A 288,358-nucleotide genomic window follows, 5' to 3' on the forward strand; every position below is an offset into this window, starting at 1 on the left:
AAAAGAAGGATGTGAATGGGCTACTCCTCCAACTTCTGCTATTAGTATTTACACAAAACAAGTAGAGTAAGGATTTTGCCTTGTCCTCGTGATCTTCCTGCAATAAAAGCACTCTTGGAGTTAAGTGCTAAAAATGATCACAGAATTATCTGTGATATACCTAAGTTCTAGACAATCTGCTTCTTAGCTGGAATGGAAGGCATTTTGCCTCTACAATTTATATTAATTTGCCCTGGTATATTCACAGAGGCATTCTGATTTTGCTATATCATAGTTGCTGTACCTTGTGCTCCAAAACAGAGCATGTAAATAAAACCAGTTTTCTCTGGGGCATTAATATCTGTACTTGCTTCAGGGTTTAAACAAAGCATGATATGCTTTTAGCTCAAACGATTTAACTAAAGATATCATCCAGTTTTTCTGTTATGCAACTTTACTTTAGATTGTGGGATTTTTATTGTTTCATCTATTTTAACTTTCTTAATTAAATCAAAATTGAAGTAATAATTTTTGTAAGATGTACTACCTTTCTTCTTCACCCAGCACTGGAAGTCATGAGATTCTAAGGACACCAATCACTACTGCTGATAGTTACTGTCTCTGATAATCTGGTTATTATTCTCCAGTAAAAGATGAATCACAGAATCACAGAATGTTAGGGACTGGAAGGGACCTCAAAGGATCATCTAGTCCAATCCCCCTGCCAGAGCAGGACCACCTAGATCAGATCACACAAGAACGTGTCCAGGCGGGTTTTGAACATCTCCAGATAAGAAGACTCCACAACCTCTCTGGCCAGCCTGTTCCAGTGTTTTGTTACCCTTACTGTGAAGAAGTTCTTCCTCATGTTTAAGTGGAACCTCCTATGTTCCAGCTTATATCCATTTCCCCTTGTCCTATCACTGGATGCCACTGAGAAGAGCCTGGCTCCATCCATGAGCTGATGTATACCATGAAACAAACTTCCTCACAGTGGGTTACATTTACATCTTGCAGTCAGTACACAGAAGTCTTATGTATCTCTGCAAATCTCTGTTTTGAAGATTTAAGTGTGACATACATGCTACAAACTATTTGGAATCACAGATGCATAAAATACTCTAGATTGACTTTGGGAGGTCATCAGGTTGAATTCTCTGCTCAAAGTAGGGCTGACTTTAATGCTAGATGCTCAGTGCCTTCCCCAGTCAAGTTTTGCGTATCTGCAACCTGCCTAGACAACCCATTATAGTGTCAGGCTGGAGAGGGCTTTGAGCAACCTGATCTAGTGGAAGGTGTCCCTGCCCATGGCAGAGGGGTTGGACCAGATGATCTTTAAAGGTCCCTTCCAACCCAAACCATTCTATGATTCTATGAATTTGTTTTTCATAATGGTGAATTTTTTTATGCATGTCCATTGCCCTTTGTCCTTTTGTGGTGAACCTCCAAGCAGATCTCTCTGTAACCAGCCACCAGAAAGTTGTACACAACAGTTTAGATCACCTTAAGCTTTTTCTCAGACTGAACCCATTTCTCTCAGTCTCTACTCATGTGTCACAGGCTGCAGTCTCCTAGTCAGCTTTGTGCTTCTCCACTGGACTTGCTCCAGTATGCTAATGTTTCTGGTATTTGGGAGTCCAAAACGGAACACAATATTCCAGATGCAGCTTCTTGAGTTCACAGAGAATAGCCATTTTCCCCAGCCTGCTGGCTACACTCTTACTAGTATAGCCCAATATGCAGTTAGCCTTTGTGGCTGCAAGGGCACATTGCTGGCTCATGTTTGGGTTGCTCACCATGACCCCCAAGTCCTTTCCTGAAAGACTGCCTTCTAGTCAGCCAGGCCCCAAATTGTGTGGTGGCGTAGTATTTTTCATGCCCAGGTAGAGCTTTAGATGAGCTTTACTTGCCTTTTTTTACTTGCCTGTTTTTTTTTCACTTGCCATTTTGAACTTCAAGAAGCTTCTGTCAGGCTGTTTCTCTAATGTGTTGAGACCCCTCTGAATAGCTGTCCAGCCCTCCAGCACACCATCTTCTCCCCACAATTTAATGTCACCTGCTAATGTAGTGAGGATGCATTCCATCTCATCATTCAGGTCATTAGTAAAGAAGTTAAATAGTACCAGGTTCAGTATCTAACTCAGAGGAATACCACTCCTAACTGGCTGCCAGTTAGACTTTCAGCTACTAACGAGAAATCTTCGAGCCTGATGGTCCAGTCATTTTTTCATCAACCTTGTAGTCCACCCATCCTGTCCATCTCTCTCAAGTGTGGTTACAAGGATACAATCAAAGATGGTCTTGATAGCCTTGCTAAAGTCAAAATAACCAACCAAATTGCTCACCTCTCATCCTCAAAGCAGTCATCTCATCATTGAAGGCAGTCAGGTATCTGTGGTAAGGCCATGCTGGCTACTCTGAAATTGTATTAGGTTTTGTGAAAAAAAGAACAGATATATCACCCTACACACCTATAGCAATTCCAGGGGCTATAGGTGGCTTTATGATGCAACAGTCAGATTTGGGCTAGCTTTTATATAACGACACACGCAGAGGGAAGCACAGGGACTCTTGAGCTATGTCTATATTGTCACGTTAGCTTGGACCCGAACTTGCATGCCTGGCCGATATTCCTCATGTGCTGGTTCACATAAGCCTGAGTCTAGCATAAGCAAGAAAGCTGGCCTGACACGGAATTAAGGTACATCTAGAGGAGTTTTGAGTACAAGTGATTTGAATTGGCCTACTCCCAATCCTAAATTATCTCATCATACAGAGCAGCCTTACCTATCTCTCTCTATGCCCTCATATCTTGTCACTGCTCTGCTTCAACTCTGACACCTCTCTGTTAGCCGTAGTTGATGAGCTGCAAAATTTTTAAGAATTTGACAGTGAAGAATGTCTGTTATCAACAAGGGATCTGTTTGGCTCCCAAGGATATAACATTTAGTAGTATTTGTAAATATCTGGAAATTGTTTGGGGACAGCCACTCCAACAAGATCTCATGGCAGCTGGTCATGATCACATTAGCGGAACAGCTGAACAGAAGGCATAAAAGAAGAGTATGTCTTAGCTAAGAGAAAGAGTCCTCTGCAGCCACATAAAACACATATTCATTACTGTGATTATGGATCTAGCTGTGTGGCATGTGAGATCCCAGAGACAGATCTATATTTCTGAAGCATTATCGTCCTCAAAGAATGCCCAGCTAAGGCTCCACAGCTAGTCCCATTCACAGCCCCTCCAGAGGTGACAGTACCCTGCCATGAGCCCATCTCCCCAGGTTTCATATACATGTTCTCCATGTATGTTCATTAGAACATGCAAATGCTCATACTGGTTCAGACCACAAGTCCATCTAGCTCAGTATCCTGTTGCCATGAGTGGCCATAAGCAAATGCCTAAGGAAGAACAAGAACAGGGCAAGTGTACATGAAGCTCTCTCAAAATGTGTCTATTCTCAGCTCAGGGTTTTTTCTGAGTGGTTTCTTTATTAAATAATCTTGAATGAATCTCTCTTTTAACTGCTTCTACAGTCTCACCTTGAAGCCTTTTGTATCCAAGGAGTCACACAAGTTCATCTCCTTTTCATTGCAGTGAAATCAGCTTCTATTAGCTCCATTTCATGGCCCGTCATTCTTGTATTTGAAGAAATACCGAAGTCAATTCCTTTCCACACTTTCTATGCCACCTAGAAATATAGAATACATAGAATTCCATATTCTAATTCCATCATCTATATAGAGAATGTATATGAATATATATTCATAATATATAAATAGATGCATTTATGTTCATATTGTATATGAATAAATAATACCATCTATATTGCATACAGAATTCCATATACATATACATGCTGTAGGCAAACCATGGATTTCTTTTTCTTTCCTAATAAATTCTAATTTTTGGCTTCCTTTTCTGATGTTTTCACAAGTTACGCATATTGTAAAGACTTTGCTTCCAAATGGTAACAGTCAGCTCAGAGTCCATTGCTTACATGTGAAAGCTAGCTTATATGTGAAGCTAGGATTTTCTTTCCCACACCTATTTCTTAGTCACTCCGTCTTTACAAAGGCCTCTTGTGCTCCCTCACACTTTGTCTTTGTCCTTAATATCCTGAATGCCTTCATATCACAAACTTTCATACCACACCAGCAAACTTTCTTACCTCACTGCTCACTTCTTTGCCAGGTCACTTTTGAGTGTAATGAACAACACGGATGGAATCATAGAATCATAGAATGGTTTGGGTTGGAAGGCACTTCAAGATCATCCAGTTCCAACCCCCCTGTCACAGGCAGGGACACCTTCCACTTGACCAGGTTGCTCAAAGCCTCATCCAACCTGACCTTGAACACTGCCAGGGATGGGGCATCCACAACTCCTCTGGGCAATCTGTTCCAGTGTCTCACCACCCTCATTGTAAAAAGTCTCTTCCTTATATCTAATCGAAATCTCCCCTCTTTCAGTTTAAAGCCATTGCCCCTTGTCCTATCACTACATGCTCTTGTAAAAAGTCCCTCTCCAGCTTTCTTGTAGGGCCCCTTTAGGTACTGGAAGGCTGCTAGAAGGTCTCCCCAGAGCTTTCTCTTCTCCAGGCTGAACAGCCCCAACTCTCTCAGCCTGTCTTCATAGGAGAGGTGCTCCAGCCCTTGGATCATTTTTGTGGCCCTCCTCTGGACCTGCTCCAACAGCTCCATGTCCTTCTTGTGTTGGGGATCCCAGAGCTGAACGCAGTATTCCAGGTGGGGTCTCACAACAGCAGAGTAGAGGGGCAGAATCACCTCCCTTGACCTGCTGGCCACACTTCTTTGGATGTGGCCCAGGATACAGTTGGCTTTCTGGGCTGCCAGATCCCAGCACAGAGCTCTGGGAAACTCCAGTAGTGACTTTCCTTCACTGTAATAAGTAAGCAGTCCTCTTACCCTCAGTTTCCTAACTTATAGCCTGTTATTTACCCATAAAAGACCTTTTATTTAATCTCATGACGACTAAGTTTCCTTGGACTCGATGACAGTACTGTCAAAAGTCTTCAAAAGTCCAAGCAGATTGGTTCAACTTGGCTGACTTTGTCCAAATATTTGCCATTACCTTTCGAAAAGAGGATTGTAGAGTAGGACTTCTATTTTTGGAAGCCACGCTGATTCCGAGGTAACCTGTATGAACCCAGATAACCACTCATTCTGCCCTTGATTACAGTTTCCCCAAATTTGCCTAGAGGTCTGATGCATAATCCCATAGTTCCCTCGATTCTCTCTGAAAAATATTTTACAGCTGTTATCTATTTGCCACACTCCAGTCCTGAGGTATCAAGGACTGCAGTGAGCAGTTACAGACTACAGTGAGTCATCTTAGAACACTGGATGAAATAACTTCTAGGATTGGTGATTTGTTAATATTCATGTTGCCAATTTGTCACATAATCTCTGTTACAGTCATCTCAGTTTCAGTTAGATCCTCTTCTGGAAAAGTATTCTGGCAGGTGGCTTTTCCTAGTTTCTTCCACAGAGAACATCAATTTCTTCTCTGAAAAGCTATTTTGCTCTCTGTAGTCTTTCTTTTATACTCTCATCATTGATCAGCCAACTCTGATGAGCTTCTCAATGTGTCTGAAGAAGGGTTTAGTGCTGGTTTAGAGTCCTTTAGCAAGTTGCTCCTCTCAGCTCTTTTTTTTTTTTCATGTTTAATTTTATTTTTATATGTTACCAGCCAGGGTTTATGAATTTTTCTATTTTCTTCATTTGGATATGACTTCAGCAGTTTGAAGGTTGCCTTCTTGCTTCTACCAACATCTCTTCCTTACTGTTGAGTCATGCATGGTTATTTTTACCTTTACTCAAGCCTGTCTTAATAGGTTGTATGCACTGGCATATAACCTTAATATGTTAAATGCATAATTCTGCTGTGTGCCAGGTATTGGCCTCTGGTGATTATGTTTATGCACATATTAGATAAGGAGGAAGAGAAGGTTATACAGTTTCTGCCAAGAGAGCAGATGTTATACGCAGTACTAGCCAACCTATGGCTCTGACAGTCAAGACATCAGACCTACAATAAAGCAGAAATCCTGCATTGTTTCAACAAGACATGTTCCCCTCCCACTCCAGGCAGTGCTCTTATAGTCCAGAGCTGTACTGGTAACCATCTTCTTCAAAGGCCTCTCAAGGCCATAGTCCTCTGCAGCAACCCCCCAAAATCCCAACCTGTCTTGCCCTGTGAGGAACCCTGCTCACAATCTTCTCTTCTCTGCAGTCTGGACAAAGTGCAGTCTCAATGAGTGTTCAAAATGAAATTAGGGATTAACTGAATCCTAAAAGTAAGGGAGGAAGAAGGACAGACTGCCAGTCATAAGCAAAAAGCAAAATGAAAGGGTGTCATGGGGTCATTGTCCACCAAATACACAGAGAGTAGTGTCACAAAGTGCAAGGGTCAGACCGCAGCCACTATTTCAGAGCTCTCTCTCATGACCACTTCTCCTTGCTGCCACACAGTGCTAATATCCTTTGAGGACAGCACTCTTACCTTCTTCTGGTAGGCAAAAAACGCATCATATTTTGCCGTGATGCCCTTTTCCCATCCTAAGGGACCACGTTGTCTATTTCAGCAGAAAAAAAACTGTACTGGAAAAAACAGAGGAGTTCATATAGACAACGTACAGGGCAGGAAGGCGCTAGGCTAAGAGGCAGCAGCACGCAGTACTTGTAAGGTGAGGAAATCTGCAGTGTTGGTAGGGCAGAGTCTAAAAGGGGGGGAAGGGAGCGGCCCGCGCTGACGGGACTGGGAGGAAACAAAAAGCAGGTGATTGAGAGACTCGGCGAGTCTCTCTCCTGGCTCCCTCCGTGCCTCCCAAGAGGCCGCGTAGCCATAAAATAACACGAGCAGCGTTTGGATGCTGACGTCCAGGCAATCTTCAAAGCGTACCACTTCACAGTCAAAATGCCCAAATGAAAGTCCAAAGCTCTTTTGAAGTGGGAGCTGAGGGCCCAGTGACAGATCCTGGAGGACACTCACTGCTCAGCGGAAATGTTTACCTGTGGAGTGGGAACCACACACTGCAAGCCACCACGTCCCCTGAAACTCAGCTGGACCTCTAGCTTTAACTTAATACACATAAATCTCTAACTGAGATATAAATGATGGGCTTATCAAACAGAGGCAGAGGCACTGCTTTTGCTATTACGAGTAGTACAATCCAGCTCTTTTTGACCTAAGTTAGTGCTAGAAATATTTCTTGCAAGCACAATAAGCAGATTTAATACATTTTAAATGAGAGACGCTTCATATTTCTTCTTTGCCTTGCCATGAAGCCTTTTTCACTTAACGCAGGGAGTTAATTAAACTAGCCTTCACTAATCGCCGTGACAGTTTACACAGTAATTAGTTCAACAGGAACAGACAAGACATTACAGTTCTTCCAAGCCTCAAGGCTGACAGAAGCCTCCAGGCCAATTGCTACAAGATTCAACCAACGCTCCTGCACATTCCCCTCAATTCCTTAGCTACAGACCAGCTTTTAGAAACAGCCCCGTTGGCTTTCTGGAGTCCTACACTTTGAAATCCTCCACTGAGATTAAGTGGAGTTAACACCACCCATTAGTACAACAGTATTTGTGAAATGCAGTTTTTGAAGAATTTACCCTATAATTAAGGTATGTGTGTCAGCATCCTCTTTAGTGGCATTGGCAATTAACATTACTAATAGACGTCTCATGTCTGCAGCCTCTCGTATGCTATTTTGGCCTTCTGTTTCAGGTTGCTAAACAGAAGAAATGCTACTTACTTACAAGAAAATACCTCTATAGCTTCCTGGAACAACTGTCAGCTAAAAATCATGGAAAAAATTTGGAGCATGTATCCCGTCTTAGGTTTATGCAACAGAAGTTAAAGTAAATAGGGTACTAGAGACATTAAATACTGGAACACAGGCAGCGCTTCCTTGCCATCATGATCCATATATGAAAAAGATAAAATCTTTAAAGTGAGGTGTAGTAATGAAGAGACATATTGGAAAGTGGTTATTTTTCGCCACCAAACTTCTGGTAGAAGACTCCGCAGATAGCAGGTGTTTCTAGTCATGATCCAATGCACACTTTGTAATACTGACATGACACTACAAAGATGCCATGTATAATCGAGGTCGGCTTACCATACAAGATGGCTATGCCCCAATCTCTAAACATTCCGGATAAAAGCCATGGAAATAATAACAACTGTGATGTCTGGCAGCATCTCTCTAAAGCCACTCGTGTACGTACTTGTCACTCTTCTAAATAATCTCATCACTTTGTACAGAATGAAAAACTCATTTGTTATTACCTGAAAGTCTATACATTGCTCATATATGAAACTTAACATCTTGTCCATGCTCCGCTCTGCACTGAAAATATGGTAACATACATTTTGGTGATGAAAAAAAAAGCCAATTAATCAGATTGCTAGAAACGAACAAAAAGGATGACAGAAACTTAGAAATACGGATTCCACTCTTGTCTTACATGCAGGAAAAATACAATTGTAGATGAAGTCACCAAATTTATGGTGAAATGTCTCACTTTCTTTATAAGACCTGTAGTACATAACTCCCCTTGCAAACCCGTAAGAACGCCCAAATCCCTCCTATGTATTCTGTATGTATGTGTTCATTTCCAGACGTTTGCACAAAAAATTAAAAACCCACAACTTCACCAATAATATAAACATTAGTTGTCAGGCAAGAGTGGGCATCAATGAGGCACAGTGGGGAGTCTTTAAGGCAAGAGTGGGCACTGATGAGGTTCATTGCAATGGATGTAGAGAAAATACGTCCTCTTGTTCCCTGTCAGCTCTGGGAACAGATCCAGCGTGATGAGGAAGCTCTGCGAGCAATTGCTTCCCATATCCTGCAGGTGCCAGGCAGAAAGGGAGAGTGATGTCTAATCCACTGCCTGGGAGAGTCCCAGGGAGAACTCCATATGCTCAGCTTCTGCTGGTGGAACAGTCACTCCGCTCTGCTTGATGCAACAGAATGGGGAGGACGGGACGTTTACTCCTAGAAGTTCTGTGAGCTCCTAATGCCCCAGTGCTGGCTGTGGCTCTTGCACCTTTAGAAACAACACGCTCGGACTTTACCCAGAAGCATCTCCTATACCCTATAAAAAATTCACTGTGTCTTTTCTCTGTGGGAGACACCTCCTATAGACATCTTCCAAACATCATAATTCTTCATAGCTTTCAATACATTATCATCTGTTGTCTCATAGTCTTGTTTTAGATGTTTGATAAGCAGGAATCAGGTAAGTTCATTCCTCTTTGGGCCGGACTAGTGATGCCAGAAGCTACACCGAAAGAAGGAGCCTCCTGCATCCTGTTATTTCCACTGTGCTCTAGGGTCCTTATTTCCACTTGCACCACACAACTTCCTAGTGGGGAAGCATTCTCCGCGGCCCCACGCCAGCCCGCTGCAGGGTAGGAAGGCAGCTGCGCTGCCCGGCACAGCTCCCACTGCACACTGCCATGCCACCATTTCCATCGAATTGCTATTCCAGAGCAAAAATTGTGTTTAATTTTTTTTTCTCCGTACAGCTGCATGTACATGCGGAACAAAGCCCTTCTTTGATGGAAAACTTTCCAAGGCCATTTTGCCTGGGATCCAACCAGTACAGTGTGCTAGATGGACACGTACTGGGCAGAGACACGCCTGTTTGCCCTGCTCACACCAGCACCAGCACCGAGCTGACAGAACGAGATCAGGACGAAATCGCTTCCGAGGTGCGGTTACAACACCCAGGTCAAGAACTTCTGCTCTCTACTGTATCTTTGGGAAAACCTTAGAGGAAAGTAAATATGAAACACCGCCCCGTTCTTCCCCCGTGGAAAAGTTACCGCCTCGCATCCACTCCGCCAGGCTATACACCCGTCCTTCCGAGGCGGCAGGCCGCTCCGGCCACCGCGGCAGGCAGCTCCCGGCGCCCCGGGCAGCCCCTCGACACCGACCGCGCCTCACGGCCGCCAACGGACGGTGCCAGCCGCGCAGAGGCGAGGCCGGGCGGCCCGGCGGGAGCGCCGCCGTGAGCGCCGCCGGCCGCCGAGCGGTCCGCGCCGTCCCGCAGCGGTATCTCGGGGCGGGCGTGTGCTCCGCCTTGGCGGTGCCAAAGCAAACACGGCGCCGAACGCGCAAACACCTGACTCGAGCGCTGCCGGAGCGCAGACAGAGGGCGAGAGGCTGCTCCGGCCCCGGCCCCGGCTCTGGCGGCGGGGCGGGGCGGCCCCTCCGCTCTGCCCCGCCCCGCCCCGCCCCGCCGGGCCGCGCTCGCTCCGGAGGGTGTTGCCCAACGCGCGCCGGGGCGGTGCGGGACGGGGCGGCCGCGGCTTGGGCTGCCGCCGTGCAGAGGGAAGCGCGTCCCGCGGGTGCCGGCGTGCACGGTCCTCCCGGGGCTCGGCCATGCTGGTGTCGCTCCAGGCTCCGAGGGGGTCAGCGCTGCCCGCCTGCCTCCGCCCGCCCGCCCGAAAATAAGCCAAGCCATGACCGCAGCGCCTCAGGGGCCAGATCTCAGTTTTTTAAACGAGGAGGAAGCCAGGGCGATTTTTCAGGTGCTGCAGAGGGACTCGGAGCTCCGGCGGGCTGAGAAGGACAGAGTCAGGTACCAGGCTTAGCCCTCCCCATCCCTGCCCGCCGCACCCGCGCGGCGGTGGAAGGCGCGGAGCCGGGCAGCGGGGCTTCCGGCCGGGGAGCGGGGGGCACACGGCCCCAGCCCGGGCAGTGTCGAGCGGGAAAAGGGGCGGCGGGTGGGCGGGCGGCTGTGGGCCGCCCCGCTGAGACGGGTCTGCGCCGGCCGAGGCACCGCGGGGGCAGCGGGGCTGCGCGGGCAGGCAGAGCCGGGCTGGCAGCGCGGGGGGCTGCGGCCCTGCCGGGGCAGCGGCGGCGAGCGAGCGCCTCCCGCCAGCGGCGGCTGCTGCGGGGCCGCCCGTACCGGGCATCTGCGGCATCGGGACGTTGGGGAAACGCGTGTTGTGACAGAGCCGCTGTGAGTCACGGCTGCTGCTCCCCGGGGCTCCTCTCCTTCCCCGAGGAGGAGGAGGCGGCCGCTTCCCTCTTCCACCGTGTCGCTGGCAGGGGGTGCAGGCTAAGCGCGGGTACCCGACGGGACAGCCGTGGCGGGGAAGTTTTGCGGGACCTTGCAGGGGAACGTGGCGGCTCTGCGGCTCTCGGGCAGATCCCGGAGCCGATCCTGGCAGCTTTTGGAAACCAAGCTAGGCACTCGCCTGACAGCGAGGTTGTTCACTAGACCCTTTCAAGTGACTTAACTGAATTCCCTCCGCATTCAGGTACGCAAGTCACAACGTCTTAAATGAGCCATATGAAGAAAGAGAACAGCCTCGACCTTGCTTCTAGCTTGTATCTTCCCTGTGTGCAATCACCAAAGCTATTTGTATTGATAGTGAAAGCAAAGGTCAAGGAATTAATAAAAAATATGCTGGGAAAATGAGCCGTTTATTATTAAAGGTTATTTCGTCCTCCAGATGAGACTTGAGGGACCTCGTGGGCAGTTTGCAAGTGAGAGGCTGTGTCCTCTCAGATTCACGAGTGAGCACTTTTCACAAGTAATGCTTTCGTGTAAGACGTAGAAGGAATGTTAATGACTGACATTTCTGTCAAGTGGATTTTTGTACTGTGTGGTTTTTATTTCAGTCAAGTGGATTTTATGATGGGCATGGTTAAACATTATGTGTCAACACTGACTTGCATCCAAGACTTGTCTTAGTTTTCTGCAGCATGTGAACCCAGACTGAAGTTGGGCGATTTCTTTCTTTCATAATTTGGCATTACCTTCTTTTCTTTGATTAATTTCTGTTCAATATGTCCCATTATGACCCAAAAAAAAGGAGGAATACTTTGCTGGATGTGGGGAACTACATGGCTGAATAGTTGTAAGTTTAAAACTCCGTTGAGATTAAAGCCGGAGTAAATGCAGTGAGGCATCCAGTGCTGTAGAGAGGCTTGTGAAGTAGTAGCCTGCTCTTGAACTCAAGGCTTTCACCTGCCTCCAAATTTATATTTGTTTCTCCATCTGTGTACTTAGGACTTTGACGATAGAAAGCGTTCTCTCTTTATGCAAAAGCTGTCAAAATAAATGCGGTGTAAGAGGATGTATCTGGTGATGCTTTACTGAGATGGAGTCTACTTTAAATCTCAGTTGAAGAGGCATTCAGGAGTTGAGCAGAAGATAGATGAAGTGTTTATGATCAAGGCGCCATACTGAAATCTAGGTTAAACCCTGGGTCTGTCAAAGGCTTTGTATGTGTCCTTGGGCAAGTTTCTTAATCTCTCTTGGGCCTAATAAAAGTACTTTCTTTCTCACTCCACTTGTCTACCTGGTCTTATTTAGACTGTGAGCTCTTCAGGCCAGGGGACTCCCATCAGGAGCAGACAGATTCCAGTCTGTGTAGTGTTGCCCTGTGCTACTATAATCTAAGTAATAACAGTGATCACCCTGGAGGGCCAAATCCTGCAGTTTCTATATTTCAGAGGCTCTAAACAAAATTGCATTTGCTCCTCTTGGTCCCATATGATTGCCCCCTTGACTCTATGTCATTCTTATTACTATTACTTTGATCATTAACTTTGAACACTTTTTTTTCAGTTCAAAAGTTTTAAAATAATCTTGGTGGTTTAGCCCAGCCAGCAACTAGATGCCACACAGCCTCTCTCTCACCCGCCCTCACCCCCAGGGGATGGGGAAGAGAATTAAAGGGGAAAAGGCAAAGAGACCCCTGGGTGGAGATATGAACAATTTAATAATAACAATAATATAGACTCATAGAATGGTTAGAGTTGGAAGGGACCTCAAAGATCATCTAGTTCCAACCCCCTGCCATGGACAGGGAAACCCTCCACTACACCAGGTTGCCCAAAGCCTCATCCAACCTGGCCTTGAACACTTCAGTGATGGGGCATCTACAACTTCTCTGGGCAACCTGTTCCAGTGCCTCACCACCCTCTGACTGAAAAATTTCTTCCTTATATCTAATCGAAATCTCCCCTCTTTTAGTTTAAAGCCATTGACCCTTGTCCTGTCACTACACGCCCTTGTGAAAAGCCCCTCTCCAGCTTTCCTGTAGGCCCCCTTTAAGTACTGGAAAGCTGCTATAAGATCACCCCGGAGCCTTCTCTTCTCCAGGCTGAACAGTCCCAACTCTCTCAGCTTGTCTTCATGGCAGAGGTGTTCCAGCCCTTGGATCATCTTCGTGGCCCTCCTCTGGACCTGCTCCAGCAGCTCCATGTCCTTCTTGTGTTGGGGACTCCAGAGCTGAACACAGTATTCGAGGTGGGGTCTCAGGAGAGCAGAGTACAGGGTTAGAATCACCTCCCTCGACCTGCTGGCCACGCTCCTTTTGATGCAGCCCAGGATACGATTTGCTTTCTGGGCTGCCAGTGCACATTGCTGGCTCATGTTGAGCTTCTCATCCACCAGCACTCCCAAGTCCTTTTCCTCAGGACTGCTCTCAATCCATTCTCCGCCCAGCCTGTACTTGTGCTTGGGATTGCCCCGACCCACATGCAGCCCTTGCACTTGGCCTGGTTGAACTTCATGAGGTTCTTACAGGCCCACCTCTCCAGCCTGTCAAGGTCCCTCTGGATGGCATCCCTTCCCTCCAGCGTGTCCACAACACCTCACAACTTGGTGTCATCTGCAAACTTGCTGAGGGTGCACTTGATCCCACTGTCCATGTCACCAACAAAGATGTTAAATAGCACTGGGCCCAGTACTGACCCCTGAGGAACACCACTCGTCACTGGCCTCCACGTGGACATTGAACCGTTGACCACAACTCTTTGAGTGCGACCATCCAGCCAATTCCTTATCCACCGAGTGATCCATCCATCAAAACCATGTCTTTCCAGTTTAGAGACAAGGATGTCGTGTGGGACAGTATCAAATGCTTTGGATAAGTCCAGGTAGATGATGTTAGTTGCTCTTCCCCTATCCATCAATGCTGTGACCTCATCATAGAAGGCCACCAAATTAGTCAGGCACGATTTGCCCTTAGTGAAGCCATGTTGGCTGTCACCAATCACCTCCTTAGTTTCTATGTGCCTTAGCATAGTTGCCAGGAGGATCTGCTCCATAATCTTGCCGGGCACAGAGGTGAGACTGACTGGCCTGTAGTTCCCTGGGTCTTCTTTTTTTCCCTTTTTAAAAATGGGGGCTGTGATTCCCCTTTTCCAGTGATTGGGAACTTCACCAGATTGCCACGACTTCTGAAATATGATGGATAGTGGCTTAGCAACTTCATCTGCCAGTTCCCTCAGGACCTGTGGATGCACCTCATCAGGTCCCATGGACTTGTGCACCTTCAGGTTCTTTAGATGGTCTCGAACCTGATCTTCTCCTACAGTGGGCGGTTCTACATTCTCCCAGTCCCTGCCTTTGCCTTCTGTGGCTTGGGCTGTGCAGCTGGAGCTCTTGCCAGTGAAGACTGAGGCAAAGAAGTCATTGAGAACCGCAGCCTTCTCCATATCCCGGGTAGCCAGGTCCCCCGTTTCCTTCCGGAGAGGGCCTACATTTTCCCTAGATCTCTTTTTATTGCTGACGTATCTATAGAAGCCTTTCTTGTTGCCCTTGATGTCCTTGGCCAGATTTAACTCTATCAGGGCTTTAGCTTTCCTAATCTGATCCCTGGCTGCTCGGACAATTGCTCTGTGTTCTTCCCAGGTTACCTGTCCTTGCTTCCACCCTCTATAGGCCTTCTTTTTGTGCCCGAGTTGGTCCAGGAGCTCCTTGTTCATCCATATATATATTATACATATATATTATACATTCCATTTATGTATATTATACATATATATGAATATATATGTATAATGATAATAATATATACAAACAAGTGATGCACAGTGTAATTGCTGACCACCCAGTGACCAATGCCTGTACCGTCCCAGTAAATAATTCCAAAACCCCAACACCGCAATCCTGGGTGAGCGAGAGGCTCGAAAGGAGAGCAAGAGTGAGATAGCACTCTGAGAGTCCAAAAGAGAGAGCCTCTGGTAGAGCAAAAGCCCTTCTTTCTGGTCAATCCTCATCTATATACTTGGCATGATGTTGCATGATATGGAATACTCCATAGGCCATAAGTCTAAGTTCAAATCCTAAGGGAAGTTGTGGACCCTTCATTGTGGCCATGCTCCCTTCCAGCCTGTTGTGCTCCTGCACGCTGGCAAAACACAGGAAGCTGAAAAGTCCTTGAGGCCTCAGTGCCAACTATAAACACCAGTGTGCTATCAACATTCTTCTCATGAGTCCCAGACTAAATCCAAAACACCTAGAGCTCTTCTAGCTGCTAAAAAGAAAAACCTAACTCTGTCCCAGACAAAACCAGGGCAATAATGCATGAGCACTGTGGCAGCCCACTCCTGGGATGCTTTCAAAGTGTTGTTTCGAAGCTATTTGATTTATGTTGTCCATCAAATGAGGCATATAGGAGATGCTGTGGAATGGAAGAAGCAGTTTCATCAATATTAGTTTTTTGCATGAAGTCACTGAAATGAGTTATCCCCTGAACTGATCTTGAGCATTGTTTTGGGAAGAGCTAGTTGGAGCTGGTCAGGGCCAGGGAGCAAGTCAATAATAACCAGTGGACTCACTGGTCAAGTTTGTTCAGTGACCATCTTCATTTACAATATAGCATGTCCCTGTATAGACCAATCTAGACTGGATTGACAGGGGGAATGAAGCATTTGCTGGCAGACTGCAAGTCAGGTTCTAATGACTGCACCGATCTTTTACACGCTGATGTCATACGAGCAAGCACATAGCTGTCTGCAAAGCTCTTAAAAGATCAATGAAAAATTCAAATCTATTCCCAAATACAACTCTGGAATCAAAAAAGCAGGAACAGTCTTTCCTCTTTTTACAAGCTACGTTTGTTATATAAAAAAAATTTAACACCAGTTGATTTTGAAAGACAAAATCAGAAATGAGATCAAAATATGAATCCTGACATCCTGCATGGCCCATTGTGTCCAACAAATGACAACCATGGTTCAGGAGAGTTGATTTTTATGTAAACACAAATGTATTCCAGTGCAGTGTGAAATAAGGACCTCCTCAAATTCCTTTTCAAGTGCATTGAGCTCTCAGCTATGGAACCGTAATTGTTTCCAGACAATTTTTTTTTTTTTCTTACTGCTTACCTACACTGGAAACTTGATAGAACCACTGGATCTCTCTTCACCCAGACGGCCAACGCTTTCGTGAAATTAAACGCATATCGGGGGCATCCTCTGGGAAAAGGCTACTTGCTTTATGCAGCCCCTCTCTGTCTCCCTTTCTTTCTGTAGCCTTTGTGTGGAGTGGGAATGCGTGACTTAATGTAGTCAATTGTGCACATTTATGTAGCTGTGGGTCCCACTTTATGTTGTCCTTCCCTGTTCCTCCTGATGCCCCAGCGCATCCTCTGGGTACCGTGGGCCTTTTCTCAGCTCCCTTAGCAGGCTTCAGAAATGAACTGTGTGACCTGATGGACCTTTGTTTGTTCTTGCCACTGACAGGGAGCTGAGCTCTTGATGTGCCCTGAGCCGCTGGTTCCCAGGACTGCATTTTTTTGCCTGTTATCTCCTTTCCAGTGCCCTCTGGTGGCTCCTCTCAGCAGTACCTGTGAACAGCAACAGCAAACCAGCCGTACCTGACTCCTTCTCCCACAAAACACGTTCAGAGAAGCAGCAACAGTCAGCTTTGGTATAACTCTCACGACTGTTCACTGCCATATACACTAAACATAATTATGTATTTAATAATTTAAAAGAAAAAATACACGTTAGTTTTGGACTTGGGTGACACCCAGCTTCAGTATTCTTTGTTGTTCATCAAATCTGGTCTCATTCATAATACCAGCTTGGAGGAAACCTCATTTATCATAAGCATTAGCTTGGGAGAAAAAATTGAATATATGGTCTGTATATCAATGCATGCATTGTTCGGTAATAATAATTGCAATACTAAGACAGAAGTCCGACTCAAGTCACAAAATGCTATTTTAGTAAGCCTGGTTAATGAAACTGATGATTTTGCAGCTGCTTGTGAAAGAAGGGTTCTTCTCCCAAGTATTTCAATCACAGCTAGATGCCCAGGAAGAGATAGGAAGGAATCAAGCATGTTGAGAGGGCAGTATCCTGTTCAGATGGCTCCCTAACAACTCAGTTTCCATAAGGACACAATGAATGCTTGCTTTAGGCACGGCTATTAATACCACAGGTCAACTTTCCATACGTAATGAAATAGGCTTGAAAATTATGACATAAAAACATTCCAGGTCTTATTCGACTTCTTGTTTCAAGGCTTCAGAGTGCACCTGGCTCATTGTCTCAAGCTTTGTTCTGCAGCTGCTGGGGACAGAAATTAAAAAAGAATTGACAGCTGATGTTTATGGCTATTGCAACTGTGGCTATTGCCCAGATTGCCCAGCTGGGTTGAATTAATTGAATTTCCTAATTAAGGTTTAGACCCTGCCTACAAAAGGCAGGCCATTTCCTCCTGGCTGTGGGAGATGCAGTGATATTCTTGGAGCTACAGCTTGGGCTGCTGAGCAACAACTGGTGGCCCTGATGTGATACGTCTGAGGACCATGACTCCCTTGCCAGAGCCAGAGTAGCCTGGGCTGGAGTGAGAGTCCTTTGGTAAAGAACGTAAAGCCGCAAGCCCAAAGGAGGGAAGTGTGCTGGAGTTGGAATGAATGGACTGGGTCTCTGCTCACTGTAAAGCCTTCACCTTCCTTTAAAAACAAAAACTGGTAAAACAAAAAGAGGGAATTGTGGTTATTGCAACTGTGGCTATTGCCCAGATTGCCCAGCTGGGTTGAATTGATTGAATTTCCTAGTTAAGGTTTAGACCCTGCCTACAAAGGGTGGGCCATTTCCTCCTGGTTGTGGGAGATGCAATGACATCCTTGGAGCTGCAGCCTGGGCTGGTGAGCAACAGATGTTTGCATGCAGAGCCCCAGGTTCCAAAGGCTTAACAAACCTGTAGGTGCTTCTCTTTTCTATCCTTTCTCCAAGAAGCTGATGGGCAGGGTGGCAAGGGAGGCTGCCTGCTTCCCGTCTCTTCAGGACAACACTTCAGAGCCTGGCAGCTAGCAGAGGGACTGGCAGTCCCTGTAGGAAGGCTCAGGAGCAGTAGGGCATGAAGCTATGGGATACAGAGGCGGAGCTGCTGCCTTTTATCTCTGAGAGCTCCTCCCTCTGCAGAGTGTGGAGAGGCGGACAGTGCCCAAGCAGGTGTCTTGTCCAGTCAGCTTTGGGGCTCCCATGCCTCAGACTGTCTGAGCACTGGGTGCAGAGATGCACCTCCACTGCTGAAACAGCACCAGGCCCCAAGAAGGCAGCTGAGACGAGCCAGGATACACGGAGCCAGCTACTTAAAAGAGGCAGCAGGTAGGGGCTTGTGGCATGGGAACAGGTAGCTGGTACATCTGCAGGTTGTCCAAAAAATGAACAGTTGGGAGATATGACAGGAAAGCTACAGATAAATAGAGAACGTATTTAAAAGGGCAGAAGAGCTCTGAATTCTTTAATTATTAACTTTTATTTAGGAGATTGGTCTGTTTTATAGAATGCTCCTATAATGACTACATACAATAGCCTTGTGCTGTTTTAGTTTATTAATCCTTAAGAAAAAGAGAAATACTGGTATCTTTGCTCTCAGGTGAGACACTGAAAATAGCTGAGAGACTGAGCCACTGAACAGGGACATGAACCTACCTCGCTGAACAGCAGTTTACCTGCTAGATCATGTTTCGAGAAGTAACTATGCCTGTATTGTGTAAGGAATTTTTTCTTTTCAGTAGGAAGAACGGAAAAAAAATAATTGCCATCTCTAGAACATATCTTGAGCATCAGTCACTGTCTATGAATAGGAACTGAAAAAAAGAGGAAAGGGAAATGGAGCTTTCAGGAGAGAGGAACGCTCATTCCCTTTGCTTTAATTTGTTTTGCTTATTTCCAGGTTGGTTTATGCTTTTGCTTTTTTTATTTAGTAGATTTATTCTTACAGATCTATGACAATGAGAATAGATGGCAGCAAAGCAAAGGTTTGTTTTAATTCATCATCAAATTTAAAGATGAAAAGCAAAAGAAATTAATTGAGAGGTACAATCAGCACCGCTCACCGCTCCTCTGTTGGTGACCCATTAACAACATATGATTCTTGTGGGAAAGATTAACCCCATCCTTACTTTGTTCTAGACAGTCTCCACAACAAATCATTTGGACATAGTTATTTGTTACAGGAACACAGCTGTTCTTACTGCCTTACGGCAGATCATTTACCGAGTTCATCATTTGTTGCAAGTAATTCCTCATTGTATTCCCTTGACTGACGTTTGCTCTCATGGGTCTGGCAATAGAAGGTGGGGATAAAATGCTGTGTGGGGAAAGTTTTTTTTCCTCTTTTTCCATACTCATAACCTTGGAAGGCATTTGTTGCAGAGGTGCAGAAATACTCAGCACCCTCTTGGTGCTTCAGTTATTTTGTCTTGCTTACAGTTTGAGAGATCTGACATTGCAGCCTTTATTTTGGCTTCTTTGCAGAAGTAGTCCTGTTGACCCTCTTGTAGGCTCTCGAAGACCAAGAATAACTTCTTGAGCATTAGAGATGTAGATTAGGGGCCCAACTCCTTATAATTACAAAGAATTTTTAGAATCAACTCCAAAATACCTATAATTTGCATGGGTGAGGAAAACAGGCAAGATACCAGGGCAGCACCACTTGGGTATATTGTTGTTCCAGTGGAGCTCCCTCCCTGAAGAAAGCATTAATAAAATCTTTCATAAGAGATACTCCACCCGGGATGTTTCGGGGCACAAGTGCTCTATTGTGTCTTGTTTGCGGAGGAGATAACTACTATTATTTACTACTGATACTGTGCCACCGGTGTGTTTAGTGGTTTGTAAACACTTACGAAAACAGGTCCTTGAAGCCCTGAAGCACTAATGTGCTAAAGAAGTGTAAATAGAAGCAGAAATGGCAGGGAAGACAGTGATTTAAAAACCTTTACTCAGTTTGGTAAACAATTACTGTCATAAATAATCCTCCTTTGGGACTTCTGTTGTTCAAGTGGGGGTACTGTAACCAGTTAAGTGGCATATTGAGTTTTTTCCTCATCTCTGCTTTTTAATAATCCCGTCTTGTGGTGGGGCCTGGAGCCAAGGACTGGGGCTTCACGTGAGCTGAGGAAGAGCCGGTGGTAACAGCCAGGGCAGATGGGCACAGCATGTGCCATTTTCCATTTCAGTTTTCAGCCCTGTGCATCTGAGCTGACTAAACCGAAGTCTGTGGTGTAACACAAGTTTTAAGTCTATGGAGCAGGCTCTGGACCAGCACTGGTGCTGGCTCGTTGGTTTTGTCTTTTCATAGTCAACTAATTTTGGTGTTAATGAAAGGTCAGTCCTTGCCTCCAAAGCTTTGCACTTCTTCGTGTTTGAGAGCAGGGTTTTTTCTACAGCGTGCATGGTGGCAGAATGAGACCCAGCAGCACCTTTTGAGATGTGTGATGTTTGGAAGAGCCTGGCCGGTAGTGCACTGAATGTATTTCACCTTTATTCACATTATTGGGGTCACAGGGGCTCCTCACAGACTGGCAGCTCCCCAGGGAAGACAAGATGGCCCTTGCTGAGGCCTCTGGCTGTCTTCACAAGAGCTTTCTCCAAGGCCACCAGCTCTGCTCTTTCCGAGCTGGCCTTGGGTGGCCAAACCCATCAGAGTGGGAAGGACACAATCAGGGCATTTTCACCTGTGCTTGGTCAAACACAGGCCTTGTGCCAGGGTTCAAACCAATGTTTGCGTTTTCAAGTGACAAAATACTGAAAAATGAAAATCATAATGATTATTACTGTTATTATTATCTAGCCCACTTTCTGATGTCACTAGAGCTGCCAAAAAAGAAGAGACTTGTTGAAACTGGTGAGATTTAAGGCAAGGCTTACTGTTAATACCATGGGTAGACATTAAGTCCAAGCTTAATGGCAAAAGTAGAATTAATGGGGCTTTGTCTAGATGGATAAATTGACCAGGCTTCAAGAACAAATAGGTCAGGCACAGCAGTACAAGCTAGCATTAACTACTGAGTAGACAGTCAATATCAGGAGTTACTCTGGAACAGCTAATGCAGAACAGTCTGATTTTGCTAGTTTTTCTGTGGAGTTGTGACCCAGTTAAGGACTGATGCACCTCGTAGGAAGTCTGCGCACGTCCCAGGTTTGACCTTTCCCATAGTAATGTCTCTATGTTCTCAACACCCTCTGTCTCCTCTACAATTCAAGTGCAGAGCTAAAATAATAGACATTAGTGGGAATTGGAAATGTCCATCGAATGGAAGGAGAGGGCTTCCCATACTAAGCACGCTGTTGTGGTTTAACCCCAGCTGGCAACTGAGCACCACGCAGCCTCTTGCTCACTCCTCTGCAGTAGGGTGGGGAGAGACTGGGGACGGTAAAAGTGAGAGAGCTCATGGGTTGAGATAAAGACAGTTTAACAGATAAAGCAAAAGCCACACATGCAAGCAAAACAAGGAATTAATTCACTACTTCCCATTGGCAGGCAGGTGTTCAGCCATCTCCAGGAAAGCAGGGCTCCATCACACATAATGATTACTTGGGAAGACAAACACCATCACTCCGAATGTCACTCCCTTCCTTCTTCCCTCAGCTTTACATGCTGAGCATGACCTCATATGGTATGGAATATCCCTTTGGTCGGTTGGGGTCAGCTGTCCCGACTGTGTCCCCTCCCAACTTCTTGTGCCCCACCAGCTGACTCGCTGGTGAGATGCCATGAGAAGCAGAGAAGGCCTTGACTCTGTGCAAGCACTGCTCAGCAATAGCAAAAACATTCCTGTGTTATCAACACTGTTTTCATCACAAATCCAAAACATGGCCCCATATTAGCTACTATGAAGAACTCTATCCCAGTCAAAACAAGCACACAAGCAAAGAGTCGTGGAGGTGCTTGGAGAAGAGAACTGTCTGAAACACTGGTAACATCAGCAAAGTATAGTCACTCTCACTTTAGCTCAGCTTTCTTATGTATGTCTATTAAAAGTTGTTTTTAATTCCAGTGGCATGTGCGGTTGAGTCACTGGGCCTCTGGAAGGTAATGCCAGTGAGGTGTAACATGCACTGCCTGTCATTGCTGTAAGGAAAGGAATGAGGATCAGTCTGCAGTGAGCTCCTTGGAAGGACCCAGAAATGTTTTCAGGTGCTGACAGATTCTACACACTGTGTCCCAACACCTTCATGTCCTTGTACATATTTCAGAAATATTAATTTGGTTATGCCAGGAAGTCAAAAAAGTGTTGCACAGAAACATGTCTGATTCGTGTTCAGAGCAGCTGGATATCTCCCCCAGTAATGGCACAGCTGTGCTCCAGTTGGGTGTTCAGGTTACTTGTGTCTTGGCATCCTGTCATCGACTGCAGCACATGCCTTCTGTGGTGAAGCCCAAGGCGCTGGAGTTTTGCTGGGTTTGGTCCCTGAGGTACTTCAGATTCTTGAGTCCATCTAGACATGCAGCACTTGCACCTTCTGTAGATGTGGCTCTTGGAGAGACCGGCTAATGCCTAAGAGCAAAGCCTGTTGGGCTCCATGGGGAGACTCCAGCTGATGTTCCTTAGTTTGTATCAGATACTGTTTCGACAGCATTTGAAAAGTGTTGCATGTGTCCATCTTCTTTTCTTATTTAAAACTTAGTTTTTATCAGTGGTTTATGTGTACTGAATTTAATCATCCTTTAAAATAATTTTTGCTCTCTGAATCTAGTCTTCAAATCAAGGCGAGTTTTGCCCAATGGACTTCTGGGCTTTGGGCACAGAGACTCCATTTTCTTCTGTGTTCCATGACATTAACACAGGACGATATAGACTAAGGACTGACCTCAATTCGGCCTTTCCTCTACTTGTTTTAAATTAAGAAATTACTTAATTCCCTCAAGCTGACAGCCTGAAAACTTACATAATTCATGTGAGAAATGCATTGAAGCAAGTAGTGAAAAAATGGGACTTTTTCCTGAGGATTTGTGCATGTAAATGTTCTGATGAAAAGTATTTCAAATCCTTCTTTGCGAATAGATTTATTATGTTAACTATTACTGTTCAATGTAATAAGCTGTATTTCAGTGCCTGCATTTGAAACTCCTACCAGAAACTATATTCTTTTTATCAGTCTTACCTCAGAAATAAATAGGTATATGTCCTGGTACCACGCTAACTGTGACCCAACACATCAAAACCATGAAACAAAAGCTAAGAGTAAATGATAGAAAATGCAGTCTATTTACACTTTATTGCACATGAATTACACACAGTTTAATTTGTGGTTGGAATAATCAAGGAACTGCAATACTTCTGCTTGACGTATCTTTGGATTTCTAGATTTCAAGCAAATTTTGGATTTCAAGCAAAGCTGCAGCAATGTGGCCGGGGTGCTCTGCTGCGTTCTAGACTTGTGTGTTCTTAAATATATATTTAAAGGTGTATATATAAAAAAAAATACATATAAATATTGTATTTGAAAGTATTATTATACTATAATATTTGTATTTCCAGTGGAAGAGTTGTGACAAATTACAAGATTCTAAGCTATTATAGCAGAGGATCTGTGTATTACATACATGTATATAAGCATTAGCATTTCCAGGTGGAAAACATCCACTCTGACAACGTTTAGAGCTGACTCATGACTGCTTTCCTTAATTTAAAGCAATGTAAATGAGGCTTTTGTAGTGTTACAGCAGCACCTAAACTGTGTGCAGGTACACTCTGACCTTCTGTCCTACTTCTGTTGACCAGAATCTTGGTTCAGCTCTGTGTAAGAGTCTGCACAATTATCTGAGATTGCAGAGGTGTATTTTGAGAGCCCTAGGCTTCAAGCTTAGTTCTGTACAAATGTCTAAGCCTGTCTGGAGCCTCTCTATTTTAACGCTTCGTCCAGACCAATGGGTTATTATACACAAACCTGCTTGCAGAGATGAGACCTTGGTCTTCATTTGAAACCAATTCCTCTCATTCAGAGTTCTCACTTGGCCTATGTCTGTTTTCTGTTTTTCCCCTTGAGTTGTTACCTAGGAAAGATTTTGCATAAAGAACGTCATACAGTAACATGAGGCATAGCATCTGCATTGTATCTCTTTGTAAGGCAGTTAAATGTGTTATATATGGCTGAGCTGTAAATTACTTGCATAGATGGCTGTCTCTTTGCATGATATCAACATTTATAAAAGGTCTCACAATCAGCTAGAAGCTCTACCCTGGAAGAGTAAATACGTCTGCTGTTAATCATTAGCTTCAGATTTACTGAGAGACCTAAGAAGACCTGATCCCCAGCCTTCCAGCCCATCATGTGACACAGATACATCTGTATTTCCGTGTAAGATTTCCAGGACAGAAATTCAGGAGCCCAAAACTTACTCCTGTCATGCAATGTTTTTGAATTGAGACTACATCTATCCCTGCAAACAAATCAGAGTCTTTGCATGGAGAATTACATCCATTGCACCTATTAGCATGTATTAATGCTAATGGAAATTCCTGTTAAGTCATCTCATTAGAGAGATTAATTAGTACCATTCAGAAGCTATGTGACACACTTTAAGAATGATAGGTAGCCTTCCTTTCCATTGCATCATGGATTTGTTTTGTTATTATGATATAATGTTGGTAGGTAGCTTGTCAGTATTGACAGCATAATAAAGTAACACCCTGTCGTTTGCAGCCTGTGTAGAGAGACTGTAAATCATCTGTAAAACAGTCTCAGAATGGAGCTTTCCCCCTTTGCACTCACTGTAGAGGAAATGGCAGAGTCAGCCTGAGCTGGAGAGGCACTGACAGTTGTGACATTACTAGTGGTATTTCACCTCATTCACTCTTGTTGACCAGCTGCCTAAAGGACTAAAAGCTTTCATATTCTAAGTATCTGTAAACTCAGTTAGAAGGTACATACTTACAGCCTGTTCTGTTTGTTCCAGCAGGGCTGAAATAAAATTTTCACTGTAAAGCCAGGGTAGCTGCTAAAGAAATAGTTTCGTGTTAAAAGTGGTGTTTTGAGGCATTGTTACAGCTTGAAATAGGTGATGAATCACCCTCAGCTCACGTGATCTCAGTTTTCAATGCTCCATGCTTTAAAAACTTAACTTCATGAAGACAGTCATTGAGCTCCTGATTTCTAAGCTTTAGCTGAGAATTTCTGATTCCTGAGCTGCCAGAGCAGAGAGGAGTTATGTGGTCAGCTGAGAATGAACCTTGTCCTTGTCCTTACATTTCTTAGCTCTCCGTTACAAAGGAAAGTGTCAGTCTGTGCTCTTGCCCAGGGGAACAGACAAAAGCTTCCAGGAGAAATGGAATGTTGGACTCCATGAAGGAAAACAGCAGCTACAGTAAGTCATCTGCAGTACATTCATATCATGGAATCATAGAATGGTTAGAGTTGGAAGGGACCTTAAAGATCATCTAGTTCCAACCTCCCTGCCATGGTTTCCCTGCAGGGAAACCCTCCACTACACCAGGTTGCCCAAAGCCTCATCCAACCTGGCCTTGAACACTTCAGTGATGGGGCATCTACAACTTCTCTGGGAAACCTGTTCCAGTGCCTCACCACCCTCTGACTGAAAAATTTCTTCCTTAGACCTAAATAAAATCTATCCTCTTTCAGTTTAAATCTATTACCCCTTGTCCTGTCACTACACGCCCTTGTGAAAAGCCCCTCTCCAGCTTTCCTGTAGGCCCCGTTTAAGTACTGGAAGGCTGCTATAAGATCACCCCGGAGCCTTCTCTTCTCCAGGCTGAACAGCCCCAACTCTCTCAGCTTGTCTTCATGGCAGAGGTGTTCCAGCCCTTGGATCATCTTCGTGGCCCTCCTCTGGACCTGCTCCAGCAGCTCCATGTCCTTCTTGTGCTGGGGACTCCAGAGCTGAACACAGTATTCGAGGTGGGGTCTCAGGAGAGCAGAGTACAGGGTTAGAATCACCTCCCTCGACCTGCTGGCCACGCTCCTTTTGATGCAGCCCAGGATACGGTTGGCTTTCTGGGCTGCAGGCGCACATTGCCGGCTCATGTTGAGCTTCTCATCCACCAGCACTCCCAAGTCATTTTCCTCAGGGCTGCTCTCAATCCATTCTCTGCCCAGCCTGTACTTGTGCTTGCGATTGCCCCGACCCACGTGCAGGACCTTGCACTTGGCCTTGTTGAACTTCATGAGGTTCTCACAGGCCCACCTCTCCAGCCTGTCAAGGTCCCTCTGGATGGCATCCCTTCCCTCCAGCGTGTCCACAACACCTCACAACTTGGTGTCATCTGCAAACTTGCTGAGGGTGCACTTAATCCCACTGTCCATGTCTCCAACAAAGATGTTAAATAGCACTGGCCCCAGTACTGACCCCTGAGGAACACCACTCATCACTGGCCTCCACGTGGACATTGAACCGTTGACCACAACTCTTTGAGTGCGACCATCCAGCCAATTCCTTATCCACCGAGTGATCCATCCATCAAAACCATGTCTTTCCAGTTTAGAGACAAGGATGTCGTGTGGGACAGTATCAAATGCTTTGGATAAGTCCAGGTAGACGATGTTCTGGGAAAAAACACAGGTAACTTTTAGCCACGGTACAGAGGGTGCTTAAGTTAAAAATTGTAGACACAAAAGGCATTGTGAGTTACAGAGCGGAAAGAAGTATCCAGCGCACAGCAGGAGCCTGATGAGAATGTTTTGTGTGTGCTGATAGTCTCGCTGTCTTTGTGCATTGTGTGTAATTAGTGTACACATTGCCACTGTATTAGGCTATCTCAAAGGAGGTGATCAGCTTTAATTGAAAAGAATAAATCTGCCAAATAGAGGTAGTAATAACATTAGATCTCATGATTTTTCTACTTTTTAATTAAAAAGAAGAGAGGTGGAAATTGAAGGATTTTCCCCATGAGCATCAAGGTGGAACTTCAGTAAGGACAGAAGATGTTTTGCCTTTAACTTGCATATTCCCTGCCTGTATCCCTGACACACACAACAGGACTTAATGAATGTGTGAATGTGATGTCTGTTGTCAGAAAAGTAATCGGGGACAAAACGACAATTACTGTTTGCTTAAGTAGCCCTACTTGCTGCTTGAAAGGATACTAAAGGGTGGGTATCAGAATCATGTGCTGCAGAAGTGGTATCTTTGTGTTTAAAGTTCTTCTGCCTATTAAATGTACAGCCTGGGAGGAAAAACTAGAGAAGATAAATTCTCTTTTTCACTTTCTCCCCACTTCCATCTCCTGGTTTTGCACATTTCTGGAATATAAATATTAAGGGCTAATTGTGAGCTGGCAACTTGATGGGTCCATCAAAGTGGGATTGAAAACATATCCCATACGGTTCAGTGCTGGGATGTGAAGTGTTCTCCCTGTGCTTCAGGTGAACCTTTCTTGGCATTTCCAGTTATTACTTTCCAGCCAGGGGTGTCACCACTGGGTGACTCTCCAGCAGCCTGACCTGATGCCTGTTCAGGACGGTGAAAGTCCTTCCATTACATTTATTGGTATTTGGGTCATGGTCAGAAGAAACACTGAACCAACACACTCTGATCTTCCTTGTTGTGGCACATCCTCTTTGCCCATACACATCTTTACTTTTATTGGTCACATACTCAGACAAGTACGTCTTCTGAAGGCAACATAGTGCGTTAATGTGCATTATAAAATCAATATGACAATTATATGACATTATAATGTCAAATGACAGCAGCAGTCATAATAATGAAAAGGATGAAGACTTGGATAGAAAACTAGTACTATGGGGGAAAAGAAAATTAAGTATGAGTGGTTGATTAGCAACGACATAGAAGGTTAGACTCAAGCATTATTGCCAATACAACGTTTTGTTCATCAAAATAGAGGAGGCCTTGACTTTTCAGAGAATTTACTGCAGAAATGGTTATTTTTACAATTACAAAAGCCAAAGAAAAAATAAGTGCGTTTTCAGTTAGATATTTTTACATTGTCTTGTAGTGTGTGCAACCAAAACATGGGAGTCAGTTTTCCTCTCTGATTCACCTCTTTCTGCATAATGTTATACATGTAATAACAAAGCTGTCTGGGTTTATTGACATTAGCCAAACAGAAAACAGTAAGATAGAAAAATAAAAGATTGCTTTAATGTAAGTAAAAATATTCCAGCTACTAAGAATGAAGACTGCCTTAGAAAATAGACCTATTGTGTGTCTAACATGCTAGGAAAGAGTATCTTGGCTCTGCGTATAGTTATTTTTCTTCCTGGTAGGATTAGCCCATAACAGGAGCTTCCCTTGCACCTTGGAAACCAGAATGTTGTTGTTATTGCTATTGTATGTTTATATGAAATGGTGGATAATTTTTTCAAATTACTTCAGCGGTGGTAGTCTTTGCTGTTGTTGGTAATACTTCTCTGTTTTTTTCAAAAAAGATGACAACTTGAAATTATGTCTTAAAATATTTTTATAAAATGAAGAAGAACTATAAGTAAGAAAATACTCTTGCGTATGCATTTTAGAGCTACCCGTGGCTGTGATAACAGCCAAAGTTTTCTAGAAAATTAACTGGCCATAGAAGTGACCGAGATGCACAGTTCACCAGTGCAGCATAATGTATAAAGCAGTGGGAAGGTGATAAGTTGAAGCAAAAAAATTAGGAAAGAACTAATTCTTCAGGCACTATTTTTAAACATGTCTAGTCTTTTCTCACTGACAAAGTACGGAATATAAACAGAGTAGAGACATAAGCTTGTTTTAGGTGACTGTTTTTGCAAATTATCTGCCCTGCTGTAGTTTTTATCTAATGCTTTCAGCACTGTTTTTATCTGCAATCGTTTCAGCCTTGTCTTCTCAGACACTGAGAGCTTTGATCCAATGAGCAAATACTGGTCTGCTTATCCTTCAGCCGCTGCAGTTCCTCATGCTCAGGGGTTGCTGTGTGGCTATTCTCTTGTGAAATGTGTGGTAAGAGTCCTGTAGGGCCAAATCCTGCTTCTGCTGAAATGAACAGGAATCCTAGTTTTTCCTTTGGCAAAAGTGAGATTGAGTTCTCTGTCTCCGGCAAACAGCAGAGATGTCCCCAGATGTCCTGTTTGGCAACCCAGTTTCTACTACGTTACACATCTGTCTTCTGCTTTGTATTCAGGATGAAGATGGTAGAGAAAATACCTTTGCTCTTACAGTAGCAATTAAAGCTCATTATCCTAACAGGAAGTGGCAGGGGTAGGCTACAGCTCTTTTCACATTATTTAGGATAACCCACATGAAAGTCCAGCTCATACAAGCATTTAGGTTAACTTTTCCCTGGAGATGTCTGTGTAAGAAATACTGGGGCATCCTTGTGCCAATAAGGAAGAGATGTTTTTAAAAACAGTGCAAAGAAATTGCTCCCGAGTGATTCATCAGTTTAGATGCTGAGTAGAATAATAGATGGGAAAAGGTAACAAGGTGTAGCCTGTGAGGTCATTTAGGATTGCTGCCTGCTCCGGTTTGTGGAGCAGTCTTCTGTAAGTTATCTTGGGAATGGAGTTGCCTTTAATCCTGCAACAGCTTACAGGTAGGTACTTTTCCCAGTCACAATGATGATGTCTGCTCTCAAAAGGAAGTGGCTCCAAGTGTCCAAAGCGGCTGTGGAGAAACGAGGAGGAAGGGCGGGATGGAGCAGAGAGGGAAGCAGGATTGGTACATTTGGTTTAGAAGGCATTAGTGTTTTGACACTCCTACGGAGCTGTGTCTCAATACATAATTTGCAATCCAAGTAACAATAGCGCTGCCTCAAAGGCAAGTTCATTGCAATACTGACTGCAGATACCATCTCCTGCTGTAATTGTTTCTCCAGACGGGCTTTCCTTCTGGTTCACAACTGTCGTTCATTAGTATCATGAGGGGGCACGTAGACTTGACGGAGCAGGTACATAGGGAAGTGATGTGGTTTGGCTGGGAGTCATCGCGAATGAGCAATATTTAATAGTCGTGCAGTACTGCAATTACATGTTGTGTATCGTATCATTTGGTGCTCACATAACTACGTATGTATCGGGTTGGATATACGGGCCTGCATGTGTGTGTAAACACAAACGTGCACGAGCAATTTAAAGGGTTTATTTCATCAGTGGGGGATGACAGCGCAATTCGGAAGCAGCACATTCGCGGATGATCACTGCAGATAATGCCAAGCATGGACCGGTAAAGACTTTACCGTGTTTAAATATTAATGTCAGTGTTTGTGCAAGATTTTTTGCACATTTTTTGGTGAAGGACATGTTCGTGCGCTGCCCGATATGGTCGATGTCACCGAAGTGTGGGGTTTTTTTTTATGTTTTCTATTCTCTCTGGAATGCGCAAATGTAGTGCCAACAGATGTTTGTGTGTAACTGGTGCCAGCTTCCCCCCGCGGTGGGTGAGGAGGATGAAGCCCTTCCCTGGGACAAGCGGCGCGCGGCCGCGGTGCTGGCTGCCGCCGCGAGGTGGCGCCGCGGCCTCGGCCCGCCGCTGCCCCGGGGGGCGGTCGCCTCACGGCCTGAGGAGACGCGCCGGGGCGTTCCGGCTGGGCTTTGAGAGGCCGCGGGGGCGGCTGGTAGGAGAGGGTCTGCACTTTCGGGACTTCAGCAGAACTGCTGTGGGCTTGTTTTCCGGGCAGTGGCTGTGATGGCAGCCACGCCCAGCATACCTCATGCCTGGCTCCGTGTGCTTGGAGCCCCTGTGCTGCGGCCGCAGCAGTGAGGTCATGAAGTTGGCGCCTGAGAGCGCTTTGTTCATCGGCTCCTCCCGTTTCACATCACTGCAAGGCTGTTTTCCAACTGCAGATGGCGTGTGCGGTGTTTAGTCACTCCCGTGGTGCGCTAATATCTGTGATGATTAACATTTGTGCCTTTGTAGTAAGTTTATTTCAGATGGCTAGTACTTGTGCTATCTTCTTCAAGGGAACTATTCGCTCGTTTACCAAAAATGTCTCCCTCCTGCCCTTCTGTTCTTCAGGTGTCACCAGATGAACAGTAGGTGCTAGTATGGCCAATATCCTGTATCAATTCCAGATGGAAATATATCCACTTCCAGACTAGATATTTAATTTCGTTTTGTGAAGTAATATTGCCTCAGAGAAGACGAGTTTTTATTTAAACTGGTAACTGAAATAATTTATGTTCTCACAGAATATCTGTATTCCTAGACATGAGTTTTACCAACAATTAGAGTGGAAGATTTACATGAAAGCCTTGCTCAAACATTGATATTACATCTCCATGCTACGTGCGAATTATTGCCATCCGAATGGGCTGGGGCATGGATTTGCTGCGTTTGCATCTGCACTTCAGGCACTTGTGCAATGTAATTTGGAAGCAAGTAACTTTGCATGTCCGTTGCACTATTCCAACTCCTTTGTAACTGTGCCTGTTCTTTTATGTCCAGATAAACAATTCATTCCTGTGACCTCCTGGTCTATAATACCTGGACTTGCCACTAAAAACAGCTTCTTCAGTTGCAGCCGCATGTGTGTAGCTTGGTCAGGCCTCGCCTCTGCGTGGCGAATTAATATATTTTTGTTCATTATTAGTTCCTTCCATACATATTAAGCACAGGCAGAATCACTATGCAGCAAGGAAAGAGGAAAATGTGATAAACTAGTTTAACGTGTTGCATGAATACGTATTAGCTGAATTCTCTTATTATTCTCCTTTACATAGAAAATGCGTGGTGGGCACCTCACCCTCAGGGCCTCAGTGAGCTTCCTCTTGAAAATCAGAATAATATTGTTATTGCTTCTGCTTAAATGAGTGAATAAATATTTCAGGAATTGCTTTGTTAGAGTATTATTTATTCTAATTTGATTATTGGCTGAACTTCATCTTACTTGCAATTAGTTTTAGAATGCTTATGAATTATTACCTCATTTTTGCAAGGATCCACTTCTTCGAGGCAGAGAATAATGCAAGCATATGAGTCATCTACTTAAGCTGGTCACATAATCTCATTGTTAAGCTGGAGAATTCAGCTGTCCCTAAAACTTTTTTTGTGATTCCTGTGAATTTCTCATATCCCACTGTATCTTTTAAAAAGTCATTATATGTAGAAATATACTGTAAATACTTAAATGAACAGCAGAGTTCCTAATGATATGCCTGTAATATCTAAAATGGCTTGAAATGAAGTTGGTTTGTGGGTTTTTTTTTTCTTTCTAGCAAACTTCTGAAGAGAAAGAAGTCTGAAACAGGGCTGCAGGGTGTGACTGGAGAATGGTTTGAAGAAATACAAAGAAAAAAATTTCAGAATTGCACTGATGTCAATAGAATGCTAAAACCATCATTAGAGCATCAGCTAAGGAAGAGCAAAAACACGAGTGAGTTGCATTTTTCCATTTCCTTAACTGTATGATAATGGTCACCAAACCAATGTCTTAGAGCATTTCAGAATGTAAAGCTGAGGAGTTTCTGAAATTGTATTGAGTTTCTTCTCATGTCAAAGTTTTACCAAAGATGTATTTTCAAAATGACTATGTTTCTTTAAGCAGATTCTGTGAAAAACACACTGGGAGTCACAACAGAAAATCTCTGATATTCTTATGCCATAGTTAGAATCATAGAACAACCCAGGTTCGAAGGACATTGGAACATCATCTGGTCCAACCTTTCATGGGAAAGGAAGCCAGGATGAGGTTATCCGGCACCCTGTCCAACTGCATCTTGAAAACCTCCAGTGATGGGGACGCCACCACGTCCCTGGGGGCAGTTGTTCCAGTTATTGATTATCCTCACTGTAAAAAATTTCTTTCTTAATCAGATGAAGTCACTGTAATTATAGTAAATATAGTGGTGGTTTCCCAATCAAAGCAATAATGTTTACTTTGTACAAAAACTGTTTCAATTTTACCTAGTTTTCTTAAAGAAACTAGAAGCACCTAAATGACATTTGGAATAAGTAGGTAATCTGGGTTTGGGTGAGAGAGGTTTGACTGTACCAGTGGAAAACTTCTCCTGGTAACACTGGGCTAAAGGCATACCAGTGCTGATTATCAGGGCGGGTGACAGGGCCTGGAAAGTTGGGCTGACCAGGAAGCAACTTCTGGAGATCTCATTTCACAGGTTCTGTTGCCCATCCAAAATGAACATGCACAAGAAACATGGTGTCTCTATACCGAGCGTGGCATTACGTACTGTCTTTTTCATCTTCCCTCCACATAGTTTTCGTGCATAATACATGCTTTTATTCCGTTCACATTTCTGCATGTTTCTCATTGAGCTCTTCCTAGTTGTGCTTCATAGCAACTGGAAGCAGAGTCCTGTATTTCAAAGGAAAAGTGAAACTTTAAAAATTCTCCTGAAACTACAGGCCTACACAGAACAGATTCCCATCTTTCCTGACTGTTTTTCCCCAACATCCCCTCTCATCCACAGATATCTACTATTTTTCTCTTTCAGAAATGGTCTAATTGATGCATTAGCTAACTAAACTCTGTGTAATTGTTCTCTGGTGTTTAACTTTGAAAGCTGCTGTTTCTATTTCAGATCTGAAGAAGGCGTTGTGTGCCTCAGAGACTTGTCTGATATTTCCAACTATATAAGTTGGTTTAATAAAAGGTACTACTTCTTACCTGCAAGCCGTACTCTGTCTACGTCCCTAGACCATCCTGGTTACGGCAGAGTGGTGTTAGGACTCTCCTGATGTCACCTTCATTGTCAAGTCAAACAATGCCACCAAGAGGTTAGGCTCTGAAAGGGGTAAAGAAAGGATGCAGCATTTTGTAATACACAGCGATTGCCTCTGAAGTCAAAGCCATGTATTACACACAGGATTTAAATCACGTGACATGAATTATTGACTTCATTTTGGACTAGGTCCAAAATGCTACCCCTCGCTGTTGTTACCAGTGACACTTACCTCTTGTTTCTGGTTTTGCTTTCTCCTACAGACATTGGGTAAGCCATTTTCAGGCTGTTGTATTGTTTCAGGCATATGACATTCTAAATGGAGAAAAAAAACAATGCAGTGCCTTATTCCTGAGTGAAGTCTTGTTTCCTTATGTCTTTCTGTTTCCTGTGGTGTGTTTTAACAGCAGACCCGGCAGTTCCTTTCCCTAATTTGTGAGCAATACCCATCCTCTCCTTCACACCAATTGCCAGCTGCTTTTACAGGCAGACTGGGTTTATGTTCCATTTGAAGAAATCAAATCATAGCCTTCCCAAAGAAATAATTAGTGATATCTTGCATTTAAAAGACGGTTCTGATATGCAGTTTGTAGCAGAAAAAAAGTACTCTAGTGGCTGTAGGAATCCCATCATAAAGAACTGTATGATACAGAAGACACCTTAGTCTGAACTACTGTTATGTAGTTACATTGCAGTCTGTTAAACCATTGTATATTCAGGATTGTCATATTTATGTTTCTTACAAAGGTGAAAAGAAAGTGACTAATGACTGTGGGTGCCTCGATTTTCAAGTGTCTATTTTGCCTGTATTTAAAAACGGTTCTAGTTTTCAAATGATTGAGTGCTGATTACTTGCTGAAAGTCAACCTTTTTTATCTCATGTGCGTCACCCAAAACCAATAAGACTTTTTGAAACTTTAGACCTTAGTCTTCTAGTTATTCATTATAAACCAGCATGTCACAGTTCGTCCAAAAATGTCACTAAAACTGGATTTTCCTGGCATAAAAGGTAAGCAAAAGAAAATTGTTTATGAAGATACAACTTTTTAATGTGTATTTTAATACTGTATTTAGTAATAACTTGAAATAAATGAAATTTTTATAATATTTTTAGATCATAAAGAATTAAAAATGTCATCCTGCACAAATCTTCAAGCACAAAAGAACACTTCAGCTTCCTTTCTGGGGTTCAGATCACCTTTTGCTTGGCTTTTCTCCTTTAGAAAATCAAGGAAGAACCCAACTCAGAAGCAACCACGGTGAGCTATGATGAGAATATAAATTATTTCCAGCTTTAAAAAAAATCTAAGTTGTTCTGTGTTTTGCTTAGAATACTGTTAAAATTATTTTTCCAGTCTCTCGCGTTTCACTTCACTGGGAAGACTGGGATTTTACTTGGTCATGTAATGAGAGATTATCTGTTCTGTGTCAGAAGAACGAGGACTAAGTGGCAAGCAATAGCTAAATCTATTTTGCTCAGGTTTTTGCATAAAGTCTTTAAGTGTATGAAAGCCCCTAGACTTAGCAGTGGCTGCATCCTATTTAATTCCCTGTCACGAGGACAAGGTGTAAGGTGCATGTGGATCTAGTGCCCTGTGGCTGCAATATAACAGCAAAGCGTGGCTTTCCCAGGCCATGGCAGAGTACTGGCCTCAGGCAGCTCTGCTGCATCCGTTCTCACCATTTCTAGCCCAGAGGCAGCTTAGAGGCAGGCCTGCAGCTTTAGCTCTAGCCAAGCAAACAGTGCTTTTGTCTTCTGTGCTTCGTCAGGTCTTTGGTTGCAACTGGATCTGAACCAAGGATGGTCTCATGTGCAGCGCTGGAGCTGCTGTTCTGTAGAGCATCGTTCTCCCTTGCCAGATGCAAGGTTAAAACTGCTGTTCAGAGGGAACAGGCAGGGAGCTATGCTCAGGCTAGTTTGGCTGACTGTTTTCTCCTCACTTTTGTCCTGTGTAATCCTGTATCTTAGCAACACCTCAGTGAAATACTATTTTGGGGAGCATCTTAGGGTAGTGCTTGGGACTGGCAATCATAGGTAAAGGTGCATTGTGCAGCGCTGTGCAATCCAAGTATGAAGCTGCAAGATCTTTGGCGCAAAGAGGTGATTTTCATTCCATGAGTCTCGGGCTGGGACTCTGGTCCATGCCTGGGGCTCCGAGGTGGCATGAGCTAAGACAAGGAACAGGTATAATAAACAATGATGGGGAATGCAAGCCTCTAAAGAAATGATGATTAGGCTGATACAGAGGTTTTGTAGCACAGCAGCTTGCCATTGTGGAGTGTTTGCATCAAAGCAGAAGGAGATTTAAGGAGAGGCTTGCAACAGGCCTGAGGTTAGCTTTGTGGATGTTTACTGGTAACAATTCTCCTACCTCGCAATGAAGCATAGAAAAAAAAAAAAAGCAAAGTTTTAACACTGCTCTGTATGTGTCATCTGCTTCCTCCTCTTTCCTGTGACATGGTAACGCTCCCTGCGCTGGGACACGCTGACACTGGAGCGAAGCCCTCCCTGCAGAATAAAGGGGCACTTGTGTAACTGAGCGTCAGATTTCAAGGGCACAGTCAGGTAGCCAATGCGTAAGTGAAGCTTAGGCTTTGCTGTAGAATCTAAGCATTGATACGATTTCTTAATTTAAGAAAGCAAAAAAATAAACCGTGCCTACTCATTGCATCAGCTTTTCTAATATGTGTTTATCTGGCTTTTCCACACAAAATCTATCGTATCTCAGGCTCAGGTGCCTTTGATTTCTTACCGAGCACAGCTTGAAAAATAAACAAGTCAATCCTGACGTGTAACTGAGCTGATTGCTACATTTTCTAGTCACGCCTCTCTGTCGAAAACTTCCCCCACCCTCTTCTAGGTGTTGCCTTGGCATGTGGTTTGCTTTATGCATAGACAAAGCACTGAAATAATCTGCCTCTCACCAGGTAGAGTTATTTTGGAGAGCTAGTGAAGTACAATAGGAGGCAGCACTGTAAATCCCGTAAGTAAGCCTAACTGGCAGAAGCTTTTAAATAGCTAAATGTTAATGGCTGGTTAGAGGGTCCTTTCTGTACTGGAGAGACAGTTTCATCAGCTGCGGTGGTGTTTTGCTGTGAGAATAAATTATGGATGCTGCAAAAAAGAGTATGCCTATGTGGAGATACAGAAGATGCTAATAAGAGGTTTGTAACTGGAGTCTGAAGGTAGAGAAATCTTTGATTGGTTTTGGTTCAAAGGTGCTCAGTGTTCCTTATTCTTTTCTACTATGTAAGTGTCATTCAGACTGGAAAAAAAATGCTATCTAATTGTGTTTTCAGCTTATTTGAGTTACGTGTTTGCTGCTTCGCTGGCTTGTATGTAGTACTGATTAGTATAGAAGACGACAGATTACGCTCTCACAGTAGACAACTCGGAGGTGGCCTGGGGAAGACAGGTGCCTCAGTGAAAATACTAATTCGCAGCAGATTTTAATTCATGGATTTTTATTATTGTTACCATAAGTGACAGTTGTAAGTAGAGTCGTCTTTTACTTTCAGTCTTGCATTCGATTGTCATAAAAAAAAGATACATGTATATAAGTAAAAAAGTATAAAATATAACTTCTTGTTTTCCATAGTATGTAGTGTTTTTCTGATGGCAAATCTTTCTGAACTTAAGCAATAATTTAACTTCTTTTCTGTTTATGAATAATAGATAATGTTTACAAGTATGCGTGTGTCTGTGCGAGCATGTGTGTGAAAAATAACAAAAACATTGCTCAATATCATTAACCAAAAAAGAAACTCAGTTACTTTCTCCTAAAATTAAGCAATATTTCTCTGGAAGTAAGCAAAACTTTAGTTTTGAAATGCTGAGAAACTTAAAAGAGTTCAGAAAAAATCATGAGACGGTTTGAGAAGAGGGATTGGCATAGGGAAAAGATTAAAATAACTTTGTCTGTATAAGTTGGCAGGGAGAAAGATAAAGCAGGATGCAATGACCAGTTATTTTTGAAAGAACAGTGACAACAAAGACTGAAGGAATTTAGAATAGTGCCAGAGGTGCAAATGAAAATTTGATTTTTGCCTAGACTATCAGCAGACATTTCTAAGTAACGTCTTCTTCATGTAGCTTCATTGCAAGGAGCAATTAACACAACACCGAGCACAGCACCAAGTGGGGAGAACTGTAGAGCGACTTTGCACAGTAAAGCTGAAGAAGAGAGCTTCTAGCAAAACTTTTACATTTTTGTTATGCATATAATTAAAATCGAGGTAACTCGCTTAGCCACAGGATTTCATTGAACTTGGTTTGCAGGAGCTCATTGTAAAAACTCTGAAACCTGAGTTAACTTGTGGTAGAAGCATTAAAACATATTCAACGTTATTTTAGTTTAAAGGAAGAGCTACATACGTCTCTGAGTCCTGGTTCTGTAAACTTCATTCACAGGGAGCGGTAACCCACTGAATTAATAGCTGTTCATATTCAGTGTTACAAAGAGAAATTAGGAATTTCAGATTCAGGTTGTCTGGCTGGATCCTGAGTCCACTGAGGTCAGCGGGCTTGTTTCCTTTGGTTTCAGTTGGACCCTGTGTCAGAGAGGAATCCTGGTTTTACAGTTCGCAATTACAGAAGCAAAAACAAATTGCACCTTTCAACTGTTCTTCCCTGCCTGCAAGCACATTGCAAACAAATGACAAAGCACTTCAGGAGGAAAGGCTGGGCCACAAAGAACCTGCCAGCAAGCCGGTTTATACTTGCTGTTGAAGCACAATAAAGTAGTCTACTGGAGCATAAGAAGGTTTTAAAAGCCTAAGAACGAGGTCATTCAAAAAGACTTTGAGACAAACAGGACTGAGCAGAACCGTCTTTCCCTACTTCAGTTTCTCTGAAGAATTAACTTCCTGGGAAAAAAAACGTTTCTGAGACAAAGAAGAACTGGCAATAAGCAACAAGCTGAGCAACGTTTCCTTCAGGGCTTTTGAGGGGATTGGGTTTGCTTAGTTGCAAAATAAGAATCTGCAGACTTGACTAGACTCAGTAAAGTCAAGTGCCATTCCTGTTTCTTTAGTTTATTTTGTATTTGTATGTCTGCAAGTCACCCCGTAGAACAGACTACCATTTATATTCAGGGCTTCTCAGCTTGTTCTTACCACTGCATTACTCACAGATGCTCTTAGCCAGTTCTCTGCCAAACCCTTGCAGTCCTATATAGCTTAGGGAAGCAGGCAAGCCTTCTACCATGTGTTAAAAATTTGTAAATAAAGGCTGTTTGGGGTGAGTAACAGCAAGTTCCAAAGTTCACACCAAAAACCATCTGCTGTGCGTCTCTCCTCCTTCACAGGGACAGAGCACAGCTCTGCTCTGAGCAGCGTGAAATGGAAGAGAAAAACAGGAGAATTGCAGGTGCAAACCACTTGCAGGTTTACAAGTAGTTAACTGCAGCAGTTCTTTGTTTGGAAAAAGGAGTAATACCATCGTAAGACTGGATTGAAAAAATTGTTTTGTGGCTGTTGGAGGCATTCAGATATGGGTAGGCTGAGTTCATTCTTGGCTGTGCATTCCCCAGCATTTTTTTGTTAGCAGGATTTTTTTTGGGGGGGAAGGATAGATTCTTCATAGAGCAGGTTTTTTTTCCGATGCTTCTCAGTTAAAGAGAAACTGCTGGATATTTACTACCTGGTAAAATGACATCACATTCCTTTACAAAGCCTTTAATTTAAATTTAATTTAATAAGTAAATCCTTCTGCCTACAGATATGACAGTTCTACGAGCCCATCTTCGAAAGTGGAAGAAATGGCAACAGTAAGTAGCTTATCAGCTTTATTTCTGATGTGATTTAAGGGCGCACTGTTGAAATAAACAGATTTCCTCCAAGGATGGTATTTGCTATTTTAATTACTTTATTGTCCTGTATTATTAACACGTCTTTCCTCCTCTTCAGTTGTTTGGTATAACCACAGAGGGGACTAAGAAGGTATAGAGTATATAGTCAAAGGTATAGAGGAGGTAAACTGGCCACCTCCCTTCTCTCATACTTCAAAAATAAAGGGATAATCTATATCAATATATGAATGAATAAATATCAGAGAATCCTGCCTATGATATGAATAGACTATTATAGCTAGACAAGTAAAATATTATGAATGTTTAGAACTAAAAGGTAGTAAGGGTTTTTATTAAAAAAAAGGAGGAAGAGTCTCAGCTAAAATAAATCAGCAGTTCAGCAGTTGTCTGCACTTCTACCATCTGAGACTGTGAGCTGAGAGAAGTGTGGATGGGATAGGAACTTCTCTAGCTTAACATGTAAACTAAGCTCAGATGGGGAATAGGATGACATTTTCCCCACTGCTAAGGTAATTCATCACAGCTCCCTAAAGTGCTGTCTTGCAATATGAAAATTTACTGTGATGTTAAATTATTAAATCTCTTTTTGGAGGTCAGTGTCTGAATTTTAAAATGTGCTGGTCAAGGAAGAAGTGATTAGGAAAAACTAAGTTAAGAGATACAATGCAATATGGATGCATACAGAGAAAATAAGTAAATTGTGCCCCTTATTGTAAGATCATTATAACTCATATATCCAAAACATGCTACAATATGAGGACAAGATGAGCAAATCTTATTACATATGTAAAAGTCTCTAAATGCATGCAACTTTACAATCCTCAGTTGTACGTTTTAATAATACAATATTTAATAGACCCACTGACCTGTGACTTGTGGCAGGATTTGTGATGTGAAACACAATTTGAACCTGCATGTAGAACTAAAATCATGTTGCCTTACCATTTTTAACAGGCTGAAATGTGTAATTCCCCAGTCTCAACTGAAACAAGCGGACGTTCTTTTGATGCAAACCAAAATGAAACGATGGAGGAAAGTACACAGGAATGGAATGACCAGCTAGAGAAGGAGTTTTTCAGTGGTAAGAGTGTGTCCTTACTTTGTTCTGATATTATTGTTACCAGAAGTGACTGTGGTGACTGGTTTCAGAGAATTTTCTGCAAAAGCATAGGCTGTAAAGGTACAGCTCGTTACTTTCTAGCATAGTGGCTACTTTTTGCTGGCTTCATCTGACAGAAGAATCTTTACTCTGACATTTACGTCAAGATGCGTCACTGGTCCCTCTTAGAGTGCATTTCATGTCATACTGATCCAATTGAGAAGAATCACACCTCAAAAGCATACGTTTCTCTCTGCTGATTCTGACAGGAGCCCATATTGCCTCCTGTAGTTGCAGACATACAGTTATATGAGAATAATTTCATCCCAGTTTCCTGCATGCATTACTTTGATAATGATGAATTACTGGGCCTGGTGTTATGAATTGTAAAGCCTTGAACCACAGAAGCAAGAGGCATTATGGCATTCAGTTACCTTTCTGGGAGCCCTTGTAACACCAGTTGGAAGTTGCTGGTTCTTTTTTTTTTTTTTCTCAGTGCTAGGAATCAAGGTAAGATCAGAGCCAGCGTATTGGAGTATAGAGGTGTTCTTCCATAAACTTTCTCAGATCTATACAAAAAAAGGTCCATGAATATTACTTTCTACCACCCAAAATTACAGGAGGTAACAGATTGAAAACATGATCAGGAAGCAGTGGGTGAGTCAGCAGTGCTGGAAGAGGAGAGCACTGCATGGCAGGCAGTGGTTCTTCTGAAACTCACATGCCTGTCGCCGCTTTTGGATGTCCATCATAACTGTGCACACTTGCCCACTGGCAGAGAGAAACTGTACATACCTTGGCTAATGTCCTCCTAATGGAAGACTCAGAAACAGCTCGTCTTTTTTCTTGTTCTAAACTCTCTCAGGAGTCGTCTCTTCTGTGCTGAATCATAGAATGGCATAGGCTGGAAGGAACCTTAGAGATCATCTGAAAGGGAAACTTTTAAATCATCTGAAAGGAAACTTAGAAAAATGGAAAATTTTAGTACCTTCATATCACCTTTTTTCCCAACTATACCTACTTAGCAATGCTTTCTTAATGATTCTATACTATTAGCACAGATCTGTAAGGACTGATCAGTCTTTTTTATTAAAATTGATTAGGAAATGCTATAACAAAACAGCCATACCTGTTTGTGTTTATATCTTACGTGTGCTATTTTCAAAATACGAAAAGAATACAATTAGGGAAGGCGTAATTGGTTTTGCCAATAAAAATACTTGAAATACATTGCTGTCACTTAGTCTTATGACTGAGTATCTTGGTTAACTGAGCTGTATAGTGTTTAATTCCAGTTCATGAGACTGTTTATATATATATACAGCTGTGTTGCTAGAATGAATCACAGGTTCCTAAATCCTTTTTTATCCAGAACATGCCATTTTCGGTGCTCCTTTGAAAGTCATAAGCTACAATTTAGTGGAGAACTTCTTTTCTGAATGAAACAAACAGTGGGCATGCCTGACTACTGAATATGCTTGTTTGATGGTTTGCAGGATTTTGTTTTCTTACAGGTACATCACAACTGTGCTCTGTGAATACAGAGAAAGGTCCGTGTTTGTCTAGTGAATTCTTTTCAGGGATTTCTTGCTTACAAACTAGATATGGAAAGTTTACACACACACACACAGAGCGTGTGAATAAGAATTCAGACTTCGAATTGGTTTGTTTTTCTTTTAAATAGCATAAAGACTAACATTTACATAAAGAGCAGTTTTAAGATCAGTCATGGAGCAGTGCATTTTTTTCCTTGTAGTCATAATGAGTGACCACTGAAAGGTCCTGTGGAGGAAGAATGTGTGGTTTGGGAAGGGTTTTCTATGCTGAGAAGCTGACTGCTTTCAAAACCAGATCTGGTTATTAATGTAGTACATGAAACTTTTTAACAGAAATAGTCAGAAAGTTATTAAAGAAAACAAAACCAAGTATCTTTTTTTTCCTGTGCAGTTCTAAATGATCTGGATGACCAGCTGGCCCAGGAACAAGCCCAAGACCCATTGGATAGGACGGTCTCTACTAACAGTGCATCAAATGTCCAATACAGTAGCGCATTCTCTACTTCAAAGAGGCAGACTGGTAGTAGGGGGCAACACAGAAATGACTGGAGCGACATGCCTAGCACATTTTTCCCAGATGGACTGAGAACAATACGAGCCAAAGATGAACACAAGATTTTCATCAGACCAAGGAAGTTACACAGTGCATATATAAAGTGGCACCAGACAGCCTTTCAAGAAGATTACAAATGTGGTGATCCAGTTGATGGAAATCCTCATCTGCTAAGCAGTAGGCTCTCTTCCGTTTCTTTCGGACGGTCTTCAGAAGGTAGCTTGTATCCTCCTTCCGTAACACAAAACAGTGGATTTAGGCACAAGAGTTGTATAAACAGGGATACAGCTGGTAGAAGTTACTCTGTATGTTCCCTTCGGAGATGTCACTCATCAGTATCTTCTGACCAGCTATCAGCCTCTAGTTTACAACATCCATTGGCAAGGGAGAGCAACAATGGTTTTGTACCAAGGTTTGGTCGACAGAATCCAAAGAGAATTCCTCTGTCTTCTATTGTATGGAACAACACACCAGACTCTCCTGGACAAACATCAACTCAAGAAAAAATGTTCAGAACCCAGTCACTGATGGAGTTTCATGCTACAGACCGTGGTAGATATCCTAGCTCTTTGCAAGAAACCAAGAAATACGCATATTGCAACTCAAAACACCACTACAGAAGATCTATTTCAAGCAGTAATTGCTTTAGTAGAGTTAGTTGCCCTGACAAAGCTACTTCTCCATTGCCCTTTGATAACTGGGAAAATTATCCGTTATACAAATCAGAAAATAATCTCTCTAGATCCTACTATAGAGATACTTCTTCTCATGGCAAGTTGTATGCAAACAAAAAGAGTTCTCCATACGGAAAAAAGGACAGCTATCCATCTTGGGCTGATATTCCTCAGTACTACAGTGATGAAGTGTTTATTTCACCTGATGCCAGCTTTGAAGCCATTATGGCTAATTTAAATGACCAGCAGTGGGCACACACAAAGAATGCCAACTTTGGTTCACAGCGCCTGCAGAACGATTTTCACATGCATTCTCCAGAAAATACGAGTATCGGAAGGCTAACAAGAAGTGCAAATAGAACTTTTTCAGAATTCACCGAGGCCTGTCAGCCTTGGCTAAGTTGCAACTCTTCAGTTTCTTCACCTGGTATCAGAACTGATGAGTCAGTCCTTCCTAATTTGAAGGACCAAACAAAACCTATAGGACTGAACAGGAGTTCAGTCGTCGTTACCCAAAGAAGCACTGAGGTAGACTTTACACAACTAGAAAGGGTTGAAGGTATGGAACTGCCAGACAAAGCCATGCCGTTGCAGTCAGTTTCTCAACAAGCAGATACAAACTACATCAACACCCCGAGTTTTCACCCTAACAGCCCTGCTCCTGCCACATTGCAAAGCAATGCATCTCCCTTTAACACAGCGAGATTGGAGGGACAAACCCAAGTCACTGCCAGAAGAGATCTTGCAAAAATGTATACATCAAACTGTGATACAAGAAATGTACAAATGAAGGAAAACGATTGCCCACCCAACAGCGTGTTCAGTCAGCCTCCCTGTATCTTGCCAGCTCATGAGAGCAGGAAGGAACCTTTTCTTTCAAGTCAGAAAGAATGGGAATGTAATCTGCGTTACGCAGAGAAAATAAAGAGCATCAAACAGGATAATCGGAGCGCAGAAGCCATTAACCAAGCTACTCTAAAGAGACAGTCCTCGCCGCTGAATGTTGCTTCTGCTCCATCCACTGAAAAATTAGCAAACTGCCAAGGCGTGTTGTCCTGTCCTCCTGAAACTAGCTCCTCACAAAGCCCTCCACAAGCACTTTCTCATAAAGACAATTCTAAACGTTTAGGAACACCACCTAGCTCTTCAGTAAATTGCGCAACTACTGAATCTCAAGCAGAAGGTGGAGAAACAGCTCAAGTGAGCAGAATAGGTGTTACCAAAAAGATTTCACAGAAAACGCTGCAAAATACAAGCACTTTAGTTACTAAGGACTGTAATGGACACTTCACTACTAGTTCTCCACAAAATGGAAATTCTGGAAATACTTACATGCATAGCTTTGATGGAGACCCCAAGACCTCTGAACATAATTTAAGTTATTTTTGCCTTGAAAATGAAAGTGGAAGACTAAGGAGTAATTCTCCTTGCATTGAAAGACTTCACAAGCAAGACAGCTTGCTGAGACATACCAGTAGCTGCAGCATTACTGGCACCCCTAGCAGAAACAGCTTCAAATCTCCTGACTCGCTTGTTATTTATTACACTTTGCCTAGAAAATCAGCTAGCATTGCTGGTAGTATTATGTCAGATACACCCATCTCTTTACCTAGAGAAAGCAGAACAACGTACGATTGTTTAAGGTCTGAAACTCCGTATAGAGCTGATGCCTTTTGTTCTAATCAAAGAGATGTGTCTTGTTTAGACTGGAACCGTTCCTTTTTAGCATCAGCATCATTAAATGCTGCTAAAGGTAAGAAAGAAAAAGATTACCCCAGTCCTTCAACCAAAAGGCCTAATGATTCAGTAAGTAATAGCACATCAGTTGAACTGGCAAACAGATGTAAACATCTAAGCAGAAGAGAATCCTCTGTGTTTTCAGATTGTAAGGAAAGGGGAAATCTTTTGCAGAAATATAAAACTACAAGCACGTTTACAGTTTGTGTCGATGAAGATCATGTCAAGTATCATGAACTAGTTTCAATTTATTACACATTACCCAGGAGGCATTCAAGAACATTTTGTAACCTCTTTAGAGATAATCCAGAGGAAGCAGATTTACCTTGTCCCAAAGAAAACGCTCAGTCACCAAGAATACAAAACAAGAAAAATGAAGGTCATGTGAGTTTAGCAAATGTTTTTTTCCCCAGTACTCTGGAAAAAGAGGTGCCTTCGTATTCTTCTGACCAAGTATCTTCAGCTCTGGTCACACCTCAGAACTCAGGAACTGCTGTTGATAGCGAAGAAGATAATTCCCAGTTATCTCCTAGCTCTGAGAAGATATGTACTTCGAAGTCAATGAGTGTGGTACATAACAGGAAAGAGAGTTCAGCAGATCTTTCATTAGCAGAAAATGTGCTTTCTGATGTGGTGACAAAAGAAATTTCTTTTGATGGTCCACAATCCACTGCAATAGTGGCTAGGTCAGGTAAGGCCATTTCTGATGCTTCAAGCAGCCAAAACACAGAAATACATCTAAAAGAAAAGAAGGAAATTTTGCAAACAGCCACACGGCTAATGTCCACTTCATCAACCCCTCCCAAGCCAGGCAGACCTTTAGAGACTGCTTTGTATTCTACTTCAACAAATAAAAATATTATACGGAAGGGAAACTCTGAAAGCTCCTGCCAGCCCCCTAAAGTGAACACCAATAAAAATCTGAACAGTTTACTCCACCCAGGACAGAAGAGTTCCCTTGGAAGGAATGGTAACGCAGAATGTGCCGACGTGCCGCTTCCTCCTGCGGAAGACAGGGATAGTACCAAAGTCAAACAGAGAGTAAATTTCCTACACCAAACTAGTCCTCTGTATAATAATAAATGGAGTGGACTGCAATTAAGGGCTGACAGTTCAAGAAAAAAGGCAAATGATTTAAACTCTTGTAGCAAAGTGCTGTCAGAGTCTCTGAACAAAGCATCTGAGGTAAGCACAGCTTCCAGTGCTGATCGGTTACTTCAGCTAGACAAAGTGGTTAGCACAGATACTGACGAATTAAAGAATTCAAAAATTAAAAAAGAGAAAAACTCACAGAGTACTCAGATGGGTAAAGATTACAGTGGTTTGCAGGAATCAGAGAGGTGCAGTGAAGGCAGCCTGAACATTAACTGTAAAGATAAAGTCCTCAGGGTTACACAAGATGAGAAGATAACACAGAGTGCAGAAGACGAGAACAAACTCCCCTGTGACGGCACAAGAGACAAAGTCAAAGATATAGAAAAAAGGAAAAACAGACCCTCAGTTAAAAATAAACTGGCAGCTGTTTACAAAACAAGTCGAAAATTTTCTAGTAAAAACTTACCCCCCAAACCGCACATAAGTAACATTTTTTCACAGAACGATGGAAGTGCCACTTCTTCAGAGGTCAACATGTGCCTTGACTCATTGACTTCAGTGGATTCCCATGAGTCATTCCTGCAGTCGGACAATGAAAATCAGAATCCCAGTCTGGACCCAGATAAGAATATGCCAAGACCAAGAACAGCTGAGAATAAGGAGACTGAAAATAAGAACGATCCTCCTCTGCTTGTTAATAACACCGATTGGAGGTCTTTTACAAGCTCATACACCCAGAGGGAAGCCATCAGTCCCCAAAAAACTACAGTGAAAATGGAAAATAGGCCAAGGCTTACAACCCTATTTCCAGATAAGGCGGTAACTACAAGAAATAAGAATTCCCGAACACTTGATCTCAGGTCAGAAAGCAAAAGCCGGCCCATCTTTCCCAGTGCTACTACATCAGACCCACTGGATGATGAGAAAAGAAGAGCCGGCAGTCATGCCGGCAGTCCCCCCTTGCTGCTTTTAACTGACAAAAACTCAAACATGGATGTAAACAGCTGCTTGCGGGCAGACGTGTGTCCAGAGCAAAACCTGACTTCCCAGACAGTGCTAAATCCGTGTCAAAATACCCCTCAGTTTGCTGGCTTAAAAAATGCCAACTTGCGTAGCTATCAGTTGCACAAGAGTCATGCCAAAAATCAGCGTGAGCGTCTCCTTTCTGAGAGTCTTTGTGCCCGAGATTCCCATGAGACCTTTGCCTCGGGAAGCAATATTCTGCCGAAAGATGGTATGCATGGGAAGAGATTTAAATCTTACTCGGAGCTGTTGTCTTGTGATGAAAATGAAAATTGGGCGTCGGACGATGAAAAATGTTACAGCACTAGAAATCTGATGTATCCTTCTGTTGAATTTGGTATATTTGGCAAAGAACAGCAGTTGGCTTTCCTGGAAAATATCAAGAGGTCACTCACAGAAGGGCGATTATGGAGACCTTGTCTTCTTAACAACCCTGGTGCTCTCAGAGATGGAGAGACCCCTTCTATAAACAGGGCTGAGCTTTTGAGCTCAAGTTCTGCTGGTAGCAAAATGTCATCGGCCGCTTCATCGCCCCGAGAGCCGCTTGATATCTATCGGGAAGACTCAGCAGCTTATTCGGACTCAGACAGTGATACCACCACCGACGATGAATACTACCTAGACGAGATAGATAAAGAATCGGAGCTATGAAGGGCCGGTGGTGCTCACATGGCACAACAGCTCGGTAGTTTCTGGGCAGGCAAAGCCACGTACAATACTTTGAGCCAGTTCTTGTGCTGCTATCGATTGGTACAACTTCATTAGTTCTTTTTAAAGAAGTCAGTATGTTACGTTAGCTGAGCGTTTGGCTGCCATATTAAACATGTGGCTTCACCATTGTTGTTCCTCCTAGCAGGGAAACAGAATGTTAAAAAATCCCTTCCTAAAATAATAGAAGGTAAACAACTGTGGAGCTTTGGGCAGTGTAACTCCAGGGATGGCTTTCCTCTGAGTCAGCAAGCAGTGGCTCAGGCTGCTGCCAGCTCCGCAGTGCTGGAATGGATAAATTCTAGCTTGAGCTACTTTTTCTTACAAGACTTAACAGAAAGCCAAGAGGTTACTTTGCTGATAAATTGCTGTTTCTCCCGTTTTCCTCACTTACCAGATCAAGCATGATAATGCAAATCCATCCACCCAACAAACACCCCCACAAGATGACGCCTGTTCAGTTTTTACAGCATATTCTGTACAGATGTTCTTTTTCTGCATTCCTGGGAAGTGTAGCAGCAATGTCCCTGGTGGCCTTTGTTCTGCCATGCAGTTGAGGCAGATTCCACACGAGGATTTTTCTCCTCAGCTTTGCAAGAGCAGTGAGCGATGTGAGTTACAGAAGTGCTGCTGGTGCACGGGAAACAGCTCAGCAAGGGGCACAGCACCGGAAAAGCCACCAGAATTCCTGAAGATGTTAAGAAACACAGCTGGGCATGGAAATCTGCTTTTCAGACATGAGAGATTCATAACCAGCACAGCTTTGGTTACAGTTGAGATGAACAGCCAGGTTTCTGCCTTTGACTTAGGAACAGGTTAATTTGGATTAAGAATCCAACACTTCAAACCATGCAAAATGTAAAAATATTTACCCTATTTATTCCCTATATAAACCTCATAGGTTGAATCCAAAGTTGTCCTAATGGTGGGAAGACAGCCCTGACCCACAGAACTTGTTACGTCCCTGAGTTCTCCTGCTGCCTCTGCGCTGGGCCGGTCTCGGGGCGAGGCACCCGCAGCCGCTGGGCTCCTGCAGGGCAGGAGCGGGACAGGGCCCTTGGCCGGGCCGCAGCCGCGCCGTGCACACCGGCAGCATTTTACGTAGGAAGTAAATGAAACCAGGAAGCAATGCTCTTTGCCTTTTGCTGAATTGCCGTCCCTTTTTGGTATTTCTCAACCATTCCCACTGTCGCGATGGAACTTTTTATCCTTCAAACCGAACGGCTCTAAAGGTTTTCCTACGGCTCTTCTTCGGCCACGCTAAGAACGTAGTATTATTACTCAGTAGCCAAAACTCAGCCCTGGCCATTAAATTTCTAACTGAGCTTTGGTCTCTTTTTATGCAAAATCAGAAGTGGCTCATTGAGCCAGAAGATAGTGTTTTTAAATAATTATACATTTGCTTCTGCTTTATTTCTGATTTCACATATGGTCTAAAATGCTGATCCGTATTTTTGATATACTTTTTAATTCAATAAAATTTCCGTAGGACATAATTATATTTTTGTAACTGGAAGGACAGTATACTGGTATTTTAAAATAATATATTTTACACTAAACAAGCAACGCTTGTATCATTGACTACTCCACAGGAAACTAAAAGGTGAAAACGTTACAGCAGGTAACAGGTATCCTTGGTTTTTATACTGTAAACTTCGTTGAAGAAGTGGGTGTGTCGTTCAAACCTATAGCGATATTATTATTATAATATAGCGTATTATTACTTTATCCCAGGATAATACCAGCTGAGTATCAGTGAGGAATTTCTGCTGCTGTACATTTCTGCAAAATACATTAACCAAAAATTGGGAATACCAGCCTACAGAAGGTAAAGAATAATAAAATAAATGTTTACAAGGGAAGTAAATGGTCATACAGTTTTTCTTGACTAGAAGTGGATGGTTTAGAACGTTTTTATTTGTAAATATTTTCTACCCGTTCAACAGAAGTTGGATTACGTTCTCACCTCGTTGGCATAAAAAAGCTTTTCCTTTGCTGTGCTGTGTGTGTACAGGACATTAAGGCTTGATTTAGTGTAAGCAAACAACAGCTGCTTTTGGTCATAAATCAGTTGTGGATCTGTAAACTAATATTCACCCTGAATGATGGTGTTCCGTAAAACAGTCGATTGCGTGAAAACATGGGAAGAAAGTCCTTTTGAATAGTGATCAGCCCCATTCAGTTTAGCAGAGACAGATTTTGACACCTTCGCACTCCCAAGCTTTTGCTTTGGCAAAAGTATATTCTATAAATGCTCATCATTTATAGGATTTTCATATTTAAAATTATTTGTTTGACATAAATTCTGCATTCAAATGAAAAAAATGTATTTTTCACTTGCTGTGAAACTGTGATAGACAGTTTATTTAAAAAAAAAAAAAAAAAATCCAGCCTCTGAGGACTGTTGCCAGGGTGCTGATGGCACACGATGCTGTAGGTTTAAAATGAGGTGCCTGGCCTCGTTCCATGGTGCAGCTGTAGGCAGCGGTCACGCCAGCCGGGTGGCTGAGCCTGCCCAGCGTGGACGGAGGACGTGCCGGCTGAGTGATGCGCGTCCTTTGCCTGCCACGGCGCTGGCCGGCAGCACGTGGGCAGCTACTGATCCATCGTCGGCTGCCGGTGCCGCTGCCTTCTCCTTTCCTGCCAGCTCGTGAGTCTCTTGTATAGTTTTCCATCAGCAGTAGTATCTTTACCGTAGATACATTAACCCCTGCGCAAGCTGTATCCCTACGACTTGCCTTGAGGAGACGATACTCCCCGTAGGGGCCAAGGGTAGTAGCTGATGAGTAGTTTTACAAGGCGATGAGCTCCATGTGAAAATCCCTTCAGCTGGAATGAGGCCTGAGTGGAGCCTGGCTGCCACGTGCAGTGTGATCGTGTGTGAGACTCACCGCTGTCTTTCAACATTAATTACTACAGCCGGTGTATGTGGTGCCCGAGTTCAGTGACACAGTCCTTCAGCCTGGTTTCAGAAGGAAAAATGGTTTATGAGCCAAGGTGGTGTTTCTGTCCTGGTGTCTGTCCAGCCATTAGGTCATTTGTGTCCCCAGATGGACCTTTGAACTTTGTAACAAATCTCAAGGACATTTGAAAGAAGGAACAGAAATCTCTTGGTTTCATCACAGGATAGCTTAGGCTGGGAGGGACGTCAAGAGGTCTCTGCTCAAACCTCTTGCTCACAGCAGGTCAGCTCTGAGGTCAGTCCAGGCTGCTCAGGGCTTCATCCAGTTGGAACCTGAAAACCTCCAAAGATGGAGACTGCGTTACCTCCTTGGGGAACCTGTGCCTCCACCTGACTGTCCTCATGGTGGAATCGTGTTCCAGGCTGAGCCTCTCTTCTTTCAACTTAGGCCCATTGCCTCTTGTCCTCCCACTCTGCACCATCTCCTCGATGACCTCCCCATGGGAACGGCGGGATCCTGTAAGGCGTGTGTCCCCCGTCTCTGCTCCATGCTGAACAAGCCAAGCTCCTCTGTCTCTCCCCACAGGGCCAGTGCTCCAGCCTCACCACCTCAATGGCCTCTCCTGAAATTGATCCAGTTTATTGATGTCTTGTATTGGGGAGCCCGAAGATGGACATGGTATCTAGATGTGCTCTAACAAGTACTGAGTGGAGGGGGATAATGACTGCCCTCCACCCCTGGCTCTGCCCCTGTTCATACAGCCCGGGCTGCCGTTGGCCATCGTTGCTGCCAAGACTCGCTGATGGCCCACGTACCACTCAGTGCCCACCGGGACCTCCCAGGGCCATTCCCGCAGAGTTCATGGCTGCTGGTCCCAGCCCATACCAGCGCTGAGATGGCTCCTGTCCAGGGCACCCTGAGGGCACCAACAGGCCCTGACCTTCCTCCCCAGGGCTCCCCTACCCTTCCCGTGGCCCAGGACCCCACTTCAGCCCAGCATGGGGCAGTGAGTCCTTCCCCCAGCAATGCTGTAGGACATCAGTCTCCATCTCCCCAGCCCTGCCCTGCCCAGCCATGTATCTGACCCCACATCCCCTCATTGGGCCTGATCCACATCTGCAGATTGCTGTCCCTGCCTGACCTCAGCCCCGCCCTGTCCACATGAGCCTGCTGGTGATGTGGCTTCCCAGCTGCCCCAGATGCTGTCTGCCACGTGCAGGGTGGGCCCCAGTGAGGCCCTGCTGCCAGCCATGGTGCTGTGCTCCCTGTCCCCATTCCCCAGGGAGCAGCCCTCCCTCGCTGCTCCCTGGCACCCAGGTACAGGACTGTGTTGAATTTCATGGCCCATTCTTCCAGCCTGCCCAGGTCGCTCAGGATGGCAGCCCTGCCCTGGAGCATATCACCTCATCCCTGTTTGGTGTCACCTGCCAACCCAATGATGGAGCTCTCCATGACCTTGTCCTAGGCCAGGTCCTTGCGGTGCTCTCCTTGTTACCAGCCAGCAGGTAGAGATGACCCATTAACCAACCCCTGCAAAGCCCAACCAAACATCCTGATGGTTTTTTACCCATCTGGGTGTCCGCCCATCCAGATCATAACATCCTAACTTGGATGCAAGCATGCTGAGGGACACAGTGATGTCTTTGCTAAATTCAAGGTAAATGACATTCCCTGCTCTCCCCTCATCTGCAGAGCCCATTTATCACGGAAGGCGATCTGGTTGGCCAGGCATGGTTGGCCCTTGGCCAATCTATGCTGACTGCTCCCAGCCTCCCTCTCCTACAAACGTGCTCCCAGCTGGTGCAGAGGGAGAGGCAAGTCACCCTCGCTGATCCCTGCTCCAACAGCAGCAGCCAGGGATGCACTAGTTGGCCAAGAAGCTCATACTAACTCCAGATTAACACTACACGTTTTCTCTTGCCTGTTGGGAGTATCACACATGGTATGTTGGTGGAGATCTGTGGTTGTCTGAGGTGAAGGAGTTTAGGAGACTAAAGGCAAAAACAAGGAGGAAACCAGACTGGATAATTCCACTTTCAAGGAACCTGTTTTTCATGGTCTGTATGTGCAGAGACTTGAAGTTCATGTTATTCAAAACCATGCAGCATTCATTCGTGCTGTCATCGTTTTGCATGTGAAAATCCAGGCTTGCATGGAAGCTTGAGTTACTTCTCCTACAGTCTTGTAAACGCCCCCTAGGTGGGTGGGGGTGTGTGTGTATATTTCCAACACCCTGGAATATTTCCTAGTAGCAGCAAATGCTTCTAATAAAAATGATACAACAGCCTTAGGAGACAAACCATTGGGGTTTTCCCCCGTTTCTTTTCCATTGTGTTAAATGTCTGAAATTCATTTGTTGTTACATTTTCTAGAGAATACTGCCATGATCCCCCTTTCCCCATCACCGTACATTAACCGCTGAGGAGGGCCACCTGCAGGATCTCACCCCCAGGCCGCGACAGCACCCTCACCTCCTGAACGTGGGTGCCTGCGCCACGCTGGGACGGGGTGCTGGGCTCAGGCCCGAGCTCAGCCCCCTCCCCAGGATGGTAAGTGAGCCCAGCAGCAGGGAACAACACACCAGAACACCCCACAGGGTCCCTGCTCTGTCCTTCCCTTTAAATGCTGTGAGAAACCACAGACACAGCAAGGAAGAATTTTAAATGATGAGTGGGTTTGTTGTTTTTTTTTTTTCTTTTATTGCAATCTCTGTCTGCCCGTAAGCTGATACAGGCAGTAACAATTAATAAGCTTTAGAGGAATACGTTTTTTTTTTCTCTTTAAAATTCCAGACGAGCTGTTCAGCTGCCGGCTGAATTGCATCCTAAAACACCGGGAACGTGTTGTTTGGAGCGGGGGGAGGAACACACAAATCATCTGCTCTTCCCTTTGCCCGGCACAGCGCCCACAGACAGGGAAGGAAAACCTCTGGGGACAGAGCACGGCCGGGCACGGCGCAGCGCGCCCGCACACAGCTGGGGCCGGGGCTCATTCCTCGCTCCCACACCGGCCGCACCGTACTTTGCCCAACTCCCTGGCAGCGCACACACCTCGGCACCCAGGGACCGCCGCCTCCTCCCCTCCCGGCCGGAGGCCGGGATCCGGGACACTCGTTCTTTGGCAGCGCGGCCGAAGCGTCGCTGCGGCCCGGCCCGCAGCACGGTGTCCCCCCACCCCGCGGCGTGTGGGACCCCGCTGGCGCGGACCCCGCCGCGGGGTCTGCCGAGGTCTGCCGCCTCCGGCCCGGGCAGACGCTCCTGGTTTTTGGACGGGAAAGTTCTCGCTCCTCGACCTCCCTGGGCTCCCATCCGGGACGGCCCGTGCCCCGCGCCCTGCGGCTGCTCCCGGGCCAAGGGCGGAGGAGGCGGGTAGGGAGCGCCGGAATCAGCAGCCCGGGGCCAGCCCGGCCCCTCCCGCGCCTCCCTCCGGCACTGCCCAGCCCCGGCCCCGGCCCCGGCCCCGGCCCCGGCGGGCCGCCCGGCGGGGCGGGGAGCGGGCGCGGGGCCGCGCAGGCCCAGAGGAGGCGCCGGCCCCCGGCTGCGAGCGGGCGCGGCGGGGCTCGGCGGCGGGGCGATGGGGAGCCGCGGGCTGCTGCCGCTGCTGCTGGGCGCCGCGTTGTCGTGGCTGCGGCCGGCGGAGGCGACGGAGGCCGTTAGCGCCGAGCGGAGCCTGGCGTGGGGCCCCGGGCTGGACGCGGGGCTCACCCTGCCCGTCCGCTACTTCTACATCCAGGCGGTCAGCCCGGCCGGGCGCAACTTCTCCCGCTCCCCGGCAGGTACCGTGCGTGTGCTCGTGGGCGGGCAGGGGCGGGAGGGACACCCTGCCCGGGGCTGCCATTTCCTCGGAGGAGCTGCTCGGAGCTGCCCACCCTTTCCCCCTTGCCTTTCCTTCGCCCCTCCCGAGCGCCTGCGATGCCGTCGCCGCTCCCTGGCTGCCCCCCCCAGCCCCCCCCCCCCGGCTTCTCTCAGCATCCCGCCCGTCCCGCATCGCCCGGGACACGCAGGTCCGGTTGGGGAGCAGAGCACATGGTCAAACGCCTCCTTTCTTCTGGAGCAGCTGGGTGCCTCCTTCCGTAGAGCTCCGCGTCTCACCCATAGCCTCCTCTAAACAGCGTGTGTTTTACAACAACAAACCGGCGAGCTCAAAATGAAACGGTGCTCCTGGGGCTGGTGGCTGTAAACTCCCAGTACCCGCTCAGAAGTGCTAACGTAATTATCTTGAACGCTTGCACACACACCAGTTGCTTCAAATTTCTGCCTCGGCAAGCACGGTGCTCTGGGCTCCGTTATCCTACTGCTGCTCCGTTAAGGAGCAGTAATTTTCATCTCTTGTTCACGCAGCACAAGCACAAACCGTCCCATGGCACTTCTCCCGAGGGTGGGATCTGGGCTGTGTTCTGGCAGTGCGCTGCCAGTCAGCTCTTCTCTGCTGCAAGTTAATTCCACGCGCTTTACATTCATCGTTTTAATTCAAAATAAAGATAGCGTTTGCATCGCGGATTTCACAACGAAGATAACCCTGAGACAGACACCCTGTGGAAATCCCATGTTGCTAATTTATACAGGGTAGAGGTAGTTATTTTGCTCTGTGTTATCTACTATTCATATAGATGGTTCCGAGAGGATATCTACCAAGTACGCACGGCCTCTTTGTGTCGTGTAGTTAGCAAGCTGCTGGTTGCAAAGTTAACAGAATAGATATATGTTGTACAGGTTATGTCTTCAGTCTGACAGAACCTCAGGTACTTCAGGTTTGGACTGTCTCCAGCTGCTGTTGCAACTTGGTGCTGGATTGCAGGGCAGTTTTGCAATGGCACTGAAGAATCAGCGGAGGCTGATTTCAGCTGCGTAGAGAGAGCCTTGCCTTCAGACAAGAGGTTGCTAAAGGTAAAAAGGTGTGAAGCTCAATTGGATTCTCATGCAAGTTTAAACCCTCCAAGATCAACTGATGGGACATGGGTACTGAGAACCTAATTTTGGCCTCAGCGTGTTTGTGTGTTAGTATGTGTTAGTATTTATATTAATAAATTCAATGTCTTTGGAATGTTTCCAGGTCCTGATGCCGTCTGGCACGGAGTGCTCTCCATTCATACCAAGACATTCTGTAGTCTCCAATCCAAGGCGGTGCCTGCGTGCTGCCGACAGGGAAGAGCTGTTGGCTCTGCCCATGCTAACTCCTGAGCCACGCCAAGAGTGATTTAGGAGAGTGCCAAGGATCGTTTAACAATGTAGCGGTACAGTTGATCATGTTCCAGTGCATGAGCACTGTTTAATGTACTTATAGAGACATGAGCTATGCATTTCAGCTCTCAAATGATTTTAAATGTTCAAATTCTAGTTGTAAAATGCCAGTAAGAATTACAATTAATAATATTATAAAGGCACTGCTTTCCAATATACACTAAATACATCCCAAAATATCCCTGCTGGGATAGCTAAAATAAATCTGCATTGTCACCTCCATCGCACAAACAAGAATACTGTGACCAAAGCAGGAGAGTTGCAGTTAAGGCTTCCCATTTGTAGAATTTGTCCAAATCTATTAAATTGTGTTTTGTGTGGATTAGAATTTCAGTCAAGTAGGTCAGTACTTAACTGCTATCCAATATGAAACTTATATAGGATAATTTGTAGATTTTAAATCCAGATGAGTTTTCTGAGTGTCAAGTCTAATCTCCAGAATTAGTGTGCACCATTGCACATCACACAGTAATATCAACTTACAGGCCGTAACTCTTTGACCCGTCTTTTTAGGAAGATGTCAAATGACGTGGAATTCACTCTTTCCCTAGAAAAATTATTCTAAAGATTAAAAAATTACTGCTGAAAATACAGAACTTACTTTTAATATAAACCACAGGTATTTTTCTTTGGATACTTGGATCACCTTATCCTTCCTTTCTGGTAGGTTTTCCCCTAGGTTTAACAACTGCCCACCATGTCTTTATGTACAATTGACCATGACAAAATCAGTTGTTAACTGTTCTTCAGATGATCTACATATTCTGCTAATGAATATTTCCAAGGCCTCCCAGGTATTGCAGCCTTTACTAAATACTTTCAGAGAGAAGTGGCATGCTTCTTCCCGTGCTCATTTGCATGTAGCTAAACAGTTTGCCGTGGTACCCGCAGCACTGCAGGACCTCCCTTCAGGTCTCTTGTTGACCACGATGCCTTTTGTGCTGGTCACACACAACTTGTTACCACGACTGGTATTTCTTTGTTCCTGGATATACGCCCTCACATCCGACTCAGAGTATACACTATCCAAAGGAGCCCGTTTTGCTAAGTGAACCTGTGTTGTTCAGCTGCCTCTTTATTGACTCTTGATTTCACAATTTCCATCTGTGAAAGTAACCAGCACTGATCTCAGTGAGGATATTGAAAACAGTTGAGGAAAAACTACTTCTTTTCAGAGCTCTTCTGCATCCATGTCAGAAATAGGGTAACTAGGCTTTTTGTTCTTCTCTAACAATTTGCATAAATCAGTACCTTGTTACCTTTTCTCACTTTTCATCCTTTCATTTCTTCACTCGTTCATCCATGCATGGAACATCGCTTTTGCAAGCTACACAAGAGAAAAAAAATATGCATAAAGCAAGTTTCATCATCTGGATTTCTTAAAGTATCCCGTTTTGACTATGTCTGTATTTTAGACTTTCTTCAGGACTGGAAAATTGTTTTGTACTTAAAATGTGTCCCAGACAGGTTTTCAGAGTAACATGAAAGTACCAGTGGTGACGATTCAACAGGGACACATTTTTCTTTTATCATTTCTTTGGATTGAGAGAAACAGAAAAATGTGAGGGAAAGTACCATGGTAACCTTCCTCCAATTGAAAAAAAGAAATCAGCAAAAAGCTGTTTTAATTAAATACTGCGGTAGTGCTTAGAGGCCTTGGCCTCATTATGCAACAAATGTTGTAAATCATAAAAATCCTCTTGCCTCCAGTGAATAATTTGTACTTACATTAAATATTCAGTCTCCCTTTTCTTCCCCCTCCCTGTCCGTGGGGTTAGCTTTTCCCAGGAGAACTTTGTTATCAGGTCACTCTTCTCTTGTCAAATGCTTCCTGCATCTAAACTGCCACCAACTAAGACTACCCTTCGGGTAGATCCAGACCTCCTCGTGTCTCTAGAGTGGTAAGTACGTAACCAGCTGGGAACAAAGACCCTCTTAGTTATTTCCTGTAGGTGAGGACAAGGAGATCAAATTCAGTGGTATTTGACTTCTGATTTTTCAGTATTCACTCATTTTTATGACAAATGAAAACTTTGTTTTCTCTGGTAGGAAATCTCTATACCCAGTTAGAATGTTGTTTTATACCATGAGCAGAAAGAGTCAAAGACATAATACCAACAGAAACTATTTTCTCTGTGGTTCTACCTCATCACATGCTCTGGATTTCAAGGCTTCTTCACCCAAATAATACTAGGTGGCAGTCATAGCACGAGGATACTTGGCCTAAGTCAACTGCTTTTAAGCAAGTTGAAAAAAGTGGTTGTGACCAGCAGTAACATTTAGAGGCAGAGATGTCCATTCCTTCAGGAGAGACATTTATGGAATCCATTGCCAAATTCAAAAGGAGGGAACTCACTCCTGCATTAGTACCTCTGGCAGTATTTAGTTGAATGAGGAACAGAAATTGTTACTCGCCTCTGGAGAAATGCGTCTTTTCTCTTATTTGGCCTAGAGCTCCACACCGTCTTCATGCAGAAGACCATTCATGAGGAAACCAACTCCCTGATGCTTTCTCCTCAAGCCTGTCAAAAGACTTACCACAGTCTTAGTGTGTGTGTTTGCACTAGATTCAGAGTCTTCAGAGTCTCTGAAGTCTCTTCATTGTGGTAAAGTGAAAGGCAGGTACTTTGGTCATAAAAATATGGATCACACAAAAGGAAATGAATAAATTGCTATCACAGCTGTCTTAGACCTGGGTACGTTGTCCTTCTCATTTAAAAATACTGTTCCCAAGTCTTAACCACAGAAGTTCAAGCATTTGCAGTGTCATCTTAGTTGGCACTTATTAATTTTTTCTGTACTCCAAGTCCAAGAGAAGTCTAATTCCATCAGAATCATTGTGAAGAACAAAAATTAGAAGTCCTTTTCTTCTGAAGAGGAATTCTTTCCCTGTTGCCTTCTCAGCTGCCTGATATTCAAGGATTGCCTTTCCTAACTCAAGAATGGTCCATCCCTACCAGCAGGAAATCAAAGATGGCAGGAGGCCTGTAGGGATCAACAAGGAGCTTCTGAGTAAACACAGGCAGAAGGAAGCATAGAAGAGATGGAACCAGGGGCAGGTGGCCCAGGAGGAATACAGGGATGCTGTCTGATTGTGCAGGGATAGGGTGAGGAAAGCCAAAGCTGATCTGGAGTTGAATCTGGTGAGGGATGTGAAGGGCAACAAGAAAGGATTCTACAAGTACATTAACAACAACAGGAGTCTATGGAAAACATGAGCCTGCTGCTGAATGGGGCATGGGACCTGGTGAGAAAAAACACAATATGTTAAGGTACTCAAATGCCTTCTTTGCCTTAGTCTTTACTGGTAAGGTCAGCCTTCAGGAATTCCAGGCCTCTGAGACCAGAGGGAAAGACTGGCACAAGGAAGACTTGCCCTTGATAGAGGAGGATCGGGTTAGGGAACACTTCAATATCTGGACGTACCTAAGTCTGTGGGGCCTGATGGCATGCACCCACAAGTGCTCAGGGAGCTGGCTGATGTCATTTGCCAGGCCACTTTTGATCATCTTTGAAAGATCACAGCAAATGGGAGAGGTCCCTGAAGACTGGAAGAAGTCACATGAAATTCAATCTGAACACAGGAAAACTTTTTTTTTTTTTTTTTACTGTGAAGGTGGTCAAACACCAGAACAGATTACCCAGAGAGACTGTGAAATCACCATTTGTGGAGGTATTCAAAGCTCAACAGGACTCAGTCCTCCTGGACAGCCTGCTATAGCTGACTTGAGCAGAGGGCTGGGCTGGATGATCTCAAGGTCACTTCCAAACTCAACAGTTCTGTGATTCTTGTTATTCTGTGTTTCTCCATTATGTTTATGTTATCAGGTGTTGCGTGGCACAGTGTAATCTTGCACAGAGCAAAGAAGAGCTGAAGGATATATTCAGAAAGAACCTGACTACATTCTGCATAGTTCTGGATACCTGACTCATGGACAGTTTTGAAACTGGCTACAGGATTCAGGCTAATTCAAGGAGGAGAAAACAAAATGAGAACTAAAATTCATTGTTTCCCAGAACTTCCTTTGGTGCCTATAATCTTATATTATCAGACATAAGTTTTAAAACAAACATCATTTCTCTAATATGTAATCACATTTTGGAAAAAGAACTGCCTTAGGATGCTTTTGATGCAACAAGTACCACAATGTTTAAATGAGGATTGAGCAGTCATGGAAAACCTTCACTGAAGGCTATTGAAATTATGTGCATACAAGTTGTGATTTTTCAAGTCCTTTTCTTGCAGATTTCTAGAAGGGGAAGACAGTAAGTTCAGAAGTATTCCTCTGTAATTTCTTTCTTCTTACTATCTTGCACATCTCTGCTGGTGACAGTAAAGGGCAAGATACTAAATGGATCTTTGGTTTAAAGGTGAATTTATGGCCTGTGATCACATTACAGGCCATTCTTACATTATCATTGTATTTCTACTTTATGCCATCTTGAAAGGTAGTAAGTAGCCAGATGTCAAAAATACATGAAGGGATCAAAACTATACTTTTCTACCTCTTCTCTGATGATTACTCTGCTTGCAGATACGCCAAAACAAGTTGAGGAGTTCCCAAATTGGGAACCAATCTGAATCTATTCTACTCACATAGATGCAAGCTGTAGAGATCCCAAGCCGTGACAATCTTAGATCTAAACCAATACAGTATTCGTAGAAATGGTTCTGGAATTTAAGTCTGTTAGCATTGCTTGAGTTATACTTCTGCTTGCCCAAGGAAATGTCACACTGCGTAACTGTACTGCTAAGGTGTCTTCAGCCTACCACCTAAGCAAGCAGGGAGGTGTCCGCTCATCATTCCTGTGAAAAGGAAGTACCATATATCCAGGGCAACCTTAACATTCCTTTACTTCTCAGAAGTGCACTTCTGGAAATCATTCTGGACTGATAGTCAAATGAGGGCTTCTCACGATAGATGCGCTAGCTACCAAAGACAATGTTCTACATTTCTTAGTTGGTGGGAGAGCTGCTTGCCAAAGTGGCATTCCAAGAAGGAATGAATGCTTGCTTCATTTTATTTCCTCAGTGTGTTGTCAAATGAAGGTATTCTGACTTGCTTCTTGGCATCTTTACCTAGCGTGGACTTTGAATAGTAAGAAAACTGAGGAGCGATTACAAATAATCCACGTTTTATATTCTCACATGGGAACACAAAGCAGAAGAGGGAGATTGTGTTAAGCCATGAGAGATTCTTCTGCTCACAGACACTGACCGTATGCTTATTGATTGAGGGGTCGACTCCAACAACAATATCTGGAAGAATCTGAGTTACTCAGGGTAACTGTTCTCTCCGTGAAGAGGCATGACATGTCAGGAAATACACTTCTGAAATCACAAGGATTCTGCCTAATTTAATCTGGAGACTTTTGCACTGTAGTTGACTTGAATCCAATTTCAAGATCCAGTGCTCTAAGGAAGACATGATTGATCGTGAAACAACTGTTGTACTTACCACATCAATGCATTGTCGCTGTTCTATTTGTGGATGTAAAATATGTTAAAATATGGATGGTGTAGAAATAACTGTAACAGCTCAATCATGTAGTGCTGCTGGGACACATTCAGATTTTAACTGCATTTTTTTCAGTTTCTTTCTGTGTACTACTTTGTGGCAACATTCATCACATTGGTTTGGTTTGCAATGCTTAGACTATAATGTTTTGTGAATAATCTGTCCTATTTTTTGAAGAATGAAGTTGACGATGACCATTTGTGATGGAAATAAGGGAATATAACAGATTTATGTTTATGCGTAGTTAACGTCCACAAAATATTCCATGCCCAGTTAAAAAGTCACAGTGCATTAATGATGAAATGCTGGTGATCTTTAAGCACAGGTCAGACAGATGTCCGGGAAACATCTTTGCTATCATTTTCTTATCCCTGCTTTTCAGTAGTTGGGACTTTAAATTTGCACGACAGTCAGCTGCAGCCCAAAGGTGAACAATTTGTATCTGACTCCTGCATGCTGCCTTTCCACAAGCTGGCAAGTATTCTTTTCTCCTGTTATTTTAACTTGGTTTCCTATCTTTCTTACTCTAGAGGAAATGATTGTTCCTCAGAGCACTAACTTGAAAACAATATTAAATCTAATCTTGGCTTCAAAATACTGCTAGCCTTTCCTTCTATCATTATTTAACTTTTTATCTCCATCTACAAGTTTTCCATCTATCAGGTATGTCATGCTCAAGAAAATTTGGTAGGATGATCTTCCATCACTGGAAATTAATTTTATCAACTTGGTATAATAAAAAAATTTCCAGTGTAAAGTTAAATTAAATTCCAGGGACTTAATCCAGTAGAGTTTGCTCTCGTCTTTATTTCATGTATGTGGTTCTAATAGCTTAAAGTGCTTTTATCTGTTTTTATTTCCCTCTTTTCAGGAAGAACACAGTTTAAAGTGGTAATTAAAGCACTTTCTCCAAAAGAGGTCCCCAGAATTTACACCCCGCACCCTTTGGACAGAAATGATGGCACATTTCTTATGCGGTATCGGATGTATGGGAGTGTCAGAAAAGGGTTAAAAATTGAGATACTTTATGGTGATCAGCATGTAGCTCAATCTCCTTATATTTTAAAAGGTATGGGTTTTTTTGATTTAATGTAGTGTATGATGGTAGCTACAGAAATGCTATGGACTAATCTAATGCTAGAGGAAGAGATGGGAAATCAGAGGTTTGTTCGCCCTTGTTCATGTAGCCTCATCACAAATGTTCTCCTATACAGAGAAGGAAGCAGTGGCAATCTCTATACGTTGCCAAGTTACAGGACCTAGATGCATAAGCATGTAGGTTATGGCCTCTGACATTAAGGTTCTGTGTCTGGACACCTCCTCCCTCTTTTGCATAATGAAACGGATCTCTTCAGATTTGGTAGGGAGTAAGAGAGCAATGCTTGTATTTTTACTGTTTTCAAGTGGGTATTCACTTCAACATTACGTTACTGTCTAAAGTACAAAACAATACCTGTGAAAGGAAGGAGTTTGTCTTGTTCCCAATACTTCGTAATTTAAATGTCTGTGTCATTTCTAAAAAGTGTGATCCTTCATAACAAGAAAGATACTATTTCTCTAACCAGACAATATTTAATTTTATTTCCTTTAGCCCAGTTTTATTCAGTGCAGGTCTATACTACTATTTAAAAGCAGGGAAAACAAGGCAAATTATTCTCTCATTCCAGATCTGCTTCTTTAACTTCCTTCTCTTGCTCTCAAATGGATAGCTGTTTAGCAAGGAAAAAAATACAAAGTTACTTTTCTGGAGAATCTTGTTTCAGTTCACCACTACTTCTTCTAACCAGAATTTGTTCCTTTTTTTTTTTAAAAAAAAATAAATTCTTAAGTACAAACTTGGAAATGTCTTCAGACTCAAATAAAACTGTCCTGAGTCCTTAAGGTAGTAGCATGCCTTCTTTTTGCTGGTGCACATTTGCCAGCAGCCATGATACTATGACACAGGACAGAACCTGTGATTTGAAGTCCCTCTAGTAAGGACCTTTTTTTAATGCTGTATGAGGCTTTTGGTCATACCTAGGCCCTCTGCTTCAAAGGACAGAAAGAATAGTTGATTATACATAAAGAAAACACTTTATGCCAGAGGTAAAGACTGCTGTACCAAAGTTCTGAATTAAGCTAAAACTGAAACTGTAATACCTGAAATTTGGTAGTTATGGATAGTTAGAACAATGCTGAATGTTCTACGTGGTTGGCAGGTAGCACAATAATGGAGCTTCGTTTTGCAGATTAATTGTACCCTGACAACAACGAATCTAGTATTTTGATTTCTGAAAAGAGAATAATGTTGCTGTTTTCTCAATTATACTGCTGAAACCCAGAAATGTTATAGGGAGGATGATTTCCCAGGATAACTTTAGAAAACTTGGCATAAAAAATGTCAAGACACTAATTTCTAGATTTGTATGCCCATGTGTTTGGGGGAATTATTATTGGTGTAGAATCACAAATGTAAACGCTCAGTGCTTTGTTTTCTGCAGGACCAGTTTATCATGAATATTGTGACTGTCCTGAAGAAGACCCTGAGATCTGGCAGAACATTATGTCTTGTCCATCCCAAGAACCTCAGATTACAAAGGACTTCATTTCTTTTCCCACCATTGATCTTCAGCGAATGCTTAAGGAAATCCCAAGAAAGTTCAGTCAAACAAGAGGTGCTATTGTTCACTACACTATTCTCAATAATCGCATCCACCGTCGCTCCTTAGGGAAGTATACAGACTTCAAAATGTTCTCTGATGAAATGTTCCTGTCACTAGCGAGAAAGGTATCACTTTCCATCATTTAAGACTATTAAGTCGTTCTGATGTGGCAATACTGTGTTTGTTGTTGCATCTTCAGATTTATAATTCCTGAAGTAAGATTTGACTTTTGTTTTTTCATCAAGATGACAGTATATCTTCAGGGATCAGGTTGTAACTAAAGTGGGGGTTTTGAGCTTGACGGTAATGAAATTGCTAGGAAAGCTGCAGGGGCTAAGGCTCGACTCTGGGAGCCTTTTCCTGTCCTCTGCGAGTGTTCCTTTCAAACTTGCTTGCGGGGCAGAAACTTCAAATTCATATCTTAAGCTCAGCTAAATCTGTATCATCTAGTAGGTTTATTGGTTCTGCATGACATAAGAGAACTGAGGAATCATAAGAGAACTGAGGAATACATGTAAGAATGACAAACAGCTTCTTTTTGTTACTGTCCTTTCTTGGGTATATATTTAGGTTCGTCTTCCTGATGTGGAGTTTTATCTTAATGTTGGAGATTGGCCAGTTGAGTATCGGAAAGCTAATGATACACCTGGTCCCATGCCTGTCATTTCATGGTGTGGCTCTGTGGATTCAAGAGATATAGTCCTTCCGACGTATGATGTAACTCACTCAACTCTTGAAACCCTACGTGGTGTCACAAATGATCTCCTTTCTATTCAAGGAAACACAGGTAAATTAGAGATTGTGAGAATTTGTAAATCCTGACAAAGAAGAAAGTTGCATTCAAATAATGTGTTAAAGTCTTCAGGCCACAAGTGCCTTAGGAGGGCTCTTAGTACACGCAGGTTCGTCTTTATGGATTCTAAACAGTTTCAGCACTGCTACTAAGCAGGTGTTTAATACGGATTTAGAGCCAAAATTTAAGAAGTCCAGTTTACAATAACGGTGAATTTTAACTTAAAGGTATCCAGGAGATAGCTACTGTGACCTGTCAGAAGAAAAGTCAGTATAATTAAAAGGCCTTTCTCCTCCATGAAGGACTTGAATATGTTCCTTCTAATCAAATAGTAATCCTTCCTGGCAGTGATGTCACCCAATGTTTTGTTTACATAAAAATGAATTTGAATCCTTAAAGAAGTAAACTATTTACTACGCTGCAGCCTCTTTCAAATAACAAAATATTGTCTGAATAAAAAAATATACCTCAGAGTGAGATCTTCTGAATTGTTTTTCTAGCTCTGAAGGGAAGAGTCAGTTTTACTGACAGGTGTCTAACCTCCCCAGGAAATTTCAAGAATATTTAGGGATCAGACAAATGATATGTATAATACCTAAGGAGTAAAACTTGAGTGAGGAGGTATTTCTTTTTATTTGACTAGTTGACAGTTTCTTTTACCTTTATTAGTTTTAAAATTAAATATTTTGATTAAATTATCAGTTTGAAGCATTCTGTTTACTGATTTAGTACAGCTGCTTTTCCAGTTAGGACATGGTAAGAGCCTACTCCACTTTTTTAGGCCCTTTAAGGAAATTTCCAGCAGAAGGATGAGAAAGCATATATTTAATGTTTTTAAAAGCAGGCAGTAGGCAGAGATTGTGTCTTTCAGGCTCTTGCTAAGTATCTTAAGGATGCAGTATAGCCTTTTTTTTTTCATTTTAAAGTCATCATTGTCATTCCTCAAAGACCTAACGAAATTACTAGGTAACAGAAGTGGAATTTACTAAAGAAATTTTGGTTATTTTGGCAGGCGTTATGAATGGAGAATTATTTAATTTTACTTACGTTATTTGATTATAATCTCGTACATAGCTGCAAGATATTTTGATATAAAATTGTTGAGTGGAAAAGCAAATCTCTGCTTTTCCTTTTATTAGTTGCTCAATTTCTAATCCCAAAATTCAAGCCAGAACTGGGAGTTTAAACCCTGTGATTAATATGTGAGTATGGATTCACGAGAAATCATGCCTGTTTTACCATGTCTCTGAGTGTAATGCCACAGTCATAGCAAGTTCCATGTTTGCACTGAACATATCATGAACATGTCATTACTGTTTGCTTTTATCTTATCGCTCAATGCTCATAGGGCCATTCTGGGAGAACAAAACTGAGCGAGCCTTATTTAGAGGTCGAGACAGCCGAGAAGAACGTCTCCATCTTGTCAAGTTATCCAAGGAAAATCCAGAACTACTAGATGCAGGAATAACAGGATATTTCTTCTTCAGAGAAAAAGAAAAAGAACTGGGAAAGGTTCAGCTGATGGGCTTCTTTGACTTCTTTAAGGTAGCAAGAAAATTACAGTCTTGGATTAATTTTGCTGTCAAGTTCTTACCAACTGAAAAGATAAGGCTTATTTTTGCTAATTCCCTTTAGTAAAGAAAACAATTATGCTTTACTGGGAGCACTGGTTCATGCAGAGTAGATAGACCACCTGTAATAAAAGTCATAGTGTGACACACTTCTAAAGAAAGCCACTATACTTTTTTTGTGGAGTCCTTTAAAGACAGTTCGTGAAGATTATTATATTTTTTAATAGCTTGAGAAATTTGATTTCTCACCATCATTATTTTTTTTTTAATTGGGGCAAATATGAAAACAATGGACACAACTCATGTCCATTGCAAGTACGTTATGGATGTCAGAAGCAGTCCTTGTAGTAACAAGTTTGAAAAATAGATGGGTGTTTTTGTTGCAATTTAGCACACAAATTCTACTGCAACAGAGGTATAAAAAGTAAATGGGACAGAGTCCTGTAAAAAGCAATCATAATATATGGCAATTGAAGTTGTGTTCCAGAGGTGAAGCACCTCTCCTATGAACACAGGCTGAGAGAGTTGGGCTTGTTCAGCCTGGAGAAGAGAAGGCTCCAGGGACACCTTCTAGCAGCCTTCCAGTACTTAAAGGAGGTCTGCTAGAAAGCTGATGAGGGGCTTCTTACAAGGAAAATAAAAGGGCATGTAGTGATAGGACAAGGGGCAATGGCTTTAAACTGAAAGAGAGTGTATTTAGATCAAACATAAGGAAGAGATTCTTCCCTCTGAGAGTGGTGAGGCACTGGAACAAGTTGCCCAGAGATGTTGTGGACGCCCCATCCCTAGAGGTGTTCAAGGCCAGGTTGGATGAGGCTTTGAGCAACCTGGTGTAGTGGAAGGTGTCCCTGCCTGTGGCAGGGGGGGTTGGAACTAGATGATCTTTAAGGTCTCTTTCAACTCAAACCATTTTATGATTCTATGAATATATCAGAAATGCCGTTACAGCCAAGAGCATCTGACAGAGCAGTGTATTCATGGTTACTTTTAGTATAATATTTCAGATTATTCCATCTAATAATAGATGTTTCAAATTATTCTACATAATGTAAGTGAGAATAAATTTCCTCTTTTTGAATTTAGGTATAGATTAGTTTTATTTCCTTCCTAGCTCTACCCCTTGCTCTATCTCAGGACACTTCAATAGAATAACCATCAGGCAGTTCATGTGACACAAAGGTTCTTGCCTGTCAGTCTTGGGTTGAAAACAAATCCTTTTTCTATGATGTTATCCAGAACACCATGAAACTACATTTTCTAAACACTAGAACAGGTTTGAAGGTGAGAATTAATAAACTCAATTATATCTTACCTGTGAAAATCATCTTTTATACAGTCAGTGTTCTCATTCAAAACGTTTCACCTTTTTCTTCTCTGTCTTCATATTGTAGTACAAATACCAAGTGAACGTAGATGGGACTGTAGCAGCTTACAGGTTTCCATACCTCTTGCTGGGTGACAGCCTAGTATTAAAGCAAGATTCCCAGTACTATGAACACTTTTATACTGGATTAAAACCATGGAAACATTATGTTCCGGTTAAGAGAAACTTGGAGGACTTGCTAGAGAAAATAAAATGGGCTAAGGTAAGTTCCGTTACTAATTCAAGTTCAAAGTGATAAACAAACGTGTAAACAATTCATCTTAATACACTTCTTTTTGTGAAATACATGTTTTGCATGAACTATATTGAGATCCTGGGATCAAGGAAGTATGTTTTGTTCTTAGTATAAGATGGGAAGGCCTAAATTCAGGTAACCATCTCTATTCAGGCAAATACTCAAGAATTCATTTTAGGGATGTGCAGAAGTATTTAATGAGTCAGATCCTTAGTATACTGACTAGTGCACGTAATTTTCAAAGAAATGCCCAGAATCCTAGATACTGCTTAATTAATTCTATCACTTTTTTAGGTTCTGACTAGAACAGAAGTCATTGCCTGTTCTGTTTGAATGTACAAGAAATTGCTGCTCTGTAACATGCTCAGAATAAGAGGCCGGGATTCTGTAACCAAACAAACTTGATACAGTTGTGTGACTGAAAACACCACTTGTGCTTTAAGCTTAGCTATTAGGTTAAAAAACATAGGAAAAGTTTCTCTTCTGAGAGACTGCAGTTCTTCATAGAAAATCAGATGAGAATACTAAAAGCTTTGAAATAAGGACCTAAAAAACTTCAGAGTAAGTACATGAATGCAAACAGAGTTATTTTTAAAAGGAAAGCATTGAATTGCATTGCACAGGAGAGGACAACAGCTGTGGCTTTGTCTTGTGTAAAACTAAGTATGTGTGGGAAATGTCAGGCCTGATTTTGAAGAGGCTTGTGCCTTGGACAAAACAGTGTAGAGCTGTAATCAACTGAGTTTTCAATATGGTACAATTATCCATGAAAGTTGTTATTGATAGCCCTAAGGTACCAGTTGTAACCATAAAAGCAATCCAATACTTTAAAAAAAACTGCAATTTAAAGTGTGCCTTTGCAGTCTACCAGTAATTGCATATAAATTTGCAGATTTGAATTGCCCCTTTAATAGAACTTCTAATGCCAGCCAGCCTTTGAGTAACTCACTGATTGCTATATTCATTCGTTTCGTCTCAATTTTCCAGGAAAATGATGAAGAAGCAGAAAAAATTGCTAAAGAAGGACAATTAATGGCAAGAGAATTACTTCAGCCTCACAGGCTTTACTGCTACTATTATAAAGTGCTCCAGGTTAGTACAAGAGATCACTTTATTACCTTCCCCCAGCTGCTCCTGCTACTGATGCTACAAATTCCATATTCAGTCTGTACTTATATCAGTAGTGGACATGGTTCATGTTGTTCACAGGAGACCAGTGTGAAGAGCTTTGCTAAAACTTGCTTCATAATTAAAGAGGCAACCTGACATAATAGTTGTTTTACAGAATCAGATATATTATTCTTTTTTGCCTCCATACCCACAGTCAGACCTGTTTTCAGTGTCACTTGGTATGTGGTTTCTAATAGACATAGGAGATAAGGAAGTTGTGTACAGATTCCTTTTTCCCTTCATACTTATCCCTCTCGTGAGCTACTCCACTATATTATGAAACAATGAATACATGGAAAAGCAATTCTGGAAGCATGGTTAGTAGATGACAAGGGGTGAAGCAGGCCAGGTAGTCATTGCTTCCCTTGGAAATGCAAATCTCTATGAAAGAAGTTTCTGTTGTCTGAAAGTACTAATTTATTTTTCCTGTTTTGCTGTGCAGAGTTAGATCTCCGCTTCAGCAGCCACAGGTTGACACAAAGTCTGGAACTGTTCAGTGTACAAAAATGACAGCATTATCTACATAAAGTGGTTAGAGGCACAAATAATGACAATATTCAAATTGCCATTAACAATAGGACAGGGAAAAATATTAAAGGAGGTTTTCAGAGGCGATGTAGCCTATTAGTAGATATGTTATAAGGACACCTTGTAAACAGGCTGTAAACAATGACATAAGCTGGATAAAGGCAAGCTGGTGAGTGGAAGGGAGGAGGAAAATTCTGTTTCGTGAATTATACGTTGGTGCTTATAGCGTTCTTAAATGTTGTTTACGTGTTTCAGAAATATGCCAAACGCCAAGCCAGCAAACCTGAAATACGGGATGGAATGGAACTTGTACCTCAGCCTGATGACAGAGACTCAGTATGCAGTTGCCACAGGAAAAAGCCTTTAAGGGAAGATCTATAACTGTACCGGATGGAGAAAATCACCCACTTACAATGCAAGAATTTAAATAGGAATTAAGCTGTGAAATCTAAGACACTTATGCACTCGCAAACATTCTTAGTTATGTATCCTTCCTGTATTTACATATCCTTTTTCACACTGACTCTGATCTACAACGTTGGTTCCCACAATTTTGTCTCCGTGACCACAACCAGACAGATACTGAGCCTGTAATGGGGAGCGTCTAGGGGATTTGTTTGATATACTGCATCATCAGGAAGAAGAGCACAGTGCTGCTCATGTTTCAGCTGGGACCTAGTTACCAAAGTTTTATGAGGAACCAGTCATCCACAAAAGATCTTCCATGAGTCAGTACAAGTTTTTCTAAAGGAGTATTTGCAACATACTAAAACAGTGTTATGATTTCTTCATAAAGTTTACCTCAGTGTTAGATTGTTTCTTGTATACAAAACAATTTTCTAACTAGACAAAGAAAATGAATATTTGAGATTTACAGATATCAAATCTGGTGTTGCTTTGAGATTATTTTGCGGCTTATGACAGATAACAGAATAGAGAACATGATATATTTATTGATTTCTGAGGAAAATGGAGAGGAGGGAGAGAGATCAGAATAGTATTTTTATAAGCACCGTGACTGTGAATCTCCAAAATTAAATGCTGCTTTAAAGCAGACTATGTAGCTATCACAATCACAGTGCTTTGAGTGCCAAGACACCACTCTGAAGACCTGTTCCTTGCCAATGACCATGTCTGTGAATATAGGCACAGATCCACAAAAGGACTTAAGAACTTCAAGTGAGGCCAGGTGAAAGACTGTTGTCTTAGTTCAGCAATACAGTCTACAGTATTCTAGGCTACCTGACTGCTCACACATCTGAAATTTGTTAGGAGAGTTTTATACTGCCTAGGTTTCACTTCTGCGTAGAGCTAAGGATACCACCAGCTTCTTCACTTGGGTTCACGAACTACTTTTTCCTGTGCCTGAGTCCCCAGAGGGCTCTTTGCATTTTCTGAATTTAGATCATACCTAACCTTATGTCAAGATCAGACAGCAGATTCAACTTCATTGTTTTGGTTCAAACATATAACAGAAAAACCTGTGCTGTGTGCTGTGGTTTAGGGCAATCGGCAACTAAACTGCACAGAGCTGCTCGCTCACCCTCCCCCACCCCCCAGGGATGGGGAAGGGAATTAAAGGGGAAAAGGGAAAGAGACCCCTGGGTTGAGATTAGAACAATTTAATACTACTACTACTAATATATGAATATATATATATGTACGATGATAAAATATATACAAATGAGTGATGCACGGTGCAGTTGCTCACCACCCCTTGACCGAGGCCCGTCTCGTCCCAAACTAACGATCCCGAAACAGATAAATCCTGATACCGCAATCCCGGACGAGCAAGAGGCCCAAAAAGAGAGCAAGAGAGAGAGAGAGAGTACTCCAAGAGTCCGAAAGTGAGAGTCCCAGAAGAGCAAAAGGCCCTTATTTCCAGCTGACTCTCACTTTTATACTGGACATGATGCTGTGTGATATGGAATACTAATTGGCCAGTTTGGCCCTCAATCCTAAGTCTAAGTTCAAATCATAAGGGGAGTTGTGGACCCTTTGTCCCAGCCATGCTCTCCCCTATCCTGTTGTGCTCCTGCACGCTGGCAGAACACGGGAAGCTGAAAAGTCCTTGAGACCTCAGTGCCAGCTATAAACATCAGTGCGCTGTCAGCGTTCTTCTCAGAGCGAATCCCAGACTGAAAACAAAACATGGAGCTCTTCTAGCTGCTGAAAAGAACTAACTCTGTCCCAGCTGAAAGCAGGACACTGTGCTTTCTATGTAATAGTTCAGGGGTTAGAGACCATATTAAGCAATTGGGAAGCCAGTCGTCTTCCTTGGTTTGATTCAAAGCCATTTTTCCAGAGAGTGCCTTAGCTCGAGACTGAAGAAGAGGTCTTCAGGTCTTCCACAGAAGTTGTGCAGCCATGAAGCTAACAATACAAAATTCACAGGGCCAGAAGCAGCTGGTCATACCATTGCAATAAAGTGTGCCTTTGGGTAGGGGTGGAGGAAAAATCCTAGTCCTGGATGTGGCTCCCAGTACCTCTGTTGGTTTTTTAACCAAGCTTGCCTACTTCAAAATGCATAAACAGTCCTGGAAGGAGAGACCAATGCCAATACCAAGACAAATACCCACAAGCACCCATTTCTGTCCTCTGCATTTTTCTCTTGGCTAATGTAGCTTGCCCGAGCAGCTTCCTACTCAGCTACACTCAGATATTGTCTTTCACAGATACCAAATTCTCCCTATACAAAAAGAATGGCAGTCTTAAGATTGTCAACTTGTCTAATCGCTCAGGTGCCCAAAATTTAGGGCTCTGCACCTCATGCAGGCTTCATTCTTGGTTCTACACTACAAGTTACTCTCACAGAATACATAAAACAAAAGTTTTGCACTAGAACAAGAAGAAAGACTAGATCTTTCAGTATGCTAAATATGGAAAGAACTTCAGATTTCTAAAGAGATGAATGCAACTGCCCATCAGTCATTTATTACATTATGTCAGTTAAGAAAAAAAATGGAACATGTTGCTGTACCCATCATCCTCTTTGTTTTGGTTCTAACACTAATATATTTAGTGGTTGTATTTTTATTAGCATGACAATCAGTCCTAGAACTTCAGACTGTAAATACATGTTCAGCTCATCTGACAAAATTTTCTACATCAAATTTCAGGAACAGAGTTCCATTGCGGAAGCTGACACTTAAAACTGACTATGTGCTCCTCTTTCCTTCTCTGTGTACAGTCATTTTTACTATATGATCTGATCTTATTTTGTGATATTATCCATTATACCAGGTGCATTTTATATTCAGTATTTATGGAAGTGGTGTGCTCAGCAAAGGCAATTAAGCATACCAGATGGTCGAAGCAACAGTTTTCTACCTCTCAAACACATATTTCAAATCAAAAGTCCAAAAATAATCTGTTTGTATTTTAAAAAATGGAAGGGAACAGGGGGAGTCGTGACACATACCTTAAGGTTCTTTGGAAATACCTGTATAGGAAAGCTTGCCTGGCTTGAAACAGAAGTCTTTCAAGGTGGAAGAACAATCAGATAAAATTTAAATGGTCGTGAATATAAATAAATATGAGTATTTCTTCCCTCATAAAAAGGGAAACAAAAATTCTAAATTCTTCTCTGTCAGAAGAATCTCCTTGCTTTTGTAATAAGCATCCCTTCAAAGCAGAGACTAGTTTGTCACAGAATGCCTTACAGATGCTTTTATAGCTTAGAGGCAAGAAATAGCCTGAAAAATATGAATACATTCATCTTCCTGCCAAAATTAAAAAACAGTAGAGACATGATAGAATTTTCATTAAAAGTGCTTAGTCATTTAAGAAGCTTTGGTTCAATTTATAACTACAGATCTTGCAAAGATAAAAGAAGGTAAGGCAAAGCCTCTCTTTTTTCCATTGGTGGTGTTATATATGGAGTTTAAATTGTAATGAAGAGCAATGGTAACAATTGCCCCTCCAGGCCAGAAAATATGTCAGATCTATTTTAGTTTGAAGAGAGGATGATGCTCATCGGCCTGGTGTGTTACAGAAATTGCTAAATATTCAGTAAAACCTGTTTGTACAAGTAAAAGTGTAACACATACATTACATAGTATTTCTAAGCAACATACACACACTGGAGTTTCTATTATTCTATAGTAGTTCTTTAACAGTAATGGAGTAAATCTCTTGTACGCCTAGCAGTTGGTGGTAATTTAAAAAAAAAATAGTTACCCCACCACAGTACTGAATTTTGCTACTGTAATTTCAGCTTTTGATGTACAACATAGGATTTAATAGAGAGAGTAAAATCTGTCCTGTTTTCATCAACGGTAGTAATTTTTAACACACTGTAGAACTTACCACTGATGATGGAGACAGGTATATTTGTTTGAAATATTATGTCCTGAAGTTCAGGGCCAGTATTTTCATACCAAATGTTAGTCATGCAGAGCCTTTACTTAAGGTTCCTTATTTTCAGATCCCTTTAACCGTAACAGTAGTTTCATACAGTGAACGCTCCAGAAAATTAGTCCTTTTATGTTATCATACATATGTCCTATTATATTTAGGCACCCAAATTTGGAAATACTCACCTAACCTCAATTTCATCTGGAAATAAGAACTAGTAAATAATGATCTGTTGAACAAAAAGGAGATATAAATTCTGTATATTTTTATACTGTATTTTTTGAGATTCACCTCAAGATAACGAATATGCTAGTTTCATGACAGTATCGTGCCAGGTCCGCCTTGTAGATTCATAATTAAAAAAACCCTATAATCAAAGCTTGCCTGATGGAATGTTAGATTCAAGCATCCATCCTGGGAAGCATACACCCCACATTTATTACATTAGAAAGTAAATTATTTAGTTAGGGAGGAGAGCTGACAGGGAAAACATCTATCACCTGTTTGAGCACGTTTGAGAAGCTTGCAAAGAAATGGCAATGAGGAAAAGAAGCATTACATAAACCTAGGATATTATCAGCTCCTTTATGGCTTCAGTTTTTGAAAAGTGTTCTCTGTAAGGGCAGTGATTAAGTGCCAGATTTTATATAAATATATTAATGTTTTAACTTCACAGGATTTAACCACTAGAATCTTCTTGTCTGTGAATACTTTCATGGCATTTTAATGAAGCTATATGAGTACTAATGCTTGGCTTTTGTTTCGAGTTGTTAGTAATATAAGAAAATCTGTATTGTAGAGAGTTATTGCACTAATTTTGCTGTAAGAATAAGGGAAGAAGGATTATTTTGCATGTCTTTTTGAAGACATTTGAGACATCTGTAGCACATACCTTAATGGAGTCCCATCATGAGAGTGGTGATAAGCAAGAAATGTATTAGCAGTGTGTGGCCAGCAGGTCAAGGGAGTGTTTCTTCCCTTCTGTTTGGCAGTTGCAAGACTTCAGCTGGAGTATTGTATTGAATTTTGGACTCCTCTATACAAGAAATACATTGACATAGCAGAGCAGATCCAGCCGAGGACCACCGAGGTGATAAAGGGGTTGGGGCACATGAAGTACAAGGAGAAGCTGAGTGAGCAGGGTTTGGTCAGCCTTAAAAAGAGAAAGCAAGGGAAAGATTACCTTGCTGAACTCTAAAGGGAGGGTGTAGAAAAGATGAAGCCAGACTTCTCAGAGGTACACAGCAGAACGCCTACAAACAACAGTCACAAGCTGCAACATGGGAAATTCCAATTAGATAAGGGAAAAAAAATCTTCACACTGATATCCCCAAGGAGATGAAGCTTGGCCTACATGACCTCCAGATGTTCATTATTCTAAGAACTACATTTCAGTCATAAAACAAGCATTTATTTAGTCACACAGCAGGAGGATAAAAACATCCAGCTCTTGAGTGTCTCCAAGAAGCAATGTAGTCGTTCTGCGCTGACGCTTTTGACACTACTCATGTTTATGTCTCCCTTGATAATATTGACTAAGTTTTGCAGATAGTTTAATGTTGGCTTACAAGGCTAGAAAATTATATATTAATATTATTTATTATTACTATATATTATCACCATATACCATAGTCATGCAGTACACAGAGGCTTTGACAGAAATAGGATACATTGGTGCAGCATTACATGCTCGGACTGATTGAAAGTGCAAGATTTTGAGTACAGTTATGAACCAAAGTAATTAATTTTATGCAGTCAATGGGAATATTAATGTACTTTTTAAGTCGTACATATACATAAATGCCAGCATACTCTGTAGGCCACTGGTGAGTGAGCATGACATATTCCCATCCCACTCCCAGCACTAAAAAAATCAGTCAGGATCCATCTGTACCACAGATCTGCAATGCAGCATAGATATTCAAGACAGCTCAGCAGAATACAAGAAGGGCTTACCTGAAATAGGACAGAGCTTCACATGGTTACCTTCCTGCTGAAAACCCATGGAATACATTATTCTGGATGGAAACTGTCTAAAAGCTGATCAATTCAAGCTGTACTTGTCAGACCGTGATCTTCATTATAGCTTATGCAACTCAGAGAGGTTGTTTAGCATTAGCAGAAGTTGTTGCTTACCTTTGCGTCAACAGTAACTACACTTCCAGCTACTCTTTTTCTCCCCAAATTTCCAGGCAAGCTGTTATACCACTCCAACTGTAGAAATATGCCACATTATGACTGATACAGCGGAGTTTTTTGGTTCAGTTTGGGATAGTATTGTTTCTATTTTTTTTTTAATTCCTGCTGGTAAAAGTTGTTACTCTTCTAAGGAGGGATGGCTGTGACAGATACTTCGATATATTCTTTGTAGTGAAGGCAAAGCATAAAGTGAACTTCATAAGCAACATAAGTTTAAAGGGATACTTCAGGTGTATTACTGCATACCAATAGCAAACTCCAAGATTAGATAATTAACACCAGTGAAATTAAGAGTCAGAGTTATACAATAAGATTTTGTTTGCTAAAATATAAGATACAGAAGAATAAAGAAATAACCAGCCAGGCAAAATCCTATAGAGAGATCCAACACATTCTGGCAGGTGTCCTTAAGGTAGTTCACTTATGCTGTTTGGTAAGGTGAGTTATTTAAAAAATGTCAGGAATGTATGTTGCTGATACAAGTTGCATCTCTGCCAATAAATTCTGCTTTCTTCTGCCCTATGCACAAAGCTGCTTTACTGTGGACTCCCCCCGCTGACCAACTCCAGCATGCCTTTTCACGCTACAACCATTCCATCTTACTTACAGGCTTTGGCATTTCCTCTATTCCCTGAAAGATTCACTTGTGCCTGTAAGGTAATCAACGGTCACACTGATCCAAAGCTTCCTGTAACTGAACCTGAAAAGTAGGTGTAAATTTGAAATACCTGATTTGTACTCTTTAAAAAAACAGGCATTTAAAGATGGTACAGCAGATATGAATTCATAACATATCATAAATATTTGGCAACACTTAAATGCAAGTAGTACATATATAAGATGCAGAATAATTCTAAGCATTTCTTATGAAATAGTTTCTAAATTCTGATTACCTGCAGGAAAAGAAATTTTCCTGTGATAAAATGTTGTATCAAATAAAAAATATTTCCAAGGATCCAGAAAAACTGCAACTTTTTCCTGACTATTAATAATACCGTATGTATAACAAATCTTTCACTGGAATTAAGACCATGGCTATTGCTATTTACACTTTTGCAAGATAATTTTCTGGCAGATGAAGTTGCTAAGCCGCTATCTATCGTTTTTGAGAAGTAGTGGCAGTCCAGTGAAGTTTCAGCAACTGGAAAAGGGGAAACATAGCCCTCATTTTTAATAAGGGAAAATAGGAAGACCTGAGGAACTACAGGCCAGTCAGTCTTACCTCTGTTCCTGGCAAGATCATGGGCCAGATCCTCCTGGTGACTATGCTAAGGCACATGGAAAATAAGGAGGTGATTGGTGACAGCCAACATGGCTTCACTAAGGGCAAAAATCATGCTTGACAAATTTGGTGGCCTTCTATGATGGGTTTACAGCATTTATGGTTAAGGGAAGAGCAACTGACATCGTCTACCTGGACTTCTACAAAGCATTTGACACTGTCCCACACGACATCCTTGTCTCTAGGTTGGAGAGACATGGATTTGACAGACGGACCACTCGGTGGATAAGGAATTGGCTGGATGGTCACACTCAAAGAGTTGCAGTCAACAGCTCGATGTCCAAGTGACGACCAGTGACAAGTGGCGTTCCTCAGGGGTTGGTATTGGGGCCGGTGCTGTTTAACATCTTTGTCAGTGACATGGACAAGGGGATTGAGTGCACCCCCAGCAAGTTTGCAGATGACACCAAGCTGTGTGATGTGGCTGGCACACTGGAGAGAAGGGATGCCATCCAGAGGGACTCTGACAGGCTTGAGAAGTATCCTGGGCTGTATACAAGGAAGCATGGCCAACAGGCTCAGGGAGGTGATTCTGCCCCTCTACTCTGCTCTCATGAGACCCCACCTGGAGGGCTCTGGAGCCCTCAACATAAGAAGGACATGGACCTGTTAGACCAAGCCCAGAGGAGGGCCACAAAAATGATCCAAGGACTGGAGCACCTCTCCTATGAAGACAGGCTGAGAGAGCTGGGGCTGTTCAGCCTGGAGAAGAGAAGGCTCTGGGGTGATCTTATTGCAGCCTTCCAGTACTTAAAGGGGGCCTACAGGAAAGCTGGCGAGGGACTTTTTACAAGGGCATGTAGTGATAGGACAAGGGGCAATGGCTTTAAACTGAAAGAGGAGAGATTTTGTTTAGGTCTAAGGAAGAAATTTTTCACTCTGAGGGTGGTGAAGCACTGGAACAGGCTGCCCAGAGAAGTTGTGGCTGCCTTATCCCTGGAAGTGTTCAAGGCCAGGCTGGATGAGGCACCTGATGTAGTGGAGGGTGTCCCTGCCCATGGCAGGGGAGTTGGAACTAGATGATCTTCAATGTCCCTTCCAACTCAAACCATTCTATGATAATATATTTCACTCATCACAGTTCCATTCCCGTCACAGAAATACATGCTAAAAATTGGATCTTTTCTTCCAAAACAGAACAGAGACACTGGTATTTGGTATTTCCCTGTAAAACTTGAATGATCATCTCAAAACAGGCAATCTGTGCACTGAAAGATGCCAGTTTGAATGTGGTCTCTTCTAGGGACAGTTACTGTCATATGCCTATTCTTGAACCACATGAAATTAAATCTTGGTGAAGTTCTTCACGAACAGACAGCTCCAAGTACCATTAGCAAACAAATTCAAGCATTTACTTGAATCTGATGATCAAACTACCTTCATAAGCAGTAGGTGTTTTCTCCATTCCAGTCACAAGACAGTATTACTCCAACACCAAACAATTCTTCTGCTCGTAAGTTAACACCTTAAACCTTCTCAAGCATCTATGGTCCACTATCAAATGTGTTTGTTATATTAATTTAATATAAGTTACACCCTGCTTTGATGTCATGCGCTAATGTGTAATAGTTGTCAAACTGGATCTGTTAAATAGGTTACTAAGTGCAGTTGTCATCAGTTCCTTGATGGATTATCTTGTTATGGTAGTCATTATAAAATCACTTCTGATGGGGAATAAAAATGATATTCACATAGAAAGGCCAAATTCTGGTCCCATTAGAGTAAGTGGCATTGAATTTTTGCTGAGTGCATTAATATTTTTAATAAAAAATCAGGTCTAGAAGGTTATTTGATTAAATGAAAAAATTAAGTGAGGGAAAAGCACCAACTGTTCATAGGCAAATTAAAAATTAGCTTGAATATCTTTGGGTTTGAGACACAGGACATATTCTAAGACTAGCTAAGTGGTTTCCTATTTCTAGGGACTTAATACCTTGACAGATTGTCTCCTAACTCAATTCCCTTGAATCACTCCATCGTTTGACAAGACTAGCCAAAAACCTAAAGCAAGTAAGAAATTATATATATGCAAAACTGGCAAAGTTACGGAGAGGATTATTGCTTGCCAGTTAGGTTTATTTCTTATTGTTACATCATCGACTACAATTTCAACAATCTATGCCCAGATATGAAGAGCCTAATGAATGTGGCTGATAAACTGTAATTTTCAGGACAACAGGAGCAACATCAACTCTCGCTGAACTCATAAAATTTGCCCTAGAAAATCACGTCATATCAGATTGTAGACTTCTATGTGTTTCTGAGAACAAAATGGTCTCTTCCTAAGGAATTCTCAGTTCTGTAGAAAAAGAGAAAATATGTAAGGACACTGGTCACTTAAGTAAACCAATTTAATAAGAAAGTGAATAAATTCAGACATTTTGGGGGGCTTCTCACTTAAAATGGTTTGGCTTTTACTGCAAAACTGTGTTTATTAACCATTTCATTAATTCGGGACTTTTTGAAGTGGATCACTATGCTACATTGTCTCAAGTCAACAGATGGATAAAATCCCTTTCCTGTAACTCAGGGATTTAATGGGAAATAAATATTTTCTGATTAAAGAAATACATTCTTATAGTGCTCAAAGACTTAAAGTGGGTTCCCTGGAAAATAAGACAGAAAGAATTAAGCTAAGGCTCTCTTTCACACAGAAAACACCGTATATTGGATTGAATCAAAACCTATAAAGTTTTTCCTCTTTCTTTTCTTGAAAAATCATCGATTCATGAAGAATCAATTGTTCGTTGACTGCTGAGACAGACTTTCCTTTGGGAAAGAAAACAAGCAAAGAAAACAAATCCTGAGCGGCAAAAGTAGTGCTTCAACTTCACAGGAACACTTGCTCCTGGCATGGAGCTGGCAGATACTCCCTCGGTTAGCATCTCAAGGTCTGAGAGCCATGACAGCTCTCCTGGCATTTCCCTATTACCAAGTAGAATTCACTCACAGTAGAGAAACTAGCACCTGTATTTTCAGTTAGGTTAGTACTTATTACAGGGTCCTCTCCGTTCTTCCAGCAAACAATATCATGCATTTATCTTTACAGCTACCCATTTGTATAACAATGTACATACATTTGTATTCTTCCTATATTGTCAAACTAATACTTGTCTGGATTTAGCTGTGCATTTTAATTTAATATGAAATTACACGTAATTACTCTCTGTAATAAATTTTAATTTGGACTACTGATGAAGGCCTCTGGCAAGTTCTGGCTCTTTAAACTGGCTCGAGCACCTTTCAAAAGCTATCTTGTGAGTTAGTATAGTTGGGCCTACTTTCAAACAGAATTCATCTTACTTACAAAGCTTTTTGATTGTTGTTTCAAAGTCTTTGTCTGTGAAAAAAAGTTGCAATGTCATTAGTAAGTCTAGGTGGGTTTCTCCTTGTGCTTTATGCCCTCCTCATTCAAGGACTTTGAATCTCATTGATACGTACTAGGCAAAAGTTTTGGTGAAACAGTATCTCCTGGTTTAGTCAGTACAGGCATTCTTTCCTTCTATCTATCTGATTTTATCTATCTAGCTGATCTAACAGCATTAACCACATTAAAAATATTTATTTTAAAATATTTAGGTTATTTTTGCACTTGATAAAATAAATAATACAGGATAATGTTAATGATAAGAAGAATCAATACATCAAAATGAAATAAAGTATTTTCTTTCTCCGATTAATTTAAAAATTCCCATTATTTGGGACTGGATCTACAGTGTGAATATAGAAGTCATCTATCTGGTCTTCACATTATCGACAGTCAAAGTAGCACGCATGCTGCTACAGTATCTCACTGATCACTGGACAATTTAGGCTGTCCAGAAATAAAGGCATTGATTAGGTTATCTAATAACCTCTGATTTAAGAAACAGAGATTCCATTTACTTACCAAAGAGATCAACATTGCATAAAAATATAAATGGACACACATATCCATTTAAAAAGAGACTGATCGAGAGATTCAATTGCACATCTTCAACCGTCATTGAAATCAGTGACAAAACTTCTATTGTTGACAGTGGGTAATATTCCTGCCTTCTTACATTATTTTTTAATAAATGAGACACAAATTCTGACAGGGAGGATACTCACCAATGTTTTCCTTCCTGAATGTTCATGATTCAGTGGTAACTGAAACTCTTAAACTACTCAATAATAAAAGTATCGTACTTAGGCTGCCCAGGGAGGTGGTCGAGTCCCCATCCCTGGATGTGTTTAAGAAAAGGGTGGATGAACTGCTTAGGGATATGGTTTAATGGGAGATTAGGGACGGTTGGACTCGATGATCTCTAAGGTCTTTTCCAACCTAGAAATCTATGAATCTATGAATAAACAAATATCAAATTAAAAAGAAAACGCCATCACTTTTTTGCTGCTTCCGTTGACAGAAGCCAACAGAGTAATCCCAGGCCCTAAACACTGTCGTCTCACTTTGGTAAAGGCTTAAAAACTAGCAAAGGAGGGCGAATTGTCTGTCTTGCCCCAGTAGCACGCAGTAGTGCTCAGCACTACACCAGTTTCTTTGTAGTGTGTCTTTTCAAGGGCTACAAACACACAGCAGTGGCATGTCACAGCGAGAGTTGTCTGCGATGGCTGCCTTCACCCCTTCGTGGCTCTCTTTGGTGAAGAAATGTCTCGAGTCTCTCTGAACTCTCCTCCTCTCGGCCCCCGCTGAGCCTGCGGCACTCCGGGGCTGCTGAGGGGCTGCCAGCTCCCAGCGAGTCGCCCTCTCCTCCTTTCTCGCCCCTCGAGGGCGCAGCCGGATCTCCGCTCTCACTCCCCGCATGTTGCTCCGTGGGATGCCGCTCGTGGCGGAGCTCCCTCAGCACAAGCTCGACCTTCAACTCGGGGCAGACGAACACAGCTCCGACCTCCTCTGCTGGAAACCGCCGTCCCTGCGGGCTGCGCGGGGCGGCGGAGCGGAGCGGCGGCACGAACGCGCCGTGTTTACCGCGGGCTCGAGCAGTTATTCACACCGTCCCTCCCGGAGAGGCTGCCGGCTTTCCGCTCGCCAGCGGAGGGCCGCCGCGGTGCCCGAGACCCGGCTGGCCCGGGGGTGGCGGCGCTGGGGGAGCGCTTCCCCACCGCAGGAGAAGTCCAGCCGGCCCGCCGCGCTTGAGGGCGGCTGCGGGCTGCTCCGGCGGGGACCGCTCGCCCCCTGCCCGCTGCCGCCGTGCCCCGCCGGCCGTGTCCCCCCGTGCGGGGACCGCTAGCCCCCTGCCCGCTGCCGCCGTGCCCCGCCGGTCGCGTCCCCCCGTGCCGGGAGGGCGGCGGGCCCGGGCCGCCCCGCCGGGCGCGCCGCGGAGCCGGAGACTGCCGGCGCCGCCGGCGGGAAGCGCGTTTGTCGTGCAGGGACATGAATTTCGGCTGGTGAAAATACCTGTCCGCCAGAGCGAGGCGGGGCAATAAGCTCCGTGGAAAGATAAATGGCTCCGGAAAGGTAAAACGGAGGTTGTTTCCTCGTTCAGGCACTGGGATAACTTTCCGTGGCCTTCAGGAAAGCCATTAAGATTTCTGAAGGAAGCACAATGCCTGATAAACAAGGGTCAGTGCGTGGACAACCCTGGGATTTTTCAGTAAACGGTGAGCTCTTAATACAGTGCAAACGTTTTTAAAACCACCACCTTTTGCGTGCTCAAAACTACAGACCGAAACCAGAGGTGGGAGCTGTGGATCTTTAAATAATCAGTTTTCCCACCTCGGGCTTTCTTAAACTGGTACTTTTTGGAAAGTAAGTTCTTTCATAGAGGAGCTGGTTTTGGTTTTGTATATGGTAGAGTTCCGATCACGTTTTAACAAAGAAAGAAGAAAAATGAGTATGAAGGTAGAATAAATTTGTTGGCTAGAGACATGTCCCAAAGCTGGATGCTTGGATGGACAGTGACAGACAATGTCTTTAGCCAGAAGGGAATTAGCAACAAGAAATACCAATTCAGCATGCATTAGCATTTTGGATAATTTTTCACATTTGATTTGCTAATGTTGAGGAGTTGTTTACATGTAGCAGAAAAACCTGTGTCTTTCCTCATAGAAACCCTTGTTCTCTTCCTTTTTTTTTTCCTCTCTCGTAATGAGGTTTGTGTAGGTATCATCGCTGACAGGGCTGAAATGTGTAATCTCACCGTGTGGGACTTGGGTTTATGCATCAAAAAGAGAAACGATCGTTAGTAATTAAATCACTGCCTGCGACTAGTCCTGCTGAAGCAGAAACATTGATAGCTTTTTCTTTCAAGCAGAGGGTGTATCTTTTGTATTGCTCCAGAGATAGTAGAAAGTATGTTCTATTTTTATGAGGATCAGAATCATAGTATTTAGACATCCAAAAGTCCCTTTAGCTCTTCCAGTTTGTGCCACTGATAGTGCAGATTTGCTCGTTACTGGATACTTTCACAGTATTTAAGTCTTCCAAGAACTATTCTTTGTTTTTGGTTTAAGTGGTTTTTGTTCTTGCTTCTTAGCTTTGTTGCTGGTTTTAACAATACTTATTTGTCTCAAGTAGTTCTTTTTCTCCTTGTACTGTGAAATGTGTATCCCATTTATCTTTTCAATAAATCAAAATTTTATTTTTCAAATCTTTCTATCAGTTTGAATCTTTTCTGCTGCTTTTTGGAAAAGATAGATACACTCCTGCTCAGATTATTTTGTGTGATACAAGCCTCAGGCACCAAATATGGCCACAGACAGGACCAGCACTATGTCCAGCTTTGTTTATCCCAAGTCAGAGTTGGTGAAAATGTATTATAGGATTTTGTATTCCTTTAGCCATGTTATTTTCCTTGATTTTCACATGCAGGATTCTTCAATGCCAGCTTAATCTCTGAAAAAAGGTTCATAGGTCCAGGTAGTATAGACAGTAGACGTGCTGATACAGTTCAGGGGTGGGATGGGGAAACAGAGGAAGGCATGGTTTTGAGCACAGTCCTGTTTCCCTGTTCTACTGTCCTGAGTGTAGATTTGAAGTGTCTGATTTGAAGAATGATGACCACCTGGAATCAATTGGGTACTGTCAAAGGTAGTGTCCCTTTTGTTTATGGAAAAGCAGGTTTCTAAGTTTGCATGTCCAAATTAAGATAGTCTCTATTAATTTTTCAGGTAAAATATTACAATCAATAAAGTGTTTATAGGGCTTTGCTAGTCTCTATTGGCTGAAAGTATTCTGGTTATTAGATTATTTGTGTTTCTACACTGGCGTGTTTCTCAGTAACAACTCAAAGGAGTGGTTTTCCAAAGACACTTAAAACTGCAAGTCGTGCACAGCCAAGCTAGCTTAATTGATTGTACCTGTAGTCATGGTGGGTGACTGTGGGAATGATCCACTTGCAGTTACAAGTGACCTTTACAAATCACATCTTTTATCTCACCTTGTGTCACCTTCTAACAACTAGAGGTATAGGAAGCATTAGAACATCGATATGTGGTACGTTTATAGACAAGGGGTTCACATGAAAAAAAAAAGGACTATAATATGTAATTACAGACCATGCTTTTATATACAGTATAGGTTGAATTAACATTGGATGAGAAATCATGTGTATCCCAACCTTAAGGATGACCACAGAATTATTGTCAACTCGTGCTGGTATCCTATTCAGCCTCAGGCCCAGCTCTCATCTCCTTTCTGCTGTCTAAAGATACCTAAGCCTGTTCTCTGGATCGGCTCTAGCGAGAGGCTGCTCACAGACCCACTCCCTCCTGCTTTGCCATTCATTATCCCTACCTGTTTCCTTCCGTGCACTTCTGTGTATATCCATTTTTTTCTTCCTGATCATGTACATACAGCGGTCCTTCTAAGTAAGGACCTGCCCTACATGTGTGTCCAACAGCTGACTGTAATGCATCAGTTATACAGGTATCCTCTGTTCTTACCTAGAAAGCTGCATTCTCTGCCTGCAGTGTCCATCACATCTTGTTGTCTTTGGATTATTGGCTGTTATGAGACAGAACATACAGAGCAGCTCTCCTATTAAAAACTGTCTAGAATTATCTACTCTGCCTTTTATTTAGTGTCTTTGAGTTTAACATCAGGTTTTAATCTACTTCCCCTTTGTTAGTTCCATGACAGATCTCAATGTCCTTATGGAATTACAAAATACCGTTGGTTTTTGGCAGGATATCCATTGCTAAGAACTCACTGACAAGCATCGAGGAGGAGAAGAAAAAAATCTGGAAGTGCAAGGTCAGTTACCTTAACTTGCTGCACTGTAGTGTTTCAGAACATCCCTGTTCTTCTACTGGTAGATACAGATCGACCCCCCACCCCATGGATCAGTGGGGTTTATTGTGTTACATACCCTCCTTTTTGGCGTAGTCCATAGATAGCGTATGGTGAAGGACCCATTGCAGGGACTGCAGGTAGAGAGGGACAGCCCTCATCAGGAGAAGGACAGTGCTGTATTGCTGGAGGAAAGTGTTCTTCACGAGTCAGGAGTGGTTACTGATAGCTAGAAAAGAATTTAAGGAAGGATCTGGATATGATGACCTGATTTTATAAAAAAAAATGTAATATGTTGGGTAGGATTAAAACACTTTTTAGGAGTAGCTCTGTAGATCAAAGCTGGAGAAGAAGAGCTGAGTTTTACTCAGTGATTTTTCTTCTGGACACATAAATTGAGGGATTTAGATGCTCTATTTCAACATCCTTTCTAAGTAATGGAAGTTGGACTGTACTTTATACTGGTATCTATTTCTCTCTAAAAGCTCTTTCACTATTAGCTTATTCTAATATAAAAATAAACTATTTCTTCTAAAAACGTGTTCAATTCTTACACAAATACAATTTATGAGACCATTTCAAAGACTGTGATTCTTACATTCTGTAAGGTTGGACATGGGAAAATCTGTTCGCAGCTTTTTTCCGAAATTGTAAAATACAAAGACTATGGCTTTTTTTGGTGTATTTGCACTTCTTTATAGCATGCTGTATTTCAATACAACAAAGATCTTTAAAGTTTTAGGGGAACAGATCCTCATCCTCTGGTGAAGAGCATTGACCCTCAGGAGATAAGGGCTGTACAAATCACGCAGTACAGTGCCAAGTCAGATACTTATGTTCTACTCGAGGCTTGTCTCACCACTGTTTTCTGCTTGTGGTATAGTGGTGTGAAAGAAGGCTCATTACAGTAAAATAAATCAAACGATATTTTTGATTGCCTCCAGTCTTTTCTGGGTCCCACAGTTACAGAGGCACTGTGAGGCTGAAAACAACTGAAACTATGATCCAAGGGAAAACAAAGCTGAACATCTAAGTAAAGACAAACAAAACAAAAGTGAAGAAAGAAAGGGAGAAACTAAGCACACAGAAGGCAGCTGTCTTTTAGAATTAATTATAATAGACTGGAACTCCTTTCTTACAAGCCACTTGAAAGCTGTTTGATAATTATAAAAATATTTATAGGCCAAGTCGACTTCCTTTCCTTATTCTCAGAAGACTGTAGATGGTGTATTTTTTAAGCAGCTTTGTCTGCTTGCTAGAAACCTTATTATGGTTTGCATGTTTTCTAGTTTCTCTAGTGAAGGACCTAAACCTGATCAAGAGCCTGTTTCTGCAAGAACTACCAAGTAATTGAAACACAGTATTCATGGTAATGTAGTGTTTCTGACTTAATTTCTCAGTAGGATGGAAGCATTGGAGATTATTATTTTTCTGCTTGCAGGCAGAGTATTTGCTAGGTATTGCAGCAGGTGCTCCCCTCAGTTTCAGACTAGCTGCTGTATCATTTTACGGTACAGGATAGTCACTGTGGTATTCATTCTGGATGCACAAAATTGCCACTGCGTGAAATTATTAAGTATATTTGCATACATTAAATGTATTCAACTGAGCAAGTTAAGGTGGATAAAACTAGATTCCTAAATCCACAATCTCTACAGTCCTAAGCACTTGACAATCTTACTGATGGGGAGATTTGTGGGTGGTCTGCTCCTACAAAACAGCACAGCTGTTTTTATCTTAATCTTAGTTTTTCTGTTGATTTCAGCAGAACCTGTTTTTTATGGCAGACTTGAATGCCCAGATTTGTTCCACCTGTCTTCGATCACTTAGGGCAGACACATCAGGAAGGAGAATAGTTGTTTAAGGTGCCTGTTTAGTCAACAGGGAGAAATTGTTACTGCTGTACGGCGATTAGTATCTCCGCTGTTGTAAAATTTCGCTGGGGAAGTGCCTTTCTCGCTCCGGTAGCTACGGAGGGAGCCTGTGGTGCACAGGCTTCTCACTTGGGTACTACAGTGAGACTTGAAAAACGGTATGAAATGCTTAAATATTCTTTTACTTGAAACGTCTTGGTACATGCATCTGTTGTGATTTAGGCATAAAATACTTGCCTCTTGATTTTTGGTATTTAAATAACTTGAAATATCATAGTCCCATATAAATGTCTTATGCTTTTAAGGTATTTAATTGAGAATTAAGAATTACAGCTACAACACCTGAAATTGCTGGAAGCAAGCTAATTTATTGCCAAAGTTATTGCCCAGCTGTCTGGCATTTTTACTGAATTTCTGCTTTTTGTCTGTAATTATTTGGTTTCTTTTCCAAACCTCCTCTTCCTCATTTAACATTGCCTATGAGCAAAACATTATTAGTATACCTCACATCAATTATATATGAGGCTAATGAAGTATTAAACACTACTTAGACTTCTGTTCAAGTTGTAATGTAGAGGTCAGGGTGAAAAGTTAATTTATTTTTTACAAGGTGATCCCCTTGAGTAAGTTAGCATGAATTAAGGAAGGAGTATGTAGGTAGGCATTACAGAACCATTTCATAACTTTCTAGAGAAAACAATACACAGACCATCCGAGCAGTGAGTTAAAACTCCAGATGAAAGTGCTTATGAAAGGCAAATATTTTGTGTGGGACTCGTCATTGACAATCATGATTTAGCATTTATTTCTAAAGTTAACTGGTCATTGCTCCAGACCCAGGTGGTAATCGTCTTTGAGAAAACAAGCAAATACTAGTCACTCTTATCATGTAGGTTGACACTATGTAAGAAAACTGACTTTTCCACAGTGAAGTATCATGTGCAATTATTGCCATGATTGCATTCCATAGCAATATGCAGCGCCATCACTCAGCTAAATCCCAGAGCCTTAACAGTCCATTAAAACATGGTTCAAAATATGCAACTGTTGCAGTCATCAGGCTTTCTGTATACTTCATCTATACTTTGGAATTACTCTAAGGATTTACTAGTTTTATTGTCTTTTACTGTGGGCACATAGTTTTGTTAATCGAGGTCGTAATACAGCTGCGTGCCTACTTAATGTATTGTAGAACTAAGTTCATTTTGTTCTTGACTGTACTTTTTGAAGAGTAACAGGCAATCTCATCAGGGCAAATGCTGTTCTCTGCAGTACTTTCCTTCTGTCTATATTTAGCACTTCCAGTATTAGGAAATGTCATAAAGGCCAGACATCAGTATGTAGGAGTGATCTCATGAATCTTTCAGGAAAAGCACCTGTTTCACGTTATTCCACAAGGATAAATCACCCTCAGACCATAAAAAAAATGGAGCACCCTACAAAAAGACACTTTAATTTTCTTCCTAGTGGATTTTAAAGCATTTTTTTAGTAAATTCGAATTAGTTCATAGAGAGACCTGGAAGACCAATATCAAACTAATGAGTTATTCATAATTGGGTATGTTAAATGCAATGTGGCATCCAGCATTTAAAGTAAATGACCTATTTTATATACGGAACATGTTGTAACAGTCTTCTGCAGCTAAGAAATCCATTAAACTCCTCAGTGTATAGTCAATTGGACCACTTGCTTACTGACACATTTATATTTCTAATAAAGAGTAATTGGACAATGCAATAGGATAGAAATTTAAAATATTTTTTCTTTTTATATCATCAGATTAATTTATAAAAATTATTTTTACAGACATATAATTTCTTAGTTAACTTTAGAGGCTTCAAGCATGCCTGTAATTAAGTGATGAGTTGTTCTTTCACAGCAGCAAACTAGAAAAAGACCCCTCAGCTGCATCTGTAATGCAGATGCTGTAATGAAAACAAGAAATAATGAGTGAAACAGGCTGAAAGCCACATCCATTAAGGGCTTTTGGAACAAAAAAAAAAAAAGGATACTTGAAAATCTTTAGAACTAAGACTCAAAAAATACTGTAGGTGTGAGAAGGAAAGCGGTTGAGAAGGACAGTGGGAACAGTGCAAACAGGGAGCCCACAAGCTTACTTCTGTGTTTTACATAAAGTAAAACTGGTAGTTTGGAACTGAATGATGACAGAACACTTTTCCTTTAAGTAATTATCGTATATCCTGAGGAGAACCACAGTCTCAAAGGTCCGTGTTTATCTTTCTGTGTATAATGTCTACCTTGGCACAATACCTCATTTATTGTCATTGCTTTATGAGACCTTGCGTGTAAATTACAGAATTAAGATCAACAGATAAGAGAGAATTATAAGCAGACATGTGTCACATGGTGGTTTGCACCCACAGTGGTTTTCACAGACTTAAATAAATTGATTTAAAACTGGTTTTAATTACACTGGTAGGACTGCTGTGTGCTGATAGGGCATCAGTTAGGCCTCAGTTTCTGTGTTTTGACATAGCCAAGGGGCTTTTAGTGTGTATGATCTACTTATGCAATGTGTAGGTGTGTTCACAGACGTTATCGACTGATTAAGGTAGCAAGGCAAGTCAAAAAAAACAAAACAAAATCATATCAAGAGGCAGATTCTCTTCTCATTTACACTTACATAATTGAAATTTTTGATGTGATTTAGGACTCACACTGCTGTCTGGAAAAAAATTGGCCAACAAAACTGATTTTGTGAGAAATAATATTTTTTAACAACAGCAATATTAAGTAGAAATTAAGTAAAAAACCAGAGCATTGGTACCAGATTATGTCTCATAATTATAGAAACAAGCTTTCTAGATGTGCACCCTTATGGAAAGTTAATTCTCTTCTATATCCATTTCCGTAACACACATAGAACTCTCTCTAGCTTAGCGTTGTTTCTTTTTTAGTTTTAAGTTAGTGTTATAAGAATTCATAGCAGGTATTGGTAAAGATAGTATAATTTTAAAGGTTTAAGTTGTATCTTTACTTACATTTCCACTCTTTTGTTTAGACTTCCATTTTTTTAAGTCTCAACATGCTCCATATTTCATGTAGGGGAAGCAGACTACGTATCAGGACCAGCTGTAACTCCACCAAGTTCACCTTTTCTCTGAGGAAGACATTTTTCAAGTGCATACAAATCCCAAATGGTAATTTTGCTAATATTTGTTTATATTTTGCTCTACTGTGACGTGGAGTTGCAATTTCAGCGATACAAGCTGACTGAACAAGCACTGCCTGACTGAAAAAGCAAATGTCAGCTGCTTTATAGTGGACTCTGCTGTTTACAAACACAAATGGCAATGGAATCGTTCTGCTCTAAATCACATTGCAATAATTTCCTTTTTCAGTAAGCATTTCTTCAGAGCACAGCGTAAAGCTTCCGCACAGTAGATTGCTGAATGAATGTGCAAACTTTATACTGAAAGCTGAAAAAGTTATTACGAAGTGATACTTATTTTTAGCACTTATCACCAGGAATTTTAATCTTCAACCTCTTTTGAAAACATTTACTTAAATACCTTTTGCAGTCCACCTGTAAGCTGTGATTATTCTCCCTCGGTCCAAGCCCATTTGCTTTACTTCTGGCAGTTGACTAAACACAGCAGCAGTGCTTAGGAAAGGATGCTATAGCGGGTATTTTGTTGCAGTCAGTGTGGCTTTTAGGGAAGATGAAGCCTAACCACAGGGCCTGTCCGAAGCATTAGCACTAAGCCCTAAAGAACTACGTAATTCATCTTGGATTTTGCTTACCTAAAGTCTTTGTCTGTACTGCTAGATAAGAAGGGGGCTAGGGAGCATGCTTGAGGGCCATGGTCAAGCAAGCCGGGTCCCTGATTCTCCCCACCGCTTAATAATCATCTCATTTCTGGGCTCTGTTTTGTACAGCACCAGTTGGCTCTTTCCCAGCAATACTCGGCTTTAGTTCGGGAGACAGTTCATTCCAGGAACAGGGCCCAAAAGGGATGGTGCACTGCACGAGGTTTGGCTATTCCCAACTACACGCTGTCCCAACAGCTTTGTATCCTGAACACTCCCAGATAACTTCACGTTACACCCTGTTCATGCAACACGATATTCAATGTCATCCTAAACCAACAACCGCAGGTCAGTCTGCAGCAGAGAGGTACTTCAGAAACTGACCAAAAACCTCCTACAAAGCAACTGTGGCCGAAAGCGACAGATGTACCTGGTACCCAGAAGAGTCCCAGACAGGGCTCCATCCTTGGACTTACATCTAGAGGCGCACTCAGATATTCTAGTAGACAAAAAGGAAACACAAACCGATGTGAAGACAAACTGAATGACAGATATTAATGAAGTTGGTTAGATAGTGCTTCATGTTTTATGTCTGATTCGAGTAACTGACTTGGGTTTTAAATATTGATTCAATAAGCTGACGTTATTTTCACATTAAAAATTTGGATAATGTCAGTTATTTCAGATATCTTGGCAAACTCCACGGAATGAAAATGTTAAAAGAAGAGTACTGGTTTAGTCCTGAAGAGCCAAACACTTCAACATAGGTCAGGAGCACTCCAAGAGTCTCTCCTCCACAGAAGCATTTGATTTGGAAATTGCCCATAGGAAGTACTCATTTGAGAAAAGACTGTTCTGCTGACAAGTGTGATCTACAACTTCCATGGCATGTTAAGGGGCTGGAAGCAGGGCTGGAGGCTTCAAGACAGAAACTGTAACTGTCTATCAAACAATGATTTTGTGGATAAAATTCATGGTATGCTACTCTAGAAGTTAAATTCCCTCGAAGAACAGGACAGTGGAGGTGGAAGATACACTGTGGAACATGCATACTGCAAGCTTCAGCTATTGTACAGCCATACAATTTCAGATTGTCCTTCGGCTGACTGACTGTATGCACATTTAATTATTGATGGGCCAAAATCCAACAGTAGTTTTGAGTTAAATGTAAGCTCAGGGGTACAATGACTGGAAGGTTTCTGGAAATTCTAGGTAAGTCATGAGAGATGAAATGTAACGACTTCTTTGTTTCATAGAATCATAGCATGGTTTGGGTTGAAAGGGACCTCAAAGATCATCTAGTTCCAACCCCGCTGCCATGGGTGGGGACACCTTCCACTAGCTCAGGTTGCTCCAAGCCTCATCCAGCCTGTCCTTGAACACTTTCATGGATGGGACATCCACAACTTCTCTGGGCAACCTGTTCCAGTGCCTCACCACCCTCTGAGTGAAAAATTTCTTCCTTATATCTAATCTAAATCTCCCCTTTTTCAGTTTAAAGCCATTGCCCCTTGCCCTATCACTACATGCCTTGTAAAAAGTCCCTCTCCAGGTTTCTTACTGGCCCCTTTTGGCTACTGGAAGGCTGCTAGGTCTCCCCAGCGCCTCCTCTTCTCCAGGCTGACCAGCCCCAGCTCTCTCAGCCTGTCTTCACAGGAAGGGTTCCAGCCCTTGAATCATCTTCGTGGCCCTCCCCTGGACCTGCTCCAGCAGCTCCGTGTCCTTCTTGTGTTGGGAACCCCAGAGCTGAATGCAGTACTGCAGGTGGGGTCTCATGAGAGCAGAGTAGAGGGGGAGAATCACCTCCCTCAATCTGCTGGCCACGCTTCTTTGGATGCAGCCCAGGATATGGTTGGCTTTCTGGGCTGCCAGCACATTTTGCCGGCTCATGTTGAGCTTCTTATCAGCCAACACCCCAGAGTCCTTTTCCTCAGGGCTGCTCTCAATCCATTCGCTGACCAGCCTGTACTTGTGCTCGGGATTGAAGGTGCACAAGTCCATGGGACCTGATGAGATCCATCCGCGGGTCCTGAAGGAACTGGCGGATGAAGTTGCCAAGCCACTGGCCATTGTATTTGAGAAGTCGTGGCGGTCTGGCGAGGTCCCCGATGACTGGAAGAGAGGGAACATAAGCCCCATTTTTAAAAGGGGGAACAAGGAGGACCCGGGCAACTACAGGCCGGTCAGCCTCACCTCTGTGCCTGGCAAGGTCATGGAGCAGATTCTCCTGGGAACCATGCTAAGGCACATGGAGAGCAAGGAGGTGGTGGGTGACAGCCAACATGGCTTCACCAAAGGCAGATCGTGCCTGACCAACTTGGTGACCTTTTACGATGGGGTGACAGCATCGGTGGACAAGGGTCGACCAACGGATGTCATCTACCTGGACTTGTGCAAAGCTTTTGACACTGTCCCGCATGACATTCTTCTCTCTAAACTAGAGAGGCATGGGTTTGATGGATGGACCACTTGGTGGATAAGGAATTGGCTCAATGGCCGTACTCAGAGAGTAGTGGTCAACAGCTCGATGTCCATGTGGAGACCGGTCACAAGTGGCGTCCCTCAGGGGTCCGTGTTGGGCCCGGCCTTCTTCAACATCTTTGTCGGTGACGTGGACAGTGGCATGGAGTGCACGCTCAGCAAGTTCGCCGATGACACCAAGCTGTGTGGTGCCGTCGACACGCTGGAAGGGAGGGATGCCATCCAGAGGGAGCTCGACAGGCTGGAGAGGTGGGCCCGTACCAACCTCATGAAGTTTAACCAGGCCAAGTGCAAGGTCCTACATCTGGGTCGTGGCAATCCCAGGCACAAATACAGACTGGGCGGAGAATGGATCGTGAGCAGCCCTGAGGAGAAGGACTTGGGAGTACTGGTGGACGAGAAGCTCAATATGAGCCGGCAATGTGCTCTTGCGGCCCAGAAGGCCAACCGCGTCCTGGGCTGCATCAAGAGGAACGTGGCCAGCAGGTCGAGGGAGGTGATTCTCCCCCTCTACTCTGCCCTCGTGAGACCTCACTTGGAGTATTGCGTCCAGTTCTGGAGTCCCCAACATAAGAAGGACATGGACCAGTTGGAGAGGGTCCAGAGGAGGGCCACGAAGATGATAAGAGGGCTGGAGCACCTTTCCTATGAGGACAGGCTGAAAGAGTTGGGGCTGTTCAGCCTGGAGAAGAGGAGGCTCCGGGGTGACCTTATAGCGGTCTTCCAGTACCTCAAGGGGGCCTACAGGAAAGATGGGGAGAGGCTGTTCAGGAGGGCCAGTTGTGATAGGACAAGGGGTAATGGTTTTAAAATAGAGGGAGGTAGATTCAGGTTGGATATTAGGAAAAAATTTTTTACCATGAGAGTTGTAGAACACTGGAACAGGTTGCCCAGAGAGGTGGTGGATGCTCCATCCCTGGAGACGTTCAAGGCCCGGTTGGATGAGGCCCTGAGCAACCTGATCTAGTTGGAGATATCCCTGTTCCTTGCAGGGGGGTTGGACTAGATGACCTTTGAAGGTCCCTTCCAGCCCTAACGATTCTATGATTCTATGATTACCCTGACCCATGTGCAGGACGTTGCACTTGGCCTTGTTGAACTTCATGAGGTTCTCACAGGCCCACCTCTCCAGCCTGTCAAGGTCCCTCTGGATGGCATCCCTTCCCTCCAGCGTGTCCACAACACCACACAGCTTGGTGTCATCTGTGAACTTGCTGAGGGTGCACTTGATCCCACTGTCCATGTTGTTGACAAAGACGTTAAACAGCACCAGCTGTTTAACAGACTATTTTACTGTAGACTGAACTCTGTATGGAGCACATCTGGATAGAGTTTCCAAAGACATCATTCTCTCTGCAGTGGCAATAGAGACCTGAGAAACATCTATAAGGAAATGTCTTGTATTCCAGAAAGAAAAATCTCTCTATGGGAAATCTGAATAACTATCACAGCTGTAGGTAGTCTGGAGAAAGTACATGTGAACACAAAGCTGGTTTTCATATGGAAGTCTTAACATCTTTGGTGACAATCTAACAGATCTTCGTCTAGGTGGAGAAAAATCACATAAAAGCAGGACTCCCACTTTACTGAGGTTATATACTGTAAAAAATGCTATAATCATTAATAGAAAGTGAGAAGCATAATGCTATGGGTTCATATGAGGGACTGGTGAGAACTGAAAAGATTAAAGTCTCTTGGCGAAATTAGATTTTTTTTTCAGAACAATGTATTTTAAGTAGATACTTCAATTATATGTATATTCTTCTATAATGGACAGTAATTGATGTGGAAAAACTACTTAACTGCTCATTGTTAAATGATGCATCAAAATCACAACTATATGTACTTCACTCAGCTTAAGGAACTGCCATTTTGGCGCTTCAGGTGCTGATATCTCACATAGTGTAAAGGAATTTTTCGAAATATTAGAAATTAATCCTGCCCACAAGAAATATCTATTCCATAGTGCTGATCAAGGCATCACAGGCTGAAGAACTTCTTATGCTTGATAGCTGTCCAGCTTCCTATAAAACAAGTTCTAGCTGTGATGCAGAAGCAGAACCACATTTTAGGAACTGGCTTCATTCCTGCTATGCCACTTGTTTCATTTCCAGAACACAAAACTGCCGATCCATAAGCTCAATTTTCTCTGCTTTTGTGAAAGCAGACATGGTGCATGTGGGTGCAACAGGGGCTTTGGGTGAACGGATCAAGATACTAAAAAATTCCTGCAAGTCAAATCCATGTTCTCTACAGCAAGATTTTCCTGCACTTGCAGAACAGCACTCTGGGAACAGAGAGGTGACTTAGCTTTAAGGATGCTAGTTATAATCCAGAGGCACAGCCAAACAGCATATGCCCTGTGACTGGAGAAATGAAAACTTTATTTTGCAGTAGTTAGAAAAGCATGCAGATCTCTCCCTCCTTCTCTCCCCTCACCTCTTCCTTCTCCCATTCTCACATTCTTGTTGCATAAGCATATGAGGAGTATCCCCAGCAGCGTTTCAGTTCCGTTTTAATCACAGAAAAAAACCCTTGTCTGAGAAGAAAAATAGTACTTGGTCAAATGCCACTAGTTAACAGACAATCTTTGAGATTTGAATGGCAGTCAGCCACCACCGACCACCCGCATTGTAACACTGCTGCATCCCAGAAGCTGCAGGGATGCAACTCGGTGCAACATGGCCAAGGAATTTTTTTAAAAAGTCAATCCAAAAAGAGAAGTTCCTTCAAAAGGGGGATCTTCGGTAGGTAGTCGCATGTTCTTACAATCCTTTCTGCTTTGCATCCAGCATAGGTGGTACAAAGCAACCAAGGCAAGCAGATCAGCTCAAATCTGTTGCAAGTTGCGTGTTGATTGGCAAAATGTGTGTGGAGAGAGGAAGGAACAGGCAGGCAAGGGTGTAGTCACTTCGCACCACGTTTTTTGTGGATGCACATACAGCAGCAAGGAAAGAACAAGGGAGTGGGACAAGCAGAAGCTGTGTGCACCCTCAAAGATACTACAGACGTTATTCACTATGCAGCTCTGAAAGCTGAAGTACAGGTGTGCCTACAGTGTTAGCAGGGCAGAGGACACGAGCATGTGTCACGTGAACAACACGTTAGTCTTCTCCTATAACAAGGACACAGGTGAGACTTGGAAATGTGGTGGGAAGAGAACCTAAACCCTCCCTTGCACACTGCCCAGCTTTCTCACTGTGGTTTCACTCTTCAGCCAATCTGCTGAAATGAACAATTTTATTTCATGCTAATATTTAAGTGTCATCATTAAGTGCTAATATTAGGTAATCTCTCCCTGCGAGCTGTTTCAGGCTATCTATGGGTTCCATAAGATAACACTACTGCCTTACTTTAGCTTTAAATTCACAGGGATGAAAGCAGCACTGAAAACATGTAGTGTCATCCCTTACCCATCACACAATCAAATTCCCCAGGCAGATTCTGGAATCCCCTGTTTTCAAAGGTATCTCTACCAACCCTTTGTCCTTGAAGCATTACCACTTGTGCAGGTATGGAATAACAACATTCATGAAGAGTACAGTTAGTAACAATGTACAATAAAGTGCATTATCACATGAAAATATGAAGCCTAACATTCTACTGCATTCAAAAACATTTAGTTGTAGTGAATACTTTTTATAAACTCAATTGTTTCATAGTAACATAGGACAGTGACCTAATTAATTCATAGTTATTGAGAAAATGATTTTCGGGTGGTTTTATCTGTCAGAACAACAGAAGTTTTCAGATGAAGACTGACATCCTTGTTTTATTTAAATTGGATGTACCTCACCAGGTGGCCAGCTTAATCTGATTCCTATTCATGAGACAGAATTGCTTTCTGATGGAAAAGTTCAGTCAAGGTATATAATTCAAATTGGTTTACTTGCTAACTCTCAATGTTTTTACAGTCCATACTCCTGAGGATGTTTCTCCAACAGATGTTTCACCAGAAAAAGCTAATTTCAAATAAATGTGTTGCTGTTTAAAAACTCTTCCCCATCATACTAGACCACAGGCTCATTTTTCTTAGAAATTATCTTTTCTAAATGTAAATGTTTAAAATTACTAAGATGCATTCCAAGAACAAAATTAATGCTAAAGAGGCAACGTGACTTGTCTCACATCTTTCAAGCTTACTAATGTAGTAAATATATTTGAGGCTCTCAAATACTAATCCACCTTACCATCAGTAGTAGCATCTGTGACAAAACCATTGCTCCGAATTAAGCAGCATTTCCATCCAGGTTTTATTTTTCTATTGTTACACAAGGAAAGTGTTTATCTACAGATGATACATTTTTGCAAACCATTTGCATTCTAATTTTGACTGTTAAAAATTAAGGCATTACTGGAGCAAAAAGAAAGCACAGTCTCTGATAGTTATTTGCCTACATGAGGCTTTGCATGGATGGTAAGTATCTCAAGAATGTTAGACTCGAACTTACATCTCATAGCAGCAGGTTTGTGTCAGATTGATTTTGACAGTGTTTTGGTGACTCTAAGGTTTGTTAGTAATTCACACTCTTTTCCCATGTTTGTCAGCTGACTGGTGTTTCACTGCTACAGGAGCTTACAAATAATGTAAGCAGGTTTCAATTACATTTACAATATTTACTTGCATTTTCATTTGCACTTCATTCAGCTTGAACAATGAAAACAGATAGACATTCAGAACCTAGGCACTACACACTAAGTTAACAGCATGGCAGACGAGTAATTAAATTACTTCCTCTGAAGTTAAGACTTTCCTGAGACAATCGCATTAATGTTTCACTGTTTGCTGCAAGTAAAAAAACTAAATTGCAGCCCAGCATGACAAAAATATTCCTTTTCAAGTGGAGCAGCAGTAACTCATGAAGGAAGGACAGTACATACCAAGTGCTTTTACACAACATTCATTTATTTGATAGCTAGAATTCTAGTATTAAATAACCCTAAAAATGCCTAAAGAAATTCCTCTATAAGAAGCATGAGAAAAATTTCCAGAAATATTACCAGATTTTTTTATGTCCGTGCTTAAGAATAAAAATTCAAGTGCTTTTTGTTTAGTCCTTTCCTACCTGCCATTCTGTAAGTGCTTGGTAGGACTTTTCTCCCTTTCCTAAGTATCATTTATTCATTTTCAGAGAACAAATCACTGTATCCCCGGATAAGAGTTCTTCCCACAGAAAAGCTAGGATGCGCTTTTGGTTCCAAAGATCAACAGAAATTTATGTCAGCTTCATGAAAACATAATACAAAAGAGTCATCTTGTCATGATGATGTTAACTTATAAAACAAAGATACAGCATAGAAATTGCAGGAACACTGTACAACTAAAAATCAGTGAAATGCTAATTAGAACAGAAATTCTTCATTTACACTGCTGTAAAAATGCATAAACTGTAAACTAGATAATGTAAGAGTTCACCAAATTTTATTAATATTTTTAAATATAAAGATGATTTGGGAAGACTTATTAAATATTTCAGTGAGACTGTTATTTGAGTGGATTGTCCTATTATCCATATTGATTGACTATCCAATTACAGTAGGTCTTTTTATGTAAAGAGCAGCAATGTATTCTCTAAAACTGCGCATAATCAGAATGAGACTTTTGTGCTCAAAATACAATTTCACTGTTTCTGACACGTGTTTACTCCATATACAGTATGACTGTTTGCTTTAGAGGCGTATCTGGTATGCCAAGCTTCATTGTATAGTCAGTCTATTTTCTCAAGGAAGGCTGAGCTACATGAGCTAAATATTTTGTACTGGTTTATACAATTAAAGTAATGTTATAAAAATAAAGTATCAACACAATTTCATTTACAACAGGAAAAAAAGCAGCTGTATTATACTTGGCTCCAAGTCCGTAACTATATAAAGAAGTGTCCATACAACTAAGCTAAAAAAACCCACAACCAACCCCAAGAACCCTCATTTCATTAAACATGAGGTTCTCTGGTTTTCTTTTATACTCACTGTAGCATTATCTTTAAAGTATAACCCCCATTTTGAAATGCACTTTAGCTAGTTATTACATGACTCCTGGTTTTCAGATCATCCATTCTACACGGTCGTGTTACCATACGGAATTATTATATATGAGACTCCAGCTATTTCACATGCACACAGAAGTGATCAATCTCAGGCTTTAAAAACATAACGCATCCAGTATGCCTGAGCAAAGTCCTTGCAGGTCACAAGGAACATCAAAGCACTGGCTGGTGTTTTATACTGTATGGTGAACGTGAGTGGACAAAAAATGTTTTCTCGGTAACAGGTTATTGGAAAAAAACCACCAAAACCATTCACCAAATACGAACACGTATAAGCCTTCACGGTTGCTCCTGATACAAGTTTTAATTGTGAAATACCAATTTGAAATGTTAAGACACTTGGTGCATAAAAATAGGTTTCTTCTAAAAACATGGTGGATCCTTCCAAGTCAAACCCAGGGTTTCCATCCAGGGAAGAGTCGGCTCAGATTTTTAGGGTCCATGGCCTGCTGTATGAGGAGGTTCACCTGCCCTCCCACACTAAGCACTGTTCCCTCCTCAACACCTTTCAGCTTCTCCTGAAGTCTCATCAGCACACGCTCAGCCACTTTGTTTAAACTCTGGTCATCACTGCTGGCAGAATAAAAACAGAAAAACAGGTGCACTAGGTATGGATCCTGAACAACATGAGCAACATTCCGCAAGCAAACCGTGAAGCAAGGCAACAGTGCAGTAGGCAGACAGTAAGGAAAAAATCTTGCACCTGGCTTTTCTTTTACATTCTTGTGGATCAGTATTGAGCGTGGAGCTCATGCCAGCCTCATCCTCCGGTCTCTGCTGCAAATACAAAGCTTTCAAGGGGTTCATGGTCCAGTCGAAAAGAGGATCATAGAGCAGCACCTGCACAGTAAATAAGCCTCCATTGTAATTTGAACTGTTAATCACAGCTACTTCAGTGCCCTAGCAGGAAGAGAAACACTCAGTTCATAATGCTTTCCCTAACCACAGTATTAGGAGGTTTGTTGTTTTCATTTTTTAAATTCAGTAGAATTGGGCTAAATTGCTTAGTAGGCAATCCAACAATAAAACTGCATCGGATCATTTGCACATGTTTCCGTTGTTCATACTAGACTCAGTTTTGCCACTGAGTCCCATCCCAGCAATGAAGAGGTCATTTTTTAATACACTTCCTGGCACTAAATGTCATCGTTAGTTTTTAATGCACAGTATAAGCTGCTTTTTAAAATTAGTTTCATTCTCTTACGTGTGACTTATGCAAAGAGGATTTAATTCTATCGGCATTGCTCATGCTAGGAATGTTGCACAATGGCCAGAAGCATTCAGATACTGAAGAGGGAAAACTGCATAGGCCTGAAACAAATAGTTCCCATAGAAAATGCAAACTGGTCATAATTTTACTGAAGATTACATGAGTTAGAAAATCTGACCAACATTACTATGTTCAAATTCAATAAAAACACTCTACATGGGTATTTGGTATAGTAATACATACGAAGACAAAGACAAGAAACTGAAGATATTCCGACAGGTTCTTATCAGAAAGAATGAAAAAGTACTTACCTCTACAATAGTCAGCAAAGCTTCTTGAGAATTTCTCATAACAACCATTGTTTTCTCACAGCATCTAGAAAATATTTTACTGTATTTTTAGGTTCTTACTGGTAAAATGGAATGGTATTTTCATCATCTAAATAATAGACATTTGTACCCTTCTTAAAGGTTAATTTCTAACATATGAGTAACCACTCTGATATTTCCATTTTGGAAAAAAAAAAAGGGAGAAATTTAGAAATCTAAGACCAGAAGGAGACTGGGTAGTTCACTGATTATATTCCCTATGAGAAAGAGACCACCTGTCTGAAATGTTTCTATATGCAGAATTAACCACTGAGTTAACACTGGTCGTTGAGGTGTGCCACGATGGCGAAACTGCTTGGCTGGATGAAAACATGTGTGCCAGAGGTGCCCTGCAACATGTTGGAGAACCTTGGTAGGGTTCCTTTACATGAAATGAGCAGATCCAGTAGCCAGACATTAAACTATTTCTTACATCTCTCCAATGAGTTTAGATAGAGAAGGGGTTACCTACATTCACTGCCAAGCAAACTAAGCTTGTGGAAGGAATACAAAACTTTCCCTATGGGACAGGAACTCCAGTGAAAGAGGGATCAGGCCTCCTGTCTGCTTCAGGATGAGAACACACACACCAAAGTTAACTGACTATGCTCACACCCAATCCCGAGATGACTTGTTTGTCAGTCTGGCTGAAGCAGAAACAGTATCTGCACCAGTGCCTTTTATACCATATTTACTGCAGCTGGAGCTGAACAATTCATGTTTTTCTGTATCATGGGATAAAAGTTTCAGAAGTAACACAAAACTGTGAATTTGACAGCATCACGTTTAGAATAGATGTGGCAGTGACTGTTTCTTGACAGGACAAAGGTATATTAGGAAATACTTTATTACTATTTATTGCTACCTTACAGAGATGACACTTAAAATATGTACTTTTAAAAGACATGACATTTAGAGTTTGCAAGTACTACGTTCATGAACATCATTAAAGTCTTGAATGAGAGAAACATCCTGATTTTCATGGCTCTCTTGGGTCATTCACAGGAGACAGGATGGAAGTTGACAGAAACTCAGCCCTTTTTGGGGTTTTTCTGTTTTGCAGCTCAAATCTGTTGTGGGATTTGTATTTTGCACTTGCAAAGTGAATCAAATATATGATCCAATAGAGGATAAAGACTGCAAAAAACCTACATAAAACTGAACAGAAATAAAAGACAGAAAAAAATGATTCAAAGAAACTTAATAGCTCCAAATATATAGTATAGCTCTGAAAGAAATACATAGTTCTGAAGGAAAAAAAATCCTGCAGTCCAAATCAAGGGATGAAATTTAGCTGCGAAGCCTTTGGAAGCACTGAGCCATCCCGGAATTCCACAAAAGGGTGACAATAACCCATTAGTAAGTGAAGAATATGAAAAGCTGGGCAACAATAATGAACTTGTTATTGGTTATATAAATAATAGCATATCATAGAATCATAGAAATGGCATAGGCTGGAAGGGACCTTAGAGATCATCTAATCCAGCCTCCCTGTCATGGGCAGGGACACCTCTCAACTAGACCAGGCTACTCAAGGCTCCATCCAACCTGGCCTTGAACACCTCCAGGGAGGGGGCATCCACAACTTCTTTGGGCAATCTATTCCAAAGTCTTACCACCCTTGTACTGAAGAATTTCTTCCTAAGATCTAATCTAAATCTGTTCTCCTTCAACTTAAACCCATTTCCCCTTGTCCTATCAGTGGACACTCTTGTAAAAAGTCCCTCCCCAGCCTTCCTGTAAGTTCCCTTCAGGTATTGGAAGGCAGCTATTAGGTCCCCTTGAAGTCTTCTGTTTTCAAGGCTGAACAATCCCAGCTCCCACAACCTGTCCTCATAGCAGAGGTGCTCCAGCCCCTGGATCATCTTTGTGGCTTTCCTCTGAACACGCTCCAACAGATCTACGTCTCTCTTATGGTGGGGACACCAGAACTGCACGCAGTATTCAAGGTGGGGTCTCACAAGAGCAGAGTAAAGGGGGAGAATCACCTCTCTTGACCTGCTGACCACGCTTCTCTTGATACACCCCAGGATGCGGTTGGCCTTCTGGGCCGCATGAGTGCACTGCCGGCTCATGTTGAGCTTCTCATCTATAAACACCCCCAAATCCTTCTCTTCAGGGCTATTCTCAACCCACTCTGTGCCCAGTTTGTATTTGTGCCTAGGATTGGCCTGACCCAGGTGAAGGACCTTGCATTTTGACTTGTTGAAGCTCATGCATTTAGCACTGGCCCATTTCTCAAGCCTATCAAGGTCCCTCTGGATGGCATCTCTTCCCTCAAGTGAGTCCACGGCACCACACAGCTTGGTGTCGTCGACAAACTTACTGAGGGTGCACTCAATGCCGTCATCCATGTCGCTGACAAAGATGTTGAACAGCACTGGACCCAGAACAGAACCCTGAGGAACATCGCTTGACACTGGTCTCCATGTAGACATTGAACCATTGACCACAACTTGAGTGCGACCAGCCAGCCAGTTCTTTATCCACTGAGTGGTCCATCTGTCAAATCCGCGTCTCTCCATTATAGAGACAAGGATGCCATGTGGGACAGTGTCAAATGCCTTGCACAAGTCCAGGAAATTGACATCCATTGCTTTACCCATGTCAAGCAGCGCTGTAGCTTTGTCATAGAAGGCCACTAAATTAGTCAGGCACAACTTGCCCCTAGCGAAGCCATGTTGGCTTATATATAAGCTTATATATAAGATGTTGGATATAACATATAAGTTAGAGGACAGCATTTATGTTTGGATGTTATCAGAAATCTTCAGTCTCCTCTCAAGCATCAGAACTATTAAACGTAAAACAAGCACAATGTCTAAAGTACTCTGCTGCCTCCTTAGCCCAATGCAATACAGGAGCACTTACCTTCTGAAGACTCCTTCCACGCCAGTAATACCCATGCCGTCCACAATGTCCCTGGTTAATCTAAATGGAACAGTCTCTGGTGTGGGAAGGACTTTACCTTGCTCAAAAGCAACCCCTAAATGAAAGGATAACAAATGTTTTAAAAAACGTAAAAGTAAAGAAAAATTAAGGTTCTCTTGCCTGTCCCACTTACCCAGATCTATATGCACTAGTTCTGCTGTTTGTTCATCTATCAAGATATTCTGAATGTGTCTGTCTCCAAGTCCAAGAATGTAGCCAACTAAAACAAAAAGGTAAGTGCTGAAGCCATGTTTACATGCCATAAAACCAGGGAAAAATTAACAAAGAGAAGATTTGTTAACAAGCAGTGTTAACACGTGCAAACAAATTAAAAGTGAGAATATTTCTTCCCCCCCATGTATACATATTAGCCAGTTAAAAGAGCAAATGCCATTCCACAAATCCAAAAAGGTTAACTGAATGCAATTGCAAAAAGGTTATTCTCATACAGATGTGTCTTATCTACTCCACAGACTTCTTGCCCATTTCCCTCTGTAGATAGGTTAAGCAAACAATTTCACAGCTTTCAAAAAAAAAAAATGCAAGCGCATAATAAAATTAGGGTTTGTTATTATTACTATTTTTAAGAAAACCTTTTAACTCACAGTGTCATGTAATCCATACAACGGGACTGGACATAATTCAGTCCATAATTCAGTTGGCGCAGCTCAACTATACCTAAATAGGTCCCGAGTGATTCTTCCCCAAGTCAGTTTTAAAGAGCTCCAGTGGTACAAATTGTAAGATCTTTCATATAAGCCTATTTCAGTGCTTTACAGTCCTTAAACATGGAAAACCTCCAAACTAAATCTCCCTTGCTGTAATTCACACCTGTTACTGTTTTTCGCTCAGCTGATGGATATGGATAGCAGTAGCATTTCCTACAAAAATCTTTCATCTGAATTCCACTAAACTGCAGATTTACTTTGCTTTTTCAGCAAAAAAGAGAGCGTATAAACAACATTTGAGGCTACAGATGAAATGAGTAAATGTTAAATCAAAACAACAGAATTACTTAGGTAGAAACTTAAAAAAACCTACCAGAACCTAAAAATACAAACCACTACATAATACAGAGAAACCAAGAATTTCATTCTATCTTTCTACTGCAGAAAGAAGTGGGGGGAATGAATCAGAAATCTTAATTACAAAAATAATGCTGGTATTCTTGCTGGCATTTTTGCCCCCGACTGCCTCTCTTGTGACATGTGACAAAAGTAGAATAGCCATTACCTCTGAAATGGTATAAACTGTTTGTTTATATAATCTAAAAAGTCAATGTTAATAATCCAAGATAATACCTATAGAAGATGTAGCCACACTGCGAGTGTATGCCAACCGTTTTTCAAACCACACGGCTGGATCCAGGAATTTTTCCATGAAGAAATAACGAAACACAGGCTGAAAGTTCTCACAGACTTTCATGAAGATGCTGCATTTCTCTTCAAAATGTTTCTTTTGTGCATCCTTTAAAAAAAAAAAAAAAGAAAGAAACGTTTTCCCCATGACTTACTGCTTTGGAAGGAAATTACCTCTTCCTTTGAAAGAAATACACTCCTCCTTTCTACCCCTCTACCCTCCATCCCATGCTGTTCTCACTCCTTTCTCTCTCTGAGCTATGAATTAATGTCTTTTTTACAGCAATCATTAATGCACTTATCTATCTGTTTTACTAATCAGTTGTATTTTCATACACAACTCATGGGCTATATGGAAAAAACACACTCCTATTTCTTTGGCTCAGCAAGTGTATCTGTTTTGTATGCACGTACGGTAAATGGGTAAATGCATCTTGTTGGGAGACGCTTCCCCTTGCACTCTGTTCTGGTACCTTTGCTCATCTGACAGCTTGTGTCACTGTGAGAAAGTCATTCTCACTCATTCACATGCAAAAGCTGCACAAGGCCAAAACTAAATATACTTTTATCCTGTTAATACTATACAGATTTAAAAGGAAATAATTTTTTGCACAGTCATGTTGATATAAAGTGAAATTTGCAATTTTCTAAACCTATGGTGAGGTGGTTTGTGGAACTAAACTAAACCAGCTGAATCCATCTAGCAGCTACCTACTGTCAGAAGAAAGAACCTTCCCCTACTTGTATCTACTGAACCAGGTATTTTTCTGCCAGTTTACATCAGGTTAAGTCCTCTTTTGGCTTAGCTCCCTGAACTGACTCACTGTGGGGGTGAAGGTACATGTCTGTCATGGCGGAGGAGAAGCCAGACCCCTTCAGACTGTCTAACAGTAATTAAGACATTATATTAACCTCAGCTGCATTCTAAAATCCTATTTTTATTTTCAAGGACTAGTATTCAGAATTTTAGTTTGTTCATGAAAATAGAATGATTTTTCAATGCAATGAGAAACACAGCAAGTATAACCTAAATCTGTGAGATAACTTTATACTGACTCTACTGGGTCTCTGGAATGATCGTTTGGGAATTCCAATAGATTTATACTCTAGAAAAGAGTTCACAGACTTCTTGGAGATTCATCTGTATTCAAATCTTTCCTGCAACAGTCATTCATTTAGCAATTTTTGATTTCGTAAAAACTCTTCCCAAGCTGCATTCGGATTAGTCTGAAGAACTATTAATTCCATGCCACTGGTCATATTCATTATAATACACTAAAAGTACAGTACATAGTTTTCTGTAAATATGTAAAAAACCTAAACCCTCTGTGTAAAAGAATATAAGCCAGATATTTTTCTTTAATTATTTTGACTCACCGCCATTATTTTCTGACACTGATAACTGGAGTAATCTTTTGGCCGGTATCTCTTGTGAGCTCCCTCGTCAACGTTCACCAGAAACTCCCCAATAGGAGTTGTTCCCGAGCACCACTCAAGAACACCACTTCTCTGAGAAAGGGGAACCACCTGTAAAAACAAAACCACTGCTGCATGGAGGAGGGTTGTACACACACAACTGTGACCATGCACGATGCAGAGCGTGGGTGGATCTTTGGGTTTGTTTAAAAAGACAAAAGACCAAACTGTGCAGCTGACCACAACAGATGTTCTAAATACACACGTATACACACATAAACGGCACTCAAGGTTTTTCTATCCAACACTTGCAAACTTCCTCCTAGCCCAGAGAACCTTCCACTACAAATTTTAGTACGACTTAATGATTCTGCTCAATGCGCACGTTTGCGTCGGTGTTCCAGATGACCTGCAACTGCCGACAGCTTGCTGTGCTGGAATGGGATAACACAAGCATTGTGCAAATGGCACGTAGAAAGTAAACTCTGGAACAAACACCTGGGAGCTGCGTGAACGTACTGGGCTCATCTTAGCTCCCCACCCGAGCAAATGGCTTCTCACTTCATAACTGGCCTAACAGTCACCTCAATTGCTGTAGCAGATGAAACTGGCCAGAATGAACGATCTCTTGTCCTCAGAGAAATGGCTACTGCCTGTTTCCTTCAATTTTCTTTTCTTATGAAAGTCTCTTTATCTCATAATGCAACTCCCATTCTCTTTTTCCCTGCTCTCGCTCATTTTTACACACATAAAAACCTGAGTCTTCACTGAAAATTATTCAAAACATGTGACTCTAACTCCACCTGTGAACGCTTAACACTATGCTAGCAATTCAGATAAGCTCCTTCAGCAATTCTGGAGTGCACGTTTCTTGTTTGTCAAAGACAAGAACTTTTACTTAGAGAGTACTTATTCAGAGGCCACCTTCACAGCTATTATTATAATCCCAAGCACATAAAAAGGAAGTAGGAGGGGAAAATTCCTGTTCAAATACATTTTCTGCACTCACAATAGGCATTTATTCCAAAATCAGCAGTTCTGCAATTCAAATTCTGCATGAACAGACCCAGGATGGGACTTCTGTCAATTGTAAGGAATACAGCAAGACTAAAATTAATTATTAATTAAGGAATATTGCAACACTAAAATTAACGAGAATTCATAAACTCGTATGCTCAAGTTTAATGACTGGCAACTTACAATTCAAGGACAATGCATGACTTTATATTAACTTATAATTGAAAAGAAATTAAGTTTTGAAGAGTATTTAAATGTATATTGGGCATCAGAACTTTTTTTAAGGATTTGAAAAAACTAAATTGTAATAATTGTTGTAACAATTAAATTGTATCAATTGCTTATTCCATAGCTTAACAATCTATGACTATTTTAATGACATATTAAATAAATACACTTTTATATAGTCTTTGAGTTAAATAGAGGAAAATGGGGAAATACGCTTTATCCAGCAGTAGCATTTATTCCTGTGCCACAGCAGCTGTTCAGAGTTACCTTGTATCTTCGGATAGTTAACTTTCTCTTTCGTGTTTCAGTGTTTTGCTGGAGCAATGTATTGCACATCTGGAAAACCTGTTGCATAACAGCATCTTGTCTCAGGTCATCATGTGCCTTTAGCATAAACAGAAAAAGCAGTTAAAGAACACTTCTTGGCATCCAACTTCTTGTTCAGCAATGTAAAAAAAATTTTTAAAAATTCCACAAAACACAAGTTACTTTTCCACGATAATCACCTGTAATAACATGTAATTAACAATTGCTTTTTCTCTGTATTTCATTTTCTAATAGTGCTCAGCTGCTTAAGCAGAACCGTCATAACTTAAATCACCACATTTTTCTCCTTTTTTTTGACAAATGTTACTTGATGAATGTTTTAATCAACCTACATGCCTTATGGTACCCTTTTAAAAAACAGATGTTTCATTTGCCAATGATAGGACAAAGGGAAATGGATATAAGCTGGAACACAGGAGGTTCCGCTTAAACACGAGGAAGAACTTCTTCCCAGTAAGGGTAACAGAACACTGGAACAGGCTGCCCAGAGAGGTTGTGGAGTCTCCTTCTCTGGAGATGTTCAAAACCCGCCTGGACGCGTTCTTGTGTGATCTGATCTAGGTGGTCCTGCTCCGGCAGGGGGATTGGACTAGATGATCCTTTGGGGTCCCTTCCAATCCCTAACGTTCTGTGATTCTGTGATTCACCATATTTAGCAATCCAGCACACAGCTGAAGCATCAGTTGGTGCTGCAGTTCTGATTATTGGATGCAGATCTAGTGATTTATGCTTATCTTTAAAATTTTCAAAACTATCTCATACTTAACAGCAAAACAGAATTCTCCCAGCAGCTGTTGAATGTTTACATTCAGACAGACAGAATGACATTAATTGAGTTTAAGGAGAAATGCATTTTTTTAAGAGATTTGTGTTTTTATGTGCATGTTTTATTGTCTCTGAATTGTAATTCTTTTTATATGGGGAAGAAAGAAACAAGTAGGTATTTAACACAAAACGCTGATGCCTTTTATTTGCTGTACACTCCAGGTCACTAGTTGAGACACGACCACGCAAGTCACAGGTCTGGTAGTTGTCAGGTAAGCTACTGTATATTACATGCATGGTTGAAAAATTATTACAAAAATATTTAATATTATTACTTATTATTTATATTATATTATAACCTATATTATATTTTATTTTCTATTATATTATTATAATATTATTTACTATTACTTTGTAATTTCCTTTATTAAAGCATTCCTGAACAGAGAAAAATCCACTCATTGCACAGAAGTGATGCATGAGAAAACTGACAGGAGAACTTGAAAAAAATTCCAACACGCCAAGTCTCTGAGATGCCATTACAAGTGACAGAACCTACCTTGACCAGCTGCCTCCTTTCTTTACCATCTGATCCTACACAGTCTATTATTTTAGGCAGGTTCAGGCCTCCAGCTAAGCGAAATTCTGGCTTAAAAGACCTTATTGTCACCAAATTTTCATATCGTCCTGTGGGATCCACCTGAAATTAGAAATTAGTTTAAAATTAATATAGTATTTCCTCCGTTTCACTCAGAGAAAATGGTAATGAGTTGTTTGCAAACCTCATTAGCACACTATATGCTAAATATTAATATGAGCATTCCATCATCTACAAGGATAATACCCACAAGGGCTAGAAAAAGATGCTGAGCAAAGGAGTAAGTTTGATTCCTCCTTGTTCACACCTCACTGGTGGAGGGGACTGGTGCTGCAGACTTCCATCAAACAAGCTCTGACACAATTTCAGCCTGTCCCAACTAGCATTCTCTCACAAAAATGTTCTTGTACAGTTGAGGAGCATTAGGCTTACATTAGGGTGCAAATGGACCCAACCTACAGTCCTAAAACTGCTGCAATCTACAGGACCTGTATCTTCAGCCATCCTCTGTATCCTCATGTCACAAAGCAACCCTACTCAGCTGTAAGGAAGTAACCCTCCAGCAGTTTACATCACAGACCTCCAGCTATTTCAGATAGCTTGTACTGGAGAAGAAGAAAGGCAAAGAAAAGGACAATCAAGTCATACAAAGGAGCAGCACTAGGGCCGACAGGAGCCCTACAAACAAATGCTGTTTAGCATGAGTGGCAATTTCTAGCCTTCGAAGTCAAACAGCATGAAACAGTCCCTTGGCTTGCTTTATTTAGCTTTTAGCTTTATTTAGCTGAGAGACTTCAACATAGGCAAGTTCACCTTCAAAACATTTAAATTTTAGGTGGCTGGCCCAAAAAGCAACTCCGTATCATGAAACTGGTAAGTTTCCTAGGTAGAGCATGTGGCATCCAAGAATGAGTGCCTGTGCACCCATCCAATCAACCACTTATGCTAATGGCAATGGCTCATTTACTGAATCATAAAAACATATAAACTGGCCAATCAGGAACAGCAGAAGAGGCCTATCGATTAAATCACACAACTTCCTGCACATTAAGTGTCTCCCTGAAACTCTGAGCTAGAACCTACAAGATAAGATCCTCTCTGTGATTTAGGTAGCTCAATGCTCCTTTTGATAATGAAAGACAGTGGTAACAGTGGCAAAGCCATCTTCATACAATAAGCCACTATCCAGCAAATGGAAGACTTGGGGTCAAGGTCTTCTAAAGCCTAAGGAAACCATCTCACACTGCATCTCCCACCTGACAGGAAAGTATCTCTGACAGGCTGACCTGTAAAGAACATGGGAATTTGATGCAGAGATATATGCCCTGATTGCCATTATAAACACCTGAAGTTGATTCTAAGATCTGATGTCACAGTGTATATTTATTTCCGCTTCAGTCACCTTAATTTCCATGGTAGGAACAACAACAATGTCCTCCAAGTTCTTCAGTTTAATAATTGGCTGGTCAGCTGGAATACTTATTCCTTCTGTAATTAAAAGGAATTAATACTTTTAAATTCAGAAATATAAACATACATCGAAATTCCCAAAAAATAGCTTGGGTTGCTTTTGGGACCCAAAACCTCACTGCGTACTTCTGTCGAGCTGATTAAGATGACCATAGGACCAATGGAGTTTTCTGGAGTTTCATACTCAGAAATTCTGAAGCTTACAGTGCAAACGATTACTAAGCCTTAATCCAGATTAAGTTCTACACTCATCAAAAGCACGACACAGTGCTAGCACAGTATCTCCTTTAACTAAATATTAATATTTAGAAATCTAATTTTTAATCCAAGAAAAAAATCTTTACTATCAAAAATGAAAATAATTTTCCAAGACTTACTTCTTTGAGATTTCCATGGAGTAGCATCTACATTTGCTAATGTGATGTAAGCATCACAAAGTACTTCAACACCTCTAACCATATGAGCTCTCCTTTTTCTTACGATATTGATTATATTGCTAGCAGCCTCCATTCTGTCCTAGAAAAACCCAACAGAATACAAATATCAGATCTTGCAAACTACACCTTGTAGGATTAAAGAAACATCATAACATGCAGCTAATCAAGTATAACTGAGATAAATCCTATGAAAACAGAGAAAATTGCAATATCGGACAGCCCTTTGTGATACGAACAGAAATAATCTGAAGAAAAACTCTGTATTGTCTAATTTGAGACAATGAGAAAAGTAAAACGCTATTGAGAGTGGAGAGGGAGCAAATCTGTCCCAGCAAAGTGCAAAAAAACCTGCAAAAATTCTTCAGAAAAAAGTGACAGGCAATTTTCAATGTTATTCTACCATCTTCCTGCTTCCATTCCAACTAAGAAAAAGCCTGTGTGCAAAAGGTAGAAATCTGACCATGTGTCCCTTCTGTGCCTGACTCAGTTGAGTTTAGCATAATCCTGCTCCTAAGGGTGGGATCACAAAAGAACTACACATCTAAGGAAAAGGCAAAAAAAAGCCGCCTAAAAAATGTGAAAAATTAGATCAGGGTTGAGGAGTAAGAGGGTAATGGCAACCATGCCAATGGGGGGAAAGAAAGGGCATTAATCTAGATATGGGATGATTCCAAAGACAGGTTCCAATAAAAATTAAGCAATAACAACATTAACATGAAGCCACAGTTCAGTATTATCCATCGTCACGGCTTTTAACATATTAACGTCGTAAAAAGGACAAAATACACACTGCACAAGACTGAATACTTAAAATAGAACAGATGCTATCACTCGAAGCAGAAAAATCCTCAATTCAGTACGTACTTTTAACAATAAACCCACTCAAGTCTTTGTTACATCTAAAATGCCGTTTACAGAATCACACATCAAGGACATTTATCACAAAACTCTTCACAATCATTGGGGCTATTTGTTGCAGGAAATGTTAACCATGTTTTGTTCAACCCCATAATTATGTCTTTCAATAATAATTACCAATGTATGCACAAAAGGAAGGTTTTTTTAATTATTAAAAGTATTTTCCTCCTACTCTTTCTTAACAACAGTCAGCTGATGAGCTCTACACTAAAATACCCCTTGACATAACTTTTTTTTTTCATTTTTTAACGAAATGAAAGAACTGAATGTGGTCAATAGAATAGAATTTTTTGTAGTCACCACATCAAGCTGGGAGATTTCTTTTGGTGTATTTTTAATTAACTTATTTCTTCTTATTGCATCCGGTTTTGTGAGGAGTTCATCTTTGTTAGCATTTGCCAAAGCTAATATTATAAACAAAGTATGATGTGGATGATCCAGTGAAATTCTAGCCAGCAGCTGTCAAGAAAACAAAAAGATCTCATTATTGAAAACTGTACAGAAGAAAAAAATTGACATTATTAATTCTTTTGAACTCCTATAGCTCCTAATAAGATATAAAAAGTAATACTAAGGTGGTATTTCCACAACTATAACGCATTCAAAGTATATTCCTATACCTCCGTAGGACTATTCTTATGCAACAAGAAGATCAATTAAGTAGCAAGGAAAAATTCTCCAATCCTCTCCCCCTCTCACTCCACTATACTGATTTTGCATCACTCATTTTTAATAAGTTTTTATCACCTACATAACTCATTTAGCTATAACTCCACAAAGGAAGATACATACTGTTTAGAAGTATGCACTACTAAGCCAATCAGGATATCTTTAGATACGAAAAGCACAAATTACGTTATTTAGAACTCCATGAAATCCTAAACCACCCATCATCTTGGTTCCCATCCGAGCAGCCAGCTGGTACATCAGAGGCAAAAACTTGTATGAAGGGATCTTCTCTGCATTTTTCTGTAGTACAGAAAATTCAGTTAGAAAGCTCTATGAAACACACACAAATCAAGTAACCATAAAATACCAGGTAAGGGCTGGCAGTTTTGGTTTTGCATTTTTTTTAAAACTGAGAGTAATCATTGCTGTGTGATCAAATGGCAATCCAGTATCACATCACCTTGGCCCATGTCTCCTGAATGCTACAAGTCCTTCATAAGAAAACTACTCTTTTCTCTTCTGTTACAGCAGAGCTTAGCTATATCGATTCAGAACTGATTTCTAGATTTCTTGTGGCAAGAGCCAATCCTAATTAAAAAGCAACAAACAATCTAGTTTAAGACAAGCAACAATTGTGCGTTAAAGATATGAGTGAAGGAACACTTTCTCTTTTTCCAAGTTCATTATAACACAAAGCGCAGAATTAAATTCTACAGATCAGTTATAAAGAGATCATTTGGGTACGAACTAACAGATTTCCTGCACAGTTCTAGAAAGGATAGAACCAGCCTGAGAATGGGAACTTTACTGGTCCCTGGCGACTGTGGTATAGAGACAACCTAAAAGCACATCCGTCCACCTAAACGTATATATAATACAAACTAGAATAACATTCTGAAAGATGTTGAACATGGGTAGTATCCAAGGTACATAAAGAACAAAGTGACAACAGTGACAGATCACGAAATATACTTAATCATACAGACTTGTCAAATTAAAATGCTAAATTAAATTAAGTTAAATCAAAATGCATTGAGAATTACAGCTCCCACTGATGAAAAACTAACTGATGAGCAATGACTGAGAAAAGCAAGTTTTGAGGGAAAAGTTAAGGAGATACATGGGAAAGCATACTGCACAGCACTATAATTCATATTCTAGAAACACAGGAGAAGGAGAAGAAAGATGGATAATTTAATGTCAAAGCGTAGTAAGGAAAAGCAACAGCAGACATATACCTTCATCATTTCATTGACTCTATCAACTCCAGAATTTTCAAGCCACAGGGAACAGAGTCGGAAGATCCACATATCATGTTCTTCTCCACTTAGTAAACAGCTGATGTAGTTCTCCACTGCTTTACACAAGAAACGTTTACGGTCTTCAGTTAGGGCACGTATGGCACATTCATCCAGTTCAAGTTCTCGCTGAACCTTCACTGTGTATCTATGTGAACAGACATTTTTAAACAACAAATTATCTCTTAATGAACTTACAAGCAAGGCTGTCCCTACCTCTCTCACTTACTAATTTAACATTTTTTTACTTGTTTTGCATGCACAAGCACAGTCAAATAAACAACTGAGAAACCAAACTGGGGGAGCTGTTTCTTTGGTGTATGTCCGCACAGACCCACTACTCAAAGTAAATTTTCAGTCAGTGTCTTTTTTCTTTTTTTTATGATTTAATCTCAATACTAGTGTAAATGTGAAGATCCAGTACAGATCGTTGTGTAAGAAGTTCAATTTCCAACTGCAGAAGTTCAAATTTTTCTGCTAACTGGTAATTGCTCTCACTAAATCTTTAAGAGTTCTGTATTAAGAACATATTCTGTATTAAGGTACGTTGGTGATAAAAAGAGGACTAGAGAAAATGTGGGACCTTTCCAGAAGGAAACAGGATATGCAGAAGGCTGAGGTACTCAATGACTTTTTCGTCTTCACTGGCAAGTGCTCTAGCCACACTGCCCGAGTCGCAGAAGGCAAAGGCAGGGACTGGGAGAATGAAGAACCGCCCACTGTAGGAGAAGATCAGATTTGAAACCTTCTAAGGAACCTGAAAGTGCACAAGTCCATGAGACCTGATGAGATGCATCTGCGGGTCCTGAGGGAACTGGCAGATGAAGTTGCTAAGCCACTTCATCATATTTGAGAAGTTGTGGCAGTCTGGTGAAGTTCCTACCGACTGGAAAAGGGGAAATAGCCCCCATCTTTAAAAAGGGGAAAAAAGGAAGACCCAAGGAGCTACAGGCCAGTCAGTCTCATCTCTGTACCCACTAAGATCACAGAGCAGATCCTCCTGGCAACTATGCTAAGGCACATAGAAAATAATGAGGTGATTGGTGACAGCCAACATGGCTTCACTAAGGGCAAATCCTGCCTGACTAATTTGGTGGCCTTCTATGACGAGGTTACAGCATTGGTGGTAAAGGGAAGAGCAACTGACATCATCTACCTGGACTTGTGCAAAGCATTTGACACTGTCCTGCATGACATCCTCGTTTCTAAATTAGACATTGATTTGATGGATGGATGACTTGGTGTATAAAGAACTGGTTGGATAGTTGCACTCATGGAGTTGCAGTCACTGGCTCGACGTCCAAGTGGAGACCAGTGACGAGTGGTGTTCCTCAGGGGTCAGTATTGGGGCCAGTGCTGTTTACCATCTTGTAGGTGACATGGACAGTGGGATCGAGTGCACCCTCAGCAAGTTTGCTGACAACACCAAGCTGTGTGGTGTGGTCGACACACTGGAGGGAAGGGATGCCATCCAGAGGGACATTGACAGGCTGGAGAGGTGGGCCTGTGAGAACCTCATGAAGTTCAACAAGGCCAAGTGCAAGGGCCTGCATGTGGGTCGGGGCAATCCCAAGCACAAGTACAGGCTGGGCGGAGAATGGATTGAGAGCAGCTCTGAGGAGAAGGACTCAGGGGTGTTCGCTGATAAGAAGCTCAACATGAGCCAGTAATGTGCACTTACAGCCCAGAAAGCCAACCGTATCCTGGGCTGCATCAAAAGAAGCGTGGCCAGCAGGTCGAGGGAGGTGATTCTGCCTCTCTACTCTGCTCTCCTGAGACCCCACCTGCAGTACTACGTTCAGCTCTGGAGTCCCCAACATAAGGACATGGAGCTGCTGAAGTGAGTCCAGAGGAGGGCCACAAAGATGATCAGAGGGCTGGAGCACCTCTTCTCTGAAGACAGGCTGAGAGAGTTGGTGTTGTTCAGCCTGGAGAGAGAAGGCTCCGAAGATACCTTCTGGCAGTCTTCCAGTACCTAAAGGGGGCCTAGAAGAAAGCTGGAAAGGGGCTTTTTGGAAGGGTGTGTAGTGATAGGACAAAGAGGGTAGATTTAGATTAGATCTAAGGAAGAAATTCTTCACCCTGAGGGTGGTGAGACACTGGAACAGGTTGCCCAGTGAAGTTGTGTTCAAGGCCAGGTTGGATGGGGCTTTGGGCAACCTGGTGCAGTGGAAGGTGTCCCTGCCCATGGCGGGGGGGTTGGAACTAGATGATCTTTAAGGTCTCTTCCAACTCAAATCATTCTATGATTCTATGAATTCTACACTTTCACCAAATGTGTGATGAGAGAAATCTCAAATGTTCATTTTTTTCTCTATAACATCTTGTCTATCAAATAAACAAAACGAATCCAGGGAATAAATACGAGTTCTGGCCCATGAACATCCATACTGTTCAACTGTTTTGACACTCCTTGGCTTAGTTTTGAGTCCATGCTATCTAGCACTCTCCTAGACCATGTTCAGGCTCAGTTCAGAAACTATTTGCAAAAAGCACTACTGATTTGGCCACTATTTTGTGAAGAGAAGGAAAAATTCAGCTGTACAGATGTGTCCCACGCTGTACCATTTGCTCAGACAGACAGAGAATTAGTAAAGATGGAGCCTTTGATGGCTCCACAGTAACCACCTCTCCATTTGAATGCTCACCTGTTTGTCTGAACTTTGCGCTCCCTTAGGAGGCCAACCTCCTCCTTGGCCTTCTTCAGTAATGCCTGCTTATTTTCAAACTCTGAGGATTTCATGTAATTCTCAATTCGCTGGTACTGATTATCTGAGAAACGAGCCAAAGACAGGAAAGCCTTCATCTTTCCTTTCTTCAGCTCATCACTGCTGTTTCCACTGTGGCTTGCAGCAATTTCCACAGCCTAAAAGGGAAGTTACAATAATGATAAGACAATCAGATTAATAGTGCTCCATAATACTTGAATAAACTCTATTATCACAGAAGAACAGAATGGTTGAGGTTGGAAGGGACCTCTGGAGGTCATCTTGTCCAACCCCTCTGCTCAAGCAAGGTCATCTGCTCAAACGGGTTATTTAATGTTGCCTATGATGGAATATATATGCATACAAAATAGACCCTATCAGGCTGAATATTTTTCTCCTAAGTGAATTTAATATTTGAGGATTGTTTCAGGGCAAACACTCAAAAAGATTACCCTGTACGAAACAGCTTTAATAACCATACAGGAGTCTCCTACAGCTATTTATCTTTTAAAGTAACTAAGCATGAGTTTTAAAATAGTTTTACAACCTTGTGTCATAAGACGGTGAGAAAAAAATAGAAGACTGTCCAAAAAGTGCCAAAAAGAGAAGGAAATTATATGTGAAAGTTTAATTATTAGAGTGAATAAACCATGTAGAGAGTAACAGAGAAAAGCAACTATGTAGAGTTTCACAAATTAGCATGAAATGAAGAAATGCAGAGAACGTAAATATTAATAAAAATGTTTCTACTACTAAGAGTTTCAAAAAAATTACAGTACTTTGAAACACTAGAAGAAGACTTTCCAGCACCTGGAAAGAGACTGTTGGGAATATAATCCCTATACTGAAAACATGTTAAGTGAATGATCTGTCCTGAGAAGGAGAGAATGTGGATGGGGTGGAATAGGAAAGGGAAACATGACTAGCAGTCATTATCACTGAACTTTTAAGCCAATATTACACAGAATTTTTACTATGAATTCTGTAAAGCCATATTCTGAATATTTTATAAGATTACAATATCATACAATACTATGTGAAACTATAATATTTTTATAAGAATTCATATTTTCAATCCAGAAAAACAAAAGCTGCATTGTAAAATTTACTTGACATTTTAACAACATATTTTAGCACAGTATTATCTCAAAGACCACACATTTCAAAGACTGGATGCACCTTTTCTAAGTATTTCTGCATGATGACTGTAGGGTTTTCCAAGCATGTTTCTGCTAACCAGGTTCCGCATAGCCTCAGACACTCTGTATATATCAATTTCCGATGAGGATCGTTCTCAACCTTTGAGAAAGCAAGTTTTTGGAAAAAAGAAAAAAGAGGGAGGCATCAAATAAAAATACTGTTTACATATGAGGTAGGTAATTTATAAAGCTTTTAAATCCTGAATATAATTCAATCACTTGGGCCTATTACACGTCATATATCACAGAATCATCGAATGGTTAGGGTTGGAAGGGACCTCAAAGATCATCTAGTTCCAACCCATATATCTACAGAGACATTTACCATCCACATCTACAATAGTCACAAAACCTCCTTATGTGGGCAAGGCAAACATAACACTGGAAGGTGAGGGGACGACTAAATTTTTGGAGGTCGTCATCAACTGATTTATGGAGCAAACATGAAAATCAAAAGAGGAGCAACCACTCTTGATTTTGCCCTGATATGCATGGAGAACTTGGCCCAAAATTCTCCAGCTTTTCTAAAGTGTGATACTCCTTAATAAGGTATATGGATTCAAAGCAGATGTTTATTACCCTCCAAAAAATACCCAAAGAATGCCATGGTAGCTAAACAGAAAGGTAAGGATGATGAAGACATTTTTATCACATCAGTACACCAAATGAAGTTTTGTCCAAGTGAAAAAGCAAATATATTTAAAAAATCATAAAATATCACGTCAAATAAAAAAATAAAAAAACATCATCAAGCTGTCCAAAAGACCCAAACAACTTGAAGAAGACACAACAAACAATAAAAAAACATTTTTTAAACATATTAGGAGCAGTTAGCCACTAGACAGTCCACCTGATAAAAAGACAATAAAACAAATAGTGCTCTGAGAAGATAAAGCAGAAAAAAAAAAATTATTTGCATTTGTGTTCACTGTGGAGAAGCTTGAAGAGTCCCACTGCAAAGCCTTCCTTTATGAGGGATTCGAAGGTCTGTCTGCTATTGAAGTGTCAGCAGCAAAGGCTACTGAACAAACGGACAAAATGAAAATTATCTACTCACCAGTATCGGAATGTATTTTCTCTGAAAGATTTACAGCAATTTACAGGTGAAATAACTAAACTACTAAGAGAGGTATAAAAGCTTTTGCTGAAAAATGCCTTAATATGAGTGGCAGGTGGTAGACGTGACACTAATATTTTAATAAGTTCCAGGGAAGCACTGGGTCAGTAAGACTCTTACCCAAAGTGAACAAATTAGCAAAAAAAAAAAAAACCCACAAAGAGAACAGATGGATTAATATGAAGAAAAGGCAGAATAGCTTTTGTAAAAGGACATCACAAAACAACAGAAAAGTTGAGGCTGAAAGGAACCTCTGGAGACCATTTGGCCCAACCTTCTGTTGAATGCAGAAAGGGCTTTAGATTAAGTTTTCCTAGACTCTCCTAAACTGAGTCTTGACTATACATTTCCAGCAAGAGCTGGAAAAGCCCAATGACGACTTTGGGCAAACTTTTCAGTGTTTAGTGATGAAAAACTTCCTTTCTGCAATGAGATGGCATTTCCCTTGAAACAACTTGTGCCACTGCCTCTTGCCTTTCACTGTACATGTCTGTGAGCAGAATTACCTCCATTTTCACGATACCTACCTTTCAGGTATTGAAAGAATGTAACTAGATCCCCCTAAGCCTTCACTTAAGGCTAAAAAACCCAGTCCCTACAACCTTTACTCCTTTGCCAAGTTCTCCAACCCTCTAGTCATCGTGGTGGCCTGAGATAGGAAAGGGATTTTGTTTCAATTCTTGTATTCTGTACTGGAAATGGGAATAGAGTATTCACTTCACATCAAGTGACGTAATTTTTCAGAAAGCTTACAAAAAGAGCCAAGAGAAGTAAGATTCAGAGGCATTTGCTGAAGTCAAATTTGATAAGAAAACATTCCCTTGTTTGAGGCAAGATTCCATTTTCAGAAGTACAACATAAAACTCACAGCTCAGTGTGCTTGTAAATGGACGAGGATTCAAAGACATGAAACACCACCCCAAGTCATATCTATGTTCCTTCATAAATCACAGAATCACAGAAGGTTAGGGATTGGAAGGGACCTCAAAGGATCATCTAGTCCAATCCCCCTGCCAGAGCAGGACCACCTAGATCAGATCACACAAGAATGCGTCCAGGCAGGTTTTGAACATCTCCAGAGAAGGAGACTCCACAACCTCTCTGGGCAGCCTGTTCCAGTGTTCTGTTACCCTTACTGGGAAGAAGTTCTTCCTCATGCTTAAGCGGAACCTCCTCTGTTCCAGCCTATATCCATTTCCCCTTGTCCTATCATTGGATGCCAGTGAGAAGAGCCTGGCTCCATCCTCATGACAGTTACCTTTACATATTTATAAACATTAATGAGGTCCCCCTCAGTCTCCTCTTCTCCAAGCTAAAGAGACCCAACTCCCTCAGCCTTTCCTCATAAGGGAGATGCTCCACTCCCTTAATCATCTTTGTGGCCCTGCGCTGGACTCTCTCAAGCAGTTCCTTGTCCTTCTTGAACTGAGGGGCCCAGAACTGGACACAATATTCCAGATGTGGCCTCACCAGGGCAGAGTAGAGGGGGAGGAGAACCTCTCTCGACCTACTAACCACACCCCTTCTAATACACCCCAGGATGCCATTGGCCTTCTTGGCCACCAGGGCACATTGCTGGCTCATGGTCATCCTGCTGTCCACCAGGACCCCCAGGTCCCTTTCCTCTGTGCTGTTCCCCACAGTTCAGTCCCCAGCTTGTACTGGTACATGGGGTTGTTCTTACCCAGATGCAAGACTCTACACTTGCCCTTGTTGTATTTCATTAAATTTCTCCCCGCCCAACTCCCCAGCCTGTCCAGGTCTCTCTGAATGGCAGCACAGCCTTCAGGTGTGTCAGCCACTCCTCCCAGTTTAGTGTCATCAGCAAACTTGCTGACCATGCACTCTATTCCCTCATCCAAGTCACTGATGAATATGTTGAACAATACTGGTCCCAGTACCGACCCTTGAGGGACTCCACTGGATACAGGCCTCCAACTGGACTCTGTCCCATTGACCACTACTCTCTGGCTTCTAAGGGACAAAGGAGTCTGAGGAACAGTAGTGAATGTTTATCAGTCAAAAACCTGCCCGGAATTTCTGTACACTTTGTGATACAGCTTCAGCCCTACTAAAATAGAAGCTTCAACTCATACTCCCACCTTTGCACCAAGATTCCTACAGACATCAGGGAAATGCCTCCAACAGAGCTATGCTTCTTTAGCATAAAAAATATATTATTACTGTCTCCCTGTGTTAGTCTTTTTTTACACAATAAGGACCAGAGATAAAATCTTTATTACCATTCTTCTTCTAAAAAAGCCATGTACACTATTACAGTTTCCAACATAATATGTATCAGCAATACTGTGGCCAGCAGGACCAGGGAAGTGATCGTCCTCCGTACTTGGCACTGGTGAGGCCACACCTCGAGTACAGTGTTCAGTTTTGGGCCCCTCACTACAGGAAAGACCTTGAGGTGCTGGAGCGTGTCCAAAGAAGGGCAATGAAGCTGATGAAGGGTCTAGAGCTCAAGTCTTAGGAGAAGCAGCTGAGGAAACTCAAGTTGTTCGGCCTAGAGAAAAGAAGGCTCAGGGGAGACCTTATCACTCTCTACAACTACCTGAAAGGAGGTTGTAGCGAGGTGGGTGTCAGTCTCTTCTCCCACGTAATAAGTGATAGGATAAGAGGAAATGGCCTCAAGTTGTGTCAGGGGAGGTTTAGATTGGATATTAGGAAAAATGTCTTCACTGAAAGGGCTGTCAAGCACTGGAACAGGCTGCCCAGGGAAGTGGTTGAGTCACCATTCCTGGGGGTATTTAAAAGACATGGCTGTTAGGGACATAGTTTAGTGGTGGACTTAGCAGTGTTGGGTTAATGGTTGGACTCGATGATGTTAAAGGTCTTTTCCAACCTAAATGAGTTTATAATTCTGTGCCTGAACAATCTTGCTTGACCATTAGTTTCTTTAACTATTGGCACAGAACAAGATAATACACCTCTATGTAACAGTTTTGTTTAAAACAAGTTAGTTTTTTAACATGGGAAATCATCTCTGATTTTAAAGAGTGATATATTTCACAGTGGTGGTGCTGGAGGCAAAATAATGAATAACGAATTCTAACATTTGCCACTTTTACAGACTTGCTTTGAAAACCTCTGATAAGATTTGCTAATAACAGATTTTTTGCTTTCAGACACTTTGAGACTACAAAATGGATATAGTAATATTGCAGACAGCTTTTTAATTTTCTTCCAAGGGAAAACATCAGAAAGTGGAAACAGCATCTTAAATATTTTAATTCCCGTAAGTTCATACATTATGTAACACATACCTGAAACCAATCTGCATCTAATTGTTTTATCATGCTTTTAAGAATATTCAGTGCAAGACTCTCTTCTTTTTTGGCCCAGAAAACCTGAGCTTCTTCTAGTTGCCATTCAGAAACTCCATATCCTGTTGGATTGTATTGTTTGATCTGAAACATAGCTCTTTCTGGAAGCTGAAATTAAAAAAACATTATAAGCAATTCTTTAAGTCAAATACATGTATCTCAGAGCAAATTTTTTTTTTAAACTTCATTTTCCTTTGCTCTACCTGTGCAGCACATTCTGCCTATCCAACACTAAGAATTTATCTGCAGCAAAGAGATGAAGTTATTTTTCTATATACTTGCAGAAAATCCTGATTTGCAACAAAAATAGACTACAGAATTAAATTTCACAAACCCCAAAATAAAGTACGAACATTTAACATTTTAAATTACTTGGAGGTATAAAGTATTTAAATTTTACAATCAGTACCTACGAAATAATGGATTTACAGTTTTAGCTTAGTGATTATTATTACATCCCAAGAGACCAAAGAAAAATAATAAGAAAAATGGCACCACCATATGCTAATTCTTTTGTATGCCTACCTCTTCACTCGTATCACTGGTGAAGTAACATTCTTATTATTGAGTAATCTAGTATCACTATGATAGTACAAAGAGCAAATTATCTTTTTAATAATGTCAAAGATCAAGACTAAAGCCTACTGCTTCATAATGCAAGTGAAATCTGGATATATAAAACTGTACCAAAATTAAGTAACACAGCTGTAAGAGCATTCTTAAAATTTCATATAAAAATTTCATTTTTATATTATCCACCTCACAGAGTAACTTACAGTTTTAAACAAAATTCAGAAAATATGCCCATAAATAAAATTTATGAGTAAGTTCTACATAGTTTAAGCCTCCAACTAATTGATTCGTTGAATAAATTTAGAATATTGTTAATCTTTAGTATTGTTAAAAAGGAAGTTCTTTTATAAATTAAGAAACTAAGCATTCGTCACTGGTATTTCCTGGAATTTGTTACCTGTGTGTTTTTGGCAGTTCTTGCCAATCTAGAGAGCTCCACTAGATGTTTGGTCAGGATGTCTTTAATACAATCTCTTTTGGTATTTTCATTCTCCTTTTCAAGCAAGATCTCCAAAATTACAGTGCGCAGAGCCATGATAGGTTCCTGGAAACGGAAGTCACTGTCCTTGAGAAGCTGGGACTGTTTCTGCCATTTCAAGTAAGTATCATTCAGTTGTTGAGTAGTGAAAGATCTGTAATTGTTACCAAAAGAAAAAAGACCTGTTATTATTTCTCACTAAATATTAGTGAAACACAAGACAAGTAAAAAAAGTAAACTACCAAGGTAGGTCACAATCTACAGTTCAAAACCAAGAAATAGTCCATAAATCCCTACAATGATTAATATGCAGAATAAACTGACAGGCTTCCAGTTTTAACAAACACGAAGATCAAGAGAGCAACATTAGTAAGGTGAACAACTCCACTGTAAACATTCTTGATTAAGCATCAAAAACTGTTGTGTTAAAAGTCCATCAACAAAGGGACTTGAAGGGCATTCACACGTAGGGCTACTTAAAAGATTAGAGACCAAGATTCCTATTTTATTATATAGGTTGGATATGCATTAATATAAGAATACATTCCAAACTGTGACACCGTAGCTGCATAGGTTATCATTATATATATATAATTTTCTTAGCCGACTCATTAACTGCAAATAGCAATGGTTCATAAGGTCCTGGACATGCTAAACGACTGCAGGATGACTACAAGCTACCAAACTGATACAACTACAGCAGGAAAAATTCAAAGTTAATAGCCCTACAGTGATAAATACCTTCCTATGATTAAAAAGCAATGAAAGAATTCAAGTGGAATACTGATGGTAATAATGGTCCATGAAGAAAGCAATTCAAATTGCAACAACTTCCAACAGATCTATGGGTATCATCATGGAAATGGAAAACATTTTTAGAAAGGAAACTAGAAGAGAATGACTCAGTTACTTTAGTAAACCAAAGGCTAGGAGATATGACTGCTACCTTGGAGTATACCAGGGAACTCAAACCAAAGGAAAGAAACCACTTATTTAAAATACAATATTAGCATAATATTAAATAATTAAAACTAGACCACAAATAAATCCAGTCTGGAAATAAAGAGAATCTAGATTTGTCTTCATATAGTAAAGCTAAAATTGGTATAATTTTTAAGATGAAGTTTAAGATGTTAATGAATAAAATTTGTTGAGATCATTTTGAGCTAGACTTGATTACCAAAAATCCTGAACTGAGAAAGCAGTATGAAACAAGCTTAAAAAAATACCTGGAGAACAGCAGACCTATATTTTCCAACTCTCCAATCAACTGTAGTCTGCAAAGAGTTGGATATAATGAATAAACAGACTCGAGACTGCCTTTGCACAGCTCTTCTACTTCATTCACTCTACGGATTTAACAGAGAAATAGTAAATAATTTTTTTTTTTATATCCACAAATACTTCCAAATATCCATAATATAATTTCCATACAGTGAACAGAATTTAAACAGCAAAACTAGTCAGTTCAGAATTATTCTGTATTACCATTAAAGTTGAAAAAATTAAGTTTGTCAATAAATGAAAACACAGTAAGCTTATATAAACTCCAAAGCCGATGCGATAGCTCAGCTCAAGAGGAGCAGTCAGCGTTCAAATCCACTTAAGAGGACCGCAAAGTAAGGGATGCACACTACAGGAAACGTATCTTCAACTAGCACACAAATTGCATATGCACAGAAGACAACTTTAAGTTAAAAACCTTAGAAATAAAGTTGCAGTCCAGGAGTATTAATTTTACTCTATGCATGAGTCTTTATTTAAGCCCATAAAACTGCATTATAGTCTTTCATACGTAACTTGTGTGACTACAAACAGACACTCGCACGCTCTCCGTCTCAGACAGTTACCTGGCATCTTTGAGACTGTCATAGAAAGCAGAGAATTCCTTATCTCGTAAAGACTGAAGAGCATCATACAATGATTCGTGGTACCCTGGTCTTCCTGTCTCATCTCTTTAAAATAAAACAAAAGTAACATAAAATAAAAAGAAATTTCTATTTCTCTACAAGGAAGTAAATTTTATCTTTATGACAAATATTTTTAGTGGTACATTTTCTGCAGTTGGATGGATTGCAGTTTTGCATGATAAAAAACAATAATGTGACTTTAACTTTTAAATTAATTTAGTATTTTCTAAATTCAAGCTGTTCTTTTAAAACAAAGAAAAAACAGTAATTGTCAAAATGTTTGGAATACGGAGAACATGTTCACAACACAAAACCAACTACACAATAAAAAATTAATCATAACACATTTCCCACAGTATTATGCTGAAAGACATATATTATGGTATGTATGCAACTTCAGTTCAGAATCAATAAATTTTTGCATTTAACTCCAGAAATATTTTTAAAAAGGAAAAATTCAGAAAATTGGAAGGCTGAAAAAAACCCATGGTGTTTGATTTAGTTTTCTCTTCTTTGTCCTTTTCACTTTCCTTTCTTCTTCTCCTTGACCCTTTTCTTTCATGTTATCTCATTCTCTCTCTTTTCATCTTACATGTTGTTTTTCTGCTCCTGCATTAAAGCTGAATATTCTATTTGCTTAAGAGGTTTATAACTAAAGAGGCCTATACAGACCCTAACCCAGGGACAGAGAGCCCACCTATATGAAGTTTGTTCTGACTGTGGCACGACATATGCCCTTCAACAGGATATGACTATGAAGTCCTCCAGGAGCTTCTGAACAATGATCTTAAGACAGTGCAGGAGAAGCGACTGAACACACCATGAGTATGTTCCCCAGACTCATCTCTGTAAGAGTCTTAGGAGAAAAATCCTCCATTCTCCTTACTACTAAAAGTTAATGCAGAAGGTGTTACTGAAAACCCCATCATGTAACTTTTGCTTTTGCCAAAACGTAGTGAATCTTTTCCGTATTCCTCCTAAAACATGTGGTGATCTAGCTGTACTAGGAAGGTGCAGAGTTCACGCTACATCCAGGCCAGTCAGCTGAAATAACTAATGCCAGGCATCCAGCATTGCACGAGGGAGAAGATTACTCGTTATGAGGGAGTAGCCATGAATCAATACTCATGTTTGCTTAGCCAGGTCTTGATAACATGGCTTACTGAGCAGTATTTTCCCCATTTGCTTATAAATTAAAAATTAAATTCCCTCAGATGTACTTGAGACCTATCTACTATCTGAGTCAAAAATGGAAAATTTCAGTTTATAGTTACGAGCAATAAAAAGGAGAATCAACGGTGTACAGTTTCCCAGGAAAATGGAAAGTGATGTGCATACAAATCAGACAGGTCTAAGTGAAAAAAGCTGCTTTTCAATTAAATGATTAAGGTAAATTAGGTGACCTGCTTCATAGAAATTATATTCCAATGTTGTCTTTTTGCTTCGAACTGAAACCATTGCCTTTCAGGTAAAGAATTAGCAAAAAAGTTAAGTCGGTTTACTTGACAGAAGAGATGTGGTCCCACTGCATATTCCTCCATGCTGCCTGGTAGCGAATTTCCTGTAGTTCCACACACCACTCAGTGTTTTTCTGTTCCAGTCCTTTTAAATACATGGAAAGAGTGTGGCAAAGCCCAAAATTCTGCAAAGCCTGGAATTAATAAAATTACTGAAAGTTGGTTTTCCTCCTTTAATAAACTGAACCCGTTTTTTAAAAGGCTTTGTTTTACCTTTGGAAACAAGGAAGGCTTTGTGGATAAGGCAGAACCGTAAACACTTCTAAACTTAGTACTGTATAAGATGAAAACTTTTTAATAAGATTCTAATCACAGTATTGATATTTGCAACCCCAGAAAAAAGGTTTCATTACTACTGTAGTTGGCATTCTTTGAAATAAATTTCCATGTTATGTTTCAAATGAAGTATCCGCTCGCATTTCTCCGTTCTATCATTCCTGGGTAGTACACCAAAACTGGTTTTACTTCTTAATGAACTGTTTTTTCTGGTAAGGATTTGAAAAAGTTTCCTGAAGCTCCTAAACTCCTATTTGTTTGAAGACCATAATGACTTTATGTGTGCAGCCATTATGAAGGAGAAATACAAAGGAATTTTAACAATTATACTAAATAATTCGGGGTAGGAAAAGAAAAGTACCGTAGGAAAATGAAATGAGGGGAAACACAAATATACCTGTGATATGTTATTCCGTAACTGATGTGAACATTTTTAGCTTAAAAAAGCAACATATTTTTAAGGGATTAAAATAAGACATCATAATTCTGTGTATTTATTTTATCAAAATACCACAGTTTCAGCAAGATAGTTGCCATAATGAAGAGGTTTAAAGAATGAGATGGCAAAAATAACCAATTACGTTACTTTTTATATCCTGTCATTTTAGGAGTTGGCCAAGTTCTGTATAACATTAAATACATTTAGTTTGAAATATTTCACAAAATTCATTACCCTAGATAGGGATTACAGGTAAGTGACAAGAGGACTAGAAGCCTTAATGTTTTCAGGATAGATATTGAGTCTTATACAGTTTGGATCCCTTTGACAGCAGGCTGGACTTGCTGACCAAAGACATCTCTTTTAGTCCTACAACAATTTTGCATTTACTACAAATGACTCTCAGTACGACGTATAAGCTCCTACATTCATTTCCTGTTACAAAATAAAATTACCTCTATTATTCCTGCCTGGCGAGTAGACGGAGAGAGGCTTGCCTCAAGGTCGTATGTTACAAGGGCTTTCTCCCATACTGCTTCATGCTCATATGTTCTTATCCTGTTGCAAGTTAACAAGTTTTCAATTTATGTTCCTTACTAATAAACGAAAGCAATGACTTTAAAGAACATAAGAACAATAATAAATTATACCGGGCTAACGGCTGTAACATTCTTCCTCCACCACAGCCATAGAGACTGTCAGGTTCTCCAATGCTTCTATAGATGTCCATGAGAAGATCCTAGAACACGAGCCATAAAACGAACAATTACCTCTTTCAGAACCAGTTCAAGTGAGTTTTATACATATCTTGTAAGTTTATAAATACAATTCCTTCTGTGTAATGTCGTTATCATTGTTTAATTTTCCTCTATGCAGTATCTGAGCCTACTACCATCACAGGAAGAAAAGTTTTATAGTTAGCAAAACACTTCAGGACTACGTAACTTCTCTGTTAAGTTATTAAAAAAAACAGCACCAGGCCTTAGGTGGATTGGTTGAGAAGCAAAAGGGAGTAGTACTAAATGAGCATCAGACATATCAGCTAAACAATACATTTTAAAGATATGTGAGCACAGTTTTGGAATAATGAACTAGGAAAGAAGTAACTTTGATAAGGCTACTGAATCAGATTTTATGTATCAAATAAACTTGTAGGACATAATACTACTTTGGTTTTGATTATTACAACTTACTACACCACTTGCTCATTTTTAATGAACATATCTCTCTGACAAAAAAACCCTGAAAAATACTTGGCTGGTTACCACCATAAAGTCAGTTCTTTTAGGGAACAAAGTCTGCTTTGCTGTGATTTAAAATCTGCCAGTTAACTAGTGTTTCAGGTGAATGAATACTCAATTTAACCTGTCTGGCAAGGCTACTGATTTGATTTCAAATTAGTGCATGAGAACTTTAAAATACAGTTTTTGAAGATCAACTAGATCTGCCTTCAGCTCAGATGAAACCTACTGTATAATTACTGTTATATGAGGTTTGCTTTCAGATGATGAAGCATACACATGTACCTGTAAACTTATTCCAGTTTTTTCTTTACTTTTTTCATTCAAAACAGTAATAGTTGTTCTTTGACTTTCTTCTTCAAATGTCAAACTCTTAGCTGCTTTAAAAGATGATCTAGAAGAAAGATTTAAACTGGTAAATTAAATGAAATTTCATACAAAGAACTAAAGAAATTCTGAAACAACACTTAACAAGTAAGGGACACAAACACCAAATGCAAGATCAGACCTGTCATATCCCCAGGTTATTCAAAATACCTCTCCCCCAGAATGACAAAGCGATCAGCTGAACTGGGAATATCAACATCAAGGGATTTCAACATCACGGTGTTTTTTCAGAGAAAAAACCAACCCACCTTGTAATGTCTAATCTTTTATGAAATCAAATTGCTTTTGTGAATGCCTGAAGCAAGAATGCTCTCTTCTGGGAAAAAACAAAAGCAACTACATAACATACATGCTTACAACCATACTTTTGTTATGCATTCACTACCTTAGAGTCATCTGTCGCCAAAAAGAAACTACTGAACTAGTTCTGTATTTTGATCTTCCTAGACCAGAAGACAAAGATAATTGTCCATTATAGAAAAAAACAACTTCTACAAGCATCATTCAGCTCTACCCACATAATTCTGGTCATCATTCTGTAGTTTGTTTCTCTGCTTGATTCGCTTCTGGCTGTCATTTAACCACTAGCACACTATTAATTATGAGAAATAGAATCTGAAAAGTGTTCAGTTTAGAAAGTGAGATTGCATTTTAGTATTTAGAAGCATTAGCTTTAGTGAAATTTCTCCAAAACACATACTACTAAGAAAACTTTCTGGTTAAAAGTCAAAATGACATTATTTTGAGTGCATCACAGTTAGCGAACTAGCAAGACTGGGATCACATTCAATGACTGCTAGAAATACTTTCCAGGTCAATACACATACCTAAGGAATTTTTTTAAGGTTTCCTTGACTTTTCATTTAACAAAACACTACAGGACACACAAAACATGATCCATTTTACCAGAAATGTCAAGAAACTGCATTCCTCAAGCCTTGTACCTTTCTTGCTGTTTGTCTATATTTATCTTGTCTGCATAGATTTCTGCATAGAGCAAGGCTGTGAAGTGAGCAGCACAAGACTGTGCTGCTATAGCAACCTCAAGATAATTCAGATCCAGCCAGAAGCTGTCGTCAAAAACTGTACCTGAAACAGATCTGATTAAATAAAGACTTTAATACTGCTGTAACAGACCTTCTAACATTAAACAAAATAATTTGAATCTAACCATAAAGCCTTTCAAAGGCTAATTTTATCTTAGTCCCCCCAAAACCCACAGCACAAAACATTTATCAGACAAAAAGTTTTTAGAAAACTCCTGCAGCATAGTTAGAACCGTTTAAGGCTAGCCATATCACTTCTGGAACAAATGCAAGGTCACTACTATATCTTCATTCTTTTAACTGACACGCTCTCTACCACATCCTTCTTCCTTAATCTAGAGCGTCACCAGATCTTGGAACAGTCATAATTAAATTAAAGCAACATTGTGGAAAGCAATAATTCACCTCTTTTGTCTTCTTAAGTAATCAACAACAGCAAGCATGGCTCGTCGAGATACTTTATCCAAACTTCTAAAATTATGGGTTTCTTGATCTGGGATGTATATTTCAAAAGAAAGAATATAATGAACTTTTGTCATAGCATATTGATTTACAAAATAAAAAGGTATTTTGTACTTAAGAAAATAAGTAAAAACTTCCTTGGACAGCATTTCCAAAACTAAATCTATAGTTTGTGACAAAATGTATTTCCCCTCCTTATATGCTGTTAGTGACATTACAGTAGTTTATACTCCAATTTTCTTTATCAAATTATCTTTGCATGAATAATTTGTGAATTTTGTTTCTTCTTATAAAATTCAGAGATGATTCAACATCATTGCACAAAGCTTTGTAATAGACCTCTTCCCTCAGGCTTGAGCCATATAAAGTTATTCCAAAGCCACAGAAATACTTTTTAGTAGCTTTACCGTAGATTTTATAGAGTGTGTATGCTTATACAAAATCCACTATCTCCCACACACAGACATGTACTTTTAAATAATTTATATTTCTATGCCTTGCTTCTGGATTAGATAAAAAACAGATGGCTACAGGTTGTGTTCTGGTCATTGGGTTAATAATTTTTTTTTTTTTTTCTGGACATTTTTAATTTCTGGACATTTAATTAATTACAAGAAGCAGGAAATAAGGAAAGCATAAGCAAAGGTTTGACTACTACTACACTACAGTCAGATGCAGAATTAGAAATTTCCCCTAAAGAAAGCAAAAGCCGTGTTAAAAAATAAGTATCTGGGCATTTCATGTGTTTCAACAAACAGAAATGAACAATATTTTCCACTGCTTTCAAAGACCTTACCGAAGAAACCCCAACTCCTTCTTTAGAAGTTATCTCCCACACGGTTAACTTTCAAAAGACATACAGTGGGGACATCTGACTCTCAGCTCCTAACACACCAGGACATTCTCCTCTCCAGATCCAGCCCCATGTGCTGCACTACCCGTAAATATAGACATAGTGTCTCGCAGGCAGGGTCCATTCTGTTAACACTCTACAGTCAATGCCCCGAAGAGACTGCTACTTTCTCTTTCATAATTTGAACAGATGAATAATTGAAAATTTATGAATTAATTATATTTGGGTAACAAAGTATTAATGAGTCAGGGGAAGGAAAAGGCACTGGCCAAGAAAACTGGAAGAAACCTGTCACTCTTCAGGATTTGTTGAACAACAGCCCACATGACTACAGTGGTGACTATAAGCTGTTGGTGTTGATACTCACTTGTTAACAAGAAGCTTACCGACAGAAAACAAAAAAGGTGTCTGTTTTTACATGGTGTCAGACAGAAATTCTAAATTCTAAGGCAAAATAACTGAAAATGCATTTTGAAAGATTCGTTCAACAAAAAAATTACATCTCTTTTGCAAAATAATAGATTCAAGTGACGTATAATTCTGGGCCAGAGTGACATGCACTAAATCCAAAATATTCTTCACTTTTAGTTTGGTGGGTATGACTCTTGTCAAGCAACTGGCAATTTAGGATTAGGTTTGATTTCTCAGTCAGAGCAGTGATTGGCATGATGTTCACACTATTTATGCACTAAATTGCCAAGATTAACAGCCAATTCCTAGAACTTGCATATCAAAATGGACCAACAGGAAGACTCTTGTTCAGAAGCACTCAACTCTCTCAAGTCTAGCTGCTTGGTCTTTGCCACAGTTTGGATCCTGATGGATTTGAATGGAATTTTTATCTAGGTTTTCTAGGAAGATTCTTCTCCTTGTTTTCACAGGGTAAGAGTTTCTCCTTCAAGAAACTGGGAGTCACCAGACATTGAAAATTTTTGTGTTGAATACTGCTGACATCCTATCATTCCAACTTTGGAATTAACATATCTTTGCTCTGTTGGCTCATGCACCTCCAGTTTATCTGTAAACAACTACACAGACAATGAGCTGTGTGCTACTTCACGTATTATTTTTTTTTTGGTACCAGGACAGTTTTTCACCTGACTAACTTCATTTAAAGCTTTTACATGTCCTTTATTTTGTTCTTACTGCCTCAGTAAGACCCCTTGTATAGAATCACAATGTTTGAAGAAACATCTATCATTTGCTTATTGGTGTCACTAAACACACTGCAAATTCATAAAACTTAGAAAAATCTCTCCATATTTTTCATAGTCCATTTTGGGTTACTCTGTACATCTGTGCATAAATTTGTGCAGTAGCTTTCCTAGCTCATTACTAGGAAGGAAATAAGAAATTGTTAATCCTTTTCTATCTTACAAAGGGAAACAATAATAAAAATATCTGCATTGTGGGAACAGCTTGTTACTCGACTTCAAAAACGTGAAAGAATACTGCTCCAGTCTTTCTAGCCAGGCTAGTCGGCGCCTATAAACAGTATCTTAAAATACACCTAGTATCATTAGGCTTATTACCACCAGTCTTAGCACAAACTGCAACACTGAGGGTTCCTTTATCCCTCTGGCAACCTGAAGCTTGCATGACTTGCCTGTAAAGAGACTGCAAGGCATTGTACAGACTCATTCCTTTGGTGATTTGTCATGGAAGAAGGAAGTTGGAAGATATAGCAGAGTAACTACTGCACAAAAAAATATTAATCTGAAGTTACTGTAATTGTGTTAAGTAAGGAACATGCACAAATAAAAGAAATACATTATTTCAGCTCCTGAAAGCAAGTGCACGTACCATTCCCATAGTCTAATAACAAAGATCTTATTTTTTACACAGATTTCTGCTACTTCAATCACAATCTAACTGGAAAGGACACCAGCCAGCTGGATTAGAAGGTGCTTTGTTTTTAATGGGACATACTCAGCTGCAGTTCTTTTGGTTACAATTTCCTTTCCTTCTGCTGGAACGGAACAGGTCTTTCGAATGTACAGGAAGACCATTACCAACATTACACAGAAGCTACAGCAAGGCTTAATCTTTTTTATGAGCAGAAAATCCAGATGAAAACTGTCTTTAATCACTCTTGTTTGAGTAAGAGAGGAATTTAAGTGCCAATTAGTAATTTTAAGAGACAGTCCAAGACTCAGTCTTACAGCACACAACATTAGATCACATCGAAATTCAGCAAGTAATAAATATAATCCAGTTGTGAATAAAGACAGAAGCTATATAGAAAAAACTACTCGGGTGCTGCCAATAAACAGCTTCAAAATTACTGATATCTCCACTGGAAAAGATCAAACAATCGGACAGAAGCTTCTAAAACTGTCTGCCTACAAGTGCACATCATGCGTTTGATGGTTTGATGTCAGAAGATCATTTTTTCACAATCTGTAACTCTCTTTCAGCTAAAACAAAAATATTATGATATTACCTGAATCAGAATTTGGAGGTGTAGTAGATCTACTAGATGAGGCAAATCTGCAACAGGCTGTAAAAAACTTCTGGATATGAACTGACAAAAGATTTCTCCCAGATTCATGCGAGTCATGAAGAAGGATATCATGAATCAAGTATGGAAGCAAAGTTTGACACAAGTCTGTTTTCACCTAGAAAACAATTATCCACAGCAGCTTCTAAGAAAAACAACCAAAAGCCTTTCTTTCTCAGGTCATAACCAAACTGACAACTACTCAAACACACATGCTTTGCAATGCTTTACATGCTTCCATGTAATATGAAAAACGGAACCACTCAACAGGGCTATGCTGGCATTCAGTTAAAGTAGTCATGTAAAGTTCATCTACGTTTACAATTACCTCTCAAATCTTCTATTTCAAGAGTGTATTTTATGGGCATCTGCCATATCTGACTATGAAGTATCTGAGTTACTGGTAAGAAAAAGTAGTAACTTAACAGCAGAAATTACTATTTGCTATCAAGATGAGTAATCATATATTTTTGTGCATCACAGCACAAATACATATATATACACACACATACACACCTATAATTTAGCTCACCTCACACAGTGGCTTCATTAACTGGAGAACTTCATTTTGCACACCTCCACTGTCCAGTATTGAACCAGTCAGGCGCTTGATCCAGGTCTCATGACTTTCTCCCGAAGGAATCCACAGGTTTGTGTCATCCAAAGTTTCTAACGGAGCCTCTGTATCATTAGCAGGTACTACAAAAAACTAGAAGAAAAAAATATATATTGCAAATATAAACAAATTCTACTTTTAAATTAAAAAAACCCATACCATAATCTGCACAGATTAAAACATCTTAAATATTATCTGTGCTTTAATTGATTGACAATATCAATTTTGTCATGTAAATGTAAAATTTTTCAAGGAAATGTGAAAGTATTAAAAATAAAATTTTACTGAAAACATTAACAAGGCCACATTAGACATCAATTTAGATTACAAATCAGAAGTTTGAAAGTCAGGAAACATCTGATTTACAGTTAACTATGCACCTTTTTTTCTGACCTATTTTCCACTAAGTTTTTGCATCAAATGATACTGAGAAAGAACTGAGGTGGTAACCAAAAATTGTCTATCTACTAATGAAAGTACACGTCTTTCTAATGTCAAGTTGGTAATTTCCTATGTGAAGAAGCTGCAAACGCTGAAACAGAAAGGAGAGACAGATGTTCAAAAGCAATCACATTTGCAATCAGACTGATGAAGAGACCATATTTTGCATTCATCAAAGCCTCTCTCAAATATATTATCAAATTTATACTTTTTAAATTTTTTTAAATATTTTTTCTATCCCATATGCCATATAAATAAGGTATATTAGAAGAAGTACCTTTTTCCTAGGCATTCTGAAAGGCTGTAGATAGATTAACATGGGATCAGATTTATTTTTATATACTTCCCAAAATTCAGTGCCAGACTTCGTGGCTAGTATGTTTTTCAAACAGGAAACAGCAGCAGCTCTAACATCAATACTAAAAGAATAACATACATGGTGTCATTATTACTTATTTCATTAAGATATTTTGTTTCCAAAATCATCTTTATAAACATGCAAGACAAATAATTCCACAGTCTAACGATGTGTGCATTAAATCAGAAAAATGTGGACTAGGATATGCCATTGCATATTTCGTTACGAAGCAAAGCCTCAGTATTTACTCCACAGCACTGCTATCCTCTACAGCACAGAAGAGACTCTGGCTCAAGCCCAACTAAAGAAATTTCTAGGAAACATCTAAGCTTGACTGGATAAGTAATCTGAGCATTGAAGAAGCACATGGTTGGACATTAACAGGTGTTAATAACACCTTCAGAGTGTTACTCTGAGGCGATTTGAACAACGTACAACTTAGTGACTCCTATTCATCTTTGAACTAAATAAATCAAATAAATAAGTATACTCACCAATTATCTGTTAAAGCAATATTTATTTGAGTTAACATTATGAAGACCCACTGGAGTTTTCTATCTTCAAATAAGTCCGTTGCTTTAGAATCCAGTCCATTTTCAGCATGCTGAAGAGCTATGGTGGAGAAATCCATGGGACCTATTTCTCCCAAGCAACTTCCAACAGCCTCTAAAAATGCAAGTAATTTTATGGTCTTATGCACACTGAAACAAGGTCTTACTCTGAAAAATTGAAATTAGTATAAACTACTTTTAGAACTGAGATTATTATGAGGTAAAAAGCTGCAAAATTTTATAAATAACCACTCGAGGAGCTTTATGATTAAAATTACATGTATACAAATTTTGTGGCTTAAGACTCACAAATACTACAGTTACGTATTCTAACACAATTTTCTACGAGTGCCTATGGCTCTGGATTTTGCAGTTTAAATCAGATATGGAATTTGGTTTTGCTTGTGTCAGAAATAGGTAAGTGCAAAAGGTCAGAATCACAGCCACTAAGAGAGACTCATTTTCATTCCCCACGAGTATGACAAATACAAACAGTAGCCTGTGAACACAAATGGTAGCCTGTAAACCCAGTAAGAATTAACCTACATTTTACATAAAATGATGTATCAATGTGTTCCTCATTTGCTTTCCAGATAAAACATTTTATAAAAACACATGAGGGCATACAAGAGAAAGCAAAACAAAACTGAACTTGAGAATAGTTTTAAAAAAGGGATGGTTAATCTTCATCAGAAAGAAACCAAAATCTATTTTCCTGTTCCTTCCCTCATACTTGGCATGTGTCTTGAAAACGTTTCCATTTTCTACAACATTGTTTTAACCACCAGAGTAAATAAAGAAGAGACTGAAGATATGCAGGTCATGTTTTGAACTAAATTTAACAAATGATCTAAGGAAACAATTAGAAAACAGTCTAGGCGATTCCTAGAGTGTGTGGAGGACAACTTCCTAGATTCTAGGCAGTCAGGAAACAGTCTAGGTGATTTCTGCAGTGTGTGGAGGACAACTTCCTATCACAACTGGTCAGTGAACCAACCAGAGAAGGTGCTCTGCTAGACCTGCTGTTTGTGAACAGAGAAGGTCTCGTGGGAGATGTGACGGTTGGAGGACACCTGGGGCATAGTGACCATGAGATAACAGAATTCTCAATTCTAGTGGAAGTTAGGAGGGGGAGCACTAAAATGGCCAAGGTGGACTTTGGGAGAGCAGACTTTGGACTGTTTAGAAGTCTGGTTGATGAGTACAGTGGGAGACAGCTCTCAAGGGTAAGGGGGCGCAGGAGGGCTGGTTACTACTCAAAAAGGAAATTCTGGAGGCACAGGAGTGAGCTGTGCCTGTGTGCTGGAAATCTAGTCGCCAGGGTAGAAAACCGGCTTGGATGACCAAGGAGATTTGGGAACATCTCAAAAGAAAAAGGGATGTCTATAAGTCTTGGAAGAATGGGCAGGTGTCCAGGGAGGATTACAGGGAGGAAGTTAGGGCATGTAGGGAGATAATCAGCGGGGCAAAAGCCCAACTGGAACTTAGACTAGCCTGCTCCGTAAAGGACAACAAAAAGTCCTTCTATAAATACATTAACACAAAAGGAGGGCTAAAGATCACCTCCAGCCCCTACTGGACACAGGGGCTACGTTAGTCACTAGTGATGAGGACAAGGCTGAGGTCCTTAATGCCTTCTTTGCCTCAGTCTTTAATAATAAGGTTAGTAGTTCCCAGGTGAGCTGGCCTATGGTGTCTGAGGGCAGTGAGGGAGAGCAGATCGAAGCTCCTGTGATCCAAGAGGAACGGGTCAAGGATCTGCTTTGCCAATTGGATGCCCACAAGTCTATGGGGCCTGATGGTATCCACCCGAGAGTCCTGAGAGAGCTGGAGGATGTCATTGCCAAACCCCTGTCCATTATCTTTGGGCAGTCTTGGCTCACTGGGGAAGTTCCGCTGGACTGGAGGCTGGCGGATGTTACCCCCATTTACAAAAAAGGGCGGAAGGAGGATCCGGGGAACTACAGGCCTGTCAGTCTGACCTCGGTGACGGGCAAAGTCATGGAACAGGTTATCTTGAGTGCTATTAATGAGCACATACAGGTTAACTGGGTGATTAGGCCCAGTCAACATGGGTGTATGAAAGGCAGGTCTTGCCAATCAAACCTGATCACCTTCTATGATGGGGTGACCCGCCTGGTTGACGAGGGAAGGGCTGTGGATGTAGTTTTCCTTGACCTCAGTAAAGCCTTTGATACAGTCTCTCATAGTGTTCTGGTTGAGAAACTGATAACTGCTGGCCTGGATAGGCACACCCTCCTTTGGGTTAAAAACTGGCTGGATGGCCGGGCCCAAAGAGTGGTGGTAAATGGGGCTAAATCCAGCTGGAGGCCGGTCACCAGTGGGGTTCCCCAGGGCTCAGTGCTGGGTCCAGTTCTGTTTAACATCTTTATCAATGACCTGGATGAGGGGATTGAATGTACCCTCAGTAAATTTGCGGACGACACCAAGCTGGGAGGCTGTGTCGATCTGCTGGAGGGTAGGGAGGCCCTTCAGAGGGATTTGAACAGACTGGATCGTTGGGCTGAGGCCAATGGCATGAGCTTTAATAAGGCCAAGTGCAGAGTCCTTCACGTGGGGTGTAAAAACCCCAAGCATCGCTATAGGCTCGGGGAAGAGTGGCTGGAGAGCTGCCTGGCGGAGAAGGACCTGGGGGTGTTGGTTGACTATCAGCTTGATATGAGCCAGCAGTGTGCCCAGGTGGCCAAGAAGGCCAATGGGATACTGGCATGTATCAAGAATAGTGTAACCAGCAGGAACAGGGAAGTGATCCTGCCCCTGTACTCGGCACTGGTGAGGCTGCACCTGGAATATTGTGTCCAGATTTGGGCCCCTCGCTTTAAGAGAGATATTGAGCTCCTGGAGCGGGTCCAAAGAAGGGCGACTAAACTGGTCAAGGGGCTGGAAAATAAAACTTATGGGGAGCGGCTGAGGGAATTGGGGCTGTTTAGCCTGGAGAAGAGGAGGCTGAGGGGAGACCTGATTACAGCCTACAAATACTTGAGAAGGGATGGTGGGGAAGTGGGGGAAGGGCTCTTTACATTAGTGACGGGTGATAGGACAAGAGGAAATGGGTATAAGCTTAGTCAGGGGAGGTTCAGGCTGGATGTTAGAAAGAATTTCTTCTCTGAAAGGGTTGTCAGCCACAGGAATAGGCTGCCCAGGGAGGTGGTTGAGTCCCCATCCCTGGATGTGTTTAAGAAAAGGGTGGATGAACTGCTTAGGAATATGGTTTAATGGGGGATTAGGGACACTTGGACTGGATGATCTCTAAGGTCTTTTCCAACCTAGAAATTCTATGAAATTCTATGAAACACAATGCAGAAAAGGCTGACACTTGCAGCTTGCAGAGGTGCTAAAGAATGTATCACACTGAAGTCAATGTAAGCTTTAATTGCTCAGCATTTTTCATTATCAGTTATTAGTCCTTTAGACAAAAAATATATTAAGGCAAATGTTCTCTGGCAGAATATGCAAATAGCAGTGGGAAGTAACACTGAGAACAACCACAGTTTCAACCTAGGGTTTGCCATGAGAGCCCTAGGATGCCAGTGGGACCAATTAACTTACCCAGCACTGCTTTTTCACCTGTATGGTTAACTGCCATCTTGGACAGCTGCAGTAAGCTCACCACCAACTTCACTACTGCAGAATCTTCTGGCTTTTCTATCATTCAGAAAGAAAAATAAACCCCAAAAATTGTGTGTTTGTAATGTGGACATATTAGAAGAAAACACTGCTTTAGTATCTTTTATCTACAAACGTCAACATCCATTATTAATGTTGAAGTTAGTATTAAACAGTACATAAAAATAATTACTCATTTTTCATTTCATCATGTCTTGAAAAAATTTCTATGCATTTGATTACGCAAAAGAATCCCCAAAAGGAGAATACACAAATGCTATTACTTTCAGTGTTCTGATGTAGAAATGAAAATTATATACATTAAATATTAGCATAAATTAGTGTAATAATGTTATTTGTAACAGTGATGTCATTCTATGTGGCTCCACTGACAGCACTTAAGCTAGAATCACAATTCCAACTCCAAGAATATCTCAAAATAAGGCTTTCTGCCAGGAATTTCACAGAATTCAGCTAACTTTCAGCTCCTTAATTAACTTTGCCAAATTATAAACTCTCAAGATGGATAGTTCCTTACGTATTTGCTGCCTGCCTGAGGTCTTTTTTTTTAAATAAACATTCCCAACAAAATGTTTTTGCTGTTTCCAGGAACAAGGTCTAGGAAAAAGTATTCTGATTTGCCAATGTAAAGAAAATAAAAGCGTTATTTTCTTTAAAAAAAAATTCTGTTGTTCTGTTGACTGGAATGGAACCCTAGAATCGAGCTTTATGCTTGTTGACATTTTAATAAAACTGAATACATGTGGCCAAACTGCAGCAGTTACTTCGTAAATGTTATCTTTCAGCATACAGTTTTACGGTCTTTCTCAATGATTGTTTTCTTACTCCTTTTTAACAGGTAAAGTAATAATAATAAAGTTATTTGTTAAGTGTTTAATAGACTTTTAGTATAAGGTAAAATCAAGGCAACAGGCCCAACAAGACTACTAGCCTGCCTCCAACGGAGCAGGAGTAAGTATTTCTTCTTAGGTTTTGCCAGTCAGCAGATTGGGGATTTCTGAGCAGATCTTCACACCTAATAATCTCTATGAGACACGTCTAACTTCTCTTAAGGTCCATTATGCTTCCTATCTCCATAATAAGAGGCAGTAAGTTCCAGGCTGTATATATTTGTCTGAAAAAAATACACGATTTCTCTTGTATAACTGCTGCCAGACAATTTAATCTGTTCTTGCACTGTGATAAAAGTAGTAAGTGCTCCCTTCTCAGTTTCATCATACCATTCACCAGTTCATACACCTCTCTCTATTCCTATTCAATCTCTTTTCCAAGCTCACAAGGCCTTCCTTTGATGGAAGTTGTTCCATGCAAGCTTGTTTCCCTTTTACTAACTCTCTTTTCAAGCAGAATTTCAAGAGTAAAACTGCAAATAATATTCGAGATGTGGGGACATAATGCACTCACATCATGGCCTTATGGCAAGACTACTATGCTTCCCCAGATTTTACTGTGTGCTTATTTACAATGAATTATATCAGCTCTTTTTATCTTCCCCTCATGCACACAGGCTGGTAAAGACTTGATGTAGCAGAGAAAAGTGAAATGGTCTGGCATAAACATCGGAAAACCAAAACAGGAAGGAACTGGGTCTGGACTGAGGAACGAAACAGAATGCTGGGATGTGGCAAGGTTGAACTAAACTCAATTCTACCATTATAAAATTTCTTTGAGCTTTACTTTTTAATGTACCATGCCTTTAATAAAAACTAGTTTCATTACATTTAAAAGAGAGATTCATATACAAGTAAATTCATTAAGCGGCCATAAAACAATATCCTCATATTATACGTTATCCTAGTCGTTCACAATAAGTGCCTCCCGCCAAAGGCTGGAAGGGCATTTTATCCCCTCTACCACATAAAACCTCATATAATATTTATAATACACTCTGCTAAAGATACTTCAGATTTTGCATGAGTAACAAATGCCATTCTACTCTGCATGTGAAGTTATAACATGGTTACATCGTTAAACATACAAAAACCAAGACACAAAATAAAACAAGCAATGTCAAATTAGAATAGGGTTACATCACTGCACATCTAAAATCGCATACGAAAGAAATAAAATACATAATCAGATGTCAATACCCTGGAAATTTTTCAGGAGATCTTTCATCTGATCTTTACATTGTTCCAATTGTTTCCGTAAATCATACAGTCCTTCAAGCCGTGTTAAGGGCAGTGAATCACAAACACCAACTGACAGAAAGTGATTAATTTCCTGCAAAACAACATTTTGTATTAAGCACATAGAGCATGCAAATAAAGGCTTCAAGTAAAGAAGTGGCTCTCAGCAGTCCACAATGTTGATATTAACAGATGCAAAATAGGAATGGAGACCTACAAACATCTCAGTGTCTGAAAGTGGCAATAAAAGAATCAACTTTTCTAATTTAAATCTTTCTCAACTATGCCTACAGCTAGAAAATCGTTTTTCTTTGAAAGTTTGCATTACGAAAAACAATATGCCATGAGACACATTTAAAAATGTAATTACCTCCAAAAGAGAATATGGTCCTTTACTGTATTTTATTTTCTGTTGAGTTGCTCGCAAATCTTTAAAAGCAGGATACTCAGGAAAAGGATCTAAGCTTTTGATCGCTTGGTACAGATTTTCATTATCCTTATTATCTATCACCAGATACTTCAACAAGCCTACGACCTGAACATAAAAAGTAAATAAAAACCAAAACAAAAGACAGATAAACATTTATGAGCCGTATTTCTTATTCAAGTTATAAAGTTTGTAGTTCTCCAAATTCCATTAAATAGAATTCTATAAAAAATGGTAATATAATTTACTTAACACCGTTAAAAATCATAAAATGCTTATAGGCTTGGGATAATCACAGCTATATTCTAAAATGGTGAGGCATTTTTGCTACTCCCCCTCCCAAACAGACATCAAAGCTTTTAAGATTACAGCCTGCAGTTTTATCCTGTCTTTCCACGAAGCTGATTTCAAATACTAGCCAATACGATCGCTACAATATTGGCAGTGACTTAGCAACACACTGCACCCAAGCAGTCCTTCTGAAGTTATTAGGACTTTATTATTCTTACTAATTAAAGTGCTGGTAATTTGAAATCCAGACAAACGCCTAAATATCACAATTTACTGCCCAAATCACTGAACTCTAGCAGAATTTGTTTTACAATAGATCTACAACTTGAATAAATGCTTGCTACAGGGGTACCATGCTTTCTTTGCAAAAACATTGCTTTTACGCTTTACTTAAAAATCAATGCAATTGCATATTCAATCCAGGCAGATTTGAGGAGTCTACAATCTAAATTAGGAGGTTTGTACTTGGATACTTGTATTTACCTAAAAATTATTAACTAGCCTCCATTAAATGCTAGAAGGAAAATAAAGGGAAGAAACTGAAAAGTGATCACTGGAGGAAGGACTTCCCTGCAGGAGTATGATATGAGAAGGTTTCACAATTGGTATCAGTTCCAATTCAGAGAAATTTCTGCCCTCCTCACTTTGTTTCTGCCCAGGGATGCCCTCGCATACAAATTATCACCAGAAGGAAAACAAGGCTTGTCACACAACAGAAACTACTTAATTTCTCTTTTAAGGCCTATGTGCTACATTTTTTTAATGGTAATTTGTTAAATAAACAGCTGAACTACTGAAATCTGTTCTTTGCATGTATTTCCTCTTTGTCCTCCAGACCTCCAAAGGTCTTCATCATCTTCCTGAGAAATCACCCACAGAGTTATGTAGGTAATTGCTTGGCTATTCGATGTGCTTGTACTGATTAGCTCGCCATCACCAGCAGTTTAGCAATGCCTATGTTCTTTCTCTCTTTTCCTTAGCGGTACCAGTGATTTGGTGTCTCTACTCAACTAAGGTAACAATTTTTCTGAAACTTCCCCTGAAGGTTGTAAACCTCTTTCAGATTTGACTGAAAAAAGCACACAGATTCAAAGCAGACATAAAAGACATTACAACAGCATTAAAGCTCTTAAAGAAATCTGATTTTTTATAGACTAAGTAAATAGAGAATTAGAAAGTAAGTGATACAGTAATCTCAGCAATTATGATACAAATACATTTCAATCACTGTTTAAAGCTGTAGAAATCAAATATGAAATACAGTATTTGTCAAAATAGAAGTACCAAAAGAAAAGACAGTTTTATTTAAAAACATCAAGGTATACTGTTACATCTCATATAGTACTTGTTATATAAATCTACACAGCATAGAAAAAAATGAATTAAAATTGAGCAGCCAACCATATCATGGACTGCATCAAAAGAAGTGTGGCCAGCAGGTCGAGGGATGGGATTCCGCCCCTCTACTCAGCTCTCGTGAGACCCCACCTGCAGTACTGTGATCAGCTCTGCTGGCCCCAACAGAAGAAGGACATGGAGCTGCTGGAGCAGGTCAAGGAGGGCCACAAAGATGATGAGAGGGCTGGAGCACCTCTGCTATGAAGACAGGCTGAGAGAGTTGGGGCTGTTCAGCCTGGAGAAGAGAAGGCTCTGGAGGCACCTTCTAGCAGCCTTCCGGTACCCAAAGGGGGCCTACAAAAAAGCTGGAGAGGGACTTTTTACAAGGGCATGTAGTGACAGGACAAGGGGCAATGGCTTTAAACTGAAAGAGGGGAGATTTCGATTAGATATAAGGATGAAATTCTTCTGACGGTGGTGAGGCACTGGAACAGGTTGTCAAGAGAAGCCATGGATGCCTCATCCGTGGAAATGTTCAAGGCCAGGCTGGATGAGGCTTTGAGCAACCTGGTCTAGTGGAAGGTGTCCCTGCCCATGGCAGGGGGTTGGAACTAGATGATCTTCAAGGTCCCTTCCAATCCAAACCATTCTATGATTCTATGACTACAGATACAGCTTTCATCACACTGAACATGAACTAAAAGCTCATAGATAAGGAATAAGCAGCAACTCAAAACTACCTGTTCCTGAATCTCAGGCTGGTCCATGGCAAGAGGTATTAGGGTTCCTACAATGACATGAAGATGGCTCTCTAGAGCATCATTACAACACGTAACCGCTGTGTGGCAAACATGATGAAGAAGATCACAACAGAGCGAAAAGCTGCGCATGGATATGTCTCTGATAATAACAGGTCTGTCATAGGAAACAAAAAAGTGAAATTAAAGAAATACAAATTGCCATTGTATTGGCAATACAAATTGCCATTGTAACTGTCTCAAGTATTAACCTATTATACAACAGGGAAGAATAGGGGAAAGGGGGAAATATAAATAAACTTTATAAGAGGAACTGATCTAAAATTTAAAATTTATCAACTCAATCAGCTCTAAGGATTTAGCTCAGGAGACACAGGACAATTAAAACACACAGAATTTACTGATCACCTTTAAAAACGGAGTAAAAAACTTAAAGAAAAAAATATTCCAAAAAGGAAAAAAAACCCACAAAACCAACCCAAAAAGGCTTTAAGATTATTATTTGCCAGAACAATGTTGAGAGAAACAGAACGAAGTGGAAAACACTTTCTCTGAACCCTCCTCTGTGTCACATAACCACTAGTTTAAAACAAAAAAAAAGATTTAGGTTACAAAGGACACCTAGGGATACCTAGTCTAGCTTCTTGCCTGAAGCAGTGTCAGCTTCAAAGTCAGATCAGGTTCTCAGGGTTTTGTTGAGCTGAACTCTGATACATTCCTTGGATGGAGAATGAAAAGCCTCTCTGAGCAACCTGCTCGAGTATTACACTATTCTCACTGTGAAAATCTTTTCCCTTATGTCCAAGGAGAATTTCCCATAAATTTCCCACATTGCAGCTTGGGCAGTGTTATCTCTTGTCCTTTCACTGTGCACTCTTAGAAAAAATCTGGCTCTACCTTCTCTGCAAGGTATCTTCCCCTCCAGGAACTGAAGAACAGAAATTAGATCAACTCCACTTATCCCCTTGGGGGTCTTCCACTCAACCCATCCCAGTTTGTCATTCTCTCTCATGTCCTGGCTGGACCAGCCTCACACTGGACCCAGTGGTCCTACTGCAGCTTCATAAGAATCAGAGGGGAATGACTACTTGGTAGCTACACTCTTGCCACCACAGTTCAGTAACACAGTCAGCCTTCAGTGATGACAGGCATGCTGATGACTCACCCACCTTGTCCTCCAAGACTCCTGGGTCCTCAGCTGCAAAGCTGCTTTCCAGCCAGTCAGCTCCCAAGCCTGCACTCATGCATGGGGTTATTCCATCCCAGGTGAAAGACTTAGGGGCTGTCTTTGTACAACTTTACAATGCACCTGTTGTCCTGCTCCTACAGCCAGATGAGGTCCCTCTGAATGGCAGATTGCCCTACAGCGCATCAACTGTCCCCACCCCAGATCAGTGTCGATCGCCATAATAAGTCTCATAATGATGGCATTTACCATAAAATCCACACCCCTCTTCAATAACTCAGGGTACGAAACGCTTCCGACAAGCAAAGCAACCAACTTGCACGTAAACTCAATGACATTTAGGTGAACAACTGTCTTGGAAATCCAAAGCTAAACCTCAAGTAAGAAAATAACTCTAGTCCTTATAAAAGATAAGATCTTCTGCTTAAATCCTAAGCCTGATGAAGAACCAGTTTTCTCCATCTGAAGACAAGCTAAGGTAACATGTACCGATTCTCACTCATTTTGCTTGCTACTTATGGGTGAGAATGTAAATGCCAATACTCTTTATTCACTCAATAAGCACATTTTATTTGCTTACTTTGCACTTAACTCCACCATTTGAATTTTTCTCCCATATCCTTTAAATCCTCAAACACCCTTTCTGTCATCAAAATCTCCCAATACTTCTTATTTCTACAATTTAGTAGCCTATTATAGATAGAAAATTCTGCAGTATAGTGAACATTTAAATACGAGGATAACACAAAACATTCTATATTTTAGTACAAGTTCTAAATTTAAATTCCAAACTTGCCAAAGAAAGGCAATTTAATTTTTTCTTTCAGCAAATTTCAACTGTTTCTACAAATGACATAACATCTACTAGCAATACTGAAATGTAAAGCTACAAGAACTAGGGAGCACAGACAGGAAAAACAAGATTTAATTACCATATTTACCTGCTATTGATGTGGTGAATCAGGGTGTAAATTACATCTCGGAGGACAAAAGCCCATGCTCCTCCTAAACCATCTTTTATCTCTTTAAGTAACAGACTAACAAACAAGTGATAAATTGTAAGAACTCTGTGTTTCTTGTAAACGTTGTTTGTATCTGAGGCATGCTTACAGAGGGCTAGAAGAATCTTCTGGAACGAATCCTAAAAATCAATAAACTGAGTAAAAAAACAATTCATAATAACAATACAGATTTACTTTTTATCAACAAAAAAACTTAAGTGACAGAGATATATATATTTTAAAATACATAGATAAAAAGGGTTTATTATTTTTCTGCTTTAAATAAACAAAAGACCTACATAGAAACAAATTTTCCAAGCAGGACTATAAGCCCCACACTTCCTAATTTTCTTTTTTCTTTTTTTTTTCCCCCTACATGAAAAACATTATGTATATTTTTCAGAAAATCAAACAGTTAAAGTAGTTTTCACCAGCAGAAGAAACATCAAATAAAAACCATTAAAACACCAGGTAGTTTTTCAATCCATATTCTTTCAAACATAATGTTCATATGTACAAAATATATTATTTCATCGAATATATCAATACAGATTGTAACTGTTAAAACTGTAAAATTAAAAAAAAAAGTAACTATCTTAAAGTACTAGGCAGGTCGTGTTATATTTCAAAGAATTTATTCCACTGGCTGGCAATATTAACTTTTACACTCACAAGATTTAGACAAATATGGTCCAGAAAAAGTTTTTTTTCCTTATTTTTAGATTATTCAAGGATAGGCAAAGTAAGTTGTTGACACCACGTACAACAAAATGGCATAAACTTTGAAAAGACACACTTACAAGGAAAGATGTTACAAGACAGTAGTATGTTTATGATTTATTGCAAGGACTGAGTAATTTTATATGCCTTCATGTTTGCCTGAACTGAATTTAACAACTGAAAATCAAATGTCTAAAAATACCACAGACTATAAAATTTGACACTGCCAGTTAGGGAAGTAAGCTTTAATATCTTAATTGTAGGTAGTATTTAGATAAATTTGCCCAAAAGTGATTATTTTAGAGTGTTCTTCAGACATATGCCAAAGAAATAAATTGCATCTAAATTGTGTCTGGTACACACGGATTTCCCCAAATTTTAAAATAATCCTCTCTATTCATCCATTATTTTATACGTATGCATGTAATAGTTCAAGCATGTAATTCTTCTAAGGTTACTGTGTCCCTGAACTTAGGACTTCTTCCATCTCAGAAGGCAAACAGAAGAACACACAGGTTTCTACGGTGGTATTTTTTGCTCATATATAAATAACAAAAATGTCTAATTAAACAAAAATGTACCTATAAAAGAAATTTTATATTCTACAGAAAATCATCATTACATACTTACAGGGCTTTTAGAAAGAACTGCTACAAGACTCTTCAATTTGCTTTTATGACAGTTGCTAATATAGTCCAAGGTTGCCTTAATCACATAAGCTGGAAAATGAGGAGGATTAGGAGCAGGATCTAGTTCCCTAAATGAATAAAAAACAGATTTATTTTTTTTCCGTCCCCAAATCAAAACCCATGTATTAAATAAAGTAAATTTCATTGAATAAAAACGTAATTCCTGGGAAATCTTTGCTGCTTTCAGTGAGTAAGAAGCACTGAAAGCATCCAGCAGAGTGGCATACATCTTATTTTTAGCTATCTGTTGTCCCTCTATTGCAGCTTTCTAAGTTGTACTTTCTTAACATTCTTTTATGATTTTTTGAAAGATCATATTGCTAAAAACCCACACATTTGTCCCACCTAAGGTACTTTGCAGGAAAATCTAACTGCAAGTCACGGACAAAGCTTCTGCATTATGTAATTATGGGAACAATTTGGTTGAGAAAGAAGTAATAATGAATCTCCCCATTATAAAAAAAGGGTAGTCACCTTTTCTGGGACCTCAAAAAGAAATGCACCAGGATAGTAACAAAACCACAAAACCTAACTTTCATCACTCTTATCCTTACCACTTCCTTCTTAGAAAGAAAAACTTTGGTTACAGCAGACACCACGGTCTGTTAACAAACTCACTGAAACAAATTTCTTTTATAAAAGTTCTGAAATCCTCAGCCATTTAACTTTTGGTTAGCAGATTTTCATAGAAATGCTTTTGTTTCTTTCAACTTTATATCTCTACAATAGAAATATCTTTTTCAATATCTTCAGAACGTGTAATGTTTTTCTAAATAGTTTGTATCTAAACACGAAAATTTGGAAAATTATTTCCAGATATAATTATGCAAACAGTGATATTTTTAGGACAACAACAAAGACTGAAAAGCTTATTAACATGAAGATATTGATGCCATTAGACTATTTCTATTAATTAGGAATTCATTTATTTGGGATTGCTTAAGTGATCTCCTTACCAAAGGCAAGAGCTGCACCTACAAGAACTGTTAAGAAACAGGCCACTTTGCTTCTCGGTGACTTCTAAATATTTAAAGACCTTTAAAAGAATCACTTTCATTTAGACATTAAAACCTGACCAATTTTACAGAGAGGGCAGTCCATCCAAATTTGAATTAATCTAAATTGGCATTGCCATAGTCCATGCCATGGGCATTCTCTTGCCCACCCATTCATTCTTTCAAATGAAGTACTACAGAGCTCCTCCTTACTGATACTGGGGAATAACTATGCCACCACTAATGACAATAAAATCTTTTAATTCTCAACTTCAATGCCACCTCTTCTGAACATCTGAAGGGCACGTTTAATGCACAATGTTATACAAACACACTCAGCATTTAGAAAATCTACAAACACATACCTTATATATTTGCTTAGATGAGCTCCTTCTACTGTGGTATCAGGTGGTTCATGCAAGGTCATCAACAGTTCAACCACAATCTCTGGTAAGTTATTATGAGACAAATTGTCAATTTGCTAGAAGAAGAAAAATAGTGTTTTAATAAGAAAAAATATTTGGGCTAAAATAATTTAACATTTCCTTTCCTTTTGAGAATCCTCATTTTTTTTTCTGTCTGGATTCTTTCTTTGTTCAATTATCCATGACATACAACTAATTCAGAAATTAAGCCTGGTTAAGCCTTATCTATTGGAGTCACAGGTAGAACAATTTACTTTCCTACAGTATCTGGAAAAAAAAAAAGTTTAATTTTACTACTAGTTCTGAATATAGAGTCTGCCTCTGGGAAAGATGGCTCCTCATAAAGCATTAGCAAAATATTTTAAGAGGAAAACATGACTTACTTAAACAGATACATGACAGGAAAACTCAGGGTTGTATAACGAACAGTAAAATTTTTTTTTATTACATTCTGCAAAAAATTGTACTTCAACTGCCTGAAAGCTTCTATTGAATAGATACTTGCAAACCTTGGGATAAAAATTTGACTAGTTTGGCTTTATTAAAATAAAAATTTTGCACGTATAAACTTGAACTATTTATATTTTTACACAATATATAAAAGTTTCTCTCAGGTCTGTTAAATGCCATAGAACTCAAGTCACACATTTAAAAAACAGATACCTGTTTTCCTAAGCAGCTTTCATCCTTAAGCATGTCGTAAACTTTAAAAGCTGTCTCTCTTTGCTCTGCTACTTCACTCTTTCCATGGCTTTCACAGGCAAAATATGGGAGGATATTCACAAGTATCTTTGGAAAACAGTCTGCTAGAACCTGCCTCCAGTCTTTTTCGATCTTGTTGGCAAGTGATTTCACATCTTCAAACTGACTTCTAATCACCAGATGTGGAACCAAAACTTCATAACAAGACCTAGACGTAGTAAATACATTTCCAGAATGCCCTTGAATTAGATTTTTAAAAAAGTCTCCAGTATAATATAGCAAATACCACTCCTCTACTGCATAACTAAACTTGTAATTATTGTTTATCTAATGCTATACAAAAAAATCTACCAGTATAAATATACACAAGATACTTGGAATACATTTTAAAAGCTCTCAATATATTCTCTTACAACAAAATTCTGATGCATTACCGCATTTAGAAATTTGAAATTCTGTGTCATAACTTTAAATAAATCTAAATAAACTGCTTTCATATAGCAATCTTACCTGTAGAATTCCTCAAGGCTTGTATAGTTCAAAAGAACATAAGGAAAAGCAGACAGGCTATATCCACTGTCATTTATTTTCAGCCATTCCATCACCAAATAGTCTAAATGTGATGTCATGAAGTCTTCTAAGCTTTTGTAGCCAAAAATGTCAGATACTTTTTTCAAAACCTGTGCATGAAATAGGATAGCAGAAATGGCACGGAGAGTACATTACACTATGACAAACTGACAGTACTACACCTCAGTGTCCCTCCCCCCAGAGCCTTTTAATGAATATTTGTGCAACTCAGCTTCTATTTAGCATAAGCAGTTTTTTTATTATTTGTATTGCTGTATCTCAGAAGAATGCAATCAAGGACTACAACTACCTGGTATGAGGTGGTATGCAAAGAAAGGACAGCCAGTACACATTTTGCAGGGTAGAGAATGTGTGTAAAAACAGGAGGCAACAAATAGAAAGGAAGGATAAAAAGGAGAGAACACACCTAAATATAAAACGGAATTTTATACTTGCCTTTTTCACAAGGTGAGGTTCTAATCCATTCTCTTTCACAGACTGGCAAATAGCAAACAAAGCTTGCTTTTCACAGACCGGACTGCAGCACAGAACCATGGTTATAAGCATCAGCAAAACTGCTTTTCCATTACACTGTTTGTCCAAAAGATCTTCAGGACTTGCATCACCCCTCACCTTCAATAAGAAACAATGAAGAAGTGATATAAATGTTCTGTTAAAGCAAACCTCTAATTAACAAATGAGCATAAATAATTTAAAATTAAAGGCATTGACATAAATACTGCTGAAAATCTTGCGTTGTTTTCTTAAAGATTACCTCCCCCAGCTGTCTGCTCCAGTCCTCAACCATAAGTTACTGCCTCCAGCACGCTAGCACATGTGCCAATACCTCATACCCTTCAGTTCATGTTATAGTATCGGCAATTTAAACAAAGGCAAAGCACTGAACAGAGAAATGATGGAGGCGCTGACAAGACAAGCCTCCTTTTTGTTCCTCCCTGATAGATACAGGAAAAAACTGTCTTGTAATTCAAATGCGGTTCTTCTCCTATTAAGGCATGGTGTTGATAAGTTATGAATATTGAATAAAAGTAACAAGGAACTACAATGAAAGGGTGGAAGCAAATAGAGAACAGCAAGATGAGGTGACAGACCAGGGAGCCAAGGCAACAGAGAAATGAGATGAGATGACAAAGGGCTGGAGGTGACAGTATAGAGAGATTAAATGAGATGACAGAGAAATGAGGCCTCAGCAGCGAGTCCAAGCTACAAGACAGTAGGCAAAGGGAACAGAGAGAAAACACAGCAGAGAGATGACATGCAGATAGATAATAGTGTGACAGAAAAAAAAAAGGAAAACGTAGATGACTTAGCATGGTAGTAAGGAAGGAGAAAGAGTGAAAGACATTAATAGGAAAATTAATAGTTAAAGAAATTCCACAGTAATATACACCACTGCATTTCCAGTCACTGCACCAAAGTAAAACTTGTCCTTCATGTGAAGTTTCTTCCGAATAGTTTAATTTTGCAAGCAAATTTTGGTTTTGAGAAAGCCACTGCTCTAAATACCACTGGAAACATGATCTCACCGACCTTTACAAAACTCATTTTACACTATGTAAACACATAATTTGAATTTACATTGCCTCTTACTCACTATTTATATGTTGTCTAGAATACTGAGGCTCCATTTTTCTTTGATTTGTAAGTTTTACAGTACTGAAACCCACAACAACAAATAGTATGATACAGAACAGCAGACTGGAACATACAGTGAAAAAATTTACTAACTTCTAATGTGGGCAAAACAGTGACTGACTGGATGTACAAGGAACTTCCTGACTAACACCTTGTTTCATCACCTAACATTATCAGAAGTCCAGAAGAATTCATGTTCTTGGAAAACTAAACATGATCATTTTAAAAATCATCTTATTCATAAGATGAAAACTAGACAAAACTAATGACTGGATGTTGGTACCAGATTTCTCATTCCTTCCTGAACTCTGAGATACGCGTTCTCAAAAGCCTTTTGCTGGAGCTTCAAGGGAAGAGGTTTTGACATTCCAGAAGAATCTCGCTGTTTCACATCTTGAAACAAACTTCAAAAAAAGAACAATAATTATTAGCGTAACAGTCTACAGAACTACTGCATATTGTGCAAATCAAATAATAGTAAGATTCTGATTTTCTGAATATCTATTTCTTCTTAACTTGCTTGTACAGCAGTCTTTCCTCTCCCTCAAATATTACCATTAACACTAAGAATATCTGTTGGGGCGAAAGGGTGAAGAATAGTCTGAAAACATATAAAAGTTTCCCAATCCCTGCAAGTGCAGGAAATAAAACTTCAGTTGTTCATCATGATGGAACATTTCGTGTCATTGAGTACCTCGGAAACATATTTATTGAATAGCTGCATATGTAAAAAGAGTTTCTTAAAGAATTTATTTTTTGTAGATAAAGGCTGAATCTTCTTTGCTCTTGCAAGAAAAATGGAACACCACAGTGCATCAGACCAAACATTACTCTAGCCATTTCTAGATAGCAGATACCTAAGAAAGATCACCATATGCTTGCCTTGTATACACAATAATTCCTTGAATATAACATTTGACCACAGGTGACCTAGGCAGATCATGAGTTAGAAGCGGTGACCATATTTACTATCCTTCAACTATTTCCTCTCTTGTGAATTTATTGCTTTTTGAACCCCTGTAAACATCCAGACAGTTGAAAGTAGTAGGGTAACACTCAGGATAACTGAATGTTGTACAAAGTAAAACATTTTTTCTTAAAATCTTGAACCTGTTAGAGCTCCACTTGATGTCCCCTAGTCTTTAAACTGGAAAAGACTGCCAATCTTCATTTGGTTCCGCTTCAGATTTGTAGTGTTATGTCACACCTTCTGCAATTCAACTCTTTTTGTGCTGAAGGGCTCCAGTTTGTGCAACCAATAGTCGTGTATAAAGTGTTTCAGACTTTTGAACATCTCTCCTCTACTCCTATTCCAGTTCAATTGCATCCTTTTTGATGTATGGAGACAGAACTATATACAGTATTCAAAACACAGGGTCCTTTGAAAAGGTTTCTATGCCACACAATGTACCTGATCTATTTCTAGAGGATAAACAACTATTTCCTATTCAAGTTTTGCATAACAAATTTAGTGCAAAATTTGCTATCATACATAGTTTTTTTAATATATCTTTTTTATCTCTCTCTGTATATATATATATCTCACAACACAGGAGAACTGAAATGTAGACAAAGTTTGAACACCTTAACCAAAGTAACTGGGTAGGCTTTTATATTCTATCAATATTAAAGCCCCAGAAGTTCTAAAAAGAGCAGCTACACAGTAGCAAAAGTAACACGCAGTTAAGTGAAATGAAGCGTTATTCTTATAGTTAGAAAAAAGATCTACGTGATTACCTGGTGATCGACTTTGCAGCAAGTATGCGAACTTGATGGTGACTATCCGCGAGAAAACGTGGGAAAGCATCACTCACAGGTAGATCTTTATCTGCCACATTAAGGATCGCCCACTTGCAATGAGGATCGGCCTGAAGAAAAGTAGTATGTGGTTTAAAATATATAGACAACCTACAACGTAATAAACACTGATGTATGCAAAAGATATTTAGATATTAAGTACACCTTATGTACATACTTAACATGCCAGTGAATGTCAGAAAATCTGGGATTACCTCAAGCAGGGCTTTCACGCAGTTTAAAAGGGCCACTCTTACTGGTCCTGTGCATTTCCCTCCTTGAGCTAAATGCCTAAAATAAGGAAGATTTGAATAAAGGAAAGAGTTGCCAACAATTTTGAGAAAAAGTACAGCAAGTTCGTTTCTGCTGCTCACAGTTCATTCTTTTGTGCTCAACAGGCACGTTTGGGAGGATATGACGTTTTTATTGGTAATCTACAACTGTAAACAATATTCATTTTTGGTTGCTGAAGTTATCACTTGTTATAATTACTGATGCAATTCAGAGTATAATCGGTCTTTGTTAATATACAACAGTGTAGTATTTATTGTTCTAATACCATCTTAAAGACAATACGATTCTTTGCTACAAATATAACATGGCACAGAAAATCTGTAAAGTTAGGCGTTGGATAAAAGTACCACAGGATACCAACAACAAGACACAGAACAGCACTACAGTCTTCACACTAACGGCAAAGTTAAAATTTTTAGGCCCAACAGACTTCTGTATTAAATAGATAAAACATACCAAAAGGCTCCAACAACTGTCAAAAATTGTCCTTGGGCATCCCCTGTCTCTTCAGCATCTGTGTTGGACTGGGCCAACCCTACTGCTATAGGAAGCAAGTTATTTAGAATTACTTCACAAACTTCTTGATCTCGACGGTAGAGAGAACATACAGCACTGTAAAAGAAAGAAAAAATATCTTGAAACACTAAACAGTCCCCAAATCCTCTAGTTGTTGAACTAAAATAGCTGTAATACATGCTGAATAGTTTCTCTCTTACGAAAGAGGCCTAACAAGCATAAGAACATCGTCTTCAGGCAAGGGGTGTTCTTCAATAGGGAGCTCCTTCAAAAGGACCAAGTACTGAGGAATAAAAAAAAAAAAAAAAACAAAATGGAAAATAATATTTAAGAAAATAAGTAGACAAAAACTATAAAACATTTTCAGTAACTCTCACATGAAATCACTCAGCAAGGATACCAATTGTCAGCTCTTACATGTTAGACTGACCATCTTTTCATGCAAAGACTGTCACACTGTAATACGGCTGCTGAAATTTTGAGTTTTGGCAGTCAGAAATATTTCCTTTGTAAACTAAAACACAGACCCTAGTCTACTATAGAGATAATTTCTAGCTATTTAACAAATAATTAACGATACAGGCAAGATGTTTATATTCTCAACTCTTTATTTTTCTGGCTTACAAATTCTAACCGCTCTTTCCCTGATCACAGCACACTTCAAACCACTGGAAGTAGCTATTTTAATGTCTTCTCAGGGGACCGATGACAAGAGAAAGACAAGAATATACCACTGACGAGAATACACAAATTTAAAAACAATACAAATACAGAGGTAGATCTGCTGGAAGAAAAGCTCACACTCACCACGTGCAGATGCAATGGCTTAGCACTATCAAAGACGCTGCCATCGGTAAGCATCAACAGCTTCCTCCGTATATCAGAGGCTCGGAAGCTCACTGTCTGAACTTGGACTGTAGTTACACAAATGCATAAGAACCTCAGAATCTCAAGGAGAAGTAAATCCTGCTTTGTCAACTGTTCTTCAGCTAATGGGCTCAAAGCACCTGAAAATAAGATTTTAATGTAAGAAATGCTTCTCCAAGGACAATAAAAACATTTATAACATTCTAGGTCTTTACAAAAGTAATTCAAGTTCTCAGAATAGATAGAGTACTAGCAACCTTTAAGTTTATTTGTTATTAAGCAGCTACTGCATCAATAACAGCTTCTTAAATGTTTCCCACTTCTACAAAAGCCCTCTCTAAAACAGAGGCTTTTCATTTTATGTGCCCATATATGCAGCTGATCTCTCCATCAAAGTTACAATAAATTCAGTAAAACCATCTGCGTCTGTGTTCTTTTCTGTTGTTAACTATAACCTAGGATACATTTTAAACTATGGATTCAAAGCTTCCCCAAAATTGAAATTACGACAATTACTACTGTATTAATATCCTCATTGAAATGTCAGTTATAACCTAAACAAAATAGTTACAAATGTCATTTGTCTGTCACATTTAGAACTCCCGTAACTTTCTGCAGTCACAAGCTTTTTTTATTAGAATGATTCATCAGGTGGTTGGAGAAGTGTCTAAAGACACTTATTCAACTTGATGGTGAAAACAGACTAGCTGCTGTTTGTGGCATTAATGTAACACCCGATTTCCTTCTCATTCAATAATAAACAGAAGACACAGTTCTGATTAAAAACTAAGATACACATTATTTTAAGAAAGCATTCAAAACAAAAGAGAACGTAAGTACTTGTAGCACCCAACAGGAACAAACAGATGCACATTTCTGTCCCTCTGTAGGCCCAGACATATAAGAAAGATGATCTTGTGAAGAATGACTGATCAAGAAAAGGAGTGAAGTTAAACAGAAGTACTTCTAAGAAAATTAAGCACAGTCTAATGACAGACAGGTATCCTACAGACACACTTTCTAGTATCTTTGTCAAAATTTCTGCCTGAGTTTGAACAAGTTAACTAGCTTCTCTGCTTGCATTTTACTATTTGTAAAATAAAAAATAAACTTCTCCTTTCCAAATGAGCTAGAACACTTCATTAACATCTTTAAAACACTAATGAGGAAGACAAGAATTATTATCTATAAAGTATCTGGTTCAACCATTCCCTGCTTCAACTATTAATAAAGCAGCACAATTTTGTATCTCACTGTCATTCAAGCAAGGAGCAATCTGTAAAAACAAGCTTTTGCAAATAATATTGGACAGAGAGAAGACTTACCTGTTACATTTTGCATGTCACCAGATTCATTCGTATCACTGACGTCAGTCACTGAATGGTCATCAAATAGATCATCAGACACCTGGTTATCTACTTCCATTATGCTCTCTTCAGGATCATTCCCCGTTAGATCCACTTCTCCCAGTTCATTTGGTTTTCCAGTAAGTGTCATCTGATAAAAACACCACATCATTTTAAAGTTGGCTTTTAAGGACAAGAGAAACACCACAGGCATAATACAAGGAAAGACACTCCAGCTTCCCAGTAAACTAGAATGGGCAAAGGCAGTAAGGGCTACACTGAATTGATGAATTTCATCCTTTGTGATAAATGTTTCTTCTACACATGTGAATTGTTTGATTCGAACTATTCTCTTTAGGACATAAGCTTCCTAAGACAGACACTAGTCTGCGTTTTAGATAGTGCCAAGGACCTTGTTAGTATTTCAAAAGTATTTCTTACCTCTACAAGACACATTAGCTTCTCACTACAATTCATAATTACAGAGGGATGAAAGGAAGGCACATGACATTTTTGAGGGCACGCTAACGACTACTTTCCCTACCACACGACAAATTACCAGAAGGTAAGACTCTCAGCTTCTCACCTGAAAAGACAAAGGATTTTGCCTACCTAGATCTGACTACAGGACAATATGCCAAAACCAGAAGTTTGTGCTAAACACAGTCATGTGCCACCCTATTAGTTTTCTCAGTGAGAAAGGAGAGTCATCTACAGTTAGAAGATTTAATATCTATATAATAAACACCTTTAAAGAGTTTTAAGGCACAGAAGTCCATCAAACTACAAAATAAAAAGAAGCTTTTAAAACTTTACAAGTGCATTAAAGTTAAATGTCATGTGTTACAGAAATTCTTGCTGTGGCATAAAATCTGTATATACTTTTACTCTAATACAGTATTAAAAAAAACCGCTGATTTGTTGCTTAATGTGAGCTGGCACACTAACCTTGACCAATTGTTATCCATCTGCTCTCATTTCTCCCCTATGTCTGTGTTCAAACACTAAACAGAAATGTTTCCAGTTAGGAGTTTTCTATAAAACTCAATGTATTTTGATTTATTTTTTTCTGTAATAAGTATCTCATTTGGCTATCTCATCTTGCCTCCAAATTATTATACTGTAAAAACAATCCTCTCATAGTAAAGCACTGCTTTAGAAACAGACAGAAATGTACTTACCAGATTTTTGCAAATATCTACAAGATCATTCATAAATTTTGATGTCAACAAACGCAGGAATATATTAGACAGCATCTTATTAGCACTGTTCTGTAAGAAAGCAAGATGCACACACAGGTTAATTCATTTTTTTTCAGGTACCATATGTAGCATATTCAACTTTGATCTCATTAATGAAGAAAAAAAATATAAATTCTTTTATAAAATTTACCTTGGTACAATTGCATAAACATTTTGTACACTGCATTATCAAAGTCCTCAGTGAGTTGATCTGGGCATCTTCATTTAGTTTGTTTTTAGACTGAGCAATGCTTTCTCCAGCATAATGAATGAGAGACTAGTAAAAACACAACACAGTTAACATACCTCAGTTAAATTCCTTCATACATTGGCACATAATCACCACACATACAGAGACAAAAGGACATGATTCTCATTCAAACAGCTTTGATACCTATAGTGTGCATCAAGGAGTGAGAACCTTTTTTTCTCTTTGATTTTTGTTTCACTCATTCTGCTCCAGAAGTGATAAAAATATGGACTAGACCTGACTGAAACATTGATATTTTCATCACAAAAGAAAAATACAGCATCTCTCCATAATGTGTAAGTTCTGGGTTTCCATATTTAAGCAAGAAACCACCTCAGGTAGTAGTAATAGTAATAGTAGCTGTCTTCATACTGGTTTAAACCATGAAACGATTGTAACGAATTCCTGCATAAAAGACCTATAAATGAAAGGACTTGTTATCCTCTAAACAGTCCTCTGTCCACATGTCCATGATTATTTTAGTTTTTTTAAAGGGATGTCTCAGAAATGTATCAGTATTTGGAGTACCCTCCACTGCAAAATGGATGCATTAGTGAGCTGACAGAAATTCAGTGATCCCTCTCTTTCAGCAGCAGTAACATACTTAAACCTCTCTCAACTGCCTTTTTTAAGCAGAAACCAGTGGGGATATTCATGCTCTGAAAACGTGTCAATATGAATAGAATTTTAAAACTTATTTTACATGTAATGGTTTATTTCATATTTAATAGCTCCCAAACACATTGCTGCTTACCTTAGCGCTCTGGAACAACTCTGATTTAGGGGCATCCTCTTCTTTAAATATACCAGTGTAGCAATAGCAACCAAGAACACCAATCAAGAGACTGACACATCGGACAAGGTGTTCTGCAGCAACAACCTTAGACTAAATCAAATACACAGTATAAATACCAGTGGTTTATCATTAAACTCTTACACCAAAATACAGAACTCTTTAGAGTCTTTTAAATCCTTTTATATACAGATTTCACCATAATTAATGAAGATTTGCATCCCAGTGTTTTGCAATCACTAAAGAGGAATCTTAAAAAGATCTCTCTTTATCTGCCTAAATTATTTGGATCAAAGCAGGAGAAAGAGCAGACAAATAATTATTGTCTTACTTTCTCAGGAAAGGACCAAAAACCATTGCTATCATATTCTCGAGAAGCAGGTAGCTATAAAAAAAGATGTAAAAACTTATGCATACATGCCATTATTACAGATGCAAAACCAGGGAAAAGTGTTACAGCTCCTACTTGCCAATACCTTGTTTCAAATTTTGGTACTGCCTCTTTTGGCTCACCAAATATTACAGGACCTTAGCAGTGAAATGCAAGGGAGGCACACCCCTATACTAAAACCACAGCTCACCTGTCAAAGAGACTGGAAGTTTAAAAAGCCCACTGCTTTTGTTTTCACAAACTCTATACCATTTTGTGGTTGCTCTTCCTCTACAAGTCAAGATTCTTCTCCAAAGGAGAGATTCTGTGGTGTTTCAACAAGTGGAAGACAGATCACAGAATAATTCAGGCTGGAAGGGACCTCTGCAGGTCTCTGATCCAACCTCCCGCTCACAGCAGGGACAGCCCTAAGGTCAGAACAGGCTACTCCAGGCTTGATCCATCAGGGGTTGAAAACCTCCAAGGATGAAGACTGCATAACCTTTCGGGCAGAACAACCTGTGCCATTCCCTGACTGTCCTCACGTAGGTAAAATTCTCCTTGTATCCACTGTGAACTCTTGACTGCCTGCTGTCTCTCATCTTCCTGCAATACACCACTGTAAAAAGCCTGGCTCTGTCTTCTAGACAACCTTGTAGGCACTGGCAGGCTCCCCCAAAGCCTGTTAGGTTCCCCCAAAGCCATCTCTGCTCCAGGCTGAACAAGCCCAGTTTCCTCTGTTTCTTCACAGGTCAAGTGCTGGAGCTCCCATCATCTCAGTGGCCTCCACTGAACACACTGAATGCCTGTCTTGTACTGGGAGGCCCAGAACTGGATGCAGTATTTCAGATGCTGTCTAAAGGCACTGAGTAAAGGGGAATAGTCAGTTCTCATGAGCACTGACTGTGCTCTTGTTAATATAGCCCGTATTCACAGCTTTCTTTCCAATCACTCCTTTACACAACTGCCTCTGCTTACAAACCTGTTTGAGATCTCTGCCCCTCAGGCTATCTTGGCTGAAAACTGGCAAGAGCCATTACAGGGGCACAGAAGTCGACACCAACATCAAAAAAGTAGGGTAGTAGTGTTAATGTGGCAACTTATGTGCCACTTATGTGGCACACACTTCCACTTCTATACAGCTTCTACATATTCCCACGTACTTATGAAAACTACGGATATTTTGTGAATGATGTAAAGAAATACAGACTTGTCTATTTCTTATCATTGCATATATTTTTTAAAATGCTTGGGGTTCATTTTTAGCCACAACAGGAATGAAATCGATGTACTTTTCCTTGAAAATACATTGTCTGGGAGAACGAATAGAAGGACATCAGAGTAATTTCTAACTTACCTTAGGAGCATAGCTGCTTAAAAGCTTCCTTGACATTGCTAAAAGATGGTGCTTCAGTGTTTCTCTAAGATTTTGGTTGATAGCAAGTCTGGAACCAGTCACGTTTTTATCTGCAACGTTTACTGCAAAGTTAGTGAAAATATCCATTTCATCAAATGTTGTCTGCAGATACAGCTCTTCAACTTCAGAAAAATTGTTTTCTTCTTTCCCTTGCAAGTGCTGCACACTTGAAGAAGAGACATCATTTTTACTTTAGCAGCCAGCATACGACTTAAAAGTCTTTAAAACTATTATTTAAATGCAAGAAATAAACAAAAGCAAAATAAGATATTTTATCCTTTTGTGCTTCCAAACTCTCATTGATCTTTAATTTCTGAGGTGACTTTAATTGTGGAGTGGATACTATCATTTTAGCTCTATCTGAAGAAATTGCAAGAAAAAATGAAGCCTGCACACATATCATTTTGACAGTGTTTCCCATAACATTCTTCTGCAGAAGCTGGCTGCCTATGGCTTGGACGGGTGTACGCTTCACTGGATCAAAAATTGGCTGGATGGCCAGGCCCAGACAGTGGTGGTGAATGCAGTTAAATCCAGCTGGCGGCCGGTCACCAGTGGTGTTCCGCAGGGCTCAGTGTTGGGGCCTGTTCTCTTTAACATCTTCATCAATGATCTGGATGAGGGGATCGAGTGCACCCTCAGTAAGTCTGCAGATGACAATAAACTGGGAGGTAGTGTTGATCTGCCTGAGGGTTGGGAGGCTCTACAGAGGAACCTGGACAGACTGGATCGATGGGCTGAGGCCCACTGTATGAAATTCAACAAGACCAAGTGCCGGGTCCTGCACTTGGGCCACAACAACCCCCTGCAGCGTTACAGGCTTGGGGAAGTGTGGCTGGAAAGCTGCACAGCAGAGAAGGACCTGGGGGTGCTGGTCAACAGCCGATTGAACATGAGCCAGCAGTGTACCCAAGCAGCCAAGAAAGCCAATGGAATCCTGGCATGTATCAGAAACAGTGTGGCCAGCAGGAGCAGGGAAGTGATCGTCCCCCTATACTCAGCACTTGCGAGGCCACACCTGGAGTACTGTGTCCAGTTTTGGGCCCCTCACTTCAAGAAGGACATTGAGGTGCTGGAGTGGGTTCAGAGAAGGGCAACAAAACTACTGAAGGGTTTAGAGCACTTGTCCTATGAGGAGCGGCTGAGGGAGATGGGACTGTTTAGACTGGAGAAGAGGAGGCTCAGGGGAGACCTTATCGCTCTCTACAATTACCTGAAAGGAAGTTGTAGGAAGATGGGGGTCAGCCTCTTCTCCCATGTTATGAATGACAGGACGAGAGGGAATGGCCTCAAGTTGTGCCAGGGGAAATTTAGGTTAGATATCAGGAAGAATTTCTTTACAGAGAGAGTTGTGAAGTATTGGAACAGGCTGCCCAGGGAGGTGGTGGAGTCCCCATCATTGGAGGTGTTTAAAAACCGTGTAGATTTGGTGTTGAGCAACATGGTTTAGGGACCCTGACAGTGCAGGGTGAATGGTTGGACTCGATGATCTTGAAGGTCTCTTCCAAACAGACAATTCTATGATTCTATGATCATATGTTCTACTGTAGTTCATACACCAGCAGCTGTTTTGTGTTAAGATGGCTGACCTCAATCTACTTTACACAATTGGAGCAGAAATTCACAAAACCCCTGAAATTAGTATTTTTAACTTCTACTAGCATAGTCTTATCTTCCATCAGAACAAGTTATACACATTTTAGTTTCATTAAGAGGAAACTGGATACAGTCCAAGAGCTTGAACGTATGCATCAGCATTTATAGAGTGAGTGACTGATAAGAGTGAAGTAACGTGTGGCTGAGGCCATAAATATAGGTGGAGTGGCATGAGGACATATGGACAGTAAGCATCCCGCCAACTTTCTACTGAGCATCGATCTTCAAGAAAACTCTTAAGATATATGCTTCCTTAAGAATGGAAGGTAATGTTAAAAAGCAAATATGAATACATATTTGTATAAAGTTACAAATTATTAGAAAAATATAATTGCGATGAGTTAAAAATACCAAATGTACTTATGAATAACAAGGCAAACGTCTAGCTGTATTGCTGAAGAGAGATGATACACATATTCCTTATAAGGTATTTTGTTCAGTACCTGAACCTTTCACTTGTCAGCAAGATACTATTTTAATGTCTGCATAAAGCATTCTAACAAATTGCAAAAGCACTATTATTTTTACGGAGTCTGAAAGATGTTGTACAGAAAGATGCAAAGGAGCTTGAGGAATTATGTATTTCATTATCTCTGCTTGCTAAAACGTCAAATATAAGAAGCTTAAGTATCTATAATGATTGATTTAAAAACATACCATTTAGCATCATTTTGGAAAAAAATCATGGCAGCTCTACAGTTCTTCATTGTAAGGCTCACAAGAATTTTTTGTAATAAAAGATGAGGAAAATCACTGTAAAAAAAGAAAATTGTTTTGTATTTCTTGCAATAAGGCAAACTCTTGGGATTCCTGAAGCACACCCAAACATTAACCAGATTAACAATGTATCTTCAAAGAAACTTAAGCTTCCACTTAAGATTTCTAACACATAGTTCACGTATCTGCTATGCTACAGACAGATAACTGAATTATATTCCAAGTGATATTCTACAGAAAACTCTACCAAAGCATTACCATAATACAATTCTGCAAATCCACTTTTCCCTGTGCAATTTTCGTGTTATAGGGTGAGCTTACATATAAAGTTATACCACAAGGACTTCACCTGCAAAGCACAGGAGGCAACTCTGCACATTCTTCCACTTCTTCCTCCAAATAGCAGGACAGTACCCATTTCATTATTGCCTCCTTTAACACAGAATCCAGATTTCTTTCACAATTACTCTGTTCCATTCCTATGTCCAAATTTTCTGGCACCGAACAGGCAGACATCACTAACGATAAACAACATACTGCAGAACTGTAACAAAGATGGAAGAAAGGCCATTTGTGAGAAACAACGTGGTATCACGGATCAGCACGCTAAAGCAAAATCAGTATTTCCACATGCTCAGGGAGCAGCAAGTACACAAGCAAATCAATACGCACGCACACTGAAAAACTCCTTTATTAGAATCTTTGCATTTCCAAAAGCCACATTTTGGTTATTACAGACACCTCCGGTCTATTTTAAAGACTGTTTCAGAATACTCATTTCAGAGTATATTTATACACACCTATATTTAGCAGAAAACATACCTTTTAACTTCTAAAAAATTAGTATCTCTTTCAAACAGGTTTTAAATTTTTAGTTCACTTTACATTTTTTAGGTCAATTTTAAATTTGAAGATGCTTGCCTCTCCTCTTCCATCTCTGCTTTCAGACTTATGTATTGATGCCCATTTCAAACACTTAAAACACAAATGGGGGCAGTTCTTTACTAGAAATACAGCCACAACAACAATATTGTTATTTTGAATAATAAAGTGGCTTTGGTTGCACAGTAAAGAGCAATGTGAATCAGACACAAAATTATTATCCTTGCTTTCCACTTTACCTTGAAGGTTTACATGCAGGTCCTGAAAATATCTTCCAGAGTTCTTTATCTGTTACAACAAGGTTTCCTTCAATCATAGCTCCAAGTAGCCTAAAGCTCTCTGCTTCAATTTGCTGGAAACTTATGCTACGAATGGTGAGAGACCAAATCTTTGCCCAGGTTCTCTGGAGCTCCAACTTGTGGGTGCTTTTCAAATCGGTTTTCTGCTTTTGACACAAAGCTACCTCTGTAAGACACTTCAGCACGTATGGGGTCCTTTCTCCTCGGCGCTGCTGAGGCAGTAACTGGTGAAGTACATTGAGTAAGAGAGGCAGCTCACTGTTAGGAAGACTCATGGGATACTTTGATATTAATTGAGCTGTAATCTGTAACCTTGAAAACACAAGGTGAAGCAATTAATATCAAATACACATAAATTTGCGCCTTCAAAAGTAAATGAACAAAGCATTCTCTGATTGTCATTTCGCATTCATACTTTCCAGTATTGAGCTGATTTGTTTGCTGTCAAAGGTTAAAGATTCAGTATTTCTACTGTTTTCACTTGTAAAGTCTGCTTGCCTCACTATCACTAATAGTTTGTTACAAGCTGACTTCACTGATTTCTGACCACAATGGAAGAAAACGTCAGGCAAAAAAATTATTTTTCTCTTTCTTCCGCACTAGCCTGTTATACACTCTGACCCAGGGAGTGACCTCAAGGGTGAAATTACATAAACAGGAAACATTACAACAACATCTCTGCATTTAAGAAAAATAAAATTTATCAATGAACAAAATGTTAAATTGGGAATGGTAAGCTGGAAGAGTTTTGCTCATAGAAATGGTTGCAACTCTACTCAAACTAGTAAATTACAGTACTCACAGTATTTCTTGGAAATTGCCACCTCCACACAGAATGGCATGTTAACTTCTCAGTTGGATCCTAAATAGGCACTTTGCCTCAATGCTTTGAGCAATAAACACACACACATACACACACACAAACCTGCCACACCAGCTCAGGGCCCAATTCACAAGCAGCGACACTGTTCTGGTATCTTGTATAGCAGTTTCCAAAAGAAGTCAGAAAGACAGAGAGGAACAGCAACAGCAAAAAAAAAACATCCAGTGTCATCTATTTTAGCTAAAAAGTCGACATTCTTGGGCTTAGGACTACGACTAGTAAATTCTGGAAAAGTCTAGCTGTGGTATTTTAACAATGACTTGACTCCCTGCTATGCTTTCTGCTACAGGGTCCTTTCTCCTCCAGTAGTCAGTGGAAGAAGATGTGTAGCTATACCTCCAGATCAGAAGTCTCTCGTGTCAAACAAAACACCCCTCAATCAAGGTCCAAGCTAAGACACCAGGCCTTGCACTTCCACAGTTTTCAGGCTGGGTATTATGACAAACTGTGAACTAGTCCTGTCATGGTTTGATGGCGGGGGGGAGGTTCTGGTGGCAGGAGCTGCCCACCAGATCGGACTCCCATCCCCCTTGAGGTTTGAGCCAATTGGCGCCTCTGCGAATTGCCCTATTTAAGCTGGGACAAAGGAACCGGAAAGGTGTGCTTGGCCCAGGAGCGAGGAGAGGGGAGGAGGGTGCTGCCCCCGCTCCCCCCATGCCTGGCCAGGTGGCTGCCCGTGCCAGGCCGGCGCCGCCCACTGAGGATGGCAGTGGCGGAGCCGCTTGGGGAACTCAGGGAGAGCCCCGCTCCCGGGGTGCCCGCTGGGCCGAGTTCACCCAGAGAGGACAGAGATCTGAAAGAAACAGCCACACAAACACCAGGTCAGTAAAGATGGAATGGGACGAGGTGTGCCAGAGCTGAGTTTCCCCTGCAACCGGTGGCAAGACGGCAGGTGGCCCCCCTGCAGCCAAAGGCAGTCCCAGTGGAGCAGAGACCCACTCGCAGCCCATGAAGAACCCAACATGGGGCTGAGGAATTCGAGATAAGGATTGCATCCTGTGGGTAGGACTCAGGCTGGAGAAGTTTGTGGATTTTCCTCGTGAGTAAGGGATCCACTGGAGCAAGGGAAAATGGTGTAAGGACTTTTTCTCCTTTAAGAGGGGAGTAGCAGTAACAACATGGAATGAACTGACCTGCACTCCCCCATTCCCTGTCCCCCTGTGCCACTGCGGGGAGGAGGTAGAGCTGGGAAGAAAAGGAAAGGGGGGTGGAGGGGTGTTGTTTTTAAGATCTGGCCTTGTTTTCTTTCTATCCTCTTAAGTAACTGGTTTTGCCTGTCTTTATTCTTTTAAGTAACTGTTAATAAATTGTTTTGCTTTAAGAAAGCTGAGTCTGTTTTGCCCGGGACCATGGCTGGTGGGTGCTCCCTCTGTTCTTGTCTCGACCCTCAGTCCTTTTATTATATTTTTCTTCTCTCCACTTTACTGGAGTGAAAGAGCAGCTGCGTGGGGTTTAGTTGCCAGATTGGCCTAAAACCACGACAAGTCCAAAACGCCAAACTGTTAATGGTTGCTGTCCTATGACACAGCCAGCTTAAGACAGCGGTAAATCTCACGTTAATTTCCTAATACTCATAACCTGGATCACACACACAACACTATGTAAAGACTAGTAATAAATAGCACAAAAGACAGGTAAAAAATCAGAGGCAGCAATATCTTATACACTACAACACATTTTACCAAACCTCATTTGTTATTTCTTAGGAAACCAAAGATACAAAGTTTTTAAAGCAAGAATGCCAATAACACTTCTCATTACTTTCCAAATGCTGTGAGAACCCAAGCTTAGTGCATAGATATATAACAACAGTATGTGCAGACACCTAATTTGAAAGCGCAACATATTCAGGAGAATGCTTAAATGTAAAAAGATGTCTGTAGTGATATCTGTTTCATGTAAAGATATTATTACCAAGGTATGACATCAAAATCCTTCTGAGATCTCTGCAGGTTGTCTCGAACTACCTCCCAGCCTAATTCAATCCTCCTGCGCTTGACCGGTACTGTTTCATCACTGGACTCTCTTTGTGAAACAGTATACGACTGGGTAATTTCCAGAACTTTGGTATCCTCTGTAAAAACCTTTATAGAGAGAAATTAAAAAGTATGCAAATAAAAAAAAGTTTTATTTACAGGAAAACTAAAATGTCAGTGTAAACTGGTCCATTTTTCACTGTGTATAAAGCCTCTTAAGAGGCAAACAGAATCACTGTTTATTATTCTTTACTATATCAGAACATCTGCTTATAGTCTAATAAGCAACACTACTGAAATCTAGTATAATTTAGAGTCCACACATTTCTAAACTGCACAAAAATTAACAACTAAATACAACAGAACACAGACAAAAGGTACTAATACTTCAGTAAATGATTCTGAGGAAATGCTAAAGCCATATTACTTTAAAAAGCAAAACATACAACACAGTAAATAAATCGTCAACTTTGTATTCAAAGAAAAGTGTTACCTGATGACAAATATCAGCCATTAACTCAATCAAATTTTCCTTTACAGCAATATTACGTGAGCTTGAAGAATACTTTCCTCTACTACCGATGAGATTTATTTCATTCACCAGCAGATCATATAGGTTATGTAAGATACTTTGCCATTTTGCTGAGACATAGGCACCTGTACATGCAAAACCAACGAAAAGGTAACACGTACAACCCACCTGATGGAATGCATAAACCTAACTAGACAAAGCAAAATACATCCACAATCAGAGTGAAGCCTACAAAGCTTAACAAATGCAGGCCTGCAAAACAAGACTTATAATGCAGAATGAATAAAGCAAAAGAGTGAAAAAAGGAGATAATTTAACCAATGTATAGAAACAAAGCTTCTAATAAACAATTCTTTATCTAACTGGAAAGACTACAATGAAATGCAATGAATAAATTTGGACTAATTATAAACTCTTTGCCATTTGCAGACAAAGTAAAAAAAAAAACAAAAAAAAAATTAAAAAATGATGCTATAACTGAAAGAGGCCATGACAAACAAACACAATTACTGAGTGAAGTTCTCTGATCAGTTTTTTACAGTAAGCCAGACTGAGACCACAGGAGTGGGTCTCTGGACTTAAATAAACCTGGTAAGACACGAATACATGTGGCAATCTAAACTCAATCCAGAATAAAAATCAACCTTCACAGGACTTAATACAATTAATATTATCTTAGTGCATACAATTGGAAAACTTATTTTCACTTTCACTGAAAATTAACCTATAACATAAAACCACTGAAAGTAATTATCATTCTCATTTTTTTCTCATGAGTTTCCAAGACTCAATACAAAAATACAAAAATTCAGAAAGTTGGCACAATAATTTGAACAAGCGCATGCAATAATAGAAAAACAAAACAAACCAAACCAAAACAGGAGCTTTTTATTGTACCTTTTCCCTCAGTTTTTGCACCCTTTGGATGATGAATACGAACTTGAAGACGAAATAACTCAATTATTGATTCCTTCAGGGAATCCTTAGATCTATACTGAGTCCATACATAAAGCACTGTAGGCAAAATTTCCTCCCCTACTTTGCAAATCCGTATGCGACAGTTGACAGCAAACTTATTGCAGAAGACATTCATTGCTCCAACAATATGATCCAAGCCTGCAGTATTCTTCTCCTGCCTACAACATAAACCAAACACTCAAACCTTCAGAAGAAATAATCTTATTCCTTTTCACAGGAATTGCTTAAATGTAAATACTAGCAAGAAACTATGTTCAGAATACTATTTGCCTAACAAATGCAGAAGTTATTAATATTTTAAAGAATTTATTAAATTAGTGTTCAAAGACAGAAAAAATATGTCTAAAGAAGTATTACCTGCTATTACTCAAGTTTAATCACAAATAAATTAGTTATTCTCTAAAAGTAGGCATTAGCATACAAAAGAAGCACTTGCAACATACCTTGCACACTGCATTGCTTTCGAAAAGAAGGTAAACATATCAGAATTCAACCCATCCGTTTGGAAGCAGTATCCCCTCATAAGCGTGTGAATTATCCTAGCCACCAAGACTCTATTAATCTTCCCAGAAGGTCTGAGGTATAATTGGCCATACAGGATCAGCAACTCTGCAAATGTATTGAAAAAAAGTATATATGATATATTGTGTACGTATGTTGTAAGTATACAGATACATATATAAACATACATAGTACAGAAGATTACATAAAAAAATGCTTGAAGCAAAATATTGCATTAAATATACAGAAACCACCATTCTCAATTCAGCTGCATGTCATTATTCACAAAAGTTAACTAGGGAAAAAAACAAAACATGTGATCTTGTCTACCCTGGAAGCAAAGTTACATTCATTCTGAGCTGGGATACAATCTGCTTGGTGTTACTGAGCAAAGTAGCTATAGCCACACAGTCGACTTTCACAACTACTTCCACGCTCAACTTCTACTCTACACTGATTGCTCAGCACAGTGGGCGTCAAAACCAATCCTCTGAAAAGTGAAAAATTATGTATGCATTTCTACTAAATTCAGGTTGCATGTTATATCATTACCCAACTTCTGCATCTGTTTTTGTCTATTCAAATCTTAAGCTTTCTGTTTTTCCTTTATATGCAGTATATGAACATAACAACAGCAATTCAATGTTTTTTAGGACCTTCACAAGCCAACAAAACTCAGATAATAAAATTTAATAGTAATACATTAACCATATCAAAAGTATACCACCCAATATCTAATAACTTGCAAACAACTGCCCACCAACACCAGTTTTACTGTGACTATTCCCAGCACATACATTTCATGGACTTGTTATACATGTTAAGCCCTGTGAAGACCATGCATATATAACCTGATTGTATGTAAGTACATATGTTTCAGTAAGTAACGACAAACAGTATGCAGAAAGAAAAAAATCAATTCCTAAACTTTGCTGTTTTGTTTATTTCAACTGTAAGCCTTCAAGGCTGATACTATTTCACTCCATATTTTGTGTAGTACCTCACACAACAGGGTGTCAAACAACTCAAAATGCACATAAACATGCTCCTATACTACGAAAAGACATTTGTAAGTTGGCTTAAAAATGTTACCTGACCACTGCTGCTGGGATATCTCACACCAATACTTCCTTACGGAGAGGATATCTTTCAGGAGTATATTACTACAGTCAGATCCATAAGCAGCAAAACTTGTTGGATCTCTTATAATTTCCATGACATAAATCAGAAGTTCCTGACATTTCAGTCTGGGTCCTCCTACATTAAGAAAAGACGTGAGACTGTAATTAATGCCAAGTGTGCCAAATAAATTTGGAATTAATTGTTTGTAAATGTTTACTTAAAAATAAAAAAAACCCTACAGTTCAGAAACAGTTCTGTTAGAATCATCTTCTTAATCAAAGTGTTTCTAAGAAAGAAATTACTTATGAGCGGATATATCAGGTGTATACACATTGAATAATTAGAAAAAGGCACTGTAAACATCAACAAGGACAGAGAAGGAGCACAAAGGACTGATTCACATGAAGATATTTAAATGGTAAACACCTGCAAGGGGGAAAGATAAATCCTACCCTGGTAACTGACCTCAGAATAAAAATTCAAAGCTCCAAAACAAAACAAAACAGTAATTCCATATGAATATATATTACTGACTTCTATTAGCACATCTGATGAAATATTTGACCAAACTTCCAACTTCTTGCATCTTTTTCTGTCTGGTAGTTTGAGTTGAAGCAGATGCATTTGCTTTTGTCAGTTGCAAGTTTTTCATTTCTTTCTGGAAATATTTCTGCAAGATACTTCAAAAGTAAAAGACATTAATCAAAGATATGCACATTTATGACTAAAGTAAAATAGGTAAATATTATTTTAGCCTAGAATGTCAGTGCTTGACCTTCTTGCAATTCTAATTATCAAAACCAACTGAAATATATTACAGTCTAATCATGATGGAAATAATGTATAAAAAGAGCTTTAAGTTTTAAAGATAAAGCAACTTGAACAGGAACAAAACTTTCCTTTAAACTTTACATTACGCTAAATATACAATTTATAATTAGGAAAAAACACAATGCCAAGTCTTTTTATTTATGCTGCAACATTATACAACAAAATAATAAAAACTCCTAACTGTTTTTATTAGGGAAAATCTTAAAGTCCTATCTCTCCATCATTTAAAATTAACATATAGATTAGATTTTAGATCTAAAAATAGATTAAACTTTTCACTGGCTTTGTCATTGGCAATTACAGTAGATTTTCCGGCTTACTACTTGTATTCGGTATAGAGTCTTGCGCTGGGTTTATGTGGCGGGGTTTCGGTAGTGGGGAAGGGACTGCAGGGATAGCCCCTGTAAGGAGCTACCAGAAGCTTCCCTGGCTCCAAAACCAGTTGGCCCAGTCTCTGGCCAGGGCTGAGACAATCAGTGCCTCTGTGAATGCCATATTTAAGAAGGGCATAAAGGAACATGAGCCAGGAAGGGCTGTAGTGAAGAGAGGGGGCAGGCAGGGGAGGGGAGGAAGCTGCCCTCACTCCAGGTGGGCAGCTGCCCATGCTGGGCCACCACCGCTCAACTGGAGGTGGCTGCTGTGGCGTGGCTTGGAGTTCATCCTGCCAGGACTGATGAAGTTCATCACGCCAGTGGGGCCTGGAGAGGCTGCAGCAGAGAGAGGACTGAGATCTGAGAGAAATGACTGTGCAGACACCAGGTCAGTGAAGATGGAGTAGGAGGAGGTGTGCCGGAGTTGAGGTTCTCCTGCAGCCTGTGGTGAGACAGCAGTGGCGCCCCCGCTGTCTGGGAGGTTAATGGTGGAGCAGAGATCCACCTGTAGCCCATGGGAGAACCCCATGCTGGAGCAGAGATGCCTGCACCTGAAGTTCATAGAAGACAGTCTCCTGTGGGAAAGGACCCCACGCTGCTGAAACAATGGAGTAGATGCATCTGCAGTCTGTGGAAAGAGACTCCACGCCAGAGCAGATGGCTGCACCCTAAGAGGCTGTGACTCTGTGGGAAAAAGCCCACAGTGCAGCAATCCGATGGGTAAGGATTGCACCCTGCGGGAAGGACTCATGCTGGACAAGTTCATAGAGAACTCTTTCCTGTGGGAAGGGGCCCCATGCTGGAGCAGGAGAAGAGTGTGAGGAGTCCTCCCCCTTGAGGAAGGAGCGGCATAAACAATGTGTGACAAACTGACCTGCAGCCCCCATTCCCTGTGCCCCTGTGCCACTGAAGGGGAGGAGATAGAGCCAGGAAGAAGGGAGGGGTGGGGAGGAAGGTGTTATTAAGATCTGGCTTTGTTTCTCGTTATCCTCTCTGAAGTAACTGATAACAAATTAAATCGATCTGTCCTCAAGCTGAGCCTGTTTTGCACGGTGCCATGGTTGGTGGGTGATCTCTCCCTGTTCTTAGCTCAACCTTGGGGGTAGGTGGGGGGCGAGCGCGAGTGAGAGGCCACGTGGTAGCTTAGCAGCTGGCTGGGCTAAACCACAACAAGTCTCTATTTTTGTATTCCTCCTATCTATTTCTAATACATTATTGGCCATCTCAAAAGCAACATAGAAAATTTATCAAATACTTCTCACAATATTTTTGGTATAGCTACGAAACAAGAACTATTCCAATGCTGTCCAATTAAAAAACATAATGGAAAGCTGACCAGACACCTTCCTATGAAAAATACTATTTCAGAGGTACTTTTAACACAAAATTTAACACGGTCTCAGCTGCTCTAAGAACTTATCACATTCATGGTCAGTCCAATCTTGTAGTACACCTACAGCAGATTATATCAAACAAAGCCCCCATTTTTAAAAAGGGAAAAAAAGACGACCCAGGGAACTACAGGCCAGTCAGTCTTACCTCTGTGCCTGGCAAGATCATGGAGCAGATCCTCCTGGCGACTATGCTAAGGCACATAGAAAACAAGGAGCTGATTGGTGACAGCCAACATGGCTTCACTAAGGGCAAATCCTGCCTGACTAATTTGGTGGCCTTCTATGACGAGGTTACAGCATTGATGGATAGGGGAAGAACAACTGACATCATCTACCTGGACTTATCCAAATCATTTGATACTGTCCCACACGACATCCTTGTCTCTAAACTGGAAATGCATGGTTTTGATGGATGGACCACTCACTGGATAAGGAATTGGCTGGATGGTTGCTCTCAAAGAGTTGTGGTCAACGGTTCAATGTCCACGTGGAGGCCAGTGACGAGTGGTGTTCCTCAGGGGTCAGTACTGGGCCCAGTGCTATTTAACATCTTTGTTGGTGACATGGACAGGGGGATCGAGTGCACCCTCAGCAAGTTTGCAGATGACACCAAGTTGTGTGGTGCTGTGGATACGCTGGAGGGAAGAGATGCCATCCAGAGGGACCTTGACAGGCTGGAGAGGTGGGCCTGTGAGAACCTCATGAAGTTCAACAAGGCCAAGTGCAAGGTCCTGCACGTGGGTCGGGGCAATCCCATGCACAAGTACAGGCTGGGCGGAGAATGGATTGAGAGCAGCCCTGAGGAAAAGGACTTGGGAGTGCTGGTGGATGAGAAGCTCAACATGAGCCGGCAATGTGCGCTGGCAGCCCAGAAAGCCAACCGTATCCTGGGCTGCATCAAAAGGAGTGTGGCCAGCAGGTCGAGGGAGGTGATTCTGCCCCTCTACTCTGCTCTTGTGAGACCCCACCTGGAATACTGTGTTCAGATCTGGAGGCCCCAGCACAAGAAGGACATGGAGCTGCTGGAGCAGGTCCAGAGGAGGGCCACGAAGATGATCCGAGGGCTGGAACACCTCTGCTATGAAGACAGGCTGAGAGAGTTGGGGTTGTTCAGCCTGGAGAAGAGAAGGCTCTGGGGTGCTCTTATAGCAGCCTTCCAGTACTTAAAGGGGGCCTACAGGAAAGCTGGAGAGGGACTTTTTATAAGGGCATGTAGTGATAGGACAAGGGGCAATGGCTTTAAACTAAAAGAGGGGAGATTTTGGTTAGATATAAGGAAGAAATTTTTTATATTGAGGGTGGTGAGGCACTGGAACAGGTTGCCCAGAGAAGTTGTAGATGCCCCATCCCTGGAAGTGTTCAAAGTCAGGCTGGATGAGGCTTTGGGCAACCCGGTGTAGTGGAGGGTTTCCCTGCCCATAGCAGGGGGCTTGGAACTAGATGACCTTTAAGGTCCCTTCCAACTCTAACCGTTCTATGATTCTATGAAACATGGGCCTCTACAAACCGCAGCACAGCTGCTTTAATTCACAAGCCACAGTCCTTCTATTGTGTCTTGAACTCAGTAACACAAAAAATTCTAAGGAGCTATCTATAATCTATATATGAACTATATGTTGAAAATCAGATGCAGAGGATAATTTTCAATAAAAGAAAGCAACAATTATTATTGTAAGGAAAAACAACCACCCAATTAATTATTAGTTTCCTAGCAGCTAATTTTCCTTTTTTGTATGTGGCAAGTGTTGCATTTCTGGCTATTTTAAATTTACTTCCTTTAGAGACTAACGTTAAGTAGCTTCTTGTTTACACACTGACAAGCAGTCTCAATCAATTTTCAGAAAGATAAGCATTAAAATAGGCCCAATAAACAACAGAATGGTGTTCCATGTAAGAAAACTGCGACCATTCACAAAGGAAAAAAAGAAACTACCTAAATACAGCATCCCAGTTGAGTTGCTTTCCCTGCTTAGAATCAGAATTTCGGTCCAGCTGGTGAACTGTTTCAGGATCACGGAGAAGCCGCTTGAAATTTTCAATTTCCTTCTGAAAATGTATTTCAGGAAAAAGAATTATTAATGATTCCCTTCATTGCTAATTGAGGCACACACCCCAAAAGAAAACTTGTTACCCTTCGCTCTGCAGCTTTCTCATTTTCAAGGCGACGACAACAAATGAGCAGATCATGTAATGCAAGACTCATGGTTCAGTTTAACAATAGAGTCATTTGTATCTGCAAACGGAAGAAAATGATAAAACAGTAATTATTTTATTTAACACAGAGCCAAGTCAACCAGATGAAAAATTTGGCATGCAATATACTGCAAATCCAGTATCACACACAACCACAGTGTTATTTCACTGAAAAGCTTGTGCTTGTCTGGTTTAGTCTTATTGGTCGTGAGACTGAAGCAAACTCTCACGTCAAGAATATAATCTATTCTCACAGACAACAGTCGAAAAGAGTAACAGCACAGACCCTCTTCACAGGACTCAGACTCCCTCCCTGAGTGGTAACAGAGTAGAGCTGGTCAGACTATACGGAAGGAAATTATGACACAGAGCTGAATACATTCAAGCAAACAGCACCAGCTGTCAGTAGCTGTTACCAGTAGCTCTCTTAACCTGATGCTGCCAGGGGAAGGTTGCACTTCGAAAACTTTCTTCCACTTTCATATTCTACATTTTCATAGGTATGCACTATTGTATTGACAAATCCCACTGGACTCAAAACGTCAAAGGATGCTGAAGTATCAATCAGAGGAGGAAAAAGAGGAAAAAACTTTTTCTTTCTGTGACCACTTACAATTATGCCTCATCTCCTTCAAGAGAGGTTGGAATTAGCTAGACCTTGCATTTCTGGTTTACATAAAGTTATTCTGATGCAGATCACAACAATGACATTATATACAACTTCTTCCATGCTTCTCCTTTTATGCCTTTAAAGCAGACTGCAGAGAAACTGTCCGAAAAAGACAGGTAAGACAAGCTGGAAGTAACTCCAGGCATATGTTGCTGAGGCTGCAGCAGGCAATTGAGAATGGGTGTTCACGACGCACAGTGCTGCCTCTTGAGCACTTGAGTGAGAATATAAAAAATATCCATTTAGAGAAGTAAAACCTTAAAAATTTACTGTCTTAGAGTATATTTATTTCCTTCAGCTTTAATCAAGATCAGGCTGGGACTAAGTATGATCAGAGATATGGTGACTGATGGGTGTGTATGAAAAGGAAAATGTATGCACGAAGGCTGGCTGTACTGTACAACTGAATCCATTTAAATGACGAAGCGTTCCTTTACTAACTCGCTGCTTTTGCTGGAAAAGAAACCGAAAGGAGGAAGCAACTTTTTCAATACCAACGGCGGCTAAAACGCTGAGGGGCTGAAAAATGGTTGACGGCGAACTGTGGCAACACGGGTTGTATGTTGTAGGGACTGGGTATCAAAGCAGAAGCCAGTCCTCTCCTTTGTACTTAACGGTATTTCAACGGCCATAAAAATAACAGTGAAAAATTCTTCAGAGCAAACCCATCGACTATTTCTCTCACTAGCTACGCGGTTCTCCAACTACCGTATTATGACCGCGTTCGTCCCCTGTAAAAATTTACACCAGGCGAGGAAGGAACACATCAGAAAAAAATGACATGTATCGCGGAGCGGTGTTTACTAATCAGCTGCGGGCTAATTACAGGGTAATTCCAACTAACGGGCGCCGCCCAGCCGCTCCCACGCGAGCGCTGGCTCCCGACACCCCCGCGCGCGCGAAGCCCCTCAGGGGCCGCCCGCTCCGCCGAGCCCAGCCCAGCCCAGCCCAGCCCGGCACCGGGACCGGCCCCTCACCTCAGCCGCCCGCGGGCGGCGGGGCTCGGGGCCGGGGCCGGCACCCTCCCGCCAGAAATCGAGCCCGGGCGAGACGAGGGGAGGCCGAGCAGCCCCCCAGCGCCGCGGAACCTCGGGCGTTACGGCGGCCCAGCGCGAGTCGGAAGGGGAGGGCAGGAGCGGGCCCACCTCCGAGCGGCGAGGCGGGCGGCAGGAGCCAGCCGGGAAGATCGGCCGCCCGCGGCGGCGGTGCGCGCCCCTCCCTTCCTCCTTCCTCCCTCCTCCCGGCGGAGCGGAGTGGAGCGGCGCGGCGCGCACGTGCGGACCTGGAAGCGGATGCACGGCAGCGGCGGGTTCCGGCGGAAGGGGCCGGGCGCGGCGCTGGCTGGCGGAGTTTCCGCGCCTTCGCCTCGGTGGCGGGGCGGCTGCGCTGCGCCTCGCCTTCGGGAGCTGTGTCCCCGCTGCCTCCCTCCCCGCTCCCCCCGTGCCTCTCGCCACCTCGGGTCATGCTGCTGCCGTCCGACGTGGCCCGGCTGGTGCTGGGTGAGTGAGCCAGTGAGGGCGGGGCGGCGCCGCCGCTCGCCTCTGAGTCGCGACGGGGACTCTCGGGGCCGGGGGAGGCTGCGGCGGCGGCCGCGCCAGGTGGGCTCCGCTGGGGATTGTCAGCCGCCGGCAGCGCCCTCGGCGCGACAGGAGAGCGAAGCGGCTGCGCCCTTGACCCTCGACCGCGTCGCGCTCGTCCTCTCCGGGCTGGGGTCGTCCCTGGCTCCGCCGCCGAGGTGCAGCCAGGGCCCTGCGGCCTCCGGGCGCGCCCCCCGCCCCGCTCCGGCCCCGTCTCTGGCGGCAAACAAACGCAGCTCGATCTTGAGGGGCTTTCGGGCCGCTGGAGCCCGCCGGGTCGTGCGGGCTGGACTGTGCAGCGCCCCGGCCGCGGCTTGAACTCGGCAAAACGTGGTGGTCTGTGGTGAGCGCCCGCAGACGGGCGGCTGGTGAATAGGGTGCAGTAAAGCGTCTGGTCGCAGGAGGAATGCCAGGGCGATCCGAAGTGCCAGAGCAGGCTGGGTTAAGGTTCAGCTGTTTTTTCTTTCTCCCCCTGTTTCTGTCACCTGCGAGGCTGCGTTGAGAGCTGGGGTTTGATCAGTGCCTGTGGAAAGCATAGAGAGGTGTGTTCGGGATGTCGGCAGCGGACAGAGAGTTTTTTAAATGACTTTATACTTTGGATTATTTGGATACTGCCAAAGATACGAACAAACGGATGGTCATCGGAAATATGACCCACGTATTTAAGTCCCACACATAAGCACCTGATAGCACAGGTTGCCACGATTTCCTGGCAACTTGCATTGTGAGATTCAGTTTTCAGTTTTACGCAATTTTTTTTCGATCTAAGACCATTAAAGCTGAATCTTTTCTTTTCTTCAGTGTTCCTCCAGCACAATCTATTTTTAAGTGCTACCCGAAATGTATTTTGCTATTCTCTTGAGAAACAAGGCTAGTAAGAAACGCAATGTTTTTGTTACTGTGAAGTAATAGTGGATTTCTAGAAACTCCATGCATTGTAAAAGATTTAAAATTGTACGAGGGAGATCCCTCACTACACTTTTCTATAAAAGCTTGGTTGAGTTACAAGTTTCTGGGTAGAAGGCTTACCTCACGTGCTTACCAGAGATTTGCAGACGTAGTATACAATTTTGGCAACATCATGTGTACTAAGGATGATCCATCCTATCTTGTGTCTTTTGTGGCATGGTGCATGCATCGTGTCTAGAAAACTTCTGAGCAACCTAAGGTGGTAGAACAGGATATTCCGTGTAGCTATTTCTGTCCTCTAATGGGGATTCCTCTTCCATGAGGCATCTCTGAATTTGGGCGGATAAACAGGCTTCCCAGTTCAGCTCTTCTTCCATCTTTTTTTTTTTTTTCTCTCTAAATTAAAGTCTTTCTGGTGGTGTGAAGGTTGGTGAATATTGGTTTATGAAACAAAACCCAGATGATAAGATGAGCTCACCCACAAAAAAATACATAAGAAAATTTATCTTTTTCTAATTAATGTAAGAGCGAATGTATGCTATGAGTTAGACATGTGTCTTTACATTTCTTAAGATAGAACTAAATATTGACTCATTCCTAGTTCAGAAGGTACTGTACCTTTTGTGCCTTTAATTTGGTTTTAGCAACTTTAAAGGCTGTGTACTGTTAATGTCATTGTACAGCAGTTCAGTTGCACAGAAGATCTTAATTCAGGCATTTTTAAACTTTGGAGTGCCTGATTTTGCTGGAAATTGGTGTGAGTGCCAAATGTGCCTGTATGCAAGCGTTTGGTCATCCCTTGCGATACTGTAGTAGTAGGTTCTAGGAAGAAAAATTGCAACTTTTTACATAAATGTCCAGATGAGTTGGATTGTAAGAACAGCCGTACCAGCACTGATCAAAGCTCTGCCTAGCCTAATACCCCATCTTCCATCCTGGCCAACAGTGGATGGTATAGTGGATAGGAATAAGTGGACTGGCATATAATTGTGTTTCCCCAAAATACACTCTCAGCTTCCAGCAATTTGTGGCTTGAGAGTTTTCCAGCAAAACGTATTTGAAAAATTAAGTAGGACAGCCCTTACTTTTCCACAGGTACTACTAATGTTTTCTGTTGGATAGGCCAACTCATACATTGTGATTAAACTCACAGTAGTTATTCCCAAACTGTGTTTAACTTTCAAGTTTGCTTATTTGTTGAAGACCTGAAGGGCTTATGTGTCTGAAGCATGATCTGTTCTATCCGACTATACTCGGATCTGCTGAAAGATAATTGTCTTCGTGGAAACTTAAGGGCTACGTTTTTCTATAGGCATTCCTGAACTGAGGAGGACCGTTTTGGGCATCCTTTGAGATAGATATGCTAATTTGTATCTATCCTGTATTGTATAATCAGGCACATATTTTATCCTTTCTTTAAAACGTTACGTGTTCAGTTCTGCTACAAGCAAGAAAGAAGGAACATTTTCTTTTGTGGTTCTTTGTTGTAGAATCCCTTCATTCAGATTGGTCTAATTCTATCTTTTAATGTTTAGAATATTTGAAGATTAAAGCGGAGCTTTAAAAGTTCAATCAAAGCAGAACGTATTTGCTAAGGAGTGGAATTTTGGAAAAGTAAATTTTTCAGTATGTTTCCTGTTAGGGTAACTACTGAGTCTTGGGGTGTGTACAGGGCACAAGTTGCAGCTAGTAAATCTATTTGAAATGAAAATTACAGTAAGTGTGTGTGGGGGGGAACTTTTTATGTTATTAGTTTTTGTACAATGCCATTTTTTTTAATAATCTTATACACTGTTAGAACAGCTGCACAGACTTTACCTGTTTTGAAACAGGAGGGTGTGTGGAGAGTTACTTTTACATAGCAATGCATTTTATTAACAAAGTGTTGTGGAATTCCATTTAATTATCAAACTGGGTTGTTCAGCCCATTTGAGAGTTAGTTTTCCAGCATCCTGAGCCAAGAACTTTTATTTTCTTGTTGGTACTAAAGATCAAGCAGCAATTGTTCATATTGCCTCATTTCTAGTCTTGAATAGTTTGTAAATACAGTGTAATATCAATAATATTTTGTGTTCTTTCTGGCTTCAATTATTAAATAAATATTTCACAAGATATTTCTTTCAAAATAACTTCACTTTCCTTGTCTGACATCCAAATCTTTACTGGATCATTTCAACACTGTATGCAACTGGTTATGTTAATGCATTGATACCTATTGAGCAGAAGTAATGAGTGAAATGGCAAAATTTTCCATCTGATTTGTTGCAGGGTATTTACAACAGGAAAAACTTCTAGCTACCTGCCGTGAATTTATTTTGGAAAGCTCGGATTTGAAAGAATATGCAGAGCACTGTACAGAGGATGGGTTTATTCCAGCCTGCTTGCTGGTGAGTTTGTATTTGCAAAGCAGAAAGTTAAATTGTCTTGCGTCCATGGAAAAGACAAGTGAGATTTCTCGGTGTGACAATTGCTTCTCAAATGATGCTTAAAATGTTCAGTTAGATTGTCTCCTCTGGTTTTTGGGTTTGTTTTGGGTTATTTTTTGCATCCTCTGGTATTAGCAGTTATTTGGTTTCTAGTATTTAATCTTAATAAGAAACATTTAAGTGTAAAATATGCAAATTGGTTTCAGCGTATTATGTTTTGTCTGCTTCATAGCTTTGAGGTTGATTCATGGAAGTGTGTCGCAAGGGTTTTGTTGGTTTCAGGGCTGCCCTTGAGATTTATTGGAGATCACCTGCCTCTCCTAGACAGGACAGCTGGTAATGTTCCATTTTGAGTACATACTAAATATTTAGGTAAGGTACCTCAGCTTTATCTGAGGCTACCAAATTTTGTTGAGAAAAACTGTCTTTCATTTCCACTTCCTCTTTGATCAGTATCATCTGCTTTGTCCCAGGTGAAATGTGGAACTTTGGGTGTGCATAAATACAATGTGTAGCTACGTATGTAGATATGTGCATATAGCTACAGAGTAATTAGATACTTTGCATTTTTAACATATACAAAATGGGATTTTTAATGTAGTATGCAAATTACAGGATATAGATATTGCTGTGTATCAACCTTATAATGTTTATATGTGCATCTTTTTCCTGTTTTCCATTTCATTCTTCTAATATGTTAGTTAATTATATGGTCTGATCTGGGATTTTGTCCACAGTATTAAAAATTTGTGGAAATCTTTTCTGAGATGTGAAGTCTTGATGCACCCATTCAAGACAGACCATTGAATTGACGTAATTTACAAGTGTTTAGTCATCTGTTCTTTGAGGGTGGGGGATTAGGAACCAAAAATTAGAAAAACCAAATGCAAATAGATTATCAAGATACTTAAAGGTTTTAATTATCTTCCTTTTCTCAGTAGAAACATTTTTGCTGTTTTTCATAGAAAAGTGATGATATGATAGTGTCTAAGAAAAAATTCTCACTGCAGCTCAAAATAATTGCAATAAAGAGCTGTATTTGTCATACCCTGTGGAGTTCCCACTAGCAAACGAGACAGGAAGGTACAACACATGATAGTGGTCACCTCAAAATCTTAATTTTCTTTATTTCACTTAAAATAACAGAACAAGTAAATATGAGATGAAAGTTAGTTGTGTGACTGTTAAGAATTTTACTTCAGACAGAAGTTCTCTTCACGTTTGTATCTTAACACATGTTCTATTCCAGGATGATACATACTCATTACTCTTACAGCTGTTCATCATCTTCTTTTTGTAACTTTATTCCATAATAATACAAATAAGTGGAGGTGATGCAGGTCTAACTGCTGTATCAGTGTTGTGCAATGAGATCAAGCGCTTCAGATTTTGTGTTCATAATGGCGTTTTGTTCCATATATTTCTCTGTTGTTTGAGACAACTCGGCACCAGCAACATAAAGTGCATTTCCTTGTGTTGAGGGTCAGCATGGTGTAGTCTTCTAAATAACTGCTTAAATACAGTGTCATGTGAAGATTCTAAGATGAGTATTTTTCTTCCAGTCCCTGTGTGGAAAAAACTTGACAACTATTCTTAATGAGTACGTAGCCATGAAAACAAAAGGTAAGCCTTCAGAATGAGATTTTATTTTGTATTTCTCATTTATCTGTTGTGAATTCTGTGAGGGAGAGGTAACATCTCTACTTACATATGGACTTAGAGCAGTCTGCCATCTATGCTAGAAGTTGGAGGTTTCCATATTATGCAGACAACGGCCAATTACATCAGCATCTTGTCAGCAAAATTAACTGATTGTCTTAGTTTGTATTTGCCAGCGTATATTTTCACTTTGAGCAGAACTTCTAATGTAAAGAACTTCTAATGTAACAAAGCACAAAGAACTAATAAAATGCAAAATGTATGGGTTTATGCTTTAGAAATTACACTGTGTATTGTTTATGCTATAAATAGGAGGGGGAGGTGCTGATCTCCTCTCTCTAGGTAGGACACGCAGAAATGGAATGAAGCTGCATCAGGGGAAGTTCGGGTTGGACATTAGGAAAAGATTCTTCACCGAGAGGGTGATCGGTCGCTGGAACAGGCTCCTCAGGGAAGTGGTCATGGCACCAAGCCCGTCAGAGTTCAAGGAGCATCTGGACAACGCACTTAGTCATATGGTTTAGTTTTAGGTAGTCTTGCGAGTAGCAGAAAGTTGGACTTGATTATCCTTATGGATCCTTTCCAACTTGAGTTATTCTATGAAATAGCCAGGAAGAGTCCTGTGGTGCAAAATGTTTCTCGTCTTGTTTTTGAAACTAAATAAAATAATTTCAGAATAGCTTAATATTTTGTATGAATATTAGAGACAGAGTTAGAGCGTTTCCTGTTTTTAGGAGCAGTTACTGAGCTTCTGAATGTTACCAAGTCTTAGAATTTTTTGATACATGTTGTACGATCAGATTTTAGCAGTGCTTCGTTCTAAGACTTGAATTTAAGACTTACCATGTTTGGAACATTTCTGAATGTTCTTTTTCCTTTCATACTAAGTTTAATAGAAATGGTAACTAAGACACAAACATACTTTCTTCAAAATACTTTGAACTTGACACCTTGAAAAACTCTATAAATTGATCTTTCCATTTATACTTGAATGTTCTGTGCTGCAAAAATACCAAGTGTTTTTACCTGTTTGGGTGACATCTCAAAATAAACCACTACTTTGAAAGACTTGTCTGCCGGGTTAAAATTTTCAAAAGCTCACAAGAGACTTGGGAATATGAATACCGTTTCCAGAAGTGGGTTGGGTTGGATTAGGTTAGGTTAGCATGTGTTTGCCCAGGAGTCAGCACCATGTGCAAATTCCATTGAGAATTGTCATCATGGGTGCCTTTGCCTCAGTTTCTCTTAGGCTTCTAAAACTGAGGACTGTATCCATGATGAGTGTGTGTTCATATCAATCCGAGTTCTTAAATTAGGAGTTAGGGCTTTCTATTTGCCTTCTTAATGTTCTGTTAAAGTTAGATGATGTCTGAAACACCCCATAATAATTATTTTGCTTGTAATTTTTACTTTTTCTCAACCTGTATCTGTTTTAAGCGTATAAAATGCATTTTTTTTTTTTTATGGTTTATTTTAGAAACGACAAATGAAGTTCCAGCAATGATGTCATCTCTGTGGAAAAAATTAGACTATACACTTTCTCAGATCAGGTAATATAGTTTTGAAATCAAGAAAGTAAAATTTTACCCTAAGAGTGAGTCTCGATGTTGATCAACTCCCCTTGCTGTGGTATGAGAAGAGCTTTACTTTCTGTTGCCTCTGAGAGATGGTGAAGGAGATAGGCTTGTGAGAGTTGATAGCTGAGTAGACATTTCAAGGTGTTAAGGCACGGCTAGCAGATGAGGGCATCAGCGTGAGTACGTAGCCTTCCCGTAATAAAACAATACAGTATGACTCATTTAGAATCCGATACTGTTGTTGTTACTTGATCTATCAAAAATAGAACAGTAAGCTTAATTTGAAGAATCTGTGACTGTTATTTAAAAGAATAAAAATAACGATCAGTAGATTGAAACTTTCTGAAGTAACGTGTGGTTGGGACCAGACTGACATTAACCATATGACAGGTAGCATCGTGATGTGTAGTTGAATGTTTCCATTGTCTTTCTGTTTTTTTTTTATGTCACCTGCTTTCTTTTATAGGAGCATGCAGAATTCCACAGGATTTTCTGCTAATCAAAGGAGTAAGTAGCTGAGCCAGTTGCGCGGGATCAATAAGCTTTATGTACAAATTACCTGTTTTGGCAAAAAATGGGGGAATGCTGCAGCAATCAGTAACACATCCTTGCTCCTAAAATTTTGTCAAATCTCTTCTGCAGTGTTTTTTTCAGCATGTCTGTTATCTTCAGTGCAGTCTGGGTTACTGTATAGATCAAGAAAGGAAAAGAAGAGAAGCTGAGCTTTTTGCAAGGGGCTTAAATTTTCTATATAGTGTTTTCTTCTCCGCTGAAAACTTTTTAGAAGTTTACACAGTTAAAGATTTGAAAACTGCTGCCTCAGTCCTGAAGCTGTTGACTTAATAGGTGGTTCATAGAGGAGCTGAAAACATAAGTAGTTCATTGCTGTAGAAGGGGAATATAAAAATTGAAAATTGTTTTATGTATGCAAGCATATATCCGAACAAAATATGAAAAGATACTTGTTCTATCTAGAATTGTTTCTTTCATTACAAGAATTGCCAAATGAACTCTCAAAAAAGAAAAATTATTTTACTTAAAAATATTTTTTTTTCTCTGTAGTACTTCTAGTGAGTGACCTGTGTGAGAACAGAGAATGTGAAATATAGGTAGTGATTGTTCTTGGATCTGAGATTCAGTGGATCAGGTGGTGGTGTTCTGTTGTTCAAATTTGTCAGATTTAGTCTGATAAGTAAAGGCAAACTTGTGTTGGTTTAGCTATTTCAGTTAAGGTCAATTATATGAGTGATATGTTATGTGATGAAATGTGCTTTTGGTATGATTTATTCCTGCAAATATTTAAGCAGTGGTGCAAGCATGGTTACAATGTCTCTGTAAGTTTACGCTACTTCTTGAATTATTTTGGCTCAAACCTGTAATGCAGAAGACAGAGATGGGTGTTGCCTACTTCTTGAGTTTCTTGAATTAGTTGTTGAAGCACAGAAAAGTTTCAACAGAACATCCTTGAAAAATGAGCAACCTTTTAAAATTATTTTATCATGTATTTTCATCTTGTCTTTATAATCTCCAGCACGTACAAGAAGTGGAATTGTAGAAATGAAAAGACAGAGGATGCTTCAGCAATCAGCTTCTACAAACTCAGGATTGTTGGCTGTAGCCCATCAGTCAGGGCCACAGAATTCCTCTTCTGTTGTACCTCCTCAAGTTGTTCACAGGCCAACAATAAATCAAAGCGTGTCACAGACAAGACTGAATACCTTGTTTGTGCACCAGCCACAGACCCAAGAAAACAAGATCAATAGTAAGTTGCACACTTTTTAAAACCTTTTTTTCTGTGAAAAATCTACAGATGTAGATGGAAGTTTTCTAGAATCAGGAGTAATCATCTTCCACCAAAAAAATGTCAGAAAACTCGTGCTTTGATCCGCTAGGTCTCCAAACTGGCTCAGGTGATTAAAATAAAAGGAGAGCCCGAAAGGGAGATGGCTCTTGCGTACTTGCTTGCTGGTGCAGGTTCAGAGATCAGGAGTGCGTTAGTTTGTCGTTATTCTGTGCTGTGTTCTCACGCTGACCCAAAACACTTGTTTTAGCAGATAGGGATGATCCACATCACATAACTGTTTTTCTCAGGATGTATTTAAAAGGGATGGTTCACATTTTCATGATAATACCAAATTATTCGTTTTAATTCCCAGGAACTGATTGTAACAAAATAAGTAGTGTGAGGATTTCTGTCATGCTTCAAGAACGTCACTGGAAAAGGTACTGAAATCATGATCTTTGTTTTTTCCCTTACAAAGCAGGAGATTTCATACACATTCAAGTTCCAGCATCACAAGAACGAAAGCTTCATTCAAATTTACTTTCTCCAGGAAGACGAAAAAGGTAAACACAGGGGTGTTTTGTTTTATTTTTAAGATCGTTTAGAGATTATGCAGTGTTCTAACCTCTAGTGTAAATTTTCACAGACGGTGGAGCGTTTCACATTTAAGATTTACTGGGAGTGGCCAGTGTGTGGTGTTTCACAAGGAAAGGAAAGTCAAAGAGCTTAACGTTAGACTGATAGGAGGCTGCTTGTGCTTCCTCGTTGCATATTTACTTATTCCAGTATTAGACATAGGCAAATAATCTTGGAGCCTGAGATTTAGTTTTCCTTCCAAAGTATCCTTATCAATTATGAAAATTCTCAGTATTGATATAAATGTACATTTATCTGTTTATAACTTAGAAAAAATACCGGCTTCAGTAAACTTTGTCAGCAAAAATTTTCATATGCGCACTAAAAGTGATGTGAAAACAGGTTCTTACACTAGTTTTACATTTTTGTTCTTTGATTCCAGTGTCCTTTTGTTTTTAATGAGTTGTGTTCCGTTTGTTGTCTTTATCCCTGACTAAATCTCAATCAATGGTTTTGCTTATGATTTTTCCAGATCTTTACTCTTTTATACCTTTTCCAAGTACTCTCCATTGTACATGATTTTTTTTGTATATAAGTGATTTTAGTGCCACTGCTGATAGATGATTTCAGAAGAGCCTACACCATGATCTCGTATAAAAATATTACATCTCCTATTCATTATCTAAATTCTTGTGCAATCTAACATTTGTTGGCTTCTTTGACAACAGCTGCTCCTTGAGAGATCTTTGTTTTCAGTTGTGATGCACAAATCTTTTTCTTGAGTGGCAGTTGTATTAGAACCTGTACCGCCAGTTAAAGTAACATCTACTGGAGGGGGAAAAATACTGAATAGTGGGCATGGAATTCAGTTTACCATTGTGCTGTTTACCCACAGTCTGTATATTTGTTTGTAACTTCTGTGAAGTCAGACACAATATGTGCATACTCCATAATGAAACAGCTATCAGCTTTTATTGTATTTCCAGTATATAGTTAATTTTCTGTTGATTAACATCTTTCCTTTACTAAGAAGGAAGAGAAACACTTGATTTACTGACCATTAGGTCTATTGTTTGCTGTGTTCTCACAAAGTACATTCTAAACTTCCGGGAATGTTTCAGTGAATCTCAGAAGAGGAGAAGTATTGCAACATCTGGACCTCTTTCAGCAACTAGAAGTTCTCAAGACCCTGGTGAAGTAATAACAGAAAAAGAAAGTGAGCCCCTTGAAGAGTTCATAGATGGTAACTTCCCAGTGAGTATATACTTATGGAAGGTATTTACATTAAAAAAATTCAGACTAAGGATTAGTAGTCTTTTACATGTTGTTTGTCTTAGCTGGCACCTGGGTCAGGCCAATCCTAGGCACAAATACAAACTGGGCACAGAGTGGGTTGAGAGTAGCCCTGAAGAGAAGGATTTGGGGGTGTTTATAGATGAGAAGCTCAACATGAGCCGGCAGTGCGCTCATGCGGCCCAGAAGGCCAACCGCATCCTGGGGTGTATCAAGAGAAGCGTGGTCAGCAGGTCAAGAGAGGTGATTCTCCCCCTCTACTCTGCTCTTGTGAGACCCCACCTCGAATACTGTGTCCAGTTCTGGTGTCCCCACCATAAGAGAGACATAGATTTGTTGGAGCATGTTCAGAGGAGGGCCACAAAGATGATCCAGGGGCTGGAGCACCTCTGCTACGAGGACAGGTTGCGGGAGCTGGGATTGTTCAGCCTTGAAAAGAGAAGACTTCAAGGGGACCTAATAGCTGCCTTCCAATACCTGAACGGAACTTACAGGAAGGCTGGGGAGGGACTTTTTAGTAAAGAGTGTCCACTGATAGGACAAGGGGAAATGGGTTTAAGTTGAAGGAGAACAGATTTAGATTAGATCTTAGGAAGAAATTCTTCAGTATGAGGGTGGTAAGACTTTGGAATAGATTGCCCAGAGAAGTTGTGGATGCCCCCTCCCTGGAGGTGTTCAAGGCCAGGTTGGACGGAGCCTTGAGTAGCCTGATCTAGTTGAGAGGCGTCCCTGCCCATGACAAGGAGGTTGGATTAGATGATCTCTGAGGTCCCTTCCAGCCTATGCCATTCTATGATTCTGTGATTATAGAAATGAACTTTAAAAGATAAATGTATTGTTTTGTATTTGAACTAGCTCTTCTGTGCACTGAACTAGTGAGGATGGCACGGCTATGTAGAGGTTTTTTCCCTTGATTCATTGGCTTTACTAAGATACCTGTAAGCTGTCAGAAGACAACAATTTTTAAGAGAATGGAAACCAGAAAGCACAATACATCTTGCTGTACTTCTCCAGAAGTGTTTTAAAAAGTTTCTGTGTTGAATTGATTATTTGTTACCAATAAGTTGGAAATTCATGCTCCTTTTCTAGTCTAGATAAAAAAAGAAACCTGACTGCTTTAAAACTGTCCTTTCCAGCAACTGGTTATTGAAAATGCCAGAGAAAAAATCTTGAGCGACAAGTCTCTTCAGGAGAAGCTTGCTGAGAACATTAACAAAATCCTGAGCAGGTAGTAAAAGGAACCTCTAAACTTCATACATATTTTATTTATTTTTGATTTCTGAACTAATGACTAATGTGTTCCAGTGATGGCAATGTCACTCAGGCCCCTAAACAGGCAGACAGTGGTCCCATGGAACAGGAGACTTCAATTGATGAAATCCTTGGACTTCAGGTAGGTGTGGATTGCCCTGTTTACGTTTTTTGAAGACCAGGCACGTGAGAATGATCAGTTAGTATCAGGAACTATGCTGAACCTCTGTCTACTGTCTGATACCTGAGATTGCTCTCTTCTTTCTCTTCTTTCTTTTTATTTGTTTATTTGTTTTACAATACAGCTGAGCCTTTCGATGGCTAGCTTCTGCCCAGGGCCAGTTCCACAACTTCCCTTGCATAGGCATTAACTCTTGTGTTGTATGGTGGTGGATGGGTTCGAGGAGCTGAACTAATAGGATACTAGTATTTGGCTGGAGTTACTTCTGAGCCAATTTAGTGCTCTGAATGCATTCCCAGTGCCTGTACAAGGCAGCAGAAGCATGCAGCAGGGTCAAAAGCCAAGGGAGCAGGTCCACTGTTATTGGTGCCCACAGAGTGAGGTCTAAGTACACTGTCCCAGACTCACCAGCTGCCTGCTTGTCACTGTATATTTGGTACCAGTAACTGGGTACCAGCTTCTGACTGGGGATCCAGTTAGCCTTATAAATCAAAAAAGAATTTAAAATACCTCGCAGTCTCCAAACACGTTTAGTCTGATCTGATTTTCTGATTTGCTGTAAGATAAACATGGGTTATCTGGTATAGCAAGAAGAGTTGTCTTTGGAGTCTAAATGAGGATGCTTTTCCTTCAAATTTAATGTTTTCTTGCTTTTGGAGGAAATGTACGTTCTACAAACTAAACGTCTAGTGTTCTCCCGTCATTCTCCTACAACGCTCAAGCTGGCAGTCAGAGTTACAAAGGGCTTTTAAGGAGGGAAATTATAATCTTCTTGGCCCTCGTAAAAAGGGCCAGAGAGTAGAGGCAGGTTGCCTGTTTACTAAGTAGAGGTGTCTGTTTTTTTAAAAGCTATTGCTCTGTCATTTGGTGATTTTAAGTCATTTTTTGTCAAAATATGGAGCTGAAAAAATGTATTCCATTTTTCTGAGCAGAACAAAATCACAGCAGCTTCTTGATTTAGTTAGAGTAGCTGAGACAAAATAATCAAGCATATCACATGAGATGTCATGATTACAATAGTCAAGTATAAAAATCAGTAACCCAACGGGCATGTAAAGTGAGAAATCTTGAAACGGTAATTTATAAAAGAACCTAGTCCTGATTGTAATATATGTAACCCAAGCTCTGTATGTGTAAAAAAATTCTGTAAAAAGTAGCTGAAGATTAAGTTCAGTCTAGAATAGTTTGGCTTTCTGCTGATATTTTGCATAGTCCTTAACATCAGAAATACATTGTTATTTGGCTCGTTTCCCCCCTTATCCATGGAAAGTTTTAGATTCCTAACGCTCTTGAAGGCAGAGGAGGAGATAAGCAGGTCTGCTTCTCACCATTCAGGTGCAGAAGCATATCCAAGTGTTCGAAGCAGCAGCATGTAGTATTTTCTGTATCTTTTTCATCCACCCTTATAACCACCACATCAAAGGCTGTAGAGCGCTTGGAGGATCTCCTGGAGATCAGGAGAAACTCTGTACTGAGTGCCCCACTCGTTTTCTTCCTGGGCTTCTACCAAACAAGTCAGCTTGAAACAAGAACCTTAGAGCAGTGTAGCCATGCCTTCCAACTGCCTTCTGCAGAAGGGTAGTTGTAAGTTAATTTTGTAGAATATGTAATTGGTAAATGAAATTAAACCTCCCTTTGCTTAGTGTGGTCTTCTAGATGTATGCAAAAACAAGAATTCCCGGTTAATTTCAGATTATTTTTTTTTCTTTACCAGTGGTTGGCTAGTGCAAGCTCGCAGCATTCACACCATCTGCATAAGCTTCCAACATAGCCTGAGATTTAGTCTTTCTTAACAATTATTGATCACTATGTGGAGAATATTCCAGTATGCCTGTGCAGGGTGTAATGTCTGACACAGATGTTTGGGTTTTGAGGGGCTTTATTTCTTAACCTTCAATCACCAGTATTTTTTTACAGACATTGAATTTGTGGCAGCAATGTGTCCAGCATTTGTCTTTATGTTTCTGTGCTGAGCAGTAGTAATAGAACTAAAAACAATCTGAAAAGAAAACAATTCTTGTTTGTTTTTCTTTCAGTTACGGAAGTAACTGTCTAAAAATTCTGTATGTCTTGTCTTTTCTCAGGGTGAAATTCATATGTCAGAAGAAGCTATACAGGACATTCTAGAACAGACAGAATCGGATCCAGCTTTTCAGGCACTCTTTGACTTGTTTGATTATGGTAGGGTACATTATTCTCAATTGTACCATTACCGTAAAGCATCATGAATGATGAGTTTTCCAAGTATTGCTTGAAGGAGCAACGCTAATTCAGCAGGCTTCTTGCGTGAGAAGTGGACTGTATGGCATCTGTGTCCCTCAATTCAGGTTTAGATTGTTAGGTACATTTATACATGACTATAAAGTACAGCATTTTCTTGGGGCTGAAGTTCTGGTTTTGAGCTGGCTCAGTGATTGTTTTGTTGCTGTTATTCTAGACTCTTCTGGTCTAAAGGATGATAGTTCATATTTGTTTTTCTGTTCTGTTGTAATATTTTTCTGTTTGTTTGATCAGAGATATCCTAACATGAAATATAAGGACATTCCTGTGCTATTTCTAGAATTGTAATGAATATAGAAAAATAGTTCTTCGAGTTTAGCGTGGCATTTCTTGAATTTGAAATCTCCATGCTTCATTTAAAATGTAATAATCACATTTGTGTGTAAAATGACATGCTTAATCATTCTTCATGCTTTATTTTGAAAATAGGAAAGAGCAAAGTAAACAAGAACTTACCTTCTGGTATTTCTGGTCAGAGTGGAGCAGAAAACACAATCCTAGTGGATGAGGATAACCTGGAAACACTTGAAAGTTCTTTAGGAACAGAAGAAACTAGTAGATGTAGGTTGTGGGTTTTTTTTTCTCTGTCTCTTAGTCTGTTCACTTTTCATTTTGAAAGTATTTTCAGACAACTTGTACATGTCAAAACATTTCTGTTTATAGTGATAGTATCTAATGTGACGTTTACATTGCATGAATATGTGGATACGCCTAGTCTGTTAGGAAGCTTCAGTCGATTAAATTTAACAGTAGTCCATCAGTGTACTTACACATTGTATTTGGTAAGCTCCTAATGAAATCACAATGTCTGCAAAACTCTTTTCTCATTCAAAACAGAGATACTTTGCAACCTTCACTGTGGAACATGTAAATATAAAGACAATATTTTACATCTAACCATACTAATCTTTTCTCTCTATTCGGTAATGTATTGATTAATGAATACACAAAGAGAGTCTTACTCTGGACAGAAGGTATGTTTAGTCTGTCTACACCTTTCTTAATGATAGTCAGTAGCAGATATTTAGTGAAGGTGTATGAGAAATAGAGCCAAGAGTTCTTTATCCTGAGATGTTTTTTGTGCTTCTGGAAAACTGATTTAGTGAGTCAAGCCATTTGTTTCTTATGGTTTTACTTATTATTTACGTACAAACTGATTTGGCAGATTGCCTAATCTATGTAATCTAACCATATGTTTCGTATACTTTCCGCTCAACTTGAAAGTAAGGATGAGTAGCATTATTCCTGCTTAGTTTCCTGTGAAACAGTTTTCCACTGAACTAATAAACTGCTTATAAATGCTGTGAAAGGATCATCTGTTCTAATAATTATAAATGAATTTACTCTGTTCAACAGGTGATAATTCTAGAGAATCGCTATCCTGTAAAAGTTTTCAGTTAGGAGAAGCATCGTGTGGCTTGAAGACCAGCATTAATGATGATGATATGGCTAAGAAAAATACAAACAACGAGCAGTTGCATGGAAATTGTAGACCAGGGAAGCAGACTGAAGTGCTGAAAACCGTTACCCCTGACCATATTGGAGAGCTTGAAATTGCTTTTGACTCTGTGCCTAGTTTGACTGAACCTAACAAGAGACAAAGTTCTTCTGATAGTGAATGTAATGAACACTGTAGAGATTCTTATGATAAAAGAGAGTCATCTGCATTAGTATCTGAAAGTGAAAGAGCTATGGAAATGGAAAAAGGCCCACTAAGTCATAGTGCTCAAAGTAGTCCTAATTTAGAATATGTTCATTCTCATAGTCCGCAGATTTCTTTGATTTCCTTGGCAGAAGGTGCTGCAGCCAGTGAAAACAAAACATATTCTGGAAGTAAATGTCACTTGTCACCAGATACATCACTATCTGAAAGAACACTTACTAAAAGCCCTTCTGCCGGGAGCCCTGGCCACAGCGTACTGCTGGGAAAAAACAGTTCATCAGTTTCTAGCCCATCTGCAGATGCAGGAAAAGAACAGACTGTAACAAACAGTACTGCTGCCTTACCTGGTGTTTTCCAGGAGAACCCTGGCCACCACCCTAACCGTCAGGAACAGAGTACACAGTCAGATTGTGCTGCAAGATCTGCAGTGAAGATTTCGGATCTTGACAAAACAGAGCTGCAGCTTGGAGTTGTTGATACTTCTAACAAACCTTATTTGGATAATCGGCATACACTTGATAAGCCTTGTAAGAAAGATTTTAACCTCCCTTCACAACAGTCAAGCTTGGAGGGATCACAAGGGGAAATGCAAGAACCTTCATCTTCTACAAAAGCAGATGCTGACAATACATATTTCTCTTCCGGTGATGATGCATGTACAGAAATTTCTGTAGTACCCACTGAAAGTAATCTTACTACGTCCAAAATCTGCCAGTCTCCTCTCCCAGAAACTGCATCCTCAACAGATGAATCAGGTACTGTGGCCAAAAGTGCAAGCGGTGTATCTTCTAGTAGTCAACCAATGGATGTTGATCCTTCTAATATAATGTCCCTCAAGATCATCATCAGTGATGATCCATTTATTTCATCAGACACAGAGTTAAATAACGCCGTTTCCAGTATCACAGGAGAAAATTTGCCGACTATAATATTGTCTTCTCCAGCCAAATCCCCAACCAGAACTGCAGGCCTGTCCAAATGTCTGACTTCAGAAGACACAGAAAAAAATGTGGATTCAGCTTTGGCAGAACAGAATCTCCTTGTACTTAGACCTAAGGATCCTGTGGTCACCTCAGTTAACACTCCGAATGAAGACTGCACTGTTTTTTCAGTTGCAGGTACAACTAATCTTTCCAAGGAAGGGGGATTTATACAGTTGATGCCAGCAACAAGCACAGCTTTTGGGAATTCAAACAACCTTTATATAGCCACCTGTGTGACTGATCCAGCTACCTTGGGCACAGCTGTAACACCATCAAACGTAGTTGTATTGCCGGGCAATTCTGTGCCGCTTGCTGCCCAGGCTCCCCCTGTACAACAGTTACGGACTCCTCCTAGATCCAGCAATGCGTTTGCAGCAAACCAGACCGTCTCCTCCAATTTCTCACAAGGTAATCTCACTATTAGAGCATGACTGGAAATGTGCTGTTTATATAGCTCTTTTAATTCGTTTTTTTTTTTTGGTAAGTGCATTAAAAGAAAACTGAGTTTTTAAACACTGCTCTATCTGCCCCTTGAAACTAGCCACGAGTTACGTATTTTTTGAGTATGTTAGTCGTTACTAAATAACGTAACTAAACTGAAATAAAAATTACAAAGAGTCATTGACCAGGCTGCTTTGAAAAAAATAGCCTCATATTTCAGAAGCTTACATTCTGTAAGTTTAGCAGTGATAAATTCAGGAAGCACATTTTGGCTTACACTAGAAGAGGTTCTGTTGTTTCAACTAAATAAAGCAGTTTGTTTGTTTTGTTGGTTTTAATAAGATTCCTGTTATAAATAGAATGCCATGTGTTTATGAGTACCCATATTTAGTTCAGATAACTGGCTAAATGTACACACTCCTTCCAAAATTACTTCCTTGTTTTGTTTTATTTTATTTTCCAGAGGCCTAGTCTACACTAGAAGTACATTTAGACAAGTATGAAAGTACAACATTATTTCTTTCCATAATAAGTGCTTTTTTTTACTACAGCAAGAAAAAAGTTAAGTATTTTTTAAATGTTAGATATAACCTGGTTATAATGAACACATTGAGATTTCTTTCCAAAACTAAAAGCTTGTCACAGTTGTCCCTGAATTTCTGTGTGTAGTCGTTTCATTGTGGTCAGAGTCAGTGCAGCAGTATGTGCAGTGTCTTTCCTGTCATTAGGATTTCTTTATGCAGCTGTTCAGGGCTTTTTTCATAGGGAGAGGAACAGAAGTTTGAGCATTCTTCTGCATTTGATATTTTCCTGGTGGTGCTTGTGTAACTCAAGAACTGTGTGGAATCAATTTTTCTTTAACTATTTGAATTTTTCTTTCACTTTTCAATCAACGTGCTGTAATAGTTTCCTTATGATTCCTGTATACCTGGCAGCCAGACACTCTTACAACCTGTTAGCATAACTAATTTAAAACAACTCTTTTAACTATGATTTAAATAGTTAAGTAGGAAACTTTGGCTCAAACAGTCCAAATTAGTCTGTCTTTTTTTTTTTTTAATAGCTGATCTCAAACCCACTAATTAACCGAAGTCTTCACATACCACATTTAACACCTCCTACTAACCAGGAATGTACATTAGATATCTACACACAGACATAACTAGACTGTCCCAGCTTCTTGTGTGCTTATGAGGGGAAGGTGTTATGGGTGCACTGGAAGAAAAAAAATTACCCTGCTAACAACTTTTGAGCATGCTAATTGTAGAGAATAGGATGCAAGTGATAGTTTATTTTTACTAAGCAGCAAAATGAGCTATTTGATATTACTTTTTCTGGCTTTTATAAATTAAAGTTCAAGCCTTAACATAGGTATGTTACACATACTTCATTTTGAACCACTTCTTGAAAAGGAAAACAGATACCTAAAGAATCCAATTTAAACAAAAAATAACAGTCACTTACCCCGTTTTCTAGTAGTGACATATAGCAAGCACCATGAAGTTTTTAAAAAAAAGCCAGAGTTTTTTTTGCCACAGGTTTGACTGTGCATAATTTTAATAAATCCTGTCTTGAAGCTTTTCTTCTCGCTGAAATATTTTAGCTTCTGTACAATTTTAACACTTACTATTTATTTTTTAGGTTCTGCCATTATAATTGCATCTCCAGTGCAACCCGTTTTGCAAGGAATGGTGGGAATGATACCTCTCTCTGTAGTAGGACAAAATGGAAATACTTTCTCAGCACCTGCCCGCCAGGTAGCACAGCACATCACCAATAAACCGTTGTCTTTTCAAAATGAAAAGGAGGCCTTTGCTAAATTGTAATGGAATATTATGATTCTTTCAAGGTTCTACATATGCCTGTGGCTAATCCGGTGTGCAACAGAAGCGTCCCCAAACTTCCCATCTCTCCCAAATCACAAAAGATTCCTGGAGCAAGAAGCAAGACTAACACAGGTACCTGCATTGCATTCTTGAGAAGGACGGAAGAAAAGGGGGAGTCCGACAGACATGTCAGTTCTAAGTAATAAAGTTTTATAAATACCAGTGCACCTCTGCCACGTAACTGCTGGGGTGGCTTTGAGAGAGGCCTGTACCTCTAGTTAGTAACTATATTTGTTCAATTGACAAAGAACTACTCCCAATGTGTTAACATAATTTCAGATTTGGGGTCAAACTTATTTTTGAAATTTAATGTTGTAAGGCTCTAGCACAGTTCAAAAAAATTCATTTTTCTTTATGTTTCTGATTATTTTTCGTCTTGTTGGTTGTAAGTACAGTTTACTGCTGCCATCAGGATGAAGTGACACAGAAATACAGAAGTTATTGGAAGAGTCAGCAATTCTAAACATCTGTTAAGGAAAATATTTAACAGAAAAAGTGTTGCATGTTTTTACAAAAAATGCACTCTTATCTGTTTTTTCTTTCCTATTTCAGATATACATTCTGTATATTTATTTAATTGAGACCTTGCTTCTTTGAATAATAAATGAAACAAGGCTGGAGTTACATCATTTCTCAGTGTTGGGAGGGAGTAAAGAAAAATAATTGAAAATACAAACTAAATTGAGTTATAAGGACAACTTGTGTAATTAGCCTATCTACCTTTTTTTAAAAGAAGTAGGCTGACACATAAAAATGAAAATAGAATGAAGCTGCAAATTAAGAAAAAAGCTAGGATGGTGTAGTTGGTCTGCATTCTGGTTTGCTGATGGATAACTGAGAGATCCCTGTGGTTTTTTCCCTTCTACTTGGAAATCCCTGCTGTGCGTTTCTAAGTCCAGCTTAATTGTTTTTTGTCCTGCTAGACCAATGTATTATCTAAGTGTAGATAGCAAGCAAGCTTCGTGTTTGTACTTAGTTGGTGACCTTTGCTAATCTATTAATCTGTAAATTTGAAAGTTACAAAAAATTCTCAGAGTTTTCATTGCTGGGTTTTTCTTTATTGATTCTCGTGTCTGGTGAAATGTCTCAGAATTGTAGTGTCATTTAGGTTGGAAAAGATCCTTAAGATCATCGAGTCCAACCGTTAACCTGACTCTGTCAAGTCCACCACTGAACCATGTCCCTCAGTGCCACGTCTACCGGTGTCATTGTACCAACTGTGAGACGATTTACTCAGAACACTGTGGTTTATTAATGCTTCATCTGTTGTTCCAGGAAAACTGGTACCAAGTGTAGCTGAGCCTTTGAGCCACACAAATTCTCGTACGCAAAGGTCAGTGGTGCTAGGTGTTCAAACTTGCTTTCTTTTTCCTGCCATGGATTTCTTTATACTGTATCGACTGAAAGGACAGCCTTTTCAGCAGTGGCATGAGCTGTACCTCCTTTTTTTCCCAGTTCCTGTCTGTCTACTAGGAGTATTGTTGCAGATGTGTGTTAGTACTGGTGCAGTGACATATTAGTGACAAGTCTGTGCTAGAATTCTGCTGTTACTCTTCCTCTGTTAATTTTATATGGCTTTGTGTTTATTTTTGCTCATCTGAATCGTCAAAGAAAAGTTGTTTGAGGAGAGTCCAAGCTAGCAGAAAGTACCTGTGACATTTACTGGAAGTTTTTGATGATTAAACCCTTTTTTTATATATATTGATGAATATAATTTAATTGCTAATTGGGATAGGTACTAGTCTTCCTGTTGGGCAAGTAAGAGGGAAGAAAGCAAGGCTTCAGTAGTAACCCTCTTTATCATTAATGGACATAGGAAACAAAAGGATGTTGGAATGAGTGAAAGAGTGTAGAAAGAGGTAAGTTCAGTTTAAATATTAGAGGTGAAATGTTCTTTTATTTTAAAAATAAAACATACTTTAAAAAATATAATCTTCCAATTCAGAAATCAGCTAAAACGTTGGAAAAGTGAAGGAAAAGAGGAACAATAAAGTCAACTAGTACAAAAACCCCACCAAAATATACTAAAGTATACAACATACATGCATGCAAAGAGCAAAATGTTCTCTGTAAAGAGATGTAATTTCTCACTTCTACTCTCTGCCCTGTCTCATCTCAAACAAACTGCTACTGCCATACCTTCTTTACCATCCCAAAGGTACCAAAGGTACCACCTCAAAGTTAATTTAAGTTCCCCTCTTGTGAACCATAAAGGTTTATCTGCATGGGGAGATTCTTACTAGCACAGATGAGTATGCGGAAACCTCTTGGAAACACAGCATAGGCCAGGAGACGGGCACAGACACAGCAGTGGCATGAGCTGACAGAGCAGAAGCATTTTTCTTTAGGCATGACTACAGTGCAGTGGTGCCTTTTTCACACCAATGTGGCAAGTTGTCAGGTGGAGACCAAGCCCTAGGGAATTTGTACGTTCTTATCCAAATGCCCACTGAAAGCTGCTTGTCTCACTCTGTATCCCTTCACCGACAGCAAATGCGTAGGGGAGAGTACAAGGCACGCGCATGATGATATTGCCCAGAATATTGTGGCAGCTGCTTAGCAATTTCAGCTCCAAGGACTTCCAGAGTCACAACCAGTATTCCGGGATGGACTCTCCTGTCATGAACGTGCTTGGTTGCTTTTTGAACTCAAGTTAACTACCAGCATCCACAAATATCCCAGGGTAGAAAAGTTCCCAGACCTTCCCATTACATGCAGTGTCCAAACCTCCTTGTTCTGTTTCGAACCTGTAACTAGTTTTACTTGATGCCCCTAGTTCTTCCACTGGAAGATACAGCAAATAGTTTCCTTTTTGTTGGCTTTTTTCCCAGAGCAGTGTTGTATTTCCCCTCCGTCCTCTTTCTAGGCTGAAGAGCCCTCGTCTACCTCATTGTTCTTTGTACAGACTCTGCTTCATAGCTTTTTGTCATCCTTTTGGCCTCCGAGCTTTCTGCAGTTGTCATCCCTCACTCTTGGTCTTTGTGTCTTAATGAAACGTGTAACGTTTAGAGACCGGACAGAGCTTCAAACAGGTGTTCTGAGGGGCAGGTGTGGACTTCCAGCCAGCTGAAATGGACTTGCACGGTAAGAACAGGTATGTTGCTGAAGTATTTTCATCTCATTTTCAGGACTGGAAATTCGGACAAGCTTATCACTGCAGAACTAGGAAGGAAAGTGGAGGAGAACTTACCTGTTGCACCAGTAGAGAGCACAAGCTCAAATTCAAGGCAAAGCGAAAGTCACAGGAGGGTGCTCTGCTTTGATAATGTTCTACCCACTCCAGGAGGAAACACCCAAATTCAGACTAGTAAAAGTTTATCCCAAAAAGAAAGAAACGAAAGTACTTTATTTGCTGTCGACTCCGCATCATCCTCTGTGAAGGCACAGGCAGCAAAGAGAGAGAAAGAGAAAACGTTGCCTAGAATTCTGTGTAAGCCTGAAGTTGGTAGCAACAGAAACACAGCTGCCAAGGAGCCACAGCCTGAGCGGAAGGTGGCAGCTGCAGGGCTTCCATTGGATCCCTTCCACAAGACTACAGCAAATAAAGAAAATGAATTACGAAGGGATACGGATGAAAAACAGAAGAACCAGGACGCTGCCAAACTCTCAAATGGCCAACAAAGTGTTAGCTTATGGAACGAGAAGACAGTTGCTTCAGTGCAAGAGCTGAACAAAAAGCAAGGGTCGCTGTCGAATGGGAACAGCAAATCTTCAGCGTCCGTTCCTTTGTCTTCGAAGGAGCCAAAGCGAGAACCAGCTAAAGTTTCCGCCCAAGGCCCCTGCCTGCCCAGTCCATTCACTAAACAATGTGTGGAAGTGTTGCAAGACGTACAGTGGCAGAGCCCAACTAGTAAAACAGTGGAAAACGGAGAATTGCCAGTACCCCGTACACCATCTGGGGTTGGGGACAGGCATACGGATGACACTACAGACAGCGTACGGACACCGACCTGTCGGCGCTTCAACGAGGACAGCACGACCCCTAGAATCATGGTACCCCCTGCCACGCCAGACTTGCCTGCCTGCAGCCCAGCCAGCGAGACAGGTAGTGAAAACAGCGTCAGCATGGCTGCCCACACGCTGATGATACTGTCGCGGGCAGCTATTGCAAGGACTAGCACTGCAACCCCCCTGAAGGACAACACCCAACAGTTCCGGTCTTTAAGGAGCGCGGTAAAGAAAAGGAAACTGGAGGACTTGAACGAGGGTGAGAGGAATTCTCGTTCTGCAAATAGAAAAGACCTTCAAAGCTCTCCAACACCATCAAAAAAGAAGAAAATAAAGGCAAGTACAAGCATTTACTGTTCAATTTAAAATTCTAAATATGTATTAGACATCTCTATGTATGTTATTTAAAATGGGATGGTTCAGAGGTGCTAGTCCGAATCTCTGACATCCTATTTATATTTGTCAGTCTTACTAACTTTGCCTCTTGAGCTTACTCTGAACTAACAGTTTTCTTAAGATGAGTACAGTCTTCAGATACACACAAGTAACTCATACTGACTCTGCACATGCCTATGAAAATTGAATTATTTCTCTTAAAACATGAACGAGTTTCTAAATTCTAACTTCAGACCAGGTTTCTAGGTGGAATGTAGGAACTAGGCTTAACTCAAACTAGGCCTTACTAGAATTCAAGCTCTTCTTTCATGCTCGTTTATCACCAGGAGTAGGAATCCACATTCTGTGTTTTTCCAGTCTGTCTGGTTTACAGCACCGCACCTTTGACTTGGGGATTTGATGGCAAATAGCAAAGGCGTGAGACTGAAAAGATTATGTACGTGAACAATCAAAAAGCAGACACAGTATAACTTTGTAAAGGATGTGCTCAGTTGTACACACTCCTGAAATATTATAACTGAGGAATGTCACGGACTTGTGCTTTGTACGTGGCAAGGGCTGAGAGGCTGTGCCTGCCGGAAGCCTGGGTGGGCTGGTGCGAAGCCGGGAGCTCAGCTGCTCCTGTTCTGTGGTCATGCCGTTTGTGCCCTGGGAGGTACATGAGCGTGTGTGCGTTTCCGTGTCCGATTCCTGGTTGAGCTTTGTGCAGTTACACCTACAAGGTAGATGGAAGGATGAGGAAGAAAGGAATGCTTACAGCTTTTTCTGCATCCCCATGTTCTCTGTGCTTAACACGACTGCTCTTTCTCTCCTACAGAAAAAGAAGCTACCAAATTCTTTTCCAGCAGGAATGGATGTGGACAAGTTCTTGTTGTCTTTGCATTATGATGAATGAAAAAAAAAAAAAAAGTTGAACTGTGACTGTCTAAAGCCAGGTGTTTTTACGCTGAGGTTTTGCATGGGAAGAGAAGTTAGTTCTGAAGGGTGAGTTGCACTTTCAGTGCACTGAAGTTTCACTTTATAGCAAAGTCATGCTGTTTCTGAAGCAGGTTGCTAAGTGTAAATATCATTGAGTGGGTATATGTTTATTTTTGAAAAGCACTTGCGTAATTATAGAGCCATTTAATTTGCAAAGTTGTAAATTTGTATAAATGTAAGGTAAGAGAAGTTGTACGTTTCCTGTTACACCATGTTGTCTGTGTTCTGCTGCATTCTCTACTTGCCCACCTGAACCGCTTAGCCGATTTGTGAACAGGTTGGGAATTTGGCAGTGGTGTTTGTAGCTCGCTCTTCTAAGACACGGGCAGCTCACCTGGCTGCTTCCCGTTGGCTTGCTGAATCCGAAAGGGACTTAATCTTCAGGCGTAACTGGCTTGTACCAACACTCTTTTCTCTTATAACAGTCAAACCCACGTTGTCAGGCTTTGAATGAGTTAACAAAAATACCAGTAACTAAACGTGAGGCCAGTAAAACAGCCAAAAGTATTTCTGATCTAATGAAGCTTTTCCCAGACAGTCATTCAGATAAGAACTCTAATTTGGACAGGCCTCATCTGTTCCCAGGGTTTGCTGCACAGGATCTCGTTTGAATGCAGGAGCTGTTGGCAAACAGTTTACTTCCTTGTGGGTTGACCCCCGTATTCATACTCCAGTGTGAACACTTAAACTGTAGCAAAAGCCAGACAAGAATCTCAGCGTGTTCTGTTGCGAAAGTCGGTTCTCTTATTTGTACTGTTCAGAAAGCGTTGGTTAATATCACTTATGCTTTTAGCCAGACATGGAAAAATTTGCATCTCATCTTTCTGTTTAACGTAGAATTTGTCATAGCTGTTACAGAAACCCGCTTCCAAACAGGCCCAGGAGAAGCTTGGCCTGCATTTTGGTAATAATTAGCATGGGTGAAAATTACCACGCTAAGCCTCGCTCTAATACTGCAAAATTTCCTCTACTGGTGTTTCCTCCTTTGTTCTCAAACAGTTGAGGTCTTAAAAAACGAACGTTTTCTTCCAAGAGATCTGTACAGCAACAGGGCAATGGTTCAGATAGTATACAAGGATTCCTAAGGAACCAATATTATATGCAGTAGATGTTTATATTAAACCCATCCAATAAATAAATACTGCATAGCATTTACAGCTTGAATAAATATTTTTGTTTTAATAAAAAGTTATGTGTCTTGCTTAATGTTTTGTGAGTGAGTCAACTGAGCAGCTCTGCGGATATTGTATAGAAAAGTCGTGTTGATCAATTGTTTTTTAAGACGAAGAGTTCAGTATTAAACACTAAGTTCTAACAGCAGCACTTGTCAGAGTGGCAAAAACAATTCTCTCAGCTACGTGGTGGCATTTTATGCTTAATGGTATTCTGACAGTTAGTATGTGATATTTTTCATAGATTTGCTATTTATTTGAGACACAGTGTAGCTCTTTCATGGGACAGCCAACATCCACCATAGTCTTTCCTTTTTCAATTCAGAGGGTCTGGTATACTGAAGATGTGAATTATCAGTTCAATTACACTTTCAAAGGAAGAAGCATCTTCTGTTCCATTTGCTGTCGTAGGGCAAATAATTTTCAGAAGAACAAGTGTCAGAGCATCAATGAAGGTTAATTTTCTTAGTATGTCGCATTTAAACCCCACTCTTCATTTGCTATCTCTACAAGTACGTTCCTTCCCAGAAAAAAAACAGATCCCACTATGTCCCAGTCAAAGTATTTATTCCTCCTACTTTACAGAGGAAAATGTAAGGCCAATCAGTGGGTAAAGATGATAAGAAAGCTGGGATTTAGGGCAACTGCTAAGAAACTTGCAATTGTTTGATGCTTGTCCCCTATTAAAAGGGTGAGGTGGGAATAGGCTTTATACTGGTGAAAGAGCCAATTTTTGCCCTCTGGTAAAACACCTGCTGAAGAAACTGGATAAACTTCTCAATGAAGTCTTGAACAAGCTTCATTCCAGGAAAGTATTTTCCTGTCTTCCCATACCTGCAGTAGGAATGCTTAACCCCGTACTCCTGATGACTTAACTGTGAATTCAAGAGCATAGCCAGTTATTGGGCAGAGGGTAACTGTGCTCTTCCCGTCCTGAATCCACCTCCACCTAAAAGCCTATCGACAGAACTGTGCGTCACAGAGGTTCAGAGGAACAAAAAAGGCGCAGCAGCATTTTGAGGTCGCGGTGGTACGTTGTGTGAAGTTGTGCCACCATCTCTTCTAGTTTGCTGTGATACTGCGCCCCAAGGCCGGGTGAGGCAGTGCTACAGCAGTGCTCCTGTTTTGTATTTGACCTGGCTTCAAGGAGCACAACAGCAGAAAACCAGCCTTTGAGTGAAGTGACTTTTTCCTTGAAAATCACTTAGCAGTTAGGGAAATCAAGCAACAAAAATACCAGAAACTGGCTGCTTCTAGTAGAAGCACCACGTGAGTCCCCAAGAGAATTCATTTTCGGTGGTACTTGAGAAACCGTAGGTCAGTGACAGAGGAGCCGCAGTTAGCAAACATTCTTTATTGTCAGGTCTCGAGACCTTTTCAGAATTTGACGTTTTTTACTTGTACTGTATAAAAACTCGCACTGAGTCAAAGTAATAAAAGCCCAGTTGTCTGTACCAGTAATCAATGGTGGTTTAAAAGATTTCACAATAGCAGTTAAGGAATTCATCCACTTATCGATAAATAAGATGTAACAAGTACGACTCATCGTTTTGATGGGAGTGTTTAAGGCTTTGCTCCCAACGCTACTGGGGCCTACAGCTTCTCTATCAGTATTGCAGAAGCACCTCCTCCTCCATTGCAAATTCCTGCGAGACCGTATTGTCCTTGTTTCAACACGTGGGCCATGTGAACAACGATTCTTGCTCCAGACATTCTAAATAAAAGAAAAAATGTATATAGTTTAGTTCAAAGGAAATTCTTAATTTGACCCACGCAGGATCGTTGACAGAACCATAGTACCGAATCACTGGAGGGGAAAAACCCACCAACCCACCAGCAAAAAGACCAAACCAACCCTTTCATCTACATTTAGATGCAGTAGAGGTTTGGGTTTTTTTCTAGCTTCAGTACTTAACAAACAAAGACTGTTATAGATACACAAACAGAAACTCCATTATCTAAAGTTCTTCTGAAGATCACCCCTAAGCCAGTCGGTATATTACAAGGTATCTCTACATGGAGCAAAGTTCTTTCAAGGTAACAAATTACCAGGAAAACCAAATTGATACTAACAATTAATTTCAAACAGTTTCTTCTTTGCTTACAGCTTTATATACTGCAGTATGTTACTTTGATCCACCTAATGAGCAAAATCAGACGTTGAAATTCTGTCATTAGACTGACGAAATTTACTTTTAAGACAACGGAACTCATAGTCCCTGATCAGAAGCAGCGGATACTGCAAGGAGATGTCCGCATGTCTTGCGGGATTATGCCTTGATTAGAGCTTTTTATGAACCATGAAGTGGTTCTGCTTGTCCCTGATGTACAACGTGGTTACTCCACATCTGTTTACTTAGATGCTTTGAAACGTGTTTTCCCTCATAGACCTGAACCGTGCAGCGTGATCACTCTTAGGGATGATTAATGGGATATACTTCAGTCATGAGTAAGTTACAGCTGCTGGGGAACACTGCAGGTGATCTGACTCCTCTCGCTAGAGGACAGAACTTCAAACAAAAGACTCACCAACATCTCCCAGACTTTCCCTGCCTGCTGCATTAGAGGCTTGGAGACTTCGGGATTCACTGCCAAAAATATTTTGACAAGACCCGGAATTTCACTTTGCTCATGTAAGAAAAGTAAAAGTCCCTGTCCCATATCGTTTGCCATTAGTTCCTGAGTTTACCTGTAAATTTCATTAGCTTAACTACTTGATTATTACTGTTTACTCTGTCATGTTCATAGTGATTTGGTTTTAATACTTCGTTAATCCATATAGCTGTGGTAACAAGCAAGCTCTTTATAAAAGTAGGTGATAGCTAACTGTGAAGAGAAAAATGGGATCGTGCTCTTTCCAAGGCTCCCTGAAATGTAACACCTGAATTAAGTTGCTGTTGACTATGATTATTCACTATGTACTTGATAGCAAATTTCTATGACCCTTTCTACTTACATTAAATTTGAGAATGAAAGTAAACGTGTTAGCAGTGTGCCTAGAAACCAGTGCCTCCGTGCAGAACAACACCCAGTGCTTATTCTGCTTACCCTATTGGATGTCCCAGAGAGACAGCACCTCCGTTAATATTCACTTTTTGTGGATCGATACCCAGCATTTTAATATTGGCCAGCACCACAACACTGAAAGCTTCGTTGATTTCCCACATTGCAATATCTTCTTTTTTCAGGCCTGTCTCACTTAGAATCTAGAAATAATGATAAAAATAATTACTATTACTTATTTTGAAGTCGGTGACTCAGGCTGCCCATAGTCAGTTTCAAGTTCACACTTTGGAACCTCTTTGTCAGATGGAAAAAGCAGAACCGAGGTACTGAAGCACAGGAGCTGAGAGAACCCTGCGCCAAGAATACGTTTTGGTCACGCTTACACCAAGACCGCTGCTCCAGTAAGTACCTTTAGGCTGATACAGTATCGCCTCACGCCTGCACTTGCCCTCAGCTCCTTTTTGAACTCGTCTGAACTTGTGTAACTGTGTTTATTTTGCCTTTTAGCCATCCTCGCTGCAAAGCTTCCAAAGGGTAAACAAGCCCAAAGTTGGGGAAAGCAGTATAAATCAATATTCTCTTTCAAAATAGGTGTGAGAAATTTGTTACTCTGAAAGTCTGTATTCTAGCCTTGATCCTCTGAAAAACAGGTGTTCTTTCTATTTATGACATAATTATAATTTCTATCCTAATTACAGGAAGATCCACTGAGGGGTGATTCACTGAGGGGTGATCACATGCTAGGGAATTCTCTTGTTTTTCAAAGATCACTCAGTTTTATTCCTACCTTGGGAATAGCATGTGCAGGTGCAATTGGGAAGTCAATGGGATCAACAGCAGCATCTGCAAATGCTGTAAAAAAAAAAAATCACAAGAGATATTTAAAAACCTTTTCTTTTTACCGTTTGTGACTTTTATTCGTGCAAGCAGCAAGCCCAGCCAAGACAGAAAAATTCCAAATGTAACAGTCCATTGCATCGATACATCTAAGTTCAGTGCCTTAAGTGAGCCAGAGAATAACGCTGTCATATTTTTAGTGTTATTCCCTACAGAAAACACTGTTTATGATCAAAGCCTGCTGGTACAACACGTGAAATTTCAAGGACTGTAATGAGCCATAATGCCTCAGGGCTCACCTTTTCTGTCCCATGAATGTCAGGTAACTGGCCAAACAGGACTCTCAGTCTGAGCACATACTATGGGAGTTATTTTCCAGGACTGTACTCAAAGATAAGGAAAGAAAAATCTTACCTACTATCCGTGCCAATGGTTTGACTTTCAGTCTCTTGGCTGCCTCTGTAGTCATCAGCACCACAGCAGCTGCTCCATCATTCAGAGTGCTGGCGTTAGCAGCTGTAACTGTTCCTGGAAAAAGTAACGCATAGAATCATGGAATGGTTTGGGTTGGAAGGGACCTCAAAGGATCATCTAGTTCCAACCCCCCTGCCATGGGCAGGGAAACCCTCCACTACACCAGGTTGCCCAAAGCCTCGTCCAACCTGGCCTTGAAGCATCATTTAAACAATGAGGAAACTGTGATACAACTCACATATATCCCATTAATGATTTTTTTTTTTTTTTTTACTTTACGCCCTTGAACATGACCCCGACAATATGGCGATACCTGTTGCACTGAGTTAACTAACACTGAGGGTTTGTTTTTTTTTAAATCAGTTTGATTAAACAAGTAAAATCACTTGTATTCGTATCCTTATGCAAGTGGTGGTTTAGTCCATGCCAGCTGCATTGCTGACATTAACAGAGAATTCCAGCTCAAGAAGGGTTGTGAGCGAGTGGCAACTTCGATTTAGCCAGAAGGATTTATCAGTTACAGATTCGGGGAAGTAACAGGGAACTACATAAAGGCACTCCAGCTCCCACTGAAACAAGAGCTTACGTGTGGTGCAGACCAAGGCAGCAGCTCCACTGAAACCCAGCTGTTTCAGTCTTGTAAAAGCAAATGCCCAAACCAGAGGTTTTCACCGGTTTAGGGCTCCTGGACAATATACCTTTTAACCCAAGCCAGTTCATGCTGCTGTGAAGCATCTTTCTTCATCTCGGCAGATGTTTAAAAGTTAATGGGCTACTGTTGGGCTCTCAGCCTCTTGCGAACAGTGCTCTTCCCTACACCAGAGTATCCTTGCACTTGGTAGAAAATTAAGCAGTTAATTTAACAATATTTACCATTTTCTTTCTGAAAAACAGCTTTCAGCTTTGGAACTTTACTAAAATCAACACGTTTGTATTCTTCATCTTCTTTCACTTCTACATCTGGCTTTCCTGAAATTCAGATTTGGTTTAGTATTTTATAGTCCATTCTTAAGACATTCTAACAGTAATTTGATTCAACGCTGCCTTATTTAAACAACTTGCTTCAGTAAAAAAATGTAAACATATGTAAAACACACGTCAAGAAATGTGCTTACAAAAACAGAAAAAAAAATAAAATTCCTTAATCCAACTTATTCACAGCAAATCCATTTATACTTCCTGGTGGCTGAACAAAAGGGACAAAGAACATATCTTTAAGGCAATTAATAAGGAAATTAAAACAGAGATGTCCTCAAGCCATACTAGCTAAATTCAACAGCTAGTCTCCACTTAGGTAAAAAAGGAAGAAGATATGGAATGTAACGTTAAAGAAAGAAGAATTAAAAACAGGTGACAGGTCCCTGACTGCTGTTCACCAGAAAGTCTGCACAACAGAAAACTCCTGGCTAATCTAAAACGAGCTTTCCCAAGCTCTGCGTGTTTAAACAAGGCAGTTTGCACTGAACACAGATAATGTTGCAGCTTTCAGTGAGAAACACAATTCATTGTATCATGCCTTCCCATAATACCTTTTTTGGAAATAGTGACAGGAACGATTTCGTTGTTCAGTACTCCTGAATCCCAGGCTTCTTTGCTCTTTGTGTAAGAGCCTATGGCGTAAGTGTCTTGTTCCTCTCTTGAAATGGTAAACTTCTTCGCAGTATTCTCAGCACAGTTGCCCTTGGAGAAAACCAGGCACATTATTTCTGGAGATAGGAAGTAGAAATGTAATTGAATGAACCAGCAGATTTCCAGAATTGAATGCCACTAATATTTGGTGTCCATTTCTAATTTACGCAGCCACGATCAAACACTAACTTCTGGTTTTGGAATATGAACTTCAGATTTAGCAAATATTTTCTGGATCCAGGTTTTTAAAGCCATGAAGGAAGCTTCCTTACAAGGCTTTTTTTCAAGTTTAAAAATTACTGTTGCATGTAGGTTTTTAAGTGCTTAGAGCTGACATCTTCAGAGACTGAAGATCACCGTTCAGCCACGGAACAGTATGTTCACATCATCTTACTAGTGTTTTTGTTCCGTTACTAGCTTGCCTATTCCAAAGGTTACAAGAACAGGTCAACACACAGGGCTTACTTAGCCTTCGGGATCTGATACTCTAAAAACTGTTCCAAAGAAAGGATGTATATATACATCCTAATAACTGGATGTATAATGGAAAATAATAATAATGGAAAATAATATTTTGCCTAATAACTGGAGTGAAATAAGTAGAATGAAACAATAAAATCATTTTATATATAGGTCAATCATAACCATAATTATACAATCATAATTCATTAGCAACACTGTCTAAATTCCTGGTGACAAAACCGAAAAATAAAGGATACTCATTTAGTCAACCTGAAAGATTTGTGCTTAAACAGGTTTTGTTCTACCTCTCATTTCTGCAGAAAAAATCAATGAATCAACACAAAACCCTTTAGCACCATGTTCCTCCGGTTCTTCAAACAAACAAGTTCACTCCTCTGCAGTTAAAGAATTTAAAGTCTTCATAGCACCAGCGACTCACTCGATTGCCAAAACATAGACAAGAGTAAGTTCCTAAAGCCACCGGATGGATGGGCCTCATGGACGAGGTCACACAGACCATTAGGGTTTTCCGAGCAACCTACAGCGGCTATAATAAAGACCAAAGGTTCTGAAATTTTATCCCAATCTACTAAAACTTTGTGTGTTACAAGAGATGTTTTCCTGTACAGCAGCAAGAACGCTAACTGATCAATCAATAACGCCCTACAGTGGTGAATGACCACAGGCAAAGGCCAGAAATACTCATAAGCTGGAAGTAGTCATTCTCTTTTCAAACTGTTCTTCCCTGGTGCTTGTTCTTCACTATCTTCTGTTATCATTTGTTTTCCAAACCCATCTGAAGTTTGCAGTTGTTTGTCCAATCTAAGTTACGGTGCTGATGAGTAAGCACATCAGCTGACTTAAACCTTCCGACAGAAGATATGAGGTATGTACATTGGGGGAGGGACAATAACCACAAGAGCCTGCTGAACCTCAGAGACACCAGGTAACTTGACTGCTCTCACCCACAGACAGAGCAACAGCAATCTATCAGTGGCAGAATTTTTATTTTTTAAATCCCTGCTCTAGGCTATTCAGACTTCAATCAGAGACAGATAAACATTAACACACAATTTGCTATTCTGTTTTGGTCCTCTGTCTAACCCCTCCATTAGAGTTACCAGAGGAAGCCTGGAAACAGATTCATAGATTTCTAGGTTGGAAAAGATCTTAGAGATCATCGAGTCCAACCATCCCTAATCCCCATTAAACCATATCGTTAAGTAGATCATCCACCCTATTCTTAAACACATCCAGGGATGGGGACTCAACCACCTCCCTGGGCAGCCTGAAGGAAGAAGAGGAAGGAGAAGACTCCTTCCTCCTCCATTCATGTTACTCCTCATTTCTAGGTTTGCCAGATGCAGCCGTTTTGTAGTAACTATAAGCAAGCTCCTCAAAGCTGCATCAGGTCTACAGTTGGTACTTCTGCACTGTGCAGGAATATTTACCATATGGATATGATTATAAGCATCTGTAAGCCCATCTTTTACTATCAGATCTTCCAGCTTTACTCCTCCATAAGGTGTTGATCCTCTTCCCATCGTGTAGGGAACATTAGACATGCTCTCCATTCCACCAGCAACCATTACATCCTACTCAAAGGAAACAAGTTAAAATTACTAATAATGCAGTGTGTCCTCTGTGACTTCCTGTAGGAACAAATATTAGCAAAAGCTTAAGCGTGAATGCTTTATATTTCTGAGGAGTCTTAGAGAAAAAGGAAAAAAATATCTTTATGCATTTAAAAAGCAAATAGCAGGAACAACAGCTGAAGACGGTTAATTCACCCTGACAGAACAACTGGACTTCTGTCTCCTATGTCATTTTAGAAAGCTGCATGAGTCGTGTCAGTCTCTTGCACTTTTACTTCGAAATCTTCCGAGATCAATTTATAAATTTTACTTTAAACAGTTTCCTTTTATGTAAATTTTTCATTTTTGTTCTTCATTAGCAGCTCCATATCCTTACGGAACAAGCAACAGTCAGAATCTCAGAGACCAATAAGAAAAGACAGAGACTTACAAGTACCTGCAGTTTTGCATAATACTGTTTCATCTTACTATGTAAAGAGAGGTGACTTATAATATGGTTTTATCATCTGAAAAGGCCAGCAAAAAAAGGCGACATTAGTGATTACTGAACTGGAATTAAGCTGAATCGTTATGGGCATTTTTAAATCAGTACACTTTTCAAGCTGAGACAAGGCAAACAAACAGAAAACCTACAGACAGCAAAGCCATAAGGACCATAAGTACACCTACTGTTCATCAGGCTATACCCCCAAAATTCCTAGCATCTCACGATGTGAAGAATAGACAAAGTTGTGTTTAATGCCGTATCCGAGATACGGATTAATTTAAGAAAAATACAAGCACAGCAGTGCGAGTCTTTGAGAGTTCAATAGTGCTGTTACTACAAATGCAAAAAGATTTTACATCAAAACAGCAATAAGAAAAAGATGAAATATTTTTTTCTTTCTTTAAATTAAGACTCAGAGAAATAATGGTTTGGTTCAGAATAGATTATAAACTAGATCCAGGAACAGTGACATGAAGTAATAAAGAAAGAAGGCTGGAGACAAACTGGAAAGGCAGATAAATCAGAAAGGCAGTTGAAAGAGATGGAAGCAGCAACAGATCAGAGCAACAAGAGCCTCTGGCATTTCCATTCCATAAAGTGAAAGAGTTGGAGACAGAGTTAATACAATTGTTTACATGATGACGTACACTGACTGGAACAATCACTGACTGGGTTCCACTGGGAACCATCACTGACTTCCAGGAAAAACAAATACCAAAATCCACCACAATTTATAACTCTTAGAGACTAAACTGGCCAAGTCTCTTGTTTTTGCTGAGAGTGGCAGCACAGCACATGTGATCAGTTCAGCTACAAGCTCCAGTTCTTTTCAGAGCTCCTGGCCTGTATCTCTCAAACTAATCAAATGCACAACCACGCTCACAAAGTCATTGGACCTAAATTACCAAACCCAAGTGTCGCTGTTCACGCAGATGTGCTGGGCCTGGCTCAAAGTCCAGTGACAAGACTTCCACTGACTTCAGCAGGCACTCAACAAAGTGCCCTTCTCAGCAGGGCAAGGCCAAAGCCATAAGTAGTTGCTCAACACAGCTACACTGCTGTTTTCACAGAAGGGATAACCAAACGTAAGTACTTCACTTTTGTTCTAAACACACACACACAGAAAAGAACAGTAAGTACATTTCTCACTTACGCGACATTTACTTGGTAAACCAAAAACATCTATTGAACTGACAGTATTTTCACCTCAAAGAGCAGACATTGCCAAAATGCTTTTGAATATGGAATTAAAAGCAAAATTGAAAGGCTTCTCTTCACATTCACACTTCTCCCATACTCTTTGCTGGGCAGTATTTAACACTTTTCTGAAGATGGTGTGTTCTCCCATCCTCCCATTAAGTGATACTATTTTTCCCTCATCATATAGAGAATCTTAGAACACAGTGACAGAGAGGAGCAATTCCCCTCCATCGAGCGCTCTTCAATGAAAATGCGCATTCAGCAATAATAGATTCCACTTCCAAAACAATACAAAAGCCTAAAACATCTTTAATGCACTTGGAAACAACATTGCTTTAATATTTATATTTAATTCATTTAAGTGTCAAAATTGTCTGAAAGCCAAGATTAAACGTGTTTCAGTAAAACCTAAGTCTACGAAAATTTCTTCAAAATTTCAAATCAGAAAGGTTGAAAATTCCCTTAATTATTTTGTGGTTAGAGCGGGAAGTGAGGTGGAGGAAAAGCAGTAGGGAGATGTAAATATAAAAAAAAAAAATCCACCTTATTTGCTCAGCAATAGAATTACATCTGACAATTTCCTAACTATAATATTTACTATTTTTTTCTGTTTCAAACCAAAACACACTTAAGTGACTATAAAATTAAGCTTGCATAAGCCAAACAAACCCTCACTAATTAGCTTTATTATCCCAAGCCAAAGCACAGTCATTAGCAGGACAGGATCTACAACATCAGCTGGGTGCTTTTTCCACAAAACAGCACTAAAATTCACATACCTGACTCCCACACATCAGGCTTTGTGCTGCCATCATGATCGATTTCATTCCTGAAGCGCAGACTTTATTGACAGTTGTGGTAGGAGTGCAGATTGGCAGACCTGGGCCAAAGAAGTTGCATGAAAACTCTGTTATTTAAAGGGTGGACTAACACTATTGGTGTTTCAGCAATATTCCATATGTGACCAATTTTCATCTAAGCCCAGGGTGCCCAGCTTGCACTGTTCAGCCTGCCAGGGCAATTTATCTACCCTCACCCCTAGTTACTGTCCTTCTTGGAGACTCTTGTTTCTCCCCTTCACACAACAGACTTGTGATTAGGGAGCAAGCAAATGAAGAATGAGAGACAGAAGATCAGGGAAGTGACTCCAGAACTATTCCTCCTCCTGACACCCTAGTGATTCCTGCCTCTAAGAAGCTTTCAAGATTGAAAAGGCAAAAACAAGCTGTAGAATTTAGCAACTGGCAACAAGACGCTCCAGAAGTATAGGACTCTAAACACAGGCAGTACTGAACAAGACCAAAAGTGCGCGGTGCCTGTCATTAACGTGGTTGTTACTGAGTTATTGCTCCTGAGCATTCACGGCAACGCCTTCGGGCTCCGCTGGGGGCAGCTGGGCCCAAGACCATTGCATCACTGCCCCTACCCCAGATGTGATCTCTAGCATTATGGCTCAGCTACCAGCACGTCACTCCCGTACCAGCAGTGAGATGGGGAAATGAGCCAAGGGAAAGAAAAGAGCCGTATTCATCCCTTTGCCTCAGATGGAGGCACCTCCTTCTCTTTCAAAAAGTAGACAGACAGAGCTCAGGAAGTATCCAGTTCTTTCCTGACCCACAGACTTCCCTAGAGTCACGCTAAGGTATGGAATCCCATCCTCACAGCAAAAAAGAGAAGAACATCATTCCTGCACCCCAATAACAGTTGTGCTGCAGTTAACGTTATCAGGTGAATCCTTCTAGTGAGAGCTCCAGACTCCATGGGAACATGAGTGTAACGACATGCTCAAATCTGCAGCTCATGGAAACTCACTGATCCCTTATCCGATAAGGCTTAAGAGCCATGACACTGTGAAGAAAAAAATTCTGTTTCATGAAAGATTCAAAGAGCAGCATCCATCATTAGCATAAAGTGCGCTGGAAGGAGCAGCCTGGTCTCCAGTATCATCTTCTCCAGGCTCTGCAAACACCGTAGGCAGCAACGTCCATCGCGCGTATGAAAACCGACTCCTGAGGACGCACAATTAGGCCGGCTGACGTGAGTAAAACACGCACCCTTCACAGGGAAAGAAGCATACGCAGACTGTCTTAACAAAAGGCTGCGCACCACCCTGCTTTAACTCCTGGCTCAGTAATCTCCGCTGTCTGCAGACAGAAAACCTTTCACCCCAGAATCAAGTGAATTAATACCTGCGCCCAGGACTGCTTGTCTTGCTGGAGCTTGTCCTTGTCCAGCCTGCAAGACATTACCCATATACACTTCTTTCACTTCTTCTGCAGGGATACCTACAAAACAGAGTTGTTTCAATTCAGGATTCTTTGCAGGGAAGATGTAACTCCCTTTTACAAACCTTCCTGTTGAAGTTTCCTATCAAAAATGATGAAACATGCCATGTCCAACCTGTGTGCTGAAAGCAGCACACAGGCCCCTGTTGGGTGCATCCCAGATATCTACTCTTATATTCACTGAACATGGTGAACTGGTGACCCCCACAGAAGAGAATTCCTTTGTTATCCTGCAGGACAGGTTTAGCTAACTAAAGCAAACATTTCCAGGTCTCGCTAGTCACCTGAGAAGCTCAATGTCCATGGATGGTTAAATGCACAAAACTTTCCACCTGCCACGATTACATCTAAAGAAGCAGCTTTGTTTGTTTGACAGGGCCAAGGCCACCGCTCGCTGCCACCAGACAGAAGAGGCCTGCTCTCCCACTGCATCTCTTGCAACAGCCCTAGTGTTCAAGTTCTTGTAATATACTGTTTCAAGAAGCTGAATCTGGAAAAAATTAACCCTCCTCTACCCCCAGAAAGCCTTTCCGATTTGAATCCATGAATAGATTCACAAAGGTGTCCTACAAGCATAAGTGCCCATGTCAGAAACAGGCAGGGAAAGGAAGGGCCACTGCTTCCAGCAGCAGGCAGCCTCTGCATCAGCTCAGGTACATTGTACAACCCCACCTCAGACAAACAATTAGCATCTTCAACCAGACTTGGATTAGCACAGATATCTCCAAGTAGTATTCTGCTCCTAGAAGCAGCACTTCACTTAATTTAGATTGAAACAAAGCCCAAAAGTGAATTTTAAATAAATATCATTTGTGTCTAGAGACTTAAGAGGGTTACAGGAGGAAAAAACCCAGGACCTTCTGTTTACCAAGCAATTTAAAAACAAGACACAGACTGATACTGTTCTGAGCCACTTGAAGTTTGCTTTGTCACAGAAAAAAAAATATTTACATTTACCTGCTCTGTCAATTGCTCCCTTAATTGCAATGGAACCAAGTTTAGTGGCTGGCAAGGATGAAAGAGATCCTTGGAAAGATCCCATCGGTGTCCTCACAGCACTCGCTATCACCACCTCCTAAAAGGAGAAGCATGGAGTAAAAGTCACAGTCTCTTTCACCTACACACACACACATCACTATTTTTTAAATTTATCCACTTTTACTCTTTCTTTCATGTCACAGCTTCCCTTTTATCCTGCCAGGGTTTCACAGCACTAAAATAATGTTTATTAATGCATGCAGCATGGGGAATAAACATAAGGACACTGGCATACAGTTACAGGACTACAATCTTGGGATCATGGAGCTGTGGTGGGCTGGCTCCCATGGCTGCAGTGCTGTCACGGAGGGACACGGACTCTTTAGGAAGGACAGGCCAAGAAGACAAGGAGGAGGAGTTGCCCCTTTATGTTAGAGAACAGCTGGAGTGCACTGAGCTCAGCCTTGGAAGGGATGGCGCTTGAAAGAGTCCCAAGGCCCTGGAGAGAGGAGAGATTGAAGCAAGCTCGTTAGTACTCAAGGGTTACCTTCTTCAAGTTCAAGAGCAGTCCATTCCAACAAGCAGGAAGTCAAGTAAAAATGCCAGGTAGTCTGCATGGATGACCAGAACTCACACACAAATAGGAAGCATACAGAAGGTGGAAGCATGGACAAGGAACCTGTGAGACACTGTCCCAAGCATGCAGGGATAAGATTACGAAAGCCAAAGCCCCATTGGAATTGAATTTGGCAACCAATGTCAAAGGCAACAAGAAGGGCTTCCATAAGCACCTAGGAAGCAAAAGGAAATCCAGGGAAAACGCGGGCCTGCTGCTGAATAGGGCAGGGACCTGGTGACACAGGACATGGAAAAGGCTGAGGTATTGAACGTCTTCTTTGCCTCAGTCTTCACTAGTATGACTGGCTTTCAGGAATCCCAGGCCCCAGAGACCAGGGAGAAAGCTGGAGCAAGGATGATGTCGCTTTGATGGAAGACGACCAGGTCAAGGAATACTTAAGCAAATTGGACACGCATAAATCCAAGGGCCCTGCTTGGATGCACCCACAAGTGCTGAGGAAGCTGGCTGATGGTTTTGTATGGTCACTTTCAATAATCTTGAAATGGTCACAGCAATTGTGAGAGGTGCCTGAAGACTGGAGGAAAGCAAGCATCACTCCTATCTTCAAGGAGGGCAAGGAGGAGGACCCAGGGAACTACAGGCCAGTCAGCCTCACCCCAGTCCCTGGGAAGGCGATGAAACAACTAATCCTGGAAACCATTTCCAGGAACATGAACGAGAAGAAAACCATCAGGAGTCATCAGCATAGATTCATCAAGGGGAAGTCAGGCTCAACCAACCCGATAACCTTCTACAGCGAAATGACTCCAGGTAGATGAGAAGACAGCATGGGACATTGTCTGCCTAGACTACAGTAAGGCTTTCAACACTGTCTCCCATAACACCCTCATTCAGAAGCTAATGAAATATGGGCTGGATAAGCAGACAGTGAGGTGGACACAAAACTGGCTGAATGGCCAGGCCCAGGGGATGCTGATCGGTGGCATGACGTCTTGTTGGAGGCCAGTAACCAGCAGTGTTCCTCCCCAGGGATCAATACTGGGCCCAGCCCTGTTTAACACATTCATTAATGAACTGGATGATGAGGCAGAGCGTACCCTTTGCAGGTTTGCTGGTGACACCCAACCAGGAGGAGTGGCTGATACACCAGAGGGTCATGCTGCGGTCCAGAGGGACCTCAACAGGTAGGAGAAATGGGCTGACATGAACCTCATGAAGCTCATCAGGGAGCAGTAAAAAGTTCTACACTTGGGGAGAAATAACCCTAGGCACCAGTACATGCTGGAGGACACCCAGCTGGGAAGCAGCTTGGAAGAAAAGGACCTGCAGGTCCTGGTGGACATCAGGTTAAACATGAGCCAGCAACAGGCCCTTGCAGCAAAGAAGGCTGATGGCATCCTGGGCTGCATTAGGCAAGAAATTGCCAGCTGGTGAAGGGAGGTGATCCTTCCCCTCTACTCAGCCCTGGTGAGGCCACACCTGGAGTGCTGTGTCCCATTCTGGAGTCCTCAGTACAAAAGAGACATGGACATGCTGGAGGGAGTCCAACAAAGGGCCATGAAGATGATAAAGGGACAGGAGAATCTGAGATACAAGGAAAGGCTGAGAGAGCTGGGACTGTTCAGCCAGGGGAAGACAAGGCTCAGGGCCACCGCGTCCATGTATATTAATACCTGAAGGGAGGGTGCAAAAGGGACGGAGCCAGGCTCTTTTCATGGAGTCCAGTAACAGGACCAGAGGCAATGGACACAAACTGTCACACAGGAGGTTCCGTCTGAACATCAAGACAGACTTTTTCACTCCAAGTGTGACTGAACACTGGAACAGGCTGCCCAGAGAAGTTGCGGAGTCTCCACCACCCTTGGAGACGTTCAAAAGCCCAAGTCCCAGCATAATGCCTAAGCAGTAGTTTAAGACGTGGTACGACATTCAGTTCTACACCAATCAGCCCCTCAAAATGGATTTACTCTTATTTTGCCCTTTCGCTTTAGTGCTACATCAACATGGCTACCTGCTAACCCTGTGAGAGCAGCATGAGGACCTGGCACCAGAAAGATGCACATTTCAGACCTCTGGCTGCCCCGGACACCTATGGAGAAGCAGCAGTGAATAGCTCCAACTGTGCTGGTTTCAGTGGAAGTTAGACACAAAGATTCACAAGGTCTCACCATGAGTTCTTTATTTAGAGAGACAAGCGAAGAAAACACTGGAAAAAAATTAACCCAAAAAAACCCTTTTTTAAAACTAAGAAGGCGTGTTTCTGTAACCCCTTCATCATGATTGACTTCAGCAACAGTAACACACTTGTCTTTATCTTTTATGTTGTACCAACGAGTTGCAGGAGAACACACAAATAACCTCAAAGCAATTAGTTGGCACCAGCTGTATTTTCCAACGAGTAGATAGTTGTATTAAGCTTAAGTTAGGTGACACCTTTCTAAACAATTTTGTCTCACACTACCTAACAATCAGTCATGCAAAATAAAAAAGGAAATCTGACTTTTATTCCAGATTTTGCAGTTAAGTGTGACTTGGGCACAAGTCAACATTGTCTTCCATGAAGATTTTTTTGTGATAACTTTTTAAAAAACTTCAGTGATTAAGAAACAATTTTCAAACAGCAATTCATTGCAGTCAAATGCTGCTTTATACTTACATTTAAAGTACGCTGTGATGCATAGTCACGGCTTGAATACCTCAAAGCCTGAAAATAAGAAAGTCATCAGAATTTCATATCAAGAAAGCCAATGCCATGACGTTTCAGTAGTGTACCATCTTCACCATTATTTTTAAAAATAATATCTAAGAAACACTGAAAAAAATTAAAAATCATAACATGCCTTTTAAAAAAAGCATAGTCTAGTACACAGTCTCACTATAACATCTGTGATAAAGTATTTTCTGAAAAATAAACAGATACCCTTTTAAAAACAAAAGCCAATTCATTTTGGCCAAGTCATATGTCTAAACCAGGCAACAAGTGGTGCCATCTTCAAAAAGTTTACTAGTCCCTCTGCCTGCTTCTCTGGACTTTGGTTCATCCATTCCTACCATTAACCTCACTGCTTTTTAAACAGCGGCAGTTTGCATCTACAGCTTCATTTCATGGACATTTCATGAACAAAAATGAGGATAATGAATTCAGAATGCGACAACAGAAGATGATAACAAAACAAAACCAAGAAAAAGGTATCACCTGAGCAGGTTAATCCACCAGCTACTAGCTTCATCTAATTAAGCAGTACAAAGACACAAAAATACATCTGTAGGTATTGTTTCATATATTAACAGAATGATCTTTCAATTAGTGGTTTAAACCACTTTCTTAGCCATTTCCTTAGAAAACATTTCAGCACACTGGAAACTTCTGGTCATTACTGAATTACAGCTAAATAAATACCAATTATAAATAACTACTTGAGGACACCACAAAACTACCATCAATTTTATAAATCAAAGGATGCCTTCTGGTATTGTGTCCACAATGAAAATTTAGTCTGTTTCTCTCTTCATTTAACAACCTTCAACTTACAAAAGATAGATTTTTCCCTACTACTTTTCAATTAGTTCTTTTTTCTTTTTTCCCAGCTCAGGTTGTAATAGCCAGCAGAAAGTTTTAAATTAAACTTCTCCCTGAAAACGAATTACATCATTACATCCCTGCAAGGCTTTAATAACAGGGCTTTCAAAGGTTAGCGCCAAAAAAAGTAGTAGCGAACTAACATGGCCTTACTGGACAACACCTGAAGTTCACCTCTGTAGTAAACTAGACAAACCAGACAAGAGTCTTCTAAGTGTAACTGGCACCTGCTAGTAGTGTTCGTGCTCTGTATCAGTCACAGACTTTTTTTTAAAAAAAAAAAAAACCAAAACAAAACAAAAAAACAAAAACACAAACAAAACAATTCTACGGCTGGTAAAACACAACCTTCGGCGTTGCATACGGCAATAGGGACGCAGCCCAGCACAGTGCAGACGCTTTCCCTACCCTTCTCCTCCTGGCAGAGCTCTCCGTGCCAGCGCCAGGACGCCCAGCGCTCCTGCCTGGCCCGGCGCTCCCTCGGTAAGGTCCGCAGTGCCCCACCGCAGCCGGGCACGGAGGCTTCTCGGGCAGGGGCGCTCGGTACCTCACCTCCCAGCTGCCTCCCTGACGAACCCACCTCACGCACATCCAGGCAGGACATTCGCCCTCCTGATGCCGCTCCGGGCCCTGGACAGAGACAGCCTTTGGCAGCTGCGACGCATCCGCACCGCTGGAGCGGGTAGCGGAGGAGCACGGGGGCTCCGCAGGGCAACGACTGGCGAAGGAACGAGCTGCGGCGCCGGGGGCCGGCCCTGCCCGGCGCTGCCGAGGCAATGGAAAACGCCGCTCTCAAGATCGCGGCTAAAGGTCCCGCCGGGCCCAGCGCGGCGTTGCCGCGGCGGGAGGAGCCGCCCTTCGCCGGCCAGGTGGCTCCGGGGCGGCGCGGCCCGCCCAGACCCCGCTCCTCCGGCCCGGGACCCGCTCCCTCCGCTCAGCCCCATCCCGGGCCGGGGGCGGGCTCCCTCCCTCCCGCCGCGCAGCGCCGCAGGGGTGAGGTGAGAGGGGCGCTGCCTTCCCCTCCACAGACGCGGGTGTGACCTTGGCCGAGACGGTCTGGGCCCCACGGAGGGGCCGGGGCTGCAAAGGGAGAGGGAGGAAGAGGGGAAGGGCCGCGGCCCGCATCGCGCGTCGCCCGCCTCACCCGCAGCAGCTGCGCGGCCGGGCGCCGCCAGCCCAGCATCGCTGCCGCCGCCGCCGCCATACTCCCGCCGGCCGCCCCCCGTCACCTTCACCACCGCCCCCACCTCGGCCTATAGACGACGCCGCCCCGCCCCCTCCCCGGCTCCCATTGGTCCTGGGGCTGAGGGCGGTGCCAAACCCATCCCTGCCATTGGCTGGGCTGGAAGGCGGGCCGCAGCGTCAGCGGGGCCGAGCCGGGGCAGGGCGGTGCCCGCTCCGCACGGCGCTGAGGGCGGGCGGCTCTGCAGCCCCGAGCCATGTGGTGGGTGTGCGTGCTGCCGCCTTCCCGGAGCCTCGGCCCTCTCTGGGAACCCTTTCCGCAGGGACAGGCGCGTTTCTGCAGTCGGCGGTGCCGTCGCTCGGGGCGCGGCAGCAGCGCAGGCCGCCCCGAGGAGCGGGAAGGGGCTGCCCAGGGACGGCGCCGGGCGCGGGGCGGCCAGACTTGGGTTCCGTGCGGGATAAAGAACGGTACGAGGAGGGCGTGGAAGATCCTTGCGGCGAGAAGCAGCTCCCGAGGCTGTCTCCTCTCCTCCAGCGGGAAGGGGAAAGCTGCGCTGAGGCTGCGCCCCGCCGATCCTCCGCCCAGCCCCTCGCCCGGCCCTCCCTTCACAGTGTCCAGCTGAAAGAAGCAAATTAAAGCTACACAGAAGTTTATCCCCACGTGGAATCCGTATCAGAAAAATACCTGCGCAGTTGCAAGGTCTGCGGGACGCAAACGCTGAAATATTTCTGAGTTTGGGGCACTCTGCGTCTGGCACGCCCTTGTTCTGCAGCTGCCTGCTGTTTTCACAAAAGCCAGCATCTTAATTCCCCTTAAACTCCTTCCTGCCTAGCCTGGACATACACATCTAAAAGCGTTACATCAGAATTCAAACCTGGCTGAGAACCATCTCCACAGCTGCCTTTACAGAGAGGTCGGTACCTGCTCGACCCCAGCTCAATCTCAGCATGCCCTTACTGGTTCCAGTCTTGCCTGCACTTTACGTTCCCCCCTCATGTTCTCTGCCTCTAAATCTGGATTTCTAGATGAAGGCCAGTATTAAATCTCTACACCTGTCTGTCTGCCTGCCTGACAGTGCCTCTCTCCACTCTGTCTCTCAAACATGCGTGGAGCTAGGCTAAGAAAAGTGTAGTCCTTCCTGGTCTTGAGCTTTATATCTCAAAAGAACAGGCTCAAAAGACAAAGAGACATTCTCTGTGAATTGTGTTGCAGCACACCGTCTAGGACAAGCAGTTCTGTATCTGTTTCTGATCAGTCTTGCTTACTTTCTTGTCAGTCACTTTTTTAATTCCTGAAGAAGGTAGCATAGCATCTGTTACAGTAACCCACGTTCCCTGGAGTTGATGTTTACAAGCCAGGTAAGGCAGCATTTACTTGCACCTTTCCTTCCAGAATAAATGCCAAGAAACATGCTTTGGATATAGCACTTGGAAAGCAAGAGTATCTCAACAACTAGTTGCCATCCACTTGCTATCCCAACTGTTTTTGGTTTTGTTTTTTTTTGTGGTTTTTTTTTTAAATTTATTTATTATTATTATTTTCTCTTCACATTCTAAAACTAACATTCATGAAAACTGCTTCAGTTGATTTTCTTTTCTACATCTGATTCATTTCCCTTTGAGAGACGATTTCACTTTTCTATCTGTTTGGTCTCAAAAATAAAACACTTCTTGCTTTTCATATACATCTAAAGATTGTCCAGATGTGGTAAGAGGCTGATTGGGACTGGCATAGATGAAGCAAGCATTTGCACTCCTTTGCTTCCTTGAGTGATGGTAGCTGATATTTTCAGTTTAACCAACCTAATGTAGACCTTTAATTTAGAGCCTTGCAAGTACAAACCAGAGATAACACAGGAACTGACAAATATTGACTCAGGAAGAACTGGAAATTTTACCCTGAAAATATGCATGTGCTGTATAGGAAAGATATCTGCTTGGTTGGATGTGAATATTTTTCAGAAATACATAATGCCAAAAACATGCAGAACAAAAAAACCCCAGAAAATTTTACTTAACTTAGCCTTTACTCCTGCAGTAGAAGGCCCTTTTTCTGAGATACAGCCTGCTAATGCACCAGGACTCGCGTTCATATCGTCCCAGCCAGAAAGGCACTTGGACTCCCAGACAACAGTGATTAACAGGCCCTTTACTGGAGCTCACAGGAGAAGGAATAAAGAGGACAGTGCAGATAATCTTACCTCCCTTCAGATGCTGGGAACCTCAAGCTGTGCAGCACCAGGCACACCTCCCGTCAGGGCACGGCCTCTCCCATCTGTGGAGTGGTTCTCCCGTGTTTTGGTCTTTAGAGCTCTTGTAGGATCTTCTGAGAAGAAAACAATTCTGGTCATCATTCGTACTGTAAAACAAAAGGAAGTTGACATGAGAACACGCCGCTCTGCTTTGAGATGAAGACAACATGCAGGCAGTGTAATTGCCAACACCAGGAGGGAGCTCCTATGGGTTCCTTCGTTACAATTAGCTGGCTCAGTATTTTCTGTGGCTGGGGGACACCCACAGCACAGCACAGGACAGGCAGCCAAGCTGCACCCACACCATAGCACAGCAGAGCCTGTGCTGTAACACAACCTGTGTCTTCTCAGGTTAACTGGTACGTGGGTCGTCAACTCCTTGATGGATGACGGTCTTCTGGTTAGCACATTGCTGAAATATGAGTATTGTAACATACAGAGTATCACATCCCTGGCCTGAAGGGCAAGCAAGGTTCTCGGGTAATCTACCAGTTTGCAACGACATAAGTATTACCTCTGTGGGAATTTAAAAGATACAACATAGCACTGTAATTATTTAATTGTTCTGCAACTTCAAGTCTCCAACAAGATGACAGACATTCTTGAAATAACACTAGTTTAAAAGTTAGTCTGGAGCTGCATCAGAACTCTGGTGCATACAGAAGCTAGGTGAAGAAAAAAGAAATGTCCCATCCTGAGAGTTAAGATATTTCAGGACACAAACCTCCTAAACTTAAGAACTCCTTTAACAGGTAAACCAATAATCCATCGCAGCCAGCATTTCCTCGTGCGCACGTGTGCCCTGGGACACACTTTGGCGCAGTCTCTCTCCCAGTGGTTTGGGCTGCACTTTCCCCCATCCCTGCTTACCTACACCCTCCCTGTCCTGACCCCACACCAGTGGCAGGATGCCCTTGCCAGCCACCTCCTAGCCCTGGCCAGTCACCTCCTAGCCCTGGCCAAGCGCCCATTCACACCACTGGCAGGAGGAAGCGAGAGGGGGAGAAGGGAAGAAACGCATTTGCCTGGGGGATCTGTGTCCCTTCCCATGAGGCAGTGGCCAGGGGTTGCTTAGACACCTTCGGGAGAGGGTGGACACTGACGAGGGTGTTCTGTTGGGTGCTCCCTATGTTTTAAGTTAATTTTTGGTCCTCCTCACAATTCTCCTTCTTCCCATCCTGCACTTGTTACTTCCTCTGGTCAATTGGTTGCTTTTTAATTTCTTTGTATTTATTGTCCCCTTCTCTCTTTAGCCCTTTTCCTCAGGATAATTCATTTTTTCAGGATAATTCATGTTTAAGATACTTAAAGGAGAGCTCAATAGGGACTGTAGCAGACTAGCACCCCCTACAACCACTGCTTGAGGCTGAGCAGAAGAGCCAGGGCACTGTCTCTAGACTTCCCCAGCATCCACCTTTGCTGTTTAGTGACGTTAGGGGCTCTATCCTTGCCTCTATTATCTATTTATGGACCTGTTACCCATGCATTTGTCTAACCCTCTTTGAACCTGCTGAGACCGTGATCTGCAGCCTCACCTTTGCCTGGAACAAGTTCTCTTTTAGTGTTTTAAACCAATCTCCTGGTTTTATGAAGTAGCCCTAGTGCTGATGTTACAGGATTCTGTGAAAATAGTTCTGCCTTACTCTGCCTTTCTGCTTTCATAAAGCTCAGTCACATCCACATTTGAATTCTCCTCTCCCAGCTGAAGCCCTAGCCTCCCCAGCTCCATGACAATTTGGTTTCCTTCATACCATTTGATGTGGAAGCTAGTCAAAAGCCGCCGGCAACCCACCAGTTCCCTGGCACCGAAGCTGGCTGTAACGCTGGGGGACACATCTTGGCCAGTAGTTCTGTTTCACATCTCCGTTCCTTCAGAATCAATGGCTGAATGGCACCTGGGCCAGGGGGGCGCTTCTAGAGTACCTGTTTGGTGCAATAAATCCTGCATATTTACCTAAGCTTGAAGTAAGTTCCAGACGCGTGCTACAAAAAATGCAGGAGGTGTGGTAATTTCCTTCAACATCTTCACTAGGAGAAGTCACCGACTGCAACAGATGGAAAATCCAGAGCTGTACGTACGTATTAGACCATGGTCTTAAAGACAGAAGAGCATGCAGAAAGAAACTCATAATGCATTCCCTTGTTTAATTTTTTCAGCATCTCTTCTCACCAAGAACAGCTAATTTCAAAGTCGCTAATTTTAGTTTTCAGTCTTTTAGACTATTAAAAACCACATTAAAAACTGTGCTGCTCTTCCTTGGCTCAGGAGGCAAGGTTTGCTTTGGCTGTGGCCCAGATCAGATGGAAGCAGCAGCCTCCGTGCCCCAAAGCGTTCTTCCGTACAGGCATTTCAGATCGCACGCAGGGCTGGTGGCACAGTATCCACCAGAAGTTACACCGTGGCTCTCCATCACTAGAGTAAAGGAGGATGAAATTCAGGCACCATGCCTACACCTAGGCATGTTTACATGTGAAGCTAAGAAAGCAAGCAAGCCAAGTTCTTAATTTATCAGAAGAATGAAGCAAGTTTAGAGCCTTTCATGTTTAGGTCAACCATTCTACCTAAACCATGACCAGTTTACACTGGTAGGAGCTGATTCAGCTAAGCAACTCCTGTGGTACCTGACTTATTTCTAGAGAACAACACCACCTGTAAAACAATTGTTGTGGAAGACTACACTTTATCCTAACACAGAAAAAAAACAAAAGTATGGCAATAATGGCAGCCTGCTAACGAAGTTCTGCCTGCAAGAACTGCCAGTTTGAAAATTGCCATGTGCACTGAACAGTCACTCAAAAATAGTTACTCCACATAAATAGTTCTAACCTTTGCATGTACCAGAAAGCACAAAACACTGATGTTAGCTGATGCACTTAAAGAAAAAAGGAGCTGACATGTAAGAAGAGATTCACATTAAAAGGCAAGGACAATCACAGAAAAAAAGCCATTCCAGTAAAAGCACTCCTTTGGGCACTCGACGTTCCCACATCGCTGTTTGTTTACTGCAGGATCAGGTAGCTGAAGGCCCCAACAATCTGGTGACACCACCAGCTAATTTGCAGGGACACTCACTGTAAGTAAATTCAGAGACAAATCGACCAAAACATTCAGCCATCCAAGTACATGCCAGTAAGCTACAAAGAGACATAACTCTTTTTAAAAGTGCCGTAAACACAACGCCAGGCACCCTCAGCCACTTCTGGCACAGTAGGCTTTGATACGTTTAAACTGAAAGACTACAGCTCATCTTTAAATAGAATTTGGAAGACTAAATAGCTCTACCTTAAGTACTTGAAAAATCGTAACAAGAAGAGAACTGTAAGTATTTTTCTTTTTTAGTACTCTGATCATAACAGACTTTGGGACTTAAAATCAGGCAAATTTCATACAGTGGCATTTTTCACAAGCAGCATCTGAATTCAACTTAAAAATTTTGCAGGGGAAGACACCAAAATATCCTGCTAAATGAGTAGACTTTTATATTACATTTTTATTTTGCAAGAAAATAAATTATACAACTTAAAAAATAAAATTCAAAAATTAAGCAGTACATCAAAATAGTTCAGCTGGACTGCCATACAGAAACTACCACCATTCAAAATTGTACAGCATTATTATCTTGGTAGTGGCACACATTCAAAATTGTAAATACCACACGTAGATAGATATTACAACTCGGGAACTCAAGTTTGCTCAACACTCCAGACTACATATAGTGTATATGACAGGAAAGCTTTCATGTATTGTTTATTTCACAAATATGACCTCAAAGAATTACAAAGATAGCATCCCAGTCATTTGGATGAAAATAGAAAACAGTTTGAGTTGAAGATAGCAAATCTTTCTGTAAAACTATCAAATCTTCTTGCCAATTGTATTTTTAAAATTTGCACTTTACAGGACAATGGCATTCCAATGCAAATAAATGCAACATGTGAACATCCAGAACATTTATACTAAGTTTAAAAAGGTGAAAACGAGAAAGTCACATTGTCTTTTGGAAATGTAATTGCATTACAGTCATAACAAATGAAAGATAGATGAGTAAAAATAGAAGCTAGGGACATCCACTGTGGAAAGAGGAAAATGGAAGACTTCAGAATTGAAACTGAGATCCTCATCAAGTTGTTGGGACAAAGAAAGATTTAACAGTATTTCTTAATTAAACCCATTAAGAGTGTTTTTCCCCCCACCCCCCTCTCTCCTACACCAGATTTCATCCCATAGCTATTCACCGTGGCAGTGTGTGTGGCAACGTGTTTTTCAGATGCAGCACCTCTTTAAGCTAGGTCTTTGGACATCGGTATTCATAGCTAAAAATTGCAGCCTTGAAAGTGCGTTGTTGCCATATTGCAAGCGAAGAATAGTTCATTTTCATTTAGATCTGAACTCTACCCTCCCCAGAAGAACAGCTGACCCCGGGTATCTCCCTGTGCCCCAGGTGACACTAGTTTTAAGTGCATATTGGTGAAAGTAACCTGATGAAGGACGGTAAATGTGATTCTGCATCTTTAACAAATTTGCTGGTGTGAGTCTCAGATTTAATAAAAACCCCAACATCCATTTCTGGTATATATTTAAAGAAAAATGACCATGTCATAGGCACATTACCAATTATATTTCTGCATCCCAGGTGTTGAGAACTATCTAGATAACATTTACGCTGTATTATTTTATATTTATTAGTCGAGGGAACACGCAGCTCCTTAGCTTTTAGCAACCTGTTGCTTTCTGCATACGCTCCAGCTTCCTAAACAGTTTTATCTGAGATGCAGTCTCTAGTACTTCTCTCTCAAAGCTAAATCAATGGCTTCAAAATCAGCATTAGTCCCTTGGCAGCTCTTTCTGCATGACCATTTCACACCCATTTTTACCTGGTTAACGGTTGGAATTTATATTAACAGTTGAAAAAAGTGTGCTCACGCTGTCGTGTTTTCCCCCCAATTATCCCAAGTGAGCATTTATTACTTTTAAGTTACAAAGACTGAAAGTCTTGCAGCACAAAGTTTTTTATTAGAATTTTGTTTTCTAATGTTCAAATAGTTTTACTGGTTAACTACACAGAGCACCACTTCCTTTTGATTCTGAATCGCAACACCACAGGGCCAGCATAGAAGATGTAATAATTTTTAACAGCATCTTCTTTTGGGTATCAATAAAAGCATGTAACATAAGCTGTGGGATTTCAATCAATTGTAACTGGCCAGGTCTTGATTTCTCTCCATCTCTTGTTCATGAAACCCTCACTACCAAAAATCTCTTACTCAAATGGATGTCCAAGCACACAGTTCTCAGGCAGTCCCATTGGCATTTACATCAGCAACAGAGCATGCAGCCTGTTTTAGGGTGCCAACAGCCATTCTTGCAGAGTTTGCTTCTAAACCACTCTTACTTCATACATTACTGCAACCACGTGAAAGCAAAACTCCTCCTCTTACTTACTGGAAGGTTTTTCTTTTTGACTAAAGTTAATTGTATCCTCTTCCCCCTTTCAATCATCAAAGAAGATGAGACCTTTAGATGCTGTACTTGAACTAGTTAATTAAAAAAAAAAAAAATTTGCACACTTGCAATTTATAGAATATTCATACAGAACTGAGTAAAGCGCAACTTACCTTTTGTCCCAAGACAGGCACTCTGCTCCAGTGATTCATGTGATCAGTCCAGTACATGCTGGGACATGTCAGAGTAGCAGAGAGGCAGGCAGTGCCAAACGACTACTTAAGATGATTGAAAATAGAAGAGGTAACATTAAAAAGTTGAAATTCCTGATGTGTATTTGGCACTCTCTCTGCATACACTAAACAAGGTATTTTTCCTTAGCTTTTTACGATTTTCGTTGGAATTGTATTTCCTACCCTGCCAGTTTCAAAATAAAAAGCAGAGGGTTTGTTTTCCATATAAAGACGTTGACTTCTACGCAACAGACCAGTCCAATTGGATTAACCTTGCATGTATATATAAATCAGGAAGTAGTACAGGGATCTTCAAGTGTTATTTTCTTTCTGGGGAAGTTGTGCATCAATTACTCTTTAATGCATTCAGATATATGTAGTCATACTTAAATATCTGGAATACAAATATTAAATGTACAAGGAAATACACTTAATATTTCTGTCCGGTATAACAGACCCACCCATGAAAACTGCTTTTAGAGTGAAGCATCATTCAAGAAAGCTTTACCTTCTCAAAAAGGATTGTAGCAAATTATCTGTCCAAATAAGGTAACAAATAATGTACATCCACTTGTTTACAGCAAACAATTTAAAAACAGTGATCTCTTGCTTAAGGAGAAGTATCACCCATGACTTGGAATTACTTTTATGTCACTTATGTGTCAATTATTAAAATCCAGTTACTAGATTGAAGCACTGCTATAGCCAACAGGTCTTAACTGTAACAAAGACATTATCAGTTGTGATGCATGTGTTTGTGTCTCTCAAATGTTATTACATAAAAAGGATCAAAGGTGGACAGTACATTACTCTGTTGATCCAAAACACAAAAGTGAAAGTGCTACTTCTAGTCCTAATTGCATTTAAAAAAACAAAACAAAACAAAAAACCCAACCAAACCCAAAACAAAACTAATAGCAGTTCCTCAGTGCATGAATATTTGAATATTTTTTCCTTGTGCAAGTACTGGTCATCTAAAAACCCAAACCTGTATTCTTCCTGGTGGGTGTAAATCAAATCTACTTTAAAAAGTTCACAACAGGCTCTTCATGAATGCAAGTTTCCCACAAAACAGCATGCTGTTAAAAGTGTGCAACATGAAGGGAATGCCATCATGCTAGCTGAATGAGATTGGCAAAATATAGTCCTCTGTAAGGTAAGGCAGGGATTTCAATACGTAACGAAAGTCAAAACAAGTCCTTCTGCAGCACAAACTGTGGCAGCTGTCTGTCCAAGCACCCTTCCATTTATGTTCTTAGTATCCTGCAGAGTCCTCGGATTATGCCATATATATGAAGGTGTTGATATCCGACTCATCTCTTCTGATGTATTTGTGCTCTATAAGCCATTCAATTTGCTCTTTTATCATTTTCTTTTGTGGCAAGAACATGTTTTTCAATATTTCTACCAGTTCAGTCTGAAGCTGGGCATTAGTAATTTTCTTCCGCATTTTCATTATTTGGATGATAGCCTCCTGGTGGGGAACAAGACAAAAAAAAAGTTTTATTTTTTTTAAATGCCTGAGTGAAGTGACAAAGAGACTACGGCATTAATTGGAGGCTCCTGGTAAGGTGAGACAGCAAGGAAATCTATATTTTTCCTCAAAAATTAGATATATGCTGCAACTTTTAGCCTAAGTAGATACTGAATTGCTTTTACAAAGAGGTCAATAAAGGAAAAGAACAAAGCACTGGCAAGATGCAACAGATACAAGACATGTCCTGTCAAAGGAGAATCTTTGGTTAAATCTTCTATCTAGAGCATGAATTACTCACTAAAACCTAATGTTCCTTCACTCTCTGAGCAGAAGTCGCCATTTCCAGGGTGACTTGTGATATACTTTGTGAATACCTCATGAAATGCGAGCTTAATGTCAAACTGGAAATCACAAGGCATTCTCCTTTCATAAATACAACCAGGTATTAGCCCTTCTGCTAGAAGTATAGCCAAGATGTTAAATCAGGCAGTACAATTCAAAACGTGCATGGCCTGGGATCTAATCTGACTGAGAGAAGAGTCCAGCAGTTTGAAGGTAAAATGGGATTTTTGAGACTCCATTGCAGGTAATGATCTCTGATGCCTGAAAAAAAAACAGGCTTTTAAGAACTGTGAGCTCAAAAGATTTGACTGAGTACCTGACTGAAGGACAACCAACCACAAAGGAGGAAACTGCATTTTGTACATCTATGATGTACTTACCAACCTTCCTTCTAAAGAGAAGGCCCCTCAAAAAGTCACACTGTTTTTACTAAAGGGTGATGCCATCTCTGAAATTACTCTAGTCTCCTCATACAGAGTAGTCAAAGAGATCTCAAGAACAACAATATTATTTGTTGGTAGCTCAAGTCAGTCAGCTTTACCATCTATTGCCACCCACTGCTACACAGTTCTGCCTTCACCACTGGCTTAACATCTGCTTTGTCCTCTTCAAAAACAATGACTGGGTACATCAGAACAGGAGGCTGGTAACTAAAAGCGCACAAAGACACATGCAAAATCTGGTGTTCGGAAAGGACCGAGGCCAAATAGCAAAAGTCCCAATGGGATTCAAAAGCGTCCATTTTATACACCAACATCCACGTGTGGACAGCGTGCGGTAGTGACAGTGCAACAACAGAAACACGGTAATTTTAAATTCCTCTGGCAGTTTACTTGCCTGGGTTCGTAATATTCTGAGCTGGACTATTCCTTCATTTTCCTCTTCCCGCATTCTCTCTGTAGTAAGTTGCAATCGACCGATCAAATTTATCTTGCCCCTTTTTTGAACTTTAGCGTTTTTTCTGAAAAAGTTGTATTGTATGAAAATAAGCACAAAACGCATTTTCAGTTAACGAATTCCTATTAAACTCAAATTACAGCAGCAAGGAGTACCGTCCCATTTCAGATATTTATAGGCTATTAGCACTGAAGCGGTGAGATAGCTGGCTGACAGATCAAAACTCAATGCCAACGTCTCTGCACAGTGAAACCTGAATATACCAGCATTACAGAAAAATGTATCAGCTGAAACGGACAGTGTCTAAAGTTGAAAAATTTAAAGAATAAGATTCCAGAGAAATATATTTCAGTTTAATTATATAAACTTAGGGCTCTTTAGAGGAAGTTTCTACAACAATGTTCAGGAAACAGGACTAATTCATTTTTCATCGGAAGAACTGTCTATCTAGCAGAAAAAAAGGACAATAACAGCTATTGTAACAAACATAGCAAAAAGCTGACGGCATTCTTCAGCAGTCACCCACAAACTTTCTGTACTGCCTGTCTCTTCTGTCACGTCCTCTCATCACTTCCCAGAGCTCATCATCCTGATGACAGGAACAAACATCATGGCCCTGGACAAGAAACTAAGCCCCAGAAAAGCAGAAGCATCGCCCCTCTCTCTCTCCACAGATCCAGATGTCCAGACGCTACTGAGAATGAGGCCCAGAATCTGAGGTTACTAGCAAGGAGCCAGTTCTAATCTCTAACAGAGAGGCAAAAAACAAAGTAAAACATGCTGAATGTGGTATACACCATTCAGATATTCTCTCTTTATACCACCTTATGCTCTGAAGGGTTTCAAAGCACCAGTAAAAGAGCACCGTAATTCTCACTGAAATAACGACACTCCTCTCTGGTGAAAGCCACACCGAAAATCCCAGCTTTTGACAGCATACCATATTAGTAAGCAGTTTCACTTCTTTTTTGAAACTTATCACTCTGCTTTTGAAACTCTGTGCATCTGTAATAATCAATACAGCCCTAGTGCTCTGCTTACATGCTGTTCTTTCTATATGAAATTTCATGGGCTCGTCAGTAACAGGAGGATAGCAAAGCCTCTGATTGTGCAGCTCATCTCTAAGCATTTAAGAAATTTAATTTCACAGAAATCAGAATCATAGAAACATTTGTCTGAAAGGGCTACTGGAGCTCATCTAGTCCAACCACCTTCTTGAAGCACGCCAAAACTAAGTGAGGACAGTGCAGCAAAGCATGTATTTAGCTGAATCTTCAAAACTTTCAAGGACAAAGGTTAAGTTAAAGTGAATTCCTTTAATTATAAAATAGTACATTGTCATTTTACTTTTCAAACATCATCTTACATTAAACTGAACTCCTGGTTGACCGAGAAGAGGGTTCCTTCTGTAAAGTCTTTGGGTGAATTGACTTGAGGTTCATACAATAAAACCTGACGTTTCAGCTTTGGAAATGCTACAAGAGACTACAGAGAAAAGGGGAGGGGGGGAAGAATGAAAATAAAATACCAGACTTTCTAAATGAAAACAATTACTTTCTAAGAACATAGTTCACTGCTGTGCAGACCGTAGTGAGGGAATCACGTAGCCTTGTTTGGAGCTGACAGAGGGCAACACAAAGATACTAGTAAAACCAGACAGGGGACACAGTTGACCAAGTCTCCTTCTGAAATGGGTTAGTATAAGTAAAATCACACAAAGAAGTAAAATTCACGAACTTACGGCTATAGAAGTGGTGTTAAGTCTGATTTATGTGGTTTCTCTCTTTATTCTTGAGCTATATAATTAAAAGTCTGATAGAGCAAACACTGAAGTTATTTTTAAGCAACATATATTTACCAGGTGCCACTGATTTCCTAGAACTAGACCAGTCCCACTCCACAAACCACAGTCATAACCGTGTGCTTTAGGCAGCATATGGTCAAAAAGGTCTTGCAGTTTCCAAAAGCTTAAGTTAGATAATATCGGGTAGAGAGAATGTGTTAATGTGAAGGCTGTGAGTAGTGCCAGCAGCCAGCATTGCAACTGACTGATTAGCAAGAAAGGTGTTCACATTTTGGTTTCAAAGTGTTGTCTGACAGCATTTTACAAATATTAATCCAGTATTTCAGAGAACAAGAATTGAGAAGAAATCTGTTTCAAGAGAAAGGGAAATACCCATAAAGTCCTCCTAAGTTCTGCATCGGGGAGTTCAGTTGCCAGTTTAAGATTTTCAAAGCTGATCTTCTCTCTGGGTCTTTGGTTCCACGCAAACAGCACAGCTAGCTGAAATGTCGTTACCTCCAAGTCATACTGGCCAACCTCGTTCTTAAATGTTATCTGCGAACAGAAGGACAATTTTACTTACAAGCCTTTCTGGACCACAAACTTCCTTACTATTGTAAATACACAGAAAGACCAGTCACTGAGATTGATATACTGAAAACTATACACTTACAATTCCGTTGGACATGAGGTGGTGCCAGTGAAGTTTTCTACCACTGTGATTCTTCTTATAAAATTCTTCAACTTCTGGGATGAGATCTTCTAATTCCGTGGGCAGCGAGACAAACACTTTTTCAGAACTTCGGGACCAGGCACCAGCATTTAAAATTTTAATATTCACAGAGTCAGCTGTAAAACAATAGTGGATTACATGTATCTCCAGGTATAACAGATAAACAAAATGCCCTTTTCTTTTTTTCTACTCTAAATGCAATTGTGGAGAACTGAATTTTCAGAAAGTAGCAGGGTGTCTACTTACTTAAATATTAAGGTACTCTATCTATGCACCACTGGTTTTCTGCCAGCAACACTGAAATACCAGGTTTTTTGGCTTGCCTCTGCAGAGCTCCTTAAGCCCTGATGCAGCTTTATAGCTGATGCTTGTAAGGACTACTTGAGGGTTTTCAGCTGCAGAAAGTCCAAAACTGGCTGTTCTCAGCCTCTCTCATCAGTGAAATTTAATCTCAGAAATGTGATTTAGGCCCTTCATAGCATGCATCCAGCTCTCCTGCTGGCAGATAAACAAGGAGCACTGCATGAAGCCCTCAAGAAGAATGATGAGGGCATAAAAGAAGGGAGTAGTTCAGGCATTCACCTGGTTGATACTGATTCAAGCCCCTGCTTGGAATTTAAATACAAGAGCAGGGAGCCTGTGTCTACAAGATTGCTCATGATGAAAAAGCACAATAACTTACAAATGGTATAGCTCCAGTGTCAACTGGGACAGAAAGCAGAGTCTACAGACACTTCCAATCTAGGGCTAACAATGCCCTGAAGACTACGTTCAGCCTGCAGTTGATAAAATTTTTAACTCAAGATACAACAGAGTTATTTTTCACTGAGAGAAATGAAAAATAGCAGATAATTTGAAAACAATACCTGGTAAAGCAAGTTTATTATTTTTGTGCATTTCTTTGAAGGCCTGGTTCAAGTCTTCAGACACTTTGATATCCTGGAACATTCTAGCTAGCTTGTTTACATAGTCTGCCGGCATTCCTACTTCCTGTATAAACAAACAGAATGCTAAACTATGACATAGACAACTATGAACAAAAAGCTTTATTTTTAAAATAATACACTCAAAAAATGAAGGGCATTAAAGTACACAGGTATTATCACTTTACAGTAACAGTTAATCTGCAATGCAATATAAAGGTTTTTTGTGTGGGTCATAAGTAGTTACCCCTTAAAGGCATATGATGATTCTTTTAATGAAAGCCAAATGCTGAAGAACATATGCATGCACTAAGGAATCAGTGAATTCTGAGATTTGAAGGAATGTTTAAGGCATGCAAATAATATTCTACTCTACATAAACTTTCACAATTAGAACACATCTTAAAGTATTAACATACCTAAACAACAAGTACACTGCATTTTGCTCATTTGCATATGGAATATATGAAGCCTTTGCATAATCATACGTGAAATATTTTTAAGTCCATCGCTACCAATTTTAGGATAAACATTTCTGTTAGAAAAGAGTTAAACTGCTTTATTTGCGCAAAGTATTGCAATAAACCAGAAGTATAAGATGTCCTGCATCATTGCAGATGAGTGGCCTGCAATTTAACATAGAATTCAACTAAGCAAGAAGGATATCTAACTTCAAGAGTGGGAATTAGTACTGTAGGCAAGAGGCACGATCAAAGACAGACAGATGTCAGGCTACTTACTCTGAGCCATTCCACCATGTTCTCTTCAATTTCACTATCAGCTGATATATCTAATATCAGGCGTCTTGTTAAGTGAGCTTTGTGATATCGCATGAAAACATCTTTATTCTGTACATATTTAAGTACCAAAAGCTGTCAAAAAAGTAGATTAAGATATTTATTTGCATTGTCAATCAGATAAGTCTTTGAATACTGATCTAATGACACTGTAGACTACGAAGTTGAAAAAGGCTACTTGATACTGCCTTAACGGCAACTGTGTAAATACTATCACAGGCATCAGCCAGGAATCCTTTCATAATATCACACCTCCGATTTCTTCATTTGTCAACCATCAAGAACCTTCTCTTAAACGAGAAGAGACACTGACATCAGTATGTAAAAGTCTCCCGCCTTATTTGCTAGAGTAACATTAGTCACTGTAACACATTACAGTCTGATTTAGCATACTACTTCTGTGAACTGGCACAGAGACATAAAACACTGCACGGTTTACAAGATTTAAACACACAGACGCTTGATGACATAATAAACTCTTTTCCCTATTATCACACCTTGCAGAACTGCTTTTTTAAGATCAAGGCCTCGACTCATGTAAGGAAATAAACCAAACAAATTCATTCCTCAGAATAATCGAGAAGTAGAAAGCAAAAACATACCACTTCTTTAAGCTTTGCTTCAATTTCTTCAGAGGTTAGTTTTTTGCTTAGTGGTGTTTTTCTTAGCAACATGTCACAGTAATTAGCAAGAAGCTCAGGGCATTTGGATTCAGGCTGTGTTTTCAATCCAACACTAAAAAAAAAGAAAACACATCTTCACATCGTATAGAATCCTGCTACTCTGGAGTAGTCACACTGTTAACAAGACAGACCACTCTTTCCTGATCCCCTTGGAAAGGATCCTGGTGGTGAAGTCATATCCTTGTTAAACTAATGAAAACCTAGGGTTAATTCCCGTTTCTTCTTTAAAGAATAAATACTACCAAACATTTTCAAGACAACTTCTACAGTTTGATCATTCCAACTGCTTTTAGTTTTACAACTTTTAACACCGAAGGATTATGTTGAAACTACAGTTTGAAACAACTAAATATGGCATGGTAGTAAGTATTCCAGCAAAGAATTAATAACTGCTGCAGTGACATGTTTCACTTATCTTGTCAGTACGCTCTAACTGAAGTCTCAAAAACACCCTCCTGCACTGCATTTCACAGACTGCAAAACCTGATGTTTATCACATAGTAACAGGATAAAATTATTTTATAACAGGCACAAACAGCAGACTAACAGCTTGGAGATTAAAAGCAGATTAAAGTTGAACAAGAAGATGCTACAGCAGCGAGACTGTGGTTCTTCAAAAGGCATGCAAGCACAAGGTCGCGTTCTGAACCTGCGTCTAGACTGCTGAATAAAAAGCACCCATGACCAATCCCTATTTCTGGAGTCAGATGGCACCACCTTGATTGCTAGTCTCAAGCCAGCAAGTAAGACAGCAGGTAAGAAGCTGTGGGGGATGCTCAGGAATCCAGTGTTCTTGCTCATTCTCTCACCCTCTCATCGACTAGTGTAGAGAGTGCTAAAACTCTTCAGACAACTTGTCCTTTTTAAGTCAAGAAGCAGCTTGCAGGCTAGTGTCTTCTGCCCTCCTAAAGCCCATTTGCAGTAAAAGTAGATCACTAGTCTTTTGGTTATTACAAGACAGAACTCTCACTTTATCAATGCATTCCTAGGTATTTCTGAACAGGAGTCTTCAAGATCCTGACAGCAATGAAAAATTACCAAATTCCATACTCTTATGCTGAACTTAATGGCACAAGTTAGGCAGGATGAAGTTTCATTTTACTTAAAACCAGGCTGCATACTTAGACAACTTGAAAGAGCTTGGGAAGAAGAATGCTGAACAGAAGAACATCAACATCATGGGGGTTTCTAAGAGATCACTAGGCAGTTTTAGCTTCAGGAGTGAAACACACTCCTGATTTAGATGCTCCCAGGGGAAATGAAAACATTAGCAGAGACTTAAAAAACTCCTCTACCTTGCCTACATCTATACAATGTACACAAAGCAGGGATCCAGTCTCTTGTGAAGGTGTTCCTCCAAGAACATAAAACCAGCAAGGCTAATCCCTGTCCAGGCTTACCACTAAACCAAAACCACATACAGAGTAAGAACCAGAACGCTCAACAGATATTTATACCCATCTACCCCTAATGAGAAGTAATTGGAAAGGGAAGGTGGCAGCCCAGCTATATAAGTTTTGTTGCCATAGTAAATAAGACTACAGCAATCTCAACCACCTAAATATATACAGATTCCTACTCAAGTGGCACATCACATGTTAAACAGTAACCATCAATGAACTGACTGCTCCCTTCTCTTGGTTGAGTTGGCAGAGGGGCTACTATAAGCATGGTTTTTCTTCTTGAATCACACAGGTCTGCTTAATCTACTGGCAGTTGTTTAACTAGCCTGGTTAATCCTGCACTGAAACAGAAACGTAACACCCAGACAGGTCACACTCACAGCTGGCACAAGAGGAGGTGGTAAACAGCTTGTGGGTGGTTCCACCTTACCGAGCCACAGTTATTCCCATAAAGATTACCGCCTCAGTTTCCCCAGGGCTTTTACTTAAGTTGTGGCAGAGACGTACAGCTCAGGTTTTTGGAATTAATAACCCAGGAAGGTATTATTAAATTCAGCTAACAAATTCACTTGTTACTCTACTATAAAAGAATAGATCCCAAATTACTACAAATAAATTTGAGTTTAAACAGGTTGCTATTATTCACGGATCCACTGCCATGTAAAGAGTGTCTTACCAGAGGTTGATAAGCAATCTGAACTTCCATAATGCAAAGAACACAAAGCACTTTTAAACACAGTGTTGCTTTTTGAAGATAAAGTTTGAGCTTCTCATGTAAAATGTAAGAATTTAAAGACCTTGATTCACATGAAGTTTATACGGCTTACCCCTTTTGCTTCAATGGCAATTCAAGTTTAAATATTGTAGCATCATTCACAACTGCTTTGTATGCCTGAAAAATAATCACAGATCATTAGCACTTCACTCCATTTCTTACTTTAACACATGAATCTCAAAGGTTTTGTCCCTCTTTTTAGATTACTGTAACATTTGCGGATTTGATTTTCAGTATGACAGTTCAGATCCTATGACTCAATTTCCCATTAACTGACATTTTGCATTTTCCTCTTTTCCATTAATATACTACTTTTCTTCAAGCAACAACCTAGGAAGGGACTGCATGGAGTATGTTGCATATCTGAAGTCATGAAACTACCCCCAAATATGTAGTAAATTCTAAACATCAATATATTGCCGAATCAGACGTTAAGGTGCTCAACACAAAGACCATCTTCTGATGTGCCCTATGTTACAAAGCTAAACACAAGTGCAACTTCATGCACAACTACCACACAAATTAAAAGCTAATCAATCGGGATTAAATTTCATCAATATTTCAATCTGCATTTTTACTAGAGTAGCTTCTAGATTTAGCAGGGAATGGGTACAAGGATTTCAGAGACATCACAGTATTAATTACAACAATTCTTAAACTGAAAATAAATGATCAGCAGAAATACATACCTTATCTCTTGCAGTAAGAAATCTTGGATCATCTTGAAAAGCTTCTTTAACCAACTTACTAAACCGATTAAATAGTGTGAGCAATTGTTCTACGTATTTCTCAGAATCCTGAAGTTAAAGAGGCAAAAATCAAATAAAAACCCAAGACTTTACAGAATTCAGTGTGAGTTTACGTGTAATTCCCTTATCTGTAATAACACAGTATCCTCAAACCTGCATGAATGAGCATTTTATCTTTTTTTCTCCATACTGAAGAGCTCTACAGCATGTAAGCCTCAACACAGACTTTCAGGATAGTATTTCCAATACACAAACATATACATATATAGAAAAAATGTGTGACTTTCAAATATTGTATAATAACTTCTAAATAAAAAAAAAAAAATCATTTTCAAGGACCAATAAAAGGCATATCCTAATTGCTGCAGATACTCAGTCCTCCTAGACCCAGAGAAAAATATGATAAAAAAGCTGAAAAAGAACGGGGCGGGGGGGGGAAGTCAAACTTAATTTTCACACTGAATAACCACTCTTAGATTGAAGGTAAATTTCAAATTTCATCAAGAAGTTAGAATTCTGAGAAAATTCATTATGTCTTTTTAATTAACATGTTAACACAATCCTACTGTTTAAGTATCCCATGCACTTAATTCATAACCTTTTCTTTACTGCAAATTGGATTCATGTTTTAAAGCTACCACCAAAAACGGAAGGAATAAAAAATTATTCTAAAGCCATTTAAAAGTCTCAGTGGATCAAAATTTGAAGTTCAAACACAAAATCTTCAAAAATTATTTCTATTCACATGTAGGTCCCACAATGAGAGTATTTAACTTCTGCAAATTAGTTTTTTTCATTGTTATTTTATTAAAAATCAATACACTTACAGTAGTAATAGTTTCAGCAGCTGCTACCATATCTGCAAGTCCAGCACTAACAATATGTTCTTCCAAATCTTTTAGCATAGGCTCTATGCCATTCGGGACTTTATCCATCAGTGAAAACATTAAATGCAACTCTGAAAGATAAAAACAGAATACCAGTCAAAGACCTGAATAAAACTCAAGTATACTGCATTTCTGCTAGGGATATCTCAAGTGGAACACTGTAAAGAACAGATAATCCAACTCATCCCTTAAAAGGAAAAAATGTTTTGAATACTGTTCTAATTCTGGTAATTATACCATAATCATAATGTAACACTTATGCATATAATATCAGAAGCTTGAGTAAAAGCCCCTAAAGCCAATGGCAACTTGGATTAAGTCCTGGTTCTAAGTGTAACAGCCTTAAAATCCCTGGCAAAAATGGGTGTGCTTCAGTTGGAAGCCTACACAAGTTCATGCAGGAAATTGTATGGATTCAAGATTTATTTTTTTTTTAATTAAAGCCAAACAGAGCTGTCTCTGTGTATCTTCCAATACCATCTACAATGTTTTGTTTTAATTAAAAGCATGCCAAATTCAAAAGTAACCAAAACTGACTAAGGTAAACAGCATTTTTTCCTTTCTCTTTTTTCCAAAGAGTTTATTTAGTTCTTCTAAAAGTTACCAGTTCAAAAAACTTTAAGACTTGCATGGTTTATTTGTCTACATTTTGTGAAGGTATTTCAACTCTGCTAAAGAAGAAAAAAAAGGTGCTGAAACATCAATAGTCATCCTGACAAAGATGTCCACAAAGGAAGACTTGGAGTAAGGCTACCAGATTGCTTTAGAGAGACGACAGAGATTTCAACTAAACACAGCAAAGGGCTCTGCTCAATGAAGCAGAACAAATTAATCATGGACTCTGATTCTTTTTTTAACAGGAAAAAAATTGATAGGTTTGCTTAGCTCCTCAATGTTGTATCTACTGTGAAACGGGCAAAAGCCAGAGGCTCTAACTTGGTTTTCTCCTCTGCAATAATTTCGTCAGCGACATCTGCAAGATCCTGTCACCACTGAGGATGAAGTATCTGTTATCAGCTTCTGTATCCCAACAACTGTTGAGAACCAAATAGAAAAGCAATGCAGAGAGAGGAAAAAAATCCTTCTAAAACATAACAATGCAAATTAAAGAATGGAAACTACCAACAATGTTCAACGAGACCTTGTAATACCACTAGGGACAACTCACAATGGGGTAAATGATGGGATTTCAGGAACCAGAAAAAAAAAAAATAGTAAGATGTATTCTCAATGCAATTTAGATGTGCTGTAAGTGATGGCAGCACTGTTTTACATAGGGTAAGTCCAAAAGCTCACTCAACTTTTACTGGATCTCTTAATCTGTACTTAAAAAAAGGGTGAGAAGGAGGAAGAGACAGTGGGGGAAAAAAGGAAACAAAAAGACATATTAAAGGGTTCTACAGCTGTTTCTGTAAACTAGTGATGGCATGAATAATTCCAGAAAGAAATTCATCGGTTTCGCCTAATAAGCAGAGGCAAAAGAAGACTTCAGATGCATGCCTAAAACTGTAAAAAAACAAACAAACAAAAACATTCTTCAAAGTAACAAAACCAAAAGGAACATTTCACCAGAATTTCTCTCAGAACACATTACAACACTGAGAAGTAAAGAAATCCATACTGCAGTTGTTGGGGCACTTAAGTTCTGTTTTAATTTCATATTCATAAAAGCCAAGTTTACTTTTTATTTCTGTTATGAAATACTTCAAGAATAAGATTTAGGCCTCTCATCCTCAATACTATAAGCAAACAAAAACACACTGAGCCAATCCTGAACAGCGTTTGCAAGTTATGACATCTTTGATAGTTTTTAGTTGGAAAACATTATGCCTGCTTTCCTTTGCATGGCATGGAAATATTAAGTACTTAATGTAACAGAGTATTTTACAGCAGTGCTCAGCTCATAGCAAAAAAAAACAGCCAGATGTCAGATGCTGTTTAATAAAGAATCATAGAATGGCATAGGCTGGAAGGAACCTTAGAGATCATCTAATCCAACCTCCCTGTCATGGGCAGGGACGCCTCTCGACTAGATCAGGCTACTCAAGGCTCCGTCCAACCTGGCCTTGAACACCTCCAGGGAGGGGGCATCCACAACTTCTCTGGGCAATCTATTCCAAAGTCTCACCACCCTCGTACTGAAGAATTTCTTCCTAAGATCTAATCTAAATCTGTTCTCCTTCAACTTAAACCCATTTCCCCTTGTCCTATCAGTGGACACTCTTGTAAAAAGTCCCTCCCCAGCCTTCCTGTAGGTTCCCTTCAGGTATTGGAAGGCAGCTATTAGGTCGCCCTGAAGTCTTCTCTTTTCAAGGCTGAAATTAAATTCTTCGAGGTGAATAATGTCAGGAAGGCACATGAATAAGTGAAGCACAGCAGAGGATACTATCAGATGCATGTATTGCTATGTATAGCTCCAGTCTTTAAATAAAATTTTAATCACATGCACCTGCATTCTTCATTAAAACATTTTAAACAGTACAGGTAGGTCTAGGGAAAAAAAAAAAAGATATGAAAGGGATGCTTGAGTTCTGATATACTAAATGGGAGTATTTTGCAACCAAGCAGTACCAAGGGGCAGATGTAGCCACAAAGAGAGAGAGGGCTGTCTGAATATTTCAACGAGCTTCTAAAGAAAGATGCTTTGGATGCTACAGATGAACCCTTTTGAAGCTCTGCATTTAAATAAACCTCCTGTATTCTCCCAAAGGCTGTAACACATAAGAAGTTTGGTGGCTTTCTAGATATAGCTCTGGACTACTGCCAGAAATCACGCTGCTAGACGAACGGATCAGTACGACATAGTTTTGAGGTCAAATATTTTCTGAAATGCTAGCTTCAGAAGTATTTTCTACACTGTTCTAAGTCATAAAACAGTTTCCACATTTGCATGAAATTAAAATTTCATACAGACAGTAGTAAATATTCCCTGGCTGCAGGATATCGACTTCAAAAAAAACCCAATTAACCTGTGATTTCAGGGTTTTTTTTTTTTCCAATTTCTCTACTTGAATTACGACATTTTAATGACTTACTTAGTTCAGTTTATCATACAGGACCAACATAAGACTTTTGAATCACACTAACTTCTCAATTTATGGCAGTAGAGTTAAAAAAAAAAACTAAAAAACTTTTTAAAACTTTAAAACGGCATGCAAAGCTAACTTTCAATACTTGCGGTGACATACTGGTTATAAAACTAGATTAAAAACTTGCAGAGATTTTGTTCATTGACCTATTGCTCCTGCACCAATAATCAGAGTAAGAAAAATGTCTCCCTGCTTTTCAGAGAAACAGCTTTGTAAGGAGATGCTTCACTTTTTTTCCAGGGGGAAAGGAGTAGTGGGGGTGGAATGAAGGGGAAGTGTTTGTATCTGAACAATTCAAATAGTAAATAAGACACATGCAACATTTACCAGAGTTGGTCAAGACAAGGAAAACAAGTTGTAGAAAAAAATAAAGAAAACAGAGCACAAAATATTCTTTCCTTTTAAGTAAGACGAGAGCTATCCAGTCATGCAAATTAGGGTATTGTACATACAGATTTCAGAACTGGCATAGAAAAAATACTAACTAACGATGGTCACTTTTTGTGGGATAAAATTGCCCACATGCAGTAATACTTTATCTACGAAACACTGCCACCATCTATTAAAACAGTAATTTGATACATCTACAAACAAATCTATTTTTATGCAGTTGATGCTAAGTTCATCCAGCACTGTTCTTGAAGCTTCACTTACTTTCTGTTTCATTTCGTTTGATCATGCCTTGGCATTCAGCTAAAATAGTCTCTTTAAAAGATGTCACCAGGGCATTGACGCAGCACTCCATTAGCTGAAATATATTAAACACAGAATTAGCTCATTTAGCCATCTGAACACCAAAGTCTGATCTGTCTCAAGTTTGCCATGACACAAAATCTAGCCTGTTCTCAACAACTATGCTCTATAAAATAATTAATTCATTCACTGATTGACAAAACTATGTGTAGTTTGGATAAAATCTATACAGGAAATCATATTTCTTCAGAACGTGTAGGTTTGCAAATGTGGTAAACTCTCTTCCAAACAAGTAATAAGCTTAATATTTCTGTCGCCTCTTTTCTCTCAAGGGAGCCATCACTTTTGGAACACCAACTACCCTATTTAGTTTCCAAGCATACACCCAAGAGCTAAGAATAGTTCTCATTCCAGCATACCCTATTTGGACCAGGCTGGTTGGCTTGAACAAGACAACTATGGCTGGATCTAGAACAGAAACTGCTTGTACACGTCAGGATCATCTCTCTTTTGTCAGCCTCTTTGTATGGCTTACAATTTATAGCTGTGCAAAAGGAATGACTTACAACTTAACAAAAGACATAAAATACATTTTGATCCACTGCAGAAAATTCAGATTTAAAGAGTATTTATTTAAAAAACTTTTTCCTGAACTAATTTCAACACAGACAATTATGAACTATTCATTGTAGTTAAATCTTCCTCCAGAATCTGAACTGTGTAAAATATTGCTCAAGGATGGAAGGGGAAGGAAAAAAAGAAAAACATCCTTTATATTAACTTTATATTAAATGGCCATATTTCGGGCTAAGAGGAAATTTAGAACAGTTTTAATGAAATTTCTATTGCTCCTTTTGATTGCAATGAACAATAACTCTTTCTGATATTTTAAATGAGCACTGAGAAACCCTTTACCTACTAGACTGGCCACCTTATTTTCAAGCATTATTCTTGTGAACTGTTAAGCATAGAAGAAAAATCATATCTGACTCAAAATAAAAGAATAAAAGTCAACTTGAATAAAAACCTGCCCTTCAATCTGAACTTTTGATCTACATTTACCATTAAAACACCTGTAGAAATTGTAAATTGCCAGATTGGAAAGTAATACAGATTTTGCAAGAAAAAAATATACCGGATGACTGAAAAAACACAAAATCAACACTTTCATATCAATCTACTGCTACCAAATAATACTGTAACACACACAAAAATCAAAACTGCAATGTAATAATACTATATAAAATACATCACATTTTCTACACGTTATACTTACTGCTTCTACAGAGTTACATTCACGCCTTGTTTCTAAGTATCGTAGTGCTCTTTTCTCTTCTTCTTTTAGTTTAGCATCTGCCTGTGCAAAAGTAGAACAGCAATCATTTTAAGTACTAACACTTTCAGAACAAAGTTACAACAGAGTTTTTACTTACATATTTCATATAATTCTGTACACCGTTTTGTTGTAAATAAGAAGGAGCCTGTGTTCTATAAAATCTCTCTGTTGAATCCAAATATGCCTTTTCAAAGTTATCTCGATATATCTGAAGTTTATCTTCAGGATTAGAACAAAGGTTAACTGCAAAGAGAAAGTCCAAACTTACTCTCAAGTCTCGGAAACTTGTGTGGCTAATAATAAGCAAATCTCTCTCATTAAAGTGAGCCTTGTATTAAAAGGTTGCTGTGAGCAATTTGAAGTATCCCTTAAATGCAGTCTGACTCCTAAAGGTAACCAAAACTGTCCAGTCTTTGCTCCAAAAACATTCAGATTAACTATAGGGAACTGGAAAGAACTCCATAATTATCTCCAGCATTTTAGATATTCAAACATGGTAAACAGAAATACACATACAACTGTAAAAAGGCTCAGCATAATGCCTAATAAAGTAAGAACTTCTCCACCTGACTGAGCAAATAGCTTTTCTTAGACACTGTTCTTGGAATTTCAATGTCTTCATTTTAGACTTTTTTTTTTTTTTTGCATTACGTTTTTTCTGTTTTACAAGAATGGAGACTATTCGGAAAAAAGCTTCCACCTTCCTCTCAACTGTTACAGAAAAACAAATAAATAAAGTCCTTAAATGGAATATGCTTTAAAAATAATTTAGAATTAGACATCTACAAAGCCATCTGAGAGAGTATTAGCCACCAGTTGAATTCAACAGGCTGCAGAGCTTTGAAGAAGCAGCAGGAGGCAACGGTGAAATGTCACAGAAGTTTCAGATACACAGATCTGTTCTGCAAAGAAAAAGACTGAGAGTCTTAGATGCAGCCTGCTTAGCGTTTCTTCTTCGAACTGTCTGAAGAACCAGAAACAGTACGGAAAGGAGTACAGGCACAATCTGCAATCCTAAAAGGTTAACAAGTAGTTTGCTCTTTGAAAACATTGATTTTTCAGTAACCGATACATAGCTAAACCACTTAGAAGTTAAAGATTTTAAACAGAATTTAATTGGTATCACATATCAACAACAACAAAATCAACACAAAACACTGAGACAGTAATTCCAACCCTACCACCACAACTGTCAATGTGTATGCTGAAAATTCAGTGTGAGGAGGCAACAGAGACCGTTCTGTGCAAGACATACCATATGATTCTCGAACTCCAATAACGAGCTGAGAGTCGAAAGCTTCTCCTAGTCTTTCAGCATGAACTAGCTTCATTGCACTGTCCTGAAGTCTATTTTTTATATTTGAAAATATGGATTCATTCCACGTATCTAGCATGAGCTGGGTATCAGGAAGAAAAAAAAAAAATCCTGTCAGAAAGGCACACACAGACCTAAGTTTGTGCAAAAAAAAAAAATACAAGAGGTCAGAAACAGAAATCAAGCAATTTATCATTTTCAGGTTATATACAGCAGTTCGACTACCTTAGAACTTGATCTTGCTCTAAAGTCGGTATAGAGGTAACATTCAGCTTACATTCTAAGTCTAAGTTATGTAACTGGACAGCTAGGGGAAGCAGTATTCAATGCAGATATTTATTCCATAATTCTGATTCCATAATTCTGTATTATTTCTACAGCTCTCAGAAATCAGTCAAGTAACATTTCCAGCACGGCAATACGTCAGGAGTTGCAATATTAGGGGGCGCTTTTGAGGCAAACATCCAAATATAGTTCACTATTTGGCAGGCTCAGTCTTAAACAAAATCAAAAACTCAATTAACACCACGGTTATGTCAAGAAAAAAAAACAATGGGTTTGGATTTATCTAACATGAAAGTTCAATATGCAAGTAATGCATATATACTTTATAAAAAAGTCCAAACCTCATCTAAGCACTGCAAAGTTTTATGATTAGTTATGGAGGCTCCTAACAAAATCCTCATCACTCAAAGGGTCCCTTCATATTCCATTGTGTGATTTGGTTTGGTTTGTGGGGGTTTTTTTGGCGGGTTTTTTTTTTTTTTTGGTGATTGCTACTGACACTGCTGCAAATGTATTGCATTACACCTGATCACGAGACACTAGGAGCAACACAAAAAGCTCCCTGGCAGGCCAGCCCATACTTATGCCCACCTAAGCTCCACCAGCTTTTCAGAAGTAAATACTCAAAGCGTGCTACTTGTTTGTTAAAAATCTTAATTTGCCTTAGAATTCAAGTTACTGTAGTATTTTTTTTTTGCCTTTAGACACTGGGTCAGGCTCTTTCTATATGCCACTGAATATGTAATGAAATTATGCCAAAGCTTAAGAGGTAATTTTTATTTTTTCTATCCAACTCATGCCATTTCACTGCTTTAGAAGAAAGCTCAAACTTCCAGTGACTTCAGACTTGACAGTAACTGCAATGAATGTAATTTAAGCATGCCAATTGTCAGTCTACACTGGTAGCAGGTTGGAATCATAAAATTTACTAATTCAAATTTCCCCTCATGATTGTGAATATGCTTACTAAAAATGAGCTTAGGACCACTTGACACAGTTGTATATCAAAGTTAATAGTAAAGATTAGATGGTCTTGTCCCATCCTTGCTTTGTAAGTTTCAGATTTTAACACAGCAAGCACCTAGTACAAGTCAGATATCCTTTTGAGAGAGTTAAATTTGCAATCCTTTATTCTTAACTTCTCCACAACTGTCTCTCAATTTCAGTTAAGTTTCCACTTCTGACACCAAAGTCATAGTTTTATTTGATTACGCTTCCTCAATTACATCTTTCATTATTTTAACATTATTGATACGGACATTATGTTTGCACCACAGAATTATAGAATTGGTTTACAAGAGCTGAAACAAGTGAAAAATGGAGATGAAAACACTGAGATAACGTCAAGCAATCTGGCAGGCACATTAATAGCTTCGTCATGGCCAAACTGCTTTTAGACATTACTGATAAGGAAGTTTTATGGAGATATTTCAAGGAAAACACTCATATCACTTTGAGTGATATATGAAGAACTCCTCAAGCATGGGAAAAGTTTTCGAAAGCCAGTTTTCAAACAACTACAGAGAACGATGCCAGAAACAGGAAATGACCTTCAGCAGTGAATACGAAATAATAAGATAGGTTGGAGACTCTGGGCTTCCATGTCCCAGTCATGAGATGGTCCTAACTGGACTGCCTATGGGAGATAAGACACACCTCCATCAGCTTCAGTCCCAAAGTTAGACACCAGTTCTTTCTCCCAGTCTCTCACTAGTTTCTCCCATCCACTTTGTTTTTCCTTTCATTTCTTAGTTCTCTGCATATGGCAGTTAAGAGGTCCGATTTTGCCAGATCTTGGAGAGCTAAGACCACAAGCTTTCTCCAGCAAACAATTAAAATAAAAAAGTTCACTTGAGGTGGCGATTCCTCTCTTTGCTGTTGTTCTCTCTTGCTTCTCTTCAAGAGGTATAAAGGATTAGATGTCAAAATAGGAGGGTGAAGAAGAAAACCTTGCTGAAAGTACTGCATTTGAACTATTTTGTTTTCCCCATGCTGGAGACAGGGAAACAGTTAAAATGATCTTCCGTACTAAATGAAAGATTGCTAAAGAAATTTCATTTCGCTACAGATACTTTCTGCAACAAAAAAGGATAATGAACGATGTTAAACTAAAGGTCTTAACACTTTACAACTCCTATGCTCCATTTTTCTTATAATTAAAGACGAAAGAAATTTCAAGGATCATTATTCATGGGACTCAGAACACTGAGCACTTCATACTCAAAATCCTAGACTTTCTTTGTGTTTGATATGAAACAGCAAAAAGATCATATTCACAAGATTCTACCTATCCAATCTCTTCACTGATATGACTGACAGTTTGGAGGAAAAAGGGGAAAGTAGGAGATCAATAGCCATATTTAATTCCAGATAATAAAGATAACTTAAGGTAACTGGTCATTTATAAATTGCAGACACGTGCTCCAGTTAAGATCTTGGCCTAGGGAAATAAAGTAGGAGCAGAAAAACTACTGACTTATACATACGTGTACACTTGCTACTCACAAGTATAGAAACAGTAGGCGAATTTTTAACTGCTTGCAGTCCCAGGATTCAAGTCACAATTTAAAAAAAGAAACAAACCCAAAGAAACCAAACGCCTAACAAAAAGCGCTCTAATTGCCTGAACACAACTGTTCACAGCCCAAGCAAAAATGGAGAAACAGACCGAAACTATTGTGGAGAGGAAAGAAGAAGGTGGAGGGCTGTTCTGACCCTCACGCTGAAGCAAAGCGATACGTCGTGTTACGTGGTTCGCGCAACTTTAGCTACAGAATCCCTTCTGTGCTATTGCTGAAGGCAGAACGGTTTGCAACAAAACTCTTCATACCTACGACTTACCTTTCGAACAATGCTGTCTTCTACATTAGACTTCTTGTTGCTGCCCTGCTTGCCCATTAAAGTAATCTCTAATTGACAAAATGGCTTGGGCAAAATATCACACTGCGTGAAGAACTTGCGCCACTCCACTATATACGCCTTTAGTAAAGCTGTATCATCTTGATGACTCAGCACTCTCTGCAGGAGGCGGGGAGAAGAGGAGGTGGTTTATAAGCAAATTTCTGCACAAAATACGGATTGACTTTGCTTACACTGAAAATAAGTCCCCATATATAAATTCAAATACACAGATAGAATAAGAAAGTCTACATGTTTAAGTACCATTTAGTTTAGGGAAGTAGTTATCAATCTGCAGCATGTGGACCATTTCTAAAGGGAAAAGAAAGGTAACAGCAAACAAGTCAGTAAGTTTAAATTTTCCAAATGAACTTTTTTTTTTCTTCTGAGCCATCTGCAAATCAAAAAGATCAAAACCTTTGGTCTAAAGGCATGTACTGGTACAATCATATCTAAAAAAATATAACCCTGTAAAGACTATGTTATATTCTATACAGTGAGAAGTTTAATTCAATGGCATCTACTAACTTTTAATTCGACCCAGACAGCTAGTTAACATGTATGGTTTATTAAAGCCCAGAAATTACAACTACATTGTACAATGGCTACCATACTGCCTAAAAAGATGCCCCTCAAGCAACAGCCAACACAGATCACATCAAAGGCCTCAGTGCAGCACAGCATTTATGCACGTAAACAAGCAAGCTAATGAAACAAAAATCAACATTTATACGCCTGGTTATACAAAGGCCTCTATAAGAAACCATCTTCCTTTAAGCAAGGCCTTGGTGGTGTAAATTTCTTCACTAAAGAAAGATTTCATAGACTTTCATTTTCTGCTTTCCAAACCTTTGTCATGGGATTTTTAATTTTTTTTTTTTTTTTAATTTCATAACAACTCCCTCTTTTAAATGCCTTATTACAGAAAACATCTTTTGCTATCCATTTTACAAACAGAAACGTTCCCTTTGAATCTACTGATAACTTCAGTCGTTTAGGGGGAAGCCCATAAAACTGGACAGCTAAGCTTGCTTTCTAGTACGCCATAAACACGGCTTATTTTAAAGCCATTCATGAACACGTCAGCATAGCACTGAAGCTAGACAAACAAAATTTTTTTTCAGACACTAATTTCTTATAGAAAATTTTGCCTCAAGAAGTTTTCAAGTGGAAGAAGATTCCATAAGTACTGTTGCATAAACAAAAATAACAGTGTTTCGTTTTGTTTTTTTTTAATGTAATAAAAATCATTGCCCGTCCCAGTTTCAAGGACTGTGAGAAAACAATAAGCCAAGGCAAATGCTCAAGGCTAAGTCTTCTTTCTGTCAATAGAAGTTCGCAGGGTAGTTATGACCTCCAGAACATCACGGAATTTCAAACAAAAAAGCAATGCATTTAGATCCAATGAAAGTCAGAACTACTTGGTTATTTTTCTAACAATATGAATAGAAGTCATGAAACGTTAAGAACTTACTGCTTGTGCCTGTTTAATAAAATCAAGGATGTCTTCCTTCAGAGCCTGATGGATTTTTGCTGGACCTTTATCATCCCACAAGCAAACTGCATGTACATCTCTAGAAAACAATTTATCCATCTCTTAGTAACAGCTACTCAAAGTTTAATGCTGTAATGTCTGAGGCTTAAGCAGTCGTAATTTAAGTATGTCTAAGAAATTAATACACTTTTTATCTATCATTGTCAAACAACACACAGTTAGATCCCAGTGACACATTCAAGAAAACATGTTGGAGAAGAGACTGCAGCTATAAGAAACTCTTGGAAGCAAGTAACAGCAACCTATCTAGGAAAAGGCTACAGTCAAGAAGGAGATGTTAGAAGCCAATTCGGCTCCCAGTATCTATTCAATAATCCTTACTGCATTAAGGACAATTTTTAAAGCTTTTCTTTGACAAAGAAATCACTTGCCGGCACAAGCATTACTACTCAGCCTATGTTATTCTAAAATACTCTCACTACCATGCAGCCTTCACTCACAGTTTCACAATCCAAGCACTACAACATCCTTGTGCTACAAAGGAAACAGACTTTCCTTATGAGAAATTTGAGCTCGGGGTTATCAGGTAATTTAAAAGACGTTTTAGTTAGTTTAGTGAGGTCACTTATAAGCGATCATATCGTGACAGTGGTAGCATTTTAAAATGAAACTCTACTGCAGAAAAGCTACCAAACAGTATCGCAAAGCAAAATTCTATTAATGAGTTTTAATCAACATTCAAATAAATTCCTGTTTTTCCGAGCTGACAACCCAGCAAGTGTAACTTAATTCCTACTTTCTTTCCATAGTAAAGACTAAGTAAAGCAAGTAACACTCCTAACGATACATCACATATAACGTAGCCTAGCAAGCGTTTTTTTGACTCATTACCTTCCTTCGGTTCTTCTTCCTCCATTCAATAACAAGGCCACATCTTTGCAGGAAAGCAACTATACAATCTAAAGGTAAGACTTTGTTCCTATTAAATCAATACAGTCATTGCAATACAAAAGCACCTTTTTTAGTTTAACTGATAAGACAAAACTCACAAGGAAAGAAGTCCCTCAACACAGAACAGAGGTGCTGGCCCAGGATTTACAGATGTCTATCTAACTTGTGAGAATTATGCAACTTCCACGTACAGAAAAAGTGTTATTGTATTAGAATGTCACTGCTTCCTGACAGCAGTGAAAAAGCAATACTGCATAATTATACTCAAAGGGCAGGTAGAAGACATCTACAGATTTTGGATTTTTATTAAAAAGCTTAACAAAGAGCACTGTCCAAAAAATAGGAACCTAGGAGAGTGGGATCCTTTCCCTCAGTATCCTTAACTTAGTCATAAAGTTACTTAAGTTCTACTTAAAAAATAATACATGGAAAATTACAAGATCAATGCAGAGTTATTGAACTAGTTATTAAAAACAAAAGCAATGACTGTGAACTGAATTTATACCTTAGCTATTCCATGTTTCTGGCAACAACTATAGCCGAGATATCAGGAGACACTAAAACTCATGACATGATAAACTACCTTTCCTTTTGGTTGGCAGAAGACTGCGACAGGTGCAGTAAGATGGGTGCAAAAAGAATCACTGCACCATCTTCACTGAAAAGAGCAATAAAGATACAGACTACAACAAGACTGTGTTTAAGTAAAAAAAAACACTTTTATGAAAGATTTTAAAAAGCAGAAGGAGAGACTGTAGATTTCAGCTACAACTGTATTTGAGGGAAAATAACTACGTTGAGACAAACATTATTCTAGATATACTTTTTGACATAGATGTTGCAATTCACTTCCATATTCTGTTGGTAAAGGTCACACGATATATTTTAAGAAAAAACATCAGGAAAAAATCTAATAGGAAGCAACTTCTGGCTTTTTGGAAGGAGGAAAATGGTAGGGTTTTTAGAAAGTACAATAATGCAAACACTGTCTGAAAAATATTATATACATTATTCTTAGGGTATAAAACTATTCAAATTATACCAGTTAAACTGCACTACCCCGTTACTTCAGTAGCATTCTTAAGTTGTTTTAGAAGAAAGCCATTCAAATCAGAATAATATAACCTTCAGCAAACTGCCTTTAAATGAACTTACTGCCAAGGCAGCAAATAACATTTTCTCTCTAATTCTAACAAACAGTTTGTGGGCAGGTACAAAGCTTGTTTACTACCACCAGCTGAAATCAAAAGCTCTTCTGTTCCTTCTCCATCCTATTTGCAAAGATCTGAATCTCAGCAAAACTCTCCTTTTGCACATATTCAGTGACATAGGGACACCTACCACTTAATAAAACTTAAACTAGTACTTTTGTTCTGTGTCTTCTTACATAGTCTGTGTCATAAATGACTTCTGTATCAGAAGTACTACCAGAACTGTATTCACATTATGCAGAAGGATTTAAGATACTAAAAAATTACTTACGAAAACAGATCAAACCATTGCTGCTTTGTGACAGACTCCTGACGAAGAAGTTTCAGAACGATAGGGCGCATGAAATCCCATTTGTCTTCAAACTGAAGTGAACCCTTATTCTAAAAGGAACAAAAAAATTACTGCTAATAAAACAGTTTCTTGTTTAAAGTTACATTTAAGGATTGCAGTTTCTGTGGTTAACGTAAAAATTTCTTCTCGGAGGTGTCTCTCAGGCTGGCATTTGAGATACAACACCATAGCCGAACTTTACACACTAAGCATGATTTCTAAAAGTGACAGCTATTATTTGTTTCTTAGAGAAGCTGATGGCCAACTTCTTTTTTCACTGCCTTAGCTACAATGCAACAAGTCCTAGCAAGTGTTCTTCACCTGTTAACGGAGTTATACATGGACAATACGAATGAAACTTGGTCAGCTTCACTCCCAAGCCAAGGTACATGCAATGACAGTTATGAGGCAGTTGCAAACCTGTCTTGAATAAATTACCATTACCAAAATGGCAGCCAGGAATCAGGAACAGTACCTGTGGATGCTGCCACGCACCTTTCCTCTCCACTAAGCATTTAACAGCAGCAGCAGGGAGGAAGGAAGGAAGCAGAGTAAAGCAGGAGCTGTTGTATCACAGACTCCCTTCCTGTGGGTTAACTGGCCATAGGCAGTTTGACAGCCAAGTCTACAGTTGGCTCAGATAAAAACGATTTACACTGTGCTGAAAAATCTAATCCAAGGTGAAATTTTTCAAGCCTACGATACAAATTAAAAGGAAAGCTAAAGAAATGAAGTGCTCCCATATCACTCTGATTATTCTGAAAAATCTCACTGCACTATACAGGCTAACTTCCATTATTAAAAAAAAAATTCCAAAACTTTAACAGAAAAACAACAGTTCTATTGCATATGTTGCGATCCTGTTTGCTTACAGTTCCACATTTTAAAAAGAAAAACATGTAAATAAAAAAAAAAAAGTTGATTGAGAGCTCTGTGGCAGAGACTTCTGGTTATCTGCAGTGTTATATCCCAATGCACTGTTTACTTTTTAACAGATCATTGTCTTGGCTAGTAATACTACATTTGACACAATTCACTTCAAATACAGCAAATAACACAGTCTAACTACTTGAAATTCTGACAAGGGCACTGTTCTGCCACTAACATCTCTTCAGATAAACAAGCACAAGCAGCACACAACGTTCTCTCAACTGTCTCCTCCTGATTGATTTCTACAAGGAAATTTACAATTAAATCTGTTATTTCATATTCAGAATAAGCAGAGTTTGGAAACTGTATCCCCTGCTGCTCTTAAGTGCAAAGATGTCTCATCTTCAAGCGATAAAGCTGCAACAGGCATCACAGTAACTATTTTCACAGCAACAGCACCTGGGGCCCTCGCAGCACTATCAAATCATTGAGGAAGGTTCAACGTGGGCTTCACAGAAGCAGGTCTTGTTTGATAAAGTTTATAATTCTTTCAACATTAAATAAAATAGAACAAGAAATTGTTTTCCAATTCAGAGAGATAGTTTTGCCTGTTCTCTTTCATTGTAAAAAAAAAAAAAAAATTTGAATGCATCACCTTTGAAAATCATCAACTGCATGCTTCTCCCACATAGAGCTCGCTTTACCATTACTCCCTAAGCTTTGATGAGTTGCTCAAATCTTTTGTAGTCCTGTGGGAACGATTAGCTTCTACCTGCAGATATTTCTGTTCCCAGTCCCTCTTTTCAGGATAATGAGCAGGAAAGGCCAGCTACTGAACAGTTAGAAGCTTCAGAGCAGACAAGATAAAATAAGTAAAACCAACTTCCTCAAAAGTTATCCTTTGGAGTGAAACTTCAGAGTAGATGCCCTAAGTTTTCTGGAAGAGGTAAAAAGCCTGTTCTGCAATTTTGGAGAAGTGCAATTCAGCCCTTCGCTGAAAACAGCTGAAGATAAAAAGCAAATGCTCTATCACTGTGACTAACACCAGTTTTACTGTAAAACATGGGAGGGACTGAAAACACTAGTGTTAATATGATTTAGATTGTGATTACCTAGTTCATGCTAAGAAGCACCTACAAAACTCCACTTCAGTTGTAAAAACTGCATGTATCCACTTGTAACAAACATGTACCTACTGAAAAATAATTCTCAAAATAAAGCTTGGCAGAAAATGCCGTCAGGGAACTTAGAACTTTGTTTCTTATACATAGGAGTAATTTTTTTTTTAATATACTTTGTCCTATATTCCTAAATTAAGCAGAGGAGGACATAAAATTAATGGATTAAAAATCCTACTCAACTAAACTATTCTTTAAATTCAACAAACAATTCAGTATCTTCTAGATAGATTCAGGCTTCCATGATTTTTGTACTTAAATTACAAGAAAGGGTGCACAATACCACCGACTGCATGGCATTCACATTCATTAAGTCTACTCCTATTAGTGTACAAGAAAAACCAAATTTATAGTAGAAAAAGAGATCAAACAGTGGTAATTCTTAATTGTTACCAAAGTCACACATACACCAGTGACCCAGACAAAACAAGAAACCCATTTCCCACTTTGTTGAGCCACCCACAAACCTATGCAATTTCTGAACAGTATTTCCTGGGTGACTTTCCATTCTTAGCTTGTTGGCTTAAACCACAGTTCCCAAGGGAAGGTAAGCAGGAAGGTAAGTCACACCTTTGACAAAATAAAATTACTCCATTTATCAAATCTTCTCTGAAAACATGGATTACAATTGATGGCCACATCCTTGGCTCAGCAACCATTCTAGGAGTTTAAAATGTGATGCTTTGAAAAATTACTCCACTTATGAAATATCTTATGTTTCAGAAGTCATTTCACTAAATTTGTTCACAAAGATTTACAGTTCCATTTTAACACTAAACTTTACTTGAAATATGTACTACTTCACATGCTATACTGAAAATGTACACTACAACTTTACTATTCAAACTTATTTTTTCCTATTCTTCACCTCTATGCCTAAACACCTAAACACAATATTTTAGGATTGCAGGTAAAAAACCTGTTGGTGGATATTATGTAGAATTAGTACAATGATGCAAGTGGAACTGTTTCACTAACCAGTTTTCCCAATTTGGGTATTATCACATAACACAAAATTCCTCTCTTTAACTGTAAGCAAGGTTAAGAGAAGCACAGTAGAGACAGGCACGGAATATGGTATAAGAGCCTAAATAAATGTGGAATATAACAAGACCTCCACGCTACTGTCCCTCTGAACCTTGAAATGTCTATTTGGACATTCAGCGTTCTTTACTGTATACTCCATATTTCAGGCCACATACAAATTCAGCCCTGATCTCTGTCAGACGCTCTAAACAGTACAGTAAAAAAGCAACACCTTCTGCATCTTATTGTGCACCTAAGAGTAACATCACCTTTACTACTTCACCATTTTCAGATGCTATATATATTAAGGCTACTTCATAGAGGGATCAAGTACGAAATATGAGGTCCTAGGCTGAAATAAGCATGAAAATCCACTGTCTGATTATCTCTGCTACTAGTAGGTCTAAAAATCAGTGTAATGATTGTAGTGAAGTTACTATACAAAGCACAAAAGTAGCTACAGGGAAAGCTTTGCTATGTAGCTAACTTGTGTGCAGCATCCCCTAGCTTCTTAAGGATATTCTAATTGGAAGTGGCCAGGAAGAAACAAACACTCTTAAAATACAGATCTGGAAATACATACTTTAAATTGAAGAATTTGAAAACTTCAGTTGTGTTTCCACTTGTCAGTGACAAAGGCATGAGGTAAAAAAAAAAATAGCTGAAACCAATGCAAAGGTAAATAATGGTTCTCATTTTACTTAAGTCTATGGAAAATCAATCTGTTGCTTCCTTTGCTTCTTCTCTCCTAACACCAGGCTCAAGCTGCAATTCATCTCGCAAGAATGGACTCTTGCATTTCCTGGCAGCCTCAGTAAATCTCTACAGAAGTGTCAAGATCAGCCAGCCTGGATATAGCTACAGGTTTTCCTTGTGCTGCAAAAGCTGAGGTGCTTTCTGTTCCAGAAACTGCAGAAAAACTCATCTATCTCCATGTCACGTGAGCAAATTGGTTTAGAGTATCTCATCGCTGCAAAGGGAAGAGGCTGCAAGTCCAACACACCCCTGAAACGAAGCACCCCACTTTAAAAGTGCCGGTCACATGTACACTGAGAGAAAACACTCTAAGGGACTCACCTGGCAATGGCTCAGTCACCTACAGGAAAGCCACAGCCCCAACACGGGAGAGCAGTTCTGCTGCAGGAGGGCACGCACCAGCTTACCAGGTAACGGCTAGCTCTTACTAAGCACTTCCGTATTTTCACCACATTACAATTTGTTGTATTTCACCAGGATTCAACACGTGATTGGTCATTCGAATTTTGCGTTTAAAGAAGGCTCTCTGAGAATACGCTTCTCACTGAAAAAATACTGTACAATCAGGAAGATTATGCACTAGTAGAGTTTAAACGATGCCCTTTAAAATTATGACAGCCAGTCCGATTTGGATTCAGCTAGTATCCGTTACTAGAATAAGAAATTAATATTTCACTTTATCTTCTCAACTATATAGAAAGTTGAACGATGATGGGGGAAAACCAGAGAAAACTCTTCTCTATCCTAGCAAAACCAAGACCTGGCTAAACCCAACTTAGATTTGATTACACAAGTTTATTTGGAAAAGATATAGAAAAAAACTTACAGATTTTAACACCTCCCCTTTCTTAACCAAGGAATTTTTTACAGTGCTGAGACATTGCTTTTTTTCCCCCTAAACATTAAAGCAGAAGTACGTTTTGCAAAGGCCATGAGGCACTGCCAATCAACGCTAACCTGGAATCAACAGTTTGCTTCTCTGACAGCAGCACTCTGAGGAGCAGAACTGGGGAACAAAAGACCTTATCTAGTTCCAATTCTTGCACTGGTTTATTGTGCCATTATAAACAAAGTCAAATCACTGTATAATCTTTCCTTTTGTAATGCAGGACTTTTATTGTCTTTAGAAAACTCACTAATTAGTAAGTCATAGTGCTTAAAACCACACCAAGACGCCAGAAAGGCCTGTTTTAGAACAGGTATCTCTGTAGCATTTTTCCTAAAGCACACCATGCATATACATCTTGCTGCCAACATAAAACATTAATGATCCAAAGACCATGAGGAGCCAACACAAAGGCTTCGGTTCAGCAACAGTCATCTCGCAGAATCAAGGCCTTTGACTCTATTTTCACTTACTGTACACCTATCATTCTTCCAAAACAGCTGAAGTAGAACGCTGACAAACCTCACAGAAGAAACACAGGCCTATCTGCTACAGGCCATACAACCACATGTCTCATCAAAGCACCCATCAGTCTTTCCAGAGATCTTTAATATACAGCAAAGAGATGGCCTACAATGTTAACAAGTAGATATAAATAAACTGCCTGAACCCTGCTCTAAAACCATGCTCTTCCACAAAAAGTACATTTCTTCTTATGGGACATTACTTTTTTCACCAGTGTTCTCAGATTCTTCAATTTTAGATTTTTTTTAAGTCTTATCCGCTTAAAAATCTAACTACCCACTGAGGCATAAAAAAAAATAGAGAAATGAATCAAAATTCAATTACATTTCAATTTCAAGAAAGAGTTAAAAAAAATATCTTTTTTTGGACACCAGTAAGAAACAAGGCTATCAATTATTCCTCATTTCTTCACAGTGAGTGTGTCAGAGTAGTACAACCAGCACTTTCAGGTCAAGTCTATACATCCAAAATAGGTCAGATTGCTCAAATGTAAGCAGCACTTCAGAACCATGTTTAACTGTAACACATAGCGCTGAATACATGTATACTTCAACATAAATTTTGAATTGCTAACTGATAAAGTTAAGTAGATAAGGCCTTTCACCCTAACTACACTGATGTTCCAAAAACACTCGCTGGAGGCACGAGTATCAGTTGTTTGAAGTAGGCCCATCTTTCATGTGCTGGCATGGCCTCAAAGGCCACACAGTGTCTTCTCCACACACATGCTGCCAATGTCAGGACAGGCAGCCCTGAGCTCAGTTCCTGGACTGTCACCCTGAAAACTTGTGTTCAAATTCGCAGCAGCTTGGAGCGACTGACGTCTGTCACCAAACGCCAGGAAAGCGCTTGAAAACATCTGACTACAAAAGCAAAGCTGCTTAACGGAAGAGAAAGGCCTCCAGGAGTTTTTCTCTGCAGAAAAACTGCAGTTAACAAAAAAGCTGGAATTCAGTGGCAGCCTAAATAACGACACCTGCCCTCCACGAAGGCGTTTTTGCAACTCTTTGTTTAACTTAGAACTAATTTCCCGTGCACCTAGGCCTTCTTAAATAAACAAAGGGACGACACGGTGCCCTACCTAACAGCACGATGCCACGCTATTTCCCAACGACGCGTGTTTGGGAAGGGAGAGCCGGGGGGAGGGGGTGCTGGCAGCCAAGAGGCCGCCGGCCGGGCCGCGCCGGGCCGGGCCGAGGCCAGCGGTCCCGCACGGAGGGCGGGCGCGGCGCCAAGGCCGCTCACCTGAGGGAGGGCCGCCCGGCCCCCGGCGCCTGCGGAACGGCAACTTCGGGAGCGGCGCCCGCGGCCTGCCCCCGCCGGCCGCCCGGCCCGGCCCGGCCCGGCCGCCCCAGTCACCCGCCGGGCCCAGCGGGCGGCGGGGCAGCCCCGGCCGCCCGGCCCCCGCCGCCTCTCTCCTCACGCAGGGCCCGGCCAGGCCCCGCTCTCACCTTTAAGAGATTAGACGTCGCCATGATCCCCCCTGCGGGGCCTCCCCGGCCGGCGGCAGCTCCTCTCTCCGAGGTCGGCTCGGCTCCCCGCGGCCGCTGCCGCTTTACATGGCCCCGGGCCGCCCGCCCGCCCGGCCGGACCCGCGGCGGCGGCAGCAATAGCAGCGGCCGCAGCGCTGGGCTCCCCTGCCCGGCAGGCTCGGGGCGCTCCGCAGCGCGACCGGCTGGGTCCTCCGCACGCAGCAGCCGCCCCTCAGAGCCTCATGGCGGCGTCCGCCCAGGAGGCGCTCGGCAGCAGCCCCGGCTCCATGGAAGGGGCCGGCCCACATGATGCGGCGGCGCTCGGGAGCCGGCCCCGCCGCCAAGCGCGGGCGCTCGGGCTGCGCGCTCCGCCGGCAGCGCCCCCTGGCGGCCCGCCGCCGCCACCGCTGCGCCGCCTCGGCCCGTCCCGCTCCGTCCCGCCTCGCCCCGCCGCCGGGATCGCCGCCGCTGTGGTCCGGCCGCCCCGGAAGACTTTACGGCCCCGCGGGGACGCGCCCTGGCAGGAAGCCGCTCCGACAAGGGGCAGCCGCCGGGGGGCCGCGGGCGGCGGCCGGGCGCTGCTGCCCTGCCTCGAAGGCACCCGCCGCCCAACCCCCCTCCCTCTCCTTCCTGACCCCGCGTACCTTCTCCCGGGCAAACTCCCGTAATGTTGGGCCGCATAAACTGAGGAGCAAATTCGACGTGGCTGAACAATGTGGTTTACAAGCAGAAAAACAGATGTTTCTGTTAACTTGGCGGCAGCCTCCGTCCCGGCTCCCTGTCCCCGTCCCCGCGGGGCCCCGGGTGATGGATGCTGCACCGGCCGCCCGCGGGCTCGTCCCGCGGGAGCGCTGGCGGCGGAAAGCGCCGCACGGTTACCCGCACCAAGCCGGGGATTGTGAAGCCAGGTCACTTCCCGACGCCTGAATCTCCGGCTAAGCTGCCGCTCCTCCTGCCGAACTGTTTTCACAAGTTTCCTCTTCAGTAAGAAATGTTGGGGGGTTGGTGCCGCTTACGGGCGATTTGGAAACTTTCAGGTTTTATTTCTAGAAATCAGAATTTTACTTTTCTTTTAAAATGTTGAGGCTTCATCTAAAATGTGTCTTGAAGAAAATTTCCATGAGCTTTTCTTACAGGTTAGGGAACCCGAGAGTCGGTGCCATCCGTTCAGGCCGGCCTGCGGCACGACGCCTGCGTGGAGGGCTCCGTCGCCTGCTGCTGGGGATGACGGTGCCCTCTTGGTCTTTCTTGGGGTGTAGGGTATGGGACGTGATTCAGAGAGAAATTCATATTATAGAGGATAGGGACCCTGAAGTGTTAGAAAAGCTGTAATAAAATATTTAACAAATCTGTACACTATGGAAGTCCTGATAATGCTGACTAAATATGGCCTGCAGCCTTACTAGCTTAATAAATTACCATGGTCATATTAAGGCCTTCTCTTAATTGAGAACTAAAAAGGAGGTACCGAATAATTTCCTATTTTGACAAAGTTTCCAGCTTCTCAATGCTTCAATTAGTCTATAATTTTTTCTTTGCTGTTATTATATAAATGCGTATTTAAGTATCCAGTATTCATTGCAGATATAATGCATGCAGTTATACAGCCGTATGTATAACCTATAATGATGCAATACAGATCTAATAGTATTACGTACCGCCCATTGCACATATATTGCACAACAGTGCCGAAGCTACAAGACCTGCAGCAGGGTCGATATAATGTGTGCCTTGTGTATTTGTGCACCAGCCACTCCGCTCCGCAGTCCGCGTGTTATGTTACAGGTACGTAAGTACCAGACAAGCCGAGACAAAGGCAAACACTCTACAGACTGTGGTACGGAGGCAGTAATTTCTGGGAGCCACTACTCCATGAACTGATTTATCCACTTTTCCCTAAACCTTTTTTAAAATGTGATTGTTTCCAATTATTTGAGATTTTTTGTTCTTTTCAATTTCTGTTGCATCTATTAATTTTTTTTTAATATATGCTTGCTATTAGTGTCACAATTCAGTGATGTTTTTAAACTGCTTTTGAGAAATAATGTAGACATCATTCGGCCAAAAGATAAAATTACTATAGAGAACTTCATCTCAGCTGCCTTTGATGCAAAGCTTAAAGTACAAAATTACAATGCAAATCATTAGAATGTTATAATTGCAAATTTTTCTTAGTCAGCATTTAAGCTAAATTAAGTTGGGCCGTGTTTTAGAATGCTTTGTTTTGAAATGATGGATTTCTCTACATTCGCACTTTTCATGCAAACCTACCGAACGTTGCCACAAAAACCTAAGAGCACACAGGACGCAGCAGTATCTGAGTCCCTTCCATGGTCTTGTCTCCTCTAAGTATCCCTAGATACCCAGTAGCCATTGCTATAACGTTTATGGGGTTGACCTGGAAGAGTCACCAATGAAACTACTCAGTCTGAGAGTTCTTGCATCCTGCCCAAACCTGCCCTTGTGCAATAGTTATGAGTAGTGCTAGCCAAGGAATAAAGAGCACTTGAACAACTGAGGAGCAGTGACACGAGGGAACAGTGGTACTTTTTTTACTGATATTAAAAATAATGCGCGTCTCATTTTGCATGGCCTACGTAATGACTGTAATTTTTTTCTAAAGATCTGTGCGTTGTTTTTCTGGGAAGTAAAGACATCTAGGAGCCTCAAGGTTTTGTGGTATTTTAGTACCACTTTAGGGTGCTTCGAAAGTACAGTGTGTTACATAATCTTGTTTTATTTGCTTTAATTCTATTGCAAACAGATTATTACTAAATTCTGATGGCAATGAAGATATTAATTATTGATTAGTATATGGTACTACATTGGCCTACAGTTTCATATCCTTTGCATGGATTTTAGAAGACAGAATGAACGACAGTCTCAGAGCTGTCCATGAGATCAAAGCGATTTGGACGCAACAGCTCGTTAAGATTTGGATGGTCAGTGAAATTAATACCATGCATAATATCCTAGATGTCTCGGAGTGAATTGATTCCAGGCACAAATCTGTTGGCTTTGAATGAGTTGCGTCAGAGAGAAATATGCGCCGCTATATGTTCTCTTCCAATGCCCTGAAACACATGGTACACATAAGATGTACATAGTTTGTTCTTCTAATCTTCACTTAGTCCAGGATGGAAAAAAGCATTTGATGGTCGATTAGTCAGTTTTAGAGTCCTCTCCAATCAAACTAGATATATTCAGTAGGGATACTAAAACTTATACTTTTTTCTTCGGTGGGAAAGTCTCATTTATCACTGTGTGGACAGTGATGATGACCCTGTGGACAACCTGTGCCATAAGAGTCTCTGAAGGCAATCCTTTTAAAAGGGCAGGGACACACAGACACCTACCTGTAGCTGAAAAAAGCAGCACTGTCAGGGACCAAACTTTTCGCATGAAACAACTTCTTCTATGTTTGTTTCTATTTCAAGAAGAAAGCAAACACTTTTATTTCTGGTGTTTACTATCTGGGCTTCACGTCACCCTTTCAGTTAATGACAATAGCATTCTGGAGAAATTGCCTGTACGAGGGAGTAAAGGCTACTGTTGCTTTCACTTAAAGTTGTTTAAGATTTTGATATCTTAGCATCACCAGAACCGCCTATCCTGTGCATCTCAGGATGACCTGTTTGTTCTCACGCCAACATTGTCCTTTAGCTTAAATAACTTCTCTCTCCCTGATGTTTATTCTTTTCTGATGTATTTTTAGACAACAGTGCCGTTCCCTGGCAGTTTCCTTGCTGGAAAACTTTGCGCCTTTTGCCCTGTGTTACACCGAGGATGACGCGGAGCGGTGCAGAGCGACTCTTTGCAGGCAGAACCTGCAGGAGGGTTTTTGCTGAGGCCGAATTCCTCCTGGGACAGGGGGAAGCACGTGGCATGTGTTAGGCAAAATGTGGCCATTGTTCCATGCCCAGGCACAGAGCTGCAGAGAACTGCTGTGGGCAGTTACATGTGATCTAATTTTTCCTCTCCTAGCCTTTTTCAGACAGCTAGAAATTTACTTCTGTTCCCTCAGGGAGTTATAGTTGGCCTGTGAAGCATGGTGGAGTGAAAGAGGATAAAACATCAAAAATTACTATTTCATGTGCTGCTTTTCTGACACTTGTTCACATATGCAGCTCTTTTTCAGTCAGATTTCTCTCTCTCTTGTTTTAAAAGTTTCTCTGAGAATCAGACACTGTTTTCCACAGAGAACTGGGCAGAGAAAAAACCCCATAAAATGAACAGCATTACTGTGAATTTCAGTGGTCTGACTGACCAGAATTGAGACTTCTAAACTTATGTCCTGGCATAGCTTGCTCTTTTTATGCATATAACACTGGCTATACGTCTGGGAAATGAGAAAAATGATCTGCTCAGAGGAAGCTTTTTCCCTTGAATAATAAGCAGTAATTATTTTAAAATAGCAAATTAATATAAATTATGACCAAATAGCTAAACTATTTGTTTGGCATTGAAAACTCGACCAAAATGGACAATTCTCAAAAGTGCTGCAGAGCAGTGCCAGCCCTGCAAGGTTTTTATTACTGAGATTATGACTTAAATATTTTCCATAATTCCTCCCCTCAGTGTTAGTACCTTAATACTTAGCAACTACTGCTAACATTTTAAACTATTGCCCTGCTCACGGCCAGACCTTAGTGCCAAATACGCTTCTGGCCATCCCTTCCTGCAAAGAAACCACGCAGGGGAGAAGGTGAAAGGGGAAGAAGCCTGCAACGTAGATGGTAGTGCCGGCGTAGAGTTACACCCAACCGTTCCTCTCCTGCAGCTGTGCCACAGAATTAACCGATCCTTAGGGAGCCGCCAGGGTTGGGGAGTCAATAGCCTGCGTCTCTGTGCCGACTCCGGGTCCTTGGCACTTTACTTCATCTCGCGAGTCCCATAACAGTGATGGAAAGTTCTGTAGGGTCTTAAGGGCTCTGGCAGTGTTTAGTCTCACTGCTCCCCCAGGGCCATGCTGGGATGGAAGAAATGATCTGTGTCTTCCTTTCCGTCCTTACCTTGTGCATTCATTTCCCTGGTGACTCGGTCTGTCCTTCCACAATTTTCATGGAGCAGGAAAAATAATTTTGCACTCAAGCATATTTGAAGCCACAGCAACGAGGAGTTACATTAATTGAACTATAGCTGAAACTTCAGCTTATTTACCTAAGCATTGATTTTATTTACAATGCATAGAATCTCTTTTTGTTACTTCCACTCTTACATTTCTGTAGAAGCTCTTCAGCTGCAAGGTGGGCCTTTAGCAGCCTGTGAAGGTAATCAGGGTTATTCTTAGTTTGAGCTGCCCTTGTAGCCTGTGAGGCTGCTGAAGGTTGGTGTCAGCTGGCTTACAGCACTGCTCCCACGGAGTAGTAGTCTCTTAGCAGATTACACCTGAGTGTCCATCCCCGAGTAGCTCAGACCTAGCCGAAAACGTGATTTTCTCTGAGAAATGAGTGAATGAAACACTTTCAAAGACACTGATCCATTCTAGGAGCTCGGGACTGGGATTTTGGATTGCTCAGTTTGAGCTTAAATGAAGGTTTACCTACCCCTACATAAAGAGCCTGCTACTCCCCATTCCTGTGTGGGTGATGGGCAGTCGCAGGAGATGCATACAAGTGCTATGGTGGTATTTGCTGCGGAACAACTGTTCCCTGTCTACCCAGGGGTAAAACGCCCACAGTGTGTGTATTATATGTTTGGGCATTTGTGCTATCAAGTTCTTTTCCTGGATGCATTTTAGCTGTGTGCTTGCTGTTCCACTGGTTGCTTGTGGAATCAGCAACTCCATGAGGAAAAACGATTGCTCTGTGGAGTCCTGTGTCTACAGAGCCAACTCTTCCATGTCAGAAGTGCTGCTTAGCCAAATATTTTTGGGTTAACGAAACCAACTTAGTTTTCTTCACATGTATGCTACACCTCCACTAATTAAGTATTACGCAAGGCAAATTGTCTTCAGGAACCTGTGCAACTTCATCGTCTTTGTATTATGCTTAACTGGCGTGTCTTCAATCGCATTACTTTCATCAGATTTACACATTCATTGAAAGGTAATAAACAATTCAGCTGTGCTCAAAAGTAAAATTCAGCTTTTCCACAGCTGTATTCGCTTCGCAGAGGAGGAAATACTGGTGAGTGAAATGACAGCTTATGTAGGTTGTTGTTTTCGGAGGAGAACCCTCACGCAACGTGGCACTAAACCCAGACGAATTACTGCTAGAAATGAGATAGGAAGTAAGTATACATGCATTCATGAGATACAATCATTTTTTTTCTCTGAGGATCAGGCAGATTACTTTTGGGTTGAATTCTTCAGTTTTAAATACATTCAATGATACCGTCATTATCCTTAAGAAACCTAGGCATCGTAGGTGCTGCTGCGTACAGCTAAGTACTGGAGCAAAGGATCATTACACAAATGCTTGGACTGTTTTTTTTTTCAGAATGTTTATTTTGTTGTGCAGTCCTACCCATTAGGCTTTTTAGAGAGATTTATACTTTACAGATTCCTCTCTCTTCCATTTACTTATTTAAAAGACTCTTTTTGGATTCTGAGAAATGAGCGATGCCAATGTTTGCTATTGACAATTGTGTTTTGGTATTTAATGATTTCTTAAACAGTCCAGCCTGGTTGTGGTATGGTTCCATGCCTGTGTGGAGAATAATCCCTGAGCCCTCCTTCCTTCTCTCCAAGGCTGAAGAAAGGCTGCTGAGATTGCTGTGCCAGCTCCAGGTGAAAGGTGAGGGTGGAGACTTGGAGGAGTTGACGTCAAGTGCTGGAGTTTACAGCTGAGGGAAAAACACTCTCCTTGGATGTTAATTATATAAAAAAAAGGGCAATGAAGCATGTATTCTGTAAGGGAGCTGCAACACTGAGACTGAAATATCTCTAAGCACAGAGCATCCACCTATCTTTGCTTTAAGTTATGCAGCTTGGGTACCAGTAACGGTTCGGCTGTGGCAGAAGGGATCTCAGCACAGAGCAACCGCAGGGTACTGGGGTGCCTGGTCAAGCCTGTGCTATTTTCTGTGAGCACAGGACAGTTGCCAGGAACTGAGTCATCTAGCTTGAAGTTAGATTGGCAAGTCTATTCCATACCAAAGGCATAAATGAATAGCATGAACATATGCTACCTCAACATTTTTTCCTTGGTTGACTCCTAGGGCGTGCGGCTAGGTTCTGCTTCTCAAGTAGGACAGATGCAATTATAAGGAAGCCAAAATATCTGAAGAATTCATGTGTAAAATAGTTAAATGAGTAGAAGAAGGTTTTTATTCTTCTTTATCAAACTAAAATAAAGGCAATGCAAATGTAAACATTTTAGGAGTCCAAAACAATAGTTTGTATCTATTTGTTTGCCAGGCCTATGAATCCAAGTACAAACTGTTTACTGTTTCAACAGGTTTTCCTTTTCCTAACTGGGATTTACCAAACTTGAATTTGCAAAAGTTGTGGGGTTTTCTTAATAAATAATTTCTACTTATTAACTTGGCTGCCAAATGAGATTTCTTCAATTTGTGTAACTTCTGGAAATTTCATTCTGGTATCAATAGTAAGCATCGTATTTGCCCTTCCTTGGGAGAAAAAAAAGAACAAGTGCACTGAACTATAATCCGTTCTACAGCCTGTTCAAGCTGTTACTCATATACTGTACTGCAAAGCATCTGAGAACAAAATGATGTATTTCAGCAAATAATCTATTTATCAGACATTTCTAGTAACTGCAAGTGTGTAGTGAGAAGGTACAGTAGTGGTTTAATATATCAAGATGGACAATGTTTGAATGTACATGTTAATCTACATTTTTAGGAATTACAAATAAGATAACTATGTGCACAGTGCTTTAAAATGCAGTGAACTTCTAGTTGCATTGACAGTACCAGTTCCTTACATAGTTGAATCTGGCTAAAAGTTCTCTTCCCAGTGTGATAAATGTGACACTACAGGTACAACATTAACAGCAGAGATCATTAAGGCTCTGTTCTGATGATTGTTAATTTCTCTGTCCATACCTCCCCTCCCCTCTTCTCCCAGTCCCTTCCCCTCAGTACACCTGATTTTTTTTCATACAGAATGAAAAGCTCATTAGCTCCAGAGTATTTGGAAGGAAAAGTTTAAGAAAAAATATTTTAACCTGAAAGTAATTAAATGTGTAAGGAAATGTAGATTCATAGTAATAGCAATACCTGGTACTTATAAAGCTGTTTTAATATTTTTAATATATTTTTTTTTTGGTATGGCAGAAGAAACCAGTATCCACATTCCATGGTGCTAAACACTCTACAACAGGTAGCACACAGAGAATAGAGTCCAGACTGAAGATCATAAAGTCAGATTGGGTCTCAGCAGTCTTCAAGGAAGAACGATCATCTCTATTTTTGAGATACAGAAGGTGAGGCACAGAAAACATAAATGCCGTGCTCAGAAACACACAGTGAACCAGTGATAGACTTTGGTTCTGTTTACTCCCCAGCCACTGATTTATTTGTTGGCCCATTCTGTCCTCTTAAACAACTAAGAGAAGAACTTCTGAGATAAACAACGTGAGCTTAGTATCATAGGGGAGTTAGTGTCAAATGCAGACAGCCTGATTCTGCACTACCTTTTGGCATCTGTAGTCACTTTTACGTAAAAAGGGCCTAAAATGCCCTCAAATCAAAACTGATGTGGTGTAAACGACTAATACAAATAATTTAACGGAGAATCAGGCTCACAACAATTACTTTGTGACATGCTGAGACTAGAATTAACTAACTGTTTTAATTGCTAATGAATTAAGGCTGATTCCTGTTTATATTAAGGCCTCTGCATCCTTCTATGACAGCGTAACTGTGCCTCAATGCAAGTGAGACTCAGGCTATTGAAAAAATTAACTTATCGGTTCCCTTTTAAGTCAATAATTTTAGTGGCCCTGAATGAGTAAAATAACTGGAACCAAACAACCTGTCTGTATACTATGGAATACTTACAAAATGATTGTAAAAGGACCTAAAAGTAACCTGAGGGAAAACCAATTATATGTTTGTTGAAGACAAAAGTTAGATTAGATAGATTTGTTGCCTGGTCTTGAAAACGGAGAACTGTTAACACAGTAACACACCTTTGTATGAAGATAACCGGCTCGACATTCAGAGGTTATAAGTATGCCCAGTAAACTGTAGATGCTTATCAACTCTGGAGATCAGCTCATCTTGTTATACTACTGCAATAAAATAGAAGTACACTTATCTGGTGTTTAAGTGCTAGACATATAGGGCGTAGTTTGCATAAAGCTAGTGTGTGTTATATTTAGAGGAGTAGGAAGGTGACCCCAAGCTCAGTAAAATGCTACACGATCACAGATTTCTCCTATTATTATTGTTATTAAAAGCTATTATGTGTTGCTTTCTTAGAACAGGGGTTCTCCAACTTTGCTCTCTGTAGCCAATCATTATTTTAGAAATTCTTTCCTCTCCAAACACTCTATTCATAACAGTTTAGGTTTTAAAACCTTCATTTTTTAGACAACAGTTTAACATTTGCTGGCTGAGAGTATACCAGTCTTTGCTCTATTCAAATTTAAGGCCTGAGTCCCCATGGGTTGCAGCACTTTTAAACTCATTTTTACTTCTAGTTAGAAGTAGGTTTATTTTTTAAAGCTAATAATGGAATTTGTTTGTGTAAATTAACATAATTCCCTAGGCATCAGTGTGGCTATGATAATTACCTGGTTGGGAAATCTGTTTAGTATGCAAGTCAAATAACAGCTGGATCAAATGTGATGTTACATTTAGTTTCACTGGCAATTCAGAAAATATTTAATAATAAATTTCATTGCTTCTGTTCCCCATTTTCGTATACAAATAAATCATCTTTTCTAAAACATTCGTTTTCTTTAGTAAGGCTTGTATTCATAGTTATATCAAAAGTGTTTGCTGTTGGAGCAATCTTTCAGCTTCTTTCCTTAGTTATCTTCATTAGGAAATTCTACAGCATTCTAAACGTCAATGGTCATTAGCAACTCTGCACTTGAGTAAAGGATCACATTAAAAAAGTATAGTATTTTCTTGTCCAGAACTAAGGAAGGATGAACAAAAGTAATGAGCTCATCTGATCCTCACCTAGCAAGCCTTGATTTTAAACAGTATTCAAAATACAAAGCCCAAGAGAGGACGTTGTCACAATGATTATTGCGCTTTCTCAGTGTCTTGCTACAGGATTAGCTTTTCCTTTAGCAGTATATAATTTCTTTTCCTGAAGACCACACAAGGTTATTGTACTCTGTAAAAGAAAAAAAGCACTTCAAGTTTTATGAAGTTATGACCTAGACAGAAGGATAAAAAAAAAGAAATTACTGTTCTATGATTCAGCTATGTCATGATCTAATATTGTTTCAAAATTATTATTCTGTTATTTAGGTTGGCATCATCTTCTGAACACCCAATGTGCTCTTTGGCATGCTACAAATTCAGCAGATGCACTGTCTTCTGGGCTTTACAGCTTCTTCTGACGAATGTACAACATTTGGAACAAAGCCGCTCTTGACACCTTCCCATCCATCTTGTATTGAGATTTCTCCTTTTTTTACGAGTTCATAGATGTCTCGTGTAAGAATTGTAAAGGACTCTTCAACATTCGTGGCATCTTTTGCTGAGGTTTCTATATATTTCATACCACAGTCAGATGACAGCTTTTCAGCTTCTTCTCTTGTAACCTCACGCTGTGACACTAAGTCACATTTATGTCCTACTAACAGGAACACAATCTGGAAGGGCTGCACGTGCATTTTTGCTTCTTCTAGCCAGTCTTTCACATGTTCAAAAGACCGTCGATTTGTGATGTCAAAGACTAGTAAGCCACCCACAGAATTGCGATAGTAAGATCTTGTTATTGATCTGTGAAGGAAAAAGAAAAGAAAAAAAAAAAGAAAATTAAAATAAATTTCACTTTATTTGTAAATAGATTGCTTTTCCATGTGGGAATGCGTTTTCATCTACTTTTAGCTTTATGAAATATCTTTACTTTTTTAAAACTAATTGGAATTTATTAGTTTACCTTCTACACATAAAAATTTTGCTTTTTCATTTTTTTTTTAACATTCAAAAGTCATTTTCGAAACATTCTTGGAGCCTACATCTCTAGTGTGAATTTTGAACGCTAAATTATTCTGCAAATTACTGTTTATTAGCAAACTGTAGCACAAGTTCACAGAGTAAAATATATATACTTATTTGTCAAATACTTATTAAAGTCTGAGTCCTTCAGTTTTATATAAACATGCACTTTGCTTTGTTCTAATCACTTATTTCAAACTCAAATGTGTAGGCAGATGTTGAGAAACCTGGAGCCTAAGCTTGACAACACACAAGCGTATCCTTTTGCATTCCTTGTGGAAAAAAATATTTGATGATAAAAAAATTTGTACAGGTAATCATAATTCTTTTTGCTTGCAGAAGCCAGCAGGTTACAGACTAAGAAAGGAAAGTCCCTAAATAAAACTGTTCAGAAGTAACTGAGCTGGTCAAACACACTCTTGTTACAGCATTAGCAAGGAACACTTCTACCTCCAGCATCTCCCTCACACAGAGGTTCAAAAGCTCTTTATAATTCCATTTACTCTTTTTTTGGCATGAGACTTCCAGGACTGACCAAAGATATTTTCTACTTTTGAGCCTTCTATGTTCCAGAGCGTTCACTGGAAGGAATTTCGGAAGAAAGAAACCCTTCCTCTGGTTGAAAATATTTTTAATATGCTCTAGAAGAAGAAAAAATGTTTGTTAGAATGTAGAGAGAGAGAAAGACACAGGGATTAAAAAATGATTGTAGTAAGTCTCTAATCCTGAGTAATAGGGGAGGATGGAGAAGGTGAGAAGACATTTTAAAGCAAGTGACAGCCTACCAAAAAGTGGACACAAGCACTCGTTACTAGCATAAATATATAGCTAGTGTAAACAGAATGATTCTCCAACTTCAATGAGATGCACAATCTCTATTAACAGTCATTTGAAATTATAATTTCGCCAAGAAGTAATTCCATTTTATCTTATGATTATGAAAAGGAAGCAGCCTCAAAACTTTTGTAACCAGGATGAACTGTACGCAGTAACGTATCTTTCCATAACAGTAACTCCCTCTGATTTTCAGTTCATTGCATCTCATATAGTGTTTTATAAAATTTGAACATTTAATTGTATAATTAGCAGCAGTAGTCACATTACAGATAGCTAAGGGCACAGCTAGTTAAGGCTTAGGTTTTTTGGTATATCTAAATTCAATTAGCCACAGCAAATGGCATTTGAAATGGTTTTATTCAGATAACAGGGGAGGATTGTTTGTCTTAATGTTTAGAAAGATCTTTTCTATGTTCCCAGCAATAGAATCCATGGAGTGTCTCTCTAAACAGTGCGAATGTGAAGACAAGAGGATCTTACCCTCAGATTAACTCAAATGGCGTGGATATGAAAAATGACACATGGTTTCACGAAATTATTTAAGACCACGAATGAGGGGCATCACATTTTGTGAAGTATTAAATAAAGGTGCCACAAAGATCTATTTCAGGTTTTCTTAAGCAGTTTTTTTTTCTGTAGAGCCGTTGCAAACACAAATAAGTACATTAAAATAATTCAAGTGGTTCTAGAAAGAGCGGAAGTGGGTGACAAAAATGGGATTCGATTTGGAGAAGTGGAAGCTAATGCAACCTGTTTTCATTAAAAAAAAAAAAATCTTGAAAAAAATTATGCCAAAGAAATGCATTAGCCAGGGAAGAAAGTAGGTTAGTATTGAAAATGCAGTGTGTCATTTCCCAAGCATTTCTATGTAGAACAATGTTATATCATGTATCTAGCAACCGGAGTACTGAAAAACAGCCCTCCCTGTGTTACTGGGTGCTTGCACACAGCAGTCAGCACCCTCATCTGTTGCAACTCACTTCTGCAGAGATATGCTAATTTAGACTAGCCGATGATCTAAGGCACTATATTTAATTATGTGTATGTATTGCCTGTAACGGAGATGATTAAAGACCCTCTGTAACTCTGGGCTGTACATCACAAAAACTGGGTGAATACATGGGAGAGATAGCCATCGTTTTTTTTCTATTATTTTTTGTATGTATAATTTGAAATTAGTTTTCTCATTACCAAAAGAACGATGATATACCGGAGACAGTTTAGAAAACAGTAACAAGAGAAAAAAGTAACATAAAAAGTTTTAAAACATATGATATCATGTTATGTGATTGTCTTAACATCTGAGAAAAGGATGTTTGTTAAAATATGGTCTACATATATTTGAATAGTTTTACTATTAAGGCGAGTTATTATTTGCAGTTGTATTTAAAAGAAAGTATTCCTGACAAGTAAGACAAAATTTTGGAGCCAGAAGTTTAGGCCATCAACTGGGAAAAACATCTCGACACATGAATGTGGTAGGTTGTTCAACAGTATCTGAAACATCTTACAGATGCAAAATATTTGACTTAAATATGACAATCAGAGTAGATTAAGTATTAGATATATATTTTCAGTAGACAGCTTAGAGTTGTGTGGAAAATGAACTGTGTGAAGTGGATGTACTTCTGCTCACTTATGCCCTGTGTCATACCTAGAAAGAATGGAAGAACATTGACTTAAGATGGTCTGGTAGGTCTCCCTGCTTTTGGTTTGATTTGGTTTTTTCTTTATAAAACTAAGCACAAGGGCAATTTTTCCCTCTTATTAATGGTATCACTAAAGATTATAGGACTTCTAAGTGCTTTCAGCAAGGCTTAGACAGAACTGTAACACCAACATCTAAAGTTGTGCTCCACTCAGCTGCGTATCTAACCGAGGTGGCTGAACGAGTTCCGCGGGGACCCCAGCGCTCTGCCTCTGTGCGGGCTGCAAGCCACTTGGCAGGGACAGCCCTGCCTTCCCCCTGAGCTCGCATCAAAGCTGAAAACAAACCATTGCTCCAGGTAAGTGCCTGGAAGGGTTCTGCTTGGGACGGCTTCCCAAGAGCAGGCCAACACCCTCAGATGAGTTCCGGCTCCTCACAAACTGCAGAGGAGTTTTCTTTTAGCGCAGTGGAGGTTCCTATCTGCCACACCGATCCCTTGTGCTCTACTTCACAATGCACGGTCAGTGTTCACAGACGCTGCTCGAGGGGTTTCGCTCAGAAGATGTACAGCTTCATAGGCTTTACAGGCCCTGCCAATGGACCACAGATGTCTTCACTGAAAAGCTTGATGATGAGTGTGCATGATGGCCAACAAAAGATAAGGAGGGCTGATGGTAAAAGGCTTTTCATGCAACAGCTGGTAAACTTGTAGATCTCCTTGGGAAAGATGTTATGAATGCAAATAGTTTATCTGTACTCCATGGAAGACTGAACAAGTACTGAACGAGAGACTGAGTGAGGTTTAGTAAACAGACAAACCACATAAGTCTCCAGAAGTCCCATGAGTTGAAAGACCAGGCTAGCAGAGGACTCAAGAGAATTCAAAGACTCTATCAGAGACAGGATATCCAAGTATGGACTATAGACAAAATCAGACTGGCCCTTCTTGTGTTCTGTCACAAGCAGGGAATCCACTTACATGATTATACACACTCTGGTAAGTGCTGCAAGGTAAGACTTTTAAAAGCAAAATGAAGCTTTTAACTCCCTTATTGTTGTCACTTTTTGAACAGAAGGAAATAACCCAGAGTCTTGCAAGTTTTGCACGTCAGGATGAGGAACTAGTGACAGGTCAGGTTTGACGTAGTTCAGTTTATTCCTAAAGGATGTTCAAATTTTCATTTCTCAAATTATGTCCACGCAGATCCTAAATTCTTGTTGAAATGATGGCTTCTCGTATAAACTTTGGTTCAGCTAATTAATGTAATTAAACTAGCATTATGGAAGAGAATGTGTTACTTGCAGCACCGTGATTAATTTTCTGTGGAGAAGGAGGAAGAGGGGAGTACTTCCTTCAGTAGAAGGACAGCCTTAAGTTAGGAACAGGGATTAGGGTGAAAAAGTAACGGCCAAAGAGCAGCCTTTCTTCTAAAGCTGGGGAGACAGCAATGAAGCCTGCCGGCTCCTTCCAGGAAACTGTTCAGAGGAGGTGGTTGTTGGAAGTGGGAAGCAGAACTTGTTTCAGATTTAGAATCTAGAAAATCTGCCTGTGACTTTAACTGAAAGGGGTCCGAACTCTTAAATCCATCCCTGCGTCTGTCTTTATTCACGCATCTTGTCTCTCTGCTTAAAACACTTTGGTTTTCTTCTGTTCCTTTGTGCCCAGTACTTCCTCATTGCCTTCTCTCTCAGCTTCTCTTCCACAGAAGATGCTGAACCCTTCTCAAATTGATAGCTAATGGAAGTGCCCAAACCAACGTGTTTGCCTGGGCCTTTGTTCAAGGTGCAAGCTGATATTTCAGAAGGGAGTTTGCCAGCTTCCTGTGGCTACATGAAATGAAAGGAAACAACTCTCCTGTTTAATAGAGGTGACTGTAACCCCTCGGTGACCGGAGGCCTATGTGGCTCTGCAGCAACTCCTATTTCAGGCTGGGGTATGCATTCCACCCCAGCCACTGATGAAGGCTGTGCTACAGCCTCCAGTCATTCCATGCTAAATATGTGAACTATTATGACATCTTTGCTTGAGAGGTACAAAAATTGATGTAAACGTTATTGAAAAGGTAATTCTTATTTTCTCCCCCACTCCATATAAATAAAATAGAGATTACAAAGCTCCTTATCTATGCTGTTGTTAAATATGGACTGTCCTAGCATCCTCAAGCCCATCCTAAGTTTTGGGTTTTTTTATTTTCAGCAAGAATATTGTATGAATAATAGTTTGGCTCATGTCATATAGTGCTTGGAAAAGTTGTGGATGCCCCATTCCTGGAAGCGTCCGAGGCCAGGCTGGATGAGGCTTTGAGCAACCTCATATAGTGGAAGGTGTCCCTGCCCATGGCAGGGAGGTTGGAACTAGATGATCTTTAAGGTTCCTTCCAACTCAACCCATGCTATGATTCTATGGTTTGTAATAAATGAAAGGTAAATATAGACAAAGGGTTGGAGAAATTAAGTTTTTCCCTATTAGACCATGCTAAAAAGGTAAGACTGCACTAAGTATTAAAAGGGAATCATGACACTTTGATATTGAATGCTGTAAGGTTCCTCCAGATGGTTCTGTATTTGAAATTGCTGGAGGTGAGACTGCTCCTCAGGAAGTTATACGTTGTGGTGTACAATAATGATAGGTTAGAATGTTTTTCCAAAGGATAACTTTGAAGTCTTTAGTTTTAATTGGGAATATCTGTTAAATGCAGATCCTAAATTCTTTTTGAAATTATGACTTCCCATGTAGAATACGTGTTGGCTCTGCTAATTAATTCTGCCTAAACTGGCATTATGGAAGGGGAAAACACTGTCTAGAAAGAAGTCTTCCCCTTAGCTTAGTGTAAGTATTAGGTTAAAGATGTAAGAACTTAACTAATACTCTCAAGAAAAGCCTTGGTAAGATGATGGCTACTGAACAATTGTTTCTGAAAATTAATTACAAGATGTATTAATCACATCAGACTATGGCTTTAGGGTGACTTTAAATCAGTCACCATGTTTCTCTCTCATTATGATCTTACTAATCTTTACCAGATGAACCAAACTTTCACTAAAAGCTTTATCTAATTTTGAAGACTTATTTTTATACTATGACTAAAGACTTCATTGAAGTGGTATTAACTTTGAAAAGACATATTGCTTACTCAAAAAGAAGAACAAGGATAGTGTTTTATTTTCAAGCCATGTGTTAGAAACAGAATGTATCTAATATCATAGTCTACTAAGAAGTGGGTTAATATAATTGAGGCATCCCCACAATATTTTGCCCCTGCGTTCCTGAAATGAACTCTCAGTCTTAGCACCACTACCAAGCACTTTATAGCCTTGGAAGTTTCATGATTTAAATTAAATTAAAATTAAATAAACAAACAAACAAAAAAATCACAGCAAAGTAGGCAATGTGAAACACAGCCAAAGCAGCAGATTGCTCTAAATGACAACTAATCTCAAGACAGAAAGAAACCTAGGGTATACCCCTCGTTTACCATAGTCTGCATTAGGGACCTGAGTCTATACCAGCACGTCTGTCGGTTCTTGTTCTACCAAAGTGTTAAAGGTACAGATCATGTTGTCGTTGTCTACACGGCACCCAGCACAACGGGAGATTCGGCTTAGTGATACCTTACTGATGTCAAAGCAAATATAGTCAGTAACTGCCCTGTCTGAGCTCAAAATTAGTAAACTGTCCGGCACCAGTGTTTGCAGCTTGCTCAAACCTTCCTCTGGAAGTGGTGACAGTTACTTTATTGGAGAAGTAATGCAAACAGTGCATGCTAAAAAATGATTTGTAAGACCATGCATGAAATCCTGTTCAACTACAGCAGCATCAATGAACTAGACACATGTAAGAATTTTTCCAAAACAATTTCTCCAAGAAAATAAGTGCTCTCTTTTAAGTGAGTGTGATGGCAGGTGTGTCACACCTTACTTCTCCCGGGAATGTGCCTAACGCCTGGGACCAAAAGAAGGGGGTTATTACACAGCCAGCAGTTTGCCCTCCACACAGGGAACTCTCCAAGGAGCTTTAAAGCCAGGTTTTACCTCCTCTAAAGTCCCAATGCAAGTGAACCAGAGCAGAATTGGGAATCAGAACTGCAACGTGCTTGGCGTTCCACAAAATTAAGATTACTTCTTGGAACAATTAGTTCTTCCCCAAGACTATCTTTGCTTGTGATCTGTAGTATCTGTTAGCAGAAAACAGAACGTGCAAGATTTTAACCCCTGGTGTATAACTTAGTAAAATATTTATGATTTACTTAAGTGTAAAACAGACTATACAATAAATGCTATGATATTTGGTACACCAACTGACAAGAAACTTTTAGCAGAAAAACAAACACAAATGTTTAAAACTACTTCCTTCAGTTTTTGTCTTCTGGGTATTAGAAAAAAAACCCCAGATGTATACTAATGGTAAATTTAAAAGCAACTGACTGCATGACTCATCACTGTATATCCCCTGAGCATTCCCGGGTTAAAGGATGGCTACAATTTGATTTAAAATGTATGCAAAACTCTCTGCATTTGCATTCGTTTCAGTCAAGTGCCTTGTCATTGGCCATCCCGCCTATTTGTCAGCAAATTCGAAATACAAAGATTATTATACCTTCTCAGTCACTTGTTCACAAGTATTTTATGTTCTTTGCTGGAAAGCACAAGGAGGATGAAAAATGTTAAGAGCTTGCTATTATCACGTTTAATTTCTTTGCTAACCCTTCAGAGATTCAGAGATCTGCCTGCAAAAATACATATAAAATTGTGACTCATGCAACCCCAGGAAAGTTTTTTGTTGTTTCACTGTAATGCTTGTTATTGGGAAAAAAAAAAAAAAAAAAAAAAGGTTGGTGTCCCCTGGTAAGACAGTGAAATCCCACCTCTTCAGGTGAGTGTGAGGATCTGCACAACTGTTGCAGCGGAAGACAGGGAACATAAAAGAATTGATTCTGGCCAGCGAAGAGACCCATTTCAACCCTCCTTTTAGTATCCCAGTAACAACAAGTGTGTGGGTCGGGTACCACGTAGATGGGCTACGCAGTAGCCTGTCACCTGTGTTCGTACCTACTGAACCCCAAACCAAAATCCATATGCAACTTGCCTGAAGTGGCAAGCACTACGTAGAGAGATAGAACAGAGCTACACGGGTGAGTGAATGACAGTACCGGTTTGCATGTTGGGGAATGATGGTGACTCTTTTGGGGCAGGAAAAGAGGGTAGTTTGGCTACCTGTTTGTGCCAGGGAGGAGCAAGGAGAGGGTTTAATACTCAGCGCAGCATTTGAGCTAGTTTAGCTACACTATAAATGATAGAGGTATTAGAGAAGGCTCCTGGCAACCATCAGGGCAGAGCAGGTGCCGAAGGCAGATAAAACACTAATAAGGGACGGTAGCTGGCTGCTTGGTGGCTTCCACACTGCCAAGACTGCACTGGTGCTCACAGAGCTGCTGTGCTGGAAGGAGGAAGAGCAAGGAGGTGGCCTGGTCTCTCCGGATTGCATGGGAGGGAGAGTTATGGCAGAGGGAAATGCTGCAGGGGAGGATGAGTTTGGAGATGATGACAAAGTAAGAAATGCACAGAGTGAAGCAGGGGCCTCCTGCTGCAAAGGAGGAAAAAAATGTGGAGGAGGGATTGCTACTCTAGGTCCAGGACTTCAGGGCAAAGATGAGGGAGGGAAGGAGAAACAGGACAAGGCCACTTGTTACCCCCTAGTGTGAGCAGGGAGGGGAAGGGTAGCTGTTCCCTGGTGGGTGTGAAGGGAAAGGCTGAGGAAGGATGAAGCTTCTGAAGGGGAACTGGTGGGCAGTGGGGTGGGAGGGATGATGGGGAACAGGGGTGGGGGGTATGGGAAGGGAGTGGGGTGAGGCTGCATGGCGATGGGGTGGGGGGCTTTTGGGGGCACAGCAGCCAGGAGGGTGCAGTGAGATGTGCTGGGGGGCAAGGCAAAGTCCTCAGGGCAGGAGATATGTTGGACGATGAGGGCACGGTGCCGGGAGGGCGGCGGGGGCCGGGGCTGCAGGGCAGGGCGTGCCCGGGGGCCGGCAGGTTTGAGGGGGGGTAGGGGGGGTGGGGGGGGCGGGTGGGAGAGAGGGGGGAAGGAAGATCCTGGATCCCGTACCTGAACCGCTCCTGCCCCGCCGTGTCCCAGAGCTGCAGCTTGACCCTCTTGCCGGGCTCGATCTCCACCAGCCGGGAGAAGAAGTCCACCCCCACGGTAGGGTCGGAGTGCAGCGGCCCCGGGAAGCGGCCCTCGGTGAAGCGGTGCAAGAGGCAGGACTTGCCCACGGTGGAGTCGCCCAGCACGATCAGCCGGAACTGGTAGATCCAAATCGCCGCGTCCATGGCGGCCCCGGCCTGGCCCGGCTCCGCCTTGGGGCTCTTCCTGGGGCTCCTGCGCGGCCGGTGCCTGCACCGCGCTCCGATCGCCCCAACGCCCGGCATCGGCGCAGAGGGCGGGCGGCGGCGGGGAGGGCGCGGGGCGCGGGGAGCCGCTCCCGCGGGTGCAGGACGGGGCCCCGGTGCCGGCCGCGCCAGGCAGGGCGGCGGCGGCGGGCGGCGGGCGGGCGGAGGCCGGGTCCCCCCGCCCCTGCCCCGCTCCCGGGGCGCCGCGCCGGGCTCCCGGTGGCTGCCCGGGCGGGGCGGGGCGGGGCGGACGGTGCCCGCGGGCGCTGTCCCTTCAGCACCGCGCCGCCCCACGCCCGCCGCCGGCCCCGGCCCTCGGGCCCCGGCTGCGCGCCCCCGCCCCGGCCGCCCCCGGCCCTCCCGCCGCCGGCTGCGCGCTGCGCCCCGCCTCTGCCGCCCGCGCTGCGGTGGCGCGGCCGAGCCGCCCGCCGGGGCCTCCCACCGTGCCGTCATGTGCGCGGCAGACGGGCCCTCCCCCGCGGCGCGGCGCGGCGCGGCAGGGCGGGCACGGCAGGGCGGGCACGGAGGGCAGCGCGGCCCCGCGCCCGCCGCCCGCCCCACCGAGGGCACCGCCGGCTGCCCGCCGTCGTGCTGCGGCGAGGACGCTGCCCTGCGGCTACAGCCCGTGCCAGGATCCAGCGCGCCCAGCAGAGCGGCTCCTCCCGTGGGCAACAAGTGCAGGGGTGGGCCAGGAGAAGGGGGACGGCGGGGCGGGGGGAACCAGGCCGGCCTGGAAAACCGGGTGAGGGACAACCGGGCTGTTAAAGCGTGAAGGAAAAGCGGGTGCGGAAAGGAGATACCGGGAAGGCGCGGAGGAACCCTTTCAGCAGGTGGAAAGGGGGCAGGGAGCTGAAAGGGAGCTGTCGGGTGGGGTGGGAGCCGGGCAGGCGTGCGAGCTGGGAAAGAGAGAGAACAAGTGGAGGAACAAGTGCCAAGTGGTAAAGGCAGGAAAGGGAAAAGGAGAGTTGGCGGTCTAGATATTCCCAGAGAGAACCATGCAGGCTGCCTTGAGAAAAGGCGTAATCCTGGATCTGACAAGGAGATACGCTCCTCGGTTTCCCAGTGGAACAAACTCTGTGTGTTGGGCCTTTATGAAAAGTACCTTTACCTGCCGTAATAGAACAATTCTGTCATCAGACATGCCTGTGGAGAAACTTTTTTGCCCCTCTGGGATCTTCAGCTAAGTGTCATGTCATGATAAATCTGCTGAGCAGTAGATTCCTCAGATTTCTTTTAAAGTCACAGAACCGCATGGGATAACAAGCACTAACAGGCCTCAGACAGCTGGTAAGGGCATTAGAGCCAAACGAGCAGAAATCCTCGGACTTCTGGCAAACAGAGCTGCAGTAGCTGCTTCTGCAGATGGGGCTGGGGTGAGGCAGCTGGGGCAGCGAGCCCGACAGCCCAGCGGAGGAGGCTGGGAGAGCTGGGAAGTAGGTTGTTGCTGGCAGAAGGTCAGCGGCAAGTGGATACTCATATGAATGGACACTTTGAGAGTGAAAAGGACAGGGAGGGGAGATGGGTGACATTTTTTTCACACAGCTCGCTGTTTTCCTCTGTTAACGTCAGGCACAGATGCAGCCAAAACCATACCTGGCCGGGGCTGGTTAGGGGCGTATCTGAAACCACGTTTCTTTTGTAACACTGGGGGGCAGTTTGTTATGATGAGCATTCTCATTGCCTGAGTCTAGTTTTGTTATTCCAGTGTGTTACGTGGTCACCAGTGTGAAGCTGGTATGTTTCCGCCTTGCAGCTCCACAGCGTGGATGAGTGAGACAAAGGGCACCTTGGCCCTTCACCTGACCAAGGGCAGGGTGAAGTCAGAAGAGGGGTTTGCATGCACTGCACAGCCCCAAAATGAGTCTGGCTGGGATGGGCAAGTGTGGGTGGCCCTGAGAGACTTGGCCAGGTGACCCCAGAAGCTTCCAGCAGAGGCTCGGCCTGGCAGCCCAGAATCTATAAAAGGCACAGGCAGGAGCTGCCAGAGGGATTTATCTTGCTGTGCACGCCGAGATGAAGCTGCAGGATGCCGCCAGCTCCAAGAACCTGGACTCTCCGGGGACCTTTTGGGCTGGCCAGTCAGTCCCTAGGACTTAGTCATTGTGTGCTAGTTTGTCTCTGAGTGTGTTTCCCCCTGAACCCTGCGCATTTCTCCCCCCTACTTTCAGCAGCTATTCTGTAAACAATAAACTGAACATAGCTTGTACTTGACTAGTTGCTCCTTTTAACAATTAAAATAAAGCAATGTTAACTGAGATAAATGAACCTTGCAGAAGGGTAAAATCAGTCCAGTTCTTGTAGTTTTACATGGGACATGTTTACAGGTCATTCCTGGAGATCTTTTCTAAGCGTTTTGACAAAGTGGCACTTAGATTCACAAAGTATTTGCATGTGAAACAGAGATTTGATGTATGTGATACTAGTAGCTCTGATACTTGCTGAATGTGAATAGGGCAAAATTTTAAGTGGACTTTGTTCTTTATCCAGGATAGCTGGATCCTGCATGGATCACCACACTGGCTAACACCCACAGGTCTTCAGAGCCTAAAGTATGTGCTTTCCAGCTTAGATTCACAGCAGATTGCTGTCCTCTGCACACCTGGGCTTGAAGAACCTCACACTAATGCTCCACCCAGCTCATGTCATTCCTAACAGGAGAGCAAAGTCAATTTACCTACGGCATTTACAGTCCTACTAAATATGTTTGCAATTACTTTCAGGCTTCCATAGTCTGGTCTGTCTAGCTAAGCTTGTCATTGTAGAAAGACAGTGGTATAAATTCACATATATACAAAGCACAACCTTATACAGGCATTTGGGACCTTTTGAGTGCCGTATGTTAAGTGCTACCTAAGGAACCTGCATTTGTCGTGTCTGATGTGGAATGGACAAGGTGGGTGATTTTATCTCCAAGACATTCACTTTTTGTTACTTACCAGTGAGTACAGAGGTCCTGACAGCACGTGGTCCATCACAAAGATCTCTGACCAGCGGGAAGAAGCAGCGATGAAAAATGGGTATGCTTTATAGAGCTGGAAAGGGGAAAGTGGAGAGGTTAAAGCAGCAACATGAACCTGACCTTCCCTCAGACAGTTTCCACCACTTGGGCATTGGCAGCTTGACTCTGCTCTTCCCAGGAAGGCACCCAGAGAAGTTGTGGATACCCCATCCCTGGAAGTGTTCAAGGCCAGGTTGGATGAGGCTTTGGGCAACCTGGTGTAGCGGAGGGTTTCCCTGCCCATGGCAGGGGAGTTGGAACTAGATGATCTTTGAGGTCCCTTCCAACCCAAACCATTCTATGATTCTATGATGAATCAAACGTTAATTCTGGGAAATAATATAAAACCCCAACAACCCCAAACCTCCAAATCTACTGCTACTGCTGTTAGCGAGATACCTGCACTAAGCTGTAAATCCAAGAGCTTGCGATCTAAAAATTTGTCATTTCTTTTCACATTTTTGACTTGGCATGGATTTTTCTCAACCTTGGGTAAGTGGGTAGGTCAGCAAGGATTACATAGATTACAGTGCTCCTGAAGCATATGCACACATGATTGCATGGAAGTTGAGAGAAGCACAGACAAAAGTAATTGATTCTCAAACCCAGTCAACCTTAGACTGAGAAACTATGCTTTCTGCTGCCACCCAAGAACCTAAGAGAACTGAGGGACCAGTCTGGAAGCAAGATGCCATCCATGCCTGTTTTAATTGCCTAGGCTATTGGTCTGGAGGCTGATACAGCTGCTCATTTTATCACAGAGAAAGTTCCAACAGATGTAAGCTGTTGCTACATCTAAAAAGATGCTGCCAGCTATCTTTTTTTCTTTTGATAGAGTAGTACTGGAGATACTCCCTACTAATGAGTAATGACCCTCCTTCCTCTGAGATGTCATCAAGACAGGTAGATTTCATGTGATGGTGAGAAGGACATTTCTTAAACCACAAAATTCTGGTAATGTTTCTTCCACAGACATGTATAAATTTAATATCCAAGTAGAAGAACAGCACTATGTTGAAATGATCAATCTGCCTTAAAATCTCCTAAGTGGTATGAGAACAAATCTACTGCCCTTCTTACTTTTTGCAGTTCATAGTATTTGGTGAGTTTCACACTCTCGCCTGTGATGTTAATCAGTGAGTCACTCCAACTTTTGCTGAAGCTATGCTCTCGTTGCAGGCTGGGAGGGCTAAGGGGGTCAACAGGAGCAGTGGGTTGAGGCCCAGATTTTAACGCCACTCTTGACATAAGCCTTTGCTTCCCAAAATTTCCAGGAGTGTTTGTATCTCCTCAGACACCAAAGGGAACTGGGCAGGTCAGGAAACCTGCAGGACATCAGGCCTGCTAACTCCATGGTCCACAGAAACTCATGCCAGTACTGACAGGAGCAATGGGATGTTCCAGCTGCCCAGGTTCAACTTCTTGATCTCACACCCAGGTGTCAGGGTTCACCTCTGAGCTCGTTGTGGGACCTTGCCTACAGCTCCATATTATGCTGGGGCTCATCTCACGGTGCTGGTTTTATAGTGGTTAAGAAATGATGGGATAGCAAAGCAGGGCAGAGACTATTCACCTGGCAAGACGGTGAAAAAACCCTGTTTTGCGCTATGTATGTAGAGAAAGTACTGCAGGGGCTGTGAGTGGGTCTATGCATGGACGCATCAGTCGAAACTGAATGCGAATGAAGACAAAACTGCATACAGCCGCTCTTAGTGTAAACAAACACATTTTCTCAGTATCACTTTACATTTTCTTATTAGAGCCTCAGTAGTGAAGAGTACATTTCTTCTTGTTGATAGTGCTGAACCCAATATAAGCAGTTTCTTTCGGTTTGACAAGGGCTTACTGCGCATCTCTTCAGAGAACTCTGATTAATGTTGTAGCAATCATACTGTTCAAATTCTATTTCGAATGACGCTGTCTGTAGTATAGTCTCTGGCTGTAGAAAAAAAAACCACAACAATGTAAGGTCAGAACCATGTAAGCCTTCTTATGCCCCTCTAACATTAAAGTTGATGCTAAAAACTTGCTTTTGGAAGAAAACTTACGAAAAATGTTCTCAAGAATGGAAATGGGAAGAAAGGTGTGTATCAAAAAAGATGTAACAATAACGTGCTTCTAGCAAATTGCATTCTAAAATTGCATTCTAATAAGTTAGAGAAATAAATTTTTAATGAGTAATTGTTGAATCTGCATCAAAGTCATAGTGAAATGTGTAAGAAATATCAATATAGTTATGTTAGCTCTGCTACAATGGTATTTCCATGTCAAGAAGTGGGGCTGAGGCAATGAGATCCACGTTACCTGCCTGGGCTGCCTGTGCAAGACTGGAAACCACATGTAAGCTTCTGGACTCAAGATACCCTGCTCTGCTTTCTTAATGGTAAATATTTCTTTTCATCCCCTTCTGCTCTGTAGGACTCAGCAACTGATAGGTAAATTACTTTTTTTTTTTTTGTTATAGCCTGATTAAAACCTCATAGTTTACTTTCATGAGAATACTCAGTGTTTTACATTTCTGGCATTTTGCTACGTCTTTGCTCTGTGTTGGTTTGTATGCAGCTGTCATAACTAAGGTACCAGAATACCAACATACATTTTCTAAGTCTTTTGGTGTTTTGTCCTTGAATTTGCTGAGAAGCTCCGACAAATAGTCTTCGTGTATGAATATTTGCAGCTAATCTTTCTGCTGCAAAGCTTAGTAATAACAAAATATGTTTCTATTTCTAAGTATAAGGGTTTCTATTTGCTAATAGAGGCAAGATTTGTAAGGAGATTTGTAAATATCTTCCATTAAACCAACAGACACCATTGGAAGATACGGATTTTCATCATGCATTATTCAGCTCTGATACAGCTCCAGCTTCAAACTTCAGTAAAGACTGAGAG

At 40.8% G+C, this 288,358-nt stretch overlaps 7 protein-coding genes across 16 annotated transcripts; 3 read left to right on the forward strand and 4 right to left on the reverse strand.

Moving 5' to 3' along the window:
* The first annotated feature begins 10,483 nt into the window (after window positions 1-10,483).
* EXPH5 (exophilin 5) lies at window positions 10,484-47,827 on the forward strand. The gene is made up of 6 exons (XM_086613539.1): window positions 10,484-10,602; window positions 32,166-32,323; window positions 34,744-34,888; window positions 39,349-39,397; window positions 40,394-40,520; window positions 42,486-47,827. Exons 1-6 carry the CDS (start codon window positions 10,484-10,486, stop codon window positions 47,825-47,827), a joined length of 5,940 nt encoding a protein of 1,979 aa, XP_086469665.1.
* A 6,533-nt stretch (window positions 47,828-54,360) lies between these two features.
* On the forward strand, window positions 54,361-70,250 carry POGLUT3 (protein O-glucosyltransferase 3). Its single transcript, XM_086613551.1, has 8 exons — window positions 54,361-54,562; window positions 62,418-62,615; window positions 64,027-64,313; window positions 64,759-64,975; window positions 66,330-66,526; window positions 67,944-68,138; window positions 69,159-69,263; window positions 70,125-70,250. The coding sequence occupies exons 1-8, from the start codon at window positions 54,361-54,363 to the stop codon at window positions 70,248-70,250; spliced, it is 1,527 nt and encodes a 508-aa protein (XP_086469677.1).
* Window positions 70,251-99,591: 29,341 nt separating this feature from the next.
* On the reverse strand, window positions 99,592-176,897 carry ATM (ATM serine/threonine kinase). 7 transcript variants are annotated; one of them, XM_086621701.1, is made up of 62 exons: window positions 176,809-176,897; window positions 176,611-176,723; window positions 172,616-172,761; window positions 172,052-172,216; window positions 170,902-171,067; window positions 170,378-170,616; window positions 169,442-169,605; window positions 168,887-169,056; window positions 166,030-166,401; window positions 165,258-165,452; window positions 164,849-164,944; window positions 162,476-162,701; window positions 160,710-160,835; window positions 159,857-159,982; window positions 159,646-159,735; window positions 158,444-158,615; window positions 157,059-157,258; window positions 156,452-156,534; window positions 156,192-156,347; window positions 155,657-155,732; window positions 155,382-155,512; window positions 153,928-154,048; window positions 152,445-152,621; window positions 151,929-152,098; window positions 151,380-151,626; window positions 150,657-150,772; window positions 149,238-149,364; window positions 147,828-148,027; window positions 145,683-145,857; window positions 143,257-143,421; window positions 142,848-142,980; window positions 140,680-140,775; window positions 137,053-137,224; window positions 136,478-136,619; window positions 135,676-135,852; window positions 135,087-135,261; window positions 131,734-131,821; window positions 131,227-131,382; window positions 130,181-130,265; window positions 129,305-129,393; window positions 129,110-129,212; window positions 127,925-128,073; window positions 126,363-126,467; window positions 125,742-125,861; window positions 124,432-124,666; window positions 123,402-123,569; window positions 118,990-119,103; window positions 117,751-117,968; window positions 115,043-115,250; window positions 113,991-114,104; window positions 113,436-113,594; window positions 112,158-112,296; window positions 111,713-111,798; window positions 110,272-110,412; window positions 108,888-109,004; window positions 107,337-107,486; window positions 105,903-106,068; window positions 104,735-104,821; window positions 104,542-104,656; window positions 101,614-101,677; window positions 100,796-100,932; window positions 99,592-100,665 (listed from the first exon to the last, which is right to left on the reverse strand). In XM_086621701.1, exons 1-62 carry the CDS (start codon window positions 176,878-176,880, stop codon window positions 100,482-100,484), a joined length of 9,174 nt encoding a protein of 3,057 aa, XP_086477827.1. In that variant the 5' UTR covers window positions 176,881-176,897; the 3' UTR covers window positions 99,592-100,481. The 7 variants fall into 7 exon arrangements, with proteins under 7 accessions (XP_086477827.1, XP_086477812.1, XP_086477805.1 ...); XM_086621686.1 differs by having other exon boundaries at window positions 99,592-100,662; window positions 111,713-111,809; window positions 112,163-112,296; ... (1 more) ...; window positions 130,181-130,289; window positions 160,710-160,841; XM_086621679.1 differs by having other exon boundaries at window positions 99,592-100,662; window positions 118,990-119,109; window positions 130,181-130,289; window positions 160,710-160,841.
* Window positions 176,898-179,002: 2,105 nt separating this feature from the next.
* Window positions 179,003-204,529, forward strand: NPAT (nuclear protein, coactivator of histone transcription). 2 transcript variants are annotated; one of them, XM_086621722.1, is made up of 18 exons: window positions 179,003-179,039; window positions 182,295-182,413; window positions 184,015-184,075; window positions 185,589-185,661; window positions 186,155-186,195; window positions 187,220-187,450; window positions 187,950-188,034; window positions 189,169-189,301; window positions 190,477-190,568; window positions 190,646-190,733; window positions 192,857-192,953; window positions 193,482-193,613; window positions 194,409-196,106; window positions 197,781-197,896; window positions 197,989-198,097; window positions 199,301-199,358; window positions 201,154-202,309; window positions 203,187-204,529. In XM_086621722.1, the coding sequence occupies exons 1-18, from the start codon at window positions 179,003-179,005 to the stop codon at window positions 203,262-203,264; spliced, it is 4,404 nt and encodes a 1,467-aa protein (XP_086477848.1). In that variant the 3' UTR covers window positions 203,265-204,529. The 2 variants fall into 2 exon arrangements, with proteins under 2 accessions (XP_086477848.1, XP_086477856.1); XM_086621730.1 differs by having other exon boundaries at window positions 187,953-188,034.
* A 1,393-nt stretch (window positions 204,530-205,922) lies between these two features.
* On the reverse strand, window positions 205,923-222,836 carry ACAT1 (acetyl-CoA acetyltransferase 1). Its single transcript, XM_086621758.1, has 12 exons — window positions 222,777-222,836; window positions 220,709-220,756; window positions 217,452-217,569; window positions 216,399-216,494; window positions 214,989-215,089; window positions 212,379-212,522; window positions 210,366-210,516; window positions 209,710-209,805; window positions 208,777-208,890; window positions 208,313-208,377; window positions 207,568-207,725; window positions 205,923-206,233 (listed from the first exon to the last, which is right to left on the reverse strand). Exons 1-12 carry the CDS (start codon window positions 222,834-222,836, stop codon window positions 206,113-206,115), a joined length of 1,272 nt encoding a protein of 423 aa, XP_086477884.1. The 3' UTR covers window positions 205,923-206,112.
* A 2,318-nt stretch (window positions 222,837-225,154) lies between these two features.
* On the reverse strand, window positions 225,155-262,564 carry CUL5 (cullin 5). Of its 3 annotated transcripts, XR_015222609.1 has the most exons (20): window positions 262,488-262,564; window positions 255,736-255,845; window positions 253,282-253,381; window positions 251,751-251,927; window positions 248,565-248,706; window positions 247,407-247,552; window positions 247,250-247,330; window positions 245,935-246,028; window positions 242,132-242,262; window positions 241,245-241,352; window positions 240,608-240,672; window positions 238,297-238,429; window positions 237,638-237,769; window positions 236,841-236,964; window positions 235,915-236,090; window positions 235,635-235,796; window positions 234,825-234,943; window positions 233,399-233,522; window positions 230,683-232,216; window positions 225,155-225,173 (listed from the first exon to the last, which is right to left on the reverse strand). XR_015222609.1 is itself a non-coding variant. In XM_086621742.1 (19 exons), the coding sequence occupies exons 1-19, from the start codon at window positions 262,509-262,511 to the stop codon at window positions 232,022-232,024; spliced, it is 2,343 nt and encodes a 780-aa protein (XP_086477868.1). In that variant the 5' UTR covers window positions 262,512-262,564; the 3' UTR covers window positions 228,538-232,021. The 3 variants fall into 3 exon arrangements, 2 of the variants coding, with proteins under 2 accessions (XP_086477868.1, XP_086477878.1); XM_086621742.1 differs by lacking the exon at window positions 225,155-225,173 and having other exon boundaries at window positions 228,538-232,216; XM_086621752.1 differs by lacking the exons at window positions 225,155-225,173; window positions 247,407-247,552; window positions 248,565-248,706 and having other exon boundaries at window positions 228,538-232,216.
* A 10,389-nt stretch (window positions 262,565-272,953) lies between these two features.
* On the reverse strand, window positions 272,954-282,510 carry RAB39A (RAB39A, member RAS oncogene family). Its single transcript, XM_086613563.1, has 2 exons — window positions 282,188-282,510; window positions 272,954-273,380 (listed from the first exon to the last, which is right to left on the reverse strand). The coding sequence occupies exons 1-2, from the start codon at window positions 282,508-282,510 to the stop codon at window positions 272,954-272,956; spliced, it is 750 nt and encodes a 249-aa protein (XP_086469689.1).
* Window positions 282,511-288,358: the final 5,848 nt, after the last annotated feature.

This window comes from Tauraco erythrolophus, chromosome 1 (assembly GCF_009769465.1).
Source record: "Tauraco erythrolophus isolate bTauEry1 chromosome 1, bTauEry1.pri, whole genome shotgun sequence".
NCBI lineage: Eukaryota > Metazoa > Chordata > Aves > Musophagiformes > Musophagidae > Tauraco > Tauraco erythrolophus.

Excerpts from the sequence above, each read along its gene's own strand:
- ACAT1 (XM_086621758.1), bottom strand. The coding sequence starts at position 222,836 with ATGGCGGCGGCGGCGGCAGCGATGCTGGGCTGGCGGCGCCCGGCCGCG. Across the intron at positions 209,806-210,365 it reads TGTCACTATTTCCAAAAAAG|GAAAGCCAGATGTAGAAGTG; the intron begins GTATTATGGGAA and ends TCTGAATTTCAG. Across the intron at positions 207,726-208,312 it reads CTGCACATGCTATTCCCAAG|ATTCTAAGTGAGACAGGCCT; the intron begins GTAGGAATAAAA and ends CATTATTTCTAG.
- ATM (XM_086621686.1), bottom strand. The coding sequence starts at position 176,880 with ATGAGTCTTGCATTACATGATCTGCTCATTTGTTGTCGTCGCCTTGAA. Across the intron at positions 112,297-113,435 it reads AAATCTCCCAGCTTGATGTG|GACAGAATGGAGGCTGCTAG; the intron begins GTGACTACAAAA and ends GGGTTTTTCTAG. Across the intron at positions 107,487-108,887 it reads TAACTATCCGAAGATACAAG|GTGGTTCCCCTTTCTCAGAG; the intron begins GTAACTCTGAAC and ends TTGTTTTTACAG.
- POGLUT3 (XM_086613551.1), top strand. The coding sequence starts at position 54,361 with ATGGGGAGCCGCGGGCTGCTGCCGCTGCTGCTGGGCGCCGCGTTGTCG. Across the intron at positions 68,139-69,158 it reads AGAAAATAAAATGGGCTAAG|GAAAATGATGAAGAAGCAGA; the intron begins GTAAGTTCCGTT and ends TCAATTTTCCAG. Across the intron at positions 69,264-70,124 it reads ACTATTATAAAGTGCTCCAG|AAATATGCCAAACGCCAAGC; the intron begins GTTAGTACAAGA and ends TACGTGTTTCAG.
- CUL5 (XM_086621742.1), bottom strand. The coding sequence starts at position 262,511 with ATGGCGACGTCTAATCTCTTAAAG. Across the intron at positions 238,430-240,607 it reads TTGCCATTGAAGCAAAAGGG|TGTTGGATTGAAAACACAGC; the intron begins GTAAGCCGTATA and ends CTTTTTTTTTAG. Across the intron at positions 234,944-235,634 it reads AACTTAGGAGGACTTTATGG|TCTCTTGTAGCATTTCCAAA; the intron begins GTATTTCCCTTT and ends TTTTCTCTGTAG.
- NPAT (XM_086621722.1), top strand. The coding sequence starts at position 179,003 with ATGCTGCTGCCGTCCGACGTGGCCCGGCTGGTGCTGG. Across the intron at positions 179,040-182,294 it reads CGTGGCCCGGCTGGTGCTGG|GGTATTTACAACAGGAAAAA; the intron begins GTGAGTGAGCCA and ends GATTTGTTGCAG. Across the intron at positions 196,107-197,780 it reads CTCCTCCAATTTCTCACAAG|GTTCTGCCATTATAATTGCA; the intron begins GTAATCTCACTA and ends TTTATTTTTTAG.
- EXPH5 (XM_086613539.1), top strand. The coding sequence starts at position 10,484 with ATGACCGCAGCGCCTCAGGGGCCAGATCTCAGTTTTTTAAACGAGGAG. Across the intron at positions 34,889-39,348 it reads CCAACTCAGAAGCAACCACG|ATATGACAGTTCTACGAGCC; the intron begins GTGAGCTATGAT and ends TTCTGCCTACAG. Across the intron at positions 40,521-42,485 it reads AGAGAAGGAGTTTTTCAGTG|TTCTAAATGATCTGGATGAC; the intron begins GTAAGAGTGTGT and ends TTTCCTGTGCAG.
- RAB39A (XM_086613563.1), bottom strand. The coding sequence starts at position 282,510 with ATGCCGGGCGTTGGGGCGATCGGAGCGCGGTGCAGGCACCGGCCGCGC. Across the intron at positions 273,381-282,187 it reads GCGGGGCAGGAGCGGTTCAG|ATCAATAACAAGATCTTACT; the intron begins GTACGGGATCCA and ends TTTCCTTCACAG.